This window comes from Homarus americanus, unplaced genomic scaffold (genome assembly GCF_018991925.1).
Source record: "Homarus americanus isolate GMGI-L3 unplaced genomic scaffold, GMGI_Hamer_2.0 scaffold14532, whole genome shotgun sequence".
NCBI lineage: Eukaryota > Metazoa > Arthropoda > Malacostraca > Decapoda > Nephropidae > Homarus > Homarus americanus.
The window spans coordinates 2,132-290,489 of NW_024713954.1; the positions used below are offsets into that span (position 1 = coordinate 2,132).

General features: G+C 43.3%; 1 protein-coding gene and 1 long non-coding RNA gene across 9 annotated transcripts; both read right to left on the bottom strand.

Annotated features, from left to right (window-relative positions):
- Positions 1-9,887: 9,887 nt before the first annotated feature.
- On the bottom strand, positions 9,888-11,985 carry LOC121875190. Its single transcript, XR_006090560.1, has 2 exons — positions 11,401-11,985; positions 9,888-10,908 (listed from the first exon to the last, which is right to left on the bottom strand). It is a non-coding gene; the product is annotated as an uncharacterized LOC121875190 (long non-coding RNA).
- Positions 11,986-25,450: 13,465 nt separating this feature from the next.
- On the bottom strand, positions 25,451-137,413 carry LOC121875198 (rap guanine nucleotide exchange factor 2-like). Of its 8 annotated transcripts, none has more exons than XM_042379673.1 (25): positions 137,274-137,412; positions 128,716-129,422; positions 102,253-102,328; positions 62,925-63,371; positions 60,235-60,390; positions 57,614-57,753; positions 57,100-57,322; positions 56,449-56,585; positions 54,836-55,124; positions 54,501-54,660; positions 53,426-53,693; positions 52,401-52,406; positions 51,999-52,143; positions 51,308-51,521; positions 50,906-51,153; positions 50,362-50,461; positions 48,663-48,874; positions 47,837-47,983; positions 47,269-47,421; positions 45,016-45,301; positions 44,563-44,832; positions 40,807-40,986; positions 38,443-38,505; positions 28,734-28,886; positions 25,451-26,943 (listed from the first exon to the last, which is right to left on the bottom strand). In XM_042379673.1, exons 2-25 carry the CDS (start codon positions 129,099-129,101, stop codon positions 26,909-26,911), a joined length of 4,494 nt encoding a protein of 1,497 aa, XP_042235607.1. In that variant the 5' UTR covers positions 129,102-129,422; positions 137,274-137,412; the 3' UTR covers positions 25,451-26,908. The 8 variants fall into 8 exon arrangements, with proteins under 8 accessions (XP_042235607.1, XP_042235582.1, XP_042235591.1 ...); XM_042379648.1 differs by having other exon boundaries at positions 57,100-57,373; XM_042379657.1 differs by having other exon boundaries at positions 57,100-57,373; positions 128,716-129,419; positions 137,274-137,410.
- Positions 137,414-288,358: the final 150,945 nt, after the last annotated feature.

Consider the following 288,358-nt stretch of genomic DNA (forward strand, 5'->3'; position numbering starts at 1 on the left):
TACTTCATAAGGTGGGTAATATTTTCCCCAAAAGTTTAATCTACTTCCCGAAAAGTCGATAATCTACTTGAAGTAGAAGAAATCTATCTGCGGTAGATAACAACTCCCCGGAGAATGAATATTTCCCATTTTTATGATTCTAAATTTTCGTTTTCTATGATAATCTATTTTCAGAGGTAAAATGTTTCCCATTTTTATGATGCAAATTTTCATTTTATGATAATCATACTACAGCAAATTACAGTTTGTCTAGCTCAACTTTCTCGGAAAATGAAAATCTATCTACTTTCAGTGAATAACAACTTTCCGGAAGTAGATATTCCATTTTTATGATACAAATTTCCGTTTTTCTGTGTTGATCTACTTCGCAAAATTAGGTAATATTTCTAAGTTAATCTTAACCTCGAAAAGGTCGATAATCTACTTTCCCGAAAGAGTAAGAAAATCTATCTACTTTTCGGAGAAGTATATAATAACTTTCGGAAGAGTAGATATTTCCCCACCTTGATACAAATTTTCCGTTTTCTATGATAATCTATTTTCGGAAAGTTGGTTATCTAACAACTTTCCCGGAAAGTAGATATTTCCATTTTATGATACAGAATTTCCCGTTTTCTGCTGATAATCTATTTTCGGGAAAGTTGGTTATCTAGCTTTCCAACTTTCCGGAAAGTAGATATATTTCCCACATTTTTTATAGTACAAATTTTACGTTTACCACTGATAATCTATTTTAAGCAAATTTGGTTATCTCTTCCTTTCGGAAAGTGGAGATTTTCCCATTTTGTGATACAAATTTAGCATTTTCTGCGATAAATCTACTTCGCAAAGTGGGTAATATTTCCACAGAGTTAATCTACTTTGAGTCAAATGAAATCTACTTTTCCCGAAAATTGAAAATATATCTACTTTTTCGGAAAGTAGACTCAACAACTTTCGGAAAGTAGATGTTTCCCATTTTTATGATACAAATTTCCCGTTTTCTGTGATAATCTATTTTTCGGGAAGTAGATGTTTCCCATTTTTTTATGATACAAATTTCCCGTTTTCTATATTAATCTATTTTCGGCAAATTTGGTTGTCTATTCAACTTTCCCCGGAAAGTAGAAAATCTATCTGCTTTAGAAGTAGATACTCAACTTTCGAAGATGAATATTTCCCATTTTTATGATGCAAATTTTCGTTTTCTGTGTTAATCTATTTTCGGGAGAAGTTGGTTCATCTAACAACTTTCCCGAAGTAGAAAAATCTATCTACTTTCGGGGAAGTAGATAACCAACTGTCCCGGAAGTAGATGTTCCCATTTTTTATGATGCAAAATTTCCCGTTTTCTATGATAATCTGCGCCCATAAAGTGGGTAATATTTCCCCAAATTCCTAAAATCTACTTCTCCGAAAGTCGATGATCTACTTTTCGAAAAGTGAAAATCTATCTACTTTACCAAAATTATCTCTTCAACTTTCGGAAAGTAGATATTTCCATTTTTATGATACAATTTAGTTTTATGATAATCTATTTTCGGTAAATTTGGTTGTCTGTCTTTCTGGAAGTGAAAATCTATCTGCTTCTCGGGAAGTGAATAATATTTCGGAAGTTGATATTTCCCATTTTTATGATAAAATTTCCCGTTTCTATGATGTCTGCTTCGAAAATTAGGTAATATATCTGAATTTAAAATCTACCAGAAAATAGATAATCTGCTCGAAGTAGAAAATCTATCTACTTTTTAGGAAAGCTGTCTCTTTCGAAGTAGATATTTTCCCATTTTATGATACAAATTTCCGTTTTCTTATGATAATCTATTTTCGGGAAAGTTGGATATCTATTTTAACTTTCGGAAGTGAACTATTCCATTTTTATGATACAAATTTCCAGTTTTCTGGTAATGTTTTCAGGAAGGTTGGTATCAACTTCAACTTTCCGGAAAGTGAATATTTCCCGTTTTTTATGATACAAATTTCGTTTTTCTGTGATAATCTACTTATAAAAATTAAGTTTGTATTTACAAAGATTCGAAATTCTACTTCTCGGAGAGTCGTTAATCTCTTTCGAAAGTTGAAAATCTATCTACTTTTTTGGGGTGTATAATAACTTTGGAGGTAGATATTTCCCATTTTTTGTGATAAAATTTCAGTTTTTCTATGATAATCTATTTTCGGTTAGTTTGGTTATCTATTTAACTTTTGGAAAGTAGATATTCCCATTTTGTGATACAAATTTCGTTTTCTGTGATAATCTACTTCGCAAAATTAGGTAATATTTCCCCCAAATTGAAAAATCTACTTCCCCGAAGTCGATAATCTACTTTCGAAGTAGAAAATCTATCTACTTTTTGGAAAGTAGATAACTCTTTCCCGGAGGAGTAGTGTTTCCCATTTTTGTGATTTTAAATTTCCCGTTTTCTTGATAATCTATTTTGGGAAGTTGGTTTATCTAACAAATTTCCCGGAAAGTAGATATTTCCCATTTTTATGTACTGGAATTTTCGTTTCTATGATAAATCTGTTTTCGGCAAATTTGGTTATAGCTACTTTGGAGAAAGTGAAAATCTATCTATTTTCGGGAAGTGGATAACTTTCACAGAAAGTAGATATTTCCATTTTTATGATGCAAATTTTCCGTTTTCTGTATTAATCTATTTTCCGGCAAATTTGGTTTATCTAACTTAACTTTCGGAAAATGGATGTTTTATTTTTATGATGCAAATTTTCCGTTTTCTATGATAATCTATTTTTCAACAATTTGGTTATCTATTAACTTTCAGAGTAGATGTTTTATTTTTATGATACAAGTTTCAGTTTTCTATGTAATCTACTTGCAAATTGGGTAATATTTTAAAATTAAAATCTACTTTGAAAGTCGATTAATCTGCTTTCCGAAAAGTAGAAAATCGATCACTTTTCAGGAAATGAATATCAACTTTCGGAAAGTAGATATTTTATTTTTGTGATACAAATTTCCCGTTCCGCGATAATCTATTTTTGGGAAAGTAGATATTTCCATTTTTTTGATGCAATTTTCGTTTCTGTTAATCTGTTCGGCAATTTGGTTATCTTTAACTTTCGGTAGATATTTTATTTTTTGTGATTCAATTTTAGTTCTATGTATAATCTATTTTCGTGGGTTTGGTTATAAAACCAGCTTTCCCGGGAAGTAATCTATCTACTTTTTCGGGAGTGATAATATTCTTTCGGAAAGTGGATATTTCATTTTATGATACAAATTTTATGTTAAATCATTTTTGGGAAAGTTGGTTGATCTAGTTTCTCGACTTTTCGGTAGTGAATATCTATCTACTTTTCAGGGGAGTGTTAATAACTGTCCCGGAAAGTGAGATATTCCGCATATGATTGAATTTTCCGTTTTCTGTGATAGTGCTTCATAAAATTGGAGTATGTTTCTGAAATTTCAATCTACTTCTCGAAAAGTCGATAATCTGCTTTTATAGTAGAAAATCTATCTACTTTTCGGGAAAGTATCTTTCTTTTCGGAAGTAGATATTTCCCAGTTTTTATGATACAAATTTTTAGTTTTTATATGATAATCTATTTTTCAGGGAAGTTTGGTTATCTAACAACTTTCTGGAGTAGATATTTCATTTTTATGATAAAATTTCAGTTTTCTGTAGTATTTTGCATGGCAAATTTGGTTATCTAGCTTTTGGAAATTAATATTTCCATTTTTATGATACAAATTTTCGTTTTTATGATAATCTGTATTTAAAATTGATGTATTTTCTAAATTAAATCTACTTCCCGAAAGTCGATAATCTACTTTCCGAAAGTGTCTATCTACTTTCAGGGAAATGGAAACTTTTCGGATGTAGTATTTCCCATTTTTTGTGATACAAATTTCCGTTTTTCTGTGATAATCTATTTTCGGCAAATTTGGTTTATCTAATAACTTTCCCAGTAGATATTTTGTTTTTTGTGAGTAAAATTTCGTTTCTATGATAATCTGTTTGCTGAATTGGTAATGTTTTTAAAGTTAGAAATCTGCTTCCGAGTCGATAATCTGTACAAAAATGAAAATCTATATACTTTTCGGAAGTAGGCTGCTCCTTTCGGAAGTAGATATTTCCCATTTTTGTGATGCAAATTGCCGTTTTCTATGATAATCTATTTTCAGGAAGTTGGTTTATCTAGCGAACTTTTCCGAAAGTAGATGTTTCCCATTTTTTATGATGCAAATTTCCGTTTCATGATAATCTATTTTCGGGAAATTTGGTTATCTATCAACTTCCGGTGTTTTTTTTGGTGTTTTTGGAAAGTGGATATTTCCCATTTTATGATACAAATTTCCGTTTTCTATGATAATCTATTTTCATAGGTTGGTTATCTTAACTTTCTGATAGATATTTCATTTTTGTGATACAATTTCGTTTTTCTATGATAATCTATTTTCGGCAAATTTGGTTATCTATTCAACTTTCGGAAGTGGATGTTTTCATTTTATGATGGAAATTTCGTTTCCTATGATAATCTACTTAGCAAGAATTGGGTAATGTTTCCCCGAAAATTCGAAAATCTCTTTGAAAAGTCGATAATCTAATTTTGCATTAGAAATCTATCTACTTTCAGGAAGTAGATATCAACTTTGTGAGAGTAGATATTTCCCATTTTTGATGCAAATTTCGTTTTCCATGTAATCATATTTTCGGGAGAGTGGATATTTCACATTTTTATGTGATACAAATTTCCCGTTTTCTGTGATAATCTGTTTTTGGAAGTTGGTTATCTAGCAACTTTCCCGGAAAGTAGATATTTCCATTTTTTATGATACAAATTTCCGTTTTCTGTATAATATTTTTCGAATGGTTGGTTATCTGTCAACTTTCGGAAGTTGATATTTCTATCTGTTTTTCATGAGTTGAATCATTTATTTCTGGAAGTAGATATTTCCATTTTTGTGATACAGGATTTTTATTTTATGATAATCTGCCCATGAGATTGGGTAATTTTTTAAGTATTAAATCTGCTTGAAAAGTCGATAGTCTGATTTTTGAGTAGAAAATCTGTCTATTTTGGAAGTAGATAATAACTTTCCGTGTGTTTTTTTTTTGTTTTTTTTTGTTTTTTTGGAAAGTGAATATTTCCATTTTTATGATACAAATTTCCGTTTTCTATGATAATCTGTTTCGGGAAATTTGGTTATCTAAACAACTTTCCGGAAAGTAGATATTATTGGGGTGTTTTTGGGTGTTTCCCATTTTTTTGATGCAAATTTCCGTTTTCTGTGTTAATCTAATTTGCTTGGTTTTTGTTTTGTTTGTGTGTTTTTGGTGTTTCTAGTTTTGGAAATGTCTATTAACTTTCCGGAAAGTAGATATTTCATTTTTTATGATTACAAATTTCCCGTTTTCTGTGATAATCTGTTTTAGGGAAAGTTGGTTATCTAATAACTTTGGAGAGTAGGTATTTCATTTTTTGGTATTTCGCGTTTTCTGTGATAATCTGTTTTTCAGGAAGTTTGGTTATCTATCCTTTCGGAAAGTGGAAATATTCCCATTTTATGATACAAATTCCGTTCTCTATGATAATCTGTTTTCAGCAAATTTGGTTATCTAGCTTTTCGGAAAATGAATTTTTCCCCATTTTTTGTTCAAATTGTTTCTATGATAATCTGTTTAAAAGTTAGTGTATTTCTGAAATTGAAAATCCTGCTTCCACGAAAGTCGATAATCTAATTTTCCCGAAAATTAGAAAATATATCTACTTTCGAGGAAGTGATAACTAACTTCAGAAAGTGAATATTTCCCATTTTTATGATGCAAATTTCCAGTTTCTATGATAATCTATTTTGGGAAAGTAGATATTTCCATTTTTTATGATACAAATTTCCCGTTTTCTTGATAATCTATTTTCGTAAATTTGGTTTATCTAACCAACTTTCGGGTGTTTTGTTTTGGGTGTGTTTTCGGAAAGTAGATATTTCGTTTTTTATGATACAAATTCGTTTTTCTATGATAATCTTATTTTTTAAAAGTTGGTAATATTTCGCAAAGTTGAATCTTAAATTCGATAGTTTACTTTCTGGTATATGATCTATTTTCGAGGTTTCTTAAACTTTCACGGAAGGTAGATATTTCCATTTTTATGATACAAATTTGGGTTTTATGATGTAATCTGTTTTCGGGAAAGTTGTGTTTCTCCATATTTCTGATGGATATTTCCCATTTTATGATACAAATTTGCGTTTTCTATGATAATCTATTTTTTGGGAAGAGACCAGTTTATCGCTTTCTTTCATGGAAATGGAATATATTTCTCATTCTTTAATTTTCCATTTTCGCTTTTCTGTGATAATCTGTTTTCCGGCCAAATTTTGGTTTATCTATTAACTTTCCCGGAAAGGAGATATTTTCCCATTTTTTGTCTGGAGTGTCGTTTTCTGCCAGTAATCTATTTTCGGTGAAATTTGGTTATCTAACCAACCGGAAAATGGAAATGCTATTTTGTTACAAATTTTCCCGTTTTCTATAGTAATCTACTTTAAAATTTGGTAATATTTCCCCGAAAAAAATACGAAAAACTACTTCCCCCAAAAGTCGATAATCCTAATTTCCCGAAAATTAGAAAAATCTACTTTTCGAGGAAACCAGATAACCAACTTTTTGCGTGAAAGTAGATATTTCCCCATTTTTATGATACTAAATTTCCCGTTTTTCTGCGTAATCTATTTTTCAGAAAGTTGGTTATCTAACCAACTTTCGGAAAGAAGTAGACTCATTCCCCACCATTTTTTATGATACAAATTTCCGTTTTCTACTTGATAATCTGTTTTCCGGGAAAGTTGGTTATCTCTGTAACTTTCGCGGAAAGTAGTGCTTTCCATTCTTTGTGATACAAATTTCCCGTTTTCTGTGATAATCTATTTTCGGCATTGGGACATCTAACCAACTTTCCCGGAAAGTAGATATTTCATTTTTGTGATACCAAATTTTCCGTTTCCTGTGATAATCTGCTTCCCAAAAATTGGGTATGTTTCACGAAAATGCGAAAATCTGCTTCCCAAGAGTCGATAATCTAATTTTCCCGAAATTAGAAAATCTATCTACTTTTCCGAAACCAGATAACCAACTTTCCGTAGTAGATATTTCCCATTTTTATGATGTTAAATTTCCGTTTTCTATGATAATCTATTTTCCGGGAAAGTTGGTTATCTAACCAACTTTCGGAAATGAATATTTCCCATTTTTATGATTACAAATTTCCCAAATTTTCCCGTTTTCTGCTGATAATCTATTTTTCGGAAAGTTGGTTGTCTATTTCAACTTTCGGAAAATGGGCATATTCCCATTTTTATATTCTAAAATTTCCCGTTTTTCTGCTGATAATCTATTTTCCGGAAAGTTGGTTTATCTAGCCAACTTTCGCGGAAAGTAGATATTCCCATTAACATAATACAAATTTCCCGCTTTCTGCGCCGTCGGCTCTATTTTCGTAAATTTAGTTTATCTAATAACTTTCCCGGAAAATGAATATTTTCCCATTTTTTATAATTCAAATTTTCGTTTTCTGTGATAATCTGTTACCGTAAATTGGTTATCTAACCAACTTTCGGAAAATTTCCATTTTTGTGATGCAAATTTTCCACGTTTTTCTATGATAATCTGCTTTAAGGAGAATTAGGTAATATTTTCCCCGAAAATGCAATCTGCTTCCCCAAAAGTCGATAATCTAATTTTCCGAAAATTAGAAAAAATCTGTCTACTTTAAAACCGAATAACCAACTTTCCGTGGATAGTATATTTCCCATTTTTTATGATGCAAATTTCCTGTTTTCTTGATATCTATTTCTGGAAGTTGGTTATTTAACCAACTTTCGGTGGGTATTTCCATTTTTATGATAAAATTTCCGTTTTATATGGTAATTGTTTTCGGAAGTTGGTTTGTCTGGTAACTGCGGAGATATTTTCACATTCTTTTGATACTTTCCGTTTTATGATATCTGTTTCGGCAAATTTGGTTTATCTATGCTTTCCCGGAAAGTAGATATTTCCCATTTTTATGATACAAATTTCCTGTTTTCTATGATAATCTATTTTCGGCAAATTTAGTTATCTAACCAACTTTCGGAAAGTAGATATTTCCCGTTTTTTGTGATACAAATTCTCCCGTTTTCTATGATAATCTACTTCCCAAAATTAGGTAATATTTCCTCGAAAATACGAAAATCTACTTCAAAGTCGATAATCTAATTTCCCGAAAATTAGAAAATCTATCTACTTTTCGAAACCAGATAACCAACTTTCCCGGAAGAGTAGATATTTCCTATTTTTTGTGATACAAATTTCCCGTTTTCTGTGATAATCTACTTACCATTAGGTAATATTTTGAAAATGTAATCTACTTCCCAAAAGTCGATAATCTAATTTCCCGAGAATTAGAAAATTCTATCTACTTTTCGGGAAAACCAGATAACCAACTTTCCGTGAAAGTAGATATTTCATTTTTTGTGATACAATTCCCGTTTTCTATGATAATTTATTTTCGGAAGTTGGTTATCTAACCAACTTTCCGGAAAGTAGATATTTCCCATTTTTATGATACAAATTTCCTGTTTCTATGATAATCTATTTTCGGGAAAGTTGGTTATCTAACCAACTTTCGCGGAAGTAGATATTTCCCATTTTTTATGATACAAATTTCCGTAAATTTGTAATATTTCCCCAAAATTCAATCTACTTCCCCGAAAAGTCGATAATCTACTTTCCCGAAGTAGAAAATCTATCTACTTTTTCGGGAAATGAATAATAACTTTCGGAAAGTAGATATTTCCATTTTCTATGATACAAATTTCCCGTTTTCTATGATAATCACTTCGCAAAATTGGGTAATTTTCGCCCAAAAGTCGATAATCTACTTCCCAAAGTCGATAATCTACTTTCCCGAAAAGTAGATAATCTCTACTTTCGGAAAGTAGATAACCAGCGGAAAGTAGATATTTCCCATTTTCTATGATACAAATTTCCGTTTTCTGTGATAAGTAGATAACCAACTTTCCCAGAAGTAGATATTTCCCATTTCTGTAATACAAACTTCCGTTTTCTATAATTATGGGGTAAGGAAAGAAGGGAACAACCAATTGCAATTTATTTATTAAAGTTCCAGGAATTTAATAAATCATATATGATCCATTTTTTTACAAAGTAGAACTTGTATACTGTATATAAAGTTGTCAATATATGAGAAAATCTTTTCAGGCACATATCTCCATTAATATAGTAAATGTCTAAGGCACATATCTCCATTAATATAGTAAATGTCTAAGGCACATAACTCCATTAATATAGTAAATGTCTAAGGCACATAACTCCATTAATATAGTAAATGTCTAAGGCACATAACTCCATTAATATAGTAAATGTCTAAGGCACATATCTCCATTAATATAGTAAATGTCTAAGGCACATATCTCCATTAATATAGTAAATGTCTAAGGCACATATCTCCATTAATATAGTAAATGTCTAAGGCACATATCTCCATTAATATAGTAAATGTCTATGGCACATAACTCCATTAATATAGTAAATGTCTAAGGCACATAACTCCATTAATATAGTAAATGTCTAAGGTACATATCTCCATTAATATAGTAAATGTCAAAGGCACATATCTCCATTAATATAGTAAATGTCTATGGCACATAACTCCATTAATATAGTAAATGTCTAAGGCACATAACTCCATTAATATAGTAAATGTCTAAGGCACATATCTCCATTAATATAGTAAATGTCTAAGGCACATATCTCCATTAATATATTAAATGTCTAAGGTACATATCTCCATTAATATAGTAAATGTCTAAGGCACATAACTCCATTAATATAGTAAATGTCTAAGGCACATAACTCCATTAATATAGTAAATGTCTAAGGCACATATCTCCATTAATATAGTAAATGTCTAAGGCACATATCTCCATTAATATAGTAAATGTCTAAGGCACATATCTCCATTAATATAGTAAATGTCTAAGGCACATATCTCCATTAATATAGTAAATGTCTAAGGCACATATCTCCATTAATATAGTAAATGTCTATGGCACATAACTCCATTAATATAGTAAATGTCTAAGGCACATAACTCCATTAATATAGTAAATGTCTAAGGTACATATCTCCATTAATATAGTAAATGTCTAAGGCACATAACTCCATTAATATAGCAAATGTCTAAGGCACATAACTCCATTAATATAGTAAATGTCTAAGGCACATAACTCCATTAATATAGTAAATGTCTAAGGCTCATATCTCCATTAATATAGTAAATGTCTAAGGCACATATCTCCATTAATATAGTAAATGTCTAAGGCACATATCTCCATTAATACAGTAAATGTCTAAGGCACATAACTCAATTAATATAGTAAATGTCTAAGGCACATAACTCCATTAATATAGTAAATGTCTAAGGTACATATCTCCATTAATATAGTAAATGTCTAAGGCACATAACTCCATTAATATAGTAAATGTCTAAGGCACATAACTCCATTAATATAGTAAATGTCTAAGGCACAATAACTCCATTAATATAGTAAATGTCTAAGGCACATATCTCCATTAATACAGTAAATGTCTAAGGCACATAACTCCATTAATAAAGTAAATTTCTAGTTCCAAGTTTAATCAAATAAACTTTTGGCATTCTAATTATTTAAAACATTTACTTTGTTATAATAATCTAACCTAAAGCGAGGCTGAAATAACTATACATTTTATGTAAGGATAAAACGTCTTCTTGTGTCCATCCTATTCCTCATCTTCTTTACTCAATGGTGTAAGTTAAAGCACCATTAATTACTGACCAAGCTTCTCCTGAGCACGAAGCTGAGGGACAAACACATCCTCCTGTTGACCTTCAGCCATAAGTTCTTCAATCTCCTCCACACTGTACAGGGAAAAATTAAAATTAGCTGCTTCTATAGTATACCTCAACATCAATCCAATCTTTCCCATGACATGAAGGTGCAGGGTTGGAAGTGGAGGGTGTTGACATGTAGAGGGAGGGGTGTGGAGGTGGAGGGGCGTGGATGTGGAGGGCAAGGAACATAGACCAAGGTGATAAAGGTGGCAGCAAACAAAATTTGCGCTCCACTACTGATCAACCTAACAACATTCCATATATGCAAACTCTGAACAAATTCTGAGGGATGCCATCGTCCAACATATACAGAAAGTTGCCTCCATATCTCAATATGTGTTAAACAGTGAATCCTGTACACCCACATATGATATAAAATATAACTCCATTACAAATTAGGACTTAGGAGCCAATGAAGTAAACTATTCTGAAATGAGTGGTAAAGCCTCCACTTGCCAAGTCAATCATATATTTAATTATCATTGATTTTATATTGCAAATGAAACAGCTGTAACTTACGTTTGTGGAATAGTACCCTGCGCAAGGTCTTCCGTGCCATCGACAGTCACAACAATATCATCCTCAATCCTGACTCCACCAAATCCACGGAAGCGGGCTATTGCCTCGGGAACCAGAAACTGTGCCTGAGCAGGATTAGCCAATGCTTGATCCAAAAGCTGTTGATTAAAAAATAAATAAATAAAAATATTGATTAACTCTACAATGATGAGAAAAATATAAGAAAATTACACTAAATGTAACCCAGTACAGTATTTTGATTAAATGTACAGCCTGGCTACTCCATTAATCTAGCTGTTTGTAATGTTTTTCTCTCACATTTTTACTAACAATTCCTTTAAAATTTTCATGTCCTTGAGATCAAATACCAATCCTCTCTTTTGGGAATGACAGGCCGCTCACCGACAGTTTTTCTTGGTTCAAAAGTATAGCGTATGTGGTAGCAAGTATTTGGTGAAACTGATTGTAAAACAACCAAGTATAAATGTATAAAGTCGACCCTCGTTTATTCGGACCCCTTTAATCCGGATTTCGGATAAATCGGCCGAAATCTGAACTGTCCTTATCAAATTTCTGGTTCTGGGATTGTCCCAGTTGCAATTGGGGTTGTAATTTCAAATTCTGTGTCACTTCTAAGGAATAACAAAGTCTCTGGTGCACTCTAAGATTAAGAGAAAACGGACTCCTACGACGGGGCACTCAAATAAAGAGACATGGTTACATGTTTTGTGGACTACCCACTGTACAGTATTGATCGTATAATTTTCATCACTTTGTAATAAACCTAGTCATGCCTATGTGTGTTTCTGATAATTACCATAACATTATATATTTATATATTTAGCAGTTGTACAAACACAAAGCCTCACACATGCCACACAGACTGACAGATTTGACAAGTTTTACCAACCATAAAGACAGTTGAAGCTTTAAACATCACTCACAATGGATCTTGAATATTCCAACTGTAATCAGACATACCTAAGTTGCCTCAACAAAGTCACTGGTGCACTCTAAGATTAAGAAAAAACGGACGACTCAGGCGTCCTGAAGTGAGAGAAAACGGACTCCTATGATGAGGCACTCAAATAAACATACAGTACACATAGCTGTATAATGCAATATTATGCAATAATAACCCCTAAATCGGTTAATTCCGACAATCGGCTAAAACGGACACCCTTCCCCCTATTAGTCCGTTTTAACGAGGGTCGACTGAATAAATAATAATGTACCTGTATTATCTATTTCACAAAACATCTGCAACTACATACAGTACCCCATTCTTTTCAAGAAAGTTGTGGTTAAGAGTGCTAATGTTAATGACAAGGAATCATCAAGCCTGTGAGAATCCTGGAGTAAAAAATTGTCTGTCAGAATTTTTACGAAAAGAGTGGCTGGATTATTTAAGTCGTTTGGCGTGGATTCGTTTCTCCAGTCGATGTCGTTATAATTAAAGTCCTCCACGACAAGGAGGTTTAGCGCCATTACATTGTCAATTAATAAGTTTCTCTGATTTAATACGCTACAGTTTTGGGATCTGTAGATTCATCTCACAATGAGTAAGTCTCTCCCCTTCAGTTTAATTTTACACCACTTTGATTCTTTGAAAACATCCTCCCCCTGCACCCTCACCTGGCTGGCTCTTAGGTCCTGCCTAGCATAGATAACTACACCCCTCTCGCAAGTTTCTTGGGAAAGGTGCATAAATGAGTGATATCCATCTATGTTGAACTCATATTCCTCCGGTTCGATTCTCCTGCTTTTGTACAACAGTTCTACATCACCTATATTATATCGGGTTGATGTACCCTCAGTAGTGTTTCAAACTCCGCTTTCTTGTCAAGGAACATGTCAGCATTAGTGTACATGACTTTCAACCGGAAATTGTCCTCGGTAATGTCTCTGGTCTTGGTATTGACTCCGGCTCCTCTCCATTCTCTGCAGCTGCCTCGTTTACTGTAACCCTTGTGTTTTGTGGGGTCAGAGATGAGATTGTTTACATAGCGCTTGCCTCCTCCTGGATGGGAGGTAGAGCGGAATGGGGTCCCACTTTCCCCTTGCTCTGAACTGGTACACTTGCCTCCACTACCTTCCCCTTGTAAATAGCCCATCAATGTCAATCCCCATTCCACATTGACTCCTCCCTCCTCTGCTTCAAAGACTCCTGGAGATTTTTGTGCTGTTCCCTCTGCATTACCGTGCAATGGGGATTATGAATATTCCCATTTCTTACCCTCACCCACTAGTGTGATCCTGAGGGGGCGGGGCTTGTCCTCCTGTCTTTGTCCTCGCCTCCTCATGTCCTGAGTAGGGGCTGATAACTTCAGAGCCTCATCACAAATATTTCGAAATTTCAATTTGTCGTGCATTTTCCTAGTTTCAGCTTCCTCCTATGGCTCTCTAAGACTCCAAACTCTATCATGTTGTTCCTATGCTCTGAATGTTCCAGTTTCTCCTCTTATCCCATTTCAGTAGATCTACTAGTTGTCAACTCTTCAACACACTTCTGCAGAGTCCCTAGCCGCCGAAGGACCTGTTCAGATCCTGCATTACTCTCCGTCACTTTCTGTGTCCCTGCTACAACCTGAGCATGGCTCCTCATAACTACTTCATCTGTTCTGTCAGCTACTTCCCCAGTCTTAGTGAGGATCTCTTTCCCAACCAGCTCCAGCTTGTCAACCAACACGGATTTAGCTTCCTCCATTTTTGTCTCCTTCCTAGTGATCTTCAAATGCCTCGTTTACTTTGATTTTGCAGCTAAGGCAGTACCGGCAACAGCCTTCACACTTTACTGCATTCAGCACTGCCCTAAACGTTTTAGGGCCCAGACCTGCATTATGTGCATCAGACTTTGCCCTGCAGTAATTGCATGTCAACAAACTTCCTGGTGATGCTGGGGTTTTAGCCCCTGATTCCCTATTCCTATTCATATATGTATTGTCACAAACTTTCCTCTTCCTTTTACGTACTTTACACCTGTTAGGCTAGAGCCCAGTTTACAATGTGATGTAATTCTAGTCATCTCGGTGACAACAGAGTTGCTCACAACCAGACTTACCTGGTACATGTCTGACAGTTCATCTATGGGCACCATAGGGGGAGGTCACACCCGCTCGTCGTCCTCTGACCTGACTTGGCTTCAACGCTGTGTGAAGCTTGGTACAGGAGTGAGAAGTTACCTTGTGTGCCTTAGTTATCTCAGTACCTCGACCCTATAAATGTGGACTGTATAATTATTTACCATAACCAAACTGTATAGAGGAAAATACAGTGTGACGTGATACAGGGAGAGTTAGATTTTTTTTTTTAGATTGCCCCGGAGGGAGTTAGTTTATTGGGCACCCCCTTACATCCTGTGCAAGGTGAAGCGCAGAAGTGTTCACAGTGCCCATCTGGGAAGCCTGCTAAGATCATGCTTGCCTTCATGACTCATGCATTAAGGGCGTAAAAGCCTGAAGGGTCATAGGTTTTGTCAGCAAGTTACATAAAATGACAGAATAATGAGTGTGTGGGGGGAAAGTTCCCGGTACATTTCATCTGTCTATGGCAAAGCATGGTAGGTCCCTAATAATGTCAAGGGAAGAGGTGTTGGTAACGGCTGGGGACCTGTAGGAGGAGGTCAAAGGACAAGTAAGGATGTAGTTAGGGAGGGTGTGAGAGTCGGGTTGGCCACAAAGTTTACAAACAGTGCGGCCAGGCTCAGGGTTGCCAATGTAGTACTCCCATAGGTACCTATACCCTTGGCGCAGTCTCATGTACATAATCTGTTGAGATCAAGTCAGGGATTGATACTCTATGTAGTGGCGGTTGTCGTTACCGGTTACAGCGTCATAGTGGCGTAATGTGACGCTACCCCGTTGTTTCAGGTGTGTCCAATTTTCGTTGAATGCTTCTCGTTGTGCGGCGTGTATGAGATATTTGAGATGAAGCAGGGAGAGGGCGAGGGTGGCTTCAATATCTTCTTCTTGTGTCGCTTCTTTGGCAGTTATTCCTGTGTGTGACGGGATCCAAATAAACTTGACACGGATGTCATCAGTTTGTTCTAGCCCAGCGACGGCGGATAGGGTGTGTTGGGCGGCAGGGGAGGGGGGTAGGGTAATTTGAGCCTCGCTAGCACAGAAGTGCTGTCACTGATTATAAGGAGGTTCCGGCATTCAGTGCGAGCATAGGTCACCCCCTCATGAATGCCCGCGAGGATGGCTATGCTTTCAGAAGAGGATAAGAGGGTGGGAGGTCGTAAGAGAAAAGGTGACATCATTAATCTGCTTAAGGCAGTTAAGTTTGAGCATATACTGCAGTTGGGTGGATTTACGACCTGGGAAGGTGTGGACGACATCAACACTCGGGGAAGTCCACGGCGGTAGAGGCGGATGAGTGTACTCGGGAGGGAGAGAGGTCGAGGGGGTGTAGAGGTGATAACACAGGATGTCAGTAGCAGTGTGGACAGGCCAGTGTTGAGAGGGGGAGGGAAAGATAATGGGGACAGGCCGGCGCAGGACGGTGTTAAGATGTGAGTTCAGTGAGCGCGACAGGGGAGTCGGTTGCTTACTGCGAAGAAGTTTAACACCAAGGATGGCATTGAGAGCAGTAATTCGATCGCAGATGGGAAGCAGGATCAGTTCACGCTGCATGACTTCTATTCTGGTGGTCATTGGGCAGCCGAGGATGAGTCTCATAGCTGTTTTTTATTTTCTCTATGCTTTGTTTCTCGTGCTGGGAGGCAACTACAAGGACAGGAGAGGCATAATCTATGACAGCTCTGACGATAGCAATGTACATGAGGCGTAGGATCCTGACAGAGGCTCCTTTGAGGCCGTGGGTGAGGGACTGGAGGGGCCTCGTTCGTTGGCAGCACTGGAAGATGACGTGGGCGGCGACAGCGGAGGTGGTGGTGCTGGTAGTGGCTCACACCGGTAGACCAAGGTGCGTACTTGATCAATGTCTTGTCCTTGCAGAGTCAGCGATGTCTGACGCCGGAAGTGTGAGATGAACTTGGTTTTAGTGTGTGAGATGATTAGTCCGAGTGTTTGACAGGTCCAGCTGAACGTGGAGAGTATAGATTATTCATGTTGCACTGTAGTAATTTGGAGGAGAATATCATCAGCGTAGCTTATGATGTGACCATCTAGGGCGCACTCAGCAAAGATGTTGTTGAGGCGGCAGATGGAGTTCATGAGAACATTAAAGAGTGTAGGGCTGAGTACACCTCCCTGAGGCGTGCCAAGATCAAGGTCACTGATCATAGAGTAGTGGCCCTGAAAACGGACATGGGCCTGTCGATGGAAGAGGAAGTCAGCAATCCACGTGAGGAGTTTGCCCCTCACATCAATGTGCGTGAGGCCCTCAAGGATCACTTCACTGTTGGCTTTATCAAAAGCACCCTTGAAGTCGACAAAGAGGGAGGTTTTGGCTGAGGTGTTCGCCATGTAGTGAGTGATGCAGTGAGCAGTAACCTTTCCGGGGCGGAAACCAGAGGTCAGGGTGCAGGTGGACTTCAATTTTCCAGAGGAGGCGGTGGTGTATCATGCGCTCCATCATCTTTGACAAGCAGAAGATGAGGGAGATTGGACAATATTCATCTTAGTCTGCCTGGTTTAGGGACTGGGATGGTGGTGGCAATCTTCCATAAGTGAGACAGCTGTCCAGTATCAAAAGAGAGGTTAAATAGACAGAGGAGGGGGTTACCAGGGGTGGCAATAAGGGCATTTAGCACATCATATGTGACACTGTCATCGCCAGGGGCGGTGGACCGACCGCGCTTAACAGCATTTAGTAGTTCACACTATGTGAAAGGCACGGCAGTGTCTGCAGATAGGTCTTGGTACTCGGAAATGTGCTGTCGGCGTTGTGGTTGCAGTGCGAGGGTGAGGTCTCGTACAGCGGGTGGTAGCGCATCGATGGAGGCGGCCTCCTGCCACGTCTGGGAGAGCTCCTCAGCTCGGGCAGCTGGTCTGGGGTGGAGCGCGGGTCTGGCGTTGGTGCCCCGGGCACGGTTAATGGTGCGCCATATATCACCTATAAATGTAGACTGGTCAATAGAAGAAGCAAAATCAAACCACTGCTTCTCTCGTGCGAGAGTGATGGCAGATTGGAGCTCTTTGTTTGTGCGCATCAGGAAGCGTAGAGCGTCAGGGGAGCTTGGGAGATTTCTTCCACTGGTCGACTGCTAGTCGGTGCCATACTCGGATAGATTAACATGAGGGTCGCAGTTAACATTCCACTGACTCCTGGGCTTGCGGTTAGGACGGCGGTGTTTTGGGTCAGGGCGGAGGAAGTCAGTACATTGTTTGGACAGATCAAGGTAGAGTTGGTCTGCGGTGGTGACAGTGTAACCCTGAAACCATTCAGCAATGGAAGTGATGAAGGCAGGTATGTTGGCAGGGGGTAGCCTGAGCCTAGGGCCCTTGGGTGGAACGGGTATTCTCACATACTGGAGGGTAGTGTGGATAGGGAAATGGTCACTGTGGGGGGAGTGGAGGATGCGGGTGGAGTGTGGGCGGTGAGGGTCAGAGTAGAGAGCTATGTAGTCAAGTTTCCCTCCCCCGATGTGGGTGGGTGATGGAGGGCAGAGAAGACGTACAGGGTCATCAGTGGTTTGTAGGAAGGAGAGCCAGGAGTTACCCCGGGAGTTTGAGTGGGGCCCCTGGGAGCCGAGACTGGGGTGACGGGCATTGAGGTCCCCCACAAGGAGGGTGGGGGTGGAGGTGATATGGTGTGGTAGGACAGGTACAGTAGGGGTGGAGGGAGGCACATAGACATTGACAATATTGAGGGACATACCTTTTAGTGTGATTGTGATGGTGTGTTCGTCGGTGGAGTCGTCATCAAGGGGGACGTCGAGAGGTTGGTAGGCGATATCCTTCTTGACGTAGATCCGTAGTCCACGTGCATGGCCTCGTGGTAGTCCATCGATGCGAAGAACAAGGGTGAATGGGCTCTCAACACATTTGTAGCCACTGAGCACAGCAAACAGTCAATTTTCCCTATGTTTGGTGTAATGAGCTGCGAGCAGACGTGTTACCAAAGCCATCAGGTAACAATGCTATGCTGTGTATGGGTGACTTCAACTCTCATCACACTGTCCTCGGTGATGTCCAGAGTAACTCTTATGAGGCATGTAAGAAAGAAAATGTTGACCGTGACCTTGGTCTGTCCAATGCTGTACTTAAAAACATTCAAGTCAGAATCATGAACTCTGATCTAGAAGAATTGAGAAATGCAGAGACCTGGCCAGCATTAGAACAGAACTAGACAATGTGATATAGTTGAGGCCAGTATTAGGCTAGGATACAGACACATCTGGCAAGTTAATAACGCTGTACCCATACCGGAACACTCAGCATGTAAACTTTCTGATAAACCTTTAAAACATACACTTGAAAACTATTTTATTGAATGTAACACTGTCAAAGACTTCAGGCCAAGTATGTCCCAGAAAGTAGATGGGCAAGGGCAGTCTCATTGTGGCAGGGCATCTAAGGATATTCCCATGGACTGACTCTTCATTGAAATCTGCTGACCTGGCTGCAGGGAAGAAATCTCTGTGAGGGAAGGAGCACAAAGAATCATGACAGGAGGCAGCAGACTTGGCCGCCTATCAGTCTTCTTATTACCTCACACAGAGACATGGGCAGAAACCCAATAAAAGTCTATAGAAATTCCCTTACTGTGATCATGACTGCAGTGTAAATGTTGTGTAAATTCCTTGAATAAATAATGTTGAAAGTACAGTACTACATTACTTATGTATTATATGCGGTTGCAGGGGTGGATCCAGGAATATCAAAAGGGAAGGAGTCCAAGAAGTTGTGGGTGGGAAAACATGGTGAGCGAAGTGAGCCCACCCAACTAGGGGGTTATGAGGGGGTGTTGTAAGTCAGTCCAGAATTTTTTATTTAGATCTGACCAATATCATGGGAATTTTAAGGCCATTTACACTTGATATTGGGAGATATTCTGAAGTCGATAGTAATTAATTTTTACTATACAAAAATGCCTGAATGCAAGACAGCATTGAAGAAAACATATTTGAATTATATGATGAAAAGGGGTGGGGGGGGGGAGGGTCTGGATTCCCACCCCCACCTCCCATGGATTCACCCCCGAGTTGGAGCTGGAACAGTTGGCAATGAATTATTGTACAGGTACCCACGAATACAGTAATCACCTGATTCCATCACTCAAAAAGATAAGTTTTTCCTAGGTTCTTACCCTCATACACATAATATATGTTAAACTCTGGCGGAAAATATGTAAAAGGCAAAGTATGCCCAATACAGCTTATTATAAAAAAAAAATCATAATATGATGCGTTAGAAAGTTGCCATTCAATTTTTCTTCTAGGTTTCCATGACTTTTCCATGATTGGTCAGTTTTTCAAACTTTTCCATGACATTTATATGGCACCATATATTTCTAAGACTTTTCCAGGTTTTTCAAAGACTGTGGAACCCTGTTTTATCAGTAGCAACTCACACAAGCCGAGAAAAATGTCTTTAAAACACTGATGATGATGAATGCCCTTCAAAAATTTCTTCACTGAAACTACCTCTAGCACAACAAACAAAACTCTCTATTAACACCATAAACAGCATCACTGCTACCAGTACCCTCTTCAACAATACTAACATCATCACATTCTTCACCAAAACTAGTAACTCCACTAACATCACTCACTACCCCTTAACATAGACTGAATGGCCGACTTGCTTTTTACAGCTGTAAGATGAATGGGATCATTATCATCTGGTTGTCCATAAAGTCCTGGATTGAGCGCCGACATTTCATAACGGAGCATTTCTTCCTGTTGCAAGCTAGTAACTAATGGGTGTTTGGATCTTTCTTATTACTGTACCTTACAAATGCTGTAGTTGCTAGAAAATCTATAGTGGTCACTAACCCACTGAGCCAGCAGATCTGAACCACTAGATCTGTGGTTCTCAAACTCGGGGTAATTACCCCAACTGGGGTAAAAACTACATTTTGGCTGGGGTAATATGCTTCTGTTGGCACGGTGAGGTAACCTCGTATTTAACACTTATAACACTTACGTTTGCCGCGTTTGGCACACCCTGACAACGCTGCCTTTCGTGACGACAAGTTCATTGCACGCCCAGCTTATCTGTCAGACATATTTAGAGACACGAATGTGCTGAATTGCTCTCTACAAGGAAAAAATGCTTTCATCATTGATGTCCAGGATAAGATGAATGCCTTCTGTCAACAAATGGAACTACAGCATAGTCTGGATTTACGCGGTCAATTGAACCCGTGGAGGCCCGCGTAAAATGAGAAACACGTAAATGAAATAACAGAACTTATGGGATTTATTGAAATAGAGACTGGGCCGACCCCCAAACTCCACTTTTTGCCAACACAATACGTACGTTGTAGTAAAAATAGTATCTTAACTTTATGATGGTATGCACACACACATAATATAGAAGATAAATATCAATAGGAGAATAATACACTGTACCAGGTAAAAGAAAAATCAAGGTTTAACACTTACGTTAGTAGAAGAGATGGGTCGGCATACGTGGATGGGGGCTGGTTCCGAGGCAGAGGGCAGATTACTGGCCCTCAAGTGAATCACCATCACTATCCACCATAGTTGTCAGGGCCTCCCTGACAAATCCCTCAAAGTCAACATCAATGTCACTATCACTGACTTGGGCTGGCTGTGGTGGGTTGCAGGCGAAGAAGTCCGTGATGTTACGCTGACGGCTAGTGTTGATGTGTTCGTGATACATCGTGATGTACGGCTCCATAGTTTGCAACAGATGGTTACTGAAGACTTCTTGGCGATGATCGTCAGGGTCGTTGGAAAGGACGAGCTCGAGTTTCTCGGCAAACTCGAGCTCGTCCTTTACATTACCGTGTGTTAACTTATGTTCTTATCGGGCTGCGGCACCACCTGTATCTTCACTGACGTCATCGTCTTCCAATATCTCGTCGGCAGTCACCTCAGGATCCCTGATTACCTCCATAATGTCTTCGTTGGTGGTCTCGGAGAAGCCTGCAGCTGTAACACTCTGTGCAAGGTCCACTGCCACTGCAACAGACTGAACCTCACCAGTCACAGGTTGCCTCTGCCTCCCACCTGGGATACCTTGCAACACATGCCGCCACGTGTGACGAATCGTTGCCACAGACAGCTGCCCCCATGCCTCCACCAAGAAATCAACAGCTTTCTTGACGTTGAATTTCTTCCAAAACTGTTTGACGCGAACTTCTTACTCCGCCAACTCCTCTTCCTCGTCGTCGTCGCTCTCGCTATCGGTGTCACCCAGGTTCCGCAACTCATCTTTGGTGTTGGTCAAGTCATTAAGGAGCCGAAACTTCTTTGCAGAGAAAGCAGCCTTCACATTACAAATTAATTCTTGATCCATGGGCTGGATTAATGACGTAGTGTTGTGAGGAAGGAAGACCACTTTTACGTTGGGGTGACGATCCAACAGTAGGGACGAGTGTCCTGGTGCGTTGTCAAGGAGCAACAAAATGTTGAATGGAACATTCTGTTGCTTGCAGAATTTCTTGACGTCGGAAATGAAAACAGTCGTCAAACCAGGAGAGGTACAGACCAGTGAACATCCATGCCTTAAGTGCGGTTAGCCAGTGGACATTTAGCTTGGTCATGTCCATGTTCTTGTAGGCGTGCGGCTTGTGGGCTGTGTGGATCACCGATGACTTGAGCTTACAGGAACTGGAAGCATTGGTGGTAAACAGGACGGTGATGCGCTCCTTCTGCAACTTCCGGCCCCGACACTTGCTGGCAGACTTGACAACGAAGGTCTTGGTAGATAGCTTTTTCCAAAACAGACCGGATTCATCCATGTTGAACACCTGGTCGTCGGTGTACTGTCCTTCCTCCATAACTTCTCGTAAGAATGGAGGAAAATCACTCGCCGCAACACGGTCAGCACTACCCCCTTCACCAACAATGCTAATGTTGGTAATCTTGTTCCTCTTCTTAAACCCAGAGGAAGCAGTGAAGGGTTTGGGCTCTGCAATTTCCATCTTACGTGCCACTGCTACGTACAGTTCACGTGCATACTCCTGAACTGACAGAGTGTCCACTGCCATGTTCCGTCTTGCCTGACTAATCAAGTAGCTCACCAGCAAATTCTCAGTCTTGAGCAGCACCTTCTTCTGACAGTACTTCACCATTGAAGCACTTGCAGACTTTGTGATGCTCATGTGTTCTTTTATCTTGGCGGCATCCTTCTTGATCATCCGGATCGTAGATTCGTTCACGCTATGCTGGCGCGCCAAATCAACTTGTCTCATTCCTTTTTCTAAATCTTGTACGATCATGTACTTAACTTCCTAACTTCAAGCACGTCGTATCTTCTTTGGCTTGGGGCGGCTGGGTCCAGGTAATGCAAGGTTTTTCTGTGGTGGTGGGGGTCCAGCGGATGCCATTGTTGCGAGATTAGCAGGCACAATAGAGCACAGTATACACGCGGTGACTGGGAACAATGCGACTGACGCGGGTAGGTCAGCGGCTTCTTCTCTCTGGTGGCAGAGCACGTCATATTACATTGAACCAATCACAGCTAGCAGGAGAGGGAGGTAAGGATGCGTGGACCAATCACAGTCTGATACGTCGTATGATGTCACCGATAACGCAACAGCGACATACTGCGCAACCTTACTCGCGCCGCTTCCCCCCGCTTATGGTCAAGCATGGGCCGCTTGAATACAAAATGGCACGGCGAGTCTGGACCTCCAGCCGCTCTCCGCGTAAATGACCAAATTTACCGCGTAATTAAAGCATTTCAATTCTGGCAAGGCACTGCGTAAATAACCAAACGCGTTAACCAAAACCGCGTAAATCCAGATTATACTGTATGGCACAGGCGAGTCAACGTCAACAACATAGCTATGTTTACCAGGCTAGACCAATTTTTTCAAAGTAGCGAGGTTCAGTGACCGGTGACCGAAATTGGTGAGCATGTGCTCACACTCAAGATGTCAATGACAAATATTTTCCTGAAAGCAAGGCTCTGAAGCAACCATTTCTTGTCGCCGAGGATGTAATTTCTGACAACGACCTTGCAAAAGACGAATTCCTGAAGTTGAGAAATGATTCCGTGACCCGTAGCACATTTGACACTGTTGAGGATATTGCAGTGGGATACCCAACTCTAATGACTCGGGCAATCGACGTACTTCTTCCATTTCCCACGACCTATATGTGTGAACTTAGGTTCCCAGCAATGTACTACATCAAGTCCAAGACAAGAAACCGGCTCGTTCCAAGCTCAGATTTGAGGCTGGCTCTGTCAAAGACTAAACCACGCATCCAAAATCTGGTGTCGGCAACACAAGTTCATCATCTCAGTAAGACTAAGTCTATAACAGCACTGTAACTGTAGCACTATTATTGATTTTTGTATAAGACGGACTAGAATTGTACACTTGTGTTTTGTATAATAAACTTTATTGAATAAGAAGTAGGGAGTAAAATTTTACGTTGGGGTAATTTGAACCTGTCAAACTTAAAATAGGGGTAAAACTGGAAAAAAGTTTGAGAACCACTGCACTAGATTAACACAGGTAAACGAACCCACCACCACCTGAGGGAGGAGTGGATTAACCATAAACCAGGGTAGTATCCGTAGTTTAAGGCCTCGGCGGCAAACCTATCGCACCTGCTCTGAGTGACCCAACAATTAGGCTGCATTTACACCAAACGAGTCGAATCGATTCATTAGAGTCATTTGACTGGAGTCAAAACGAGTCAGGTGTGTCACTAAATTGTCAGTACCCAGCCTGATTTTGAGCAGTATGGACACACATTCTCTCACTGAACTACAGCGTATGCTCTATTGTGGGTTCGGCGCCATGGAAGGAGGAGAACCCGATTGTGGAAACATGAAATCAACATCAAAAGACCAGATTTTGGTGCCTTTAGTCATTTATTCCCAGACTTGGTGAACCATCCAGACAAATTCTACAATTTCTTTAGGATGACAACAGAAAACTTCAAGAAGTTGGTGGACATGACAGGACCATCTGTCAAGAAATTGGACATAAACTAAATTTATCAAATCATCCGCCTGCATGATGCTGCTCAAACCACAATGGACATGCGGTGACTGACGAAAAAAATGGGTCCAGCCGTATACAGTACCACGACTCGACTCGACTTGGCGTGCCTGACTTGACTCGACTCTCCCGGTGTGAACGGTTTCTGGAGAAATACATATAAATTAATGTGAACTGCAATGGCGAGCCGAGACGAGTCTTGACTTAACTCGACTCGACTTGTTTGGTGTAAATGCAGCCTTAAAGACAAGCAGCATGTGTACCCAGAGTGACCAGCAGAGTGTATGGGGAAACTGAAGTAGCACCTGTGATCACAAAGAGTCACAGATCCAGGTGATCCAGTCCAACGAACACACTGAACCCGATGTGATTTAGTTTAACGTGATGTTTTCTCATCATTCATGGGGTTGATTAGTAAGTGGTATACGAGTCCTTGCACAATTAGTCAGTGACCATTACAGACTTTCTAGCAACTTCATTGAATCATCAGTTGTAAGAACATAAGAATGGAGGAAACTGCAGCGGGACCTATTGGCCCATACAAGGCAGCCCCATTTACTTCCAACTCATATCGCTCATATGTCAGTCCAACCTATATATGAAGCTTCCCAGCATGTTCGACTTAATGATTATGTTCGCTAACTTATTCCACTCATCCACTACTCTATTTTCAAACATCTATCTCACGCCTAAATCTAAAGATCCAAAACCCTGCTGTTAGGTTTAAATATTGCATGAGTAAAAAGTTAACCACCAATCTGACATCATTCAAACCCTGTGTTGGACTCTGCTGTCTCACGTGAAAAGGCAGGTTTGACCGGTCCTCCCCAAACCCCCTAGATCTACCACAGCACCTACCTAGGTGAAAAATTTAAGTGCCATATTCCAAGAAAAGCCTAACAACAATAAATGTACCCTTTCATGTGTGTTGAGGCTATAATAACCGAACAAATTGTAAACCTTCCAGTCATAATAAAGGTCAAAAACATTTACATTACAAAGTGAAGTGTATTTATTTGTACATTTCTCATCCAGGCCTCCAGAAAGGGCCGCAGGTTTGGAAGTTATAGCAAGAGTATCTACTGATCTGCATGTCAAGAAAATAACATGTGAAATATCCAGCACTGAACAATGAGATTTCAGACATATATTTTACACAAAAAAACACATAGCTTATGATCAGTCAGAAAAAAAATACAACAAAATTACATTACACTGAATGTTCTCTTGATTTTTAATGACATCAAAGTTATATAACTGGGATATTTTAGTAAACATTAAACATTCATGAAATGCAAAAAAGAAAATTTAATCAAAGTATTGGAGAAATTCACAAAAATATGAATAATTCCCTATCATTAAGGAATTACAAATATCAATTAGGGATATTAATATCTCATATCATGTGACATAGCAAATTTACCATAAAAGATTCTTATCATTTACATCACCGAGCTCTGAAAATATCTCATTTATACTCAAATCACCATCAGGGAAACCCATAACAGCAACATACTAATCTCTTATCTCCAAAGCTGCTGCTTAGCCATTTCAAAATAAATAGCAGAGATAAGTTAGTAAATGATAATGAATATATCCACCATGGCAGGGGATGGTTGCCTTCTATTAAGCATCATTAGCGGTCCCTGGGTTGGGTTGGATTTGGACGACAACATGGCTGGCTGGCTTTATCTTATTGAGGGACAGACATTAGGATGTGGATAACCTAATCCACTAATGGTCATTAAGGAGTCAACATCTCAAGTCTTACATTTACCTTCCATATGGCATATTTTTTATTTACAGTGTTAAAAATTTCTCATACAGAAGAAATGATTAAGTCTCAAAATTGCTGACCTCATTACATATACCTAGGCATTATGCTTAAGAGCTAATCATATGGACATGGATATATCTATCTATATAAATATATACAAGAACATCCACATATAATCATGATCTACATGTATTTATATCAATAAAAAAAAAATTACTGAAGCTGTGCCCCAAAAGTATCCCACGGCCAGAGAGCTGACATAATGGATCAAAATCTTGTTTCATCCCAAGTTTGATGCAACTCTTATCTCACAACTGAGTATCAAGAACAATCATCAAATATATTTTGTCTACAGTATAATACGAGCGGTCTTTGTGCCACACACACACACACATGTATTCCCTTTACAAAGTCATGTCACAGCATCCAAAAGTCAACTCTCTCAGCCAATGGGAACCATCTATCTTTGGCTTCTGAACTTTCAATCCCACAAGATAAGCAAATCTGAGTTCCTTAGTTGACTTTTATGCCTTAGACTAAGGCAAAAGATAACTACAAGAAACTCTACAAGGCTAGTCTTGTAAAGTTTATGGAAAATACTTCATGTCTTCCAATTATGGAGGCCAAGCCTGTGCAGGACTAGGTTCATCACCCCAGTGCTAAGAGGTTTAGCTCTCACACAGCAGAAACTTGAGCATCCTCTTCTTCATCTGTAAATTGCAATTGCAAGATAACATATACAGTATGTTTTCATAAACATATAAAAGATTAATTTTGGTTTTATATCCACTCCTAATTCCTATCTATGGAAGATATTCATATGTCAAAAAAAAAAAACTATTTCAATGAGTTGTCTGCATTCTGAGCCAACTACAGCACATACAGAGGATATTTTAGTCCCTCTACTGTATATAATACTCAATGTGTCTAATATTCCTGGGTGAATTTAACTACAGTGGTCCCTCGGTTAACGAGCACAATTCGTTCTAGAAGGTTGCTCGTTAACCGAAAAATTTGTTAACCGAAACCATTGTTTCAATGGGTTTTTGGGTAATTGGTTCCAGCTCACCGAAAATTGCCCAAAGTCAACAAAAAAGTTAGTAAAGTACACTTACTTTGAGGTGTGTATGTAGAAGGCTCCTGGATGATGATGATGATGATGATGATGGGAATTAGAATGGGGGTGGAGGAGAAGGGAGAAGAGAAGGCATTGGGGTGGAAGAGAAGTAACCCCATGGCACCATTTCACCCATAAAATTTTAGTTCTCTTTGTGTAATTCAAGATAATTTTCTTTAAATCAACACTGCACTGCATTATATACTGTCAATATGTAAAATAAATTTTATAATGACCAATAATTTGCTTGGAAACACAGAAAAAAAGCATTTATGTTGAAGAGAGTCTGAAGCAAGATGTTACCTCCACTGAAAAGACACAGAGACTGACGCCTGTATGGTGTGTTGACAGGCTGTTTGGCGCGCAAAAAACTAGCTTCCTATACTTCAATTATGTTCAATAATTGTTAAAATGACTAAAAAATTTAATATAAAACTTTTAAAATTATTGAATAGTACAGTGTAACCCTGCTTTACGCGGTCAATTGAACCCACGGAGGCCCGCGTAAAGCGGGACACGCGTAAACTGAACAACAGAACATATGGGATTAATTGAAATAGAGACTGGGCCGACCCCCAAACTCCACTTTTTCAGACACAATACGTACGTTGCAGTAAAAATAACATCTTAATTTTATGATGGTATGCACACACAATTAATAATTAAAAGAAATATCAATAATATTAGGTTTTTTAATACTTACATTAGTAGAAAAGATGGCTGGGCACACAGGGCTGGAGGATTGGTTCCGAGGCAGAGGGCAGATTATTGGCCCTCACCTGTATCACTTGTATCAATGTATCACTATCCACCACAGAGGCTTGTAGGGCCTCTTTGTCAAACCGCTCAAAGTCCATACAAGTCCATATCCTCACTATCACTGACTTGGGCCGGCTGTGGTGGGTGGCGGGTGAAGAACTCGGTAATGTTTTGATGACTGGGCGACCTTGTGCGCACCCTGCCCGAGCCGCTTCCCGCGTATATGAGTAGATGCACCGCGTAAAGTGGGAATTCCGGTTCTGGCGGGGTACCGCATAAATGTAGAAACGCGTAAAACTGAAACGCGTAAAGCGGGGTATTACTGTACAAACTTCTTGATATTTACTAAAATAGTAAGGAATTTAAGCCCTAGAACCGATTACTGTATTGGCAGACTAATACTACAGCTGATGGGCCGCCAAATGCAAGCGAAAACATGTTGAGGGGCGCTCGTAAGAAATTCGTTAATCGAGGGATTGCTCGTTAACCGAAGTCAAGAATCTTATGGAAGGTAATTCGTTCACCGAAATCTCGTTAACCGAGGCGTTCGTTAACCGAGGGATCACTGTATAATAATGCTTATATTCAAGAGATTCATCATCAGATGTTAAAATAAGATCTTACCATCATGGTGTGTCTGAGAATAATATTGAACACCGTCATGAGAAAGAGCACGTCCCATCTTCTTCATTCTGAGCTGGGTTGCTACATAGTCTGGAGGAACACCTGGGGCTCCACGACGAATACGTGCACTACCCATACACATACCTGTTGAGACTATTGAAATCATTATTATTATTTCCCATTTTATTGTAAATCTACTACAATATTAGTTGCTTGAGCAATATCTACCAACTATATCTAGACATGTCTTCTATGTTTGTGCAAGAGATACCTATTTGGAATTCTCTGCTGAGACCTAACATTGTAACAGTTTATATCTCCACATTCAAAAAATTTCTACCAATTATGGGTGTCCAGTACTGATCCCTTGATCTTTCACCCTCTTATAAAAGTACCTCAAAAAGTTCTTGAATGCTCTAAGGGTCAAACAACATGACAAAACGATCGAGAAATCTGGACATGCTCTCTGAGGAAGTTTTACTGTAAATTAAATTACTTTTCCCTGTGAATACTATAAAGATGAGCAACATATACCAACCATTCTGAGATGACATAAGCCATAATTCTCATTCTGAAATCTGTTGTGCCCAGCCGTTTGAGAACTTTTTGTGGCAATAGCACACTGGCTATTTACTGGATATACAGTACAGTATTGTATTTTCATCAGTATAGTTTCATAGGTAAAAATCAATTGAATGGGATTACAAAAAAATAATTTTCACCAAGGTCTCTGATCCCCTTGAAAGAATCTTTAAAATATGTTTGCTGCTCCTACACATCTAAAATTTTATTTCCTCTATTCAAAGTTAAATTTGCTTCTCCCTGTCTGCTTATCTATGAATGACTGTACACATTTTAAGTCTCATTTAACCTATCTATTCTGAATCAATGCAAAAATTTGAATACAATGATATTTGCTTAATAAATGTCAAAAGTTGAAACATGTCCCAAGAAAACTGTGATCTTTCCTTATTCCTGTTATTCATCTGCTGGGATGCAAACCATCTCTGTGTTGTATGTTTAACATAACCTCGTACAATGTCACTCCAGCATTGTAAGTTGCATTATAAAGTAGAACCTGTATATGCAGACTATCTCAGCATTGTGAGCTATTATCTTAACTCAGATGCCACATCATTTATAATAAAATGCATTACAATAACCCAAACAGATTATAAACATGCTACAAGTGCAGTAAAAGCTTTATTATCCACATTCAACTAAATGGAAAGCTATTGCATATGGAATTTTCTGTATCTTTCTATACAAATGTGACACTGGCATGTGATTATCTACCACTCTTTACTTATTGCTTTATACATTCTTTTTTTACACTTAATGTGCCTTTAAACCAAAATTTTCCCAGAATTGCCAAAGGAGTTATTTTAACAAGCAAATTCTAATACAGTAGCTGGCAATTCCTAGGGTCAGCAGATACCAGATAATAAAACTTTTTTTTTTTTATTTCCCATCTTATAATAAAAGTATCACAATGCATGCAGAATGGAGACAACTAGAAGGAACACATAAGAAAAAGGTATCTAATGCACACTATGTAAATGTAGTAGTAATTTGGGTAAGTACATAAATTAAATGGTCAAAAATTTTTGTGGAAATACTCTACAGTTATGTGTGTGTGTGTGTGTGTGTAAAAAGTAAAGCGTGAAAAATAGGTAATGTGTGAGACAGAGAGGAATGAGAAAAGAACAAAAGACATTCAGCTGGTGATGCAAGATATGAGAGTTTGTGAAGACAGGATATAGGAGGAATTAACAAGACACCTCATAATAGGAGAGGCAATGAAGTAAGAATAATTTGGTAGACAGTTCAATACAGGAATAGTTTATTGAGAAGCTACAGAAACACTTTACAATATCAGGTCATAACAAAGGAAAGACCAACTGCCTGAATGGATAATAAGCTGATATTTGGGTAAAAAAAAAAAGATAATACAGTACAATATATGAATTGCTGGCTGAGAGCTATTGGAACAAATTTCCCAGGATCCTGTTAAATGTATTTCCTTTAGACGTGTAAAAATTCTAATGATAAAACTGCACAGGAGGTCCCAGAGTTACGAACAACTGCACTATTTAATGTGATCCCATTATATTCATAATAAAAATCCAGTTCAACCTTTGAACATTCCCCGGTACAGTACTTACGAGCTGCACACTATTTTGTTCACCTGATCCCCTCCACCTTTCAGCCACGTCCAACCCAAGTAACTTCCCAGCAAGAACTACATCCAACTCACAAAACTTCCCCAACAAGAGAGCCACATCCAGCCAAAGCAACTTCAGCAAGAGAGCAACATCCAACCCCAAGAACATCCCCAACCTCTTTTAGTAACTGATTTATGCACCAGTCCTATGAGTAAGGCATTTTCAGGGCTCAAGGTAATTAAAACACTTTATATGTGCATTATTTACAAACATCATTTACATTATTTGTTGTCAGGTATTTGTTATTTTAGATTATACAGGTTGACCACCGATTTCCGGCAATCACTGGTCCGGAACCTCTGATGGTCCAGTCAGTTTTACGGTGGTGGAATTTCAAATTTACTGAGCAAATAGCTTAATGAGCCACCTCTGATGTTTTGGTGGCGCTACTCAAAGCTTGTTTACATGCGGTAGCTTTGTATCTTCTCCGTTTTCACTGTTCTGTGGTACAGTAGAACGTCGATTTATGACGAGATAAGTTCCAAGAGAGGTCGCTTTCAACCGAATTTGTACTAAATCGAAGTGTTGATTCAATGGAATAATATAGTTTGGTACTTGAGAGAAACACAAAATACTAAAAAGACTGAGAGTCTACCCAGATGCACCTCAGCCCATCTCCTAGAATAAACAAAACATTGTTTTTTGTAGTATTATGTTAAAACAAACACTCATAAATAAACACAGCTAAAATTATGGGACGTGAAATGGTCTGTTTACTAGCGATCAACTGAGGGGAAGATGGGGGGGGGGGATCAAATGCAGCTGGAACACACAAGTGTAAGTTAATGGTCATTGGAAAAAGTCTGCATCCTAAGAGCTTTGAAGGGTGAATTACCAATGCCCTTAATTTGGAGTGGTTTGAAAAAATTTCGTGCCAGAAGCCAGAGCCCATTTTACATCTGTTGGACTAGACAAAAATTGCAAAATAATCTTATTAATGATAAATTTAAAGCACATCCCAAGAGAGAACTCCCTGAGAAGAATATTGTCTACGGTGTATACCTACCTCCTAATTGTACATCACTTATTCAGCTACAGGATCAAGGTATTTTATGCTCTCTTCAATCAAAATATCGTTTACAATTCGTGAAAACAGCTATTGAGTGTAGTGAATTCAGGAAACCAGTGCAGTCATTTATTAAAGAATTTAACATCAGAGATGTGCTTTGGTACGTAGGTGCTGCCTGGGACATGGTAGATGCGGCAACATGAAAACATGGATGACATAAATTACGCCCTGCCTTGATGTTTGAGAATAGCCCTGGTGAAGATGACGAAAATGAATTCACTGGCTTCAGGATATCAAGAGTAAAACAAGTTGTGCATGACCTACTAGACTATGTGAAAAATTTAAGTGCACCTGCTGCTGTGAAAGTTACACTAAGTTGAATAAAGAAAACATTAGCGAGTGGATGGATGTGGACGCACAGTTGATGTACCTACTTATGCTATGTCATACAGTATTGATTTTCTTGCAGCCCAGTGTGTATAACTATTGTATTGGGTCGGAGGTCATGGGAGTGGTAGCTCCCCAAGGGCCGTGACCACCCATGGTTCGGCAAAATCGGTGGTCCAGCATGGATCTGGCCCTGATGGTGCCAGAAAATCGGTAGTTGACTAATTGTTATGATTTTACAGGTATGGGTAGGTTTTATTCATATTTTATAGTGAAATTAACAAGGATTTGAGTTATGAACAGGATCCTAAAACACAACCCATTAGTAACTTGGGAACCTCTTGTACTGTACTAGAGGAAGTATAAAGATGTGAATTCAACACAAATTGTATGTTTAAAGAAAAAAATGTGATCTTTTGACTTTTGCTCCAGAAACTTGCATCCACGATCAATAAGCATTTCAATTATTACTGCTCCCAGATAACAAAATACAGTAGATACTTAATATTGGTGGGGGGTTAGGTTTTTGAAAACCTCCTGAATGCAGAAACTGCAAATTTAGAAACCTTAGTTCAATGTGAAAAAGGGAGAGGTCAGTTTTCTGGTACAAGTGAACATAAGGGGAAGTAATAAATGTTTAAGAACAATGATTACTATAATTACTGTATAGTACCTGTATATAATGATCATAATAATAATAATCAATCAAGAGAAATGTTTATTTTTTTACTTATCTTTAGTGATGATAATGATGATTAGAGGTATTCTGTGAGACAATGATGAGCGTGTGAAATTTACATTTTATTAGGTGTGCATCAAAGTTTCAAACACATAATAACCATCCATTAGGATAAACAAAACAGTATTACTGCATTTTCATCTTTTTTCCACACTTCCACATATTTCTGTCTCTTAAAAAATTACAAGATTAACCCAACACATTAGGCTGCAAATTATTATAAAAACTATGAATGCAAAAACCATCAATTTAAAGGAAATATTGCAGCAGCATCAAAATTTTAATATATGCAACACAGACAGAGCGGGAAAGTGGCCAAATCCAGAAGTAAACTCAATGTTCTCACTCCAATCCAAGTAACACTTAATTTAAAAAAAAATTTCTTCATTCTTATATAATATTCCACACAGACTGGTACAGTGCTGATCCCTTTTCTTGAATGGTGTATTTTAAGCCACTTTCATTAATAGTGAAAGAGGGGCAAAACACAAAATCTTTAAAATTTTAAAATTACATTACAGCATAGTTTTAATATTCTTTATGTACAGTATTTATCAAAATAAGCCATATACTTGTTATTAATTTTATTATTTATATCTAAGGCATTATTTACCGTTTTCATATCTGTACAGTACAGGTAACCCTTGAGATACGAGCATTCACTTATACAAATTTTCTAAATTGACTCCAATATTTCGTGTGCCCCCAGGAGTCAGCTGGGGCAGCCAGATCCCCATAGCGCTCTCCCTACTAGGCTGAGGTAGGAGTTATGGTTAATACTGAACTCATAATTTTGGGTAAATATGTAAACATAACTATCTTCATATATTTTTTTTTGCTCTGTTACATGCACACACAATCCTACATACAGAATGTGCAAAAAATAAAAATAAATAAAATAATCATCATAAAGTTAAAGAAAAGGTAATCAATATTTCTTCGTACACCAGCAAGAGTTAGCAGGATGAGCTGGGGGAGTTATGATTATTTTTCAACTCATAGTTTCGGATAGATAAACTTAACTTTCTTCATTTTTTATAAACAAAGTTACATGCACATAATCCTACAAACATACTGTAATGTGCCAAGAAAGAAAAAGAAATAATAACCATAAGGTCAAAAACATAAAGGGAATAAACATTTCTGTGCGTGAGAGCAAGGGGATGAGCGTTGCAAGTTGGCAGAGGCGGACGGGGTTATTGTTATGGCGAAGTTTGAGGGCGGCCACATGTACAACAGCCAGCGTCACTGGTGTCACTGGCGGCTATGTTAAATTTTGATTTAGCTTTTCCTCAATTGATTTTGCTGCATATTTTCATTTAGATAGCATTTTATTAATATTTTTAATGTGTTAGGTAGGAAATTACAGTAACTGTGTGCAATCTATCATTAGTTAGGAAGGGTTTTTTCTTGTTTGTGAACCGTTTTCATGTTTTGGGGGTATTTTTGTCATTGGGGAACTGAACCTGTTTTTCCTATTTGATATACTAAAATTCACCTGATGAATGTTTTGTTTTTAACCTAACCCATTTGTATCTTAAAGGACACCTATACTTAATTGTATGCATCTTTCCTTTACTGAGATTGACTCCTGAATGTTGATATGTAAGGTTAGGTTGTGCTATGATAAGATTAGTAGTGTTCATAAAGAAATGTGTATAAGGGGATAAGTCATCATAATGTCACAATGTAGAAATCATAGTTCACAGGTAAGTTCATTTAAATAAAGTTTGGACAAATCTAGTTGCTAATCAAATTGGAAACAATCAAAACGAATGAAAATATCTAGAACAGACACATTGCTTCCAAAAATACCACTAATGAACACTTCCTAAAATTTTTTAGTACAGCACATTAGTATTCCTAATCCAAGTTTATAGCAAATGAAATAAGGCACTCTTTAAATGATAGGAAAGTAGCTCAAAGGTTACCAAGTCACCTGCAACCAATATACAGCACACTGATGCCATAAGACAAAAGTTGCAACTCAGAATATTACTGGTAGAGGCATCAACATACTTTCCTAATACTGTATGCAGAATAAAAGAAACTTCAGGATTACAGTACAAGTAATACAAGTTTGGAAGTAGAACATGTTGGCCTGCATAAAGCAATAGGTAAACAAAATTTGGAACCTTGAGGTGGAAGGTGAATACCAAATGGCATCAGATGAAGGAAAAGTATATGACTCATTTTGGACACTAAGTATACTGTATATTCAAATGCTTTCACTTCCTAACTGTAGAAATAGGTATTCATTTACAGCTGAGTCTAAAGGGGATGTCCCAGGATCAAATAAGAGACCCTTAAGATGGGAGGTGAACATTGTATCCACTCAGTTGCCATACCTAATGTTAGTATACAGTACTACACAGTACTGTACAGCATTTAATGCATATACAGTGCAACAGTATATATGTAAGAGTTCCGCTCCTACAGATGTTATTAAGTAAAAAATTTAAGGAAGTCAAAACACATACCTAATGTGCATACCGTACTTACAGAACAATTTTTAAAATACCACTACTGTATATCATAGCCCAAGCCCGTGTATACATTTAAAATCACTTAATTTAAGAGAAGAAATAGAATGACAAAATACAGTACTGTAAATGAAAGTAAAAAATATGAGTCATCAGGCAAAGGTATCAGGCAGCTATCAAACAGGGAGGTACTACCACCTGGGAAGATATTGGAAGCATAATGAGCCTGGGTGGCCTAATCCCCATATTAAAAAAAAATTAAAGTTTAATTTAGTTGGACGTATGTAATCAGGGGATTTCAGATTATTTTTAGTAAAAGAGTGTGTTTATAAATTAATTAGAACTGGCTTTATAGACTCCAGACCAGCATGTCCTTAAAATTTGCGGGGGCTTGGGTCTCAAAATGGCCGAGAATTGCCAAAACCACAAATACAGTATCATTTTACGGAAAATTCCGGCTTTGGGAACGATTTTCCGAGAAAATTTCAATTCCAGCTATCGGAGAGTTCCGGGTTTGAGGGATTCCGGCTATCGGAGAGTTCCAGGTTTGAGGGATTCCAGCTAACAGAGATATTACTGATTTTTTCCAGGGATGAGAAATTTGTCTCCATACCTGGAAATATCTCATTCCTGAAACTGCTCTGCACAAATTATTCCGACTAACGAGGACATCTCTTGTACATTGGTTGCTTGAATTAATTTTTTGAATTGAAACTTGGGTGACCTTTTTTCCTGGTGTGCTCAACAATTTTATATATTACTAAGTAAAGGCTACATTTTTCTAGATATATCACTGCTGGAGCATTCATGCATATTGTTGCATTCTTGTTACAAAACCCTTAATGGTGGGTTGGCTGTTAGAATATGGGAAGTTCTTCTAAACATAAATGTAAACACAATGAGAAATGAAGGAGCACTGTCACTTCAGTAGTTGAGGAAAAAGAGGAAAAAATTATATATGAACACGAGACATTTGATAAAAAGACTATATGGTGAGATAATTGGATGGAGTTATACAAGAAGCTTCAAGTTAAGTACCAGGAACAGCATGAGGAAGTATCTAAGTTTATTTGAGGAGGAATCTTAACAAATGTGTGAAGTGTGGAAGAAGTCATGCCAGGGACAACTTCTCTCAATACAAGAGGAATATAACAAGACATAGACAGACCAATAATAAAGGCCACTCTGTATGGTTATACTGTACTACTCAGAATGTATAAATGTGTGTGTGCTTCTCTTCTTACTTAACTAACAAACACCTTATGAAGAATGAGTTATGATAAAATCACTTTTTTCTAATGAAATTTTAAGTATTTTTTTATTTTCATCACACAAGTTATTCAATAAGTGTAAAGCTTCGGGTCACGTAACATGATGTTTTGATCTTTCGCAGGACTATTTGAATAAAAAGGGCAGGCCTGGCTAGATTATGTTGCCAAGTAGGTACTGTATTTATCTTTCACTCGCTCACACATGAGAGCCTTCCAGACTCTTCTCAGTACCTTCTAAGATTTTGTTATGTAAGCATCTCACCCTTGGACTTGACTCACTTCACCATGTATTTCTACCCCCCAACCCTAAAGCACATGTCTAGTATTGTGATCAATTACTGGAGCAGTAATAATGATTGTTAGTAGTGTAATAGTAATAACATATTGAAACAAGTGTCCTGTACTTCATACTACGTACAAATTACAATAGTGTTGTTTACCTCATTACTACTGTGTCACACACACGCCACTTCATGAACATTCTCAACTCTTCCTAGGAAATTTATTTATTTCCTGTTTATATCATGCATGGCCAGTTTGTAGGACTAGATTTGCTTTTTATTTGTGTTTTAAATGTTTCCAAATATACCCACAGAAGTGTTGCCTACCATAGCCCGAAGCCCAGGGGTGAATGAAAAAATTATTTGTTTTAGTTTGTTTTGTTTTAGGTCTTGTACTTGGGTCTCCCGTCATTTTTAGTGTTGGTAAATTGTAATGTTATGTTGCTTTGAAGAGTTTTGTAGAAGTTAAAGTATAGAATAACGTTTAGTTTTTTCTTGTATATTAGCTGTATTGTTTTAGTTTTTTACTTTTTGTTTGTTTTCTAGGCTCTGATGATAAAAAATGAATTTCCAAAACATTACAAATAAAGAAACCCAACATAGTCGAGATGTTTGTGTTTTCCCTGGTTCTCCTCTTCAGACATGGATACTACTGATCAGGTACAGTATATTGGAGGATATTAACCCCTTCACTACGGGGATGCCACTTTAAGATTTCATTTGGTTAACACCAGATAATTTTATTCAGCTCAGAGGGGAGCCCGTACAGAAGGGGTTATTAGATTACCTCCACTAACCTCTTCACTACGGGGACGCCACTTATAATATTTTACGTTAACGCCAGATAATTTTATTCAGCTCAGAGAGGACACCGTATACAAGGGGTTAAGCATATAATTTCCTTGTTTTGAACATTTAGATTCAATATATTCAAGAGAATACTTAAGAGAGCTATGTGCCTGACTTTATTATTAACAATTATATTTTCCAGGCATATAGGAGTGGAAAGTAAAAATTTGTATTGGAAACCTCAGATGTGTCAGTCTGCAAGTCACTATACATTATTGATAGAATTGACAGTACCAATGCATTAAGTAAATTTCTCAATATGCATCAGACTGACTGGCAGTACATGAAAAAAAAATAAATAAAAAATGTGCCACAATCAATTTCCTTGATGTTTACACCTTAAAAAAAATGCACGTGACCTTAAATTAACAAAAAAGCGTAATTTTGTTAGTTTGCTTCACGAAAAATCTTAAAAGTAATCATAGCATTGTAAGTTTTACTGTTTTGATAAAAGGAACCACTCACCTGCTGCTGGGACAGGTGGCAGTACGGCCACTGCATGCGGGAAAGGGGGCCGCGACCGAGATTCTGTTGTGCATATAGCAAGAAGGCAAGTCAAGATAAGCCATTGTGCAGCCATAGTGGCAAAGGCAAGCCAAGAAAAGGAATCGCTTTATGATAAAAAAACACTGAATTACTAAGTTTTGTGAAGAGATTTTTTGCAATTCTTTAACCTCAGAGCTACTTAAGATTTTTTAACATAACATAAATCAAAATTCTTTATTCTCTTCTTTTTCTTATGAATTTCAATAAAAAATCATTAAAGCATTAAACCACGAAGGAAATGTAATCAAATTATCTTAAGAGTAATGGCAGGCTCAATGATACCTAGGAGGGCCACCTCCTGGAAGTTAAGTTTAATGCGTCGGAGGACAGCAGTGGTCCATCTATGAACCACTCAGTGGGCAGTAATATATGCACGCATGAATATTTGTGCACTTTAGGTATACAGTGCTAGTGAAAATATACAACTTTATGTTTGACAAGTGATTCCTCCTTACAGTGTCCCATTTCAACCAAATGTCTGAGGTGCCAATAACTAAACAGCAGAGCACTGTATATATGCAGTTTTTACATTGAATATGAGAGCAGTACCAATCTGGGGTGCCAATTCTAATGTTTTTGAGCCAAATCAAGGTTCTCAATGACTATTGTTGTAGTGGATGGTGAGGACATGAGTAAAGGAGACCAGGAAACCTTCATGTTTGAATCCAGGAGAAAATGCAAGGTCACGGATATTTTTTAAAAACAGCAGAGAAGAGTAGTTTGAGTATTAGCAAAAAATTAAGATTTATATAAATAATGGTGGGGAAATAAGGTAGAGCAAAATAATCAATTACAGTAAATAGAATAGTAAAGAGCAAATGAAGCGTTCATATGAAGGCAGGTGAGACCATAATTCTATTTTAAGGAATGTAAAGAAATGTTTTTCATACTGTAGATAGGAATGAACCTGTCAGCAGAGAAACTGGTCAATGCAAATTTAGTCCTAAAAAAATGACAAGATTTGAAAATAGCTTATCAAACATTTCTAAAATCCTAGAACTTAAGCTTACACAAGGTCGATTATTTATCATTACGCCTTCACGTAATTCTGCTTAAGTCTTAATGTTTCTTTACATCATCCTCTTTCCCAAACTCTATTTTTGCCCATAATTATAGTCTATTAGTCAAATCTCTTCCTCTAACTATTATGTTCCCTCTAGTGTATATGTATTCAACAAATATGAGTTAAAGTAATGTAAAAAATACAAATAAAATAAAATAAAATAAATAAATAAATAAATAAATTCTGCAAATCCTATAAGCACTGCTAATATTTTCAGGGCTATGGGACTGTGAAGTAACTTTTTAGTTCAATAACATTCCACATATGTATGGGAGTCTTTAGAAATACTGGAGGTTTTGAAGGTTCATTATACATGTACAGTATATTACTGTATATAACTGTGGATTGCCTCACCGAGAAAACATATTTTCGTAAACTCAGTGGAAAAGAATGTGACCATACAATACACAGTAAATCCATATTACCCTTCATAGGAGATATAACACAGCATGAGAGGTACACTGATGATTAATGAGAACAAAGTTAAATAATTTCTGGAAAGGTTTGAAGGAAGAAATGAATTGTTAGAATATTTCAGTGATATTATTTTTGGTGCAGTATCAGAGGTAAGTGGTATGGATTAGTGACGAGAATGAAAGTATAAAAATTAAGTGTTTATCTGATGAGGTGGGTATGAATGTACCAACAGTGGGGAGGAGAGAGGTCAGGTAAAGACAGTATGCCAGTTGTGTGAGTAAGGAGGATTATGTATAGATGAACAAATATGAAAGACACAGAAATTAACATAAATTTCCCATCTTTATCACACACATACAAAATGGTGACTCGAATACCAAAAAAAAAAAAGCACAAGCATATGTTTTTATGCAATATCAGAGGATGACAATTTGCCATTGCAGTGAACAGAGGATTGGTATGCTGTCAGCAGCTCTTGTTTAAGCTTGTTCTTCAGGGGAAGTTTATAATGCTGTACAGTTATGCGAGGAGTAAGGATTCTTATTAATTTTCATGTGAGGGAAGGGGAGGATAGTAAAACATGAATGGGACTGTGGAAATTCAGCCAAAATGTAAAAGTATGGTATGATAAAAATCTGGATAACTGCACAAGAGGGGACAGACTTGCAGATAAACATTAATAAAGGCAACTATTTTCTGCTGTCTGAAAGCTTTTACAAATATATAGTCCACCTAAAAATAATTTTACTCTTAATTTCATGGACACTTATCTGAGCTTTCAATTCTGTTTAAATGTGACAGACCTGGTTGGTGTGAGTATCGTCGATGGTGGGCTGGAGGAGAAGAGTGATGATGATAGAGACACTCGTAGCCTACAACTCCCCCAACTTCCAGCGAGGAGGAGGAGTGACCGTCAAAATGGGTAGAAATGCCAGAATCAGATTCACCCAGGCCAACATGACATTCAGTTGATGTCATTGAACCTGTATAATAATAACAAATTTAGTATTCTCATAAACTATACTCATCAAAAACCTCATTGCTTACTCATTTAAAGTTTGTGTCTTACAAACTCAGTTGTCTTAGTTTGTAGTATATTAATGTGGGATACACTTCTACTTAAAATGAATGCATTAAAATTAATCAGGAATATTTGAAGAATCTATTTGGGATATTTTATAAAGAATGGGAATTTATATCAAAAGTGATAAAAACACAGTTACATAAAATATGTTAAATATTTGAGAAGGTTATTAAATGCAAGAAAATTATTCTCAAGCATTACATCTCCAAAAAATTATTCAATTAGTATATTAAAGCATGCAGCAATTCCTCACTTCAAACATTAAGTTCAGTATGTGATTGTACACACACTGTATTGACATTTAATAAGTTCATAGAAATACTGTACTGTATCACTCTATAAAAATTACTTGGAGATCATTAACAGAAATATATCATCCTTCTCAGATGTATATAGCTTTAAAAAATATGCACTTCTGAAATGCACATGAACATTTACCCATTAAATTAAATATAGTACTGTGGGCAGTCATGCAGCCACTGAAGTTCTCCACAGAGATTCCATGCAGTGGTACAGGAGACACAGAGATGTAGATGCAGAAGAGGAAAGGGTGGATGGCAAAGGTGATTATATCTACTATTGTGTGCATTATTTTATGAGCAAACAAATTATTAGGATATTTATCGTAAACTTGTAAAAGGAAATACTATATCAGTACAGTAATTTTTACATTAATCTCAGTACTGTTTCCATTGATAAGAGATGTGGAAACATACACAGACTGTATTTTAGACATATTCAATTTCATTTTCATTGCCATAGTGGTCACAAAATGTTGTGGGAGCTGGATGAACAAGACTACGTGGTTGTGGCTCGGTATCTTCAACTGGCAGGTGTGAGAAAGAAGGCTCTTGGTTATTGAAGGTTTTATACACAGAAAATGGCACTTGAGTGACATTGATAGGTGGCTGATGAAAGTAATGTGATGAAAATGTTTGGAGATCTTCTTGTGTACAATTACTTTCATCATCCAGACTTTTGCTTTTCATGGTTGATAACAAATGCACATTTTCCTTTGAGAGAGAAGCCAGTGGGGCACTGTTTCTACGTAGAACACCAGAAACAGCAGAAGATACAGCTAGATGTTTCAATATTTTGGGACTACTGTTATGTGATGAAGGAGAAGTTTTAACTTCTTCAATTGGGGACAACATTGGAGCACTGTTTCTTCTTCGTTTGTCTTGCCTGTCAAGTGGAAGGGTCGTTGGTCTAGTAAGATGTATATTTGTTGGTTTAAGAAACTGATCTGAATTTGAGTGGCAAGATTTCCTCACTGGCTGATACAGTCTGTTAGGTTTTGAAACTGGGTATGGGCTAGATGGAGTCACCATATACATCTCCTCTTCTAACTCGCGTATCACTGCATTAAGTTTTTCTGCAATTCGCTTGTGAACTTCAGGCTGATCTTTGAATTTCATCAAATTATTGACAGATTCAGACAAAGAAGTACTATTTGGCTGTACCTGAAGCGGATTACTTGATTTTAAGAAAATTTCAGGAGATAAATTACAGGAAGCACCACTAAGTACTGAAGAACCATAAGAATCATTTAGCTGGTCTGAACTATCCAAGCTTTCATCTGCCTGGCAAGATATTTTTGATCTAGTTTTTTTAAACTTTTCAAACCATGGTGGCTTTTTTGAGAATGTTTGAAAACCATTCTGCCCTTCATCAAAACTGTTGAGATTACCTGAATTCCCCGTTTCATTGCATTTCTTTTTTATCTGAACATTTTCACTATTAATCAATAATGATGGATCTGGTATACTATTTGTCAAAAAAAAATTATGTAAAGAAGTACTATTTAATTCTGTACTGACTGAGTCATCAGTAGTAAGAGTTTTGGGTTGGTTAACTTGATACACTCTCTGGGCTTCACCTTTTTTTTGTGGCTTTGTTGGTTTTAAAACAGCTGGAAAATGTGTTTCTTTACCATCTGGGAATCTCTGAAGAGTATGATACCGTTTTTCAGACATTTCTTCTTGGAAATCCTGACATGAAAGTTTTTTTTCCAAATAGAAACGTGATGGTAAAGAAGTATCCTCATCGTAAGTAAAATTATGACTTTTACTCATTTTCATTTTCTTTCTGAAAATCGTACTCAAAGAATTAGAATCTGAAGCAAACAGAGCTTGAAAAGATTTTATCTTAGGAGGTTTTACTTTAGGAGATAATTCTTTGATGCTTGACGACGGAAAATCCTTCAGAGAATATTTCTTAGGGTCTTCCCTATCAACTGCCTTATCTAAGAAATCTTCACTATGACTTTTCCCAAACAATGACCTGGTTAGAACTGGGGATAATATTACTTCCACCACACTGTTTGCTTTGCTACTGCTCTTACTTCTATCATTACTCAGAAGATCCTCACTCTTACTTCTAAAGATTCTTTGAAATATCCCAGAGTTGTTGCCATTTGTAATTTTTTGCTTTGTTTTAGCCAAGTGCTGTATTTCCTTTTGCAAAGAAATTGAAGTATTGTTTTGGAAAGGTAATGATTTATCCTTCTGACAATTATTTGAGGTATCTTTCCAATTTTCATTAGTAGATTCTTTTAGACTGGTAAAAGAGTTGTCCTTTTCTTTTGCACATAAAACATCTTTTTGGCTCGTAAATGAAGTCTCTTTTAAGCTTGAAAATGAGTTAACTTCTAGATTATTAAATGAAATGTCTTGCTCTGTAAGGGAAATATCTTTTTGATACAAGTTGTTCTGAAACATAATTAAGTTATCTCTTGGACTGGAAGATGACATAACTTTTTGGTTGTGATGTGAAATACTATTTTGGATTGTAAAAGAGTTTTCTTTCTTATTAATATATGATGCACATCTGCTGTTGGTACTAGCCGAGTTTTTACGCTGAAGATTAACATCCTTTTTATTACAAAGCATTTCTTGACTTGGTGATGAGTGACATACTTCATATTCATGTGCTTGGTGACAATCTCTGTCATTTGTTATTCCAAACACAGGTACAATTTCTGTTGTAGGAGTAGAATTTAGAAATTCATCATCATCAGGAACACTTAAATCAGGAGTTGGAAGACTACGAGAGAATTCACCAACTTTACATACCAAATTTAATCTTGTTTTTGCTCTTGATGGACGAACTGACAGTGGACTGGTAGCTCTCTCTGGATCTAAGTCACCAGAATTACTACTGTAACTGCTATCAAAACTGCAGCTGAACTGATTTGATTTGAGCATAACTTTGTTTTGTTCTTGTTGAGGTTTCACTCTATAACTTTTTACAGGTACTAGAGGAGTCGAGTTATTCGAAATTGATATGGACTTCCTTGCCCGAGCATTATTACTAGTAGTGGAGAGTTTCTTGACAGAGGCTATAAAGGCAGAGCAAGCTGCAGCATGCACAAAGAGGGGGGATGCTACTGTGGGTGGTGAGGTTATTGTGTGTAAAGGTAAAGTGCCAATATGTGAAGATCCAATAGGTTGAGGTGCAGGTTCTAGCAGCATACCTGAGGTGTGGGATTTGTGGAGTTTGGATAGGGAGGTGACAGAGGAAGACTCTGCACTAAGGTCCACAGGAACTGCATGGGTGTCAGAATGGGAACGCTCATGAGTAGAGCGAGAATTATTGTTGGTCAGGGCTCCCCTGCGGGGAGGGCCAGGGGAAGGGGTGGGAGAGAGTGAATGGTGGGTTGTGGTGGGTCGTGGGCCGTGATGAGGCTTCGTCTTGGGCTCTGCCAGGGCCTTCATCTTGCTTATGGACTGGGGAGATGTAGCTCCTGCAATGTGAGGAGAGTGCTCAGAGAAAGTAAGCTAATCATTGCACTTTAATAGCTAGAAAGTGTTAAGCAATGTTTAAGTAAACTCAAACAGTTATCACTGAAGCCATAAGCTAAGCAAGATGTAATTAAACACCTTGGTATCATTACTGCATTAACTTGCAACTGAAAATATCTCTTTACCAAATTTTGCTGTCTGTTTCTTTCCATCAGATGTCTGGGATGTTGATGATGTTGAAGAAGTAGTAGATGGTGTGGGTGAATTAGGACGCCTTCTAGGTGGAGGATTAGTTGGTGGAGCACTGTTAGACCCACTGTTGTTGTTATTGCTGTGACCAACCGTTCCACCAGTTGGTTTGTGGCCTTCTGAGCCAGCCTCACACTCATATGACATGTTGCGGAGCCGTTCTTCATCCGTAATTATATTCATGCGAGATAAGTAAGCCTTCACTCGTCGAACCATTTGAGCCTGTTGATGATATGAAATTAATGAAAACTAACACTGGCATGTTACATATCTCACTCATAACTATGGGAACAACACCCAGAAATATATTTTGTAATCTGACATATGAAGACTGTTACTAAAAGCACACAGTTTGGTGCAAAAGTTCCTCTATCAATTAAACCATCTATCTTCATCAGTCATTCTTTCCATCATCATCTATTTACACCACAGAATTATTTCACCCTTAACTTTTCTTACTCATTCCTTCTTCCTCTCATATCTAACAACATTTCAATCATTTATCAATTTAAAAAATCTGAAGTCTGCAGCCATTATTTTATATAATATTCATGCTCTTTAAGCAAAGCATTCAGTTGAAGAAACTACACATATTCCTTCAACCCTTACCACATCGATGGACTTGCTATTTTTCCCTTGACTGCCATCTACAGTAGCATCTCGATAAATCGGACTAATTGGGGCAGACCCCAGTTCGAAAAATGAGTAAGTACGAAAAAAGTGAATATAAGGGGAGGGGGAGGTAACACTGCATATCCAAACTGTTTAAAGAAAATCAATTGTTGTTATGGTATTACTGCACTTCAACAACTAAGGTCTTTAAGTGTATAACAAGGTTATTAAAATAACATTACATCAACAATAAAAAAATATGCATAGAACTCTCTGGGTTGAAAATGACACTTAAGTCTAGATGTCAACGATTGTCTTCATAGAGATGATTTTTATTTACTGTAAAGTGTTACATATAAGCAACCACAGAATTTGTCTTTTGAATAAAGAGAAAACTGTATACTGTACGGTACTATAAAGATAAAAATAAGAACAAATAAGTGCAGGAGTATATTGTATGTGGAAGACAAGTGTTTATCTAGGAGCAGCTGGCAGAGGAGACGGGAGGGGGGTAACACAGGTGGGTGGCTTCCAACCCCCAAAATTCCTTTAACACTTCTTCATGCATTTTCACCACAATTCTCATATAATCTAGATTCATTTGGTACCAGGTTGATGAAATTATCCTAAAACAATCAGCTTTCCTGAAAAAAGAATCTCACCATGAGACATTTGTTTACAAAGGGCAAACAGCTGATTGGCTTACCACGTCTGTGTTCAACACTTAGTAAATTAGTACAGTACAGTTGTGTATACATCATCACTTAATAAATACTATTGTAGTGTAATTATCATCACTTAATAAGTAATACTGTAGTGTACAATATTGTGTATTTGCATATATCCTGGTTTATCCATTAATCATTTGTCTAAGTGTACAAATAGCCAAATTGAGCCATCATATAACACTCAAATGTAGTAAATAATGTTGTTAGGAGGGTACCTTCATATCAAATATTATATAGTGTGATATTGTGACCCCTGTTGTAAGCTGGTCTGCTGAAACCTCTCACACGAGCGCATCTTGAGTAAATAGCCTTCTGATATAGTTTATCCTTTTATTTTCAAGTCACATTACAAATTACATACAGTATTGAATTTTGTCTCTATTACTGAAGATGTTATATTAATCATGATGAACCATAAACCATAAGAGGCCAATCATATGAGAATATAATACTGAATCAATAAATAAATAAACCTGACAAATGCTGCAACACCTGACAGCCCCAGCCTGCTTACATACTCAAGTGTCTTAGTTCTCATTAGGCCTATAGCAAATATGATCAGACTACTGCACAGTACAGTATTCAGCAAGTGTGGTTCTTTTCATAAGATTTTTTTTATTGATCTTCCCCATTTCTGAAAATGTGTTTTTTTTATAGTATTTCTGGTGACCGCAGCACCTCAGAGTCCAAAAAAAGCAAGTTCCAATATATTGAAGTCCGATTTATCGAGGTTTTACTGTATATAATATAAATCATCCACTTCCTGAACATGAATTTCAAATAATACATGATGCAGCACCCTGCACATTCCTGGGTCATACAGAAGAAATAACAACATAATATACAAACCTCTTCATACATCTTCTTCTTATCAGGAGCAGCAGTAGACTTCTTACGTCTCTTGACTGTAGCAATCTGGTGTCCCCCACCAGCCATCTGGTTAAGTGAGATTAATGCCGAACTTGGAGGCTGTCCTCCAGCATCCTGGATAGTAAACAAGTCCTGAGGAAAGGATGAAATTATTAATTCACTACCAATTATGTATTTTGTACTACCAATAACTTGTTTTGTATTCTACCCTCACATACAGTATTATTCCCACAAACTTTCTTGCCACAGGATAAGATGAAAAGTGAAAGTGGGTCCAACAGGCATGATTACCCGTTAGGTAGAGTGTGGATACAGCTCACTGCATACAAAGCCTTTGATACACAAGGTGGCAGTATTGCTGGTACTGTACTCAACAGCATTCACTTCCCCAAGTTGTAAACTTAGGTACCCAATTTACATCAGAGTGAACTGGGAGCTCGGTGATTGAACCACTTACCCCTGAAACAGGAGGCAAGTGCTGTAGTCACCTGACCACTACACTCCTTACAGGATAAGACAACAGGCAGTAATAGTATTATCAACTTACATAAGGAGCAGAACACATGTTCTGAAGATCTCGAATGTATCTAGAGATCATTCTGAGTTTTTCAAAATTGATGAGGCCCTCAATCTTATCATCATTACCCTCGTGAGTGAAGGTTAAGTCCCTTGCAACTACTGGGTAGAATGGAATCTGTGGGAAAAAAAAAAATCAATCAATCAATAAACAAATCACACCATAAAAATGCTTTCTATCAGACTGAGAAATTGGAAATTGAGAGTATAATAATTTCTATTCAACTACAAGTACTTTATTTTCATTTTAAACTTTAAAGGTCACTCCAACAAATATTGTATAGATAAAAATTTCACATCTGCTTCCTCATTCAACATGACTTTCTTTAAATTCAAACTGAAACTTTTTCAAATTCAAACCATCCTGGTAACCATCATCCTTCAGTTAATATCATTAAATTCCTTAAAATTACTCCTTTACTTCCATTTTATAAGATGATACTGAAAGATATTAAACATTACAGACTATTTTTGACTTCTCAAAATTTAAAAAAAAAAAAGCTTATCTGTCTGTTCACTTCTTTACTACAGTACATATTCTGAAATATTCTTATGGATTCCTGTAATCTAGCCCTTGCACAGTTCACCAAACACTCTGGGATGTATTTCCAAACCTATGCATGAACTCTCATAGTGCTTCTATATCCCCACTTATTCTTTATACTGTAGGTGCTTTCCACATTTTTGAAAACACAACTGTCATCAACTCTGGTTACTTTATATGAATGTATCCTACTCAAACTTCATAGAAGATCAGCAAATAAGATTACACAGATAAATATCACATAAGCACTTACAATTGGCGACTGTATATTTTCATTCTGAACTAAGTTACGATATTTGCTCATGTTCCTTGAGGGATCCATTAGCTCTTGCATTTCTTGGTACATTCGCTGATATTTTGATGGCAGTCGTTCCCAAGTCTGTTTCAGTCTTGAAACTGCACCGTGGCCCAAACCCGAGAGGATGGCGAACATGGAGTTGAAGTTTTTACACTCTTTGCATTGCCCTGAGAAGAAAAGTTTTATATATATAGTAACCTCTAAAAATTTTATTTGTCTTCCTGCACTAACAACATGGTATGAAAATAAAACTATATACAGTATTGTGAAGAGCATATAGGTATTTAATATTTTCAAACTTAGTTCCCATTAATAAATAGGGCTAAAGTTTTTAATTATTTACAGAATTAATATATTTTTAATATAATTTGTTTTTATGTAAGTCTTGTATATATGTAAACTGGACCCTCACTTTATGCACATTCACTACGTATTTGCAAATTCGCATTTATGTGGCGACTTTATTTCTACCCACAATTCATTTTATGCGGAAAAGATTCCATATTATGCGTTCTGTAGAAGACATGGTGCATTACATTAGATTATTTTAATGATTTTTCTACAACTTTTAGAGCATTAATGCTCCAGAAATGGTTGTGAAACATGACAGTGTGTGTGTGTCTATTGCACTGTATGTTACATCACAGGATGTGGCTGGAGTGGTGAGTCAGCCACTCCACACACTTTCACTTTCAACACAAACACCCATTCTCTCCATATGTCTTAGTTTATAGTCTTATATTCGATTTTATAGCATTACTGTTGACTTTTAGTAGATGTGGAACATAACCTAATTTTCCCCATTAGATTAGGTATTCACTATATGCGGATTCCTATTATGCTGTGTTGTCACACAATGCAACCATAACATAAAGAGAGGGTCAAGGGTACATACAAGTAGAGTCAGAAACAGTATTTTTTATATATTTTTTATTTTATTTATTTTTTATGGGGATTAGCCCACCCGGGCACAGGTCATTGACCCACATCGGGGCCTGGGGGGCAAAAATGTAATACAGTAATAATAATAATAATAATAATAATGATGCCCCCCCCCCCAGTAACCGGGGCCACATCCAGTGAAGGCCGATATTGACACAAGGCAACATTGCCAGCCATAATACTGTAGTTCCAAAACTACCCAGCAATGTTAAGACGGGATGGGGGAAGGGTTTGTCCGACTGCCAGGCCTTCACTTGACATGAAGCAGTAATTGCAGAGTTGCAATTACTGCTTTTGACTGCACAGTATCAACTAGCAATAATTAGTCAACTCTTGCAATATGATTTCAGAGCTTTTAATACTTATTGACCAGAGAACCATATTACACTGCTTTATACATCAAATTTATCTAGTTATAGTACCAGCATTTTATGAGTTTCTGTTTTTTCTCAGAAACTATTGTGCATCATTTCAAAATTATGTAGATGGGATGGAGTAAAAATTATAAACTGAGAGAAAAATAAAATACAGGATTCCAATAACAGGCATGCATAAAAAATGTAGAAATATAGTAGGCAATACAAGATAACCAAGAGATATGAGGGAAGAGAGGAAAACAAAGTCCACAGTAAAATATAGTACAGGTACAGGAATATAGGTGACATATAAGATAAAAAAGTACAACTGAGTGAATTTTCTCAAAGGAACTTACTTGCAACTTTAATAAACTGCTTAATAGTCTTGGAACGCTTGACTAGATTGTGTTCCGAGCAAACTTCCGACACCACCCAAAACATTTCTCGATTCACAAGCTGCAAGTGGGAACATAATTAAATTGTTAATTTATTAAGATAATTTCTGAAAATAAATAATACGTATAACTACTGAACTGCTGTGCATGAATATAAAACTTTGCAATTCTTATTTTCTTCAAGCATTTCCATTTTCTTATAAATAAACAAGTAACAAAGGATTAATCTAATTATTAAACTAAAAATAAAGTTCTTTAGGAAATTCTCTGAAAGAATTTTAAATACAATAGTCTTGGACAAGTTAGGTCTGATGATTGTAGATAAATACAATGTTACATAAATAACTCTGCATGTGGTACTTAGTCTTAAATATAAAAAAGGGGAAACCTACACAAAAGATAAAACGAGTGTAATTTCTCTAAAGTAAGATATAGTTGCCATATTGCATTAAAGACAGAAAAAAAGATAAAGTACAGTTGGTGATCTTCTACAGTGGATACATACCTCAGCAAACTGAGACAGAGCAGGGGTTCCATAATTAGATTTTAAATTAAAGAGGTAGTCAATATATTCTGTGGGCTCAATCTTGCGGAATACTGTGTAATCCTCGAGAGTAAGTTGAATGGCCAGCTCTACAGAGTTGAGTTGAAGGAAATACACTGTCGATTCTCTGACTAACTCATTGACAATATCATCAGGAAAAAGTGTTTGGGAGACAGTGATGTTCTTCAAATAATACCTGCTGCTCAGTCCTGAGAAAATATATAAACATATATCATTAATATTTAGTGATAACACAGTATTTTATGGACAGAGAAAGAGAGAAAACAAACACATCTAATTTATAGTCAAGAATAAAGGTTATAAATTCATACACAAAATATCATAAATGACAATTCCCCATACCTATTCTCTCTGCTAAGTTCTGTAAAGAGTCTTGCAATCGTTTTTGTTTGGTAAATCCTTCTTCTGTGACAGTGATCTCATACAAAGCATAATTGGATGAACCAGTTGGGTCATTAATGTTGAAGATTTGTAACGCCAGCATCACTACCTCACGAGCTGTTGTCTCCTTGTGGACCGGTAGGAATCTTGCCGACTGGTCTGTTGCTCGATAAACCTATTCGAATAATTAAAAATCACCATCATATAATGATATACAATTTGAAAATACAGTTGAAACCATAAAAATTAGAGCACTGTACTGTACCAACATTCAGAAAATTCACTATGAATAACATTTCTGCATCGAGTATTAATTTCTGCTGATTGTGTACTGTATCTAAGTCATTTACATAACATACAGTATAAATAATTGTACAGTATTCATTACATACATATATTCATGAAGTGATCTTATTTTCTTGGATGAATTGGAGGCATTTCTACTCTGTGTTTTAAGGAAATATTTGTGCTTCAACCTTAAAACCTTGATGGTTTAATTCCATTGTTAAAATAGAAGGAGTGGGAGTTACAAAAATATAAGGAGGAGGAATAGGAAGGAAAGGAGATGAAACTGGCAAGATGAGTTGGAGAATTGGTCTGACCAATATAAAGACTGTACTATTATATCTATAATAGCTAATATACGACATACCTTTAGCACATGCTCTGGGAACTCGGCTCTAACATCATCAAATGCACCTGTTGTGCTAAGATCAGGGTTGCTGTGACTGTGGTACAGTCCCCCACCCACACTCGAGTGTGAAGATACACTATCATCGCTGTTAGCTTGTGAGTCTCTGTAATGAAACAATTAATTCATTAAATAATATACCAGGTAACTTTACTTAAAAATAATATAATGAACATAAACAGTTGCTTTTATTATTTCCCTTATTATTCCCATTCTAGAAAAGTCGATTCCTCATAAAAGTTTATATCACACAGTGAATTAAATGAAAATGCATCCTCATTTAAATAAAATGGTATTATTGAAAATAAAAAAAAATTAAAAAATCATGAGTTTGATCAAACAACAGTGAAGAAAAGTACTTACTGATCACTGATCATGATTGTTAATAAGGAAGGCACATGTTAATACTGAGTAATATAGAATATATACAGTCAACCAATAAAGTAGTTAAAAAAACAAACATCATAAGTCATGTGTCTATGATTGGTACTGTACGTACATCAAAAGACCATAATAAAGAGTAAATTTTACAAATTCAAATGATTTTAAAACTAATTTAATCATGTACAGTATATACATGCAAAGATGAAAAGTAATATGGTATATATATATATACGTATTTAAATATTCATATTTAATACTACTGCAAAAATATTTACTTACTGTTGCGGCTCCTAGAATAGCAAACCTATCTCACCAGTGGAGCATGAACACTTGGAGGGGTTGTAGGGTCACAAAATATTTAAACATTTCTCAAATACAGTATTACCACACCAATGAACCACCTGAGTCTTTCATTAAGAATGAATCACTTGGGGGAGGGAAGAGAAATAGTGTCGGAGTCTTGAAAACACAGAATCACCAGAAATATTGTCTATTTCTTTAATAATAAAAAAGGGGTATTTCAAGTTTACTTCATGAGTGTGTGAGAGATTAAAACTGAAAACAAAATGAATCAATCATAATTTGGGGGCCTTTTATTTGTGTGAACCAGCTCTGTGAATAAATTCTAACTAACTAACAATGAATGAGAAAACTTTTTGTCCAGGCTATGCTGACCAGCAAGAAATGATGTTCTATAACCAATTTTTGGTCATCATTATTGCATGAATGCAGAGATTATGTAATGACCATATGAATGTAGAATTTTCAGGGTTAACCAAATTCAAACTTCACCATTTAATTGATGACTGGATGGCTCATAGACTATGGTTACCTGTCTCCCTGTCACCCCAGCTTTCTCTCAAGGTGCCACCACAAAGCCATGGTTAAATTCCACTTACACAACACCCCTCTCACGAGTAAATTATTATTATTTTTCATTTCAATAATTCTAATCTTGCAATGATAATTTTCTTCCTAACTAATACAGTATGCAATAAACTTACAATGCATTGTTCCTTGGCATGAGAGACTCGATGACTTTCTTCTTGAATTTGTTGGCTTTTGTGGTCATGGAGGATCCCTTATTATTGTTACCAATTTTGCCTTTATCCCTAGGAGACTGTTGATTAGGATCATAAGGTATATTCATGGTGGAAGCAAAGGTGGCATTAAGTGGCAACTGATTATTGTCACTGAGGCCGCGTGCATCTGAGGTCCTCCTTGACCTTGGTCTTGGAGAGTTGTCTGGTGTCATGAGCATTTCTTTAAATGCTGAAAAAAGAAGAAATGCTTTTACTACCTGGTAATGTGATAAAAAAATAATAATAATCATTACTGCATAATGGCCACCAACAGCTGGATTTGTTACATAAATAAAATGTATTACAGTGTATATTTTATTTTTACGTATCTTCTAAACTTGTGAAATGTTTGTCAAAAAAATCTCCAATAATTTCTGAGTCATGAGCAGTGTTAACAGACAAAAACTAAGTGTCGAGAATATTCCCTTCAGTCAAACCCAACATATGACAACGAAAAAAAATTCTTCAAACAATTATTTTTTTACCTTGTTAAAAAAAGTGAAAAAATACTCTACTTAATAAAGAAGAACTGGGAAGAATAAATATCAATTAAATAAATTAATAAGAAAACAAATAAAATACTGTATATCCATAGACCTGACTACATTTACACAAAAAAATAATTAAGTTTTAGGATTAAAGTAATAAGAACATGAGAAACAAATTTCAATACTGTAATATGCATTGACAGTAAGACTTACACAGGTGCAGGCATGGATGCACATCCTGTAATGCAGTGCAGAAGTGGTGGATAAAAAGTGGAAAACAACATATGCCTAAGGGCGGCCATTCTTCTCTCTCAATCCTTTAATGCTACAAGAATTTGCATACTTTACTCAACTGCTAAATAAAGCCACTATACTATAGTCCTGATAATACAAAGTGTAGTGCTTTGCATATTATGCAGTTCCATGTGTCATAAATACTTTTCTCTATACTCGAGTGGTCAATGGCAGTAAAAATATCTTTAAACAAAAATAAAACACAATTATATTACCTAATAAATTGCTCTTCACAGTAATAGATAAATGACAGGTTTGTCGAAGAATTTCAAGAGCCTTTGCATGATTCATGTGATCAAAGCTCTGTCCATTAACTTCCAAGATCTGGTCACCACGCTTCAAACCAACATCTTCTGCCTTGCTCCCTTTCTCAACCTGAAATTTTATCAACATTTAATTTTCCAGTCATCATGGATATCACTTATACTGAATGCTTTTTCCTTCAACTCTTGTTAAAAAAATGGGCATTGTTCATTTTCTAATTGGCATATGCTACAACATCAAGCATGAATTTATTTTGTTATCTGAAAAAAATAAATAAAATCCTTACCATGGATATAAATATACCATATCCTCTTTCATATCCTCCTAAAATGGAAAATTGAAGGATTTCGTCCCTACTAGGTCTTGTCAGAGTCACAGTTCTTGCTTGGGCCTTTGTGGCGCAAGCAAAGTCTAATAGACGAAGCTGGCCAGCCATCTTTTCTCTCTCCAAACCTTCTTCGAATTGTTCCAAGAAATTCATCATGACCGGGTCCATCTCAAAGTCAGTGAAGTGATTGTTGACCCACAGCAACACTACCCGAGTCACTCTATCTCGTAGGGATGGTTCTTCAAACCTGCAACACATTAAAATGAGAAGGTAGCCCTTTGCTAAATTGCAACAGTACAGGACAGCATATGGATATTAATAAACTCTAACTTATCTTCATAATAAATTCATTTTTATATGTTGAATTCCATGAATTTCTTGGCAAGAAATTAGACTTCTTAACATATTTTCTGATTGTAAGAATTAAGAGAATACAAACTTTTGGAGGAGTAAGGAGATTAAGTTTCAAAATTACTGCAGTCATAAAGTACTTTAAGTTGCTATCTATATTAACTAATACACATGGAGTTTATTAATTTCAGAAAATATCCTTTAACTGATTGATGCCTCAAAGAAATAAGTAGAATACTGTATCATCTGCAAAAGGTGAAAACTTCCCTGTAACTTCTGTATATCTTGCACATCAACTTTTTCATTTTTTAATCACCATAAATAATTCATACTACAGTAAACCCTTGCGATTCGTATTTCGACGATTTGCGGTACGCAGATAGTGGCTATGATGGCTAGCTTGCGAGTCTCTCCCGCAGCGCAACGAGTCGCCTTATGTGCCCACAGTATCTCCTCTCCCTCTCTTCGTGCTCAACCATTGCCTGCAATGCAGCATCTCTTGTGTTGTACTCTCAAAACTTTAGTGTTTGTGTGAAAATGGCCCCTAAATGACTGCCTAGTGTCAGTGCTAGTGGAGTGAAACGTAAAAAGTAGAAATCATTGACGACCCTGATAAAGAAAGTTGAATTATTAGACAAGTTAAAGGAAGGGATGAGTGCTGCCATAGCAGGTCGGTTCTTTGGTCCGAGAAATCAACCAGACATTGGTTCCCTACCAGGAAATGTTTAAAGAACTCAAAGACAAGAGAAAAAACTATCAATTACTATGTTTTTCAAGAAAGAACCAGCCACTCGTTCAGCTGATTTGTCACCCTACCTCACTCAGTCAGCTGCTGCTGCTGTTCCACCACCCTCCTCCCAGCCACCAGCTACCTCACCACCCACCTCCCGGCACACGCGCTTATCCACCACCCGCCTCTCCACCAACCACCACTGCATCACCCTCTTCCAACAGTGATCCTGATAATCTCCCTATGCTTCAGTAACCAGATTTCTTCCTATGTACATTATACCACTTTATCAAACTCCAAACTTCCACATACTAAGGTAAGCACAGTAAAAACGACTTAAGTTTTTCATACACAGTATGGGTAAACATTAGTGCACTTAGGCAGTATAAGTAGCTATTCGTGGTTTTGCCAATTCACACCATTCCTTGGAACCTAACCCTCGTGAATAGCAAGGGTTTACTGTATATACTGTAGTCTCCAAAACTCTTACCAATGTAACAACTTGTTGGCAACTGTGAGTGGAGTTACAATAAATGTTCTGTGGGTAAGTAGGAAGTCCTCCACATAAGTTGGGTCTACATTATTCTCCACCTCCACTAGTTGTTGCATGAGTCTCTCAGCTGTACCCTATAAATGTAAATGTTTTTAGCTAGTAACAACATACTATGAGACTGCAGAACAAAATGGAAATTAGCCATGTAAAATAAATCAAGAGTTAACACAATAAGATAAAATACGTACAGTAAAAAAATGTTCGTTACACACATACAATCTTTAAAAAGCCTTCATAAAACTACAGGCTACACAGATTTCTCTCATAGCAAATTAAAGGATAGTATTTAGGATAATGTATAGTAATAATTTTTCATATGCTCTCATTAATGAATGCAATGTACTGCAATTATATGTTATATGTCAATTAGAATTTTATATACCATTTGAGTTGTTGTCACCCAAGACTATTACTGTATATGTATTGGAGTCTTTCCATAACTGTGATTCAATTCCTCTCCTAATCTGAAACTGAGGTATATCCATGCAGCCCACTAATATTTCCCAATAATAGTTTTATTAGCTTTATCCATAAGAGTAGTAGTTCAAGATACAAATACTGTACTGAAACATACAAAGTCTAACAAACCTTGATGACAATATTTCCTTTCCTGTTGCCTGCATCTATTGGTCTCTGTTCAGTTATCAAAACCAGTACTCCATTTTCTTCAATACGACGAATGTTTTCTTCCGACTGGTGCAGTATGCGATAGTAGTCAGTCTGACGGATGCAGACAAACTGGCAATCATCCACTTTGGAGCGCATGATACCCTGGTGGTACAGTTTCTCCATCGTTGGAGTGATGCCAAAGCTGGCAGAAGAGAAGGAATTTTTGGTGATCACATTTTGTCTCTTGACAAGACTGCAAAGAAAAATTGTACCATGCAAAAACTATTTATACATGTACATGCTCTATTCTTTCTGAAATTACTCAAACAATCTTAAGCTGGATTACAGAAAGTCTTCTGGAGAATAGTAGCTGTAGTACTCTGCTGCAAGTAAATTATTAGTCTAATGAATTTCATCAGATCATTAATAGGCAGCCGAGCATTTCCAGAGACATTGTGAAATCTAGCCTGTTGATCAAATAGTTTTGTGTTACCTGTCTCCTAAATGAAGCTCATGAACAGAGCCATCAAGCTGAGTTACTTCAACATGACCATTGATGATCACACTCCATGAGTCCAACTCCTCACCATGATTCATGAGAACTGTACCAGCTTCCTCAACTACTGCAAAAACCTGTAAAATAGGATAACTATTAGAGCAAGGAATTGGTGGATATTCTCTAATAATACATTAAATTGAGACGGTCTAGGGCGGCAAGTTCAAGTCTCTACCAATCTTTGCTGGTCCATCACCCAGGGCCAGATCCAAGGGGGGAGGGGGGGTTCCTGAGGGTCCGGACACCCCCCCCTTTCATAAAAAAATTCCCAATACTTTTTCTTTAATGCAGAATTGTACTCAGGCATTTTTGTATAATAAAAAGTAATTAATATTGACCTCAGAATACCTCTTAATATCAAGTGCACATGGCTTCAAAATGACCTCAAAATGCCAATGATATCGATCAGATTTCAAAAAATAATTGGGGGGTTACACTCCACTCCCCCACACAAAAAAAACCTCCCAACTGGTTGGGTTCACTGTGCTCGCCATGTTCCTCTACCCACAACTTCTTGAACCCCTCCCCCTTTTGAAATTCATGGATCTGCCCGTCACCACTCTTATTACGCCTTATTACATCACATCAAGCTGCCACTCTTAAGCACAAGAAGAACTATCACTGGGGCATTTAGGCATGAATGTGTGGAGCACACTAAGTTGGGGGGGGTTGGGGAACGAAGTAGGAGACACATGTGAAAAAGCGCAGAGAGGCAGGAATGAGTCGGCAGTATGCAGAGCCCTCTTGTGGCAAGAATTCACACCACGCCACTGCCCACCAAATTCAAAACAGCTCGGCCGCTCCTCCCCCAATCGTCGGATCTCCAGGGAATCAACGAAACTTGCGGGGTATTTCCCCAATATGTAATCGTCCGTTATGCGAATCAGCGGTTAATGGGACGTAAATTTTCAGGGTATACCTGTACTGTACTGTATTGTATTGCAATACACTTAATTTCATACCTAATAATTATTGATTATTTGTATTTAATTGTTTATTATAATCATATGACTTTCAATAATACTTTACTGTACATGTACTATACCTGTATAGGGTAGCATTGGGGGTCCAAGCATTAAAAAAATTTAAACTAAATTCAATTTTTACCTGCAGCTCATGCAGAGTGATATCAAATGCAATAAGGCTATCACTATTGCATGAATAAAATTTATTCTTTATTTCTACACTTCGTTTATATTTTCCATTTACAGCACCATTTTTCATTAACAAATAAGAGTTATAGCCTGTACAGATTATATGAAGTTGCACAAAGATATTAGAGTACAGTACTATACAAGGGGTACTGTACTATCTTCTTTCATCCAAAGTTCTATGAAAAGAATTTTATTTTTAACATATACAGGGTACAGTACAAACCCAAATGTGGGTTGTGAGCTTTTTTTTCAGTTTAAAAAATTTATTGACAAAGCTTGTGCCAATTTTCAGTGAGTTGCAATGACCCAGCAAAGTTATACTATTTGCCTATTATTTATTTAAACTCTCTAGGTCACCGGTACACAGTGGGAGCCTCCACCCACTTTATTTACTGCTAGTTGTGCAGTACCTTGATATCAAATTGCTAAATGATATGGCAATAAATTTGATCTGATAGTTAATTTTTTTAGTATCTGCATTTGAATTAATGGGTTGAAAAGTTCCGAGATATTCAGAATTGGGTTGCACTCAAAAAAATTTGAGAACCACTGATTGTAGAGTGATCTGACAGGTGTTAATCTGAGTTATAGCATACAACATCTAGGACACTTTCATTTATATTTTTGTATAAAAGCTCTACACCATAATTTCTTCTTTTCATGTAGGCACTTCTGCTTCAGATACCCAATTTATCAATCCAATCAAAAGTGATGAACCAACTCAAGAGGCTACAAAAGTACAAACAAGTACAGTAGTTTGTAAGATGGAACTGTTCTCTCAAGTACAGCATTTAATTTACTGATCACTCATGAAACATTGAGAAATTAGTTCTTGAAATACTGTACAGTACTGTATTCAACTTCACAAAGCTCCTATGAGAAACAGCAAATTTTATGTCATGCAATTTATTTGACATAATTCTCATCAGTTTTCTAAGTTTCATAAAAGACTCAAGTGGAGACTGACTTTTGTACTACAGTCCAGTATTACATTAAGGAATGATTAATGTGTAGAATTTCAACAACAAAATTATGTCAGCTTAATGGTACTGTATATCAATCTTCCAATGTGAAAATTATCAAAACTTAACAATGCATGTACTGTACTGATTTCTAGAATATACTTTAAATGGTGGGAAAAATGGTTTCCTTTGACTCAAGTACTGTAGTATGACTGAAACAATACTGTGTGTGTATATATATATATATATATATATATATATATATATATATATATATATATATATATATATATATATATATATATATATATATATATATATATATATATATATATATATATATATACACTACTGTATATGAGTGAGTGAGTGAGTGTGTAGTACAGTACAGTACAGTACAGTACAGTACATAATAAAGGAAAATACCTCCAGGGAGACCTACCATGGCGGAACACATAGCTTTCCTCACTGCCAGAGTCATGTTGGAGAAGGCTCGTAGTCGCTGTGTAAATTCCAACAGTACTTTTATGTCGTCCTCGGTGCGTTCACTAGGATCCTTCTCCAGGCACTCCCGCACCGCATCACGCACAGCTAAACTCTGTGGGGAACAGCAATTATTATTATTTTTTACGGGAATTAGCCCACCTGGGCACAGGTCGAATGACCCACAACAGGGCCTGGGGGATATAAATCTGTCACTCTGCTACTGGTAATAATTACATATATACTGTACACAGTAATTCTCAAGTAAAAGAATAATGTGCCAAGAAAAAAATCAGTCTAACCATGAGATGATATATACAGTACAGTATATAATGCAAAATTTAATAAAGTACAGTACTGTATACTGTATTGCATGTATGTGCAGTACCTGTAGTACATAAGATAGACTTCAAACAAGGTTTAGGACTGGGAGTTAACATAATTATTATTAATATGAGTAGTAGTAGTAGTATAATCATAACACGTTACAGCTGTAATGCAGCTATTATTTTTACAAAATACAGGAGTCGACAAAAACAAGTACAGCACAGTATGTATTTGTATGTGAGATGAAATAGCTGTAGAATCACACTGGCACCACATATAATAATGCACTAGGTATATCCCACACCATGAAATGGCAGTCAGTAATCGCCTCAAGAATGGTAGCATTAAAAATATGTCTTGCTTATCCCGACTTGTTTTGGTTTAATATCATCCTCTAAAGTGTGGTTAAGCAAGTTATAATTACCTAAAAGGCTGCTTTATAACACACTCTCAACAAATACTACTTGAACATAGTTAGGGATCATGTGCAGAGTAGAAAAAGAAGTTTGTTTGTGACTTAAGGGGCTATCTGTATCTCAATCTTGTTCATCCTAACTTAATATCCTTGAAACAGGAAGTGTGGTATTTCCGGGAACCAGAAACAGACCCAGTGCATCACCTGCTAGTACACCAAAGTACTATACAGTATATATATACAATAGACAGTGTAGACCATTTCACTTTTTAGGTCACGACCTCATCACTACAGTTTTGTGAAAACAGTTACTAAATACAATTCAAAATATAATTAACTTAATTGGAATTATGTATTTGAGTTTCCATATGAATACTATACATGGTAGGCGACATTTGAAAGGTAACATGAACCAAACTACTGTACAGTATAGTACATCATTTTATTCATCTACTTAAAAAAAATTAAGATCGTTAAGTTTGGTTGCTTAGGTTAGTTTATATTATGTTCTTGTTGATATAATATTTAACTAACTCTGTCTTCTTCACACATTGCCAATATGTCGTTCAACAACTTACTCCAGGCTGCCTTTTCATGTATATTTAACACGATTCTAAGAGACCTGTTCATGTAATAAGAAACAGAGTGGAAATTTATTTAATAAATTTTGAAATAAATGTCTAGTATGGGTTAAAACCTAAAAGACTGCCTGATCCACAAAATAGGTAACACCTTTAATTTCAGTATTTATAGGAAACCTACTAATGTGTGTTCATACATTCATTATTATTCTGCCCACCATAATAGTCAAACAGTCAGTAGTTTCATCAATGTTTTTACGTGCTCTAAGAATATGCAGTCCGGAATTTATTGATGAGGAATATAAATATATCTATAATATTGGCTTGAACCTTAAGTACCCTAGGTCTTATATAGACAAATGCCTTAACATTACTAAGAAATCTTTTTATAGAACTGATCCTAAGCCTTATGACCAGAACATTGTGAATTACACGTAAGCGCTTGGGAACTTCGTGTTTTCTTCTTTCCTTGTGGTTATCAGCATATACCTAGATCACGCGCACCTACAGTGATTTACTTGCATATATATATATATATATATATATATATATATATATATATATATATATATATATATATATATATATATATATATATATATATATATATATATATATATATATATATATATATATATATATATATATATATATATATATATATATATATATATATATATATATATATATATATATATATATATATATATATATATATATATATATATATATATATATATATATTACCTCAATGTAATTATCATGAAGATGTGAATTATATTTTTCTTCTTTTGGTTATCAGCATACGATCAGTGATTTGCTTGCTATATATATATATATATATATATATATATATATATATATATATATATATATATATATATATATATATATATATATATATATATATATATATATATATATATATATATATATATATATATCTATCACATGCTTCATTTAAAATTTAAACTGAGAATCTCACATGAGAATACTAATACAGTAACTACTAGGTATTTTTTTTTACATGAACCACAGAAACCCTCAGCGCTCGACAATAGTTGCCAGTTATCTAGCATTATTTACTACACTATCAGTACAGTACTGTACTATGAATGTTGTGGAGCGCTTCATAAGTTGAAGGATTATGTGAGAGTTACAGTAGGTTTGGGCTGGATAGATGAACACCCTAAAATCAACAGGTTATCACCAAAAAATGATGTTTGCTTGAAAGGGTTTTAACGAAACAGTTTTTTCGTCTGCTTTAAAAGTATTTAACCCTATCATTTCAATGAGTTAGGATACCTGTGACTTGCAGTGTCTTACCTCAATGCTTTCAGCCAAGTCCTCTTCGTCAGAATCTACGGCACTTTCTGTCAAGCCTGACAAGTCAACGTCATCAGGCTCGAGGGAGGATTGCAGCGAGTGGCACATGGTGTCGGAGCCAGAATAGGCGCTGGAGGTGTCAGATCCGTCACGCACAGAGGAGCCCACACTTCCGCGACTCCTAGCACCTCGCAGGATAGCGCTACCTACCAGGTCGGGCAGGTAGGTATCATGGTGGGAGTGGTGGTGGTGCGGGACATGGTGGTGATGGTGATGCTCAGGGTCATACTGGTGGTGGTGGTGGCCAGGTGGAGGGGGAGGCGCTCCCCGACCCACCGGCCTGATGGTGATCTCATCCTGCTCCAGAGCCAATAGCTTCTCTAAGTTCATGGCGTTACACGACACCCGCTGCCCAGGACGCATCAACTGCACGTCTGGGTAGTCAATCTGCATAAACACAAACAAAAACATATTAAAACCAATATTCATCAACCTAAATACATAGCATCAACCCATCACATCATACTGTACACACTACACCTGTATTATAAATGGAGACGTGACATCATAGTTACTCACATTGTAAATCACCAACAATAAAACACTCTTCAGCTTAAGGAAGATGACTGGCCCACCGCTGTTTTTTCATAAAAAAACAATTTTAAAAATGTCGCAATTTCACTATATTTTATGGTGGACACTGATGTAGTTTTGGAAAATGTATTTAAAAAGTGCTTATTTCTCAATTAAACCAAACTGAGTTGAAAAGAAAAACAAGGGGCAGAAGTGTTGTTGGAAGACCTCACCAACTTAACCAAAGAAATCTACCTAACCTTACCTAACTTTCTAGCTAATAGACGTACACTGGTGTTGATCAGATTCAGAGCGTCAATATGATTGGCTGTTTACATACGGAGATGCTGCATCACCGCCACATAACAGCCGAGAAGACAAAGTATTGTGCGCCTAGGCACCTAATTATCTACCAAATGAATCATTTTCCAAAGAAATGATTATCATATCAGAACTCACTGATGAAAATGTATAGTAAGAAAATAAACATCAAAACAAATAATGCGTCGGCGGGTCAGTCATCAATATTAGCCAAGTATTATAATATATTGCACGATTAAAATATCATTACAGTAATTTAAATCATAACTTTAGATTAACACCGACATTGCAAGAATTGCATTTCTGTTCAAAGTCAATGGCAGAAGATGTCTAAATAAAGCAAACTTTGGCAACTAACTTTCCTGGGGTCATCAACATATTTATCACCCCTTACAACAATATTCACTCACCTCTGTTTCTAACTACATCACTACCTTCGTCTTTTTTTAAGTATGGTGTACTGGCCAAACCTACTTTCAATATACACTTGCTAATTTATACTACCCTTCAGAGAACACATCCACCACACCTCTGGGTCCATCCAAGTAAAATAAAACTTAATGGCCTGACACACACACACACACACACACACAGTACAAAATGGCCTTGGGGTCACAATGGATTAAGCTTCAAGTTAACCCTTACATCAAACCTTACTCCAAGTTAAGACCCTCCCCCTCCCTATTAACCTTCAGAAGCTGCCAACACTGCTCGAAAGTGATTCTTAACATTTTTACAAGTTATAAAAGGTTAAGTAAGGTTAAGGTTTTCAAAGGTTTGTGTGGAAGATATTGGAAGCATATTGTGTTGTCTGTGGTAGACCCTGCTGCCATATGACATCTCAAAGACTGTGACCAGGTCCCAGGTTGGTGCCTCATTAACACACCTGCAGGGTCTCAATTGTCTCTCTTACTATTGACAACACAACATACTGTACATAAATCGTTTCTCACTATTTATCTTTCTTTTTAATGGTCCTTCATTATTATTACTATTATTATTATTATTATTTAATATTTTTATTTAATATTTTTTTATTATTTGTTTTTATTCATTATTACAGTATTATTATTTTTCCTTCAGGACCTGATGTAGGTCATTGACCTGTGCCCTGGTGTGCGAATCCAAAAAATTTTATTTATATATATATATATATACATATATATATAATTTTTTAATTATTATTATTAGTAGTAGTAGTATTATTATTACATGTTCGCCCCCCAGGCTCCGATGTGGGTCAGTGACCTGTGCCTGGGTGGGCTAATCCCCGTAAAAAAATAAATAAATAAATGTATTTTACCCTACATTTTCCTACAACTTCAAAGCTCTGCCAACTTTGAACAACTAATATTATGAACAATTTTAGCAGTTAAAATACTTGAAAAATGTCAATTTCTGACAAAAACGTTTAAGAATAAACAAAGTTTATCTATTTTTCTCTTTCTCCCGATATAAGACTCAATATATAAGTGGGTGTTGGCAATAATTAAATACCTCCCCCCTTGAGAGCTCAACGCCAGTAATTTATTGATGGCAAGACCTTGGACACTACACAGGCACAGAAGGGTGACCACAATCCTGCTCCCCAGGTCAAAAGACACAGATCAGAAGGGCTTGTAGAGACATGTACAGAGCTCCGGGTTTCTTCATCACAGCACCCGCACCAGACTTCTCAGACTGTACCAAATCGTCGCAGAAGGTTAATAATGGAGGGTGAGAAGTGAGGGCCAAGATGTTAGATAGGGCACGAGACTAAGTCATGAGGGTTGTGTATGAATGACTAACGACAACACCACCGCCACTATACACGTCACATCCCACGACACAAATAGTGAGCCTTTCTCAGTAAGTGACCTACAGCTGGCGCTATTAAAAGCAATAATTTCGTTCAACATATATAAATAATTAAAAAAAAAGACCTGGCTAAGTAGAAAAAAGTTAACATTGCCACATCCTATACATAAAAAACAAACAAATGTATTGTCACTTTCACCTAGTCGATTATCCAAGGGAACAGTTTGCTTGTTTACCTCTACACGCGTTTTGTGATCTCAATATGAAAAAAACTAACATTTTGATTTTCACATATCGGTTTATGACAAGTCACTCGCTGGTCATTCACAGGACGCTCACAGGTCACTCGTAGCACATTCATTGGGCACTCGCAGGACATTAACCATACACTCACAGTACACCCCAGAGGACATACACCATACACTCACAGTACACTCAGAGGACATTCATCATACACTCACAGTACACTCAGAGGACATTCACCATACAATTACAGTACACTCACCATACACTCACAGTACACCCCAGAGGACATACACCATACACTCACAGTACACTCAGAGGACATTGACCATACAATTACAGTACACTCACCATACACTCACAGAACACTCAGAGGACATTCACCATACACTCACAGGACACTTGTCTTACACTCACAGTACACTTACAGGACACTCACCATACACTCACCGAACACTTGCCATACACTCACAACACACTTGCCATGCACTCACAGGACTGAACTGTTAGGTAATATTATGGAAGCCAAAACGTCCTATAAGGAAAAAATGCACACGTAACAAGAATTATTTTTACACAACTGACAGTGGGAAAACAGTGTATGTTTATGCGCATCAATGCATGTTTATATATATACATGACGTGTAGGGAACCAGTTGAGTCAATCTGAAGTCCACCTACCCATGGACAATAGCATTCAAAAGGTGTGACGGTGAGGTTGGGCCACGATCTTGTCTCCGTCGCCCAGGGCCCACGAATCCCTAACTGGTCGAGATAATAACTACCGCCTGCCTGTAGCCGCCGCGCTCTCCTCATCCTCACCCCCATCAGGTGAAGTGAATCAAGTGAGGAGGCTGATGGTCGTCTTTCCTTCCACATGAATTTCAACATGGCTGTTGCATGGCTTGCACCTTAGACGAGTATCAGTTCTCATATATAGATATTTCACCGTTATGTCCTATATTCATCACTTACTCAGACGCCCTGAATATTTTGCGCGACGTCCAGTTCACACTAACACATTGAAATTACTTTTATCAATTGGCTTAACCACTAAACACTCTGCAGCTATCCTGTATCACCAACTAGGCACAGGACAGAATATTGAACCCGTTATTTATGGAACAGTCTCACATTCATCTAATATTCAAATTCATTATTTCATGTTCATATATTATTTAAATAAAATATTTTCAGGTCCAACTTTTATTTAAGTTTAATATTGCTACACCTGTGGACCCCAGCACCACCTAAGGTGACGAGAATGTACAGTCACACCTGGCTGTGTCCTCACATTACATATTTCCAAGTGACGTGCTTGTTTCTCGTGTCACAGTTTGCCTAGTATACATCCACCAACCACTGTCGCTACACTACTGAAGTCCACGAGCTTTGCTCCGGACGCATCATTATCATGTAGCGATAAAAGTCTACGCATGAGCTTCCCCCCACCCCCCCCCTTCTGCTGGGTACTCCTGCTTATGCGTACATGTACGAGTACGCGCCAAGGCAACGCTCACTCGACACCAGAGATGCTGCACAATACCATCCGCTATGTGCACATGACTGGATTTTTTCTCCGATTCACTGGCACAGAAATTCCTGGGAATGGCCATGTGCCTTACAGTTGTTAAAATATAATCTGCTCACTTGCAGCCCTTGAAGGCAAAAACATCGGAAATACTGGAAAGAAAACCAAATTACATTATGAATTACTTCATAAACATTTAATACCCATCTTAACAAAAACTAGTCGTCCAGTCTTAAGACAGTTAAACCAAACCAACATGGTAAAATTAAAAAAAAAAAAAGATCACGTGAACCCTAGGCACTCCAGCTACCTGGGAGAGGGGGGGGGAGGGTTAAGCTTATATTGGGTTAGCTACCGTTAGCACTAGGGTGTTTTATCAACAGGTGAAACAAGCTGGAGTATAATTTTCACGTGATACATAACAAAACGCCAATGTTATCTAAAATTGTTTTCTGAAACAAACAAACAAACTGGTTCACAATAAAAAAAAGATACAAGGGGGGGTGACCAGATATATCAAACAATTCTCTTTCCTGCTTGTGATAAGTTTGCTGAGGTGAGATCACCAAGCTTTGCACACACAAACAAAGGCAATGCAGATATAATGGTAAAGGGCAATGCATCATTATAAAGGGTGCATAGCAAGGGCAAGGCATCATTAAAGGGGTGTATGGCAAGGGCAAGACATCCTTTAGGAGTGTATGGAAAAGGCAAGGCATCATTTAAAAGGCATATGGCAAGGGCATGGCATCATTTGAAGGGTATAAGACAAGAGCAAGGCATCATGTTAACAGTCCTGGCAGTCACGATATATCCGTCGTGACGGAAATTTCTTTACAGACAGGTTAATCAACACCGTGTGGCGAGCGGGTCCTTTAGTCTCTTTTGTGATGATTCCCATGAAGGACGCCGGTGCCAGGGTGTCCTCAGGCAGCTACCATAATGACCAAAAACACTCCTTCATTATTTTTTCTCCACCGAAACTATCACAAGAACAAGAAATTCAATGTACCGAGTGAGTATCTACCACCATACGCATTTAGGGAAATTTCACTTACACAGAGGCAACGTGGTTCAGCATTTTCATTGGTGGTAAACACTCACCTCACAGTAATTTACGTTGGAGGACAGCACCGAGCAGGCCCCTCCATCACTATCATTGTTTTAACTCTCATCGTAATATATACCGTACACTGAAGGTTTAGACACCTCATGTTAGGTTAGGGTAGGAATATGTTGGGTCTCGTTTTAGGGGCTCTGACTGTGAACAGAAAACGTGCTGCAGCGGAGGGGGACGGGGGGCCAGCACCGATGAGGAGACTGGACGCCCACTGGGCAGACCCAGTGAAATGTCTTCTTATATTAATTTTAATGAAATGAAAATAAATTACTGAGTTTCAGGATACTGTATGAACGCTCAGTGATGCATTGAGATGTGCATTTCTGCATTCTGGTGTCTGGGGGCAACCAAGTTGAACGTCTGGGATGAATTAAACGTCACTGTTGCCGTTAACGTCTAGTGTCTGTCCAACCACTCATTTCCCTCGAAAGTGACACCCCTCTTCTCCAGAGAACACTTGTCGTCTTGCTGGAGCACCCCTCGGCAGAGATGGTCCCTGACGGCACTGGGTCTGTCAAGGTGAGAGACCTGGGGAGTGTGGGAGGAACCTGGGAGTGTGGGGGAGCGTATCACAAACATCCTCTCCAACACACACAACCCTCAGCCGGCTGACCAACCCTCCATCCCTCTCCCCCTGCACTGCTGCCCAATTAACTTCATTTACGTGCAGTTGTCTGGCGTAACACTCGATGCTGCTGGCCGACTCTCTACAGTAGTGTACATATTCTTAAGATTTGTCCGTATGTTTGAACGTTCTTATACAGTACATGTGCAATGAATTTACAGGAGCAAACGTGCCAATCGAGATACAGGGAAGCTACCGTGATGAGTATGTGTAGGCTACATTCAATCGCAAGTTAAGGGACAATTTTGTTGTTTTTTCAGCAAATGGCAAAAGCGCGGGAGATTGAGGAAGTTTCCATTGCACGGGAGAAAGAGCCTGTCAGTGACGTGCTATATCTGCCCAGTTACTAATTACTCTTCCATTATTTCAATTTGGAAACCGTGATCTTAATATACCTCGCCGGTCTGAAGAGTGGAAATAATCAAAGTTAGATAAGAAAAGATTAAAAGCAGGAAAAGAAAACAGGAAGAACAAACAACATTGACTAATGATATAAACTGACAAATAATATTCAAACCAGTTTTTCATTTTATTCGTAACCGGAATTATTAACAGATATGAAACACTTTAATGAGCAGTGACAAAGTCCGGGAAGGACGAGAAGGGTACAAAAATGGCCCGGCTACTTCACTCCCAGTCTACTGCCGCGTAAATGTCGTAGGCAGGTGACGCAAGCGGCTCTCCTCCTCCACAGGAACTACCACACTACCACACCTTACCACTCTACTACACCTCACCACACTACCACGCTTCACCACACTACCACCCTTCACCACACTACCACGCCTCACCACACTACCACGCCTCACCACACTACCACGCCTCACCACACTACCACGCCTCACCACACTACCACGCCTCACCACACTACCACCCTTCACCACATTACACCACATTACCACGCTTCACCAAACACCAACAACCACATCACTAGTCACCTCACCACACTCCAACAACCACATCACCACTCACTTCACCACATCCCATCCTGGGGAGGGAGGGGTGGTCATGGTTAAGGTTTGTGATGCAAGTTTTCACTAACGTTCACCACACTTGATCCATTACTCCTTATTTAACCTGACCCCTTCCCGATTCCCTCCACAGTAGGAACCCTTCACTATAGGGTCCCTCCACTGCAGGGTCCCTCCACTGTAGTCCCTCCACTGTAGGAACCCTCCACTGCAGGGTCCCTCCACTGTAGGAACCCTCCACTGCAGGAACCCTCCACTGCAGGGTCCCTCCACTGCAGGGTCCCTCCACTGTAGGAACCCTCCACTGTAGGAACCCTCCACTGCAGGGTCCCTCCACTGTAGGAACCCTCCACTGTAGTCCCTCCACTGTAGGAACCCTCCACTGCAGGGTCCCTCCACTGTAGGAACCCTCCACTGCAGGGTCACTCCACTGTAGGAACCCTCCACTGCAGGGTAGGGTCCCTCCACTGCAGGGTCCCTCCACCACTGCAGGGCACTCCACTGTAGGGGTCCCTCCACTGCAGGGTCCCTCCACCACTGCAGGGGTCCCTCCACTGCAGGGTCCCTCCACCACTCCTCCACTAGGAACCCTCCACTGCAGGGTCCCTCCACCGGGTCCCTCCACTGCAGGGTCCCTCCACTGTGAACCCTTCACTGCAGGGTCCCTCACACCCTCAGGAACCCTCCACTGTAGTCCCTCCCACTGCAGGGTCCCTCCCTGTAGGAACCCCCCACTGTAGTCCCTCCACTATAGAAACCCTCCACTGCAGGGTCCCTCCACGGCAGGGTCCCTCCACTTAAGGGTCCCTCCACTGTAGGAACCCTCCACTGTGGTCCCTCCACTGTAGGAACCCTTCACTGTATTCCCTCCACTGTACGAACCCTTTACTGTAGGAACCCTCCACTGTAGTCCCTCCACTGTACGAACCCTTTACTGTAGGAACCCTCCACTGTAGTCCCTCTACTGTAGGAACCCTCCACTGTAGTCCCTCCACTGTACGAACCCTTTACTGTAGGAACCCTCCACTGTAGTCCCTCCATGGTAGGAACCCTCCGCTGTAGGGTCCCTCCACTGTAGGAACCCTCCACTGTAGGGTCTCTCCACTGTAGGAACCCTCCACTGGAGGGTCCCTCCATGGTAGGAACCCCCCACTGAAGGGCCCCTCCATTATAGGGACCTTCCATTCAAGGTTCCCTCCATCGTTAATTTGGTCTTCCTTTCATACAATTAATATACTGTACACTAGGCATCTCCTACCCAAATACAATCACTACATTCTAGCCTAAATACAACCAAAAAACCCTAACCAAAATACACCCATTACATCCTGCCCCCCCCCCCACACAAAAAAATATTCAGTGCAGTCTGCAAAATGCAGACAATATACCTTAATGAAAATATAATAAATATATTACAGTTTTTCATAACGCAACATGAGGAAGCCTCTAAGTGTGACTCAGGTACAGAAACGCTGACATGTGTACCGTGGTGTGGGGGAGGGCGTCGTGGATAATTGTGCTTAAACTATAATACTTACTGAGGGCTGGATGAACACCTTGTCAGCGTGAAGATTTAAAGATATATATATATATATATATATATATATATATATATATATATATATATATATATATATATATATATATATATATATATACTGTATATATATAACTGACGGAAGAGAGAGAGGTGGAGGTAGACAGGTACTCAGTAAATACGACACTTCTCTCGTCATCCAAGTCAAAATTTCAATTCGCTGTATTACAATTCCACATCTTAAAAAGAAGCCCAACACCTACATGGCAAAGCTGCTTATCCAACACACTGGAAATTTCCTTGTGACAACTGTCTACCAAGTCTGGACGTACGGACAGACACTCTGTGCAGTACAGCGGAGGACGTATACAACAACAAGCAAGTGGTTGTTCCCAGAGAAGAAGACCTACACCAGCATTACCACTTTCTTTTCATCCGTGGCCTTGACCTTTGACTTGTCGTTTTAAAATGCACTTATGTACAGTTTCACACAGACTACGGGACGTACACAATCAAACAGACGGATTACTAGAAGGATAAATATTCAATGCCCCGGAAAGTTTCTGGGAGGATTATAATCATGTTTTCTGAGAAAACATTGATTTTTAAAGAGGATAACACAGAGTGGAAAGCCTGACAGGTGATGCAGGTAGACTGTTACGTGTGGTCAAGGAGGAGAAGCCACTGTTCACGTCATTATCCCCTTGAGTACAATGACTTAATTCCTTGAATATAATAACGTTCTCCTTGGTCACAGCGTTCTGCTTGAGTACAACGTCTGTACTCCTAGAGTACAATTTTCCTCCCTGATTATAATGTCTTGACCTCTTGAGTCCAATGGCTTGACCCCTTGAGGACAATGTCATTATACTTAAGAGAATCGGTTATCGTACACAAGGTATTAAGTTATTATACTTATAAGAGATTAAATCACCGGCCTTAAGGGAGTAATACACTACACTCAGTGGGTTAAGAAATTCATTGTACTCATGGGGTTAAAATGTTCCGTTCATAAGCAGAAGTGACCCCTACTTTCACCAGTGACTCTGAACCAATATCCCAATGATACCGACTCGAAACCCGACCGATACTAGAGGTGAAACCCGACCGATGCCGAACCTGCCCCAAATCCAACATCCAAGGCGACAGGAGGATTCCCGGCGGGGCTGCGGAGGGGGGGGTTCTGGGTCACTCTATTCACGAGGCTCCAGTTGGGTCCCTGAGCCTTGGCAAAATATTCATACCAGTTACGCTAAGACTGCACTTACACAGTCTCACGTACCATTAGTATAGGTGAGGCTATCCTCATTCCCTACACACCCACTCACATCTACTACCCCCCCCACACACACACACTCACGTTCCCCACTCACATCCCCCCACACCACACCCGCCCTCATCTACACCACACCCGACCTTAAACTTAGACACAGGCACTGCAAACTGAAGCCTTGGGCAGTCCAACGGAACGAAGAGAGGAAGAGTCCGCGAGTGAGTGTGAAGATGAGAGGGGTCGTTTTTACTGTGGTGTGGAGACGGCAGTAGATGAGGGTACTGTGGTGTGGAGACGGCAGTAGATGAGGGTACTGTGGTGTGGAGACGGCAGTAGATGAGGGTACTGTGGTGTGGAGACGGCAGTAGATGAGGGTACTGTGGTGTGGAGATGGTAGTAGATGAGGGTACTGTGGTGTGGAGACGGCAGTAGATGAGGGTACTGTGGTGTGGAGACGGCAGATGAGGGTACTGTGTGTGGAGACGGCAGTAGATGAGGGTACTGTGGTGGAGAGGCAGTAGATGAGGGTACTGTGGTGTGGATAGATGAGGGTACTGTGATGTGGAGACGGCAGTAGATGAGGGAATTGTAGTAAGGGCGATGTGGTGAAGGGAGGGCTGTGTGTAGCAGGTGGGGGGGTGACGGTGTGGCAGGTGAAGGAAACATATATAATGTGTTTACTGATACTATACTGTTTGGATACTGGCTCACATGGCCTCTGCAATCTAGATTAGAGTCATGCCGTCATATATGTCTCGAACATGGTATATAATTATGCAGGTGGTATTTAAAAAGAAGCTAGTTACTTGGGTTTACCTACGCACTGATTACCGTCAACCGTCACCCCAAGAGGTACCGGGTAACTGACAGGACAAAAATAGGTTGTAAAAGTTACGAAAGTATAAAATTTCTGAAACACATTTATTTTAGTGTGTGTTGTGTGTGTGTGTGTGTGTGTACAAGAGGACAAGTAGATATTCTCTCCAGACGTACCTCAACCTGGGTATTGTATCATTAATATCTTCAGATAGTCATGAATTCCTCCAGAATATTATGCCACAGGTATCAATCGCTGACAAGCGGTATAACACAGCATTCTTTCTAAAGTAGTTGTTGTCTCCAGTTAATCCTCCGTGGGTCGTCCAGATGGTGAATCTGACAACCGGGGGCCGCTGTGCACCATGTCATCCTCGGCTCATTCGGCATGCGGACAAGAACCTTCCATTCCCATGACTTTTACCCGGTCGGGGTCACCAGAAGGCAACAGCATCATCTCCAAACACCGCAACACTCCACACCATTCCGGAATGTGTGTGTGTGTAATCTGAATTGTTAAGTCAATTCCCTGTTGAAATCTCGTCAAGAAACAAAACTAGACAAAACTTAATTAACTCAATAAAACCTTTACTTCCTCCGCGGCAGAGAGAGAGAGAGAGAGAGAGAGAGAGAGAGACTAGCACACGTCTCACGTTCATCCATGTCAACAGTGGTGACGACCATCAGCTGTCAGATCGTGGGGAACATTTATAAACCTGTATATAAACTAAATTGACACACCCTTACAGCAGCTAATTTTACGCGCTCTAGACTACGGAGCCATAGAGAGTAATTTTTATGGGTGAGTGACCTTCATGCTCGAACTTGACCTTGGCACCCTTAAGGGGGATATAAACATATCAGCTCTCATCGGTTTTTTCCGCCTGAAAAGCACGGAGAGAGACACAAACGGAGGAGACGACTGTTTTATTGTTCTGGGGACGAAAATTCACACCACAAAGTTGACTTATGAGCGAAGGGCCGATGAGCTTCCATCAGCGAATTAAAGAAGTAAAATTATCCTGAAAATTAATGGTATATACATCAGCAACAGGGCTATTTTTTTTACTCTACAAAAAACAACACGATTCCCATGCTGGTGGTGAGCGCCGCCTGTACCACCTAATTACACGGTGCTCCGGATCACCCCACCAACACAAAGTTAACAGGTTGTGGTGAGAGAGAGGACGGGACGCTCACCTGACTCGTCTCTCCGACAGGTGAAGCCTTAAACCCTAAGGTGCGTAATGTGTGACCAGGCTTTGTCCACACTACCTTCATATGGCTTTATCATCTAGATATGGCGGTGCACACGACCACCAACACCAAGAAATCTTTTTAACATCGTTGAGACCATGTCACAGGTCACGTTGCACCCTGACAACGTTAACACACCGACAACCACAAACTAGGGTACGTAGCACAAACTTGCTCACACCACACGCCCACTTCAAAAGATAGGTAGCGCCACCATTATGTCTCTCTCTCTCTCTCTCTCACACACACCACAAAAAACACAAGGCCACAAAGACCCCCCCCCACACCTGACAGAGCACACTGACAGTAGCTGCACACACGCACGCGCACACACACACACACACACACACGGGGCCAGGGGTGTAATAAAGGAGGTGGCCACTCAGCAATATGGCCAACGAGATGAGATGAAAAGACACATGGCCAGCCTGATGATGGACTGATCCGCTTAAACAGTTGAGGAGAAGGCGAGAAGAATAACGAGGGGAGGGGAGAGATATGAAATTAAAATGACTAAGAATTCAGCAGTAGAGTTGGCGAGGAACAGGGAAAGTTAAATACAGGTAGTATGTAGAAATGAGTTTGAGTTCTGGTGGTAAGTGATGATAATGATGTACGGGGGGATATGGAGGAACGCAGGCTGGGAGACACGTAAGGCAGGCCGCCCACTGTATCTAATCAATCATATTAGCGATTGAGGGTGAGCGAGGGAAGACCGCTGGCTTCATCCTCGGTATCGTCGTCACTCCGTCCACTTCCGGGTGCCAGATTAAGTGAGCGCCCATGCCCAACACCACAAATTAAGAGCCTTACTGTAACTAGCAGCACGGCCCAGATTTGCTTGGAGTACACGGCTGGCTACCTAAGTCCCGGCAAAAGCAGCGCGGCTTACTGTAGTTGTGTGTATTCGCAGATGAGGTTTTTTCTAGAAACGAACGGCTGGCGCTGACTATAAAGTAAGAGATATCCAGGTGTTTTACATTCATGGTGGTGCATTACATTGCTCTTATTACAAATTGGTTCGTAATTAATCATCAGTATAGCAAAATTCAGACATTTTTCCTCAGATAAGTTAGCATACAGCTCGCCCCGTCCTGGTACCTTGAACCGGAAATAGGCTTAGTGGTTTACTCAGCAAAAATAATGAAAGGTTTCAGCATTTACCTGACTTTTTGCGCCATTACAGGGAAAGGAGGCGGGGTTGAAAAATAAGCTTGTTTCGTTAATCCCGTAGAAATCTGGTGGTCCGTGGTCCAGATCACGCGGAACCACCAGATAACAGTATTAGGCTCCTTTGGTGAAGCTCCACGGGACACTTGCTTAGTCCAGCTTTATTCACGTAGCGTGTAGGAGAAACCAAGAGTACAAGGGGATATACACCACTTACGCCTCCTCTACCTAAAGATGGCCTCGTGAGGTAAACAGACCACTGAAACAGACTGTCGCTCTAGCCAAAGCCGCCACGGAGAGGGGCCTTGTCGAGTGGAGGGACGACAACTAGAGCTTCATGGCGGATTACTACACTCCCCTCAGGACAAGGCCGGTGGGTCAATAGGTGAAGTTGTGCGTGTTTCTTCTCGGCTTTCCGATTTTAGTTTAATTAGGAGAGACTTCATAAGGTTTTTGTCGTAAGCTAAATTACCTTGACACCAAATTTCCCTACTACTGTCATGCCCGACACAAACTTTCCCTACCACTCATGCCCGACACAAACTCTCCCTACCACTCATGCCCGACACAAACTCTCCCTACCACTCATGCCCGACACAAACTCTCCCTACCACTCATGCCCGACACAAACTCTCCCTACCACTGCCCTTTAGCTCTCTACCACTCCTTGCCCCAGCACAAGCTCTCCCTACTCATGCCGACACAAGCTCTCCCTACCTCCTTGCCCGGCTTTAATCTCCTCATGCCAGCACAAGCTCGCTACCCACTCATGCCCGACACAAACTCTCCCTACCACTCATGCCCGACACAAACTCTCCCTACCACTCATGCCCGACACAAACTCTCCCTACCACTTGATGAGAGAACTGGACAAGTACTCGGTAGACTCATCAGAGGATACAAATGAGCTCGAAAAATTAACCCAATTGACGCACGAAATGAAATCCACGCGAGTACAGTCTCTTGACCTGCTGCAAGCTTTCCGGGGGTAACACTTATTATACGGTGGCGGCGGTGTTCTCTGATGACGAAGAGCAAGAAAACTAATCCAACTACCCAAGGGGAACATAGCAACATCAAAGGGGAAACTTGTATTGGCTGCTAAAGAAACTGTTGAGAACAATGAGGTGGTGGCTGAGAGAAACACACACACACGTCAAAGTGCCGATATACAGCCTAGTCAACTCTCGATAATCCAGGTAAATAACAGTTAAACTTTAAAAAAAAGAAGTTGTTTACAAGTCTGGTAAATTACCGATATGAAATATATATATATATGATAAATACCCGATTAATCCAATATGAACTATTATCCAGCCTCTAAATCGGGTGCTTTCTCATACTAAACCAAACTCGGCAATCTGGCTACGTTACCAGCCTCATTAATATAATATGCAACTGACTGCAGTGCCTTCGGTGACGGTGGTAGCCCAACGAAGGGGTTCATTGACAAGGGCCATGATGACAGTAAACTTGACCTCGGTACTAGCTCAGCCAGACTGATCCTTGTGGCATCCAACCCGGCCAAAACAACTGACCAGCCACCCTCACTACTACCCCTCTTCCATTACCTATCTTACCTTACTCAGTATACTACACATCAGTTCGCTACGATATGTTCACTCCACGTCTGCTTTGATTATTCCACTTCTTTCATCGGTTCGCTAAGATCATCCCACTCTACTGCAGTTCGCTACTATCACTCCACTTCCCCAGCCTTAGTAAGCAAGATGTACGTGAGTTTGTTCGGTAACTACACAACTACCTCCTCAACTTTCATAAGGAGCAGAGCAAATTGTTACTGTCTCATCAACAGCAGTATATATATCACCCACTAGCGCCAATAGAAACTTACACTAGCACCCTCCCCTTGGCTAATAGCACATTTACACACTATTTACTTCTGCATAAAAATCGCGCGTGAAATCCCCCGTGATGGTTCCGGCCGCCCAACCAGCGCTAAAAATATTATGATGATCAGCTGCTACTCGGTTCATTAATATTCACGCAAATGAGTTAACAAACAAAACAAACCCAACCCCCTAAAGCTGGCGTCAAATACCATTTATAGGGAAAATATTTCATTATATAATCACTCATAAAAATATGCATTACAACTAATTATTTTCATACACACGAAATCATTTAACTGTAAGGTACTGTACGATGATACTCGAAATTATAACAAAACAAAAAGTATTGTTGAAAAATACACCCAAATTATTATTTAATTTGAATATAAAATGTATTCTATAAGTGAATGAATTTACAGGCAAAACATACGATTGAGTCATCTGCCATATAAGCAGTTAATACATACGACCTGTATAATCAGTGTTTTGGGTCATGACTTTAACAAGTGACTGCAACTACCAACACCACAACGACCACATCCTAACCTGAGAACTGTCACACGATGCTGGCAATAGAAAGTGGTCAGGTATGAAAAACACTACTGCCAGGCTTCGCACGGTACCCCTTAATGAAGCCCTGACCTAACACAGCTAACGACAGGTAACCTAAACTTAATAGAAGCACTTAGGTTTCATAAGTTTGTCCTTAAAGGGTTTGCAGCTCCTTGGTAATGGCTTTCATACCTGACTCCCACAAAACTTCATCCAGTAGCGGCGGAAAAAAGTCACTAAGATAGCATATGAGATGACATTCCAATCTCCCAGCAGTGGCACCATCCCTCACCAGGAGCACCCAGGGGAGATTCACAAACGAGTCTTCCCTCTACCTGTTATTTTTAAACCATTTAAATTTTACTCGATGGTCAGGAAGTCAACCCCCGTGCATGTGAAGGACGGGTCAATGTTTCCATGAACACTTAAAATAATACTTAATAAAAATTCACGAAGATAAATAGTGAGGGCGTCATGTGTTGTGCCAGTGAGAGTACAGACGGCGCCGCCAGCCCTCGTTATCACCCTTAACAAAGAGACACCACACTTAAACGGACCCGGATCATAATAACTTACACAGGGTCCTGTTTCATCCCGTGTTAAAAATATGAATTATTCCAATATGTAAAACAGAGATACAACATGATCATGGGCGACACAGCGGTTCCTGGTATAGTTCAATAAACAGGGATGGTTTCTAGATCACTACAAAGGACAACTTCTTTGCGAGAGGAAAAGACCTTGGTACAGTACACAAAGACAACCAACAATAAGCGCCGTTCTCTCAGGCTACAAGACCAGCTCAACCCGGTATACAGCGTTTAGGTTACACAGTATTCCTGCTAAATATTAATTCACTTTTGAGAGGACTAAATTTTCTTCTGAAATAATGCGGTTTGTAAACAGTCACCTACTACATATGACTGACACGATGGCACGAGAACTATGAAGACAAAATCTTTAAATTGAATTGAAACAGTTTATTTAGCCAAAAAAAACACAGATACAGAGTGGATAATAATAACAATATTAACAAGGCTGAGCTAGTTGAGAACCTAAGCTCTCTTGTAGGCACCTGATATATACTATACATTTATCTCAAGGAAGTATTATGTAACTGAGGTGTGAAAAAGGAATATCTAAGAAAGTTATATTAGTAGGGGGGTAACGTACTCACAAGTGCTACAACCAACAGAATTTTGATGACCGGTACTGTTAAGGGTGATTCCCAGATTGAGTGGGAGGTGCTCCTGTCACTCGGTTTTGAGGGTTGCTGGTTTCCACCACAGAGGGTAGACGTGTAGTACTTGAGTTGGCCGGCAGGGGGCGAACTCTCAGGTAATAGCGACAGTGGCTGGTTCCCCCTCAGTGGGGAGGGGGTTCTTGAGGGGCTTGGGGGGGTTGGTACAGCGGGTGGGTGAGTGGGCGGGTGTCTACTTGCCCAACCCCTCACAACAAGGGTTTTACGACTGAACGTTACGCGTTTCCCTTGTTTCCCGACTTCTTTAAACTGGTTCATTTGCTGTAGACGGGCTTTAGTCGTACCTGGGCATAGGTCCTCGTTGACGAAGAGAGTGGTGCCTTTCAGCTTAGTATGTTGATAAAACACTATGTCACAGTCACAGGGGGATGAGAATTTTATGATGTCGCGGGAGGGGTTGGGTTTCCCGACGCGTTGAACACGGTCAAACTTGACTTCAGGAAGTTTAAAATGTTCATTCAGCAGACGTGAAATTTTGCGCTGGGTTGACTCCCTGTTCTCGTGGGCATCTTCGGCGACTCCGGCAAACCTGAGGTTGTTTCGCCGCCCTATGTCATCCACATAATCCACCCGGTCTGGTGTTGTCGTTAGTTCCGTTTTGAGCTTGGAATTCTCCTCACTCAGCTGTTGAACTTGGGTCTTGAGTGTTCGGTTCTTTAAGCAATGAAAGCATGAACGAAGAACACTATCCCGCTTTAATATAACTTGAGTCAATAATAATTAGGGAACATTATAAAGATCCAGCAGGGAAGGATGAGAGAGAGACCGTCTAAATTATTCGTGAAGCGGGTGGGGCCACGAGAGCTCCCGGCCTCTCCTCACCTCACCTGAACTTTGACCTCTCCCGCACCAGTTACAGGTCACCACGCACTACAGCTGCAGGGCCGAGGGAATGGTGGGGGTAGGGAATAACCATCTGGATGGAAGTTATGACAAATGTAAATAACACACGTCATCTAAATAGAATATATGGTTTTAATAAAAATAAGTTCGGCAATATCATTTTTTTGAATCCTACACATGATCGTCAATTTATATTTGTCTTGCAATGAAGTAAAAAAAAAATCTTCTAGTAAACATCTACTCTGTTTGCTTCCTTTATATATCACGACACAAATAAGACGGTAACAATATTTGGTAAACACGGTGATGGCGAGAAGGGGAGAGACGTGACCCAGAATGAAAGAGGAAAATGCGTCACCTAAATACACACCATCCAAGACAACATGACGCCCAACACAGGTTCAAGAAGAAAATATTATCTATATACGAGTAGATTAAAGGGGCGAGTCCAGAGTACAAAAGTTAGCACAATACTGTTTTTGGAGCCTAAGTGAGCGTGTTATAGGAACACAAGATTGGAGGAAACTGCAGCGGCCCTATTGGCCCATACTGGGCAGTCCCATTTACACCCAACCCCTATCGGTCATATATCCGTCCAACCTATTTTTGAAGTTATCCAGCGTGTTCGAGTAAATATTGATGATTGGTAACTTGTTCTACTCATCCACTACTCTATTTCTAAACTAATGTTTACCTATCTTGCGCCTAAATCCAAATTTCATCTAATTTGAAACCATTGCTACGAGCTTTTTCCTGGTTGGATAATTTAAGTACCTTTGTTATATCTCCTTTGTTTAACCCTGATTTCCATTTTTACACACACACACACAGAGGGGTCCCAAAACAGTACTCTGCGACCTGTAACCTTCTGCCCTGACCCTTTAAGAAGGCTTAAGTTGAAGAAAATCGCTGGTGGCAGTGGATATGGACAAGGAGAGGGTGTGGTCTGTTATCTGAAGGCGGTATATGAAGTGATAACTCAGGACTTAAATAGACTGACCGAGACTCCCACTTAACATGGCGGTCGTGTACCAGTTGTTCAGATCGCAGGGCCATGAACTTACTGGAAGGATATCAGAAGCAAGAGTAACAGTAGCAGCAGTTGTTCGTGTGTGCGTGTTTACCTTGTGTTTACCTTGTCTGCCACGCCCACCACCACCACCTCAGAGGCCAGAATGACACGTCATGGATGAATACCAATGAGCTTAAGTAAACACGACGACTACCCCACCCCCCTCAAGTCACCTCCAACATGAGCGACCACGAGTTTGGAGCCACACTGAGCTAAATAATAAAATGGGTACGCCGGGGGTCCGGACAAAACTCCCCAGACAAAAGCCCCCTACGGAAAAAAGCTCAAGGACAAAAACTCCCTCGGACAAAAATACCCAGAAAAAACCCAAGGGCAAATACCGGTAATAATAAAAAAAATATTTAATAATTATTATTTTTCTTTATTACTTACATTTTATGAACACTTCTCTGACATGTAAAATACTATATTTATTATATCATAAGACTGCAATACCTAACCTAACCTATTTTGCACTTCAACTGAGGGGTTTTTCTCCAGGGGTCTTTTTTCCGAGTTTTTTTTTTGTCCGGACCCCAAGAATAACACAGAATACTTATCTCCTATCCGGCTAAAAGACCAGCCTCTAGTTCGTCAGTATCCGCTAATGTGTGTGTGTGTGTGTGTGTGTGTGTGTGTGTGTGTACGTATTTCTGAGTAGTCCCATGTGTGTGGAAAAACATAACAATTACTACCAGCCATATCCGTCACCACCACAACAACTACTACCACCAGCCACACCCACCACCACAACAACTACTACCACTAGCCACACCCACCACCAGTCACACCTACAGACACCCCATCTCACATCTGGTACTCAAACTCCATGGAATTCACTATCCTTGCCTCTAATGTTGCTGTGTATTTTATTAATACTTAGTACCTATAGAACCCCTCAACCTGGATCAAAGGCAAACATGTGGAAAAAGGCACAGGTACACCTCATGTACACCTTCTCATTAGACAGGTACACCACCTCATTAGACAGGTACACCTCCTCATTAGACAGGTACACCTCCTCATTAGACAGGTACACCTCCTCATTAGACAGGTACACCTCCTCATTAGACAGGTACACCACCTCATTAGACAGGTACACCTTCTCATTAGACAGGTACACCTCATGTACACCTTCTCATTAGACAGGTATATCTCCTCATTAGACAGGTTGACGCCGTTGTCATGGCTACCTGGTTCCTTCCCCCTCACTACCTTCTCCTGGGCTTGGCTATGGTAGTCTTCCTGGCCCCCCTCCCTCCTCCCGTACACCCTTCTCCCCCCACCCCTCCCTACATAAACAGACACACGCACGCACAGACGCACACACACACCTTTAGGCCTAATGCTCCTCCCAGTTATTAGAGTGAGAGGTTACAGGTTCTCGAGGGAGGAGGGAGGAGGAGGAGGAGGAGGGAGGAGGAGGAAGGGAAGGGAAGGGAAGGGGAGGGAGGGAAGGGAGGGAGGGAAGGGGTGGGGGAGGGAGGGAGAGGTAAAGGTGAGGGAAGAGTCGTGAGGGAGGGTTTTTCCTTTTCCACTACACTCACCTGTGTGTGCGTGTGTGTGTGTGTGTGTTTTAGCGAGGAGGTTGACACTGTTGATATGACAGTAAACCTTCGATCCACAATAGTATGTTTGTGGTTCAAGTGACAATGCGAGAACTTAAAGGTGTTTTATACAAGAATTTCGTTTACCTCAGACTTGGGAACTGTTGTCAACGTGTGAGAAACAGTGAATGGTTACATCAACACGCATACCTGTACAGTGTAGGCGTGTGAGAGAAGACGATTCAAGAACAAAGAAATAAAATGAAAAGAATCTCTCTCTCTCTCTCTCTCTCTCTCTCTCTCTGATTAGGCAACCCCACGGAACAAGCATCACACCATAATTCTGCACTACACCCTCTCGCTCTCCTCCGTACAACCCTTCCTTCCACACACACACAGACACACCTTAATCTCCCCTCTTCAACCCTCTCTTCTCCCCCTCCGTCCCGCTCACCTCTCCCCTCATTATCCCCTTACTCTTCCCTCCATGAACACAAACCTACCCCCGTCCCCCCCCCATTTCTCTCCCCCCTACTCCTACTCCTCACCTGACATCACCTCCTACCACACCCAATGATGTCCACCTGACTCATCCTCTCCTCTTCACCTAACCAACACCTCTGTGGGTTATATCTATCCTTTCATCGCCTGTTTTCACTTCCCAAGCCCACCATACCTCTGCTGGTGGCCATCATCATCCACCACGCCCACATGACCTTCACCACCCGCCACGCCCACCACCTACGTTAATCAAGCGTATCTGACCATCATTGGCGAGTTTATTAGAGTGGGGCGTGTGTCTGTTACCGGAGTGGACCACGCCCCCATCATCGCTACTCTCACTAACCACGCCCCCATCATCGCTACTCTCACTAACCACGCCCCCATCATCGCTACTCTCACTAACCACGCCCCCATCACTGCTACTTTCACCAACCACGCCCCCATCACTGCTACTTTCACCAACCACGCCCCCATCATCGCTACTCTCACCAACCACGCCCCCATCATACTCTCACTAACCACGCCCCCATCACCGCTACTCTCACCAACCACGCCCCCGTCACCGCAATTCTTACCAACCACACCTCCATCACCGCTACTCTCACCAACCACGCCCCCATCACCGCTTCTTTCACCAACCACGCCATTTCACTACTACATGCCACCTCGACAAACCTGAAAACTCTCTTCCACAGAATTCACAAAGAAATCTGGCTGTATTCATAAGCCTCGTGGGGAAAGCGTAAATGAGACAGACATTTGTGATAGTCGACTTTTCTTCAAATAGGAAGATGTACAAATGGCCAGCAGGGGAGGACAGTGGGTGTTCTACTATCCCCCTCCCCCTTCCTAGTGGCGTGGTGGAGGACAGTTACCCATCCCCACCACTAACAACTGCCTTATGTACGCCCAAACACAGTCAGCCCAGCTTCTACACCTAATAATCTCACTGCCAAATGAAACGAGCAAAAGTTGTGTCCACCACCACCACATGCACCGTGCGGGGAGGAAAGAACGCAGGATTGCCGTCAATTTCCCCCCCGAGCGAGTTGTCCGCGCCAAAGCTTGGGATCGATCCAGATGGAGATGGTAGGGCCACACCCTCACCCCCCGCTGCCTACCCCTCGCTGGAGGCTGGTGGAGGAGGGGCACCGACCCGCGTCAGAGGACAACCTCTCCCAAACCCAGATGTCAACAAAAGTAGCAGCTGATACTTGGAGGACACGGACACGGCACCACACCAGAGGACTAGGGTATAGTATGACAGCTGGGCGTGAATGTACGAGTCGTTTGTGATGTGGCAGCGCGAGCTGAAGAGTCAGAATGGGAGGGGGACGTTGTGCAAACAGTAGCTGAACGTTAAACAACATTAATACTGAAGGGGGAAAACAAGGTGAAGAGGTTATGGTATTTGGAGGGTAGCTGATGGAACACAGTAACATGACTGTGACAGGAGACAGAAGTTAATTAAGGTCACGGTGGAGAGCTGTCCAACACCACACGGGCTGGTGACGTGTGTATGTGTGATGGCTCCTCCTCCAACACTGTCATCGGTGACCCTCAACACTTAATACTTCGCAGTAGCTCTTACAGCTCCCAACCACTAAAACAACAACAAAAATGTAGAGTAAGAGGCAGTTATCAAACATTGAGGTACTACCGCCTGGGAAGATATTGGAAGCATAATGTGTTGTTTAATGGTAGACCCTGCTGCCATATGGCAACACAAAAATTGTGACCAAGTCCCAGGTTGCTGATCTGACTTTCTGTCTCATTTACACACAATTGCAGGGTCTCAATTGTTTCGCTTACTTTGACAACACAACATACTGTACATAAATCGTTTCTCACTATCGATATTTTTTTATGGTAATCGTTATTATTATTATTCTTTTATTTTTTATTAATTTTTATTATTACTATTATTATTATTATTATTATTATTATTATTATTATTATTATTATAATTATATTTTCGCCCCCCAGGCCCCGATGTGGGTCAGTGACCTGTGCTCGGGTGGGCTAATCCCCCCAAAAAAGACTATTTGGTGAATCTAGCAATCCCGTAAATTAAGCATTTTTTAGATAAATAAAAATGTGATTTAAAAGAAAATGTCTAAATTCCCATAAGCTAACAGTTCCTTGTTCAAGATACTGAAATTATCTGTACCCCGAAGTTGTGGTTCAGAGTGAGGGATGATCTGACGGACAACAAACACACTTGGCCAACACCTCATCAGCGCCACTATACACTTATCTGTTCAGGGAAAAGACGATCAAACTTTCCTCTTAAAAACAGCTTTCTTGCGTAATATTTTTCAGGCGAGTATTGGCAATACCATGAACCTGGGAGATTCACGACCTGGAGGTGTCGGAGACGGAACAAGGAGGAGTGAAATACTGATAGTGTAGAGACCCGATGATATTGGAGAAGGGAAACGCTTGATAAAACAAAAGGACAGAACAGTAAAAACCATACGTCTGAAAATATAGTGAGAATCGTTGAGTTAGCCCTTGCCTTCTAAGTCAACCTTCCCACAAGTTATGAGCTGTTGACAAGTTATAATGAAAAGGGTGATGAATACAGGCGAGGGAAGATGCACAGTACTGCCGCATAAATATACAGCTTAAACGTCTGACTGAAAATAGATACCTGTGTGAGCCAGGCTTTAAGGGGGAGCGGCGGGGCGTGAGGTCAAAGGTGAGTCCAGCGAGGAGAGCGCTCAAGGCCACAGCCGGCGCAGGTAGGCATGGAGACCACCTGTAATAATTGATGTCTCGCTCTCCCCTCCCTCCCCCCCTTCCCTTCGTCTTCCAGCGCCCTACTGACAGTGTCAGCACTCCTCTATCCCTCCTGCTGACAATGCCACGACATCCTCCATCCTTCCTGATGGCAATCACACGACCTCCACCATCCCTTCTGCTGACATTGCCAGGACCTCATCCATCCTCCTGAAGGTGCCAGGACCCCCTCCATCCTTCATGTTGACGGTGCCAGGACCTCCTCCATTCTTCATGTTGACAGTGCCAGGACTTCCTCCTGAAGGTGGCAGGACCCCCTCCACCCTTCCTCCTGAAGGTGTCGGGACCCCCTCCATTCTTCATGTTGACAGTGCCAGGACTTCCTCCTGAAGGTGCCAGGACCCCCTCCATCCTTCATGTTGACGGTGCCAGGACCTCCTCCATCTTTCCTGCTGACATTGCCAGACCCTCCTCCCTCCATCCCTCCTGGTAACGGTGCCACGGCATCCCCCATCCTTCCTGCTGACGGTGCCAAGACCCCCTCCATCCCTCCTACTGATGGGACCTGAATCTGCTCCATACTACTGAGTCACGATCACCACAGCCCCTCCACAGCCACCCTATAAGCGAACATAAGGCTCTCCTCTAATGGTGCTACACAAGGACCTCTTCCCGCTGCCTCGACACACAACACCAGCAGCTACTCCACACACTCATCTTTTGTTTGGATGGGGGAGGATATTCAGAGCCAATGAAGAGCGGCAAACTTTAAATCAACACTTAAGAGGGGTTGACAGGGGTAATACACTTATCTAACACAACGAAATTTAAAGATTTAAACGAAATACAACGATCCAAGCGTTAATCGATAGTACTCGCTATGATCAGCTTGTTCAGTCTATTCAAGGAAGAGGTGGTTAATGTGCTGGTTAAGGCATGGGACATCATACAGAGAGATACCCAAAGTTACCCCCATGTAAGTTCAGGGTAAAAACCGCAAATCGGAGATGGAGGTCAAATTCAACTCTTTAACAATGATATTTTAGCACGGAGACTGAACCATGCACTCCAGCTGCTCACCACAAAACCCTCGAGAGCAGCAACACAAAGAATACTGCAGTAAACTAAAAGTAAACAAAACACTGGACTATAGCACCACACATGTCAACAAACAGAACAGGGTAAACTATGAGCAAATAAAACATTAATGACAATGAAAACAAGGATCAGAACAGAGCCATGAGGAACACTGTAGTACGGCATATAACTCTGGAGTACAGGAGTGATAAAACTTGTCATACAGAGCAGCACAACACATACACAACACCATCCTACTGTATCAACACATACAGTACACCAACACCCTACTGTATCAACACATACAACACTACAGTATACCTTCAACACAAAATAAATAAATATCGCCAAATTTATTGTTAAATTTTCGGGTTTTCTAGAGAATGTATCGCGAGAGAACCTGTTGACCTGGGCCTATTTATGACCAACGAAGTCACCCAGGTGATGACGACCCGCCACGACCTGTCGCTCATGTCTTGGTCGTCGAGGCCAGGGTACTGCCTCCAAATTTAGTCACAATCGATTCATTTCCAATTAGCATTAAAGACGCAGGTCCCGCGTCTTACACCTGTCCACAGTCATTTTCACCTGCGGCAGTCTCTCTCTTTTGGGAAATTGTGAAGCGGCAAATTGTTTTAATTTTAATAATAATAATATTAATAATAATAATAAGTATTATTATTAGTAATAGCAGAAGTAGTAGTATACTTAGTTAAATCATCGATATTATTATTATTATTATTATTATTATTATTATTATTATTATTATTATTATTACTGTTGAAATTATTACTAATATAATTACCATCACTCATAATTATTACCATTTTCATTTATTTTTTTATTTATATGTATTAGTTAATAAATATGCCTAGGAAGGTAGTAAGTGAAGGCAGCGACACACACACACACACACACACACACACACACACACACACACACACACACACACGAAGGGCCATCCCCATCCCTGTACTTTTGCGTTAAAATTTTGAGTACGATTAGAGCATCCTGAGGACAATATTTTTGTACTTAAGGCAATTGTATTCAAAGGGTAAAGTTATGGTACTCATAGGATTGAGTTCGTGTACTCAAAATGTTACGTCATCACATTCGAAGGAGTCTATGGTCTAGTTTAATAGACTCAGGGGTTTAAAACTAAGAGAAACTTTCATGATTCTATATATTCCTCCTTCACATACATCCAGAGATGAACTAGCCTGGGTGAGCCCCCGGCCCAGCTCCTCGACGCCCCAGGTGATCCCTCAGGTGTGTATGGCATCCGAGGCCATCAATACAGCGGTGCCAGCGACCGTCTACACGCACCCCACCACCGCACCTCCTCCTCCACTTGGTCTGTCTCCCCTCGTTCACATGCAAGGCCACTCACCCTCCACCCTCATGTCTTATAGCCACCTACTCAAAACTGAAGCGGCTCCATCTGGCTCTAGTAAGGCAGGGACATCCCCTCTCCAGAATGGCACTCAACCTTGGCACCTCTGGGTCAATATGAGAGCCGTCCTCGACCGCTCACCTCGTCACACGCGCGCGCGCGCGAGTACAGAGAGCAAACGTACACAAATACACACGCATGTGCGCGTGCATGAAAACGCATAAATATATAAACACGCGCATGCGCGTTCAAGAACTACACTTACTCCACACGTTGAGCTCTATAAGTCTATCCCTTTAAAAATGTAGACACGTTCACATTTAACAAAACTGACGTTTACTTACAACTTAAACAGGTAACAGGTTGATGACGTCCACTAATATTATAATATTCCCGCTAACTACACTGTGAGGGAGGACGGCACAAGACCCTCACTCAGACGAGCCAGAATAAGGAACTGTCAAGACACACAGTGACTCCTCGCTCACCACACGCCACAATTCACACACTTTTCCTTTCCCCATGACAGAAAAAAAAAACATTCTTAAGCCATCACATTACCTAACAAGAACCTAGCAAATCATGATCACCTGTACATGTCTCAACCGAGATGAACACTTGTCCTTACACCTGGTCCTTTCAACACAACACCTGATGTTAATTATAATTTACCTGTAACTTAACAATCAAAGCAAATAATTTTTTGTTAACTTCGGCATTAGTTTGGAGAAGACAAAGAGTACCAGCATTTGAAAACAACTTTAAAAAATATAGTACAGTGAAAACACGAACCAGCCCGAGATGTAACTAATTAGGGTAGACTGAAGATGTGGGTTCTGGCAGCGTAACATGTTAATCTCAGGCAGGAACGTACCAGATCCTACGTTGAGGCTGACAGTGATCATCCAGGTAAGAGGCGGCATGGTGCGCCAGGGCGTGTCACCAGGTCCTAGCCACGCTGCTCCTCATCTCTCTGTTGCCTCCTAGTAAAGGTGGCTGATGGTCGATAAGCTCTCAATGGGTGTAGCGTTCAGGTGGTGGGGGCGCACATCACACCAGGCCGCTCACTCGCTACTACCACCATTAACACTTGCACTAACGTTAACACCTCACTCAGTATCACCATGAGTGGGTCGGGCATTGCACTCATTACTAATCATTACATCATACATCCTTCCCGTCATGAGAATTAACAACAAATATCTGCGTAGGAGTAGTAGTAGTTTGTGATGGTAATGATTACTGTACAAACACTGGCAGTACCACGTGTTGGCACTAGTTCCGAAAAGACAGACCCGCCACTATTGTTTCTCTTAGACACACCTGCACACGGCAACACAAACTGTTCACACCAGCTTTAACATAAGTTTAATAAATCCACCGCTCTCGACACTACTTGTTACTACGGGCGTTTGTTCATCTTCATTTCAAGACAACTCTCTTAGGCATAATGTTCCCGCCACGAAGAGGATTGTACAGCTTCCCCAAATCACTTAATAATGGTAGTGTTGACATGAGCGAAGTGGGTGGATGGGTTTGTGTGTGTGTGTCGGGCGACATGTGATGGCGACAACCTGGCTGACGGCGAGTGAGCGAGAGCCCGTGTGCACCAGCCCTCCAGTCAACAAGTCACCACTACTCCGCGTACATCAATGGATCAAAATATCGTCCGATATCCAGTTTAATTATTGAGAGTTTTCAAGTAAGTATTCTCTAAATGTTGAACAAAACCAGTACGCTCTTGGCTGGTAAAAGTACACATCCACAAGGGTCTGTAGTAGTAGTAGTAGTAGGTGTGTAAGGGGAGAGTGAGGGCGCTCCACCCTCGCCCCTCCGTGCTAACTTGCTCCAGGCTGCGTACTGCACTCTGCTTGCCTCGTCCCCTAGCTGGCTGCCGCGTGTGTGTATGTGCCAGTAGCTTCGAGGGGAGACTGAAGCAGTGAACTATGAGTAGTCGGGGTGATACCGCTCACTTTTACTTCTCCACCAGCCTAGCGAGGGGAAGGCTAATGTTGTACTCGCTCTCACCATTCACTTTTCTCTTTTCAATTACAGTTGATAACAAACAACTGTGTAAATAAGAAACCGTTCAACAGTGTTAATATTCGCATTAATACTCTCTCTAATCAAGGCAATTTATTCCTCAAGTAATTACAACGGGAGTTGTCGTTTAAGTAGCCTAAGTTCTTCGTGGTCAGCGACATACGAAGCTCGGCCGTCTTGGCGGTAAACTGATCCCTTACACTAGCGACGGGGCTACTACGGTGGTTGCCACGGCCCTACTGCCACATAGGTCGTCCCAACTCCCTCACCCCCTCGCAAGTCTCCCCTCGCCCATCCCCTTCCCGCCTCGCACCCCTACACTCCCCCATGAATTGTTGACTTGTTGACTCGACCCCTCCCTCCAGCTCTCCCTGTCCCCTACAAATAGTGTTGATGTGTGTTGTTCATCCTTCAAACCGCCTCATTATACCCCCAATCCTCCCCTATCAGCTGTAACAGACCGCCTGGCCATGTGGCAAGTTTACGCAAGACACAAAGTGCTAATCTACCTGTAACTCAGTATATTTCCTTTAATAATTTAGCAACTCCCTGGTATGTACGAGCATGTTGCGTTTCTGTCCAGAATTTACATAAATTCAATCTGTGAAGGTTGCAAAGCTGCCTGGAGGCGCACTGCAGCAATATTCTCCCTCTTGTCTCCATTCTCTTTCAAGGCGTACTCTCTACAATTCTCATCTATAACACGGACTCGTTCAATGTACAATCCTCTAGCTGCCATACATTTCCTGTTTCTATATAGGGAAGTACAAATCATTTTATAAACATGATAATCGATACTGTCTCGAGTCACATGCTCTTCTACTTAATTTTTTTCAAGAAGCTCGTTTATTGTGTGTAACGTCTGTTGTGTGGCCGTGACGCCCCGCTGCTGCTGTGAGGAAATACCTTGTTAGTGATGACAGTCAACAAGTCTGAATTTCTGCAGCCATCACCATGATTTGGGTCACTGAAAAAATTTGACAAGATCCTCCTCCAGTTTATACAAGAGTCTGTCCAAGATATTCCTTATATCTGTTGAGAATTTCTGGCGAAGACACCGCAGCCTACCTCTATTTCACCGTATTTCTATCCCTCTTTCATTTTATTAATTTTTCTTTCACTGCCATCGTGTCATGCCTGGTTGCCACACGCTGGTGGAACAAACCCCTACTGTACCAGGAGTCCTTGTCATACCCCCACCTTGCACTGCACGGGGAGAGGGGGCTCCAGGAGGTGTAACACTGACTCGCTCTGATGATGACGACCCCTGTTGCTGGACTGGCGTGTTGTAACGTTGGGTAAACACTGGCCAGTTCTACGCTTACAGTGAAATTTCCTTGAGTGTGTAACAGAAGGATGTCTGCCAGGCTGCTCTATAACAGTCAAACAGACAGACGGATAAACCGGCGACGAAAACAACTTGGTCGAGGATACGGGGCTAGGCTGGATAGGAGGGGGCAGGAGGAGAGGAGGGGCAGGAGGATGGGAGGGAGGCTGGAGGGAGGGAGGAGGGGGAAGGAGGGGATGGGGGAAGGAGGAAGGGAGAGGAGGGGATGAGGGAGATGAAGTATGGAGATGGGGGGAGGAAAGGGGTAGAATTAGGGTAATTAACCGTCAAGTGAAATGAGGAGGGGGTTAATCTTCATGTGATCCCATTTTTGGAAGCGGTGGTGATGGAAGAAAAATTTACGAGTAGTCACAATATCAGAGCACAAAAATACATAGTTCCATTATATTAAACCACAATACAAATAGTAAGACACAACAACCAACGTATCTTATAAGTCTTCAGGTGTCTAAAATTCATATATAAACAGACCTGACCAACACACGGAGCTTCCTCCCACGAGAGCAGGAATAATAACTCGCCGAGTGACAGATAAGACCATCCGTATTTCTCCAATATTATCCATTTCTGTCATCTTATACGGCGGCTCTGAGCATAAATATATAATAAAATATTCAGCTTGTTATATATAGCGACTATACAGGTGCTATATATAACGGTAATAAAGAAATATTCAATATACACATCCTATAATACATTGCCAATCGACGGCAGAGGTACAGCCTCCAGCTACCAATTCCGGCACTTTCTATGTTTTATGCATTTTTCCATAAAACTCCCCAGAGTATGGAAAAATATAGCTTTTTTTATACAACGTTTTAACTTACAATTGTACTGTATGTGATTCAGTAACAGTTTATATAGCTGATAAATTATAGTGTTAAATATACAAGTGTTATAACACCAACGTGTGTGACGCAGATATTCGCCGTAAGCTTTGTAAGAGAGCGAGTCAGGAATGGCATTCATAGCGCTAGATTATGCAGCTAAGACGCACGCACACACGGGGGGGGGGGGCACCATTAATTAATCAGCGGGGGACAGCAGTTCCCAGGGTCGTTCCCTTTACCATAAGGGGCTCCCTTACTGTCCTACCTCCTGCTCCCTGCACCCGATACCTCCCCCATCCGCCCTCCTTCCCTCCCACACCACCGAGAGCACACATCAAACAAACACCCCACGCCGCCTCCACTATGCAATCACACATAACACAAGCGGATACAGTGGAAGGTCTACAGTAAATCAGAAAGTCAAAATTTGTAATATAATTTGCATATGTGGTAATATTCGTGGCCTAAAGCACCCTTCCGCACCAACGGTCGGCCAAGATTAATTAAAGGGTAATATTGCCAACGTGTAATTCCCCCTGGAGCCATTCCCCGCCGACCTCTGTAAAACTGGAGACTGTTGGCTCTACTGGGCCAGACACCCGCCTCCCTCCTCGCACCGCACATGCGACACAAACTTCATCTTTTGTTTTATTTATTTAACAGTTCTTACGTCATACCTGAATTATAATCCACCTGTACTGAATTAGCAAGATTTAAATTTCTCGTCAACCCAAGCAGTCTGATTTAATTACAGTATATAATAAAGGTTTATTCCATCTTTTTCAATATAAATAGTTTTACTCGCTTCTGATTCAACACTCTGAGGACGATGGTTTGACCCTTGTAGGAAGATGGTTTAACCCACCAAGGACACTAATTTTACCCTTTTGTTCCCTAAGTGTGAGCAACTTTGACTTATCCGCGAGGTTACTGAGTTATACAGGTCAAGACGTGTGGTGTACACCTTTCCTCCACTAGCCATCTAAACTTCCCTTTTCTCCAACCTTTACTGTGTAAGTTACCGACTCCTCTCACTCCGCAGCTCCAACACATCAGTAGTCCAGCAATGGCCTCATCTCACCGCCTCAGTAAACGATGACCACCAACCCTCTACCACAACAAAATAGCGCCTCTAACTGTTACAGCAGCACCCATACATTAACTAAGGGAGCCTTTACCAACCCCGCTGATGACCCATTAGGGAATGCTATCAGGTAATACTAAGGAGGACGGGCAGTGCTGAGCGGCCAACAAAGAGTCGTGGTGTGGGAGAAGGTTGTGGTTGTTAGCGGAGGGGCGGTGATCATGCCCTAAGTGTAGAGCTCCTCAGTTTAAAGGGGATCCTCCACGCCAACACGCTCACGCCGGGGACAACCACAGGCCTATTACACCCTCCTCGACTCACCTCATAACACACTTACACAAATGGAGTTCTCACTTGTCCGGTACTCTGGCCGTGAACAATAACGAGGCCCGGAGTGGTGGTGATGATGGGGGAAAGTGACCCCTGCAGCTACTGTAGGAAGAGTAATGGTGCAGCGGCAGGACTGATGTCAGGATCTACCATTTCACCGGGAAGTTATTACTTGGGGCACAACAAGGAGGGAGGAGGGGATCATACCACATTACTTCTCGCATACTTTCCCTAATACTATGTGCCCAGAAGTAGAAGTGTACATCTTCCACTTGTTGCACCAAAAAACACTATAACCAGGAACACTATAACCAGGAACACTATAACATACACAAGGAATATATTAGAGACTGTATGCTAACTGTAATTTCATACTCAAGAATACTACAAAAGGAACTGTAATTTATACAACGTATTAAAACCAACGAGACATAGAATATCGAGTGTAATTGTAATACTGGATGTTAGATCTTTATTTAATTACCAGTTTACAAGACACTCAGATGAATACACCATCCCTGTGGTCAGGAACAATACAGCAGGCAGTGAGTACAGCCAGCCATGTTTGCTTCATCAACAGTTGTGTAAATTAGATGCAGAAAAGAATTACCCCTAAAATTCTGTATACAACCACGGTAAGAAGGGCAGTGTAGGAAGGGAGGAAGAGAAGGGTGGCAGGAGGAGGAGGAGGGGGCGGACGGCCGGGTGGGTGGGTTGAGGGAAGAAGGGCGCAATACAGCCAACACTCGCCCACAACACAACCCAGGCCAGTCCTTCACACGCGCCCAAATACACTACTCTGACTAATGAAAACCTCCACCAGACGGGGCGCGCCCTTCATGTACACCCAAGGTAGAATTATTTATAAAAGAAAAAATAAGTCTCACACACCCTCTACTGACCTCGATTTTCTTCCTCTGTTCATCACCCGTTCTCCCTTCTCCCCATTCTCTTTTCTTCCATGTCTTCATTTCTTAATACTTTCTCTCTCTCTCTCATTCCTTACCCGTTTCCCCATTTCTCGTGTGCAGCAACATAATTTGCCTCAGTGACCAAGGCCTCCCTCTCCAACCTAGTATTATTTGCTGAATATAATCAAATTTCCTCTGGCCACCCACCCTCTTTAACACACACACACACACACCACGCCAAGCCCCTCATAACACCATCTGTGAGGGAGTTACTACACTACGTGTCTGCTGTTCAACACCTCAGCGCACAAGATCTACGTGACCTCCACTGTAAACATTAATCTGTATGTTCCTTTACCTTTCTCTAATGAAGGCTTTTGTTAAACCACCAATGTATGTAACAAGTCATTTATGTCCAATATATATTTTCAGCCTTCGGGCCGCAGAACTTTTTCAATAAACCGTTAGTTATTATTATTACACACTGCACCTTCCTCATCGACAACAGCATACCGCCCAAACATTAAACCTTTTACACCTTTGAGTCTAAAAACACAAAACAGGGATAGATAAATGTTGAATTTGAGGTAGTGTGGCCCCCTGAATTAATTTTATTCTATATAGGGCCAAAATATTACAAGGCCCGTGGGATATAATACTCCATCAGGCCTCATCGTCTCCCCTCTCCACATATTAAATTTCCACACCCGTGTCCGCATCAATTCATCCTATTACTACCGCCACCCCCCTTCGCTCTAGTATTTTTCCTGTGGCCCCGTCGACGCCCCCTCTACCATGTTCCTCACATTTACACCCTCACACGACAACCACGCCTCCATTCTCCATAACAACCCCACACAGTGCTCTTACACCTCCACTATGCACACCCACACCCTACACACCCACACCTCCACCCTCACACCTTACATACCCACACCTCCACCCTCACATACCCACACCTCCATCCTACACACCCACACCTCCACCCTACACACTCACATCTCCACCTTACATACCCAGATCTCCACCCTACATACCTACACCTCCACCCTACACACCTACACCCACACCCTACACACTCACATCTCCACCTTACATACCCACACCTCCACCCTCCACCCTACACTTCCACCCTACACACCCACACCTCCACCCTACACACTCACATCTCCACCCTACACCCACACCTCCACACCTCCATCCTTCAAGTATCACCCTATCCTCACGCCTCCACAACCTCATCCTGGGGTGATCTCTGTCCTCTACCATCCCGAGCCAGATCCATCCCAGAACGAAACACTTCTACCAACCTCCACTGACCTGTCTCCCCTCCACTAACACTTCCCCATCATGGCTCAGCGCAGTCTCATCACCTTCCCATTTGTACTTGATGCAAATGAAGGTGACGTACAAGTGAGAATAATCGGTGAGACTAAAGCGAAATTTACACGAGGCAGCCGAGGGAGCGTGTGAGCGAGTTAAGTTTCAAGGCTTCAGTAAACAACCAACACGGCAGCTCACAACACCTGGAAAACTTCACAACGAGAACAACAACTTGGCCTGGCAGATAAGCCGTCAGTCAGCTGGCGGGATGTACCAGAGTTGAAGATATTAATATTATACAACACTGCTGCCTCACAACTCCAGCTAATTCATATTAACTCAAAAGTTCCGGCTTAAAGTGCTGAATAAAAATCATTTATTATAATTATATATATCGCATATCCAAAAATATAAAAAGTAAGTTAATTCAACTACTTTTTACTTTATTTAAAATATTGTTGATGTTATACGTTATGTAATTAATAATAATACAGATGAGCTTTGCCAGTTCATTAGAGAAATGACAACAAACTCGCCTTAAATTATGACTATGACAAGTTTGACATGTAAATAAATTGGTGACGCCCTTCAGTAATTATACCATGTAATCAATGCGGTTCAAATTAGATCTTTAAAATAACACACACACACACACACACACACACACACACACACACACACACACACACACACACACAATTGAAGAACATAGATAACAAAGATTCAACTAACAGTGTACTAAGAGTGACCATGAACGTTGGATAGGAATTAGCGTCGTCACCCCTTCACCTCCCTCACACTCTACGGTCATCGCCCTCCAGGTTTAATTAACTATACCCTTCCTGCTGTGTATAGTCGTGGTTACGTGTCTGTTGTACTTTATCTGTTTTACTTACACACACACACACACACCTCTCTCATTCAGTATCACTTCATCAATCCTCATCTACTCCCTCTTTCCTTCCCCTCTCTCTCTCTCTCTCTCTCTCTCTCTCTCCTTCCCCTCTTTTCACTCAACCACCCCTCCCTCTTCCTTCCCATCTCCGCCATCTTTCCTGCTGGGATAAGAGAGCGAGAGGTGGGAGGAGAGTAGTGATATGGTATGTGGAGTGTGAGGAAGAGAGCTAATGGTGAGGATGTGTGGGGTGGAGTGGTGGGGATGTGTGGGGTGGAGTGGTGGGGATGTGTGGGGTGGAGTGGTGGGGATGTGTGGGGTGGAGTGGTGGGGATGTGTGGGGTGGAGTGGTGGGGATGTGTGGGGTGGAGTGGTGGGGATGTGTGGGGTCGTACAACACACTACCGGCACAGTTGAAGATGACGTCATCACTACGTCGACCAATGACAACTGAGGCGAAACACTTCAACGATTTACAACTTCTCTTTACATTTATAACGTGTGTGTGTGTGTGTTGAGAGTAAGAAGGGATAAGGCACTAGACCCAGGTACCGCCATTACCCACTCCTCCACTACGCCGTTAGCATCAATAAATAACAAGCGAATATTTTATTAGTGAGGGTTTAAAGTACCTCCTCGTGTCTTAGATTGGCACTCTGTCATCAACCACCCAGTTCACGATATTCAACGCTGTCGACTTCTACAGGAGGGATACCCACGACTTTACGACCCAACAACGTCCAATGTATTGCTGTATATATATATCCAGGTTGTGTTAGCCTTGCCTCAATAAACAACGCTCCTCCCTCTTCCCACTCTCATTTACCACACTCAGCCCGACCCCCTACCTCTTTCTACCCCAATTTCCATAATCTGACCTCTTCACCTCAATCTCCTCTTACCTTTTGCATTCTCCTTCACCTAAACCTCTCATTTTCTACCTCATTCTTCATTCACCTATCCTACCAGCACTACACTCCCTCACCTACTCGCACCAGCTTCTCCCCTCTCACTTACTCCACTCTCCACTCTTTACATCTAACCTTTCACATCTCTACCGTCTCCCACTCCTCTCCCTTGTTCGTTCTTTCGTTCTCCCCCACTCTCTCTCTAGCACACATTCTCCCTAGCCCACCCTTACTCATCACTCTCTTTCCTTTCCCCTTTCTCCAATTGCCCGCTACACTAATTGAGTGCGTTCATCTCCTGCAGTGTTCTATCCTAGTTTAATGCAAGTGTACATCCTCTCTCTCTCTCTCTCTCTCTCTCTCTCTCTCTCCATCATGGTCAGTTAGTAAGATCAACAACAAGAATACAAACAATTTTACCCGCCTCTGTACATCTGCCAGGAGGATGTTTGATCTTCAGCCTGGGGAAGAAACCTGGAATTCATCTCCAGACGACTCCAGGGGTTCCTTCTGCCTCGGTAACTCTGTCTGCTTTCAAGATTCCCTGGAGGCACTACCGCCTGTGATGCCACTCACTTGCTGCATACAGTAAACATCAGCTTGCCTTATCAACAACACACTGAGGCAGCCACTCCAGCTCCCCAGTGGCTACACCTGCAGTCTGGAACCTCGCTAACTTTCCTCTGCCACTTTGTAGTGTTTAATCCTATCCCTGAGTCATGGTTCCTGACTCCAGCCCGACTAACAACATTACAGGATCACCCAGACAGTCCTGCTGACGCATCCAAGCCGGACACTGCCGCCTCATTCTCTCTCTCTCTCCACCTACACTACAACCATCGCACGCACGCACGCACGCCCGCCCGCACGCACACACGCACGCACACACACACACACACACACTCTCTCTCTCTTCAACATTTACAACATCAGACATTAAAGTCTACCACAACCTCAACCCATCTACCACAATCATCTTCGACATCACCACCCACCCCCCTTCCCATTAACTCGCCACCATGTTCTTGCCCCTATCAATCAGTATTATATAAATATGGGCTAAGGACATATATTCATTATATACATTCTATCACCCAGACTATTGAGCATAAAGCTACATAAGCATTTGTTCTGTCACACCTCCTAGGGTGGACAGCACACATAAACAGTTGTAGTTTCACACAGATTCAGGTTACAACCCATAAATATATGTCCCCAGGCCTCCGTGAGAGTAGGCCTGTGGAGTGTAGCCTCTTATCTCTGTGTTGACGTATAGATTACATACCCCCTTACAAGCAGACAGAGAGGTTCGCCTAGTTCACAGCCAGACACCGTACCAAAGAGACGTGTGTGGGCATAGTTCCCAAGGCTGCATCTCTCTCTAATTTTATCAGCTAATTACAAGCTAATAGTTAATGCTCAGTAGTCTGTCAACAAACAATTCTGTAACTACCAGAGTATCCAATATAACTAGAAAACCACCACGTGTGTTTACATTAAACCAAGGAACCACAAATGAAGATAACAGAACCTGTGTACACTTGGACGACTCAACGACTCAAAACTACGACTGTATCAAAGGTGACACGCCGTGAGACTACCTGTTATCTCACCAAGGCTTCATCAAAGGTACCAGCGACTACTCTACACTCATTCAGGCAAGTGTTAACAAGTGAGATCGTTTGATATCAAACCCCGGCCCAAACAACCATCTTAATTACGCCCATCATCACTACAATCCCACCCGACCACCATCCACACCATCATCACTAGCCATATCTCCACCATCCACATCCCCCTTCACCCCCAATTTTCACACCATCCTCCTCCTCACCACTAGCATCCACACCCTCCTCACCATTACCATCCTGACCACCACTATCATCCACTCACACTCACTACACCCATTATTCACGTCATCCACTCACCCTCACTACACCCATTATTCACGTCATCCACTCACCCTCACTACACCCATTATTGACGTCATCCACTCACACTCACTACACCCATTATTCACGTCATCCACTCACCCTCACTACACCCATTATTCACGTCATCCACTCACCTTCACTAAAATCCATCCATCATTATCATCACAATCTACCGCCTCTCTTCCAAGTTATTTTCCTCGTTTTCTTTGACTAAACATTTCGTCTGTGTATCTACGTATCTCGTACCCAAGTTTTTCAAAGCAATTTCTTTTTCTTTTCTTTTTTTTGAAGCGAGTCTATCTGCTGTCTTAAGTTTTTTAAAGCCAATTACTCCGTTTTCTGTGTTGTTATTCTTCGTCTGAGTTTAATTAGGCCATTTTTGTTTTGTTTTACACATGTCTACAGTATATTGTGTTCTGAATACTACCAAGTCATCCCCCACCCCATTTTCTTATTGTCTAACTCTCGTCTGTTTACTTGAATGTAATTTTTCTCTGTCCGTGTTGTCTCAAGTCTTTTTCTCCCGTTTTCTGTGCGTCTCCCTCTCGGCTGAGATAGTGGAAGGGGACACTACACTATTACCAGACACAGGCAACAACCTCGCCTACGTCTCATATTAAAAAGCGTCATTAACCTCATTAATTATCAAGCCGCTCTTGTTACCAGATCCTTACTCCGCCGGCGCGACCTCCAACCACCCGAAGGTATCGCCACGAAATCTCTACCACAGGTGCCGCCCCCAAATCATATCTCCCCCTTCAGGTACCGCTCCAGATCTCTCCCTCTCAGGTGCCGCCCCTCAGCTCCTCCCGAGAGGCCCACACTTTGACTCCCCTACAGCCGCCAAAAGCCTCCTCACCAGGATGGGTGAGAAAAGGAGAAAGGATAGATTAGGACAAAAGAAGAGTAAACGAGTAAACGGAGGAAAGGATAACACAAGAATGAATAGAGAGAGAGAGAGAGAGAGAGAGAGAGAGAGAGAGAGAGAGACATATGGTGATGAATACAGGAAAAAAATGAGAGGAGAAACGGAGGAAAGAAAGCGTCAATGACTAAATGAACAAAAAAAGAAAGGGGGGATAAAGTTTTAGTGAATGGAGAAAGAAACAAAGGAAGAAGAAAAAAGCTTTCACGAATGAATGGACGAAGAAAGGAAGACGAAGTGAACTTTACTGAATGGGTGGATAAAGATGATGGAATACAACCTTAACGGAAGAATGTTAGATATGATTGATTCAAGGGAGGAGGGAAGGGAAGGGAACAAGGAAGAAGAGTGTGGGGGGGGGTGATGGTGAGGAGAGAGGGAGGAAGGAAGGTAAGAAGGGAGCGAAAGGAAACGGTGAGGAAGGAAGGAAGGAACAAGAGTAGTAGGGACGGATAGATACAACAATAATAAAAGATTTTCAGACTGATAACAGAGAAAGTAGTGAGGTAATCAGACCAAACACAGCAACAGACACGTGACCACCCTCCCGCTTCACTGGTTAACTAACTTCTGTAAAGAGGAAGACAAGATCTATAGACGTGAAGACTTATAGCGAGGTAAACACAAGGTCGGAGACTCACCATGGTCGTCTCTGGAGGCTCAGTGATGACTCACCTGAGCACCTACAGGTAAATAAAAACAAGTAGAGAAAGACTCACCACAATCATCTCGGAGGGCTCAAGGATGAGACACTCATTAGTTCGTCGGCCTCCGCCACCCGACCGCTTCCCAAAGCTGTTCAGGGAGAGAGAGAGAGAGGAACACGTTAGTAAAACAAATCTTAGTATGTCTGTGATTACTTAGGTAGTGCATGGTAATTACTTCAAGTTTTATTAACACACACACACACACACACATACATACATACATATATATACAGGTATATATATAATCAACAACCTCACCAGCCAGGACTCGAACCTCGACCTAATGCATGGGACCAGGGAACGTTACCGACCATACCACAAGAGCACTTGTGGTATGGTCGGTAACGTTGCCTAGTCCCATGCATTAGGTCGAGGTTCGAGTCCTGGCTGGTGAGGTTGTTGATTATATGTTCAAAGTCCACGTGTTATATGGACTAAAAATGAAGTATATATATATAATATATATATATATATATTTTTTTTTTATAAAATCACACGGGAAAATGGGAACAACGGAGCACCTTAGCTTTCGTCTATATATATATATATATATATATATATATATATATATATATATATATATATATATATATATATATATATATATTACACACTTATACTTGTTTTGTAACGAAACAAAATCACTTTCCACTGCGGTCTTCCCTGCTGACTCCTCCAGGGCGCCGGCAGGTCAGCTCACCTACCTCAACTAACATTCAGCTCTGATAATTCAACAATCCTACCTTGAGGCAAACTCCCGGTCACAGAATTGTTTAGTTAATTAAAACCATTTACAGCGTTAACCCAAGACCACGTTTTGTCCCAGCTGCCATAGGGATGATAAACCGCGGGTAACAGGAGGGGGTCATCACCCTTAATGGTAGTATCAACACACTGTGGCCGGGAGTAATGTGGGTAAGGAGCCACTTGACGAGGACCAACAATGCTAAAGGATCATGTACTGTACATGTTAGCTGCCACAATAACCTTCACTATTATGTTCTTACACACACACAACTACAACTGTTTCTTTTTGGGGCGTCACGACAACACTGTGACGGGTTATAGTGCAGCAAACACTAGTCTTGCTAAATCAACCTTTTTCTTTTCCCAGCAACTTTGTGGAGACAGAGTGTGCGGCCGTGCAGGGTCGCTCATCTGCCGGGTTGTGCCAGTGTTGAGCTTTTCACTTGTTGTATAAACCCCCCCCCCCCCATACCGTCTTCAGGTGCCCCGAGGTATTCAGTGGTTACTCCTTTTGTCACGGGTCTTGGTTGGTTGGTTGGTTGGTTGTCCGGGTGGCATCTCAGTAGTGACCAGGTCATCAGGCAGAAACGGATTTTTTGTTCTCCTATTTTGTCCCTAGCAAGATATCAGGGCGGTATACAATAAACTCAGAGCTAACTGTTTAATATTAACCACAATTTTCTTAATCAATTTTCCAATGCTTTGTCAATATTCTTTAAGATCATAAAGAAAGCTAAACAGCAATTGTTTTCACGGACAATCTATCGGAAACAGTAACATAAAATTTTACCAACTCATAACAAAGCTACAGAGTTGAGGAAATTCGCCTAAAGACATACACCATTATAACATTATAGCTGGACACACTAGCCAGGGGGGACCCGTCTCAACCCACGACACACCAACACCTCGAACACTTTACAACAACATCATTCCACACTTTAATAATTGTGAGATCGAAAATCTAATACATCATCAACTATTAAAGTAAGAAAAAGGGGGAAAATCCGTAAAAAAAACCAAATATCATTAAATCGACAAGTTTTCGTAATACTGGGGCAACAAGTCTGGCTTGGTGGTGAGGTATGAAGAGGCAGGTAGTAATTGGCAGGTTAACGCGGAGCTGCACGGAGGTCGAGACACGCCCCTATTAACTGTGATGGAGAGAAATGTGGAGCTGGCGGGCCGCTACTCCTGAGATGACTACCAAACTTATTTTCCCGAGGTGGGGTAGGGCGGGGCCTCCGGGGGCAGGGTGGGGAGGGCCAACAAAACATAACAACAGTGGTGGGGTGGGGCGGGGCGGGGCGGGGACGAGGGGAGATAAGCTCAAACTCACACTTGTAGCGAGGTTAAGAGTTGGAACGATACGGTTTCTGGAACGTACGCATGTACAAGTGTGTGTGTGTGTGACCAAACCAAACCATCAAGTGTCCCCCGCCACCTCTGAACCTCAGAACTTAACAGGTGTACAATTAAACAGTCGTGTCTTGAAGATATACCAATGTCACAAACACACCAGAATCTGCGTTACACAACAGACAGACACACGTCTTGTGTACACACACAAAGGTTCCATACACCAAGATACCGCCGCATGAACCCCTAAAGTGATCCATTACAGGCTGACGTCTTACACGATAAACCTCGTACAAATTAATGCATTCGTTTTGCATTTAACTCACTCCATTATAGGTTAGGTTAGGTTAGCTTAGGTTAGGTTATTGTACCATAAGTTCGGTCAATATACGTTTCCAAATCCAAAGAGGAAATAAAACCAGACCACTCTGGTAATTAAGCGGCCAACTCGTGCAAGAAAACCCGCGCCCCGGAGTTCACTTGTACACAGATCATGTTTAAGGATATTTAGTACGTCCTTAAGTGGGCTCAGCGGCGCTCATGAATCTGTCTTGGCCCAACATTACGAGACTTTTAACAGAGCATAAGAGTAGATTGTGTGAAGTAAGTGAAGGAGGGGTGAAGGGGAGGTGGAGGAGGAGGAGGAAGAGGAGGGAGGAGGAGGAGGAGGAGGAGGAGGAGGAGGAGGAGGAGGAGGGAGGAGGAGGAGGAGGAGGAGGAGGAGGAGGAGGAGGAGGTGGGGGTGGAGGAGGAGGACGGGGGTGGGGGTTTGGAGAGGGTGGGAGGGTGAGTGGATGAACAGATTGATGGGAGTGAACGAAAGAGTGGGTGAAAGAATGAGGCGGTGGGTGGGTGGAGAAGGGGTGGGGTGGAGGAATAAGGATAAGGGTGGCAAGGAATGGGCAAACGTATAAACGGAAGGGTGGATACGAGAGAGAGAGAGAGAGAGAGAGAGAGATCCACCAATGGTTGATCAGAAACCTTTACCAATAACCCTCATTGCTGTAGATTTTGCCTGACAATGACCGTACCCGGGGCGAGGGTCACATTTACACTGACGTCCGGGTACCAGGGGACGGTCGGTACGTACAGGACGGTATTATAGGTCAGGGAGGGAACGAACGAGTTCTTTTTATAGTTGTACCAAGCCAATACGTGGACTGAGATTTGGGTCTCCTTTGAAGTTCACCATTTCTATGTCACCTATTGCAACACCGACTCTTGATAGTGACATTCTTAATATAATTTTTATTTTTACTTCTGCTGATGTTATTATTTTTCATCGTACTCAAGGAGGTTGCCACTGTACTCGTTTAGTTGTTTTCGTACTCAAGGGAGTTGTCATCATACCCAAGGGAGTTCCATTGTACTCAAGAGGGTTCCATCGTACTCAAGAGAATTCAGTCGTACTCAAGGGGGTTGTCATCATACTCAAGGGGGTTGTCATCATACTCAAGGGGGTTGCCATCATACTCAAGGGGGTTCTATCATACTCAAGAGGGCTCCATCGTCTCAAGGGGGTTCCATCGTACCTAAGGAGGTTGAGGTTCAGGGCCCAGCGCTCGGGTGATGAATGTCTCCTCTCGTAACGGTAGATGTGAAGAACGACACACACTGGCTGACCGTACTTACAACAAATGGCTGATATAACTTAAAACACAAAAATATAACATAACTAATTGCTCAAAAACTTAAACCGAAATTCTACCTTATCTTACCTTAATTATCTCCAGTTAGGAAACAAGATTAACTTATAAACCCAATAAAATCCCATTCCAGGCCTCACGATTATTTTATCAATAAAGTTAGGAAACAAAATTAAACTCAAAAACTTTCATAATGCCTCCACACAAAACCTTTTGAAACACTGTATAAACACCTCAATATGTAAACAAACGGGGGAGCCCAAACCATGTGAAAATTTCCCCTGTGACAGTCTGCAGCACAATAATACAGGAAAGCGATCTGGTTCTGTATTTTGTAGGTCAACAACGTGGTATTATTCTGTGTGGTTGTATGAGCCTGACAGTTATGAACAGTGGTAAGGTTTGGAGAAGTGTTATTTTTGTAAAAGGATAATTTCATTCGCCGAGAGAGAGAGAGAGAGAGAGAGAGCACAGGAGGTCCGGCAACCAAGGTATGTTCCTCACCACCACCACTCCACCATCTAACCTCGGGCCCCACATTCCACCATCACACCACACCTCTCACCCCTCCACTATACCACACCACACCACACCACACCACACTACACCACACTGCACTACACCACACCACACTGCACTACACTGCTTAAGCCTCATCTCTCCCCCATCCCCCTTCCCCCTTTTCTCGATATCTTGTAAAATCTTGACGCCCCACTCCCCGTCACAACTCAACTCCCACTCACCACATCACTCATCACCTTCAACGCCCCCCCTCCCCATCACCTCCCACGCCCACTCCTCATCACCTTCAACGCCCCCTCCCACCTCCCACACCTTTCCCACCCAACGCCCCCTCCCCACCACCTCCCACGCCCACTCCTCATCACCTTCAACGCCCCCCTCCCCACCACCTCCCACGCCCACCTCATCACCCAACGCCCCCCCTCCCACCTCCCACGCCCTTTCTCCACCCAACGCCCCCTCCCACCACCTCCACGCCCTCCTCATCACCTTCAACGCCCCCTCCCCCACCACCTCCCACGCCCACTCCTCATCACCTTCAACGCCCCCCTCCCCACCACCTCCCACGCCCTTTCTCCACCCAACGCCCCCTCTCCATCACTTCCCACGCACCCCTCCTCATCACCTCCCACGCCCCATCCCCATCACTACCCAACGCCCCGTGACTGTGCAGGTTCATGGTTCAATAACAGGATCAAAGTGCACATCACACAATTTTACGCCACTAAAAGACTTCCCCCATTTTACTTTAAAAAATAAACGCACGCTCATGAAAAACCGATGCGGCGTCGTCCCACTTTTTTCTTTGCTTCTTTTCTTTCTTCGGGGCGGTAAAAATGAATAGCGTACAAGGAACGACTTGACTTAGCCGTGGGCGTGTGTGGTAGTTTGGGGAAAATTTTCGACACGACCCTCTTCCCTCTTACTCCTAGACAAAGTTGTGTTTTCATGGTCCGGGACTCTACCATAGCCTACACGGTTCATTCGTTTCAGAAATAGGATGTATTTCTCCCAAGAGGTCACTGTAGGCCTCAGTGGCACTGGCCCCGCATCTCTTACACAGTATGGATTCGTTGGCCGTGGGCTGCTCAAGAGACGGGGAGCACGGAGATCAACGCCACGCCCACACCCTGGTACACACATAAAGGTCACCAACTTCAACCTCGGCCATGGTGCGCCAGAACCGTACCTGTAAACACACACTGATGATGGATGTTAAGAGCCTATCAATAAACTGGTTATCATTTCGCCGCAACAACAGGTTTGCGTCAGGTTGGTTAATCTTAAGGCTAAAAAGCTGGGTTGGTTAATCTTCAGGTGGTCAATAGGTAAACCAGATCATGACACTCAACCAATACTAAAGACGCCAATCTGTAAACAATACACCTGGCGTCTCTTTAAATCAGGTCGGGCGTCACAGCCTTAACGAGAACATTAATATCACAATGAGGACACGTGATCACCACCACCCCTAGCAGCTCACAGTAGTTGGGAAAGAGTTATTTCACTAGGTAAGCACAGTACCAAGTTCCTTCAGTCCAGGACGATAGGGAGAGTACCACTTGTAGAGCACTGGCTGTCTGGCCCACACGATGACGACAGGAAGACTCATACTCTGGATCTGATGACAAGTTAATCTTAGTCATCACTTCACCACATAAAACCCATTTGTTAGCATTAAGTTATCCAATACAGTGTGTGTGTGTGTGTGTGTAAAATGAGTTTCCATAAACGTTTAATTTCTAAAAGATGTTAAATACCCTCCTCCCCACCAACCTCCCTCAGTCTACTTCTCTCTCCTCCTCGCCAAACTTTCTAAACTTAAAAGGTGTGCAAGATGGAGCAAGTCTCTCGATGGGAGATAAAACACGACTTTCTTCCCTTTCGTTATTTTATTTCTCTTATTATTAACTGCAGTTCCTTCTTTCCTGTCTTGTGCCTATTTATATCCTCAACCCACTCCTCCTCCTTTACTTCCGCCTATCCACCACGTCCTCCTCCTTCACGTCGGCCTAAAGTCTAATGATATTTGCTAAGCCAGGAGTGGACGGGCAAAGAGGCTGGAGAAGACACTCAAGGGATAGTTCTCACACTGGGCAGGACAGACCGGCTCCTCTGCGTCCATCATGCACCACTACGTTAAGCCCGCCAGCACCTGCTCCTAACTTTGGTGTAAGTGAGCAATCTATACTCAGTCAGCAAGCCGTGTGATGTCTTTCTCAGAGTTGTGACCTTGAATTTTGACCCCTCTAAACCATAGCAGGTCCAGGGGTTTGAGAGTTCGAAACATACAGACTGTCCTACTCACGCGTCCGAGTGAAGGTGAGCTATAATGACCACATCCGTGAGGAGTAAATAAACAGTTGAGTGCTACTCCAAAACCTGCACCTGCCATTAATAAACAAAGCCACTCTGCTGAGCACAAAATCCTTCCTTGCATAAAACTCGACATAGGAAATACTTTTTCCAAAATAAATTTCGTGATTGCTAGTCCCGCAGCCAACCGCCTGCCAAGATTCATCAGCGTCGGTTCCTGTTTTCTTGATTTATTTCTCTTCCAGTATTGTGTGATGTGATCCTGACTCACTCAACCGTCTCCAGGAAATTCGGGATTTCTTTTCAGCTCAACATCTAAATTCCCTCTAACGTTTCAACAAAATCGGCAGACCTTAGTTTTGATCGTGTGTGTGTGTGTGTGTGTGTGTGTGTGTGTGTGTGTGTGTGTGCACGTGCGTGGGGTCTTCTTACGGCCTTTAACCTATTATTTCAAATAAATTCGTCGTTAAATAAATAACCAAACCTGTCCTTCCAAGTTTCATCATAATCGGTCATAGTTCTTTGCAAATTATGCAAAGAAAACGAAACAACAGCCCCAGCGTCCGTGGTGAACTAACACACTTTATCGAGAACATTTTTATCTTTCTATTTTACTATTGTGATTGACTGAACAAATGACAAAGTGACTTATAATCTAATGATATGAGGTGGTTGTCCTACCTCTGAAAACTTGTAGGTTGACGGACATGAGAGATGTGAGCGGGTAGGGAGTGAGAGAGAGGTGAACAGAACAGGTGACAGTGTTCGTGGAAGGTCAGAGCGCGCAGTACCACCTCTCCCCCACCAGAAGTACCGACTGAACCTCCCACATAACCTCATACACACACATGGTTGCCCCTCCTGTACCGAGGGTGGCTGGCCCTAGGGCCACCTAGGCGTGGATTTGTTTTAAGATGCAGAAGCTGTCGCCAACACAACAATCACACCCTGAGGTAACGAACTGAGTGACCCAGTGTCAAGGAATAGTCCGAGAAGACCGGACAGCTCGCCAATTGCACTGGCTAACTATTATCCCGGAACACGATCCATAAATCGATTAACATCCAGGTCCCCAATTACTGCTGGGTAGACAGAGGCAAATGGCGTAAATAAACTTGCCCATAGTTTCACCTTGGCCGGGGATCGAACCCGGGTTCGGTCACTTGGTAATTACGTGATCACTCATAACTACACCATCACTATGAACCCAAATACACGATACAATGCAATACACAACCAACCAATGGTACAGTCTCAAAAATATACGACAGCAACAATAGTTAACAGTGTCAACAAGAAGTAAAACTGGATTTTAACAGCAACTGTGATTATGGACAAGACTGAGAGGGCAGTGCTAGTGTGCTCATCCAGGCCAGTTGTACGTACAGTACTATCGTGCACAAAAGTCCCTTCCGGTTACTAGCCACAGTGCGAGTCCGAATCACGTGAGGTTAAATCATCAAGGAACTTCCTTCAGCTGCTTCACTGGTTCAACCTCAGGTGATTCGGACTCACACTGTGACTGGGTGGTTGAAGACACTTTTGTGCACAATAGTAGTCTAGCTCCACCCTCTTCTCTCTCCCTTTCCCTCCCTCCTTCCTCCCAATCCACTCCAAACAGCTCTCTCGCCCCCCCCCCCCTCCCCACGCCCTCAAGATGAGAGAAACCTTGATTGAAATTTAAATATCTGACACGGAAACACGGGTTAAAGGTGGGCGGCCAGTCAAAGCCAATCGACGTGACCGCCCACACACAGCACGACAAGAACAAATAGTTATGGGCGGGCTGTGGGAGGAGGATCAGCCGAACGAGGGAAAGCCAGGTTTGCTCCAGATGCCACTATATATTGATCCAAGTACGGACAAAAAACGTCGTGTACACGAGGTTAACAAGCCGCTGGAGGACCGACGGAAATACATCACGGGGGTTAAACCGCAGACTGACGCGGGTGGCACTCCGTAGACGGGTGGCACTGTAGACGGGTGGCACTGACGCGGTGGCACCAGGACGCGTAGCAACGCGGTGGCACTGTAGACAGCACTGACGTGAGTGACATCAGACGGGTAGCACTGACGCGTGGCACTAGACGGGTAGCACTGACGCGGCACGCCCAGACGGGTAGCACTGACGCGGGTGGCACTGTAGACGGGTAGCACTGACGCGGGTGGCACCAGACGGGTAGCACCAGACGGTAGTACCGACGTGAGTGACACTGTAGACGGGTAGCACTGACGCGGGTGGCACTGTAGACGGGTAGTACTGTAGACGGGTAGCACTGACGTTGGGTGGCACCAGACGGGTAGAAAGCAATTCGACGCGTGGCATCAGACGGGTAGCACTGACGTTGGGTGGCACTGTAGACGGGTGGCACTGTAGACGGGTAGCACTGTAGACGGGTAGCACTGACGTTGGGTGGCACTGTAGACGGGTGGCACTGACGCGTGTGGCACTAGACGCGTAGCACTGACGCGGGTGGCACTGTAGACGGGTAGCACTGACGTGAGTGACACTGTAGACGGGTGGCAATGGCGATAGCGAGAGAAAGGCAACGGCAGGACACACGCCGAGACACGACTAAAGGGTGAAGAAATGAGAAGCTGAACCTGAATCTTATTCAGCAAACTTAAGTAGACGTCATCACGAGCACTCCCTCCTCCTTACATACTGTACACAATATATACTGTACAGTACATGTCCACTCTGAGTGTAAGGTATTGATAATAACAAGAAACAGAAGAAACAAGATGATGAAGACTAAATATGTAGTTAACAAAGATGTGTATGTACTGTTTACTTATATAAGTTGAAGTGAAGTAAACAAACACGATACTTCAACTACTACCCGTGGCACTTGTTTCCCATGATGAAACCTCCAAGTAAAAAATCGAAACTTAATCTCACCCCCAAAATAAAAATAAAACACAAATGATATACAAATTTAAAACTATTTATGTATCTAACATCTTCCTATACACAGTGTATATATAAGTAAAATTAAAATTTCAAACCGACTGTGTCCAATAAACTTTATATATCAATGAAAAAAATAATAAATAAAACCATTAGACTTGTCAACATTATAGGGCGGTTTTTTTTTGCATGTGATCGACTATGAACGAGTTATAGTACTTGGTCTAATATTACTGGAGAACGAAATTGAATATACAGACTTGAAGACGGAAGGAGGCCGAGGGGAATAGGGCAAGGGGAGGAGGGTGAGAGGAAGAGGGCGAGGGGAGGAGGGCGAGAAGGGAGGAAGGCGAGAGGAGAAGGGCGAGGGGAGAAGGTCGAGAGGAGGGGGGCGAGGGATTCTACGCCTTTATGTCTCTTATAAGTTCGTTTTATCGTCATGTCCTTCCTAAATTACGTCGTTTTTTCCTCCTAAGTCATCGTCTTCATTCCTACGTCTTCCACTCCATTCCTCCCTCTTCATCTTCATTCCTCCGTCCCCAACTTCATTCATACGTCTTCCTCTTCACTCCCACGTCTTCCTCTTCACTCCGATGTTGTCCTCTTCACTTCCACGTCCTCCTCTTCACCCCACCTACAAGTCAGTCCACCGTTCCCTCCATTAAGTCCCTCACCCTCATGCCTTCACACTCCCGCACCATCTTCTTTCATCCTTTTTCTTCAATTCTACCACTGTCTTTCTCACCTCCCGTCCCCTTGCTTCCTCTCCCTCTTCTTCTATTTCTCACTCCCATCTTCTCTATTTTCCTCCCATTACCTCTCCCTTCGCCTCTTCTCACCATCCCATCTCCTCTCCCCTCTGCCACAATACCTCCTCTCCTTTCACCCCACTAATGGTCAAGGGATAAATCCGGGTGTCTAAGGAAGAATGGCAGGGCCAGAGTAACCCCAGAGGACCAAGCTAAACCGCCTACCTTTCTATGTCACTAATATTTTGGCCGTCCCCAGAGAGTTGTCGACCCTTACACCCTTGCACACACACACACACGCAATCCCAAGCATATAACCCCCCCCCCCCCACACACACACCCACACTCGAGACTTTCAAAACATAGAGGTCAGCAATGTCAATTTGGGACCGTGCCACCCACATCCAATTTCAATATTCTCACCCGTGGCAGGTCTCCAATAACGATGTCACAACACAACACAGCCATCACCCGCCTCCAACACCCGCCTCCATCACCCGCCACACTTAAGCTTGGCCTCCCCCCCTCCCCACACCTTACCTCCCATGGCTTTAAACTGTTCTAAGACCATCTTTCCTCACTGTCCTAGGCATCTTCACCACTCATTTGTCCTCACTATACCCTTGTCACTCACTATAAAGGTCATTATCGGCGACACTGTACTGTCAATCTACCATACAGTGATTGCTAGTTTCATCTTCTTCAACATAAGTCAACTGACACAATAATCACTGCCGTCAAAATTCTCCCTAACAAGCAAAACATGTTTGTCATTAACTGTTTCTTACTGTCGTTATCACTAATTCCGCTTTTGTAAGTAGTTTTGATTGATACATCACTGTCACCATCACCCACTATTACTTCAACACTACATACATCACTGTCACCATCATTCACTATTACTTCAACACTACATACATCACTGTCACCATCACTCACTATTACTTCAACACTACATACATCACTGTCACCATCACTCACTATTACTTCAACACTACATACATCACTGTCACCAGCACTCACTATTACTTCACCAACACTAAATATATCACTGTCACCATCACCCACTATTACTTCAACACTACATACATCACTGTCATCATCACTCACTATTACTTCAACACTACATACATCACTGTCACCATCACTCACTATTACTTCAACACTACATACATCACTGTCACCATCACTCACCATTACTTCAACACTACATACATCACTGTCACCATCACTCACTATTACTTCAACACTACATATTTCACTGTCACCATCACTCACTATTACTTTAACACTACATACATCACTGTCACCATCACTCACTATTACTTCACCAACACTACATATTTCACTGTCACCATCACTCACTATTACTTCACAGGAACTCCAAACATCACTAACACCATCACTCACTATTACTTCAACACTACACACATCAATGTCACCATCACTCACCATTATTTAAAAAAACAATAAACGTTACCTTCCACACTCACTGTCGCCACCATCACTCGTAGTCACCATTTCTATTACAGCAGCACCACCACCAGCAAAAAGGAAATACAACAACAGTAACAGCAACACCGCCGCCAACAACAACAGTAACACCAACACCGCCGCCAACAACAGTAACAGCAACACCGCCAACAACAACCAAAACAACAACAGTAACAGCAACACCGCCGCCAACAACAGTAACACCAACACCGTCGCCAACAACAACAGTAACACCAACACCGCCGCCAACAACAACAGTAACACCAACACCGCCTCCAACAACAACAGTAACACCAACATATACTCAACTCATAACAATAATGGGCGCCGCCCACACTCACATTTTCCTGTCAATGATTTGAGTGCGCGAGGACTTATTTCTGTCCACTATTTGCCGTCAGGAAACTTTCACATAAAACTTGGTGTGCGATGATATTTTTCATTCCCGGCTACAGAATACTGGAGGAGGAGGAGGAGAAATGTTGCAGCACACCATTCGACTGCCTGTACAAATAGTCGTCTGCGTTCAATAATGTTAAGAAAGGTTTGGCATATTATTACGAAATTTGGTTTGTAAATTCATGGAACGAATGCCTACTGTAGTTTGAATTCGGCAATCAGCGTCACCTAACCTTGTGTACTAAAGGTGTGGCCCCTTGTTCCATCTGTGTCGTTTTGGCTGGAGAAACGCGGTACAAACTAAGTGCTGTATTTGAGTTAAGTTAAGTCTGGGAACATTACTACTGAAACGGAAGCACTGTCTGTCACCTAATCTAACCAAGACCATTAACACTGTTGCCCATTAGAACTGGAGTCCATTACGAGTAAGTACCTATTAGGCCTGAGTCCAAATCCAAATGGTTCAATTAGCACGGGACCTATTGAGACAGGGGCCCATTCGACCAGTCCCCCCACACCGCCCACTGGACAGGACCCGTCACAACTGACACCATGTCCACGTCGATTTTATTTGCTGGTGCGGCGATTATGTTGAGGGGGCCTCGTGTAACCTGACCAATGGCGGGCGATAACAAGGAGTGGCGGTGTAGGGAGGGGGAAGGGTTGTTGAAAGGTTGCAATGGTGGGAGGGGGAAAGGTTGATGGCAGGCAGAAGTGGAAGGAGGTGGAAAGAGTTGGTGGAGGACAGTAGTGGAGGGAGACGATGGTGGAGGATTGTGGGAGGGAAGGACATCCACGATACCAGAACTTTGATTGCATGATGTTATTTCCCTGACAAGGACACTGAGCGTCACCTCCCTTCCCTGACTCGAGGAGACTCCTATACACCAGCGTCAAAACAGCCACCACACACTCACCCATCCACCATCATTATTATTTGCCTAACGACGAAAAAATAATATTCTTGCCTCACTTTGATGAAAAATAGTGATGGATATTTCCCATTTGTAAAAGTCAGGCATGGCGATTCCGGCATTTTTCAGCGTCATCAATGGCAATGATGGCAAGGGCCGGGGAGCGCCGTGCCTCGCAGTTCATTTTCAGCATGGCAGAGCATTTTGTCTCGCCCTCCCGTGTCTCTATTGTACTGCTTACCTTTATGTTGTCGATGACAAGTGAAAACTATATATATATATATATATATATATATATATATATATATATATATATATATATATATATATATATATATATATATATATATATATATATATATATATATGTATGTGTGTGTGTGTGTGTGTGTGTGGAGGGATTGGGGTGCAGTTGTGGCCGGCGGAACCCCACACCACACACAAAGACTCTCACCAGCTCAGAACATTACCAATCCAAGAAAAGTGTTTTAGCAATAATGAAGGAATTCTCACAACCATTACTTCTGTAGGCTGTCCATGCCCCCCCCCCCCGGGTCATACTGCTCAACACCCTTGGACGGTCTGGGATGCGGAGTGTGTACGGGAGAAGCCCAGCAGGAGACACAGTAGCGACTAAAATCATTATGTATTAATAATTCACCTTCTTTTCATTGATCTTACCCTGTGACCGTGCTGTACCCATCTGCTTACATGTATAGTAACTCCTGTGTGGTGTGTGATTAACAACTCTCTAACTTGTACAATAATTCAGTGATATTTTTGTACAAATGGAGGAGAAAGCTCTTCATCAGCGCCTTCTTAAAGCCTCCTCGTCACCCGTACAGCCTTTTTATAACCATAAAAACCTTATTAAGAGCAATGCCATAATCCGACCCCCCCCCTACCCAGGGCCAGAAGTTGAGTCAACGGTGCGGGCGTCACGTGAAGGCCCCTTCCCTCCTTACCCCTGATTCACGCCAGATACTCACTTAAACAGTCAAGATTTTTAAAATTGTTGATGGACTAGTGTAACGCCATTATAGGCCTTAATAGTTTAACCGCAGTAATAATAATATAATATCAACGGCTCACCCTTATCCACTTTCTAACCTACCCTAGGCCGCCCTGCCGGACACTAGAGCCACAGTAGTTCCTTTACCACCCCCTCCCCCCTACTCGGTGTGACCCTCCCTTTCTGAACATCTTGATGATCCGCCTCTTTATTCCCACCACTCACCATTTCATTAAGGTTTTCACTCAGGTTCCGTTCCCCTGGGTGACGGCTGAGGTCACGACAACATTTTGGTTACTATCATGCAAAACGAACCATTACACAAGATTGTCAAACTTCCAGAAATTTACACCACATCTTTGGTGGTACTCCCACCGATTACATACTAGCTAGAGTGATGGGTCGCCCATTAACATGATCCGAGGGACATCCCGTTCGATAGCTAACACTTTACCATCTTGGATTGCGAGTTCAAAATCGATGAGGACCATCCACGGAGGCCAACTCATCCCCACGACAAATTCTCAGCAAATCCGTTACGACGTTTCAATTCATCACCTGGACAAAGATTTCCCAATTTCGACCAAGGCGACCATCTTCGATTACAGCTTGAGCCCAAAATCAACAAGAAGCGTCTACAGTATATGTATCAACCATTGTACAGTACCTGCAACACCTCAACGATATCGGTTCCAGATTTACAAAGTTATTGTCCTGAAAGGTAACAGAGAAGAAAACCCGGCATCTGACATTTATATTCCGGGTATGCATATATCAAATTAACGTCAACAATAAGACCTCTCACTGGCAACCCGAGTCTACGCCTGGTATGAGAACACGAGAAGGTTACAAGTTGTTCACCGTATAAGATGCAACAAAATTCTCAAGTCTTCCACTTAACTGATAAGAACAAAAACAATGTGTGTATATCATCTGTCAAGAACCCTCCCCCTCCCCCCCCTGCTACCTGCTCCTCCCCTGCAACCTGCTCCCCCACTACTACCTGCCTCCCCCACTACTACCTGCCCATCCCCTGCTACCTGCCCACCCACTCTGCTACTTACCCCCACCACCCTTACTATATCCTCCAGTGTTACCCACCACTCACACTGCCCATCCTCCAGTGCCGCCCACTACCCTCACTACTCATTCTCCACTACCCACCAAGTTACTCCATCACCCCACCACCACTCCTTCATCCCTTCACCCCATCGACACTCCCTCAACTCACCACCACAACCCAAACCCCACCATCACTCAACCACTACTCCCTCAATCTACCACCACCCAATCAACCCGCCACCCTCCCTCACCCCACCGGCCACCACCCGGTGCCGTGAGTGAAGTGTCAAGAAAAGTTACGCGAAGAGTTCCACCAATCCCAAGCAAGCCATCAAAGGTGCCACCACCCATATCTGTCTCCATTACCCCCAACAACCAGTGACCCCCAACAAAAAGTGTCAACGACCCCCAACAATCTGTGCCCACGACCCCCAACAACCAGTGTCCATGACTCCTAACAACCCGTGTCCACGACCCCCTAGCAATTCGTGCCAATGACCCCAACCACAAGTGTTCACGACCCCCAACAACCCGTGCTCACGACCCCTAACAACCAGTGCCCACGAGACCCCCAAATCCAAGCGTCACGACTCCTAACAACCAGTGCTCACGACCCCGAACCACAAGTGCTCACACTCAACAACCAGTGCCCACGACTCCTAACAACAACCAGGCAGCCCAAGACCACCAACAACCAGTGTCCACGACCTCAACTCGGCTACATGACTCTCCGGCGACCTGCCACTTTGACATCGACCCTCCTCCCCTTGCTCCCCACTTGAAGGGAACAACGATTTGTAAAAATATGCATGCTCACACATCACCATAGCTCCATGATGAAGCCTGATCGAATCGTCTCGTTATAAACCAAAACCCAACGCAGCTGTTTCAGCACACGGACACTGTTTACTGGCACTGCTTATGATACCCCCCCTACACACACACGTCCATCCAGGAAAACTTAAACACGAGGTTCCTGGGTCTTGACACGGCCTTCCCCTGCACGCCCCCGCCCATCAAAATCCTTGCTGCACACTCATTTGGCGGAGCCAGAGCAAACATTTTTTGTGGGTGCCAGGGACTGCGCTTGGCTACCGCCATAACGCACCAGAGAAGGATAGCATAAAAGCCACAACTCCTCAATAACCTCCACTATGGAAACGATAACAAGGACCTACCACCAGACAGGTCTAACCCTCTAGCGTCCTGACGAACAAAAACCATCTCTGGGACCCACTTGTGAAAGGTCTAAACTTCCCCTGAAGCGGAGGCTGGTTGCATGGCGGTCTGACATGGAGGGCCCGCCGTCACCCTCCGTATTTTATCCAATAGACGAACGGCTGGGAATCAGAATGAAAGTTCAGCGTGTACTAAGTGGAGCCTTTCGAAGAACATGGGGAAGTGGTAGTGTGTGGCGCGTGTGTGGAGGTGAGTGTGTGGAGGGCGTGTGGAGACAAGTACGTGGGGCGTGTGGAGGCGAGTGTGTGGGGCGTGTGGAGGCGAGTGTGTGGGGTGAGTCAATACGAGTAATCTTTACCCACAGGAGCAACTCCACGACCGTCATACACCCAGGGTCGTGTGTACCTGGCCATGATTCGTCAGGTACCTCACGTGACAGGTCCTCCCCGCAGCTAACCTCTACCACTCAGGTCTTGACTCTATCAACACAGTAAGTAAGAACACAAATACACCCGACATTGAAATCTGTCTTCTGTTGCCGTAAAAAATTTGCTATTCACCAAGAAAAAAATATATTAAAATAAAGTTGGAAGACTAACGGCATATGAAAAAAATACGCTATTTCATCTCCGTGGCAATTTCCTGATTAAACAATCTGTACGGGAAGGGCGGGCGAGCAAACAGATCCTGGAATGAGGTTGAGCCAACTTCCAGCGGCCAATATCAACGCTGATCCTCTGGGGCTCAAAACCTCACCTCCACTCATACAGTTTTTCCCCGACCAATTCTGCCTGCATGAAATTCTTAATCTAAAGTCACAAGTCGCAGAAAAAAGGGGGATGAATTCGGCCGCAAATTGTGAAATATTGGGAGGGAAAAATACGTTTTTGTTTGTGGAGGTACTTACAGTAAACCCGGGAAGCTCAGTAAGAGACGCTTAGCAACATGGTGCAAAAACGGACGAACACACACACATAATGGCTGCCCCTCGTGTAACGAGGATGGCCGGCTCAAGGGCCACCTAGGCGTGAATTTGTTTAAGGTGTAGAAGCTGTCGCCAACACAACAACCACACCCTGAGTTAACAAGTTGCATGACCCAGTGTCAAGGAATAGTCCGAGAAGACCGGACAACTCGCCAACTGCACTGGCTAACCATTACCCCGGAATACGATCCGCAAATCGATTAACATCCTGGTTTCCAATTACTACTGGGTAGACAGAGGCAAATGGCGTAAAGAAACTTGCCCATGGTTTCACCCTGCCCGGGGATCGAACCCGAGTCCACTCGTTTGCGAGGCGAACATGCTGACCACACACACACACACAACTCGTTACTAACACACATAAGATCCAACGTTTAGGTAAAAAATTATTAGCGATTATATTCATTCACATCTTTGTAACAGTTGCTGATGTAAATAGAGGAACAAATTAACTGAATATCCTCACAAAATGAAAATATGTAAGAGTTAAAAGTAAAATGAAAAAAAATATAAATAATAGGTTGATAAAACAAGAGCAAGCATAACACTAGACATGTTCTCCCTGGTCGTGTTCCATCAGATAACTCGCAACATGGCGTCACACACGTGTCCGTCACGCCAGTGTGCACGTTCCGTTGTCCTGACGACAGATATACATATATGAATAACAATACACAAGAAGACCTCAGCAGGTGAAGGACGGTCACATAATAAAAGCCATCTGTGTGTACCGCAACACACGGTGCACGAGGCCCCCAGCTGTTCAACTACTTCTGAAATGAGAAAATTACCTAACCAGTTAAGAGCAAACCCAACTGAGGGTTAACTTACAACTTACTCTCTCTGTGACCTTGACCCTTGACCTTTTAGCCTTACTCACAGGTATATAAACTCCAAGTAAGATTATTATACCTCTTGCCGTTTCCGAGTTATGTTGTGGATATTCTTATGTATACAGTGAAGATTACAATATAAAGCCGGCACTGACCGCCCTACCCCGTCGGCGGCAGAGGTAAGTAACCCAAATATAAAACTTCTCATTAAAACATACATAAGATGGAAACATAAAATACACTAGCGTCTGTAAAATCTTCATTCTCAAGTTTTACAAGAAATCTCGGAAGAGCCAGACGAATTCTCATGGAAGAATCTCTATGTAATCCCCAACACATGCTTTACCCCCCACTTGACTGCCTGCTGCCTCCGACTCTAAATGTTCCCGATATAAACCACGGAGAGCAAGAAGTGGACACGCTCCCCCATCCGCAGAGATGATAACCCCGTATCAGGCAGCGGAACTTGGACCTTAACGTGGTTATGGGATCCTCTCCGTGTAGTGGTCAGTGTGAGGCGTATGATCTTTTAGTGGCGACTCAGCGTTCAGAGGCATAACGGCCAGTGTGGCTCACCTGTGACTCTTACACGAGAACTGACGATGAGCGAGGAGGAGGATGGCAGTGAGGGGTAATGCACACACTGATATAGCCAGATGGAGGTAATGGGTAGAGGGGCAGCCAGGGAAGCACCCACCTACCAGAAGGCTGCCTGGGGGGATAAGACAGCAACGACGCTGGCACGAAGCTTTGCCAGCTGAATGTGAAGATATGTAGGAGAAGAACAGCTTTTTGTGGATATTCTCAAGAGTCTGGAAAGTGGTAATATTTCGCAGGGAGATCATTTTGAAGATAACTGGCATGAGATATTGTAAGGAGGAAACATTATAAAATCTTACAAGGGGAATCCCGGCCTTAGATACACGAGAATAACACACTGCCGGGAGTTTTGAAGTACCCCTTGAGTACAATGATTTAACCCCGTTAGTACAATGATTTAAGCCCTTCGATGTCTTCGCCCTCTGAACACGATAGATTATTCCCTTGAGTACGATTATACTGAACTTATGGGGTAAATCATCTTAATCACGCGATAACAACCTCTTACCACTGACAGACATATATTGGCACAGTCCCTCTACCCTTCCTACCTTACTGTCATATGTTAAGATTCTTGCATGTCTTTTATAGAAATGTTTTCTTTAACATCTATGAATAAATAAACAAATAAAATACAAACCTGTACATGCTTTACAGGAATAGTGACAGAAGGTCAGTGTGGCAGAGCTCACACAAGCTACAACGTCTGCGTCCCGGAGTCAAGTTCCATTTCTTGGTTATTATGCCAGGTGAGTCAACACCACAATGGGAATGTTTGATGTTTCAATAACCACTGCAGGCTCCCGTGCCCCATGTTTACCGTGTTCTCCAGGTCCGGCCGTCGACTGTGGTGGTGGTGGTTGGGGGAGGGGGAGACACTGTCGTTGCTGAGAGCATTGCCGTAATACTTGGTTTAGTACTATACACTGGAGATCCTTCACTGAGTCCGGGTGGGATAATCGGTTTCGTGCACGAAAAGTCAGTTTTGTACAGCACGTTCCTAGAAGAATATGAGATACAAACGCCAAAGAAATAAATCATTAAGTTTTTGGTATTACCACAGCTGCAAACGAGTGCTATCTATTGACGTCACGACTCTCACACAACTTTGAAGGAAGCTTAACGAAGTATGATGACAATACTACAGCGGCGTGGAGCCAAGAACACTAACGTTCCTACGGTGTAGTATTTTACCTCTTGTTTTACAACTCTCCTTGAAACTAAAGTCCCGACGGAGTAGATTGTTTACAAAATTATCCAACTCCTAAATCGCCCTGTCATCCTCCTTTGTCCTGGGTCGTGGCAGGAAGGAGGTAGAGTTACACGGCTCTGCGTCTTGCGGTGTGTACCCAACATCTCTCTGGATCTGTAAACTTACTCCTCTTTCTAACCTTTAAACTTGGTGGCCGGTAATACTATTTTGCTGGGGTGTTCTGGCAACAAGACGAGGCGTCGGGGAGTACCTGGGTTAAATGATCACTTGGGAGTTTTACTTTTCACCGTTGTTGTAGTCCAGTTCTAGGTTGGTAAGAGTCATGCTTTAACACACATGATTATATCCCAATTTTCAGAATGTTTAAGTTTGTTAACATGTCTGCACTTAGTTCAAGAGTTAACATTTATAAACTCTGTCAAAATACGCTTATTGAGATCAGTGAAGGTAAAAAAAGATGTGGGTGATCTTGAGTCGCATAGTACGGTAATATATAACACAAACAGATCAGCGAGAGAGTTGGATTCTTCTTCAGTTTCCATTTAACGGTGAAGCAGATATAAGAGCTTGGCATCAACACAATGATTCCTATACAAAGAAAACAACCACACACTTTTTTCTGGCCTCCCTAAATTGCGGCAATCTGTACTTTAAGAGGCAGGCATCTGGACATCGTAATGTTCACCCATTTTCATTCCGCCAACAGTGACCCATCTCACTCTGTAGGTCCGCTTTACTGGCATCTTACAAATAAAACCTTTACAACACAACTACTTTATCTGAAACCAAACTATGCTTAGTCCCCTCCAACACGATTGCTAATACAACGCCACAAAAATTGAAAAATAACTTAGGTTTTATGGCCGAGAAGGACATTAGATGCCAAAGAGAATTTATTTTCCTTTCCTACATTGATTTCAGTCGCTGTCGAGTTTACAAATCCCCACACCAATGGCCCTGACACAATCCTGGCCCCATCCTGGAATGTTTCATGGTCGTCTCAGCTGGAGTTTATAGCTTAGCGAGTGACTGATAACTCGTAAGTCGCCGCCATCACCCCAGGACGCCCTTCTCTACTTTACTCTCAACATCTTAACCTCCCGACACACAGTGGTACACGAGGCTCCTGACAGATCCACGCTGGTTGATGATTTAAAAAATATATCTATCTTTTCTAGCCGCACTTTACCTATTTTCACTTGGCCTTATTTACCCGTGACAACTGCGGCATTAATAAGAATACCAATAACACCCTAATATATACCAGAGAGTCCCTTATACTAGAGATACCCTCATACCAGAGAGTCCCTTATACAAGAGATACCCTCATACCAGCGAGTCCCTTATACTAGAGATACCCTCATACCAGTGAGTTCCTTATACTAGAGATACCCTCATACTCAAAGGGAGGAGTACTAGACACTTACATACCAGAGAGAGTCCCTTATACAAGAGTACCCTCATACCAGAGAGTCCCCTTATACTAGAGATACCCCTCTATACCAGCGAGTCCCTTATACTAGAGATACCCTCATACCAGCGAGTCCCTTATACTAGAGATACCCTCATACCAGAGAGTCCCTTATACTAGAGATACCCTCATACCAGCGAGTCCCTTATACTAGAGATACCCTCATAACAGTGAGTTCCTTATACTAGAGATACCCTCATACCAGAGAGTCCCTTATACAAGAGATACCCTCATACCAGCGAGTCCCTTATACTAGAGATACCCTCATACCAGAGAGTCCCTTATACTAGAGATACCCTCATAACAGCGAGTCCCTTATACTAGAGATACCCTCATACCAGAGAGTCCCTTATACTAGAGATACCCTCATACCAGCGAGTCCCTTATACTAGAGATACCCTCATACCAGCGAGTCCCTTATACTAGAGATACCCACATACCAGTGAGTTCCTTATACTAGAGATACCCTCATACCAGAGAGTCCCTTGTACTAGAGATACCCTCATACCAGTGATACCCTCATACCCAAAGGCCCGACCATCGTTATCACTCGTCAATGGCACCGTAACTTTGATCCTTTTATCTTGTGCCTCTTGTGAGAATTTTCCTCGTCCTTTTTATCGCTGTTAATCTTGGTCATAATTCTTGGAGGGACTTGACGGTGGCAACGTTGCTTCCTCCCCTCTGACCCACACACACACACACACACACACGTTATCATCAACAACTCTCTAATGGTGTTCAGTTTCCTCATCTACTTTACTCCCTCTTGCATGACCACCGCTGACTCTTTAATGCTTCAGCTGACTCTTCACTCCTTCCTACTACTGCTGCTGCTGACTCTTTATTGATTCCTACCACGGCTGCTGACTCTTTACTGCTTCCTACCACTGCTATCTCCCCCTGCCTCCCCCACACGGCTCTACTCACGGCTCTCCACATGGACGAGGTGCGACGCTTACCTGTAAAGAGAGACAGAAGGTATGAGTAACATCACAAGACTAATGGAGGCGTAGCGATTACAGTATATACCTGGCGTGGCCCACACCTTAATGGCCCAGACCCCGAGTGACACACACACACACACACACACACACACACACACACACACACACACACACACACACACACACACACACACACACACATGACTAGAAATCAAATCACATAAGATATCACTTCAAAAAAATATCATCACCACAGAAAATGTATACCTGTGTTAAATATAAGACCCTGCTGCTTCAACATACACGGACACATCACGTCTACCTGGCCGTGACAATAGTGTGCTTGATACATGGATTTTGGTTCTATATACGAGAGATTTAGGAGAGTACTGCACCATCTCCCTGTTGTAAATACCTCTAATAAATTTGATCAGTAAAATATTTAGATAATTGTTTTTATTATAATGAGAGAGAGAGAGAGAGAGAGAGAGAGAGAGAGAGAGAGAGAGAGAGAGAGAGAGAGAGAGAGAGAGAGAGAGAGAGAGAGAGAGAGACTATACACAACACACTGTAATCATCAAGTTTGAGTGTTTCAATTAATAACAGAGGCGTGAAGAATAACAACGAGTATGTCACCAGCTGGCTGCTTACTTCAACAGGTCGGAGGATGGGTATTAATATCCAATAAATGCCAAGGGCCACTATAACACTGTACCCACTCTCAGATGTGTCAAGCATATAGTAGCACAATGATTAATTATCCTGTTCAGTTGCGTCGTTATTGGTGAGATAGTCTGTATGTGTGTGGAGGGGGGGGGGGTGTTGCCAAGTTGGGAAGGTGTTTTTAAGTTTTCTCCGTGATACTGCTTGAGGTGAGAGAGACACTGAGATATATAAACAAGTCTCAGTCTCTCTCTCTCACACTCACGTCCCCACAACTCACTCTCATCTCAACGAGTCACAACAACGACTCAGAGCTCCGGGAGAGTTGCAATAACATCACCCGTGGATAAACATACAATCAGTCAACCAAATTAACACACCCCGTAGAGAAGACAACAATGACGTCACCACACACACATACCCAGCCACAACCACAACCACACAAGGCACCTCTCTCTCCCCCCCCTCCCCCCTCTTGGCTACGTCTTACGAAAACTAAGGTGTAAACTATCACACCTTGAACGAACACCATCCCTCCCCACATTCCCTTTTTCAATGTCAACAACAGAATACAAGACTTGGTTTGAGTTAATGGCCCGGGAGGGGGGGAAGGAGGAGGGGGTCGTGGTCAAGGGTTGGGTGTAGATTACTGTAGGTGTAGCTGCCTTATGTGTGTGTGTGTGTGTGTGTGTGTGTAAAAGAACTATAGCTCTGACAACTTTTTAGTGTAATACGTCGGAAGAGTAAGAATAAAAATGCCAGCAAATAATGTTGATTTGTATGTGGAAAGAGAGAGAGAGAGAGAGAGAGAGAGAGAGAGAGGCGTAAGCAGTAATCACCATCAGCGGCCACGAGTAATTCCCACTAATTGACACAGTAATCACCAAGATTCGCCATGATTGATAACGGACTCGGTGTAATGATAGGGATCACTGAAATACGAAATACAAAAGACACTGTAAATTGAAGTGAGTGAGTGAGTGAGTGAGTGAGTGAGTGAGTGAGTGTGTGTGAGTGAGTGTGTGAGTGTGTGTATGTGTGTGAGTGTGTGTGAGTGAGTGTGTGTGAAATAAAGGGGGTAGATGATCTCATACAACTGAGTTAATATATACAGCAGGACGTTAACTTAACAACGTGCTAAAGGCTAAACAATATTATGGTCGATAAAGAAGTAAACATTGATAGGTTAAAAATGAGGAGAGCGTTGAGTCGACACAGGTAACCAAGGTAAGTCATGGTGGGGGGGGGAGGTGCACACACATACATGTCCTTCGTCTCATGCGTAGTCGGCGATTAAACCACATGAAATCACCCTTCAGATTTCGGCTCTGAGGTGAGTGTACTGTTGCAGCAATTTATCAACAAGGGATGGCACGTTGCATCAACTGCCCACCGCGAGCAAGAGTTAAACCTGACACCTCCAACAATGCTCGCGGTGAAAGCAACCTCATCCACCACTACCATCACCATTTCTGTCTTCTATTTTCCTCTCTGTTATCTCTTGGTCTCTTAATCTTTCTTTCATCATCCCCATTCCTCTATTCCTCCTCGATTTCCCAACTCATACTCCCCCCACTCAGTATATACTGTGGGAGGCGTGGAGAGTAGAGCTCAGTTCTCCCCGGTCACCACTATCACCGCAGTATCAATGGCTTGGCTCCAGCCCACCACACAATAATAAACTGCACAATACTCCCACTAAATGATACCATGAATATAAACACGGCCTGGAGGGGAGAAGTGGGAGCAGCCTCGATATTATCCACTGCTCTTGGCGCACACTGTGACCACTCACTACATTCGCTGTAGGCAAGGAGTGTACCTTGACCTGGACTCTCGCTCAAGGAATCACTGTCTAGCATCACCTCCCCGACTCGGTTCATGTATTACTTTGACAAGAATTAATTGATGACATTTATAAGGAGAAAAATGTGTCCGTTTGTATTTTAACGTGAAAATTTTGTACTTATTCGCTTTCATAATTAATTGGTCAATAATGTTTAAGGAGTCAGCTCCTAAGTACACAAGACCGTACAGTAGGACGTTTGGTTTGGGCCAGGGTGGTTAGGTCCAAGGTCTATACAGTAGACCTTGATTAACACTTAACCTAATTTCACCTCTAACCAATCCTAACCTAACCTAACCGTGGGCCAAACCTCCGCTCACTGCAATCTCCACACTCGTTACGTGCCACGAAGACAAAATATTAATAAAATTGTTTTTCCGTAAAGAATTATTTGCGTCTGTTACCATACCAAGTGTGGAAGATGTAACAGGTGTGTGACACAAGATGGTGACTAAGAGGGTGAGAGTACGTAGATGGGGTGGGACTGGGGTACATGGTGGGGTCGGGAAGGTCCTACACTAAGTGGGAGCTGCTGGACTGTAAAAAGCTGCCTAGTTTACATCAGGAGGACTGTTGAGCGTTCGGGCCCACTCGCATAGAGACCTGAGGTAGTGCTCTGGGGGAGGTTCGGCGTCACGGGGGTGCTCACCACACTCAGTTCTGACAGTCTGCTGTCGAGTGCAGTGGATTATCTACATCACTCGTATCTTTTCCTAATCTGAGTAATCAATCATATTAATACACCTCAACGTTCCACCAGTTGATGCACATGGTGTGGCTGGCAAGGTAAGGCGGGAGCAGCTGTTGGGTCCTCACGAGGTTTCCTGTAAATAATCCGATCAAAGTGTTCACTCCGGCGACAGTGTCAGGACAAGGCGGAGTAACAAAATCCTCACAGGCTACAACATCTCTTGCATATTTATTGAGTTCTGTCAGCGACAACCTTAAGTTTCATAAACTCAAGACTGATTGTATTACATGTTTTTGCTGGAGGAGCTTGTGGAGTGTCAGTCTGTGGGGCCAGCTTCAGTATTACAACTGACATTTAACAAGTACAGTACAGTACATCACACGTAGCCAAGGAATAATATTTTAGGCAATGTTGCTGCACAACATCATTTTGTCGTTGATGGTGTCGGCTGTGACAAGTGTTCAGATTACACACTTGCCATCGTGGATATACTAGAAAACAATGTATATGTGTGTGTGTGTGTGTGTGTAGGTGTGTGTGTGTGTAGGTGTGTGTGTGTAGGTGTGTGTGTAGGTGTGTGTGTGTGTGTAGGTGTGTGTGTGTGTGTGTAGTGTGTGTGTGTGTGTGTGTGTGTGTGTGTAGGTGTGTGTGTGTGTGTGTAGGGGTGTGTGTGTGTAGGGGTGTGTGTGTGTGTGTGTTTAAGGTGGTCTGAGAAATATAAAATAATGAAAGTCGACAGTTTATGGTTACAGTACTAATCAAGAAGCAGTCATAAAGAGGTACAGTACCACTTTAAGTAAATTAATATGAAACAAGCGAGAAACAGCTTATGACTACACGGGTTACAAGACACAAAGACAAACGATTAGTGAAAGACACAGAGAGGGGCACATGCAGGAGAGGGCGGGTGGCCTACCATGACGAGAACTTCCTGGAGGAGGGGGGAGTGTCGAGGGTGGAGTCGTGGGTGGTGCGGGAGTCACTGAGGCGACGCTCACGGTGGGAGTTCCAGCGCTTGAGGATGGTGCTCACCCTGAGGGAGGGGTCAGACCCCAGAGGGGGCGTGGCAGGAGCGGCAGTCGGCGTCCCTCCTGCTGCTGGTACTGGCGCCCCTGCCCGGTCTCCCTCAGCTCCTGCCTGCGGAGACTCCGTGTGTGAGTGTTCCCTAACACTGAGGCGGCGGACCCTGGGCTGGCGGTAGGTGGCGGCCATGAGGTCGCCCTCCCCCCGCGGCGGCCGCGTCCTGAGAGCCGTACATGAATTGCGGCGCCGCAGGCGGTGACCGCCGCTGTACTTCATCATCTTGAAGACTGACCAAGGTTTTGACGACTACTCTGGCCATCTAAAACGCTTCACAGTCAGACGAATCACCAGCAGTGCCACGCCCGCAGGCTTAACTGGACGTTCTATAAGTGACACTGTGATCGTGGCCAGTCATGGTGAGGCGGCCGGCACTGCACTAACGACACAAACACGGGTGGCACTAACTGGCTACCACTGTCCTGTACACCACACATGGTCCGGCCTGCATCACAACTCTGCCCTTCTCAACCCATCATCTCACTCCATCACCAACAACCTCAACATCAATTTATTTTCTTGGAGTGCTCAGTTCATTACCTGCTAGAATAAAGTCCCAGAGATATAATAATGAATGCCAAGTAAGACTATAACCACAAGTATTTCACCATCAACATTATGTCCCTCGGTACTTCATCGGGGAAGAAAAAAGTTGACCAGGAATTCCAGGAAATAATAAGACAACAATTCTTGAACCTCTGACTCTAGGTGAGGCGCGCGCGTGAGGGAAGGTGAGGAGCGAATTCCCCCAGGGTGACACAAGGTGACTGTGAATGGTGGGTCCAGGCACGGCCGGGCCATACACCCGCTACCACCGTAAATTCACAGACACGGTCCTCCCATACCTAATGATATCAAACTAATTCTGGCACTCATCAAATAGGCAAACAACTTTTACCAATGAAGAAATAACCATATTTTAGACCAGATTAATACTGTTACAACAACTATCAAGCCATCGGCTGTTTCCGGTGGAACAACAACCTGGAGTCACGCTAGAAGGAAGGAGAGCTAGTGACCCTCTAGTCTCCCCAATGTTTATTTTGTTTACGTCACTGAGCGTCCACAAGCTTGTGCCTCCACAGCACGAGTATTGATCACGCCACCAATAACACTCATGCACACTGATGAAAAATATCACCATCAATTTCAAACTCAAACCATAACAGCATTCCAATCCCTCCTGCCCTCCACATTAATATTCTCGGACCGTCTACAACCCACCATCTCCCAGGAAGTAACATAACTCCTAAACTTGGCCAAAACGTTAAATCTGATTCGTGTTGCCTTAAACTGTTCTTCCCAGTGGCTCACCCTGGCCACGCACGTCCTCATGTGGACTACTACCACCATGTGTGAGAGGTGAGAGACGGGTATCCAGTCCTCTTTATTGCCTCTAATTGAGAACGCACAATCATAAGTCTAACACCTTGTAAACGACCAGGTCCACCGCCCCCTGGCAGGTCTCTTTTTGTTCAGTGACATTATCCATCCATTTTCTCAGGTCCTAGTGTCTCCCACCCTCAGGTTCCAGCGCCCTCCTCAGGTTCCAGTGTCTCCCTCCTCAGGTCCCAGTGTCTCCTCCTCAGGCTCACAGTGTCTCCCTCCCACTCACATTTCAGGTCCCGGTGTCTCCTCCTCAGGGCTCAGCAAGGTCTCCCTCCCTCAGGTCCCAGCGTCTCCCTCCCTCAGATCCCAGCACCCCCTCCCTTCACATTAAAAAGTCCTCGTCATCCCCCCTCTACATTCGATAGCTGTTATTACGTTTCATGTTTGAGAGCAACCTAACCTAACCTAACCTAACCTAACCTAACCTAACCTAACCTAACATCCCACTCCTGTAAGAAACACGAGACCTCTACCTGCTGCTTCAAGGGTGTCCAAGTTCTTCAATACACCTCTCACCAACACGTCAAGTTTTACGCCTTTCCCTGCACTTTCTGTTTATATTTACCGTACTGCTATGTATGTTGAGGATATACACGACAACGTTTCATATATCGAAGGGCTTATTACCAATAGGATACATGTAAGAGAGAGAGAGAGAGAGAGAGAGAGAGAGAGAGAGAGAGAGAGAGAGAGAGAGAGAGAGAGAGAGAATATCAACATCACACGGCCAAACAGTTTACGAGGAGAGGTAGATGGATCAACACATCACACGGGTCATAGTATCATTCGTCCCAAGTTGAAAATTATTGTATTAAAAACAAACTGTAAATCCCCTGGAGGGTTTTTACACCACCGCGGAAGTATGGATTATGGAAAACCGATACTGCTCAGGAGTCGACGGCTGGAAAATATGAGGGCAATCTCCATCTCCAGCATGACACCGTTTAACTCTGAATCACAATGTCGAGGAGAATGCAGCCTAAACCAGGGAGCTGCTGGACCTGGCCTCTAACAAACTGCAGTTAAACTCTCAAGTCCATGTGGTAATCTTAGTCAATCGCCCAATCAACTCAAGTTCAATCACTGGAACTTGAGTTATGATTTGGGTATTCTACTAAAGCTCGACCAAAAAGTTTCACAAGGGGAGAAAAAAGGTAAAGATACACTCGTAAATACCATAATATTATTCACCCAAGCATATTTCAACTGGTAAAATACCCTAACGCTACCTGCGCGGGGGGTTAGGTTAGGTTAGGTTAGCGTCAGGGTGTTTAATCATCATGTGGAATAAGCTGGGGTGCCTAATCTTCAAGTGATCCATACCTCGGGCTGTTTACACGGGCAGCGTCTTGAAAAACACACCCACTGGCTAAGAGGTTCCCGCGACTCTCACAACTGGCATCATAAGTAATACACAAGTCGAGGTCAATATTAGTTTGGCCAGACTTATGGCTGGAGGCTGAGGGACCAGACCACCACCACCACCGAGGACACAAAATATACAACTCCCTCCCCTTCCCTCTCAAGAAAAAACCTTCGGTACACAAGAAAACGGTGTAACCTGCGCTAAATTATACTGACTACCCAATGTGCAGCTGGGTCGACTGAGGTCACTCCAGTCAGGGGCCGCCCGCGGGACTAGAACCAGCGTTAGTTGCGTCAAGAAGACGATTACTGTACTATATTCACTCACCCACCGCGACGCACAATACCATTACCTTGCCACACATATATCATCATCCTGTTTATACCTACAATGAGTTCTGTTCCTTTACACAATACAAAGTTATGAAACCCATAACAAATGTCTCTAGTGTGACAGTTGAGCTTGCTCGTCCACCATCACCTAAGATTATGGAAGCTCTTGCCAACACGTGCACCTTCCCATATTGTGGCGCAGAAGCGTTGAGGGTAAGAGGGGTGATGGCGGGGGACAGTGAAGCGCCGTCATGGTGCCACGATACAGCCGCCACGCCCCCGCAAGTTACCCAATAAACCTAAGTTACAACAGTTAATGAAAACCACAGCCTGGGGAGGGTCCGCCCTCGAGGACTGTGGCGTAACACACACACACACACCACAAGGTTCGAAATGCAACTTGAGCGATAAGGGAGCAGTAACCATACCGCCACCCTGTACACCCCATGGGTAATTGTATTCATTTTTATCGTATCAAGGGCTCCACTGGCCAACTACCCCTCCCCCCCTCAGCTGTGCTCACCAGGCAACCAACGGGGCGAAAAATTCAGCAAGCAAACATCGTCAGGTATCAGCTTACGATCAAACTAACTCTTGCTAATGAGTCCGCCTCTAACTAACACTCTACTCGTAACTGTGATGAGAGCGTAAATGTTTGCTTTTAATCACAAGTAACTGGTTCAGCGAATTACTGATTGCTTAGTCCAAACAGGTACTCTCCCTCCAGCACACACACACACACACACACACACACACACACACACACACACACACACACACACCGCCCTCTACCAATGACACCTTGAGTACTATAACAACTAACTTGAGTACAGTCATCTAAATCAAGGGAATGAATCATTGTAGTCTAAGGGGTAAATCACTTAATTCAAGGGGTAGAGCCATCATACTCAAGAGTTATGATGTTTTATTGGGATAATTCACTGTACTCAAGGGATTAAAATAGTACTCAAGAAATTAGCTAATCTTCTCATGTACCCACGTGTTTAAACTTCAATTCCTTCCCTCCCCCATTCATCAAAGTCGTATCCCGGTTAAAAAAATATTCAGACACATCTGCTCATCCTTTCCTCTCTGGCTAATTCCTCAAGTGTATACACAAGTCTTAATTCCTTCATCAATCTCACTCGCTTCGCAGTTCCAATATATTTCACCATTACTCCAGTCATTTCCAAGAGTCACATTTACAGTGTTGTCATTCTTATATATTCAGTGTTAATTCCTATACTGTATAATACCCAACAAAGGTCAGGTGGGTCTCGTCTCCTCCTCTGCCGTCTTCACTAATGTTAAGTTCCTCCGCTTGTCTTCTACTGCTCGTGTTCACTCAAGTCTTGGTATCTCCTGCCTCAGTCATCCCCAGTACGCTTGGGTGGGGGTCACGAGGGGGTGCGCGTCATAGAGGAAGTACCAGCGTGAGTATAGTGTGTTAACATAGTGCAGCACCATTTAAAGTACTCCACTAACTGACCCATTATGCCACTTAACGTTTACACACACACACCCACCCACCCACCCACCCACCCACCCACACACGTGTATTCCTCGGTTCCTGTACTAAAAATAACAGATGACGTATAATACCCCCTTAGTATTAACTGAAGAATGAACACTACTACTGAAACTGTACGAGTGGTCAGACTACGAGTACACACAAACATGTAAACACTCACGCCTGTTGCTTACAGAACAAAAAAAAACCCCTGATCGATACTCTCAAAAAGTGTCCATAACGTAACCCGAGTGCACAAGGATCTCTAATGATAAATAAAGTACAATTCTCTATACATTAATCCAAACTTAATCAAATCCCTCAAATATAACCAAACCCGACTTACAATTAATCCCATGTGCTCAACATTTATATCAACAAAAATAATTCAATGGTGTCTTCTCTTCTCCACCTCAGTACAATCCGCATAAAGTATCGTACTAGAACCGTTTATGTTCTAGTACGATACTTAACAAAGGTCAATGTAGACTGGTTGACGATGACAGTACAGTACAGCGGCTGGCAACCTCTTCCTCCCAGCGGCGTGTCAAGTTAAGTTTGTTTGGTGGAGAATTGTGACAAGTAGACTGTGACGAGGGATTGTGGTGGGAGAAGGGAGTGTGGTGGGAGGAGGGAGTGTGGTGGGAGAAGGGGCAGTGGTGGGAGGAGGGACAGTGGTGGAGGAGGGAGTGTGGAAGGAAGAGGAACTGTGGTGATAATACAAGGAAGAGGGAGGGAGGGAGGGGCATGGTGGAGAAGGTAGCGTGGGAGGGGGGTAGGAGTGTGAGAGTTGGCACTGAAGGCCACAAATCTGGGGAGCCACAATAGGGTGGGGGCGACCACACGAGCCGCACGGAAGAGGATCAGAGAAGCTTGGGAAGAGGGCGTCACCAGGCTGCCACACGACCCTCTCACCGAGCTACTCACCCCCTCTCTCTCTCTCTCTCTCTCTTAACTCACCCCAACTCTCACTAATGAAACCTTAACCACTCGTAATAAAAGTTAACTCAACGCCATGCTAATACATTACCCTCTGTTTATTTGTTCATCATGTCACCAATTTCCGACACACACCGACCCTCCCCACTCATCATTGAACAAACTTTCCTACATTACCATCCTTGCAACCAACACTCTACAATGACTTACACACACACACACACACACACACACACACACACACACACACACACACACACACACACACACACACACACACACACACACACACACACACACACACACACACACACACACACACACACACACACACACACACACACACACACACACACACACACACACACACACACACACACACACACACACACACACACACACACACACACACACACACACACACACACACACACACACACACACACACACACACACACACACACACACACACACACACACACACACACACACACACACACACACACACACACACACACACACACACACACACACACACACACACACACACACACACACACACACACACACACACACACACACACACACACACACACACACACCTCCTTCCACTTGGTTTGGATAGTGTTCAACATCACCTTCACTAGATACGGCGGTTCAACATCATCTTCACTAGATACAGCGGTTCAACATCTACTAGATATAGCGGTTCAACATCACTCACTAAGGGCAGCGGTTCAACACACTCTCACTAGGATACAGCGGTTCAACATCACCAATGCAGATACAGCGGTTCAACATCATCACCGATATAGCGGTTCAACATCACCTTCACTATGGCAAGGTTCACATCACCTTCTTCCAGATACAGTGGTTCAACATCACCTTCACTAGATACAGCGGTTCAACATCACCTTCACTAGATACAGCGGTTCAACATCACCTTCACTAGATACAGCGGTTCAACATCACCTTCACTAGATACAGCGGTTCAACATCACCTTCACTAGATACAGCGGTTCAACATCACCTTCACTAGATACAGCGGTTCAACATCACCTTCACTAGATACAGCGGTTCAACATCACCTTCACTAGATACAGCGGTTCAACATCACCTTCACTAGATACAAGGGTTCAACATCACCTTCACTAAGCCTATAGGATTTCTGGTCCACATCTTCACTCGCCCAAAACAAAGTAATCGTACCAACAAATAGGCCTAAGCTTAAGTTGTGATCCTCGACACCATTAATAAGCCTACAAAATGTTCACCAAAATTTTATCCTAGGCCTAAATGTTTAACTATTTAATTTTCATCTTAGCTACATAAAAGTTAATTTACACCTTTGGTAATTATTTAGTGATGAAAAATCTCTTCAGTAGGTATACCGAATGTTCAATTATATCTTCATCAATAAGCCTACGTAATGTTCAACACTTTCACCAAGATTACAGAAATGTTCATCCACAAGTTGTCTACATACTGTTCAACTGCACCATCACGACTGCTACACAATGTTCACTCGAACTCGAGGGTCTTTAGTATGTTCAACTCCACCATAATTAGTCCTACAAAATGTTAATCTATACAGTAATTAGAACTACACACTCTTCATATACAAGTCAAATTAGGCCTAAGAATCACTAAACACATTTAAGGGTCATTTCTAGTGTTCAATTAACACTTTTAGGAGGCCTACTGTTTTCGAGGCTACCAGAAGCACACCGACATCAAATTCATCTTCATCTTGAGAAGGCCTACACAGTGTTCAAATGCATCAATGTTCACTTAAACAAGTCCATTTACACTTCCATTAGGCTTACAAAGTCCTTCACCCATAACTGTAAATTAAGCCTCAACAATCGTCTTGTTCTCAACATTCATAAGCACTGTTAATGATACACCGTTGTATTAACTCTTAACACTGCAATAATTAGTTAATATCACAATCGATGCAACTCACTCTTAACAGTAAAGCAGCGCACACCTACAATGGACGCATCAGGGTGTACACTGGTTGGTCGCTCATCAAAACCAACTGAGTAAAGTGGAGACGCCAGAGTCAGCGAGCTGGATGTTTCCAATACATTAAATAAAACAGAGGTCACATGTGAGAGGCTCGACACAACCCGCACCAACACACTCACCCGGCGATCATCCAGACCTGATCCAAAACCAATCTGAATGTGGAGCAGGGAAGGATAGAGGAGACAAGAGGCAGCCACAGCGCCCAACACTCGCGTGAAGCAGGAAAACTTCAGCAACAGTAACAGCGAGTAACAACATCAACGTCACCAAGTTGCACTAGAGGGTGACAGCGGCAATAACAACTCTGCTCAGGCAACAGCAGCTATAATAACAGTACAATAAAGCAGCATGAGGAGCGCTGTGCCCCACCTGCCATCTTAAAGTTGCCCATCCTACCTGCTATTCATGGTGGGCAACACAACTTCAACAGAGCCCACACCTCCCTCCCCCACAACACACCCACACCTCCCTCACAACAACAACACACAGGTGACTCAGCTGGTCCTTAGGTATGGAGCCACACACACACCTGTTTACACTGACAGGAGACGTCACCACCAAGTCAGCTTGCAAGACGGCCAGTTTGCACACACCTGTTGCAGGGCACTGTTCATCTCTGTACGTGACAGCATTTTCAGTTACACAGTTTCAATAAATATCACCATCTTTTTTTACTCACTAATGCCTGCCACAATAAATTTCTAAATTAATGAGGGTTCTACTGTCTTTATGGGCCCCGACATATGGAGGTGGTAGCCAGGTGAAATGTTTACCAATTACGCTCTCAACATTGATAATTTCCGGAACTATGGAACTATAGTCCACACCTCGTAAGAATTTCCGATTCAAAGACAGGAGTGAATACTGGGGCCTCCAGGGACACGTGCTGGAGGCGAGGGAGGCGGTAATGTGGCAGCGGTGGCGCTAAGACACGACGATCGAGGCGGCACTGTTTGGCACCCAGCGAAGACTGAGGCGCACGCGAAGAGTGCCACCCCCAACAACCAGCCAGCCCCACAACCCGCACCCGCGCACACCACCACCAGCTTACTACACACACACGCCTCTCCCTTCCCCGTATACACGCCCCCTACCTATTCATATGCCTCCCCACGCCACCAAAACACTAACGTCGCACACGCCCCCATACACAACTACCATTTCCCACGCCTAGCAACCAAACGCTTCCCTACATCTGCCCACCACTTGCACACGCTCACCCGTGTCCACACACCCCTATCCTCGATCTGATACATGACACATCCCCACCACACACTAACATACCTGGATGTTACTAGTCTACTGTAGTACCCGAGACTTCAAGAGCAAATAACAGTTCTTCAAGACCGGACCCATGAACAAATAAAACCCATGAAATTAAAAAAATCCCAGAACTACCTTGTAATGTGACTAATTCAGCCTTTAATTTTTAATATTTGGATTACTCCTTGTCAAAATCCCTCGCCCTCGTCAGCCTCCATACACAGATAACATACAACCCCTGACAATACATTAAGGTATAATATAAGAGAACAAAACACTGACACACATACATACAGTACATACGCACGTCCCACCTACCCCCGCAATACAACTTCCCACACGTACTCCAAAATATAATTCCATGTACACATAACACCCCCCCCCCCTCCATTAACATGTCTCCCCACACGCACGCACGCACAAACGCACGCGCGTATCCCCTCTCCCCACACCCACAAGTAGCCCACAGCTCGGAGGCGCAGATGTAAACATAGCCAGGAGAGCCACGAGCCTCGACCCTACTTATGATGACGTAACTCTTAAGTGGTTCTCTCTAACTCCCTCATCAAGTGAAGATCCTGTCTCTTCCCTCCTCACCTCACCTCTTCCTTCCACCTAGACCCGCACCATCGCCTCTACCACCCTCACCACCCACCATTATTAGTGTCATTATATGGTTTTTGCTTCTCTCTCGTTTCCTTCCTCCTATATCCACGTAATGTCGTCTTCCTCCTGTTGATATGTCACGTCTCTCTTTTCCTCTAACAAGACAGATGAGATACACTCCTACACTTCCTGTTCCTCCTCCAGGATATCCTTCCCATCTTGTCATTTCCTTCCTTTACTCCTAATCTTACTACATCATGGCGGATCCCTCCCAATTTGTCTCCTAGCCTCTGCCCTCCACACACCCGGTACCCACAACACCTCCTCAGTCAGAGTGTTGCCCCCAAACCCCTGACCTCCCTATAGAGGCAGGAGACCCGTCTCGAGTAATCCCTCGCCAACATATCATGGAAGAAACTTGAATGTGGGGAAGCCCGGCTCAGCCTTAGTTACTGCCCAACTTGTGGAAGGTCGGGAACAACGCCGCCAGGGGAACAGGAAAACAAAATATACGCTGATAAAATTCATTCGTCGGAAGTTATAAGAGGGTTGCGACTCCCTAAAACAACTGACTTGGAAAAAAGGAGGATCACCTTAAAATCAACACCCAAGCTTATTTCACCTATATATTAATCAACCTAACCTAACCTACCCTAATTTACCCTGACCGTAATCCTCCCTTAGGCAGCCTTAGTGTGATTTACTTTCCAATGATATTAGGTGGTGGTGGTGGTGGGGGGGACTCCATAAAGGTTTGTAATGGAGATAGAGTATATCTCCTGAGAGCTATTCTTCCCCGCTACCTTCTGTGATAAAAAGTCAATAATTAAAACGGGAAATAATGCATTCGTGACCAAATATAACATTTGACCCCACCAGTGACCTTGACCGTTGATAAAGATTTCATATTTATGTTTTGCGCTGCGTTCATTGATGATGCATGGCCCGGCGAAGTTCCACCATCAAAATATTTGTATCCATGCAAGAGTCGGTCCAGAGGCGTTAAACTTTGCGGACACTCACACTGACACCCATACATAATACGCCAGGTTCTTTTTTCTTTCCCAGACAGATATATAAAGAGGAGGCAGTGAACATGGCAATAATCACCTCATCACCTTACTGACACCTATTGCGCCCCCCCCCCCTACACACACCTCACAGACACCCTGCCATTTGATAAAAACACACACACACACACACACACACACACACATATCAACAACTGTTACTGAAACAAACCACCAGTTAACGTTATACGGATTATCACTATAACACAATTGCACGGTCCATCTCCTTTAGTATATTTGAATAGATGTATCCCTTATATGAGTCGGAATATCCCTTTATATGGAGAGGAATATCCCTTTATATGAGTCGGAATATCCTTATATGAGTCGGAATATCCCTATATGAGCTCTGGAATATCCCTTTATATGAGTCGGAATATCCCTTTACATGAGTCGGAATATCCTTTATATGAGTCGGAATATCCCTTTATATGAGTCGGAATATCCCTTATATGAGTCGGAATATCCCTTATATGAGTCGGAATATCCTTTATATGAGTCGAATATCCCTTATATGAGTCGAATATCTTTATATGAGTCGGAATATCCCTTATATGAGTAGGAATATCCCCTAAGTATACACATACAGTGAATATACACCACAATATCCCACAGCCTGAACAACAACGTCAACGGCCACTTTTATCTCGGGGTTACGGAACAAAGGCAGAGTTGGGGCTTTAGGATAGTAGTAGTGATAGTAGTAGTAGTAGTAGTAGTAGTAGTAGTAGTAGTAGTAGTAGTAGTAGTAGTAGTAGTAGTAGAATCCTTGTTGAAATGTCGACTGTCCTTCTCTCTGCTTAGGTCAGCATTGCTTTGCCTCAGGGGAACAAGATCTTCGGCCCCAAAGCCAACAACAGTCGCAGATATCGACTTTGAGGCAACAGTCACTGAATGCCGCATAGATCTTTGGCTCAACTAACTCAACACAGCCAGGGTAACTACTTATGGAATAGGATATTTAGTTTTAACGTAATAAAAGTAGTAGAAGCAGTAGTAGCGGCAGCAGTGAGGGGAGATGGAAGGTGTAGGAGGAACACGAGTGTGGGGCGTCGGGTTATGAAGAATTATGGTGGCCATCAAGACAGGGAGGGGGGCGGGCCTGCAGGAGCGAGGTGCTGCTTGTTTCAGTTGTCTCTGCCTCCTTGGAACTGTCTCCACAACATTATCTCTCACGCTGTCTTGTCTCTATTCATCAAAGCTCATCTAGCAAGTTAAAGGTTAACTAGGAGTAAAGCAGACCGCTCGGGGACCATATTCAAAGGATCTTCTGAGTCGTTCTTTCAAAAACAAATCAAAAGAATGAAACAAAAACTTGCGGGGGTCCCTCAGTCCCGTCTGGAAAACTCTTACAAGAATCATCCAGACGCGCCAGATTTTCTCTTCTCGTAAACCTTGACTGGCGTGTGGCTACTGCTGGTGGAGAGGGATCATATATATATATATATATATATATATATATATATATATATATATATATATATATATATATATATATATATATATATATATATATATATATATATATATATATATATATATATATATATATATATTTCTGGTAAACTAATGTACCAAAACAGGTAACTCTCTCTCTCTCTCTCTCTCTCTACATCATGTTACCTCCAGCGTCGTGGTAACGGGGATCATCCTCCACCCTCCAACAGGACTCACACTTCACAGTCCGGACAAAAACCAGGAACGTTCCCTGTCAACACTCGTCATGCTTCAGTCACACTCGCTCTATATATAATGACAGCTGACGTCACCAAATACACTCTGATGACAAGATAATGAGGTAGAAGTCAAATCATCATGTGCCACCATGTAGGTAAAGCTGGAAGTTGTCCTAGAGTTGGAAAAGTGACAACAATGTAAAGTTGGGTGACCCACGAGTGACCCGACCACAGACTAGCGCGTCACCAGCTTCACTTCACAGATCTGGAGCTGCGATTACGTCAGTGATATTCCTGCAACACACATGTAATCTGACAAATGGATACCGAGTATCTAGCTATATACAGATGTACTGAAATTTAAAAAGGATAGCATACATCTCGAGTAATTAGCCGAGGCACCCTTGGGTATTAACACTCGCTGATTGGTCCTCTCGGCCATTACGTCACGAGCATACGTCACATTATGGGCGTGGATTAGTCAATACGGAGAATTCAGGCTTTCCAGTAATTAAAATTGTGTAAACGTTCGTTACACTGAATTCCAAAATTACAACATAGACAGCGATGAGCGAGCGTTTCCTCGACTATATACTATCCAACAGACAAATATAACATATGAGAGATTGAAAATATAACAATTATTACGCTTCGTCACACTCAGCTAAGCTCTATAACGCACGTTCCCTTAACTCCTCAAGGGGTTAGGTTATCATATTCACTTTGTCAATTCACTATACTCAAGGGGTTACAGTATCATATTCACAGGGCTTATTCACCGCACTAAAGGGGTTAACTCATCATACTCAACAGGTTAAAGTATCATACTGAAGTAATTAACTGTACTCAAGAGGGTTAATAATACTAAAATTAAAAATGTTCTTTCTAAATCCCTCGTACCGCTGGGACCGACAAGAGATGAGTAGCTTCGTTTCCTTCACTTGTATTTTTAGGACATTACTCAGCCACAAGAGGTGTGTACATTACTGACGACATGTACACTAAGTCGAACACACATGAGAGAGAGAGAGAGAGAGAGAGAGAGAGACCCTTCCTACCATATCAGGGTGACCTTTGCCACGCTCACCTCATATCACACTATTTCGAGGTGTATCCTGCTTTAAAGGTGACCCGGTGGCAGGTACACGGTTAGAAATTGATCTAGATATCCCGGGTGTGTCAAGCCTCGGCACACCAGCGACAGTGGCACTCTGGCTTCTGGACCGTACCTCATTAACGCACCTTGATCCACCTGTATGAGTTACGGGAATCGTGTTGAGAAAAATCAGGTATATTTTCATAGATCACCTGAAGATTCACCCCCCAGAATAGTTTACCTGAAGATTAACCATCCTAACCTAATCTAACCTAATCCAAACTATCCTAATCAAACCTAATCTGATATAACCTAACTTAACCTAACCTAACCTAACCCCCAGCTAGCGTTAAGGTGATTAATCTTCAGATACAATAAGACAAAGGGGGGAGCAAATCTCCAGGTCACCCATTTTCTCTACATTGTAATAAACTGTCAAATATTAGACTAATTCGTGTAAATAAAGAAGTAATAATAATAATAATAATAATAATAATAATAATAATAATAATAATAATAATAATAATAATAATAATAATAATAAAATAAAAAATCAGATTACATGAAGAATAGGCACCCCAGCTTATTTCGCTTGATTATATGAACACACTAACACTCCCTGGGTATTTAGTTCAGTTTAGGTTAGATTAGGTTGAGTTCGATTAGATTACGATAGATTAGACTGAGTTAGGTTACGATAGATTAGACTGAGTTAGGTTACGATAGATTAGACTGAGTTAGGTTACGATAGATTAGACTGAGTTAGGTTACGATAGATTAGACTGAGTTAGGTTATGATAGATTAGACTGAGTTAGGTTATGATAGATTAGACTGATTTAGGTTAGGTTTAATCTTACGGTGAAATAACTAAGAGGGAGTTAATGTTCATGTGATCTAATTTATCTTACAAGATCTTTTAATAAGGTAATAAAAGATAGAGAAGAAAAATAACCCACATAACAATTATTAAGAGTTTTTAAAAAGATAATTTGTGGTTGTCACTTATAGGTCAGAGAGACGCCATCTTACTTCCGGTTCGTAATAGTTGTTGTTTTTTACACCGACGTCAGACAAGAGTAAGGGAGTGAAGGGTGAAATATACAACAGAAGTGTGTGAAAGAGAGAGAGAGAGAGAGAGAGAGAGAGAGAGAGAGAGAATAAGAGGTTGTGAGGGGAAGAGGCGCACGAAGAAGGGAAATACGGCAGAAACAGGCGAGAAAATAGAGAGGGCATAAGAGGAAACTGTGGGGGGGAAGACATTAGGAAGATTGTTGTGCAGGGAGGAGGGGATGAGGGGAGGGGAAAGGGAGGGGGGAGGTAGGAGAGGGGAGAGAAGCCGAGAAGGGAGAGACGACAGGGAAACGAGAGGGAGGGGGAGGGAGAATAGGGAGGAGAAGGGGGGGGAGAGAAGGGGAAAGACAAGAGGCGGAGGGGAGGAGAGGGAAGACACGGCTACCACATTACTGGCGATGGACGCATGGGAGGGGAGGGAGGAGGGAGGAGGGGAGGGGAGGGGAGGAGGGAATGGGAGGGGAGGGAGGGAGGGGAAGGGAGGGGAGGGAGGGGAAGGAATGGGAGGAGGGTGGGAGGGAGGGAGGAGGGCCATTAATAGAGAGCGGTGTATCGGGTGAGAGAGGGTGAGAGTTACGGAAGGAGGCGGAGGAACAACTAACAAAGAAAAGAAAATAAGTGATGGTGATATCAAACAAGTTAGTGATGATGATTCTGGGAGAGAGAGAGAGAGAGAGAGAGAGAGAGAGAGAGAGAGAGAGAGAGAGAGAGAGAGAGAGAGAGAGAGAGAGAGAGAGAGAGAGAGAGAGAGACTCACATTGTATCCACACACCTTAAGACTTTCCTTTATACCTCTAGAGGATAAAAACCCCTCCCCCCCCCCCCCCCCACACACATGCGGGTCTCGATACAAAAAGTTAAATTTCCCAATAATCGCCCCTGATGTGTTCTTCCATCAGTCCCATAACAGGAAGCCAAGATGACCAACACCTATGAAAGAGGAGGAGGAGCGGTACAGAGAATAAGACGAAGAGGCAGTGAACTTAGACGAAAAAGGTTGGAAGAGACGGAGGCAGTGGACATCAAACCCACACGAGGTATAATAGACCATCATTGTAAAGAAGACGACGAGAGGAAAGAAATGAATATGGATAAAAAAAAAAGGAGGAGGGGGAGGAAGAAATAATAGATGTTATTGTTTGAGGAAGAAGGACCTGGATCTTGTACTATCACCACCACCACGCCACTACCAGCACCCCATCAACACCACTACTACGCCACTACCACCACTACCAACGCCACTACCACTACGCCATCCTATCACACCACCACCATCACAAGGGGCGTCGTAGGGAGGAGGCGAAAAAATATGATGGTGAGGGATGAGGCAGCAGGAGGTGGACGAGGAATGTAAATGAAGACACAAGGCAAGAAGGATGGCCAGGAAGGGCAGCAGAGGGGGAAGAGGAAGACGGACCGGGAGAGGAGGAAGAAGACACAACAGGAGAAGAAGAGGAAGAAGACAAAGTAGAGGAAGAGGCAGTAAGAGAAGAAGAATAGAGATAAAGCAGATGAGGAAGACACAGAAGAAGAAGACGAGGAGGAAGACACAGCAGGAAAAGAAATGGAAGACAAGAGGAGAGAAAGACAACAGGAGAGGAGGAACAAAAACAAGAGGGGGTAAGTCCAACTCGCCAGCAATACGTACTTTAAGATACTGGTTTATGAAAAGAATCAACGAATAAAAAGGGAGTTTACATGAACTGGCTAATTAAAGGCTGTTCGTGTGAGGAGAAGGAGAGGAAGGAGGAAACGGAGAAGGAAAGGAAGGAGGAAACGGGGGAGAGAAGGAAAGGAAGGAAGGAACATAGGGGGGGAAAACGAAAAAAGGAGACAGAAAACTAAGAAGGAAAACGAAGAAAGATGAGACGCAGGGTAAAAGGAAATTAAAAAAAAAGCAGAAAGAGGGAAAGGAACGGGGGATATGATAAGACAAAAGAAGAGGAAGAAAAATGGGAAATTACGTTGTATTGACTTAAGAACTGAGCAGTTTAGAGGAACACAGATAACACTTCCATACAAGACAAAATGTAAACATATTCAAAATACAGTACACGAGGTGAGGGTCCCAATGTTACGTGGGAGGTGAGGGTCCCAATGTTACGTGGAAGGTGGGGGTGCCAGTGTAACGTGGAAGGTGAGGGTGCCAGTGTTACGTGGAAGGTGAGGTCCCAATGTTACGTGGAAGGTGAGGGTCCCAATGTTACGTGTGGAAGGTGAGGGTCCCAATGTTACGTGGAAGGTGAGGGTGCTACACTGGGAAGAAAACAGAGGGAGCAGGAGGATATATACAAGAGTTTCGTAAACATATAAAACTAAAAAAAAAAAGGAAAAACATTATCGATATTTGGTGATAAAGACAACTAAGGAAAGTAAACAAGAGAGAGAGAGAGAGAGAGAGAGAGAGAGAGAGAGAGAGAGAGAGAGAGAGAGAGAGAGAGAGAGAGAGTGCGCGCGTGTAATTCGTGGTACATTATATAGAGAGGAAGAAGGGGAGGAGCAATACAAGTTAAGGAAATGACTGGAGGAATTGGGGATGAGGGAGAGCTGAGAGGCCGGGAGCCGAGGTAAACCCTACTCCCCACCAATCAATAGTCACACACACACACACACACACACACACACACACACACACACACACACACACACACACACACACACACACACACAGTATAAAACATAATTAACTTGACATATTAAACCGTCTCAGGCCGGAGAAGCTGATGTCGACACCATAATGAAGATGGGAAGATTGTTAAAGTGTTTGAAGAGATTATTATTAACGTAAACGTCACCCTGACAGATATACAACGGGAAGAAGAAGAACAATCGGTGTGGTCAGGGTAAAGATTCGGTAGAGACAAACCACAGATATTGCTAACAAAATTGGTCTTCCTGGTGTTCTTTGCTGTGTTACATACTAATCTGACCTTGATTACTTTCGGAAATTAGTCGTTATGGAGATATGACCCAACTACCAACAATTTTGATCACACAAAGTGGACAGGTCTTTGAAGTAGAGGGAAATTGTGGGGGTAAAAACCGAATCTAACTTTACCTAACCTTCATGATGGTGACAGTCTGAACCACACCTTGGGTACTTTACGGGAGAGCAAAACACTAGGAGGCTTAAAAATGTGAACAACTCCGGTTTCATTTTCAAACTCACGTGTAATGGTTTGTCAATCTGCCAAGGAGCAGCCTTCACACAGAAAAGACATCTTGCAACTACACAATTTAAATTCCAAAGCAACCAAATCCTGGGCATACGTACGAGTATCCCTGTGACCTTGTACTACTTTACGTGAAATGGAAAAGCTAAATTAACTCGAAAAATATAAATTCCCGACGGAAATTCTATAGTTTAAGTATTACCTTTTATTTTTTGCTCCTCTCCCAACATAATACAGAGATCGGTGTTTGCCCTCTACCGAATTTTAACCTTGTTCAGTCTTCTACAACAAAACAGTATGGTTACATCTTGATATATATATATATTTTTCTCATACTCCACATACGTTTATGAGAGAGAGAGTCCCTTTCCATGCTTCAACGTCATGTGTTGGAGTGAAGGCAGTTTTCCTTCTCAGTTAGCATAGGGGCGATATGATAGAGGTGTATAAATGGCAGTCAGGGCTGAACAAAGGGGACATTACAAAGGTACTCAAACTATCCAACCAGGAACTAACTCGTAACATTGGTTTTAAATTAGACAAATTTAGATTTAGGCGCGAAATAGGTAAACATTGGTTTGGAAATAGAGTAGTGGACGAGTGGAACAAGTTGCCAAATATCATCATTAACTCGAATACGCTGGATAGCTTCAAACATAGGTTGGATGCTTATATGAGCAATAGGGGATGGGTGTAAATGGGACTGCCCAGTATGGGTCAATAGGCCCGCTGCAGTTTCCTCCAGTCTTATGTTCTTATGTAAGAGCTTGAGGACGGGGCGTGAAGCGTAGCAAGTTGTGAGGCAGAGGGCAAGAAGCAGCGTGAAGCAATTTGTGAGGCGAGGCGTGAGGCGGGGCGTGAAGTGTGGCGTGAAGGGGGCAGCAAGGATAGGGGGCGGTGCTCACCTCCAGGTGGTGATAATGAGCAGGCTGTCCCCGAGCTCAGTGCCTCAAGTACAGCACAAGTGTCTTCTTCATGTGCCCGCCACGAGTGCCCTGAGTGTGCCTCCTTACCTGCCTTGCCCCAACTCTGAAAACCCTTACGGGAAACAAGACGATAACACTGCATACACAAGCTTCCTGCACAAGACGAAGATGACGAGTCCAGACACAAGAACCTCAATTTTTGTCAGCAAAGGTGTGGATAATGTATGAGTGTAGTGGGGCGTTCCCCTACCATAGCCCCTAGGGAGTCTTGCAGGCCCCTGATCAACAGCCTCCGCCAGTTTGCATCACCAATAAACTACTTTACACGTGTATAAACCTCCCCAACCACCAAAATGGGCCAATCCACCAGTATACGACCTTGAGATTGTCTACTCGCGCCTATTGAGCGCTCAGCCCCTCAGGCGGCGGTGGTAGGCCTGAGTCAACACCACGTCCACCCTATATAAGCATTCTGCTTTATTTCAGATTTCACAGACACAATATATATATATATATATATATATATATATATATATATATATATATATATATATATATATATATATATATATATATATATATATATATATATCAGTTCAGCCACGGTGATCAATCATTAGGGTAGTGTGGTCTACCTAGCAGGAGGCTGGTATGGTGTGGCCCACCTAGGAGGCTGGTATGGTGTGGCCCACCTAGGAGGCTGGTATGGTGTGGCCCACCTAGTAGAAAGCTGTTATGGTGTGGCCCACCTAGTAGGAAGCTGTTATGGTGTGGCCCATCTAATAGGAGGCTAGTATGGTGTGGCCCACTTTGGAGACTGGTATGGTGTGACCCACCTAGTAGGAGACTGATATGGTGTGGTCCATCTAAAAGGAGGCTGGTATGGTGTGGCCCACCTAGTAGGAGGCAAATATAGTGTGGCCCACCTAGTATGAGGTTAATATAGTGTGGCCCACCTAGTAGGATGCTGGTATGGTGTGGCAAACCTAGTAGGACGCTAGTATGGTGTGGCCCACCTAGTAGGAGGGTGGTGTGGTGTAGCCCACCTACTAGGATAGTCCCCCCGCCTGGTCGTGCTCCCACACCGCCTAACAGTGAAGGCTGGCGGGCCTCCCCCGCAGACTAGGCCTGTCTCCTGTTCTCATGACTCACCCCCAGCTCGGGTTACTCCTGGGGAACGAGTTCGCTTCGAGGTCGTTGTGTAACAAATATCAGGTGGGCTTTATATAACTACATTTAACAAGGCGAACATAACACTATGACAAAACAGTTACTAACAGCTCTAAGCCGGCTGAGCATTTATATGGGTAGGTTTAATTCACTGTTCCTTGTAAGAGTATCTGTGTTTGGTTACGGTGAGTGACGCCAATACAGTACCAAGACTCCTCACCCCGGCAGCAAGAAAATAAAATGGTGTACATGTTATGAAGAATCCAACCACTTGTAACTCATGTAAGAAGGACCATTAGTGCTCCAGCTCTTCCTTCACACGTGAAAAACTGGTTCTGGATCACAGACATACATACGTGACCTTAAGATGGAGAAAAAATATATAAGAACTTGTCCAGTGCAGTAATAACGAGGACCACCAGTGTATCAGTCTACCCACACACCTTCACTAATTCTTATATAAAGAAAAAAACAATTAATTAAAGCCCTTCAGCATCTGTGTAATGAATCCTGGTGCCTGATGGTGGTGAGGATACTGTGGACTCACCACCAATGCGCCGCCATCTTCATCAGTGTACATTGGGCAGGTTCACGTCCCATCAATCACCTGTACTGTACAGGTGTTTACAAAGTCCGTGAGCCTTGTGTTTACAGAGTCCCTTGAGGATTTTGTACGTCAAATAATTAGGTTCGTTCACAAGTATTTTCTATATCTAACTGTATTCTTCGCCGCGCCTGCTATAAAATTTTTTCAAGAGACTTACTTGTAAAGTTGAAAAGAATGCATTACGGAGGACCAAGGTGTCTTCATTAATACTCCACCTGTAAGTCTAAGTCACAGTGAACACTGCGATGAATACACGAGTAGAAAAAAGAGAAATATATACATATCGATGTTGTGGATGTGATCTTCAAGGGACTCTGTCAACACAAACATCACCGGTTTTGTGTGAAACAATATGACAACCGACGAGGGATTTTGGCAACCCTACAGAGAATGTTCATTTAGAAATTCGTCGAACCCCTCCATAAAGATGCCTTTTGGAGTGACTGTACACTCACAACGTCTGTTGTCTCAGTAGGGTTCTCAAAATCCTTCGTCCGTTGTGTAATATTGTCTAGCAAAAAATTTAGCAGGTTACTTTCTGTAGAGTGTACCAACTCACTCCACCACACAACTCACGTATATCATGATCATGCACGTACCCATTCAGTTCATATGACCGTGAACACGACGGCCACGATAATGATCTGTACAGTGCTTAACACACACACAACGCAATACAAGAATCATTTTCCAATATTGGTTATTCGTCCTTGAAATATAAAAAAACTCATAGACTGTAATAACAATTGAGTGAAGAGCCAGTGAGCCACACTAGACGTCTTTCCGCTCACATCCTCAACAATTTATATAATTTTAGAAGAAAAACTAAATGGCAAAAATATATCTTAAACTTTATATAATTTCTTCTTGATAACTTCCGGCGACGTAAGAATTATGACGTAAAAATCAAAATGAAACTTAAAACAAAAACGCAGAAGATTATCCAAAGCTTCCGAGATGTCCTGAGGAGGTCGGTAGTCCCAGAAAAACAAATAAAAACTCGTACACCTGGCAGCGTAGCGTGACCAGGTGTGTGTTCACTGGACGTGCTACCAACATTCCAGTTAAAAGTCTTGTACGAGCCTTCAGTTCATTGTTAACAACGGCTAACGACTTGCCCTTCGCGTGTACAGTACCTGACGGACATATGAACAAAGTGAAACAATGAGACAGAAGTAACCACAAAATGTCAATATATACTGTAATAAAAGAACTATGATAGTTTTACAACATTCTCTGTGCATTTCTGGCTTCCTGATTTGTAAAGGAAGAGGGAACTGTGTTTCTCATTCTCTATCGGTTGGAGGCTACGAAGAACGAGGCTTCGAATTTCCTGGCTGTACATCAACAATTCACGGGGTTTTCGGTTGCAGATCTGCGTAGCTTTTACTTAGAGATGGGATCGTATTGCACGTTCTATTATTGTAATACAGATCTGACCTTTTAATACTTCCCATCTGTGAGTTAGAGGCTGAAAAGTACATGGTATCCCGATTTTACGAACCATTTCTCTCGGCTATATTAAGAACTTCTCTACTAATCACAGGGTTTTGTGCACACATCGACGTGGCGTTTATGTAAGAGCGAAACCATTTTCAATTATTTGTGAGGTGAAGGATCAGACTTTCCCAAAATTTTCCCTGTGAATACCATCTACTGTACATCCTAGTCTCGTTCCCGCGTTCAATGAGCAGGAATTGGGGCTGCAGGTTCAGCGGCGAACAGCATCGTGGGTTTTTGACTCGTGTTAAATACGGGCGAGAAATGCTCAACGTTTGTATGTTTTCGCTGGGCTATTGGATACTACACCGGCCTCGCCACACAACACAGCCTAATTTACCGGCAAAAAAGATCATGAAACGGGGAGCGAGAAGAACGAACACCACACATGGAGGTGGAGAGAACTAAATGACTGAAGAGTGACCGACTGAAATATAGCGCTAACCCTTTCAGTGTAATGACAACCCAGAGGACAATGGAATAATTACGGTGATTATAATATAGATTAACCCCACGAGACTTAATCTCTTGCCCACAATGACAACCCCTTGAGTACGATGCCTTAACCTTTTGAATATAATGACTTAACCCTCAAAGTACGATGACAACCTTTCAGAGTACGACGACTTCACCTCCCGGGAGTACGATGATATTGTACTTTGAGGATAACAAAGGATTAAGTTCACGAGCTCTGTGATATTTCAGAAATGTCAGTGAGATGACGAACAAGGGAAAACTTACAAAAGGGAAAAGAAGAATAATGAAGAAGATTAAAGGGAGAAAAATTAAGACATATTGATGAACTAAAACAAAAGCAAGAAGAAAGCATCGCGCACTCAGCCACACAAGTTCAATCTATGTCTAGGAAGAGACTGAGGCGTGGCTCATTAACCACCACACCACCTGCACCGAGATGTGGTGTCGGGACGCTAAATGATAACAAACACCTGTAGGGTCAGGACCTTTGACAACCAACACCAGAGCCTCTACCACCAGCTATGACCACCAGCTACTAGTACCAGCATCACCACCACTACTCACCACCAGCACATTCACCCAACAGCACCACCATCATCACCGATACCTCCACCCACTGGTACGTAGCAACAGGTCACTAAACCCACCGGAGGAACCAATGTGTACACAACCCACAGCCCTCATTACCCACAAGTAAACATAAATATCCCCTGCAAAGTTACACTACCCCCCAACAAGTATCTTCTTTGAGGAAAAATATTATTTCCCTCCCTGGCCTGCGGGGCTGAGAGTGGGGCGGGGGGGTAGAGGGAGGGGGGTAATGGGGGGGGGTGAGTGAGGGCTCCGGCCATGTCCCCGTCAGTACCGCCGTCGGAAGTGTGTCGTCGACAGGTAGTAAAGAATTAGAAAGTCCTCGCCGTGTCGTAGGTGGGCGGCCAGCCTCCGGGAAGTCACTGTCTGTCTGTCTGTCTGCTCACAGTCAACTTTAGTCTTTGTATTAGTTGGTTTACAAACGTTATATCTTAGCTACCTATGTTAGTACAAATAACACTGTGCAATTAACATCATCATTACTTTAATTATCATTATTAAACCACGAGGTTCACGGTGTACAGTACTCTAGGCTGGCTGGTCACTCAGGAAAAAAACGTCTGGTCGTGTTATTCACCGAGTCCAGTTGGTGTATCAAATAATGACGTGTGTGTGTGGTGTGTGTGTGGCGTGTATGTGTGTGTGTGTGTGTGTGTGTGTGTGGGTGTGTGGTGTGTGTGTGGGGGTGTGTGTGGGGTGTGTGGGTGTGTGTGGGGGTGTGTGTGTGTGGGGGTGTGTGATCCATGACCCCACACCAAAACAATGTGGTTCTCGTTTCCCCAGTTTACTAAGCACCGTCTCCCACCACCACCAACCCACTCAGGCCCGCCCAAACTCCACACCCACACCACAATCCTCACCCACCCACTCATTCCTTCCTCCCCCGCCCACTCATTCCCTTCTTCCACAACCCACCACCCTAACCCACCCACTCATACCTTCCTAACCGGCCCACTCACCACCCTTCTTCCACAACCCACCACCCTCATCTACCCACTCACCCCCTTCCACGACCCACCAACCCACCACCCCACCTGCGACTTACGTACAAACACCACCACCACCAAACACCGCCGCTCTCCGATACCCTCCATGAACATTAACATTTAAGGAGACGCTACCGTGTTCATGTACCGGAAGAGTCGACAAGGTCCCCCCTACCCCCTTCACTGTCTTTCTCAGTCGTAATTTACGTGAAAGTCTACAATGAATCTTTCTCTCCGTGCAACACAAATACTATATAATTAACGGTAGTGATTAATATTACAGGTGGATGAAAGACGAGGTAACTATGGTCGTTCTCATGCATGGAGAGGAGTGCTGGGGGATGGTGTGAAATTTTTTTTTTTTGTAAATAATCAGGGCAAAATTAATTTCTGATATCGAACGAAAAACTATACATTTACCATGGGTCAGGTTGAGTTTACGTTGGGTTATGTTAGAAGTAGGTTAGGGACATGGGTTTTGGGTAAGTTAGATCGAGTGAGGTTAGGTTAGGAGTAGGTTAAATGTAATAAATGTAATGTAAGTTAGGTTAGGTTAAATTTGGAGTTGGCTTCAGGAAAAATGATTAACCACTTCCTAATTATTCGCACAAGCCCGGATACAGCTCATCTTAAGAGGGACCCAAACCAAACACCTGTATTGTACCTGTAAAAGCTGACAATAATTAACCTGTGGCGATGTCTTCCAGGTGTTCGAGGAAGCGTCCACACAGCGCAGGCCAGTGTTAACAATCCTGGCAGGACCACAGGCTTACCCTCCCACGCTTTGATCCATACAAACCTCGAGGAAAACACGCGGGACTTCACAGTGTCTGCGTCGTTGCCAAGCTTTACACAATGACCGAGGTGTTAGAACAGAAATAGATTGATTGATTGGTTGATTAGGAGAACCCACATTTTTGTTACGGTACTCGATGAAACAGGAAGTCAAAATTCACCCCCCTCCCTCCTCTGGCCACCTGCAGGAGCTCCATGACATTCCCTCACGTGAGTGTTGAACCCTGCCTACCTGGCTGCCCTCTGCTACATGCTGACTCACAGTTACGCCATAACTACACTACCACGTCACAACCATCAGCACACACACAGTCGACACCTCCTTGTATTTATTGAACAAGTTTTTACGAAGGGACGTGAAAAAATGGTAGCAGTCTCCTTCCCTGCGCCAAGTTTGCCAGAGCTGCGGGGAAGGTCAAGAAGGAGAGTTCCTTTCGGGTGAATTTGCCGCCAGAAGTGAACGAAATAAAAAATCTTCAGCGTATAAAGTTTTCTCAGTACACAAAATCTATTCATGACTCGTATGTACAGTTACTCAGTACACCACTAGCTGGCCTGATCGGAATACATACAGAAAGACTGCCCAATAAACACTAGGGAACAACGCATTTACATACTACACGGGCTTCTCTCTCTTAAACACGACGGTGAAATACTTGACGACAAAAGGAGTCAATGACAATTACAAAAAAAAACAGCAACGACCATCGCAGTTACAACACCAACGACCACAAGAACACAGACGCAACAGGAAGAATACCCGTCCAGCGCCCTGGAAGACCCGCAAAGACACTCGCACGACAAATCACTCTTGAAATTACCTGCACAAAGGAGTAGGTCAAAGTGGTCGAGAAAGAAAATAAGGCGAGAGTCTTACAATGTGACCAATAATCTATAAACAAAAATTATTATGAAGATTTTCTGTTCCCGTACATGTTAAAGTTAAGAGTTTCTGTACGAACATCCAGACAACATTTTCGACTAATAGAAATTAGTCATCTGAAAAGCCTTAAGTATTTTTTTTACAATTCTCGTTTTCTTAGAATATTTTTAACTATAGACAAAACAATAAACAAATGATGTTCAACAGATATATGTTATGGTTCACGTTTCCTTTTATTCCTCGACTTAAAATCCGGCGTCGCCAACAACCAGACAACTAAAGCCGAAGTGTCCTGATAAATCGCAAAGAACAAAACAAAAACAAAGATGAAGCAACCACTGAGTACTCCTCTTTAGCACGAGCTTCGCAAGGCACCTGGAGACGGAGTGGGGGAGGGGGGAGCGACAGCGAATGAAATGTTGACGAAATGAATTTTGGATAATTGTTATTTTGTTACCACTATGGGAACGTGAGGTGACTGTAGGCTGACTTCTGAAGCCACAGCTGCTACCGCCACAGCCAGTCACCACAGCCGCCGCCACCACCCGGTAATACACATTCCACAGAGTTCAAATGCCGACTCCCTTACACAAAGCCGAGCGCAACAATCGCGGCTGGGAAGGTGAACCTTAGCGGTGCGCCACAAGCAAATGATGGCTGTCTGGAACTACCACAAGTACCACCGAGAAAGGAAATCCTTCGCGCATGCATTACAAGTAGCTCCAGCGGCCTGCCATCTCTTTCTCAGAAATGAATTATGAAATAATAGTAGAGTTATGAGTACAGTGTATAAATGTACGGCTATTCGTACAAGGGATGGCCGGTCACTGTACGAAGAATTTAAACCCAAACATTCGAACAGGTGTGTGTGTGTGTGTGTATGTGTACACCTGGAGCGATACTGACGTTATCTTTCAAAGGTGTGCACGAACCCATACGCCACCACCCACAACACCCGAAGTCGCCACCACACCAGGCTCGCCGCCACCACCCCAGGCCGCCACCACCCCAGGCCGCCACCACCCCAGGCCGCCACCACACCAGGCCGCCACCACACCAGGCCGCCACCACAACACACCTGTACAGAAAATCCTTACCTACAGTATATGATCAAACCGTTTGAAGTCCACGTATCCGGGTCAGACAAATACACACACCAAGGCGGAAAAAACACGACTACCAGTATGCTGTATTAAACGTTACGAACAAACAGTAAGACGCGACACTACATAAATTATATACTTACTTACATTACGAGAGCTTTCACTGTGTCCGCAAATTATACGTAACGAGACATGATGCAGAACGTCTATTGTTAACGTGATGAAGACGACACTATATATTCCCCTCTTCTACTCGTAGTAAATATAGTATAGGAGTTAGTTTACCACACAGGCTACACCAAGGTAAACAAACCACTCAGCTATGTAATATATTCAGTTTACAGAACGTACGTGACTTGTTGACACCGGGACACTATGACAAAGAACTTCAATATTCTCTTAGTCACTCGCTTCGACTTGAGGGTTCGCGTCATTTTTGTAAACACGCTAATGCTAGTGAGCATTTCCACAAGACCTATACAGTACGACGGGTTCCTTTCAACAAAATGCTGCGAATGAAAAATAAGCGTCATGTCTTTTTTTAATGTATATGTCACGGCCAACTATCAGAAGATTCCACATGTTATACCCTAGCAGTTGAAACAGATCGTGTGTGTATGTTACCAGTGTACCGCGTACCGCCCAGGTGAACAGTGTAACTTACATGTGAACTGCGTACAATACATGTCAACCGCGTACCAGGCATGTTAGCAGTATATCATACTTGTAAATCCGCGTACCACGCATGTGAACCGCGTACATTACATGTAAACCGCGTACCGGATATGTTAGCTGTGTACCATGAATGTGAACCGCGTACCGGGCATGTTAGTAGTGTACCATGAATGTGAGGTGCCCGAAGTTTACCTCCTGAACGTAGCTGACGGTGGTATAGCCGCTTCTCTTTAATGTTTCCCCCTCAAAGACTTTACCCGGGTGTTGTGACATGGTTGACGCGTCAGTTGTGTTTGTCTCTTCCTTTGCCTCTATTCCCTCACACATCTTGTAACTTGTCGTCCATCACTTTAAAGGCTTCATTGAACAGGTCTCTTATATAAGTGTGTGTGTGTGTGTGTGTGTGTGTAATAAACGATAAAATAAACTTCAACGTTTGTACCCGTTATATCAACACATTGTCAAGGATATAGATAAGGATTTTCTACGCTAAATATTGTGTTGACGTCTTGAGTGATCATTCGTGGTGTAGCAGTTAAGAGGATCTGAGGTCAACAACTGTCCACCCTCCACAACCCTCTCCCCTCTCCTGCCTCCTCTCACACCATCCTCACAACAAATCTTTACGTATCAATGAAGCCAGGACACAATGCTTCAACTCGGACCCTATATCACTGAGAAAGTATTATTATTATTATTACTATTACTACTACTACTACTGTTGCTGTTATCATTACTATCGTTATTAGGATGAGATGAGAAACATAGACCCTACTTCCCTCCTTCAGAAATATTAAACTTTTAACTTCAGTCTTTATACTTCCTGAACTTATTAGCGAAAAGTGCTGGCTCTCTTGACGGTGTGGCAAGATCAACAGGTGGCGAGAAGAGATTGGGGGCAAGGAAGCCAGGGAATAAGGCAGTGATGGAATAATGGACGAAGGAAGAGGAGGACGACGAGGGGGTGAAGGAAGAGGAGGGGAAATACGTATAGAGGAAGGATGAGAGGAAGGAGGAGGAAGGTCGAGGTTAAGAAAGAAGGGCGTGGGGAGGGAGGAAAGACACGAGGGAGGTAGAATGACATTGGAGAGGAAAGGAGAAGAAGGTTCAGGTGTGGCGGTGCTCAACAGGTGTTTCAAAGCCTGATGTAGGTAAACAGTGAGCCATGGCACATAACCAATTCCCCACCACTAGTTACTCCACCTCCAACACTAGCTACTCCACCTACACCAACACCCTACCTCCTTCAAAACTCAAGCACTCCATCACAACTCCAACACTCCTTCACAACTCCAACACTCCTTCACAACTCCAACACTCCTTCATCACAACTCCAGCACTCCATCACAACTCCAACACTCCTTCATCACAACTCCAACACTCCTTCATCACAACTCCAGCACTCCATCACAACTCCAACACTCCTTCATCTCCAGCACCATCACAACTCCAACACTCCATCAAAACTCAAGCACTCCATCACAACTCCAACACTCCTTCACAACTCCAACACTCCTTCACAACTCCAACACTCCTTCATCACAACTCCAGCACTCCATCACAACTCCAACACTCCTTCATCACAACTCCAACACTCCTTCATCACAACTCCAGCACTCCATCACAACTCCAACACTCCATCTTTCTTGTCTTCGGATATCTTCTAATCTCCCCCTTAGCAGCCAAGAATCTAACTACCCAACCAAGGTTTTAACTACCTGGAAAAAGGCTCTAATTACCCAAACAAAGTTCTAACTATCTGGCCTAGGTTCTAACTACCAACACTCAAACTATAAACGCAAAACAAAACTCAAATACCGTTCACTTTCTCCCATACGTTACCTTTCACTACACTTCAGAACCCCCTTACCAATATCCACGCCCGTCGAGGTCAATAATTATCCACCTCAAGAAGCTTCGTAAATTACTATAAAAAAAAATTCCCTAGTCACTTCTAAATTCCCAAGTCACTTCTCAATTCCCTAGTCACTTCTCAATTCCCTAGTCACTTCTCTGTACAGTTTCCTATATCGATAATATTTTTCCCCTTCACCGCAGTCGAAAACTTCCCATCAATATACATCACTTGCGGTCCCTCACGTTCTCACCTCTTGTTTAAATCTCGTTATGCAAATCCCGGCCAGGTTAATGAGGGAAGAAGGTACAACACAGGTGAGAAAGAGGGGAGGGGAGGGGAGGGGAGGGGGAAATTTCTGGAGACTGGATGTGGTGGGTCGTTTGTGCGTGTCGTGTTGGAGGGAGGGGAGGGGAGGAGGGAGGGAGGGAGGGAGGGAGGGAGGAGGGAGAGGGAGGGAGGAGGGAGGGAGGGAGGGAGGGAGGAGAGACACGTGGGAGGGGCATTTCTGTGCGTCATATTGGGGTATCAGACACGTGTATGAATTGTAGTGGGGGGGCTGTTTGGTGTAGTGGAAAGGAGAGGAGGGGGGGGGCGTTACTGTGTGTGGTGAGAGGGATGACTTAGTGTGGTGGGGAAGGGTAGCGTTACTGTGTGTGGTGGGAGAGGGGGTTCCTATGTATGGTGGGAGAGGGGTAGCGTAACTGTGTGTGTGTGTGGCGAGGCATCTCCACCACCACTACAGCCGCCCCCTCCTCCACGATCAATCACACCCTCCCTCGCGGCACACTATACCTACACTCCAGGGAACACCACGAGAGGCGCCCTCACCCCACACGTACACGGCAGTGAGGGTGGAGAAGGATGGTGAGGAGACTGGAGGTGAAGGTAGGAAGGGAAATGAAAAGCAGCAAGACGGGAGATGAGGGGAAGATGTGATTAGAGGGGAAGACGGGAGGTGAGGGGAAGACTGGTGATGAGAACAAGACGGGAGGTGATAGGAAGAGGTGAGGTGAGGGGAAGAGGGAGGTGAGGGGAAATGAGGGGAGGGGAAGAGGGGATGTGAGGGGATCTTAGACCGACTTAACAGATTACCGGAAATAACGGAGCAGCGGAATTAAAATTTCACAAGTGGGAGGAGGGAAGAGATGGGAAGGAGGACAGAAAAGAAGGAAATAATAAAGAGAAAGATAAAAGAAAGGAAAGGAGGAGGAAAAGTGAAACACAAGGAAGACTATAAAGCGAAGAAAAGGAAGACACGGACAAATAAGAGGACGGGAGAAAGAGAGGTAAAGAATGCAGGAAGATAAGAGAATAAGGAAGAGGGGGAGGAAGAGAAAAAATATAAAAAAGAGAGAGGGAGGAAGGGGAAGCGAGGAGCTGAGAAGGAAATGATTCAATACTGGAGGGACAGTAACTTGTTAGTTTTGAGCCTTGCCAGGTAGAGGTGGGTGAGGGAAGTGCCAGGTGGGTGAGGGAGGTATGTCAGGTGGGTGAGGGAGGTATGTCAGGTGGGTGAGGGTAGTGTGCCAGGTGGGTGAGGGTAGTGTGCCAGGTGGGTGAGGGTAGTGCCAGGTGGGTGAAGGTAGTGCCAGGTGGGTGAGGGTAGTGCCAGGTGGGTGAGGGTAGTGTGCCAGATGGGTGAGGGTAGTGCCAGGTGGGTAGTGGTAGTGCCAGGTGGGTGGAGGCAGGGGTGCCAGGTGGGTGAGGGTAGTGCCAGGTGGGTGGGAGGGTAGTGCCAGGTGTGGGTGAGGGTAGTGCCAGGTGGGTGAGGGTAGCCAGGTGGGTGAGGGTAGTGCCAGGTGGGTGAGGGAGGTAGTGTCAGGTGGGTGAGGGTAGTGTGCCAGGTGGGTGAGGGTAGTGTGCTAGGTGGGTGAGGGTAGTGCCAGGTGGGTGAAGGTAGTGCCAGGTGGGTGAGGGTAGTGCCAGGTGGGTGAGGACTGGGGTCATGGTGGGAGACCTACTGGGCTACACTAAAGCATTCGAGCTGAAAAATCGTTATTTTTGTACGAAGGCCAATACGCATAGGGTTAAAAGTGAGATGCTTCAGATATACCATAGTGTATCACAAACAAAGAAATCTATAAACTGTAGTACAAGATCTAAACAGCACTAAAGACATATCAAAACCTAGAGCAATGCATTAAGACAGATCCCTTCATGTCTCAAAGAACAGTCATCCTCTTTCGATATAAGACTCCTAGTGTCAGGCCAGCAGGCAAGGGAAGCCCAGCAGTAGAAGTGGAGAGACACAAGTTAATATCAAGTATGGAATTTACGTCAGCGGCGGAGGTGCAACGTGAAAAGCCAACCAAGGGTGAAGCAGGTGAGAATGGCGCCTGTGAACCATATAACAGAAGTGTCTTTATTGACGAAACACGCGTGAGGAGCTCATCCAGTGGTGGACCAAGTGAGAGGGGTCTCTAAAGTGAGGGACGTTCAAGTTCATCCAGCGTCGAGGAAGGTAACGGGTGGCTGGACCTTGGGACAGCCTCCCTTTGGGTCGGGTGTACTCAACTAAGATTTAATTCTCTCCTCCGCCGCAATTCCGTATACATTAATTCCCCGGTGCATTTGCATGTCTCCCTCCAACTTGTATTTCCTCACATAATATCTTGACGTTTCTCCCTATGAGGCAACGACTCGCTCAATTTCCCCCTGGAGCCCACGACTTCCCGCCCCAAGCCCAACTGATCCAGGTCTCCCCCCACACCTTAAGGGCCCACCACGATCCCCTCCAACCTTACGGCCCCATGATCCACCTTAAAATCCCATTGATCAACAATTTCCTAAGCCTCAGACACAGACCACTACCTCCTCCAAACCACACTGATCCGTGATGCTCCCAGAACCCAAGGGACTCTGATCCTCAGAAACATTACGTACCCACGGCTCCTCCACCCCCAGCAAGGTGTCTCCTCGGGCGTTACATACACCCAAGATAACGAGGTACTCCGTCAGGAGGTTTCCGCGTCTCCCCGTGTCTCTTCCCACAGGTTTATCACCCACTCATCTCCTCCTCAAGTCTTTCTGGCTCAGTTCTTCTCTTCTACCACTCCCTTTTGCTCTCATCAACGCACCTAGCTCTCACCACTCTCCCCACCTCTCACCTTTCACGACTGGGCTTTCACCGGTGTTCCCTGAGGACAGAATTAATAGCACAGGTATTCAGGTAAACTAAAGACATTTCGTCAACGTGAATAACCTACTGGTCTGATGTGTCTGAGAGAGAGAGAGAGAGAGAGAGAGAGAGAGAGAGAGAGAGAGAGAGAGAGAGAGAGAGAGAGAGTGTGTGTGTGTGTTTCCTGATCGCAAAATACCATTCTTAAGGCGACAATCCGGTGGAACACAAATTCCTCCTCCAGCCCTCATTTAAGTCACCCAAACCGCCCACTGAGGAGGAGCTGACCCGCCCACACGACGCCTAACTTCATCCCCTTCCTCCCTCCCCTCCTCTACACCCCCCCCCCTTTCTCTCCCATGGCCACGTGTTGTCGCTCCTTTGTATGCAAATTGGGCGTGGGAAACCTGCAGAAGTGGCCCCCACCATCACCCACAGCAAAAACCATAATGGAAGCAAGGCACGGCGACTGGTTAAATGGGTCCCAGTATCTAATAGACCCCTAAACTAACCATTAGGATTGGAGCTCAGTCCTAAAGAGTCTCAGTGATACTAGGTACCAATCTATGGGCCCCAATGTTAACGGGTACTAACTTATGGGCCCCAGGGTAGGGTAAGGTATAGGGTTGGGTAGGGTATAGGGTTAGGTAGGGTAGGGACCTAATGGGATTCGAGCCCATTTGACGAACAACTGTATTACACAACCATAAACTAACAGTAGAGGACAATACGAAGAGCTCTTACAACATTACTAAGTGACAACAACCATCGCCACCATCGACTAATCCACACGTCAAAAACCCTTACACGCTCGAGCACACAAAACTCATTAAAATTCACAAAATCAATTCACTGCAAAAACCGTAGTGCGCTGAGGGATACCATCGTAGGAAGCAGCGTGGACACAGTTTCCTGGTTATTCAATCTACCGCCAGAGGAGCTATAAGGAGCGATATTTACGAGTCCAAACTTGCAAAAGGGAAATTGAAAAACGTCCAAGTTTGATGAATCGAGAAGTGGAGGTGAATATGTGATTCTTTTTTTTTCATAGACGCGGACAAACTGATGCATCAAGTGTGGTAGCTGGAATTCCGGGCTTAAAAAAAATGTTTAGTGGTATCGAGGAAATTTGGAATTAATGAAAATTAAACTGGGAGCAACATCTAAACCTCAACAGCAGTAACAGCCAGACCACCACCACTATACCAACAACAATAGCAGGGACACCAGACACAATACCCTGTACCACCGTCCCTAACAATAGCAACCGCGGAAAATAAAAACAGCATCTGCTGTAGCCGCGGTCATGGTCAGTAGCAGCACCACCATCGGCAACAGCAGCAATAACCGCAGTAGCAGACGGAGGGGCAGTGCAGGAGCCTCCCTAGTGCCCAATTCTCAAGGTTCCAATTGACAATTTCCCCAGCGGCTGACTCAGGAGACGCCCCCTTTTGAAACACGCATTATCAGTTTCTAAAAGAGGAGGGACGAAGAGGAGGAGTGGCCAGAGACGAAGGTGAAAGGAGGAGTGGCCAGATGGCCAGAGACGAAGGTGGAGGGAGATAGAGTGGCCAGGGATGAAGGTGAAGGGAGGAGGAGAAGCTGAAGAAATAGCGAACGGAGGAAGACAGGCAGATGGAAAGATGCAAATATATGGATCAGCACAAAATGTAAAGGGAAAATGGAAATGTTAACGAGAGAAGGAGAAAGAATATATATAAGGGAAAACTAACGGCACTAATAATGATGACAAAGACATTGATAAAGGAAGAGACAATGGATGAGAGAGCTTAATAGAATGAAGAAAAGCAGGGAAGAGAAGTCAATAGGGTAAGAAGAAATTTGACAAAAGTGTAGAAAGAGAAAACACACATACATGAAGCTCAGCGGTCAAGCAGGTTACCGCTGCTGGGTTCAGGTCTCACGTCAACTTGTCCACACACACATAAGCGTGTGTGTGTGTGTGTGTGAGATTAAGCACGCATTGAAAGGGCCAGACAACACTACACTAGAACAAACCCAACAGAACTTCACAATAAATGGAGAACAATAACATTCACGACACTGACTGAGCCCAACAGGCAGAGCTATAACAGACTCCTGCCAAACACAAGTTAATCAAGAACATTCACCAAGGACATCCAGTATGGACGTCTTGCCACAACACCCAGCAATGACAACAAAATGAGCGCCCAGCCCAGACACCCAACGAGGCCAGCCAGCCAGCCAGCAGGCAGGTAGGAGGGGCCGTCATCTCCCTGGCAGGGGTGGCGGCCGTTACACCTGGGAAGGATGTGGGTCCCGTGGGGCCAGCCTCTGCACACCTGCCTGCCCCCTCCCTCCTCTCTCTCACGCTCCCTCCCCCACACTACACTACACACACCTACCTAACACAGCAAATGCGACTATGATTTTACGACCCAAAGCTTATATTACCTATAAGGGTCCAACCTGGGTGTGCTGTTAACTAGGGTCCCTACACTTCCGTCCCCCCGGCCCTCCTCCTCCCTCCCCCCTACACACCATCTCTCCCTTTCATCTACACACTTTTTTATTCCTCTCCTTACCCATTCATCGTCATACCTTACCTTTACCTTCTCTCCACTTTTCCAGTTCTCTCCCTGCCAACCACCCACTATTATTGCCTTCCACCTTCCTTCCTTCCTTCCTTCCTTCCTTCCTTCCCACACAGCCACATCTTGCCTCATCAACCCCAACCCCATGTTCACCTCGCCCTAGTCCTTGTCGTTTCTCCTAAACCAAACTTAGGAAGAAAACATAATAAAAAGGGGGGGATCCGAAGGACAGGAGAGTGAAAGAAAGAGGAGTATGGGAGAGGAAGTGGGACAGAAAAACATACTGTAAGCTGAGCGTTAAAAAAAAAGAGGCCTAGCAAGGGAAAGAATGGGCCAAGACAAAAGAGAGAGAGAGAGAGGATCCCACTTTACCTGACGTGGGTACTCGGGAGAGGGGGCAGGTGGGAGTATCCCTTACCACCGCTCACACAGAACCTCAGGATAGAGTCACTAGAGATAGTAGCCGACTGACACAGGCAGCCCCAGGCAGGCATCACTGTAACCGCGACCATTATTAACACCTCAAGTCTTCCCTTGGGCGTGGACAAACTAGTTCCTCCACTCGACGATTCTCAAATTCGTCGAGATTAAATAAGTAAGTGAGATTCAGGTCTGAGTAAGTTGCTATTCATTTTCCGAGCACCAGTTATGTTGATAAATTATATATTCATTCCAAAGCTGTACTTATTACACACCACCATGATTCCTTGTTCTCCCTACTGCACTTTGTCTAATTCTAAACTCAAAAACTTAACCAATGAATAAAAACAAGATCAGACTTTCCAGTACCTTTTAAGTTTATACTATGACATACTGTGAACGTCTCCAGTCAGTAGTAGTAGTGTGTCGTATCTTTACCGCTGCTCTAGGTAACTGTTCATGTTTGAGTCATAAACGTTCAGAATCTTATGTACATTTTCCAGGTCCGCTGTTTGCCTGCGTTATAAGGCACTGTACAAATGTTATGAACTGTGTCGTTATCATCATCGATTCCTCTCTCTCGTTAGGTTAGGTTTAGTAAGGTTAGGATAGGTTAAATAAGGCTACGCTAGGTTAAGTTACGATAGGTTACATAAAGCAAGGTTAGGTTAGGATGGGCTAAGTAAGGTTTGATTAACGCTAGGCTAGGTTAGGTTAGGAGAGGTTAAATAAAGGTGAGTTAGGTTAGGATAGATTAAATAAGGCTAAATTAGGTTAAGTTGGGTTAAAAAAGTTAGGTAATTCTTCGTTAGGTTAGGTTAAATAAGGTTATGTTAGAATAGGTCAGGTTAAATACAGTTAGTTAGGTTAGGTCAGGTTAGTTTAGGTTGATTAGGTTAGGTTAGGTTAGGTTAGGTTTAAAGGTTGTCAATATCCAGTCGACCATCAACCTCCCTAACACCAAAATTACTCGTGGCCGTCGACGGGAGGACCAGCCAACATACCCCACCAAGGTCTACACAAGAGACCCTGGGCCCCAAAATCCCTCCCACTTGTCTCTCACGCTTTCCCTCTGTTCCATTTTCTTCTTTTCGGCTGTTTATTTTCTTCCCCCTGCCGTAGGAAAGAAGTTGGCGCTTTTCTCCATTGAATAAATCTGATTGAAACTTGGATATAATATTTTGGTGTCTTTGACCACTGATTCCGGCGTAGTTCAAATATACACAAGAAAGCTTTAATTTCTGTTGTCTCAGACGTAAAATATGGGATCAATAAACAATAGAGGAGCAAGTACTGTACCTTGGGGGGCTGAAGACGATGTGTGTCGTAGTGTAACTTTTAAGGCACACACTTATCACTAAATAACCAGGATTTGCTTTTTTTTTAATATATTCCTTTAATACGTAAAATATGCCTTAAATACGTACACTTCCCTTCATACGTACACTAGTCCGTGGTCCGTTGATACGTAAACTGCGCCATGACTCCTCACCAACAGTTACCAAAAGTTGTTATCCCGAGTTTATAATAACGAGGTGATAATCATATCAACGGTCTATCTATAACACGCAAGGGTTTACAAAAATTACCTAATGATCAAGCACTTACGGCGGCCGAGATACAACTGCGAGTGTGTGTGTGTGTGTGTGTGTGTGTGTGTGTGTGTGTGTGTGGACCTCACTCATCCGGTCCTCACTCTCCTTTCCTATGCCCCCCCCCCTCCTTCCTTCCTGTCCCACTCCCTCTTTCTTTTTCTTGTATTCCGCAATTTCACCTTCCATTCCTGCCCGCCCCCTCCTTTTCCTTAGCATCCACTTCCTCCCCCTTCCTTCTAATGTTCCTCTCTCTCTTTTTCCGTCATGTCCTCCCTTCTCGCGCTCCTGCCACCTCTCTCTCCTAGAGCGCTTCCGTCCCCTCCCCACTTCCCTCAACACAGCAGCTTCCTAATGGGAGTCACTTCCTCTCGCGCGCGGCTCCTTTACCGACGGCGGCGGCTGTGTTGAATGTGTCCGACACAGTCAAGGGGCGGGGTATCCTACCATGCCAGGGTCGAACGCTCCCTACACCTTCCCTACTCTGTGACTGGTCAAAAGGGTCCTAGACTTCTAGTCCTAACAGGGGGGGCCCCGCCCGTCCTAATCTATCACAATGTAACCAAGAGCTTCGGGGCACAGTCTTAATGCATCTTAATCTTCACGAGTAGATTAGGTTGGGATGGGATCTATTAGGACTGAAATCCATTTGATTCGGGCATGCGCTCTTTAACTCTTGATAATATTTCAGTCAGTTCAAACTGTATACCTTTTGGGGGAATCAAAGCTATGTCTGATATTACCAAACGTGACGAGTCACAGAGTAAGGAGCACTCGACCGTGGCGTGTGTGTATATATATATATGTATATATATATATATATATATATATATATATATATATATATATATATATATATATATATATATATATATATATATATATATATATATATATATATATATATATATAAAAGAGAGAGAGAGACTCACAGGTAAAGGGAAACACGGGAGCACCTTAGCTTTCGTCTTTATTCAGGACATCTTCAGAGGCAACTGAAGACCAAAGCTAAGGTGCTTCACTGTTTCCCTTTTCCTGTGAGTTTTTATCTATCTATCTATCTATCTATCTATCTATCTATATGTGTGTGTGTATGTGTGTGCGCGCGCGTGCGTAGTATTTACATACACAGGCTGAAGAATCCATCTAACACTTTCACATAATCAAGTTTTAATAAGAGAATATAACAATGTGAAGGAAGATGGCTGGGGCGGAAGAAGCCTTACCACCTGTGCTCAGGTGTCAACATCCACCTCCTCCCTAATTACACCCAAACTACAGCGGCCGCCTCCCTGCCAACACTACTGTGTTAGACCTGCTGGGTTAACGAGATGTGATATCCACCTTCTCCCTGTCTTGACAATCACAGGTGAGTGGCACTGTCTAGTTCACCTTTGTGGATCACCTGACTTTGTTTACTCCACTCACAAGGATTTTATTTGAGTTAGATGTCTTAACCTTGAGTAGAATGACAACCCCTCGAGTGCGGCTTCTCAACTCAACGCAACCCTTTGAATACGATGACCTTATTCCCTTGAGTAAAATGACACTGTACAATAGTCACGAGTTAAGTCATCGTCCCCAAGGAATAAAGAATGTATTCATATCAAATTTAATCTTTCTTCCTATTAAGGAAATCTATTACAATTTCTCAGTTTAATCAACGTCTTGTACCACCAGAGCTCGAAAAACGCCCCCCCCCCCCCAAAAAAAATCACAAACTGGATTCTTGGTGTGGGCGAGCGCGCGCGCGTCAATATCCAAGGCAGCGGACATCCTGGAGGTTCATCTACATAATTACACCTTAAAATTATTGCCATCAAAAGGTAATTAATTAACCTGGGCTTCTTATGATTAAAAGTTGTTACTACACACAAGCCTATATCATAATAATAATAATAATAATAATAAAAATAATAATAATAAAAATAAAAATAAAAATAAAAATAATAATAATAATAATAATAATAATAATAATAATAATAATAATAATAATAATAATAATGCCATTGGTATTCCCCGCTTCAGCAATAACACCGACACACCTCACTGACACTTGACACGGATTCTGAGATTTGCTCCGGAGACGAAACTCACAAGAAAGTACAGACTGACGAAATTATAAAACGTATTGCTACATCCACTCTATACCTATCCATATATATATCCATCCGCTACCTTGAACCTATCCATACCTATTCCCTACCACTACTCTGAACCTATCCATTCCCTTTCGCTAACTCGCTCTGCCCAACAGCTAACACATACAGAAGAAGATTAAACGAACCATTTAATCCTGGTTATAGCTGTAGTCTGGAGTCACTATATTGAGAGAGAGAGAGAGAGGATACAAGTACTAAGGGTGTAACCGTTTGTACGTAAGTCTATTCACAGAGGCTATAAAGATATTACGTGAGTCGTATAATCGTCCAGACGCTCATGCCGACAGCTACGACTCCAGGACATGCGAGGGCCCCTGCTCCCTCCGCCACCGTCAGGACCAAAGCGGCTCTTAAATAACAACCTACCCCATCACCAGACTCATTCAACCTACCTAACAGCCTCGAATCATCGCACAGACGGACATTTAACAAACTCATCCTCCCCCTGCCATCCCCTCCCCCTTCGTTAAAACCGAACCAATAGCCACAAATATCAGTAACTGCTTCAAATCAACAATTATGAGGGGGTTGAAATCGTTCACTGGAGTTGCGTCATGTTCTCAGGTTACAGTCCACCGAGACCTGGATGACGATGAATAAGTTAGTGGCTGTGTTTTAGTTACAGGTGTATTGATATTTGGATTAAGATGCAACTATTATGTATGGGAATATTTATTGTTAACATCTACCCCAAGTCACCAGCCTGATGTTAAGAAAAAAGATTTATATTCACGTCTTTCTACAGGCACTACCAATACCACAACTAATACACAAACGGGCTGATCATCTTTATCAAAACAACATATCGTGATGCAGCTACCGTGTGGAGATCACTGTAACTCGTGGTCTTATAACTGAATAAATGATCAAGCTTGAATCTGTAGCTGACTCATACAGTAAACTATAGTGTGTTTTTGTAGCTGACTCATACCGGAAGCTATAGTGTGTTTGTAGCTGACTCATACCGTAAACTATAGTGAGTTTGTAGCTGACTCATACCGTAAACTATAGTGAGTTTGTAGCTGACTCATACCGTAAACTATAGTGTGTTTGTAGCTGACTCATACCATAAACTATAGTGTGTTTGTAGCTGACTCATACCATAAACTATAGTGTGTTTGTAGCTGACTCATACCATAAACTATAGTGAGTTTGTAGCTGACTCATACCGTAAACTATAGTGTGTTTATTTCCAGCTTCGGTCTCTTCCTGGTATTACCTCTTATTCCACCTATAAGATGTGTCGGGGCCGCCACTACCACCCGAGGGTCACAACTCACGCACGTCATTTCCTTTCCTACAGTGTCACTGCAAGCTTACCTTTCACATACAAGCTTACCACTTTCCCCGCCAAGTCCCTCACCCCCTCCCTCTCCTCCCCCTGCCACTTGTTGGGGAAACCATGTACTCAATCTCTATCCTTTCATTTCCTCCTCGTCTCGATCCTCACCTTCCCAAACTCACTTCCTCTCCCCCTTTCTTCTCGTTACACACACACACAGGGATCCAATTTAGCTCAATGAATGAACAAAACATGTCTTGGTGCTTCTCATATGCATACAACACACTAAATATTCGAACTCGATTCACAGGGATGCCAAACACGAACGAATAAACACGAGAAGGTAAATTATAATAAGTTTTCTTAATAACAAGTACATGAAGACACTGAACTGAACATCTGGCGAATCTAATAAAAGTTTAATAAGAATGCTTTAATATTTCCTAAAAGTTAGATAAGACTGTTCTCAGAAACTCGTCATCCTGGACTACGGGTGACAGCAGAGAGTGAGAGAAGGGAACGGAAATCATAAATAATTTCACTAAAAAAAAGAAACAAAGAAAGAAGGAAATAAACAAATAGGGAGAATTAACATAAACTCATTAACAAGAATAAAAAAAAATGTCAACGTGTTCCCACTTTCATCATAACATAAATTAGGAAATGGTTATAATGAAGGTGTCTGCTTATATTTGGTAACTTTCTACGTGACGTCACTTCCGCTGCCGCCGCCCGGAAAAGTGTGCCCTGATAAGATCCTCGAACCTCCCAACTGCTACTTATAACTGGTCGTGTACCCTATGAAGGCCACCTCAAGCTCTGGTGATACTCCCCAATAATTCTTTTCGTTCCCCTAATTCACCCCCAGAAAATCTTAAGATCACCTGATAATTAAATACTAACGTTGACCAAACTTCGCTTATCCTCACCTAATCTAAGTTACCCTAACCTAACTAAATTTGCAATGTTAGTAAATAATTAACCTACAAATTGGTTCACAGTTAGACAGGGAGTAAGATAAGGCTGTGTTCTATCTCCATCATTGTGTTATATATATTCAGAATTCTTAATGAGAGAAGTTATAAGTGATAATGAAGGATTAAAGTTAGTGGTAAAGTAATATCAAATGACCGTTGTGCAGATGACACCGCTCTTATCACGGACAGCGAAGAGGCATTACAAAAACTGGTTAACAGATTAGTGGAAAAAGGTGAAGAATATGGGTTAAGAGTTAATGATGTAAAAACGACTGTAATGGTTGTTTCTAATTTGGAAATGAATACTAGCGTAAAACAGGGAGTTTAGACGAGGAATTTTGTTGGTATTTGGGAAGTAACATTAGCTGTGATGGCAGATGTACGGAAGAAATACAAACAAAAATAAGGCAAGGAAAGCAGCATTTAATAATCTAAAAGGCCTAATTAAAGGAGACTAACTTAAAATTGAGAAAATACCTGCTGAAAGGCTTTATATAGCAAGGCCATGTATGGATCAGAAGACACCCAGAAAGAGGTTGGAGGCCTTTGAAATGTGGCGTAATAGGCGAATGTTACGAATATGTTATGTGGGAGTTAATATAACTTGTTGACCAAGAGACGTTGACTGTTATGTTGTTGTTGTGATGGAGGTGCAACTGTAAGTGGTTTCAGCTTCAGCAAAGTGCAGCGTACAGATTTCCATCACTGGCACTGATAAGTCCAGTCCTTGCAGCTATTCTGGCCAGGTGGCCCATGGCTATGGCCAACCCTGGCCAGCTGTAGGCCAGGTGAGATGATCAGCCGAGCTGCTGGTGACTGTAACTACATGTAACTGCTTCCGGTTACTCACTGATAGAGGTGAGCTTCACAGTAACATTCATAAATGTTCATGGGTTAAGTTTACAAACCCAAATGGTCGTTTCTCCCTGTATTTATAAACATAGATGTATCATGTATGCACAATTAACTAGGATATCACCATAATTAACCCCATGAGCTGTGAGCGTTAATAATGGATGGAGCTTATCGATAATAGCTTTACGTCCATCAGGTATGAGAGGTGAGCGGAGACTCCCAGTATACTGGCCAGGAGCCGGTTATTTAATCACTGAGTCTAGTGTCTAGAGACGCAACTTCCCGTAGAGCCAACCTATCACATGATCAATGCATGACAGCTCACTGCTCATGGAAAATTACGGTGGGTGATGTAATTATATAAACCACATTTATAAGTACTACTGTCTGTTAGGGGATAATACATACAGACTCAGCAACACACCCAGGAGGGGGGAGCAGTGCCCTAAGAGATGTAACCTTATGTTTCGTGAGAGTGTGCGGTCAGACTTCATACAGAGAGGTCGTGCCACACTGACCCTGAGATCTTCAATATCAGTTGTGAGACTTGTGGACTCTGACGAATTAACCCTTAGAAGTTTCTAAGTGGATTGACCAAGGAGACAAGCCTAAGTGTATTAATAGAGAAGCCTTTCACAATAACTAGCCATCTCCTTTGATATAAATGTAGTTTATTTTGTAAATAAATTTAATAAATGTAATTTGATATTTACATAATCCTGTGATAACTTTACACTACTTGAGAAAATAATACCAAGTGACTTTATACAAAGTGAATATAAAAACTAATTATTTCTCCATACTCACCAGCATAGTTGGTGAAGGGTGGTGGCAGCGTATCAATCAATGATTGATAATTAAGAGGATATAACATCCCGATTGGATTGTTGTGAGATTAACTAGAGGTAAACAAAGAAATAATATAAACCCAACAGTTACACGGAGAGAAAAACAAAGGAATAAGTACTAAGATTAGCAGGAGCTTCAAAAAAATACTTGACATGTACAGAAAAAGAAAAAATGAAATACTGTAGTCTGGTCATATAATTAGGGATGGGGGAGATAATAACAGAAATATTAATGGGTAAAGTTGAGCGTAGGAGGGCCACAGGAAGGCAGTGACTGGGATGGGTGAATGAAATTAAAAACTGGGTCTCCAGAGATACAAAACCTTGGAGGTAATGGTAAAAACAGCCCGAGAACGTTTAATGTAGAGGACTGTGGACACCAACCTAATCGAAATACACCTGCCCCCACTCCAGGTAAAGGCATTACGGTGTCTTAGTCATCAGGTAGAGGAAACATTGCACCTCTATAATTTGAATTCACTTTAGAACAGAAGGTTAACAAGAAAAGCTCACTATCACCTACGTTAGCCGACAGTAGGAGGCAAGATGTTCCTCCTTCACTTAAGAGACAAATGAACACTACAATTTGGTCCCTTAATAGACGTCTGGTGAATAATAACGCGTTCACAAGAACCCGGCAGAGGCGGTATGTTGCTGCTCCCTCCATGGTCGGGTCCAAGAACGATAAGAAGGGGAGGGGAGAGGGTAAGGAGGACTGAAGGAGGAGGAAGGGGAAAGGAGGACGGGAGAAGAATATAAAGAGGAGTAAAGGTGTCAGGAGAGCAAAGAGTAAGAGAAGGGGGGGGGGCAGAGAGGAGGGGTGGAGGAGAATGGGGGAGGGAAAAAAGATAAATGAAGAGAAGAGGAAGAAAAAAGGGAAAAGGTGGAAAAAGAAGAGAAATTAGAAAAAAACGGGAGAGAAGAAAAGAGGAGAGAAAGAACAAGAAGATGAGATTTCAACAGAGAGATGAACACCACCACCTCACTCTTAAGACCCCATTCATAACACAACTTAAATACAAGGTCTCGGGAGATGACGTACACCATCAAACAAAAGCAGTAATGAGGACACGACACTTTCTTCTTTTTTGTACACAACCTTCAAACACTTTTCCTCTCCTTTGAACAGTGTAATACTCACGTCATGTCGCTCCAGTGTCTGCCAGCATCATTCACTCACTCACCTGGGGGAGGAAGAGAGATTTATGTCAACAAAGAGTCCATACATAATAGTTCATGATATATATATATGCAAGGTTAAATTCACAATTAACAAAGATAATCATGAGTTTATTTACACTGGTGGCTAAATACCCTAACGCCACCTACGGAAGGTTTGGGTTTGGTTAGGTTAGGTTAACGTTTGGGTGTTTAATTGTCCGGTATAATAAGCTGAGGTGACTAATATTCATGGAGATGCGTTGAAATACAGACGAATTATAAAAGCAAGAATGTTACCCTCTTACCTGGTAAAGACAAGAGCCTCCATATTCAGCTTAATAGTTCACGTGTGGAGGTAAGATAACATCACTGCACACACAACACAACGCGAAGGCAAACACCAAGCATAGAAAACGGACAACACCCAAGATGAGTGACGCGAGTTTGGACCACCGCTGACTGATGAAAGGGTAAAAGCAGTATGGTAACGTAAAAATGCCCTAGAAATTAGAACGACCCTGTAACAAAAACAGTGTAAAATAGTATCACAATTTCATCAGGTCGGATTAGACAACGGGGAAAAGGTCAGGATTTACACCACCTTCTCATAACAGTTACAACTTGTCCAGAACCACACAGACCCGCCCTCGAACCCCTTCCAGAACTGCGTCTATAATACATAATAATAATATAAATAATGGAAGCCCCTCGAAATCGAGGATCGCCGGCCCAAGGGCCTCCTAGGCGTGAATTTGTTAAGGTGTAGAAGCTGTCGCCAACACAACAACCACACCCCAAGTTAACGAGCTGCACGACCCAGTGTCAAGAAATAGTCCGAGAAGACCGGACAGCTCGCCAACTGCACTGGCTAACCATTACCCCGGAATACGATCCGCAAATGGATTAACATCCAGGTTCCCAATTACTGCTGGGTAGACAGAGGCAAATGGCGTAAAGAAACTTGCCCATAGTTTCACCCTGCCCGAGGGTCGAACTCGGGTACGCTCGCTTGCGAGGCGAGGATGCTGACCATTACACCACGTCTATACACTCGCCGCCCCCGCCCCACACACACCCACCCACCCATGCACCTCCTCAACCCGCCCGTGTACTACCATCCTTCAACAATGACCCACATCTCCCTCTTTTATTCGATTTCCTCTCACTGCGGAATGTGACATTAAGACTGGAGGAGAATGTAAGTAAGAGACTTTTACTCCCCTCAAGGGAGAGAACACACACCTGAACACAGCAAGAGAGGGAAGGAAGGCAGCGACGAGACAAATGGTAAGCGAGGCGAGGGACAATGGCAGGCACGGCGGCGACACGATAAAGGCAGCCACCTGCGTGTCAGCGAAGCTGGCAGGGACACAATTTCTGGGCGTCCTCCCCCCTCCTGACACTACCTCTCTAATGCCCCTTAATTTTATCACAATGATTAATCGCATTTTCGAAAACTCCTGTCTTGAATGACAGTAGATTTTATTGTATTGGCACTGACTCCTAATGTGTGGCACTATATGTTGTCGAAACTAGCGGCCCTATATAGTGAGATGGTTGTAACACTGCAAGAGTGCCTCTGTCTAGGAAGGAGTATTATAATAACAGAAGCGTCAGATATTGCACATAACCCAAACGAACAATACCTCTGAGTGTGAGACAATACAGTCAATATGGGGGAGAGGAACTAAAGACTTCTAAGGAGATACTGCTGAAGGTATCATTGTCTGGCCCCCAGGGCCTCAGCACCTGACGCAAAACAATAACACCAGAGTTATATGAGCACACCCACAATCCCTGTAGCAATTCACTAATTCTCAGCCTATGATCACACCTCCGCCTCCTCCCTCGCAACACATACACTGTCTCACCGAAGACCATCCTTATTCACTAACCGCATACAGTGTTGTCTAGGAGTTATAAACACTGAACCCCGCCAAATTCCTTGCGGTTTCCCCTGGTTGAGTTTCCCACTAAACTTACCACTAAAACAAATCCCCCCCTCCACCCGGCCACAACTGTTGCCATCCCTCACCCTTCAACGTCTACATCCACGGTGTTCTACAACTGGCAGGGAAGCCCTATCTATCAACTCTCTAACACACACCGTCCTCTCCCTCTACACCCCCCCAACTCCTCGAAGAAAGAGCCTCGGTGGGCAGCCCCCGGGTGACGGATGGTAACGACAGGACGGCTGGGAGGGGGCCGCAGGGAGTCCACCAGACAGACGAGCACGCCGCTCTCGTTTGTCGGGTTTCCAGGCGGCGGAGGGACGACAAGAGCAGGCCTGGATCACTGGCTCCTCCACACAGATACATCGATAAATGAAAGACAAAAATCTCTCAATTCTGACTTAAGAATGACAGGCATCAGATTTCACCAGAAGCTGAACCAGACACCAACTACAATTCAGCCACATCTCCACTCAACCCAGTACAGCCGCCTCGCCACACAGTTCACCAGCACACACAAAACCGCAGCCAATTGTGAGGTCTTTTTGTCTCACACGGCCCATCCCACAAAGCCTTCGTCGCCATTATGATACAGACCAGAGAGAGAGAGAGAGAGAGAGAGAGAGAGAGAGAGAGAGAGAGACCCGGTATCCTTTCATCACCATCTTGTCCTCTATCCCTCACTTACCCTCATTACTGTCACTATCACTGCCATCACTACCATCACTACCATCACTACCCTCAGGTAATACTGACCTCCTGCCCTGCGTGGACTACTGTTGACCAGCTCGTAATGTAAATGTTAGCAACGTAATGAAACGATGGTATGTTCATTTATTACACTTTAATATTTTTGAGGAATAATTAAATAGTACGATATGTATACAGTATCCTTGGTCCATGTGAAATATTGTAAACAAAATATTATGTATGGATAAAAAGTCATTAATAATATAAATATCTTAAAAAAAAATAACAGGTCTTGTTATATAAAAATGCAGCACTTTTACAGTATTTCAGGAAGGGATTCAAGGATTCGTTGGCGAGTTCAGGACTTCGTTGGCGGGTTCGGGACTTCATTGGCGGGTTCGGGACTTCGTTGGCGGGTTCGGAGTTTCGCTGGCAGGATCTCGACCTGACTATGGTCACTTAAGCCTCCAGCATCGGGCACGCATGATACCATCTACATTCTACAGGGCTGTCGTTTTTTTATGCCCGGCAGAGCACCCAACCCAACGAGATAAGAGGTTAGGTACAGCTTGGAGCACACACCTCACTTTCTACACAACTTTCTTACTCTTTCTTCCACTGGTCAGTACTTCCAAACGAATCACGGGAAGATTAGACAACCTAGATTATTTCACCAAAAGATTAACCACCGTAACGCTAATCTAACCGAACTAAACCTCACCAAAACCATCCCAGGTAGGTAGCGTTAGGGTATTTAATCACAGAGTGAAATCAACTGGGGGGGAACCTTCACGTGATCTTACAAGACGTAATTTAAGATTAGTTTTAAAGTGCTTTTTCTGCCCCAAGGTGACACAAGAGCTGGTAAATTTTATATCAAACTCGTACGGTCATGTCCTAAGTCCGTGTCTCGTACTTAACTAGCTATGATAATATACTTATTTTGTTTTCAACGTGACTCCTGTTTTAAAGTGTACTGAAGCCCAAGGAACAGCAGGATGGGGGGGCGTGCCAGGGAGGTACCCTTCACTCACCGTATTTTAGTGTTGTCCCCACCTAGACCAACCACAAATGCCGAAGACCAATCTCACATGAAGAAAACAAAGATGACTGGTGCAGACCCTTCAAGCCATACGGGAGAAGGTGGGGGGGAGGTAGCAGCAGCGAGGGACTGGCATTAATGGTGCCATGATCACCAACGTTAATGGATTTTGGTCCAGCCATGAGTTCTTACCATCCTTGAGATAAATGTACAGTATATATCAGGTACCAACAGGAGAGCTCAGGTTCTCAACTGGCTCAGCCATGTTAATATTGTTATTATTATCCACTCTGTATCTGTGTTTTTCTGGCTATATAAACTGCTTCAATTCAATTCAATCACCATACGACGAGAGAGAGAGAGAGAGAGAGATATATATATATATATATATATATATATATATATATATATATATATATATATATATATATATATATATATATATATATATATATATATATATATATATATATATTCACAGTATCGTGTAGTCGGGTGTTCCTAAAAAGTGCAAGTTTTTGTATGCTTGGGAGGTGTGTGTGTCAAGTACTGTGTGTGTGTGTGTGTAAGTAGCCAGGAGGAAATTTTCAAGTAAGGTGGTGTGTAAGTGAAAGGTGTTTTATGTAGTGTGGTGTGTAAGTGAAAGGTGTTTTATGTAGTGTGGTGTATAGTGGTGCCCTCCCATGACCTGGATAATGATGGGGCCAACACAACGCCACAATAATCCAAGCATATAAACTGCACTATTAACATGTGACGCCCAAAACTACCATTACGCCCGTGACGCTAACAGAGCAACGGCGAAACGGCCACATCGTCACCACCACAATACAACCTTAAAATTATACACATATGAACATGAGTGAAAGTTATACACCATTCTACACGTCATACACCACACCATCAACCTCTCCCCCCCCCCACGTCATACACCACCACACCACCACCACCACCATATCCAACTGTGTGGAATTTCAAACACGCCATTCACTTACCGCACTCAATTAACAAAGCCATATATCAAAAATATTATAAATGCATTACAAAACAATAATGTGTAATTACGCTGAGGCAACAAATCAAACGGTTCCCATAACTCATTTCCGCGTCCAAACTTGATACGAGTAATTTGATTCGGCGAGGGAGAGGCGAGCCGCTCCATGCTAACTTTATTGTATTGGGAAAATGGTGATTATACCGGCGCTAATTACCCCCCTCCCCACCCCCACACCAGAGTTTGTTACGCCCACCCCGCCACCTACCCTCACCATCCCCGCCACCTACCCTCACCACCTTCGCCACCCACTACCTACACCCACCCCTGCAACTACAGTACACCTACCACCAGCACCTACACCCGCCACCTACACCCACCTTCGCCAGACTAATAAACTAAACTACCATTATTTTCCACTCGGCTAATACACCTTTCTAATTTATACTTCCATTATACTCCTCTATGCAAGGCGTCATTAATTCTCGTTTCAGTACACCATCATTACACCTTATTAGAATCACACACACACACACACACACACACACACACACACACACACACACACACACACACACACACACACACACACACACATTTACTCATCTATGTTTATGTAAGGTATTCAAAGGTGTCCAGTTTTCAAATAGAGTTGGAAGACACAAGAGGTATGCAAGAGGGGCTGATGGCCGGGGCGGGGTAGAGGAAAGAACTACGCCAACGATGTTTGAAAAGTTAGGGAGAGGGAGGAGAGTTGTCGGCGACATAAGGACTGACAGGCGTCGAAATCGTCTGTCACCAGCCTACAATTTATCAAAACTGCCAAAACAACGCATCACAACACATGATGCCGAAACTTGTATTTTAAATTTGAAGCAAATGAATTGTGTACTGTATTGTCAAAATATTGTTAACAAACGCCAATTTGAGTTAATATACTGCAATGTGCCGTATGACCAAACACCACTAAAACGTTGCCATGATATCGTTCTGAAGTGAAAACCCGGTAAAAAAAACTACACAATTATATACCAAAACAACGTCACAAGCGAACTATCATCGCCCATGAAAATTTGGGTAAAAGTTCTTGAGACAACATTGACGACATGTAGTAAAGTGCGTACACCAGCGGGTATCCCAACGACATTGGAGTACCTCGTGAACTCACTCACAATGGGAGGCTGTACGGGGCGATGACGCTCTAGTACACGATATTTCTTACTAAACGTCTTAATAACTCTCTTAAGAGGGAGGGTGTAGCCGCCTGGTCACGACCTCCCAACGTGATGGTCAGAATTAACAGGTTACAGCTTCCCGCTCCCTGACCCAACTATTACGTAACGGCAATTGGCTTTCCATCTCTTGTCTGTGACTCTTATTTTATCACCCAAATACTTTCTCTCGTGTCCTGAAAATCAAACAAACAAATAAACATAAATTTCGTGTTAAGAGACAGTTCAGGGAGGACCTACAGTCTGATAAAGGGCGGGCGGCAGCAGGGTGGGCGGGTGACAGGTACTGATGGCGGCCACATTATCCCCGACCCGGCCAGTAATTACCACTCGGGCCACCTATCTCGCCACCCCGTAACTCTACAAATAACCCGGTGAACATTTCATTACTTCCAGACTCGTCTAGAGATGCTGGGCGGCACACTACATACTCCGACGCAGTCACTTTTAACAACGACCACCACCAAATACGACCTACTGTAGTTGACGAGTAACCCACAACCACTACCATAGACGACCTGGTTAATAATAACCCACGACCTGAAGTCCTTACAGCTAACGGATAATTTCACTTGGTTCACTGCTGATAATTACCCTCACACACCTACCATCCTACCAGGCCTAGTACAGCCATCGAATCACCTGAAGCTCAGACAGCCAAGCTTATTTCACTTGAAGATTAATCACCCTAAAGTTACCTGGGGGGTAGGTTAGGTTCGGTTAGCGATAAGGTGGTTAATCTGAAGATGAAAACAGCTAGGGTGTCTAAAATTCATGTGATCCTAACCAAGGTGTTTCCTCATCACTGCTAGTCTAGTTCTGCTACTACAACTAGCCTAACGTTTGTGCTATTCTTAACACTCCTATTCCAGTATTTGTTTTTGCCACACAAATTATATAAAAAAAGTTGCCTGCGTGAGAACCGATTTGTTGGCTCACAGGTCAAGAGAGATGAAAAGGGTGGTGAGGTCCATGGTCCTGTTGAACGTTATATTATTGATAAGTTTGAGGTGAAATGCCCGCTGGGGATCACCCCTCCCTGTGGCCTCGTGTCTTAATGTGACACTTAACAGCCATTTAATATAAGCTGACTGTGTTATCCCAAAATGTTTTTCCTTAAATATTTGAACTACCATTACAGTTTAAAAATGTTTCAACGTTTAGTCAACTCTTCTCTTTTCATCAGCGATAGACAAAAGTTCTCTGATATAAATTATGGAAACTTTTATGCAAAGGAAGAGAAGTGAAGCGGTGAATAAGTCGAAGCTTCATCATACTTGCAACGCTGGAGTCTCGGCAAGGTAAAGTACACATTATGCAACTCAGACGAGGTACTCGAGAGAAAGGACCTAGTATTTCGCGCAACTCTTCACCTTCAAGGCTTTCGAGAAAAAAAAAGTGTAAATATTGACCCGCTGACCGTGTCGTTCCAATGTTGGGTAACCCAGGTCAGGTTCCACCCCGCCCTCAGCCTCTCAGTGACCGCCCCGGGCTGGCAGAGGAGACGAGGTGGTACGAGGAGAGAACTATTATAAGTTGTGGAACTCGGGTCATGAGTGGCTTGTTGCACGACCGTGAGACTCGCCTGTTGCAACACCCCTAGGAGGACTGTAAACAAACACAAACTATCTTCATTAAAGTGTGTTAATGTCACATCTTGCTACTTCAAAAAACGTGAAAGTAATCTTATAAGAAGGTCCACACACACTGATCACAGCACATGACAGCCACGCCACATCAAATAGATATACTGAAGGAGGCGCTAAGTCTCCCATTCATGAACTCCTGCGATTAATGTCATAAAAGCTGGGTTCATCACTCCCAGAATCCACTCAGCCTTTCAAGTGATTCCAAGTAACGAAGAAAATACTACAGCACGTTCATCATGATTGAAGGAGCCCCTCTCAGAGCCCCCCTCCCCCGCAGCTGGTGCCATACCACACCGGCAATTACTGCGTTATGGGAGAGGCGTATGGCCATACCCACGAAACTTGACTTTCACCCGTGGATCTCCAGAGGCCACTTGTAAGTCTCGTGAACACATTACAGGAACGCACACACATGTAGAAAGAACCTCTCCCCCTCCTTGTTATTATATATCATATTTCTACCACATATGTAGGTTACTTGTATATTGTTTGTGAACCAAGAGACTCATTCCCCAATTATGCAACTTTCATCATATCTGTTGACTGTATATTTTCAGCCAACTGCCCATTATGTTCTTTCTATAAAACGTTAATTATTATTATTTTTATTATTATTAGGCACGTACATTCAAATATCTGAATTTGTTAATTATATTTGCAGCTTCACGTGGCCATACAAAGATAGAACAAAGAATGCGTTCTGTAGGGATAACTGAGATAAAGTCAACGTCTGAGAGAGTGGACACATGCACCACGCCACGCAACCCCCAACGTCCTCACCTTCCCAGGTCTAAAATATTCACACCTTAACAAGTTAGAGCGTTTACACGAGCATAACCTAACCCAACCCAAGCTAACATAGTCAAACTCTAGCGTAACTCTTGTTGTAACCAAGACTACTCCTTAGTCATAATGGAGCCTAACCTTGCCTATCCTATCAGTTCAGCTCACTCAACCTAACCAAACCCGTTGCTTTAGCATGAAATTTCTGGTGTGGTTCCGGATATTACTGTGGCCCGATTTTCAACAGCAACAACAAACTCCTTTTGGAGGGGGAGGGGTAGGGGGGGGAAGGGAGGGGGGGGAGGTCAAACTCACTCACTTCAAACATCCAAGCGTAAACTCTTAAAACTCTCAAAATTAATTAACCGCGAGCCTCCCATACTAACCCCCCCCCTCCCTCTCTCTTTCCTCCCATCTTCCCTTCACCTCACTCAACTTCCCTCCTCCTTCTTCCTCTCCTCCCTTCCCTTCCTCATCTCTTTTCCACTCCTCCTTCCCCGTCAGGCGGAAGGGTCAGACTTCTTCCTGGGTCAGATCAAAAGGGCAGGAAGGTAGAATTAAGAGGAGGAGAAGACAAATGGTGACAGGCGATGAGGAGGAGGAGGTAGGTGGTGACAGGAGGAGACAGATGAGACAGGTGGTAACAGGAGGCAAGAGGAGGAGACAGGAGGAAGAGGAGGAGACAGGAGGAGGAGGAGGAGGAGACACGTTGTGAGCAGGAACTTTTGAGTGAGTAATGACGCCAGCGAGTGTACGACAGGAGTGAGAGGCGAGACAAAAAGATAATAACGGAAGAGTGAGTGTGTGTGTGTGTGTGTGTGTGTGTGTGTGTGTGTGTGTGACAGGTAAGACAAGAAGATATAAGACATCGTCTGTGTGAGTCGTGACAACGTGTGTGCGTGACAGTCGCGACAGAAAGATATCACAGAAGATAGCTTTTAGTATTAGCACTGACGCGGCAGACAAGTCGGGTGCGAGGGACTGTGGAAAGTGAAAGGGTCGGAGGGCGTTTCCGAGATGAGTCGAATATGCAATACACTTGAATGGCAGATGACTTAACACAGGGTGAGAGAGAGTAAGAGTGGGTGAGAATGAGAGAGAGGGGTGAAGGTGAGAGGGAAAAGGAGATGCAGAGCAGAAGAAGGAAAGTGAGAATGGGAGAGGTTGAATGGTAAAGTGAGAGAAGAGGGAAGATGAGTGGGAGTGAGGCAGAGTGAGAGTGGGAATGAGAGACAGTGAGAGGGAAGATAGCGTGCAGGCCCCGGGTGGTAATTGGGTAGTCGAGGGCTAGGACGAGTAACTCTTCCACTACGTCACGACACTCACTCCTCTTGCTGCTTCTGGCGTGTTACTGGCTTGTTTTACTGCTACTTAACTGTTGCTGTTTTGTTACTGTTACTGGCTCGTTGCTGTTACTGGACTGTTGTTCTCTTGTTCCTGTTACTGTTACTAGCCTGTTCCTGCCTTGCTACTATTATCATTTCCTGCCCCTTGTCTTGCTGCTGTGACTGGTCTGTTGCAGTCTTGTTGTATTAACGTCCATGTATCGTCTCAACTTTTCCCTTCCTGACTTACTGTACCATAATACTGTACTACAAGGCCGTAAATAAACACCCGAGCGCCTCTTACCTACAGGAAAACAGGTGCACACTAAAGCCCTGCCCACAGAGTTCGGAATCCTTTTGACAACGTCCCTAGGAATCCTCTTTAAAAGTACAGGTCAAAATTACACTGGTGGACAGGAGTGCCATAAGAACCAGTGACTCATACAGGTGCTTGGGAAACCTCGCTCTCCCCCTGAAGGTGTCCACGACGAAGGCCATCCAGGAAGTTCCACCATTGTCTATCTGTCCATGCCTGGCATTTTAACCCTTTACATAATACTGATCTTCACAATCACCAAGAATACATTAAGATCAATGATGAATTCAAATCATAAAACTCTTCTATTATTATTATTATTATTTTTAATAGCTGAAGAAAACAAATGTTAAAATATGTTGCTACGACATCAAGACAAATTTGCCCCTGAACAATCGGTAGTTTTAGGCGGTTATTTAATTCTGAGAGAACCTATTTAACATCGAGAACATACAAGACAGAAGTGGTGTGTGTGTGTCCCCAGAGATAGCGGAAGCAGTGTCACCTTTACCCTGTTATAAGGCGCTGCGGTTCACCCTAATAGGGAGTTACGGGACCCCCCCCCCCCTCGCTACCTCGTCTTCATTATTTACCCGGACGCCACCAGGAGTCAGCCACCTGCACTGCCCCGGGCCACAGTAGGTGAGGACCTGACAGGACCACCACCAAGCCCACAACTCGGTGTACAATTGTGGCCAAAATATACCAATGACACTAAATAATATCTAGCCCCGTTGAGAACCTGTGAGGCCAACTATTTACCAGTGCAATAAACCGCGAATGTTATATCAAATATCACTCTATACTGTAGTTTCGTATCTGTGACAAGTAGCTTTTCCAGGAATTATACTGCCAGAGTTTCCACATAAGGTTCTGAAGGCCGACGAAGGAGAGCAATAACATCGAACCACACTAAATATCCAAACAGTGGTACCTCGGGTAATACGGTCCTCTAAATACATTGACTTTCGTAGTATAATACAATTTCTAAGAAGGTCACCAATGAGAAAAAATGCAAGAAGGAAAAGAGAGTTACAGAGAAAATATGTAATCAGGTCATCCATTACGGGAATACAACAGAATCAGCCCGTCCCTCCCTCCCCCACTGAAACAAAGTATTACAGTTCATCCATTGTTTAAAATTCCTGACGGCGTCCCTAAGTGGTATATCTAATCAGCCTTCAATGTGGAGACATATCAACCTACACACTAATGAACAGATAGAACATAATTAGTGCTTCTATTATGCGTAGTTAAGAGTGGATACCTACACGCACACACGCACGCACGCACACACACACACACACACACACACACACACACACACACACACACACACACACACACACACACACACACACACACACACACACCTTCCTCTATCCATTAATTCACCGCCGCAGACTGATGAATTACATTAACATGAATGAGTGAATATTCACATACGATTAATTTCTAAATGTTCATCAATATTCAACAAGGTGAGTGCGAGTGAGATACACACACACACACACACACACACACACTCCCACAATGGCGCCCACGTACACATACTCGACTTTTTATAAACATGGTGACAGACACGAGAACGATAAAGGTGAGAAAGATACCCATACTAGACCTTACCTGGCTGTGGCACTCTCGACACACACACACACACCAGGTGGAACAGCTGGCTCACTGACAACAATCACCCATGACCACTGTAAGTAGAATCCAGAGCTGTGGTGGCCGTGGAACTTCCCCGCCTAGCGACACCAATCTGGCCAGGACAGGTGGCGGTGTTGTTGTTGGGAGTGAAGGTGGTGGTGACTGTGGAGGTTGGTGGTGGAGATTGACGGTGACTGTGGAGGTTGGTGGTGGAGATTGACGGTGACTGTGGAGGTTGGTGGTGGAGATTGACGGTGAAGGTGGAGGATGGTGGTGGTTATGAAGGTGAAGGTGGTGAGGGCCGAAGGAACGCCCACACAATGCTCCATCACACAGAGTAAGGAACCACTATACTTCCTAATGAATGTGATCCACGCTCATTGATACAGCAGCAGGGAACAGAATCAAGATCTTCCACTTGATAACATAATGAGAGATACCATCAGCCTGGAGTATAATGTGGCCCACTGCTCCATGACACTCACACAAACAAGTAAATTATTCAGTATGTGACTGTTTTAAAGTAAGACATTTATTACTGCCTTATGATTCTGCCAAGTGGTGGTATTTTAATTTGGCTGAAGTGAAAATCAGACAAAGAATTAACACACTCAACATGGACCCACGCCAAGAAGCTGAAGGTATGACTATATTTCGTGTTAGTGGTACAAGATACTGACATGGAGAAGTGGCGGGAGATAGAGGGAGATCAGATAACAGGAGTAATAACTGCAGTGGATAATAAACGACATAGAGAGATAATGGTTAGACATGACAAGAAATAGACGAGGAGAGGATGAAGGACGCTGTGAGAACAATGAAGATGAAATAAATGACTAAATACCAATAACTCTAATTTTTTAATCATCTCTGACAAATAATACAATGGGTGACGCCAAAACCGAAAGAACTGACCACCTTGAGACCTGACTGTTACTTGGGTCTACGTAACAATAATATTTAAAATACCGGTAACAATTTTGACGGCCCATAAACACCACCACCTTGATGGCCTAAGAGTCGGACACATGATGGCGCCCAGACACGGAGTTAAAACAAGTCCTGCACACTTTGGAGGCGAATAGTGGTAATACTGAAATATGAATTGAGAGGGAAGGCTTTGTGGTTCACTCTCGAAAAACACATGCACTCACACCAGGCCAAGGCTCCTGGGAGGTGGGTGGGTGGTGCCCGGCCAGCTTTAACCGCCCACTCCGTGTAGTTCTGGACCAAGGCCGTCAACACACTGCCACACCTTGCCAGCCACCCTGCTGTAATTTAGCACTTACTTACCTCACACCACAAACTCGTACTTGTGTGACCTTATCTGCAATCAAAGTTGATTGTGTACAATGTGAATAAACATTTGTTTTCTTGAAATTACCATGAGGTCTGTCCCCTTCTTTGGGAATTAGATAATAACTCTAAACAGTCAGGAGAGACTAATGTTAACACTGAAGGTACTTTGGGCAGTCTAATTCTTCAATGAATTTTTCACTTTGTTGTTTTTTCCACAGTATGAAATTGTTTCGCATGAAGGCGCAACACATCTTAAAAAGTATTTTATAAATTCATATACAAACTACTATAAGTAGTATGCTATAATCGAGTCTTCAGACGCTGCCGGCATGTGATCAACGTGTTAGCCAAGACTCATCAATAAGCCAGTCATAAAAGTAAATATAAATGTTTTACATACAATTGTCTTCAGTTTACCTGAGAGGGTTCTCACGCACTAACTGGCTTGTGGTCACCCGAGGTAGCTACCATCATCCGATACGCTAACTCAAGTAACTTATCTCTTTATACTTCGCTTCCTCGTCACTTCTCTGCCATCAATATTTTATTATTATTACAGTATTCCCTTTTAAACGAACGAATTGGGTCTTCTCTCCGTTCAACTTCACAATACATTAAGTTGGCCAATTAAAAAATCAGTTAGTTTCCGCAGATCTTTAGTACTTCCGTCACACGCGGCCTCATGTAGGAAAACCGTTCATGATTTATTCCCGGAACTCCGCCAGTGTAGTGTTCCTCCCATCTCCACTCCACTGGTGGTGGATACAAACGCTAATTATATTCGATTTTTTTTTTTCTATAAAGTTTCAACTGTTTAATTACTTTCCTTTATTTGAATAATTTACATACAATTAACGTAACTAGTTACTCATATTATCAAGCAGTAATCGTATACAATGGGTGGCAAGGCCATCCATGAGCCAGTTACTGAATGTATCTTAACGTCTGTTGACAAGTGGCTGAATTATTTCCATGGCATACCAACTCAAGCTTATGATACTGATGATGTATACACTCAGGAAGGCCCTGACGATGACGTGTAAACCCGGGGTACAGTTACCACTACCTGTCAGGCAGCGACCCAACCCAACTGACTCGTGCACTCAGCCCAGAACTAGCCGGGTGTCCCGCCACTACCAACTCCTACCCCGACAAACCTGTCTCCCTACCCCACGCCAATCACACCAGTACATGACATCCTCCTCGATAAAGTTAACTTACAACCATAACATGGGACACGTCACTACACAGCTGATAAATACAACCTAGAACAACTGTGTGCGAGTATCTGAGATATACCTCCAGCACCTGACAAGAGAGAGATGCTGTAGGAAGTATTATTAATTACTCATAACCGCAGACAAAACATTAAAAAAGATAAATTTCTTCATTCAAGAAAAAACTTTACACACACGTCAACATATTCAACATATTTCTCTGCCGACAAGCACAGTTTTTTGTACGATAAATACATAATTCATTTTCGCAGTCTTCACCGGTCAGGAGGACCACACACAGGGACACGGTGGTGGGTCGTCATATACAAAGATGAACGCAGCTTCTTCTGCCTCGAAAAATCGTTTACCATAAATCATAGCCAGGCTCACGATAAAAAGGCTTTCTCCGTAGCGGGGGGATGGGCGTGGGCGTGAGTGTAGGCACTAGGTGGGTGGAAGAATGATGAGGGCGAAAGGTGCGGGCCTACCTTTTATCAGCGGTCACTCACCCCTCAACACCCCCCCCTCACCCATAACGTTACCAAGAAGAAAAAATATCAATACTTGCATCAGTTATCACCACCAAATAACAGTCAGTATTATATCCGCACACGGTCCTCATTACAAACAACTAAACAATGCGGGAGGCATCCAAGCCATCTTAATTTCTTCTTTCGACATTAAACTCTTTTAAACTAAAAATCACACCCGTCTATGGTATATTGGCCAAGAAAGGAATTGTGTCCTGGTTGACATCACTCATTACCGTGTTATCCCGCAAAGAAACAGATCAATATGTTCTACCTAACAGGAGGAACAAGCCGCCACTGACACCTAAATATCCTTCCATACCAAACACTCTACATGACCACGTCCACACCCCCTACTACTACCCTCATGTAATGGGATGCATCAAGTAAAACATATGGAACAAGTATCAAGATCAATAGTTAAAAGACGTCGTAACCGCTAGCATGGGGTTGTGTTATAAGTATCTCTGGCATATGGTCACACACTCGAACACTGCGTCCTAGGCTGTGAGAAAATGGAACTTTTTAGGGACAGGTCCAAGCACACCGTGTGAGACGTGGTACAGCACTGTAACTGACGGTAAGATGGCTGTATCCACTTTTTGCACTCCGTAGCTAAGTTAGTACAAGAGTTCTTCTCATGCAGAAAAACATTACATGCAAAATGTGCGGCCAATCATACGGCCTCACACTAGCAGTATGGCCCTCGGGCGGGTGTGAATAAGTCAACTCATATGTACAGAACTAAACAATATACAAGAAATATTCTAGAATTCAATACCATAACTGAGCACTGGGGGCAGTTATACACCCTCTTTGTGGCCTCTAGTTTGTAATCCTTTTTGCACTTCCGCTCAAAAGATGAGTATGATGTGCACAGTAAACTAGCCGCTGCCTGTGGCAAAAAAAAACCCACAAAGGTTCACTCCAAAAACGAGGCTCCTCTCGTCTTAGTAACGTAGATACGATAATCTGACGCAGTTCTCTTCCCTCTGACAGTCCACATACAGCCCACTGTGGCAGTCGACACATTTTCCCACAATCTTAGACCAGGAGTTAAATAGACCAGAGCCCTGAGAGACCACCAAGGCCGGTGCAGCCTCCCTCCCACGCTCACCGCTTTCACACACACACACACACACACACACACACACACACACACACACACACACTTATGTCTACAAGGTGTTAGAATGTCTACCTGTAGTGCGTCTGGAAAACTTATAATTCCATTCTATCTAATTAATTTAAGCATGTAACTTACGGAACCTCGATAGTGTTCACTGGTTCAGGTAAAAGCAAATACTATGACCCACACAAACTGGTACTGAAGGACTTCGTTGTTACCTTTACTAGTAACAAAATAAACGAAACTCATCCATTCACATCCGTAAAACCTTTCCAAGTAAGCACAGCGCAGTGAGGCAATAGAGAGCAAGACAGCAGAGGAGGTGACAGAGACCAAGAGGTTAAGGACAAGAGGAGAGTGTTGAGCCAGGACTACACCACACTGCCCTACATCTGCCATCAACCGGCCCACAGACGTCCACTGCCTTGAACTCTTTACTCGGGGTCCACACCACCTTCTTCCTCATTTCGTATCCTTCCTCCTCACACCCGTCCTCCCTCTCACTAGTCCCCCCACCTCTCACGACTGGCTAAGTGACAACAATTAGTCACAGAAAATCCTTGACTTACTTCAAATATAAATCCAAGTTACGTAACTGTGTACTAAAGTTTGTACTGTTTGTTTACCTTTATCTACAGTATGTACTCCATAAATGTACATTAATCTGAACAACGCTAAATTATCGTTAATATACCCGGTCATTGTTATTATCACTGTTGATTACATAATAAAATAATGATTATAGTACCCCATTATTAAGATTATTATGACCATTTTTTTTTACAATACTACCATAAGTATTAGTATTGTTATCACTAATAAACTTCATTATTCCACACTAACAACGCAGTCTCCCCGTGACGTAACACAAGCGGGGAACTGAGGAGGGATTGAGGACAAGTTACACCACATTATTAAGAGGTAGGGGAGAGGAGGGAGAAGAGAGGGGGTGGGTATAAGCTGCCGACAATACCAGCACCACACAAAACACTGTTATCAGTTCTTTATGAGACAATGGAAGGCGAGTATCAAGACACTTAACCTGCTGCCAATAGTGCATGATCATGACTCACTCCGCTGCCACCCACTAAATCCCCGAGGCCATTGTTCGCCGCCCCGCCAGCCTACAGGTTACACATTGTTTCGAGATATTATCGTTACTTAACAAGACTTTTCAGGGGTGTATAATTACGTTTTTTTTTCCCCACCGTCGATAAGAGACTCTTTGAAAAATACCCGTAACCTATAATTAATCTAAGGACGGGAATAGATGCAAATAGTTATTATACCTTAAAAACAAACACAAAATTGGATAAAATATTTTAGAAGAGAAAAAATGCCAAAGACATATTTAATTTGTCCCTTAAATATAAAAACTATACTTAAGAACAATCCAAAAATTTAAGAACTATAATATATCAATGATTATATAGAAAAATACAGACGAGAAAAATAAACTTTAGGCAGAATAAAAAAAAAAATAAATAAAATGAAACGACTAACAATAATAACTACAGGAGGCGGAGGAGACATCAACAACAATGGTATTCTGTACAGGCAAGGTCTTAAGTATGATTGAACCAACCAAAAACATTTCAACACATAGGTGACGACAAACCACACACCACCATCACTACCACCACCACCACCACCACCACACCATCATCACCACCATCACTACCACCACCACCACCACCACCACACCATCATCACCACCATCACTACCACCACCACCACCATCATCACCACCACCACCACACACCACCATCACTACCACCACCACCACCACACCATCATCACCACCATCACCACACCATCATCACCACCATCACTTATTCTCATGTTTTTATGTTTTTATTGTTTTTTTTTACCCGTGTTTGTGCGACATAACATCTGACTTGTTATCGTTATCATTATTGTTATCATTGTTGTTGTTATTTTCAGTGTTGTTATTATTAGTGTTGTTATCACTGTTGCTGTTATTTCTAATGTTATTATCATTATTATCGCTGTTATCATTACTTTTGTCCCTGTCGGTAATATCATTATTATAAAATTAAATGAATGACGATATTGTCCTTTGTGTTCTTGTTTTAAATACAAAAATCACTAATGATATAATAGGCATTATTTCACCATCCTCATTATTATTATCATCATCATCACTATCATTATTTATTATTTATTATTATCATTACCATCGCATTACATCCACAATGCATCATCACCATCCACCATCACCATCCACCACCACAAACCATCAGCACCACCATCACCATTCACCACCACACACCATGATCGCCATCCACCACCACCACACACCACCACCACCACCACACACCACCATCACCATCCACCACCACACACCATCATCACTCTCTCCATCAGCACCATTATAAAATCGTTCCTCCTTAACCCGGTCAGCTGCAAGGTGTAAGTACCCACAGGTAAGCCAGGTACTACTAAACCACGGTAGCCTACCTAGAGGTATTCCCCAGTGTAGGCCTGGCCGGAGGACCATTAGGAAGAGGAGGAGGTAGGGGAGGAGAGGGGCAGGTAGGGGAGAGGGAGGTAGGGGAGGGAGAGGGGCAGGTAGGGGAGGGAGAGGGGGCAGGTAGGGGGGAGGGAAACTGTGGTGGAACATTAGAGTCTATCAAACATGCATGACCAACATTTACGTCAAGAATCTCAGTGGAGCCCCCTACACTCTCTCTCTCTCTCTCTCTCTCTCTCTCTCTCTCTCAAGCATTATAACTCTGTAGGTACTGGGTGTAAAAGTAAATACTGGAGCTGACTTAGGGTACAAGTAAAGCTTGGAACACACGTAAAGGTTCAAGTCCAAGGACACATTTAGGGTACAAGGTTCAGACACAAATACAAGTTGACGTATAAATGTCAATAGTGTATACTTCAATAGCCTCTCCTTACGTCATCAATAATTATTTACCCATTTTGTCAACCGTACATGAAGAGAGAGAGAGAGAGAGAGAGAGAGATATACAAGCCGACATACACAAAAAAAATGTATACAGTACGTGCTATCTTCCCTAAAATTGTCAATACACTATGTCCAGTCTATGAATCGACCAACTGGTAATGCTTTAAGACCATATAGTCGTTGATGCTGAGTAAGACACACATCAATACAGTTCCAACACGATAACAAGATGTGGTGTAAAAAAAAAAATCACATTATTACGTTACACTGTTTTATACACCCTGAGGGAGGAGGAGAACATGTGTGGAATAGAATAAGTGGAGAAGAAAGGATATATGTGGAGAAGGATATGTAAAGGAAGGTATGTTAGGACTATAAAAAGAGAATATGACAGAGGAGGTTGGTATATAAACTTCACAAGCTAATAATATAGACTGCAGGACGCCCCTCTGCCTTCCTCCTGCATACTACAGGAGTGTGGTCAACATCCGGCCTTCCCACACACTTTTTTATTCAACATTCTATTTTCTACTTTTATACCAATGTTACTCGACAACAACAACCCCCAATTTTCTATTTGCATCGCTAATGGAATTTCGGCTCAAAATAAACCATGTGGAATGTATGGGTTTAAAATTCCAATGCTGGGTGTGGGGTGGGTGAGGGTGTGTGGAGAGTTAATGCCGTGGGCCAGGCCTGGAGGCACCACACAGCCTCGGGGGACGGCTCCGAGTTATCGCTGATTCGTCTAAATAACATAATTGGCCTCGTAAATATCGGAGGAAGAGTCGGTCCATCGCCTCACGTCCAACAAGCCTAATCTGGCATACCATAACCCCCCTCCAACACACATACATAGAGCTGAGAAAACTATACCGCTTTAAAGCGCTTCCTGAGAAAAAAAAACTCCGCCTGGTGACATCATTTATCATACCGATATTAATTTACCCAGCAATACCTCTTCATACTATGAGCACCACTCAAATATTAAAATTACAGGTGGTCCAAAATGAAGCCCTAAGATTCGTCACAGGTGAAAGATACCCCTTCACCAGAACCACAGCCGAGATACATAGAGACCTGAGAATAAAACCCATCAACCAGCAGCTGCACACCCTGGCCAGCAGAATCTAGCAAAAGAAAGAACGATCAGAGCAAGAACTCCTTCAAAGACTCCCCCCAGATAACGACAATCACCATACATGGTTCCCCAAAAGTTACCAAATCTCAAAAGGTCCATTACCACCCCTGATCTATACGGCCAGGCAATAGACAACCTCCCTAGACCAGCATCCGCCAGTAGGGTCGGCGGAATATGAAATAAGGCCCTTAAAACACCCATATATGGGACAGGGTAGGATGTCTAGTGCCTGTACCGACAGACAATAACTAACCCATGACACCCCTAACACACTACAGGTATTAGCTTAGCTAGGCGGTCAGCCTGCCCTCTCTTACCTCCTCTGAAATTTCTTCAATTTCCGAACTATAACTTCCTTCCCCCACCTCTAATCTTCTTTCACCCCTCCTTTCTCTACAAAAAAAAAACCACAACGGGCACCTCAGTTTAATCATTACCTGATCGACAACCACCAGTCGAAAGTTATGCAACACAATCTTGGTTAACCTCTACAGTTATGCAAGTATTAGTGGCTAGCTGGACCTGAGGAACTATAACGTTGTATTAAACTGTTTGCCATGCAAGTATTAAACTGTTTCTCACATTGTTACTGCACAAGAGACAATTCCTTGCCATCAATATTACGGTACACGAACAATCATTAACCCCAACTCAATGCAGAGCTGTTAATTTTATTTAACATACTAGTGTGTGTGTAACTTAATGTTTCACTCTAAGGTTGGTTCGCAATACTCATTATACCTCCCCCGTGTTTGGGTCTTGTTCACAAGGGCAAAGGTCCAAGGTGGTGTAAGTTGTTTTGCCAATGTGGGACAACATGTGCTAAAAAAAGGTAAGCACGTGACTCTTAACACTATTATGTGTACCATGGTGGTGGCCCCTGAGTTGTGTCCACGGTGGTGGCCCCTGAGTTGTGTCCACGGTGGTGGCCCCTGAGCTGTGTCTAAGGTGGTGGCCCCTGAGCTGTGTCCACGGTGGTGGCCCCTGAGCTGTGTCCACGGTGGTGGCCCCTGAGCTGTGTCTAAGGTGGTGGCCCCTGAGCTGTGTCCACGGTGGCCCCTGAGCTGTGTCTAAGGTGGTGGCCCCTGAGCTGTGTCCACGGTGGTGGCCCCTGAGCTGTGTCTAAGGTGGTGGCCCCTGAGCTGTGTCTAAGGTGGTGGCCCCTGAGCTGTGTCCACGGTGGTGGCCCCTGAGCTGTGTCCACAGTGGTGGGGCACTTAGTGTAAGGTAGGGGAGCTTCTCTGTGGCCCTCAGTATACCTCCAACATCACCACGGGAAAGTAATGCCCGCCGGCTCTCCTGTGACCGCTGGACGCACCTGCCGCTAATCACTTTACTCCAACTCAAGAACTCAGACCCAATTTTCTAGTTTCACCACTTATGTGATTTGGGCTTAAAATGATCGCTGTGAATTGTAACATTTTATTCTTCAATACACATGAAGGCAAGAGCCGGTCTTAAAGGTCACTAGTATCTACCTATCTCTTTGGATCGGCCTTTGAAATATTTCTATAAAAAACTGAGCGGTTGATGACGCAGTTGTGTGCGAGGCGTGCCTGGGCGTGGAGAGGTGTGGTTGCCTTTACGCACGCCCACGGCACACACACACGCACACACGCACGCACGCACGCACGCACGCACGCACGCACGCACGCGCACACACACACACACACACACACAGTAAAAATTACTATGTTTTTGTGAACATTTCATCTCCTCAAATGATTTTAAAACAATTACCCAAACCACTCTGACCTAAATTAGGGTTTAACTAATACACGGCCTCATTTCTCAAGAACAGAAGCTACTTCTGAGACATTCAAATTTACTCTAGAAACTTGCAAATGTATTCTGCATTTTCCTAATTCTCTTAGCCTTCCCCCCACTGTGCCCGGGGCGACGACCAGCGCTGTCACCTGCACACTTTCTCCACTGTCGGTACCAGCCTCTGCTCCAGCTCATCCCTACACTTACAAGTCGTCACCCAAGACCACGCCTGAGACCCCTTTTTTCCTAACATTCTCGTCCACGCCGCATTGTCAAAAGCCCCACACACTCGGTCAGTATCCTCCCACTACTCCACCGACAGGGTGTGTGTGTGTGGGCCGTGTGTGTGGGGGCTGTGTGTGGGGGCTGTGGGGGCTGTGTGGGGGGCTGTGGGGGTGTGGGGGCTGTGTGTGGGGCTAGTGGGGGTTGTGTGTGGGGGCTGTGTGGGGGCCGTGTGTGTGGCTGCGCGCCGCGCTGTGTGTGTGTGTGTGTGTGTGTGGTAAACGCATCCATGATAAGCATACGACACCCAACACTACCCCGTCACCCAGCACCCAACACTACCCCGTCACTCAACACTACCCCGTCACCCAACACTACCCCGTCACCCAGCACTACCCCGTCACCAACACTATCCCGTTAACTTCTCATTCGTCTCGTCATTTATTCAAACTATCGTTCAGTCATTAGCTCGAGCGAAAACGGTTTCACATAAGGCTGACAGACTGGATGATCGATAGATGATGCGAGACCCGAGCGGATGACACACACAACACCCCCTCCCCCTATCCACCCTCCCCCCTTGCTAATACATTGTACTACTAATTTCCTCAAGCAATATCGTATCGCCAGGAGCCACAGCAGGGGTACAAGGACCTCCGGGTGTGGTGCACTACTGACGAAGGTAATGCCCGATTAGAAGTAATGTCATGTGCTGCGTTGGTATGTGGCCCCGGCCGACACCAGTCCAACCAGTGGCGAGGACTGCAGCCAAGTCCTTTCAGTCACTGCCGAGTCGGTGAGTCACTGCTGGGGTCGTTAGTTACAGCAGGAGCCGTTAATCACGCTGGTATCCACAGTAACAGCAGGAGTCGTTAATCACTGCTGGTATCCTTAGCAACAGCAGGAGTCGTTAATCACTGCTGGTATCCTTAGCAACAGCAGGAGTCGTTAATCACTGCTGGTATCTTTAACAACAGCAGGAGTCGTTAATCACCGCTGGTATCCTTAACAACAGCAGGGGTCGTTAATCACTGCTGGTATCCTTAGCAACAGCAGGGGTCGTTCAACACACAACACAACGAGCATCAACCAAGAGGCGAAGGAAACAGACAAGTGAGAGAACAAAGCCAACAAGCCCATAAAGTGTGTTTCACCGCAGGCTGTCATAAGCGTTACTTTCAACAACAACAAAAATTACTACTTCTGGGAAAACTACGAAAATAAAAAGTAAACTTAATTACCAATTGAATTTTATTACATAAATTCAATTACAATAAGTCATGTCAATATTATTATTGTTCATTCTGCATCTTTATTTTTCCGGCTAAATAAACTGGAGAGCACGCCGGTCTCCAGCGCTCTGGTTCTACACAACCTACGTTACATTACCCATCAAAGTTAAGGCAATTTTAACACACACACGTGACCCAGATCGTGATGAATAAAGTCAGATTTCTCACGCCACGGAATAGTGCAGTGCGTGTCATTGTACTTTCATGTGGACGACTGACTGCCAGCGGCCACAGGTGGTTACACAGCGACCTGAAAAGAGCAGTGTGTGTAGGAAGCGGTGACTCCTGCCAACAGCAATACCAGATGTACTTACATCTGGACAAGGTACCTGGAACCATTAACCATTTGTGTCATGGAGTTACTGTCCAAGTTGTGTGTTCCGCCACAAGTGATGTAGAGGTGCATGGAGTGTAACAGGCCGCGCCCTACACGGCTGGGTTTATATATATACATAATAATACTGGTTGTATGTCACCACCCAGGGACTAGTAGGCGGACTACACTTCCAATATGGAAAAACGACGCCCACACAATATTATCCATCCCCAATAATGAGGTGATGTAAACCCAGCCTGCACCACCCATTATCCCCGACACACTACAGCTACAGTAGGTCCTGGGTGAGTGACGAATACAGTTCAAATTCCCAATTGAGGTTAACGTTACACTGGTCCTTGTTGGTACAGATATACTCTATGATGCCAAGGTTCAGTTCTTCAGGTGTTTTCAAGCTGACAGTCGTTTAGTTCCCCTTCACAGTACAAAGGGGGAAAATCCACCATTTGTCTTACATGACTTGGCTTTATACAGTACACCCAACATCAGAGTCGTATGAGAACAGTGGCTGTGGGTGGCACCAAGGGAAGCGGGGATAATGAGCTGGACGGGGAACTATAACCCAACTGATGTGCCTGAATTATCATGTGAGTTAAAAACACCCGCCTCCCTCCACCGCCCTCACACGACAGATAACCAGAGGCTCACCTGTAACTCTGGTATTTACCATAACGTGGTCAAAAACGTGTCAACCAACCCACGGCGATAACGGCGACATCCTACACTATCAGCTTGGGATGATCACCTCTGTGTGCCTGAAGGACACATGATCCTGCCAGGAGGACATGTGGTGGGGTCCTCCAAGGTCAGCCACTTAAATGCTGAGAGTTGCAGCACCAGGTAGGAGGACTGTTCACCACAACCCACCACCACCCGCCCTCGTCAAGGTTGTGTGGCTTCAGAAACAAAGTGATGTATTCCTGAGCTTCTCATAGTTTATGGAGACCCCTTGTCCAGGTCATTTACTAATGTGACAATATTTACAGTATAAAGTACAGAGTAAAACTATCACTGAATAGTACATCACATTACTACTACTAATAAGATAACATTATCAACTTTATAACAACGTAAGTACTATGCCAGTGGTGTCTGCACTTGGTCAGGAGTAAACGATACTTGCAACAAAAAAGTACAGTAAACAGTGAAGACGTGTGTGAAGTACCGGCAGACTGCCTCAAGTGCTCACATCTGACACCTCTCACCACCTGTTGGTCGCCTCTTTGCCATCACCTCGGGAGAACCTGAGGCATTGGCATTAAACAACCTAACGGTGAAACTACGACAGGCAAATCACCACAGTAGGTGTGGTGTTTGTGTACGAGGCGTGGCAGAGGGTCACGTGCGAGAGCGGCACATTAAGGGCGGTGGTAAAGGCGGCGTGACTGGTCTGGTTCCCACAGTACCATGGCGGGGAAGGGACTGCGGTGGACGACACGCATCATGATATGCTTCCACACTGCCCTCACCACCTGTTACCGATGGTCACACACACACACACACACACACACACACACACACACACAACATTTACAGGCATCTTGTACACACATGTATGACATAGGGTGTAGTCCCGAAGGCTGATTTCTGATCCCAATCAATGAACCATCGGGTAAGTTATGACTCAAGAAAGGTATTAATGCTCCGGTTAACCAGAAATTTACCAAGAATAATTTCCAATGTGTTTCGTTATTACACCCACGGCGAATCCGAGTGATGTTCATGTCATCGTTACGAGGTATACTGAAGCCTCTCATCAGACGTAAACAACAATAGCCGAGGCCTCTCCTGGGGCTCAGGATCTGGACGGCCTCTATATTCAGGTTCCTGGCTGAGCCACCCTCATTCTCCACACATTACTACACGGACGGTCACCAGAGCGGGACAACTGCCGTGCCAGACCTAACACAGACAGGTGGCTGGGGATATATACCAATAAGACTCACAGCTAAAGGGAATTAACATGCCGCGGTGTCCCACATCACTATAGAGGGTAATCCAGCACACGTAATAAAACATGCAGGAATGTCCGCACTGATGGGCCGAGTTTCTGAAAGATTTAATGCCAACACAAGTTTCGTAAAACACAGCTCTTATGGGAGACTATTCTGTGTTAGCGTCTTACAGAACAAGAGGGAGTGAATCAACTGTTGTGTCATTATGCTGTAAGTCACACTATTAACAGATCTGAAATAATTCGCAAAAGAGTCCGCCGGAGAAACTAATCGTCTAAAACTTACGGCATGAATCATGTATATCATTTAAGTATAAAACAGAAATGTCGACGATTCCTCATACGAACACTTACCTACTGGCGCCCGACTACGGCCACACCCACAACAGTAGAGAAGAACGTCAAAACAACGACGTCCACCAACAGAGCGCGCGCGCACGCACACGCACACACACACACACACACACACACACACACACACACCTATCTCTGATCAGCATGAATAATTCTCCTGCCCGCCTGCCCCTGCCTCATGCAAACTTAACTGAAGCGCCATGCACAGTTGAGTCATCAGCCAACGGAGCGTGATAAGCAGGTCCGCCCACACCAACACTGTCTCGACTAACATGTGCCTAAAGCTTCACTACATCAACCATACGACTCAGGTGGACGGCGAGGTGAACTAGAATAAGTTACACCAACACGAAGAACAGTTCCTTCACTAACAATGTATACGGATCAGTTTAGGGAAGAGTCTACTAACCCCTCGTGTACGGGGTCCTGTCTCTGCTGAATAAAGTCGTCTGCCGTTAGCCAAATAAAATAATAAAAGTGGCGTCCCCAGTAGTGAAGGGGTTGTAACGAGGCAATTCCACGCAAATACCAACAACAAATTAACATGGTGAATCTTAAAGGCCACTAATTTCTGGAATATTTACACAGGTACACACTGTAGTGGCAGCAGAGAAAAACGGGTCATGGTCACCGGGTCACCAGTTCCAGCAAGGGTACAGACAAGCAGTCCACGTCGTCAGCATCACTTTCCTCTCATCTTGATGGAGGAGGATGCTTAGTTTGTCGACGGGTAGGATCCTCTGAACCTTATGTTGTGCGCCACGTATAACACTCACTGGTTACGCCTCCATGATTTGTTGCCCGTCTCTCAAGTAATAAGGCCATTACACGTAACTATTAAGAAGGTTTACCACATCATAACGAAGAATTAAGACGAGGAAGCTTGTGGGTATAACGTGGAGGTCACAGGACACGTTTCTACACCTATGATATAGAGGAACATAATGACCCGTAATTACCAACTTCTCAGTTATCTCAGGTAAACACAAGCCTGTTCCCCCCGCCTTGCGCCCCTCACCTGTATGGAAGTTAGCTACATCTTCTTGTACTCTACTATAACTATCTCTTGTTATTCGCATTGTCTTAATTTTTCCATAAAATCTATCTCGATTAAAGAATGTTTACTATACTAAAGTCATTAGCTACTAAAACCCATCTGCATCATTACATACTGCAGCTCCGTAACCATAAAGAATCCCTTGTTATACACATACAGTACACATAATTCACACAGAATCAAACAAACACACACATACACTCCAATGTTTTTGTCATGGTTGTCTAGCAACAATAACAACCATCTCACCAACAAGCGAGCAGGAAGGTGGACCACCCCAGACTAACATCACCAACTGGACCAAGTATGGCCGAGTGTGAGCCACCGCCTGCCGTGGTGTGTGGACCGCACGAGGCAGCCCGCCATACAAAGACAGTCTCTGGCATTTGAAGAGAACAAAGAGTTGTTGGACAGACCGTAAATTCTATGGTGGGGAGGGTAAGGAACCATACTATGCTGTACTCGAGGTGGTGGTGTGAGAGCGAGGAGTGTGGTGGGGAGAGGTCCTGGCGGCATCAAGCTCGCTAACATCCCCACATAACCTAAACTCCACAACTTCCCCTACAGCGTAGCTTCATGTGGTAATACCCGTTAGTCGTGAAGTGTTTCTTAAGTGCCACCACTATTCACGAGGAAGTTTCTTAAGGATGGTGTGGTCTTCTGTTGACTGGTGCATTATAAATCGTGTAGGCCCCCATACGCCCCCTTTGGTCGCCCCTCCACTCTAGGTCGACCATCACTCACCCTGGCCAATAAACTCATTACGGGAGACAAGGGATGTCGATGGTGGTGGGCGTGGCTCAACCCATCATGATGAAAGAGTCCAACCTCCATTTCCCAGGTCACCCCCCTCCCCACATTCCAGATAATGTTCATTATTTTATCATTATGGAAGCTTTAATTCTCCATGGTTAACTTCTTCATGTGGAAAATTATAATCGAAACTGCCAAGTCTTTGATTACGATGACTTACAGTATGTCCCCGAGTACAATGTTGTCGTACGCAAGAAAACAGGTCATTGTTTTCAAAGGATCAAGATATCGTACTTTAAAGAATAATTCATTGTATTTAAGGGGTTGTCATTATAGTAAAGATTGACACACATTATTCACTGCACTCAGATGGTTAGCATCGTACTCAAGGGGATAATAATAACAGTTCATAAGCCTGCACAAGTGATACTCCCGCATCCGATCATTTTAAAGTCGACTGAGCAACACAGCTCACCTGTCAGGCAGCATCGGGATTACGCGAGTGTCAATATTTACACTAATCGAGGAGTCGACCAGTGCAGCAGCCTAACGTCCCAATATAAGCTGAAGTTTAACTACAACCAACACTTCCCTTCATTTCTATCCGATCTATTTTACTGTCCTTCGGAGTAATTACACGATCGTCACAGTCAAGTTAGAAGGAACATGTCAGGGGAAAACTTCTCCAGGTCCTTCTTAAACATCATAGCTGGATGATTAGGAAGTCTCGCGGGAAGCTCGTCCACAGGCAGCGTGGAGAGAATTACAGTGGGCGAGGGAGGTGAAGGAGGGAACCCTTAGAATCAACGTTAGGGTAAACGATTTTATTTTGGATGGCACAAGAGAAGGAGAAGGAAAGTGGTGAAGTTAGGTTAGATAAGTGGCGGAGTTGAAGTTAGTATAGATACGAGGTAATTGCAGTTATTCCAGAGAAGATTGGTTAGATGCCAGCAGAAGATTCCTAAAACGCGGGTCTGTGCCTGCTTGAGACCTAATATAAAAATGAAGGACGCTGCAGCGGGCCTATTGGCCCATACTAATAAACCCCGTTTACACCCAACCCCTATCGCTTATATATCTGCCCAACCTACTGTACAGTATGTTTGAGAATGGAACAGAGAAGATAACACAAAACGAGAAGGAAAATAATATAAAAAGGACGATACAAATGCATAAAAAAATAAAACAAGGAGATAAGGTTTGAACAAAAAGTTAAGTATAATATATTAACAGTACTGTCGTCCACATGTGAGAAGTGTGTGTGTGTGTGTGTGTGTGTGTGTGTCGTTGCGAGTTCTAACGTGGACCTAGCATCACTCCTGCCAGTGGTGTGTTTGGATGTTACATTAATATAATAAGGTTAATGCGCGTTAAATGCAGAATCACTACAATGGCCAGCCCACGAGGAGAACCATATGGCAATGATCGTGGCGAGGACCATGTCAGTCTTTCAGGACAATATGACGAAAGATCTCGAAGAGGACTACAATACGACAGCTAAGACGAGGAATATGACATGACGATATGAAAAGGATCGTGAAGAGAGGTGTGTCATTACGACGATCGATATGATATGGATTGTAAGGGGGACTCTGGCATGACTACGGGAGCCACAACTACACCTGGACACTAAGAGAGGTGTAGGGGCCATCAGACAACCTGGGGGAGAGGAGAGGATGAGGGACGACAGAGCCTGACCTATGACAATTTCCCTGGTGATTGGTACAAGTTACAAGCTTTATACTTCCCCGGTCATGAAGGCTGGCACTGGGGCGTGGGAGGGGGGGGGGGCTGAGACAAGCGATTCGTTTTGAAGCTTCTGTCGCGGCTCTTGAGGCACGTGCGAGATATTCTCTGATATTTACATAGACTTTAACCTTTATACCTTGGGAAGGGTATAAAAACGACTTACTTTCGACCACGTCCATTGCAAAAGACCCTGAGCATCGTGTGCACGTAATACCGAACTTATGACCAATCAGAAACCAATCTCAGGGACAGGAAGTGCCAACAGGCAGTCTGCCCTAAAATTTGGTGGTGCTGTGCGAGACAATTGGAGCATAACAGTAGTACGTGAGCTGCAGCCTCATCCCGGCCAGGCGAGGGGCAGTGAGCCAGGGATCAAGCAGCAGGGGCGAAGGGTGGGGGTGGGTTGGATGGCAGGAGTGGGGGAGAAAGAGCCGAGGAAGAGGGGGGAGGAGGGGGAGAAATGGATAAGAGAGGACAATGGAGGAGGCGAGAGTGTGTACAACCCATCTGTTCCACTAAAACCGGGAAACGAGACACTGGACCACCGACAAATTAAAGTTTCCCAGTTAAAAGTTTAACAGTATACAACCGACCTTCATCTTCAACTAACTGTCCATATTTTTCCCCCGGGAAGACGCAGGTAAGCTGAACATACATGGCATAAGCATTCAGCATCGCCTTACTTACAGATATTAACACAACAAAAGGTCATCACAGCCTGACAGATTCCACCAACCACAGAGACACAGTAGGCTGGGGCTGCCCTCTCGGCGGCGGTCGTCAGCAGTGTGGCGGGTGTTGGTAGTGGGGGCAGAAGGCTGAGCAAAAAGAGGGTCACCTTTGAGGATTTACGTCACCTTCTGATCTCTGACCCCCGCCTACATGGTCCACGACTGTTCGCCTACACCATCATTAAAGTACCGTTATATAACACCAAATCTATACACTACTAGCGATAAGCAGCGCAAGTTCTTCCCTGGATTACAAATTAGTATACGCTTAAAAATTTCATTGCTTGTCATCACACTGCGCCGAATGAGTTACTATAATATTACTCAGTGTAATTTGTAAGGGTGTTTACGTTTATCATATTAACGACAGTGTTTCCAACAGGTGAATATATCAAGCATAAAGGTGAAGACATCCTCCAGAGCAGCGACAATATGGATTTAGAATACCTGTTGATGACATTTACGACACAGAACCACAAGAATGATGGGGGCGGCAGCAACAACCCTGACATATCAGCGTCTTGAGGTAACTCCTACGTGATCCCAGACACGGTAAACTCGGCAAATCTCTGAGGAGCCAGTTTACATGAAGTAGGTAGCGGGGAGATAATGTGAGAGGGAAGGCACAGCAAGACACTCTAGAGAGCCAGCGGGCAGCAGTAAGGTCAACCAGGCACATGGACACCACCAAGTCAAGCAACCTGAGCTGCTCGACCTACAAGCCATGAAGGTGAGGGGTGTACAGGTCTGACCCACATCTGCCCAGGAAAACACACACACACACACACACACACACACACACACACACACACACACACACACACACACACACATACACACACACACACACACACACACACACACACACACACACACACACACACACACACACACACACACACACACACACACACACACACACACACACACACACACACACACACACACACACACACACACACACACACACACAAAGATATACATACACAAAGCCAAACACACTCATTCTGTCTCCCCGTAAGACTCAATTATTTCTAAACACAAACACAACACACACGCCACCCCTACCCCCTCCCTCATCCACACAATACACAGCTGGAGGACCAATTTCCTCAATTACTCAGCCTGCCACTGTTGCTCTTCAAGGTCACGTTAGTTTTAAAAGCGTCTGTCTTGTCCACACGAGCAAACACAACAACATCTGTGTGTGTGTGTGTGTGTGTGTGTGTGTCACGACGAATATGAAACTCTAGCCAATAAAAAAAAGCTTAATTAATGTTGTCATGAATGACCCAGATGTGGCAGCGGGTTGTCACAGCCCACACTCACCCACCGATCACAGTCACAGCCCACACTCACCCACCTATGAGACCTCACAGTCACCCACCTATCACACCTCTATCCCCCTATCACCTCACAGTCACCCACCTATCACCTCACAGTCACCCACCTATCACCTCCAGTCACCCACCGATCACACCTCACAGTCACCCACCGATCCCACCCACGGTCTCCCACCTGTCACACCTCCACAGTCACCCACCGATCACACCTCACAGTCACCCACCATCACCTCACAGTCACCCACCTATCACACCTCACAGTCACCCACCTATCACACCTCACAGTCACCCACCTATCACACCTCACAGTCACCCACCTATCACACCTCAGTCACCCACCTATCACACCTCACAGTCACCCACCTATCACACCTCACAGTCACCCACCTATCTCAATTACTTTCTACAGCTTCGAAGAAAACGTCGAAGAGTTAATTGCCTATTGGCCCATTACTGGCGGCGACTAATTACACACGAGGCCATGGAAGTTGTGTGTGTGTGTGTGTGTGTGTGTGTGTCGAGGAAGGGAAGCGTCCGTCGACCTACACCCGCCGGGAGGGAGCCACAAGTGGTCGCTGGCTGCCGTAAAATCTCCATAAAGGACTATTTTAATCTTGCAACAAATCCCCGAGCCAACACTTGGTAGCTTGGGTGTATTGAGGACTTAACCGCCCACTTCTGTACAGATTGAAGGGAGTTTAACATGAATACCCGGAAAGGTGTGTGAGACGGGGGGAGGGGGTCAATGAGAGGCGGATGAGGGGCGGTGGTAATGGCGGTGGCGGCAGTGAACTTGGTTGTAGCTGGCGGGGCTGTCTGTCTAGCCGGCCTCCACCGCCACCAGCCCGCCAATACACACAGACACCCTCACATTTCCTACTCCACGCCCCCCCCCCCCACATACACACGCTAGTTTCACCTAATTTCCAGTAATCACTTCCACCGGTCAATTAACCTGAAATTCGCATTTTTAACAAACTTTTTTTATACACTGTGGGTAGAAAAATGTGGTTAACGGAGGACGCAATAATGGTCAGTGGTCAAGACAGTATTAAAGTTAAGATATGACACAAAACTCCCCCGAAATTTGGACAGGAAATAGTGTTTATCGAACACTTTCGAACATATCTTAAGTTGCATCTAAATACTATGCCATGTCTCATCCTTATCCATTTCCATTTGTTCGAAGTATTGCAATCATGATGTACCCGGCCGGACACCCCCCCCCCTCCGCCGGAAGTGACGAGAAACTGAAGCCCGGAGTTTCAATCACCCTCTTCCGTTGACAGGGGTCGTCGTGTTTATAACCAGAGTTTTAAAAAAATTTGAGTCACGAAGGATACCGCACTGCAGAGCTTGACAGGGAGGTGGCGGTAAAATAAATTGATTCCAATATTATAAGTTAATTTTACCGCCACACCTCCCTGTCTTGCGCTACAGTGCTGTCTTTCGCGACTCCTTTTTTTTGTCTGCTTGTAAACACGACGGAAGAGGGTGATTAAAACTCTGGGCGTCAAACTTTTTCCTCGGAGATTTTCCAATATCAATATTAAAGTGTGTTCCATCAGGGAAAAATCATGTTGCCAACCTCCACACGACTACCTCTCTCTATCCCTGTGGGGTCGATAGTGTAACAGGATGATGATTTAACACCTTAAAAATGATCATCTAATTATTGACGATGACCTAACTCTCTGATGATGATGATTTAACACCTGTATAATATCTTAATGGATGGTGACGTCGAACCGTTTGAGGATGATGGTTGACCCCAACAGGATGATAGCTTAAACTATTGACCACAGCGAGTTAACAACTGTAATCATTTATCTACGACAGGTACACACGGAATACATTATAACTAATTAGCAGACTTAACAGAGTGGAAGTGGTGCAGCAGCCACTTACGACAGCCAAGTGTTCCCATAGGTGGTGTGTGACCCGTCCAGGTTCACATCATCAACAGGTGCCGACACTCACCACCCTGGATACCTGCCACACACACCTACACCTTCAGCCTGCAACACTTCTCCGGGTACCTGACGGCCGCTAACACTAGGCGTCACAGAGGACCTTGTGTAGATTGTGTTTTATTACAATAAGACATGTAATTATCCCCTTTACTTCATGAACTATTAAGGTCCACAACAAAAACAATAGTGGTTTAAGGTAAAAACCAAGTGAAAATCTTATTGCACCTGTCGGGCACTCTCAGTGGAGGATACGTAAACACCCACTGTTTGTCTAGTGTCACCCTGAGAACGTGACTTGATATCCAACGTGATAAGAACACACTAAGTTATCAATGGCATTTTTTTTTCATATCAGTGTCCGTGGTGTGTGAGGAATCCACATCTGGTCAACAAGGCACCCAGAGACAGCAAAACAATAAGAAAAGTCTTGTGGACTTACCGGAGGCAGCAGCCTTCACAGAGCGCGGGTACAGGGTATACACACACGCCTGCCTAACTCCCACACACATCTTACCTGCAAGAAAGAAAAACAAATACCTTTAAATTGTATTCATATATGACATAAGAAGGTTGGATGAGGCACTAGACCAACTTTGCTAACAGTAACACAATGACGCAACGGCATAATGGGCAACAGCAGCGTTACTCTGTCCCTGGGTAATGACGAGGCATTGTGAGCGTGAAGTCAAGAATTCAAATACGTCAAAGGAGCGAGAACAAAGACCAGGAAAGGGGGAGAAAATAAGTAAATGAAGAAAAAAAAATAAGAGTGAAATTGAAAGACATCCCAAGAGCGTTGGGGGAGACAAAACATGTTGGAGAATGAGGAGATGAAGAAGGAGGTATGTGGAGGAAGAGAGGATGATGATGACGAGGAAGAAGGGAAAGGGCGATGGAGAGGTGTGGAGGAAGGAAGGAGAAAGAGGAGGTGAGACGATGATGAGGTTGCGATGCAGAGAAGGAGGTTGATAGAGAAGAAAGGGGGGAGGAATGGGCAATGAAGAGGAGCAGGGTTAAAACAGAGGAAGAACAAGAACGATGAAGTGGTAATGGGGCAGACATGAGAAAAAAATTATGGTAAAAAAATTTATTGCCTATTCTGAGTAATTCAGTCAGGTCTTGACACTGAGGGTGGTATCACTTCTCACTACCATGCAGGACAGAGGTTCATACACAAAGAAATAGATCATATTCATTAATAGTATACATAAGTCATATCAATGTGGGTGATATCATTGTTCACTGCCACGCAGGACAGTGGTTCATATACAGTAGAAGTCATATTCTATTTGAGGACTAATCAGTGCGGGCTAGCAAATTTTGGATAAACAGCAAGAATGTCTTCAAGCATCCCCGATTCAATGAAGTAATTACATAGTTCATGATACAATAAGCCAGGTGGCCTGAAGTCTTTGACAGTGTCACATTCAATAATATAGTGTTCAAGTGTATGCTTTAAAGGTTTATCACAAAGTTTACATGCCGTGAGTTCCGGTATGAGGACAACGTCACTGACTTGCCAGATGTGTCTGTATCCTAGCTTAATTCTGGCCACGACTACATCACATTGGAAGCCTCGGGACTAGGAAGAGGTATACACAAGGTCCCTCAAACATATGAAACATCACGAGCACCGGGCACTTGAACTACAAGAAAACACCCTAACTGAAACATCCTATTAACTGTAACAGATTGGGCCACGTAATTTCCACCTTAAACACCTTAACGCTATCTGGGGGGTTAGGTTACGTTACCGGTAGATTAGGTTAGCGTTACGGTGTTTAATCACCAGGTGAAATATACTGGGGTGTTTTATCTTCAGGTGATCCTAGTCCAGTGGGTGATAAAAGGTAGCGGTGGCCTCATTACACCTCTTTATATGAGAGGTAAATATCTGATAGAGACTTGATTCTCACTTACATATCCTGTTGTTACTCCTTGGTGTCACCGTCCAAATACACGTCAAATTGTTGTGAGAGCGTCCAGTGACGGCCTCGACCCGCCTCCAGATGTGATAAGGATAAATTACGCATCATAAAACACCACCACAACAGTTTTCAATACTGAGAGGTAAATAAAATGAGGGAAAGCATTTTATCGGATTTAGTAATTAAGCCAGTTGCCATGGTGATGCTGACGACGCGCCACCTACACGGCTCACCTGTGGACTGACTGGCTCAGGTACCAATTAGGGACCTGGTCTGGAGGCAAGATACAATTGTGGTCTCAGGCTATAACTTAAAGCTTGACTTGTAGTGCTTTTGTTGTAAACTTAAGCTTGACTTGTAGTGCTTTTGTTGTAAACTTAAGCTTGACTTGTAGTGCTTGTGTTGTAAACTTAAGCTTGACTTGTAGCTAATTACCTACATCATATATTAAATATGTTAAGATTTGGAATGTCAAGACTTGGAATCAACAACTAACACTATCTCATACATGTCACAAGCGGACGTAGCCGTAACAGCTCAGACTGATGTAGAGGACGACATTTGGGGGTAGGTCAGACACCAGTGACAGGAGACAAGAGTCGCTGTACTCGCTAACATCCCTGGCAGTATGGCCTCCTCAGCCACCCTCACAATATTCAAATTATTATCAGTTTTTTTGTCATTGTGTTCCATTAAAGAAATGCATTAAGTTAACAAGGAACATTGTTGATATTAACCTTGTCTTGAGTGTGATGGCAGAAGGTAAACACTATCTCTGGTCCCTGGTGTTTACAATGTTGTCTCGTAACTGCTCATTCCAGTACTGAATGACTTCTGAGTTGGCGACCAAGTCTGTGTATATTTCTGGTGTGTACAGTCTTAGGAATAGAAAAACGTATTTCCATGCGTTAAGAAGTCCGAATTAGTCAACACAGGCAATATGTGACTTTCGCATTTCCTAGTTATTTCCCTAGTTTTATAATCACCAAAAATAGCTAATCTAATCGACGTGAAAACAGTTTTCTGAGGAGTTTCTTGGAGTAACTCTTTGTTCCTCAGATCTACCTCAACAACAAACGTGATGACTGCTTTGTTGTGGTCATCGGAGGTGAGATCATCTGGCATAATTACGCCAAGGTCCCTCACGACTTCCTGTCATGATAAGTTGAATACCGACTCCGTCTCCTGTATGAAGCTCCCTGTATTAGGTGCGAGTGAATAATTTTCCCCATGGCAAAGTACGTCAAGATTTTCTTTAGCTATTTCTGTATTAGTGAGATTTGTCCATTGAAAATATTTTACTTTTATTATATCACAGTTATTCAATGTTCTGAGCTAATAAGAATATTATTCCTATTACGGTATCGTAGGTGAGGGACAACCCTTTAAACTGTATCTTGAGGTGAAGTTGTTTATGTACGAGAACAGTTTCATCCCTATATAAAAGGGACACAAGTAAAGTGTGTGACGGTGCCGAACTTCTTACTGTTAATTCACGGGACTTTACTTTGTTGACTGACATCCGTTGAGAAGTTTTGACATTGAAGGTCCAGTATCTGAATGTTTCCTATTATACTCTCTACCTCGAGTCTGTTCCATGACACAAGTATAACTGGTGCACCCGCCAGGCAGGTATGTGAACCAGCGTCCTGAGGCGCCACAAACCACGAACATAACTCAAAACTCCTCCAGTCAGCGGGTAATTGTACCCGGGAGGACACTGAAGACTCGACTAGCTTTAGGCCGGCGCTTCGAGGGACGGAAGTCGCCCCACGCAACGTCTTGGTCTCATTCAGTTCAAGCATTTGTACCTGGGTCGTCTTCCCCTTACTTAGTCCGAGGTGGAGGTGAGGAGATTGGCGAGTACAATGCCTCACTGATGAAACAAAATAACTTACTATTTGTTCATTCCAAAAAGAGAACTTTTTTTCATGAGCCAAAATTTTCTATTCGTCTCTGATAACAAATGAGTTCTCCATCTACACCAGTCAAGTCCTTTATGTCATCCAATACGTTTACAGTACATATACATATCATTACAGGATAACCCCAATGACGTTTCCTAAAACTCTTAAAAGTGACCGTCTACAGAGTGGCACAGTAGAAGCTTAACACCTAAGTTTGTACAGTTGTTGAAAGACCCTGGTCATGACAGTGCTGCGTCACGTGACCCTGGAAAGACCCAACCATTAAGATCCGGTGCACCGTGCACCCATCCTGCACTGGTGACTAACACACACACACACCTAGCAGGCCACCACGACCATTACTGAGAACACCACATATCTTTGGTCGTCAACACTTCGCGAGAAATGTCCATCATCAACACACGCCATCCTCCTGCAGTGAATAAGAAATAAATTCTGACAACTCTTCCCAACGAACTGTATCATCCTGTACCAACTGAACACCTAATTAAATCAAGGAAAACATTGCTAGGTATAAATAGAAACAGAGCAATATAGTGGATAACGAGCCGTGAGAGGGAGGTTATGGTAGCCCAAGATGGCGCCTCCCCTCCACACCGAACCAATAAATTCCACGTCATTACTGTATCTCCTTGTTAGCCCACAGTCCAATATTCCGTGGTAATTAGTGACATGGAGAAGCTACTTTCACCTCGTGACACCTACACCAAGTCTGAGGCAGTGCGTCGACGATTCCTGTAGCAACCAGGTGCCTGGTGGCATAATGTACAGTGTAGACAAGGTGAAGTGCTGTACTCTGAAGAAAATATCTAACATATTTGTAAGATACTTCATTTTTAGAGTTCAACAAATGTTTGTCATTTACAGATATTCTCCAGTCTAATTAAGAGATTAGTAACCTACGAGGCTGTAGACACCTGATAGACGAGCACACGAAGAGACCTGCCAAGATGAAGCACAACTCTGGATACTAATACCAAGAGGAAAGTATCACAAAGACATCCAGGTGAGGCGAGAGAGGAAATCCTACTTTACTGTATATGGATAATATAAATTTAAAATCGAATTTATCTTACCCGTTTTACCTCTGATAGAAGTCACATCAGAACATTACGAACATGTGATCAAAAAACAATTATGAAAATGGAAAACGTATACTAGGAAAAGTCGGCTGTGTTCAGTAAGATTCACAAGCATTATATTCCTATTTAACTTCTGCACCACTACTCTTACCATCTTTACCATTGAAAATACAATGCTAATTAAACCACACATAACATAACCCAATCAATTACAACGAATAGAAAATACCTACTGGGTAAAACTCAACATTCTTAATTTTTTTTCTCTAAAGGAACGAATCATTTCTTTAATCTACGTCTCCACCGCAAAGCTCTCTTAGAACTTCGCTCATTTCGCATCATTTCGGAATTATTCCCACCCCTTCTATGTTCCCTCCTTCTATTGAATCTATTTCATATATAGTCAAGAACGCTGATAGCAGTCGTGTGACAGAGAGGCGTGGGACGGGGTGGTAGCAGGCCCGGGGTCACACGGTTCTAGCAGCTGTGGGGTCAAAAGGTGGCGCGACTGACCTCCTGGCGTGGGAATAACCCCCCCCCCCACCTCCCGCACAATACCGCGCCATACACCCACCCACTAGTCACTTCCAGTCCTCTACCATCTGTCATTCACAATCAGAGGACCGTCTTTTGTCATCCATATATTGATCAAGAACCTTCCATAAATTACCCAGGGACCATCCACAGGCCATCAGAATCATACACAACCTTGATCACCTGCTACTGCCTTGATAAGAGACCAGACCACCTGGCCATAGTACACGCCCTTTTACAAGACGCTAAGATCAATTGCTACAGTATAGGTTAGGTTATGGTGGTCAATCTTCAGGTCAAATAAGTTGGGGTGTTTAATCTTCAGGTGATCCAAATATTTATAAACACTCCTGATGTTAACCTGAACTGATGTGAGCGGCAAATCTATATAATGTGTACAAATTGTGACTTGAACATCTCGTTGGCTTTTAAAAGATAATCCAAATACACTAAAAATTTTCCAGTACAGTGTCATCATCCCGTCTCTTAGCCTTCAACATCTATAAACCAAGTTCCTCAACAGAAAGAAGCTCATATCAACCAACGCTAAATATAATTCTATTACCAAGTCCTCGCTGGAGAACAGACATATTAAGGGAGGAGGAGGATAGCGAAGGTAGAGGAGGTGGAGAAGGAAGGAAGGAGGAGAAAGAGGATAGCAGAGGACGAAGAGGAGGATACTGGAGGTGGAAGAGGATGAAGAGGAGAGAGGGGGAAGATAGTAAATGAGAAATAAGATAGCAAAGAAAAGGGTAGAGAAATTTGTAAGACATATTGATCCCCAAAGAGCGACCTAGATGGAGGAGGAATTACCGTGTATCTGGCACCAAACAGCAGTGTGTATGACCACCACCCAGACAACGAAACAAAAAGACACAACACGGATGGTAAGATGGTGAACCTGTGGTGTTTCTCCCTGTCATGAGAAAGCAAGGAATCGACCACAACTTCCCTGGGGAGCCGAGACCTTCAACAGCACTGACTCTTGTGACTTTGCGCCTCCGATCTGTTCCCAAGTTGAAGGTCTATATTTCATTGCACGTATTTTTTTCCCCCCAAGCGGTTTCGTGTGTAACGTGACTCTATGGACTTATGTGAAAGAGGGGGGTCTCTCTCTCTCTCTCTCTCTCTCTCTCGACAACTTACACCTTCATGGTCGTCACCGGTTCATTAAACATTACTTTATTACCATATCCTTTCTCAACAACTCGCTCAGCTCTTTCTTCCAGCCCGTGTAAAATAAACCTCTAACAGTATTACCTTATGTACAGTATACTTTTGATAATTCGTACATCACCATGAATATTGCAAGCGATGATGATTATATATTACTGACACTATGAAACCTTGTTGCCGTGTGTGTCTCTATACAGCCAGCCCAGCATACCTTAAATCCGTCACGACACACACACACACACACACACACACACACACACACTACTTAACACAAATGATTCCCCATTCACGAAAGAGATAATCTGTGTGTGTGTGTGTGTGTGTGTGTGTGTGTGTGTGTGTGTGTGTGTGTGTGTGTGTGTTGTGTGTATATATTTAAGAATGATGAAAGAACCGTGGAAAAATCTCGTCTACTTTCACCTCCATTTACTATCCTGTGGTTTGGGGAGCCGAGCGTGTAAACCTCACGTGCTGTTGTCGTGCCCCCTCCCCCCACACCTATCACACACCTAAAACTTTACTGCACACTTTCCACACCTGTAGTCACCAACATTGAATTTTAAATACTCCACCACTGACTTTCCACACCTACATAACCCCCCGTTAACTACACACTTCCCACACCTACATAACCCCCTGTTAACTACCACACTTCCCACACCGATACAACCCCCCGTTAACTACTTCCCACCTACATAACCCCCCTTAACTACCTACACACTTCCCACACCTATATAACCCCCCGTTAACTACACACTTCCCACACCTACACAACCCCCCGTTAACTACACACTTCCCACACCTACTAGATCACAGGGCACAACTTGACGGTTCCCACGGCCAGGAAACACCTCGACCGATGAGCTATACTGAGTGTTGAGACATAATGGGTCTAATATGGCGGTGGGTGGGTGGGTGGTGGGCTGGTGTGGTGGGTGCGTCTGTGGTGGTGGAAATTTATCGTCGTCGGTCTCCCACACCGGACAAGTAAACACGATATGAAGGGAAACAATCAACAACAAGGGAGGGGAGTTAGCCACCTTCCCTCCCTTCCCAGCCACGTTCCCTCTATCTTCAGCCACTCTCCCTCCTCGGTCACTTTCCTCCTCAACCATCCTTTCTCCTTGGCCACTGTCCCTTCCTCCTCGGCCACTCTCCCTTCCTCCTCGGCCACTCTCCCTTCCTCCTCGACCACCCCTGCCTGACTCAAGCCCAAACATTCGTCATCAGCATTTTGATAAGCCCGGCCGGGAGCCCACCCTGCACACGCCAGGTTAAGGCTTGCGGCCCCGGGGTTTACGGCCGGATCTTGGACAAAAACCCGAGAATTGTCTAATTTAAACAGATCCAAGAACCAGGCTCGGGGGAGGATCTCGCTACGAGCTTTTAAATCCGCTGGCCATTAATCTGGAGTGTCGGGGTGGGAGGTCGAAGGAGGGACGGGAGGGAGGAGAAGGGGAGATGAGGATAGAGAAGGTGAGAGTAAGGGAGGGGAGGGAAGGGATTATGGAGGGAGCAGCGGCAACAAAACTAACACGATGGACGTCTCCCTAACATTATTATTCGCTCGTTACGCTGCGCTACACAGTGATGAGCACGACCAGGGCCTCGCCTCCACCACACCACCAGCGTAAACAATGCTGGAGCCGCGGATACACAGTATATTGTTGAGAGAGAGACTCTCCTCCCCCCAACAAGCCAAGACCCCAACCAAGGTCAGCCAGGAAGACCTATCTAACCCGCACTAGTGGCCACTTCGTCTTGGTTTACACGTCTTGCACCGCTGAGGAAGACCCAATTGTTCTCGCTGCACAGTAAAGCTCCTCCTCAAGGCTTTACCCACTACAGCGCACAATGCTCCTTGACTTGGGCTCTGGAGGAGGAGAGATTCATGCCTGAGACGTGTAGCAGGAACCAGACATCTCCGTTCTAACGCTGCGGCGCCGGACACGGATCCCTCTTGTTCCCCGCGATGGACCAAAACCCGGGGCACTTGAACCCGTCAACAGCACCCGAGCCCCGAACCTTAGAACCGGACCTGACAACCGAACCAAAGTAACGGACGTGACAACCGGAGCAAGGGTTAATAAGGGTCTCCGAGAGGGCAGTGCTAGTAGGGGGAGGCTGCATTACCTCAACGGTGTATCAAGTTCTATATTAACCTGCGGCTGATGCTAATTTGTCCCCCTCCGACATTCCGACATACTCAGGCGAAGAGAGAGAGAGAGAGAGAGAGAGAGAGAGAGAGAGAGAGAGAGAGAGGTGAGGGGGGGTTAGCACACCGTATCTTATAAACAATCCCATCTTCCGTGTCCATCAGTGTGTCACGAGGAGGCACAACACAGTGCTCACTATCGATCATTTCAAGTAATTGCCCGGGCGAGGACACAGAGCAACTCCTCGGTGAAGCAATGTGAAAGGTGTATGACCGAGAGAACTGAGTCACCGCCACTGCTGCTGCTGCCCACACCGGCCACATCACCTAACACCTAGGCCAACCACATTACTCTGTCGCAACATCTAGGGATAGCCACACCCACTCATCCCCACAACATGAGTCAGTTACATAATTTATTCCCATACCATCTCAGTGGCACATAATGTACCATTCACTCCAAGATTATCTAGGCAGCACACCCACAGTCCCACACCATCTACAGTAGGTCAAACACTCACACACATATATTACTCCATCTAGGCGACGCACACCGCTCATCCCCACACCACCTCTCACTGAATTAATCGGTCAGGATCTTACAAGTGATAAAAGCAGAAAATGTGGGGACAGTGTGGCAGGTGACAACACAACTATCTGCTCTTACAATACCTAGCCACACTCTTGTTACCTATGATAGCTTCAATTAGGGTTAAGCTAAGTAAGTTTTGTACGAGTTTTATCTGATCTAAAATCTCTTGACAACATACTGTAAACCACATTCGTCAGACTGGGTAGGATCCGTTCACAAGTCTTGGTGAGGTCGTGTTTAAAATAATCAACAACGTTGGTCAGGCTATATCCAGGGTACGTGCGACGGAAGCTTAATGTTGCTCAGTTTCATACTGGATGGTTGTTCGCACGCTCAAGGCGCCCCACCACATCCCTCTACTACACTCATCATCACTAAAGCAACCTTCATTAACCTCACCACCTCCTGAACCTCCACAGTTAACATACGATAAAAACAAACACCCACGGATAATATGTAGCCTTATCAACTCGTCCTCCAGATTCCCTTATAAAACCTTCGTCATAAGAACATAAGAATGGAGGAAACTGCAGCCCCGTTTACACCTAACCCCTATCGCGCATATATCCGTCCATGAACCTATATTTGAAACTGCCCAGCGTGCGCCTAAATCTAAATTTGTCTAATTTAAAACCACTGGTACGAGTTAGTCCCTTTGTTATATCACCTTTGTTTAACCCTGACTCCCATTTATACACCACGATCATATCGCCCCTCACTCTACGTCTCTCCTCGGTGTTACTAAGGTTGATAACAACGCTACACCTAATGACCATTCTCCCGCCATTCCTCCACCCCCTTCCCTCCCTCCAGTGACATCACCCACATGACTCTGACCTATATACAGTACAATATACTGTTAATGATCATGATGTATTTCTTTGTGATGGCAGTGAACAGCGACATCAACCCACATGAATCTGACCTACAGTATATATACTGTTAATGAATATGATCTATTCCTTTGTGTATGAACCTCTGTCCTGCGTGGCAGTGAGAAGTGATACCACCCTCAGTGTCAAGACCTGACTGAATTACTCAGAATACGCAAACTGTACTCCAAGCTTTGTCAATAAATTTGTTAAACTAAAAATTAAAACCTTCGTCCGGCCGCCTTGGTGATCTAAGAGGTGCGCAAAAACCAACTTGAACCCCTGACAGATCAGTGGGTAAAAGAATTCCGCCCGCTATGCAACTCCCACTGTCTCTCGTGACCCCGCTGGTTATGTAGTTGCACACTACTGTTCTCTGGACCGCTGGTGGGAGGGTCTGGGCCGCTGACCAGCCACTGCTTCAGATAGAAAGTTGTTTAGAAAGTGGTGTCCAGAGGTGGTGGAGGAGCTGGTGCAGGCGAGCGAGCGTGAGAACCGTCCACTGCTGTTGACAATGCAAGGACGTGCTGCACCACCTGACGTCACGTCCGCTCCTTCCACCAACTCTACCAGGAACCCATGACTGACCTCCTCCCTACCATCCACACACCCATAAACACAAGGAGGATTCTCTGTGCATAATGTCAGGTAAAGTCGAAAGTATATTGAACAAAACCTGAACCAACTGTTACCTTCCACACAATGACTGTCCACGTTATGTACACACATATACTGGTGTATACAAATGTGTTCACGTACACAGAGAGGATGAGACGGCAACACTATGTTGAGCTGAGGTGAGGTGGGTACGAGGAACAGGAGATCATCTCAATTCACATTATTATTATACAATACTTCGTCGGGGCAGGACGGGTAGGTCACCTGTACGACTACTGTTAACCTACACAGGTGTCCCCGTTAGGTAACATGTAACCCCGCCAGGTAACACGTGTCTTCGCCAGGTAACACGTATCCCCGCCAGGTAACACGTATCCCCGCCAGGTAACACGTATAAGAACATAAGAAAATAAGGAGTCTGCAATAGGCCGGTTGGCCTGTGCATGGCAGCTTTTATCGAGAGTTACTACCACTCTCTATCATCCATGAATCTATCTAGCCTCCTTTTAAAACTTTCCAGCGTTCCAGCACTTACTACAAAGTTGCTAAGCTTGTTCCACTCGTCTACCACTCTATTTGTGAACCAGTTCCTTCCTATCTCCCTCCTAAACCTAAACTTATCCAACTTAAATCCGTTTTTCCGAGTCCTATCCTTCTCGGATAAGAACTTTATCTATATCCCCTTTATTGATTCCTTTCACCCACTTAAATACTTCTATCATATCTTCCCGCACTCTTCGTCTTTCTAGGGAATGCAAGTTTAGTTTTTTTAACCTATCCTGATATGGAAGGTTTCTAAGTCCCGGAATCATTTTCGCCATTCTTCGCTGCACCGACTCTAGTGAATTGGTATCCATTCTATATTAAAGGCACCAGAACTGAAGCGCATAATCGAGGTGCGGCCTGACTAGCGCAAGATATAGTTGCAATATGACCTCTGCACTCTTATTACTTACACTTCTAGATATATCCCCGCCAGGTTTCTTATTCTCACTTGTATACAGTTTACTAAAGCAACTCAGCCTTCAACAAGTCTCTAGGTTTACGGCTCACTGTACTTTAATAATCACCAGCAGAACAGCAGCTCGATTCTTCCGCGTGGCGAAGGCTGTGGAGGTGGTGCTGGAGAGAGTGACAAGCAGTGCCTCACCACACTCACCGGCCCCGATCATGTGACCAGTGCGGTGTCATTTGCGGTCACCTGATCAAGTATCATTGTTGACGTCACCTGCGGTCACCTGACCCACTTTCCTTAACGACATTACTTGCGGTGAGCTTCGGGGATATTGGCTATGATCGTTACTTTACCGCTCTGATCAAATGATGAGGATGACAGCACTTACCGTCCACTGATGTTCTGTTTACAGTGGCGTCCCCTGCAATCAGCGGATGGATCATATGGCGACAGAGGAAACTGGGAGACCCATCAGCTGTTTGAGAGTTGTGTGTTGTCTTAACGGGGATAAAACTTTTCTCCGTCAATTTCTTAACAGAACATCACTTCTGTTCTTTCTAACACTGTTCATACTTATATTACTGAAGAATCAAATATAGTACTTGGGATGCCTCTCGGGAGTGACCCCAGACCAGCGTCACAGTAACACTCAGGGATGCCAAGAAGCGCATGACGTAAGGAGGACACAAGGCGGCTACAGTGATCTCCAACAAAGAGTCTTTTTTCCTGGTAACGTAACCAACAATGGGAGTCAGTTAGCGTGAGTCGGGAGGGCGGTGGGTGACTCGTCCCTACAGCAACACACAACGCCTTCCTGCCTCACGCACCCACCTTTCACCTAACAATCTCTTGAGAACAAAAGTGACTGACAACCGTCGCAAAACTCTGACCAACATCACGCGGATACACAGTGATGATCTTTGTTCCCAGAAATCACCAAGCCTACAATAAACATGAGAGGGTGTTATATAGATACAAAATGACATCGTACGTTACAAGGCAACAGGAACGCGACCATCGGAGCGTGAACATTACTTAATAATATTGCAAGAGTACAAAGAACACCGTGAACCAGCCCTTAGACGCACTGAAGCGAAAACAAGATAAGTGGAGATGAGGGGAAGAGGCCAGGAGGTGCTGGCCAGGACGAGTGCTGGGGTCCCTGCTTGGTGCACTACACTCAATTACATTCTGGGTCAGCTATAGGTTTTCCTCCAGTGACAAACACCATAGAGCACAAAGAGGAGCATCGGATATCGTAAAAATTACTACAGGTGTCGAGTACTGAACGCCACGTGACAACAGCACCGATTACCGGAAGGCTCACAAAAGGGTGTCAAAATCCCCCATTAACGAACACCTTGTCGCTTTACTCTCCTGTGGTTGTATACACCGACACACGCACAGCTAAACCTGAGGTACAAGACAGTGTGATCCTGGATAGGGTACATTATGATCCTAGGGTACAGTATGATCTTGGAGAGGGTACGGTGTGATCTTACAGACACTACAAGTAGCTATAATGTGACCCAAGAGAGAGCACCAGTACATTGTGATCTTAAAGGGGAAAGGGCCGGTTAAGTGTATTCCTGGCGACGGTACAATACAATCACAAAACACATCACGTATGTAATGGCTTAAACTTCCTCTTCCACCTCACTTTCCCTCGGCTGTGCCTCGCGTGTACATGCTAACAGACTGACGCAACGCTGTACAAATGACACGATGGTCACCGCCACCAGTGATGACAGCCTCCGTTCCCCTGTTGGCAATGACGAAAGGCACTCAAGCGTGTTATCCAACCAGACTCACCTTTCCACGTTTATATTTAGCTCACATTTCAACGCAACAGATCACTCAAACGGGTATTACGTCTACCTACCTACAGTAAGCTCGAGTTGATTAAAGGGGAAAGGGGAGGAGGAGTATATGTATGTCAAGTGGCAGACCACATTCTCCTGACGCACTTAAACCAATAGGAGCGTGCTCTCTCTCTCTCTCTCTATGGTTCTCGTCCATCTCTCCTCTTTACCGCCGTAAAAACCTTCACCCACGTCCGTCCCCCACATCGCCTCCGTCAGCACCATCAACATCACCAACACGTACCCTCGTGAGTGATGGTGACGCGCATATGTTACAGTGACAGATGAGAACGAAGAATAACGATAGTGAAAGGGAGGAGCGTAGAGGGAGGAGCGTTGGCAGAAGAAGATAGTAATGGTAAATATGGAAACTGGAAAAGCTTCAGGTGATGGTGAGCCCGTGCACTGGAATGTCAGAGTGAGGAGAGTGACAGGATTTTTGAAGTGACGTCATGGGGGAGTGCCAGGTTGACGCGTGGCATTATGAACTTTAGCCAAAAGGTGCCAGACCCAAGGTGCCTGTGACCCCACCAGAGGGAAAAACCTATATCTAAGTTATATTGTAACAATCACATAAGCAACAACAACAACAATAATAATAATAAATAAACAAAACCCTACAGATCACCACATAGGATAATCTTCACCTATATTCACCTCTAATTTAATCCTCTTTCTCCTTTCTCATCGTCCCTCTCCTCCTCCCCACCGTCCGCCACACTCCCTCACCAGTAGTGTCAGCGATACATCAAGTAATGAAATGAGCCAACAGCAGCAGCCTACGGTCACAACCCCCACACCACCATAAGGCCAGGCTGACGAAAAAAGGGAAATGATTGGTCGAAACATGAGATACGAGTTGCTGTGATTAGATAATGATTGGTCTACAAATACTTGAGATATGGGACGGCAGTGTGTGTGTGTGTTACTGGTTCACGAGATAGGTACTGTCAAGACGGGGAGAAGTGACTGGCGGACATATATTGGATGCCTGGATGAGCTTCAGTTTGTCATCACGGGAGAAATGAACAAGCGCCGACTGATCGACACGTGAGATAATAACTGTCAGGGCGGCGGCCAACAGGTAGACACGCGATACGACAGCCAGAGCGGAGTACTGCTGGAGGTGGTTATGTAAGCTGTCAAGGGTGTAGCGAGGTCAACCGCGCTCAAAACAAACACTGAACAGATAAAAAGAGAAGTCAAACTGCTAGAACAAAATAAACAAATTATCAATAGCATTTTAACCACTATAATTAGTAAGTCATGTTTCGTAATGTTTACACGGTAACTGGCCTCTTCCCCAACTATTGCAGTCATCGTCATGAGTTGCACACCACTGCCAGAAGACCTCATTTACACTAGCAAGGAATACACTCTTTTCCTGGTAATCTAAACTGCAATATTTCCATAACCAAATATTTATTTTCCATTCAATTTTCCAGCAAAAAGAAATAAACATAAGCAATGCTATTATCAATAACTTCAATCATTCCTAATTGCGAGTTCATATTATATCCACATCGGTTAACTTGACATAAACACAGTATTAATACAACAATAGAACAGGTGCTACACTCTCAACGTTAAGTATAATCTTCAGGGGAAAATTGACTTAAAATAGAAACTTCAGTCAATAACTAAACGCTCTTCATGAAAACATGTAAACAAACACCATTCAAACTAAGATGTCAAAAGAAAACCAAACTCAGACCACAACAACGACTACCATTACCATCAAGACCACGATGACGACCACCACCACCACCACCATCAATGTTACGACAGTGAAGAAGGTGGGGCGTGTTTATGCGTGATGACACTCTGAGGTGACACACAGTCCTTGCCACACTCTCAGTCCCACACAAGTTTGAAGCAACTCCTACCACCTGCTGACATCTGATTAGCGCACTTCCTGTTACCTGCTCATACCTGACTAATGCACGTTTGGACAAATTACGCCTGGTTATAATTATTACACTTCCTGACACCTGCCTATACCTGGTTAATGTACTTATTGCTACCTGTTTATACCTGGGTACTACACAGCCTGCTATCTGCTTACACCTGTTTAATACACGTATTGTCACCTACTTAGTACACCTCCTGCTATCTGCTCAAGGACGATGACACAGGCATTACCCCCCCTGAAGCGCCCCTCTTATCCTTGACGCCGCACAAACAAGGAAACACTATAGATGGTTAGCCATACCAACAAGCCTCGTCTTCTTCCCCCTCACAAAAAAATGACTTATTCGCTCGTTAAAGTTGGTTCACTCTCAGTTGCATTAAGTCATTTGCATACAAACTGGCGGGAGAAGCTACAGCCGGGCGTTCACGTGCGGTATTGAGTGATAATCCCGCCCAAGACACCAGTACCAGCTATGATGATATATGTCTAGCTTACATAACAAAGAAAACAATATCCACGTTCGCTAGAGTTCACCCTATGAGCGATTAAGCACAAATTTCTAATGGACAATAGGTTTAATAGTTCCCTGTAGTTGTGTCATTTTTGTCCGAAGAATTTTGCAAAACTCTTTCATGTTGCCATACAAAACTCTCCAAAGAGGCTCTCCTAGGTAACACGCTATCAGCTTAAGCCAGTACCTTTGTAGTCAGCTGAAATTCAATTGTTTTCATCAAGGGAGATGTGTTGTGGCAAACTAGGATAACACAATTGTAGGGTCGACCCCAGCACAGTCTCTCATTCCTTCCTTTCTGTCCTACCTCCCTCTCACACCAACTTCCTTCAACCTTCCTACTTTCTAACTCCTTTACTTCATTCGTCCATCACTAGGGTGCTTCCCCCTCCCCCCATCGTCTTGTCCTTCACTCGCCTCCCTCCTCCCCTTCTTCATACCTGTTCACACTGCACGAGGTACACACACAGACGTCTCTCATTCCTCCATACACATGGTCGCTCCAGTTTTTCTCCTGAACTTTAACAAGATCAGTGCGTACGTACACACACACACACACTGATATTATTAATAATATTAATAACATGTGCGGTTCGGTATTCAGGAATCCGGGGTGCCTTGGCCCTGGTGCATGACTTAAAGCTGAGGTTTAAGGAATTTAAATTTAAATCTTGCGCATTTAGCGAGATGCATGGGAATTCCCTGACTCAGTTATTAATGTAATTTCAGCACAGAAGTGTCACACTCACAGCCGACCTGTTTCATCAAACATCAAAGAGGCCACTTGCCGGGTTCATAGGATGGACCACCGAAATTGCTGACACTTTTAGCCATGTGTGATGCAGGTCATGTGAGATCAACACAGGAAGGCTCTCAGTTACAGCTGTTATGGAGGCCGTCTTGGGAACATCTCCATAAAAAATAATAATAGTAAATACAAATAAAATCTTTTCACCGGCAGTTAAATTAATTTGGTTGAGAAACAATACAGTTGTTTTGACGAGTTTAATGACTCTTTCTTGACGTCAATGGTAAATACGGGTACAGTATATCAGACTCATTACCCAATTATCCCTTTATAATAACACACAACATCTACATACAATACCAGAAATTAGCTCCTGTGGTCATAAGGATCATGGGATGTGTCTTGCTCAGCCTCACCGTCAGCCGGGAGTCAGGGAGGTACTAGAGTAACAAGTGTGGGTGAGCTTCAGGAGCTGTTGGGAGGAGGCGTCCGTGTGGCGGCTCCGGCAAGGTTACGACCAGGTGCTCCCTCATCCACTCCTCCTCATCGCCTCCAGTAATACACAGTGAGTCCCTCCCACCCTCCTGTCATCTTACACATTACCGCCTCTCAAACTGCTGCCCTAAACAATACTGCCTGTCAAACTGCCGTCACTCCTGTTGTCAACCTGCATATTGCCGCCTGTTTTCCACATCACTGCCTGCCAATCCTGCTGTCGCCCGCACTTAACTTCGCCCCTGTCACACTGCCACCCCTGAAACATGTGGTACCACTTTGCCATCTTTAACAGTGGTTGGAATCACTGGTGTCCTGTACTAAACATACGGTGCCAGGAAAACCGAAAATTACCAACCCAATACCCCTGGCGGTTAAACTCAGCTGGTTAATCGTCTCTGGGTCATTACATCGTGAACCTCAGGTCATCACCACCGGAAACTGGCGAGGGAGTGCCGGAAGACAAGCTTCTGTTACACGCGCACTGAGGCAGGCAGGCACGCAAGCACATCGGGGGGCGCGCGCACACACACACACCATCCAGTCCGTCTGCTCTCACAGCTGATAGAAAAACAGGGAACGTTTATGGTTGCCACGGAGACTAAAGAGCATAGTGTATAATATACTGAAGACCTCACTACAAGAGCCGCGTATATGTGGAACCCCCCATTCTATTATTACCCCCTCAATCCGATATTACCCACACATGATCATATCCACCTATCACTACGTATATAACTGGCTCTCTCTCTCAGCGGCCATCAGAAAATCCTACACACACACTAACCGGTTCACGCTGGTCCGTCCAAACAAGAGATCGCTACACCCAAAAACAACTTCACAGCGACCAGCAAATGACACCTGGAAGCCCTTAAAACTGACAGCTGGATTGGATGATATACAGGCGGCACCTCAGGTCAGCCGAGGTCACCGCTCAGGTCACAGGTCGACACACCTAGGTTCTACAGTGTGACCCCAGATGTTCTCTTCCCTCGCGTCATGCCTTATTTGCATATAAGAACAAGCATACAAGAACGAGCATTACTCAACAGCTACATTATACTGCAACTTTCGGGATGCACGAGTGAGTGACAATGCAGTACACCAACGGGATCACCTGAAGATCATAGACCCCAACTTATATCACCTGAAGATTAACCACCTTAAAGCTACCTGGGGGTTAAGTAGAGGCTAGTGTGTCAGTGGTTAATCTTCAGTTGAAATAAGCTGTGGTGTCTAATTTTCAGGTGATCCCAGACATAAAAGTAAAATAAAAAATAAGTATACTTAAGGGGCTGCTAATAATAGTGTCAACTTGATGTGAAAGATGAAAGCAACAAACATTATTACGATTCCTATTATTATTTTAGAATCCACCAGAGCTCAGCCTTACCACACAAAGCCAAACGGATCAAACTATTTATACTCTCGCCCACACACCTACAGGTTCCTGGAAGGCAAGGCTCAGCGGGTTCACGTCTAATTCAAGAGAAACTTTGGTGTGGGTGTATCTCGAGGAGCTTGGATTTGGAACACCGCTCTCCATTGTTGCTCATAACCACCTCTTTTATCATAGGTTGGCTGTGTCTTGTTTATCAGTCTCTCTGCCACTCCCATCCCTGTATCCTTCTCCTCTTCCCATCTAAAATTCTTTTGCAATATCACAATTTCCTCCCCTCCCCCCTTCCCTCTTTATAAGGAACGTTTGAGGGAGGATGTGAGAAGTGGGGAGTAAGAAGATAAAGAATAGACGAGGTTAAGGAATAAAGAAGGAGGGAATAAGGAGCATACGAGGAGGGAGATACAACCCAAAGAAGATAGAAGAACATAAGAAGAACATAAGAAAATAAGGAGTCTGCAATAGGCCGGTTGGTCTGTGCATGGCAGCTCCTGTCGAGAGTTACTACCACTCTCTATCATCCTTGAATCTATCTAGCCTCCCTTTGAAACTTTCCAGCGTTCCCGCACTTACTACAAAGTTGCTAAGCTTGTTCCACTCGTCCACCACCATATTTGTGAAACAGTTTCTTCCTATCTCCCTCCTAAACCTAAACTTATCCAACTTGAATCCGTTGCTTCGAGTCCTATCCTGCTCGGATATTATAAGAACTTTATCTATATCTCTTTTATTGATTCCTTTCACCCACATGAATACTTCCATCATATCTCCCCGCACTCTTCGTCTTTCTAGGGAATGCAAGTTTAGTTTCTTTAATCTATCTTGATATGGAAGGTTTCTAAGTCCCGGAATCATTTTCGTCATTCTTCGCTGCACCGACTCCAGTGAATTGATATCCATTCGATAATAAAGACACCAGAACTGAACCGCATAATCGAGGTGCAGCCTGACTAGCGCAAGATACAGTTGCAATAAGAACATAAGAACATAAGAACATAAGAAAGTGGGATACTGCAGGAGGCCGACTGGCCCATACAGGGCAGATCCCTTTCACACCCATCCCAGCACTTCCATGTGCCTATCCAACTTCGTCTTGAAGCTCCCTAGCGTCCCCGATCCTACTATAGCACTCGGTAGCCTTAAGACCTCTGCACTCTTATTACTTACACTTCTAGATATAAAACCTAATACTCTGTTTGCCTTATTTCGAACATTATCGCACTGTTATCTAGGCCGTAGGTCTGGGCTCCCCCTTTTCCTGATCCATTGGTACAAAGACTCGGGAGAGGGACAGTTGGAATGGACTGCAAGTAACCCAGCTTGTTGGGTTTCGCCTTAGTGGCCTGTCTATCCTGCATTGGCTTCATGCACACACAGAGGAAAGTAGCAAAAAGAAGTAATGAAAATGAGGAGAGCAAGCATGAGAAGTCGGCCAATGACTTCTAATAGGTAGTTAGGTACGGTAGTTAGGCTAGCGACCAGAAGGCTGCGAAAAATGGTCATTGCGATCAATGTTATTATTCTTGTTATGAGAGAGCAGGTAATAACGAGTGATAAAAGCTGATCCTATTGTTATTATTATTGTTAGTGTTATTATTATGAATATTATTAATACAAAAATACATTACTAAAAAGGTGATCACAACTCATTGGCGTGTAATTTAGAGAGTTGTGTTTTGAAAAGTTGGACACAAGCGTCGACTTCGCTTTTTCTACCCCTTAATCTAATACCTTTCTTAATATCGGATGCTTCAACCCCGTGGTCTGTGAGCATGTCGAGCTTGGTAAGTCCAGGAATTTTAAAGAGGATTCCGCTGTGAGTAGCGGATGACCTGAAGCGACGGACGACAATTTCATCATCCTCACCCCCATTAGTGCCATGGGATGTGTCCTCCGTAGACACCCCATCTGTGCCACCATCTCTATGGGATGTGTCCTCGGTGGACAGCTCTCCATCTGTGCTACCTTCGCTATGGGATGTGTCCTCGGTAGACAGCTCTTCATCTGTGCTACCATCGCTATGGGATGTGTCCTCGGTGGACAGCTCTCCATCTGTGCTACCATCGCTATGGGATGTGTCCTCGGTGGACAGCTCTCCATCTGTGCCACCATCGCTATGGGATGTGTCCTCGGTGGACAGCTCTCCATCTGTGCCACCTTCGCTATGGGATGTGTCCTCGGTGGACAGCTCTCCATCTGTGCCACCATCGCTATGGGATGTGTCCTCGGTGGACAGCTCTCCATCTGTGCCACCTTCGCTATGGGATGTGTCCTCGGTAGACAGCTCTCCATCTGTGCCACCACACTGCCAGCAGGCCCCCCTGACCACCATCAAGGCCCCACTGATCAGCAGCAACAAGAAGAGGGTCACAGTCAGGACCTCCGCCAACAAGGCCCGACCGTCCCCCTTCTCCTGTTGGTAAAATCGCTTGAGCTTCTCCGTAAGGAAGGCCTGTCTCTTCCTTTCCTCCACAAGTGTCACTAGGTCACCTACGAGGCCTAACCCTTGGTAAGCGTGTTTCTTTACCCAAACATCGGGTAGCGGTGGTGGGGCTATTTGTCGAGAGAACAGGGGAAGGCGAGTCAACAAAGCTCTTACGCTGTACAGCCGCGAGAGGCGCTTCTCTGAGTCGGCGTTGGCCTCTTCCACGTTAGTGACGTTCACCCTAACCTGGTGGCCCAACCAACACCAGGCGACCACCAGGCAGATCATAGTAAATAAAAATTTTGATCCCATTTTCGTTTATTATATTGTTATTTCAGTTTTAAAAGATACTTTTTCTAGAAGACTTAAAAGTGATTTTGTTAAGAATGGCACAACCGAGATGTTGGCTTAAGAAAATAATGTTGTACTAAACTGGAGTACTTGGGTGTTTTACTATTCTACTATATATATATATATATATATATATATATATATATATATATATATATATATATATATATATATATATATATATATATATATATATATATATATATATATATATATATATATATGAGAGAGAGAGACTACCTTCTTCTTGTCCACAACTGTACCATCGTTGGTTAATATTGTTTTAATCAGTCAAAACAACAATCGACTTCAGACGCTTATAAATGCTGAGTATGTTTCTCGATTCGGGTGAGATATACAGTTGAGGTGATTGGAACGTCAATGTGGCATTTAAAAACTCATGCACTGTTAAACAAATGTTAATCAAGAACTCCCCCAACAACACAATTGGTTGCATTTATAAAGTTCCTTGCAAGGAATGTAATATGTTTTACTTAGGCCAGACAGGTAAAGATCTTGCAACTAGAATTAAACAACACAAATACAGTGTTAGGACAGGCCAGGAATCCAATCAACAAGCATTGCATTGACTGGGACAATGCCTCCTCAATATTACCATGTAATTCAATTGATAGTAGGAACATCATAGAATCTAGTCTTATTAAACATACCGAAGCATTCAACATGAATTTGAGTAACGGCATGTACAAGCTGGACAATTTTGTAATTAAGAAGATTTGTGATCAGGTGAGAAGGCCGGGTCACTTGACCATCTGACCTGACCACGAACCGTTGTGTGCTATTTAAAGATTAGTAGGGTCATTACCTAATACCTGACCATTGTGGACCTAGTCTCACCCTCCTCTGTATATATACACCTTGATTTGTATTACTCTCTCTAGTCTGTACTCACCCCTGAAGATGTGAATTACACGAAAGCGCTTGGGAACTTCGTGTTTTCTTGTGGTTATCATATATATATATATATATATATATATATATATATATATATATATATATATATATATATATATATATATATATATATATATATATATATATATATATATATATGTGTGTGTGTGTGCGAAGAGCTGATTAGAAAAGCTGCAATTTCTTAGGAGAGGAATTTGACCACCAGCGTCTTGTTTGGGGGAGTCTTTGGAAGTCACAGGAAGCCGATGGGTCATTGTGGGTCACGATAGGTCATTATGGGTCACGGTGGGTCATTATGGGTCACGATAGGTCACATAGAACATAAGAAAGTGGGATACTGCAGGAGGCCGACTGGCCCATACAGGGCAGATCCCTTTCACACCCATCCCAGCACTTCCATGTGCCTATCCAACTTCGTCTTGAAGCTCCCTAGCGTCCCCGATCCTACTATAGCACTCGGTAGCCTATTCCACATATCCACAACTCTATTACCAAACCAGTGCTTGCCTATATCCTTTCTGAATCGGAATTTATCTAATTTAAAGCCATTTGTTCTAGGAAGAGGAATAAGTGAGGGGGGGATAGGTGAGGGAGGAGAGGGGTAAGGGAGTGAGGAGACCAAGAAGCCGAGCAGCTGTGGGGCAGGACGACGACGTCGGTAGCTCCCAGACAATAACATCTTGGGGGAAACAAGGAGAGGAAATGTGTCCAATTGAATGTAAGGCGGAAATTACCGAGAGTTGTGAGTTCCGCGTTGGTCACGTGCGAGTGTGGCGGGGGAAGGGTGAGTGAGTGGGGTACCTCAGTGGCGCCTTACAAGTGGGTTCTTGCGAGAGACTTGTGAATCACTATCAGTTATGGTAGAGCAGCCCTCATCACACCCTGGCTGTTCGCCTGGTCAGACTAGCGTGAGGACCTTGTCTTGAGAACACCACCAGAGTGGGTCAAGTCCTGGGGGCATAAGAGAGACCCAGTGATCGTTGAACATGTGTGTAACTAATACATGTACGGACGATGCCTAGATGGCACACACATTGACAAGGCTGAGAACGCCAAGTGCAGCAACTAATCATCTTCTCATTCAAGGACGTGGTCGCTTGACAGGGGGTCATAGGTGACGGGTGTGTCAGCTGTTAAAATCGAGCTGAATCACAGCAGGACAAAGACTGGGGCGCAAGAAAGGGCGGCGGATAATGGCGGTGAACGTTGTGTTGCGGGGTAAACTTTGTCTCTGGAGACAGACAAAGACTTCCGTAGACGCACCATGCACTTTTGTCCTGCCAAGGCCGTCGACAGTGTGGGATTTTGTAGCATACGCAACTTTTTGTTAGGTTGGCGACGTCCACAGTGACGGAACAATACATACTCCGAACAACCCTGTGGGAGAAGTCCTTTAAACTAGAAGGTAAATAAGACGCTAATCCTGTTCACTGAGGATGTCCCGCAAATCTCACTGGAGAAATAATCAAATTAGTAGAACTGCTAGTGTGAATGTTAAAGAGACTAAACTGTACTGCATATGGACATGGCTTAACGTCTTTGGTAAAACAAAAAAAAAGCTGAGAGGGATTACTGAGGAGCTAAAAAGACCTTCAGAGATAAGATAACACCGGTTACCACCTCACACACCAGCCACATTACTGGTAAACTTGAAAATTATGGATTATTCTTACTACCATAACGCTAACTTTAACATTCTCTCCTATTCGGTAACGGACGAAACACCACTTATAATATCTGCTCCAAAGTTTACCAATAACAAACCCAACACAAGCAAACGACTGACCTTCATACAGCATTCACGTACAAGAAGCACATCACTGCGCCGTACATGTTAGAGTAGAGTGTCACAGCCCTGACCTCCTGCTCCTGAGAGGTTGCTGCCTCCAGGGCTTACTGTCACTCTCTACACTCCAGCTACGTCTCCTGCTGTCACCATTCCCTTCAATACTAACCACTTTAACATACCCCTGTAATGAATTAATTTTCGTATATATGCAGGATTAAAGTTCAACACTACAAAACCTGATTTATGGGGCTCTATCTACCGCCGATTCAACAAAATATTGATATATATTTCTAAAGGTATAGAAAGAATAGGTTACTGGGGTGACGGTGACAACAGTTGTGTGGGGTGATGGCTTCCCTCTTGTTCCCCAGGGGGTGGTGACGGCCCGGGTATGGCCAGTACCACCAAGGAGGAAGGGCGTGTCCACTCAATCACAACACAAACACCGCTAAGACGAGAGCTACACTACCTCTAGAATACTTGCAACAACGACTACGTCCGGCTGGCCCCAGCTGCACGTGTCGCTGCCTCAATCACAGCTCTAGTACGTGCTTCTATGACCACCAGCAGCTCCGATGACACCACACGTCCCGGAGAAGCAGGGACACTCATGCATTGCAAGCTGACTGCATCATGGCCATGTACACGTATATAACAAAAGCATGCACGATGCCAAGCTGATATTCGTCCTGTTTAACGTCCCCCACATCCTTGCAGCACCCAAAATGACCGCGGCCGCAGAGGAAGTGGTAGACCACCAGTCTTCAGGGGACCCACACCAGCTGACGATAGGCACACCAGGCACGTGAGAGAAGGATTGATGATATGGACAGCTCGTGGCACACATCACAACTCGTAATTGGGGAGATCAATCAACCCACGAGAGTTGCGATCACTGGCAACATTTATTATTATTATTATTATTTTCTATTAGTGTTATTATTATTATTATTATTATGATCATCATCATCATCATTATTATTATTATTGTTGTCGTTGTCACAGTACAATCAGTGTTACTATTATTAATTCCATCAAATGAACTAGCGTCCTAACCAGGCGGCTGGTTCAGGGGGCTACACCACCACCAACGACACGACAGCAAAGTGAAAGCTCATCTGCCTACACCCTGCCCTGTCTGCCCTGGCCTGCCTCTCGTGCAGTGACCACCAGTTAGACACACACTGTAAGTAGTAATCAGGTTATATTAAACCAGTAGGTCACCATCACCACTGCGCAGTTCTATGACAAACTGTGTGACTAATATTTAAACACAGTGTCTTCTATCTATTGGCATTTAGTCTCTTCCTCACCTCCCACTTTCCTCTTCTTGATCGCCTTGTTTTTCACCCTCCAGTATATTCTTTCCCATTTACCACTTCCCTTTTCTTGTCAAACTCCTCTCTCGTTCCCGTCTTTTCTTCTGTCCCACTTACCTGTCTACCTATCTATTTCTCTCCTCTTCATATTATCCAATCTCTCTCTCTCTCTCTCTCTCTCTCTCTCTCTCTCTCTCTCTCTCTTATTTACTTTCCTTCTGGACCACTATCACTACGCAGTAAGACAGGGAGGGTATTTCCCCAGGAGCTTCACTAGGAAAACATTCACATCCTGGGTCAGGAAGTGTAAAGGGAACAAACATTTCCTACCTGCCACACAACCTCTCTACTCCCACGATAAAACACACGCCACGTTTGTGAAGCCGAATAACATGTTGGGAGGTTTGGGCTGAGAGAGAGAGAGAGAGAGAGAGAGAGTAGACACACCGAGCTATGAAGAGAAAAATACAAATGTTGAGTTTTATGAAGTGGTTTCTGTTAAGTGTTATGGGTCAAAAAAAAATATATATATATATACAGTGTACTCAAGACGTCACTAAGATAAAAGATTCTTTATCACCGTCTGTGGCTCTCGTCCCAAACTTTGGAATAAGTTACTTAAATTTCTACCTCTTTTTGCTCTATCACAAGTTATTCACTGCATGTCCTCCTACCTCGTGTCCCAGGCCATCGTCAACCACAACGTCGTCCACTCCTGTGTGCAGAGTTGATGTCTAGGCCAGGGCATCAACACACACGGTGACCGGTTCTGTCTGCCAAGGCCGCCCAGCAGGTACCCGGAGTATGCCACGGATAAATGTTTATTTTGAACTATCCATTTCTGGCCCGGGTGAGGGGTGAAGAGTGAGAAGGGGAAGGAGTGAGTGATGGTAGGGAATGAAGGGGAGAGATGGGGAAGGGGGGGGGTGTAGGACAAAAGCCTCCAAGGACAATTAATAATAATAATTTTTATTCTTTATTATTTACAGCTTACAGTTTATGAACCGGACCTAACCCAACCCATTTTGCAATTTGTTCTACTTTGCACTTTAACTGTTGGGGGGTGTGCCAGGGGGCTTTTGTCCGGGGAACTTTTGACCGGACCCCGGGGAAGAAATGGGTGAAAGGAGGGGAGGAGGAAAGGAGGCGAGGTAAGGGAGTGATCGTAGGTGAGGAAAGAGGAAAACAATGATTAAGGGAGATAAGGTGAGAATGTGAATATGGGAGAGGAGAAGGGTGAAGAGGAGAGAAGAGTAAGTGTTGGTTATGGAAAAAAAGTGACCGAGCGCTAATGAAGGAGTGTGTGGGGGGGCAGGGAGGGGGGGATAGTACGTTGGGGGCTACAGGGGCCATTGGAGGACCATGGGAGTAACAGGGGGGGGGGAGGGGGCACTGGAAGACCTCGGGATGTAAACACGACTAAACCCGGGTATTATAATGGCCTGGACGCATTAGCGGTAATTGATCGCCCAATTACTTCGTTCCCACACATTTACATTTATAATATTTGTCCAATTACAGGGATAAACTATTTACGAAAAAGAAATTGTGAAATTATTTATTTTTTTATTAAGTTAACGCTAAAATATATTTCACAGTGGTTGTCAGGAGCAAGTAACGTAATGGAGTAACCTGTGTCACTCACCTGTCACTCCAATGAGCTCCCTGTAACAACTATCACACCACTATCCTCTGCAACGAGCAACACAGTCACCTGTTTCACCCTGCCTCTCCCTCACCACCCCCTGCAACACACCATATCACCCTACCTCTCCTCACCACCCCCTGTAACACACCATATCACCCTACCTCTCCCTCACCACCCCCTGTAACACACCATATCACCCTAACTCCTCCTCACCACCCCTTGTAACACACCATATCACCCTACCTCCCACTCACCACCCCCTGTAACACACCATATCACCCTACCTCCCACTCACCACCCCCTGTAACACACCATATCACCCTAACTCCTCCTCACCACCCCTTGTAACACACCATATCACCCTACCTCTCCTCACCACCCCCTGTTACTGCTGCCAGCCACCCTCTGTAACAATATCCCCGGGTAGCTGTAGCCCACCACCCTACTACACGGACTGGTTGGTTAGTTATCACAGGGTAAGGTTCCTCTGGTGAAGGCATGGGCAGGATATATACGTAGTGTACTGGCGTTGGGATTAACACAAGCATAAAAAGTAGACAGGTCAGTGAAGCTTGAACAGAGAGTCGCTGGCCCACACCTCCACCAAACGAATCTCGACTCACTCGTTTTACGACTCTCTCTCTCTAACTTTTCCTTCCCTTCTTCAGTCAATTATTCTCCTGCTCGTGACTCCTCCTCTCCTTCTACTGTATACAACATCCTTCCTTATACCACTGCCTAAGAATGTTAATTTTATCCCGTTTAATCTCACCAATTTCTCCCCTCCCTTTATTCATCATAATGCTACTGAGAAACTTTTCCTCTGAGGATGTGATCTTTGTGTGTATAGTGAGTACCTGATAATTCTGATGTGGTGGTGTCTGTGAAAAAAATAATAATAATTTCAAATTTGTCTTCTTTTTCCCTTCATCGTCTCCCTGTCTGCCCCCTCACAGCTACAGACCCTCTCGCCCTGTCCTCATACCCGACCATACGACTCTCTCTCCGCCGTAATGTATGGAGTGTTGACAAGAGGTTTACAGTGTGTTCAACAAGGGATCGTCGACGCCAGGGTTGTGTTAGTGTTGTTACAGCATGACACACTGAAGCTCTCCAAACACTTTTAGGTGTCGCCTGCCGTGTAGATGGTAATACCATGAGTAAAAACGTTCACACACACACACACACACACACGCACTTCCCTCAGCCTTCATAGGGTAAGGACGTGTGTAGTCGGCGCTGCCCGCTAACGCGGCCGTGGTCTCATTCTTGACCATGGAGACAGCTGCCAGCCCGGTCTGTCGGGCCCTCCCATGCCCCATCTCCTCCTGCCCATCTGAATTTATCAACATCCTCACACCAACAGTACAGTGCAAAGATTGCCGATCAACCCACAAGTGATATACAAAAGTGGCAATTTTAACTCGAAGGAAAAACACAGCAATACCGAGTGTGGCTGGATCTGACCTGACCTCACGGCTTCACCTAACCTAACCTGAAGGATGGAGCACACCTGCATTGCCCCAAGCTACTGTCCTGGCCACGTGGCCACACACCTGCCCAGCCGCATCCAGCCCACACGAGCACGAACTGATTGCTACAAGAACAGCCCAGTCCCAACCATTGTAAAAATTACCAACACCTAATTATTATATATCATATTTGTATCACTTGTTACCTGTATATTATTTGTCAATCAAGAGACCCTTTTCCCAATTAAGTAATTGTATATTTTCAGCCTTCCGGCTGCCATGCTCTTTCAATAAACCGTTAATTATTGTTATTACACACCTGACACTCGAGCCATCACCCAAACAAACCTCTATCATCACATGAGAAAACCTCACGATACTGCCACATACTTCTTACCCTAATTACCATCAGCCACGATGGTCTGGGTGATAAACTGTGCCAAACTCCAGTCATTTTCGAGAAGGAGAAAGTGAAAGTTCGACACCAGACATATATTAAGGGATCCAAGACCTCAAAAGTCGCCCCAAGAATGCTAGCATATCACGGCAAATATGGCGGGCATACCAAATTCATCCCACCTCGCATATGCATCAAAATAAAAGTAAATTCCTTAATAGCAGCCTTTCAGACACTCTCCCCATACCTGCTCCTCCATAGGTCCCGGTACAAGACATAACCCTCCCACCCGCACAACCTTATTGCAGTGTGGTAGTGGGGTCAATGAGGTGTGTGGAGGCGGGAGGGCCACTCCACAGCGTCAAAGGGTCGGGAAGGTCTGGGGAGAGGTGCGTTCCTGCTGGGAAACTTGACCTTTTTTACAGCCTCCACGCCACCCTCCCCCTCACCGCTGTTTTTGTTGACATTCGTTACGCTTTCTTTAGCGTGGAGACTCCCTGGTCCAGGTCGTCCACATCCCACCTTGCCTGACTGTCTTCCTGAGGCCAAATATAATACTAACAGAGAAATAATAGTAAAAGTACAAAATAAATGAAAGAAAATATCGAAATATGAATTTAAAGGTAAAATCCCCCAAAAGCTTCATTATACCAAAATCAATATATCGGTGTTTAAAGCTGCGTGACCAGAGACAGCACTAGATGTGTTTAGCACTTTGGAATTACCAGACACACTAAACACCCTCCTGCCGCTGTATTTCAGTACCTCAGATCAACAAGAGCGAGAAATGGGAGACGTGTCAACAATTATTCACAGATTCCTACTAAATAATCATCAATAACTCTTATAAAAAGCCGAGAACAAGTACTAAGAAAACATCTGCGTTACTTCAAGAGCCAACAGTGCCACCAGGGGGGAGGCAGTATCAGGTGTTGGCGTACAGTGCCGTGAGGTGGTGGGCACAGGAGACCCCACACGTCCTCTCTACAACCCAACACACGCCATAAACCCATTACCCCCCCCCCCATAACCCCCTCCCTCACTGGCCCCTCCTAACTAACCTTGCACTAAGACCGCAGCGACAAACTTACCTCCAAAAAACTATAAAAAAAACTTCTCCCAAACTGCTTTAGCACATAACGAAGTGGCAGCTCGATGGTGTACATTACCATAGGTCTACCAGTGGACGAACATGACACACGCTAGGCCTATATACCTACCCGTGTAAACGACACTTGGATGGTTGGGTTCCAGGTTTATGAGGGTGTCCAAACTACCCATGAAAACCCAGTTGAGTTTGCCGATAACCTTATACACAGCACACACACACAACACGGATCACCTGACCTATCTCCACCCTAGCATATTTCACCTTAGGATTAACCCTACTTAACGCTAAACTTATCTCACCTAACCTCACCCCCGTAAATACTATTAGGGTGGTTAATCTTTAGGTGAAATAAACTAGGGTTGGAGATTATTCACGTGATCCCAAACAACTACCATTACATAACTCACCAACTATGAGGATTTTAACGACAAGAATTATTTTATAAAAGATCGCGTTATATTTACTCCAGGTGATAATAGTTTGGGGAAAAATAAAAATGTATACCTCAAAAAATCCTGATAAATATTTCTCTATCAACAATGGCCGGAGTCACACGGCAGCGACCACAATGACACAGGATTAATTATGAGACACAAACGGTGATTGGTTGGTTAAATTGACCAAACCTAAATTAACCATTAAGAGAGGGGGAGGGAGGGAGGGCTTGTCCTAATTGGCTGAAATCATTATTGTCTAAAATCTCAAATGGCCGCTAATGGTTAAATGGGTCCCTGTATTAATAGTTACGATTGGTTAGTTGAGCGGTGGCCTAATAAGACTAGGGCCTATTTGAACTGGGGATCCCTGTGTGGCAAGAGAGGTAGTGACAAAATGTAAGAAGCCGGGTGTAAGAGAGAGAGAGAGAGAGAGAGAGAGAGAGAGAGAGAGAGAGAGAGAGAGAGAACAAAGGAGTATTTACAAACCAACAAGGGAGGGAAAAGGAAAACAAATGATGAAGAAAAACTCGGTAAACAAGAGAAAGAACTTTTAACACAAGAGAAGAAACTTGCAAACCAGAAAACATTACACAACAGACTTAGCGAAAAATCACACACACACACAGGAAGAATAAAATAAAGTATGGATTTGTATAATAAAGAACTAACATAACGAGGCAAACTTTACACAGCCGAGACAGAAATTTTAGAGAGAGAGAGAGACTTTTGAGAGACGAGACAAACTTTTGAGAGAGAGAGAGAGAGAGAGAGAGAGAGAGAGAGAGAGAGAGAGAGAGAGAGAGAGACTTTTGAGAGACGAGACAGAAACTTGAGAGAGACTTTTGACAGACGAGACAAATTTTAGGCAGACAAGATATTACTTAATAATATATAAAGGAAAGGTCTAGACAACGACAGAAGAGTTAATGGAAGAATGGAATATCTTACTAGAAATTAACATTGTAAAGGTAGAACTTACAAAACAAAGGAACACAAAATAACAATTGATGACCTTAACAAAAATAACTGATAGAATTAAAGAGACAGGGGAAGGGGGACTCGGATAACAAGCAAAGATTGTAGAACATAAAACTAAAAACGAATAAAGGAAGAAGAGGAGGAACGAACTAACAACACTAACGATTTTCAAACTAAAAGGGAGTTGACCAAAACGAACCACTCATGATCCACACACAGGGGGATTTAAACAAAGCTGGGACTCTCTCAACCCTCTACATACATACATACATACATACATACATACATGCATACGTACACCTACAGCCACACACATACACCAAGACATAAAAATTTCAATCAATGTTAGACTTGAACACCATAAAGGGCTACACTATTTAAGTCCCCCCCCCCCTCACCTCACCTCGGAACAACTGCAGAATGCTTGCCTTTACCCCTAACCTGGACACGACATGATACATCAGAACACTCCGACACACCAGTAGTGATTACTCGTGTTGATTATGTATGCAGGATATTACTTGCTGTCAAACACCAATTGCTGCCCCCAGTAACCCCCCCCCACACACACAAGTAGAGGCAACAAACAAGAAGCCAGCTTCACCTTGGGCTACTGCAGGGTGGCTGGCTGGCTGGCTGGACTAAGCTGCCCACCCCTGGCAGCCACCACCATCGTCTACAAAAAAATGGTGGTAACAGGTGTGTGGAGGGCAGCAGGACTTGTCTAGAGTTACCTCTCTCGCCCGCTGCACCACCGCAACACACAACTCTGGCATTTCCGACAAGTACCAAGGCGAGATGACAGTCGATCAAAACAACAGCATCACAGTAAAAGGTTTGCGGGAACTGTTGCCATTCTCCTGCAGGTCTCCGCTGTTTTTGTGGCCTCTCACGTTTCTGCGTCTGTCATGCCGTACCCGGAACACCCTGACATCATAAACGTACATACGTACACGTGTGTGTGTGTAATTTCTGATGCAAATGTTACAGGGGCAATTTCTATATCCACATTCTTAACAAAGTACTTTTAAGCATCCAGCTCCTGTCACCGGAGGCAAAACAGTGTGATTACGGTAAACTGAGTGAAAACATTATACAGCAACTTTCCAAATACCAAGAGGGACCGAGGGTTAATCGACTGCATCATTCTTGCCAAGGCTCAGCTGTCTTGGATCGTAAAGTGACGGAGACCTGGTTTTAAATGTCTTGATCTTTAAGCGCAGATGAGATAAACGGCAGACTTACTAAGCATAATAAAAACAATCAAACGAATGGAACTTGTGCCTAGGGTAAGGTAAGGAGTGGCCCAAGTGATGCCTTTTGTTGACGTTGTTAAGGTGCGAGTTTCCGTGAAAGCCCGATTAAGACTTTACAGGGTCGTGGCAGCATTTTTTTCTGCACCTTGGACGGAGGGTGGCGGGGGGGGGGCGGCGCAGTGGTCTGGCCTCCCGTGACATTCCTGGTATGCGGATCATCTTGAGGAGGGTGATGGTGTGGGTGACGGTGGAGGAGGCACTAGCTATAAGCCTAACAAGATCACCCGTGAGAACGAAGACTCTTGCGTCACTCTCTGGCTATAAATCATTCTAAAAATCAGTCAGCCTTGATGCAGACAAATAATAGCCCTATAATTATATCAAGCAACACGTGAAACACCCACTTTCCCACGCTAGGAACCGGCAAAACACGCCAACTGTCCGTTTTTTTGGCATTTACCCCTGTACTTTTAACTATTACACACACCTCTCTATACCAGAATGGCGGTAGCATCGTTTATTTAGGCTTTGTTCCCAGAATTAGCCTCTCAACTTCACCTCAACTCATTGTCTTCACTGACCCTGGTGAGAGGCACCACCGTCTTCCTCTACCTTCCAAAGCGCAAGCAAGTCGTCGAGGTCACAAGAATCCGCCTTAATTATAACGTGACGTGTGACCAGTTTTTGGCCAGACTCTCATCTTGCGTGTGGAGGAACTCGGACCAACTTTTTCCCTGCATTGCTATAGCGCGCCAGACCTCGAGGGCTTTCTTGTGGGGAGGGACTGGATATTCACCCTTAGCGGACGGGCGATCGTGGCCTCTCACAAGTAATCACAGGTTTCCCATATAAAATTTCGGGAGTTCATGGCCCCAGGATGAATAATGGCGTCCCACAATCAACTGAGCGTCCGTACCCACAACCCATGTGAATGGATTTTCAGGGGAGTTCAAGCCGGTGCAATACCCAGGTGAATGTTAATCGTAAGAACGATGAGTGTTATATGGGTAAATGTTACTCAAGTAAAGCATGTATGTATCAGTGAGCAGCCGTCACCAAAGCTTGGTCGTAGATTAAAATGTGGTGTTAAGTGGAACCCTCCAATGTTCCCCAGGTATCCAGACTCAGGTGTTGTGGTCATCCAGGACCTTGAGACTCGCCAGGGGAGAAGAGGGTGAACATGAGAAGGGGAGGAAAATAAGAATGGGCTGCAAGTGAGAAGAGGGCACGGGAGGTGAGGATGGGAGGGAGAAGCGGACAGGAGGGAAGAGAAAGAAACTAACAACTTTGGGGGCAAAATTAAGGCAAATCTAAGTCGTTCATCACACCGGTTGGCTTTATTGATTCACGTAAATTTCTTCCTTTAAAAATTTAAAACTACAAGACAACGAACCGTAGATGTCAAATGAATAAAAATTTACGCCATTACAGTCTGTTGGGTAAATCTGCACAGTGTGTTGCTTAGCACGTTCTACAGTGCTTTGGTTTTATGTAACGATAAATAACCCACAGACACACACACTATGCAGATAAGGAGGAGTGAGCATAACTGTTACAAGTGAACAATACAATGTTGGGTACAGAGCTTTGGCGTGGACCTTGTATAACACTGACCCACCAGGGAGATAATATTACACACGCGGCTATACTGTTTATTCCTTGGTGATGGATCGTAAGCACAAGGACTGTCAGCTGATGTACAGTACTCGAGCCCCAAGAAGCGGTATAGGACGTCTATATTTTTGTAGAGGCAGAATTTACTGTGGTGTTAATGTGGGCTGCCCGATACAAACTGGGTGTACAGGGATCACTGCTTAAAACTTACCACATATTGTCACTAAATACTGAAGACAAAAGTAACTTGCATTTCCCTGATAAACGTTCCTTCTACATTATCAGTAACATAAGGAAATGGATTCGTGTTGAAATTATTGTTGCCATGAAGGGTTGAGTTGTAATATAAGCGACACCCACCGCCTACAGTCCCACGCCCATAAGAACCAGTCGCTTAGGGGTGCGGTAAGGTGAGGTTCGAGCGACAACAGCAGTTACAGGCCGGTCAGCTTGGTTAGTGTAATTTCGCTTTAATTATGCGGGTATCGAGTGAAGATTCACCTCAGTATATTTAGTTAGCAATAAGAATAACACAGTTAACCTCATATCACGTTCCCTAACAAATATACTAACAATAAGACGTTCCCCCAGCAATAGATGGATGAGTACAAGCAAGTAAATAAGAATAATGAAACGGAATAAGCTAAAATAAAATGAACAAGCGTAATGAATTATAGTAATGAAAATAAAGAATTAATTACAGAAATAAAAGAAAGAACCAAACTCCCCTAAATTAATACAATATCCACACTATAAGAATTCATTACAGAGTCGCCAGCACTAGACAAGATTACCAAACAAGAGAAAAACGTCACTGACAACAGATCACCGAGAAACAGGACTTACTAATTGAAAATCTGGTCGAAATGTCTGTTACCCAAGAAGGAGCTGAAGGTCACATGAAGAGGATGTACTGAGGCACCAACAGTGACAGATTCATCCAAGTCTTAATGAGAAAGTTAACATATATGAAACAGGTTAAATAGTGGTAAACTTAATGAAATATATTCTTTTTTTTATTATACAAGATTCATAAACATCGTATCTATGTTAATAATAATAAATGGAATAAGAATCTATTTGTACACCTCAAAATAATTCTTGAAAGACACAGCTTCATCAATTCGACCGTCCATACATCACAAGACAAAACACGAGACTGAAAAAAAAGGAGAGACCGACCTACCAACAACCTCGCCTCCCGACACCACATTACCATAATATAAAACAATTTCTGCAACACCTGCCCTGAGACAACAGCTGCCACCCAGGAGACAAATACTGTCCTAGATCGATCACGGGGCCACACACACGAGAAACCATACACAAGCCCGTGGGATGTGGATTCAAATGAGAATCCCTCCCGAACATATTACGGTTAACAGTCTTCAACATCATTCAACCTAAACTGCCTTCTTGCTGGGGTTCCAAGAGATGATTCTGGTAACTTGTAGTTGTTGAAAACCGAACACGTTATTGGTGCTACAGCAGGTGGGCCCCACAACGTTACTCTTGTGTAGAGGTGGGTGGGTGGGAGGGTGGGAGGGAGGGAGGGAGGGGTGGGCCGTCGCCGTGAGAACAAGGGCGCCCCTCCCTGATGCTAACAACGACGCCCGACACAGGCAGATTGTTTACCTCTACGTTCCTTCCCACACGCCGGCCCAAGGCTACGGCCCCTCCCCTCCCCTCACACCTCCCCTTCCTACGTCTTAGAAAACCTCCTCCTCCTCCTTCCTTCCTCTCCTTTCCTCTGTTCAAACCTGCCACCCCTCTCCCTTTCCTTGACTCACAATCCAGGAGATCTTAACTCTTTCATCCCTGGGGCCTACACTCTCCCACCCTGGAGCCTACACTTTCCCACCCTGGAGCCTACACTTTCCCACCCTGGAGCCTACACTCTCCCACCCTGGGGTCTACTTCCACCCTGGGGCCTACACTCCCACCCTGGAGCCTACACTTTCCCACCCTGGAGCCTACACTTTCCCACCCTGGAGCCTACACTCTCCCACCCTGGGGTCTACTTCCACCCTGGGGCCTACACTCTCTCACCCACACGTGACGTAGGTTGTGTGTGTGTGTGTGTGTGTGTGTGTGTGTGTGTGTGTACGGATACCCAGACCCACATAACGGAAGTCTGGCGGCGGTTCTATAAGAGGCTTCAAGGTTCCCGCTGACGCACCACTGAATAAATTTACCCACTGACTAAGATATCTTATTCCCTCGAGCACGAAGACTTTAGCCGTCTTGAATAAAATGACTTAACCCCTTTGAGTACGATATCTTAACCCTTTTAACAGAGCGACCTATTCCCTTGATTATGTTGACACTGTACTCAGGGCCTCAAGTCCACGTACTCAAAGGATAAAGTTTCCTCGAGGTATTAGTATCTACTGTAAAATTTAATCTCTGAATCAGAAACGCAAAATAAAACCATTCAATATTACACAAGGTTTACGGTTTAAAGTATAGGATCAGGTAAAAAATAAGATAATCTAGTTTATTATAACTCATGGTTAAACATCCTAACACCACTAGGGGGGTTAGGTTAGCGATAAGGTGATTAAACTTAAGGATGACCACCGAACTCACACTCCCAACGAGTTAGACGAAATAGATTACCAGTTTCCTATCCCTCCTAAATAGCCTCCAACACCATAGTCTGACCCTTAAATATCCGCACATCATGAGAAGTAGGAACTATCGCCACTGAAATATATGCTCTCTCTCTCTCTCTCTCTCTCTCTCTCTCTCTCTCTCCTAGCGCCATCAAGGTTGCAGCCTCTCCACTAAACCACAGCTCCATGTTTACAAGAACTCTCACCCGAGCGTAATAAACATCAGTGTGAATAGTTGGACCACAGCCACCCCCCCCTCTCCCCTCACCCCACCTAGGTGCACCTGATCATACCTTCACACACACACACCAAGGGGAAACTCATCCCACATAATCTCTGCTGTTAATCCCTACCAAGAATAAAAAAAAAAAAAATCCACAGGCAGACTCACCCAGCCACCCTTAATGAGACGAGACTGAACCTGACTTTGGTGCCAACTCCTACAGGTTAGTGGAATTTTTTATGAAGCTGTGACTTTGACCTCTGAGCTTCTGAACCTACAAACATGGAAGCTCAAATTAAGGGGGGGGGTTAGCTTTTTCAGTTAGGTTAGGTATACTGTATAGTTTTAAGTGTTAGATAGACTACTCGCCCTACTCACTTGTCTTTCTGGTCCCGGGGAGAATGTTCTATCTCCAGCGAGGTGTTAGGGGGAATACACCAACCTCGCTATTGTAAGATTCTATAAGTCAATACCGAAGAAAAAGCTATAATCAAACCTTATCAATACGACGTTTCTTCTTTCTACTTGGTTTCGGATAATATGAGAATGACAAATGGATAATTATTGAGGGCAGCACAATACCCGGAGTAATTTTCCCACCAGCAGACGTCGTCAATCAAACACTGAAATTACCTAATTACCTCCATAGGGAAACCCCCCTGCGCTCTACACCGCCCCCCAAATGAAATACGTACATCAAGATCCCGTTTAAATCATATTAATTTTAAGTAGATGTTTCGTAAAGACAAAATCCCTGCTTACGGGGTAATAAGATGTAGACTACGGTAATAGGATGTACACTAAGGTAATAGGGTATACTAACTTTTCATAAACTACTGTACGGTAGTTATATTTTTTCCCATTGAGTAAAATATACTCGTATTTGATTTATACACTGTGTTTGTGTGTGTGTGTGTGTGTGTGTGTGTGTGTGTGTGTGGGACTAACGTGCATGAGTGAGTTAGTTTGGTGTACAAGTGCCCCCAGTATGAATAACAAAGACAACAGCAAAACTATTTCCCCTTGTGGAAGTGTTGAGTCAGCGGGTCAACAACAACACAAAAACTCACAGGTGTGGACTTCCTTCCGGAGGCGGGTCTTTCACCTGGCCTAGCCGTCACAACATACCTGGGGAGGAAAATACAAAAATTAGTCTGATGTAAGAAGGTGAACTTTAAGTCTTACAAACTACTAAGTCACGCTGACAGGCACACTCCTCAACCCCTCCTACACGACCATTTCATTACAAGTGTTTGGTCACTGGGAAATGTCCAGTCACATAGGTCGCTAGCACTCAAGTCATTCATTCCCATCGTTCTTGTCCATGGTGTGCCAAGGCCGACCAGACCTACAGTACCTCGAAAATAGTTCACTTGTGTTAGTTGTAGAGACCAGTGACACCTCACCCTGTCCCTCATAATGTTAATAAAATAATTACGAATGGGTAAGGATGTTATTGATGCCAAGTGATGTAATACAGACAGACAGACAGACAGACAGACACCCACACACACACACCCCTCACGCGCGCGCACATACACACAAAGTGACCAACACGTTCACATGAACTATTTCCAAAAATCGAAATAAAAAGTTAACAAAACAACTTCACATATGGTTTTCAAGGAGCCTACATGGGAATTACTACACCACGTGATGCCCCTCATAACACCATCTGAGAGGGAATTACTACACCACGTGAGGTCCCTCATAACACCATCTGTGAGGGAATTACTACACCACGTGAGGCCCCTCATAACACCATCTGTGAGGGAGTTACTACACTACGTGTCTGCTGTTCAACACCTCAGCTCACATGATCTACGTGACCTCCACTGTAAACATTAATCTGTATGTTCACTGTATGTTCCTTTACCTTTCTCCAATGAAGGTTTTTGTTAAACCACCAATGTATGTAATAAGTCATTTATGTCCAATGTATATTTTCAGCCTTCGGGCTGCAGAACTTTTTCAATAAACCGTTAATTATTATTATTATTATTATTATTAAGAATTGGTAATAAGCTGCACAATCACATTGAAAGAGCCAAAACATTCTGCTCGAGAAAAACATTACCAGTAATGTCAGAAAAGGTCTGACTAAACACTACCAAAACGACAGACAAACATTAAGAGCATATCAGGTGATTATAGATAAGTTTAATGGTGTGTCATCTTTGGCCTACATGACTGGTGACCTGCACTGCACTACACACAGGGCAAGAGTTGAGGGTGGCTGGGATGACGGAGGGGGTGGTAACTATGGCGACATAGCTGGCCGCCTGTCGCTAGGATCCTAATCGGTTATTCTGAGCCAAATGTCGCCAGTAATCCTTATCATCCATCTGGCCAAGCGAGTGGCCACATCGATCCGACCTTCACCACAACTAATACGGCCTGATTGCCAATATCCTCCGGTGAACATATCGTCACTCTCCACCACTCTTCCCGCAGCGATGTCTTTTCTCTTGTGCCACTTGAAGGTAACGAGGTCAACTATCATAAAGGTCATCTTCAACAAGGAGACAATTGCTGGCAGTGGAGGACAAACAGGCGGCCAAGGAGCAAGGACACGTGGGCAGATGGGTTTACCAATACTAATTACTTGGGTGAACTGACCGTGTGCAGAGAAGCACTCAACACCACCGCCGAGGCAATAACAGCAACACAACAACTCTTGATTACACAGGGAGTTAGCCAACATGCCCCGCCTTTACTCAATCCGTCACTGTGCCGCAATTACAGTAAAACAGGTTCAAGTTCCTTATTAGAGGCACAAAGGATGGAGGTGCCAGGAAGAGCTACCAGCACCACTCATCACTGTCCTTCATGAGCGGATGGGGAGTCATGAGGAAGAGCAGGTTGGCCGATGTTACCGCCAGCTGAGCTTCAGGTTAGTAGAGGTGAAGACTTCGCGGAAAACCGGCTGGAGACGATGGGCATTTCCAGTGTGTGGTTCCCGCCACCAGCCAACTGTCTCACATCCTGCAAGTCCCAAGTACATCCTGCAGGACGTGGGAAGAACACATATGTACCGCGGACACCACTGCACCCACCGGAAGGCCCTGTCCCCGCGGCCACCACCATGTTGAACACCATAATCCAGAATCAATAACATTTATATTTAATGAATCAGAAACATTAACGCATGTGGCGGGGCGATACATGATACTGAATCATCATGAGCCACACACACACACACACACACACACACACACACACACACACACACACACACACACGTCTGAGACTGCAGATGACACCCGACGTGGTTCAAGGTTCTCTCTGGAATACGTAATTATATGCAAATTTCATTAGCAATCCAGTTTGTGATGTCTCAGGTCATGACAACCTCCACACCTGCTTAACGCTAAGAGGGACGGACACTCGTCGACCTCACCAACGCCGGCACTGCAGGAAATACCACTCGTCATAAACAAAGCTGGCCCAACAATTTGCCATTCTCGGAGGGCAATAACTCCCGTCTAGTACAGCTTAAAATTCGCAAACATATTATATCACAATGTCACAAAACTTACTTTATAGTTCTGTTCGAAACTTTACCGATCCTAAGTGAGATATTACAACACCATCTATGAGCAGACAAACAGTTGGGAGACTCATTCCAGCAGCTCGGAGTACGAGATATACAAAGGCACTCTTGTACGTAACTGTACTATGTTCAGATTATATTTAATTACACCTAGTTAACCCCGTAGCCTAAAAATGTAATGTTACGAACCGACTAACGGACGGAGCCCTCCTCTATATCCTTCCGTTCTACGGGTGTCGGGGTTAATAACATGTTAGACGAAAGCACAAACCCGAACTGAAGCAGCAGATCCCGTCTCCACGTATATAAACTCAAACGACGTCAACATTCCTAATGAGCAGTGTTCATCCCTCCTCACTGGTGATTACTGTACATCCTCTTCCACGATCATTATCTCTCCTTAAACTTCCTTATCTCCGTTGTCCTCACCTACTGCCACACAACACGTTTAACTTCAAAACGGACGCAAAACTAAACCCTCCTAAAACATACACAAGTTACCACATCCTGGACTCTGGGTTACTAAGCAAAGACACTCTGCCTCTCGTCTCGCTTCATCATCCACAGATTTTAAATCAGGCGTTAGTAACAAAAACTGTCAGCCCATCCACAGGTGTCAACTCATTAGTAAACATCATCCTACTCACATTCTATCCTCAAGTGTCAAGCTATCCACAGGTATCACCTACCTCCCCTGGTGTCAGCTACCTCCACAGGTGTCAGCTACCTCCACAGGTGTCAGCTCATCTGTATGAGCTATGAGTTTATCAATCATGAGAGCCAGCCGCCATGAATAATCTATCACCTTCCAGTTGGCCTTCATGTGTGGTAATGACACACCTGTGGGAACCACCTGGGGCAGCACCTCGTCACTACCACCAGTAGATACATCAACCTCACACTGCCACCAGCCACCTACACCACATAATTACCTTCACAATGATTTTTTTACGCCACACGACCCATCAAGGTGAAGGGGGAAGGGGAGCGAGGGGTGAGGATGAGAGGCTGGGGTGAAGATGCCAAATGACAGGTGAGCGGGAAATAAGTAAGAAAGTAGAGATGTAATTGACAGGTGACTAAGTAACTAGGGGAACGTGACTAGGTGATTAGGGGATGGTTAGGAAGTCACTAACAGGTATGAAGATTCTCACTATAAAAGTATAAAATCACCACTTTCCATAAAGACTCCCACCACTGACGGTCACGCTTGGTAAGATAGAAGCGAGTGAGTGAAGTCAAGAAAGAGGTCAGAAAAACACGAGACAAATTTCAAGGAACTGGATATAAGAGATTACAAGCAAAACAAGACAATCAATTTAACATCAGAATAAACAAAGTAATGTACCTGACAACAAGTAAACACACACAATACAAACACCTAAGGCCATAATGAGCCATAAATAAAACAAACACGGTCAAACAGAACACCTGTGCCATACAAACACCAATGTAAACAAAACATAAACAAATACTTTTAAAAGACTTCTTCAAACGCTATAAAAAAAAACCTTACACCGGCGTCACTAACCAGCCAAACATCCCAATTCTTCCCCTCACCCCCCCCTTCGTCATCCTCCCTCACCCCCTCACCCCCCACTTACGCCCCCCTGGTGACCCTGTGATCCTGACCTCTCGGCACTACAACTGTCATTAATGTAATCTTGAGAAATTCAATGTGATTACGGCCTAACAATTGTACTACCTTTACTGTTATTTATGGTAGTGTGGAAATGATGACTGTCTGGTGGTGAGATGAAGAGAGAGAGAGAGAGAGAGAGAGAGAGAGAGAGAGAGAGAGGTGGAAGTAGAGATTTCCGTACCTGATCTCTCTCTCTCTCTCTCTCTCTCCAATGTCTCACTCATTCCCTCTCCTCACCTTTTAATGTGTCCCCAATCTCTCTTCTTTAACTAGTCTCAATCTTTCCTCTCACTCTGGTCTCACTCTTGTGTTATTCTCTCCTCTCTCACTGCCCCCTTCATAATAATTCCCTCCTCCACCATACAGTCTTCTCCTCTTCCCCAAAGTCGTCCATCGATGGTGAGAGAAAACCTGACCCCTAAGTTTCTGGTGACGCCGCCTACTGCTCACTCCCGGCACCATTGTAAAGTTATCATACACACACACAGACCACCCCTTCATGACCAGCCCCATTGAAAACTACCAGATTCTAGTTAACCTGTATGATCGCCACTTGTTTCCTCCTCTTTTTGTAATGAAAGCTTTTGTTTAGTGAATCAATCCCTAGAATCGCTACCATATGCACTACATCATATCTGTTCACCGTTAATTATTATTGTTATTATCACACACACTGACCACCAGCCACGTCCGCTTCCCGCCCGCCACTTCCGCCAAACTTGTCATCATAAAAGCATTAAATAACAGGAAGTGAGGCCACAGATCCCGGAAACTGACATAATTTTAGTTAATCTAAGACGTTTATTATGTTGTAGCGACGAAATGGCCTCAATGGCAATACTGTACTTAGTCACTGGTGGCATTCCTAGGTCCGAATTTACGTAGAAACAACATCAAGCAAATAACTACTAGGGACTTCCAACGCATCTGTCAATTGGCATATTCTCAGGTACACTTCCTGGATAATTATTTTAAATGCAATACCTTGAATACCTGTTCATTACTGTACACTGGAATTTCCACAAAAGGTATCTACTAATTGGAGTACTTGATCTATCACAACATAAGGGGACTCAGGTATACTTCTTGGGGGAGGGTTATTACATCAACACTTCCAAGAGTCACACACACACACACACACACACACAATACAGTCACAAGAATTCTTAACACAAACGACACTACAAAACACAATACAGCACTACACAAAAACTATTACACTACACAACACAAAAAACTACTACATTACACAATACTACACAATACAGCACTAGATTACACTACATTACACTACAACCCAATATGGACACCCACAAGGTTCAGGTGTCCTTCATACTACACATAATCGAAGCCGCTGCGTAAGAGTGGGACACGACACAACCTCACAGCACAGTTTAAGAAGGAGTCACACTGCGTTATACTTAATACATCCCCAACGGTAACGCTAGGAAGGCGCCACACTGCGTTATGCCCCCCGCTGGTGACATACCAACGCAAGGAAGGCGTCACGCTGGGTTACGACGCCAATGGTGACGCTCCGACGCTTAATATAGGAAATACTTAACACAAAGAACTTGATGTTTATAATCTATGTGAGTCACGCCGAGAGCCGGAAATCCAACCCAGCCAGTGAGCCCGACCCTTCGCCCCCGCGTCCCACTCCTCTACCCCTAAGCCTCGCCCTTCGACCCTGCCCAGCCCTAACGTACCAAGCTGCGCCCCTGCCCCAGCCCATTCCCTTCTTACCCTGCCCCTTCCCCTCCTGATCCGCCCCTTGCTCTCCTGTCCCATCCCTTCCCCGCCTCCCCCACCCCTCCCATTCCCCTCTCGCCCCACCCTTCCTCCTGCCCCACCCCTTCCCTTCTTGCTCCGCCCCTCCCTTCCTACTCCACCCCTCCCCGACCCCGCCTACAAATGCCTGCTAATTTTATCCCCGTTTTTTTCAGATTCGAGGAAAAATAAATTAAACAAATCTTTAATAATTTTTCCTCGTCAATATTGCAGAACATGAACTCGGGTTATTAATTCATATCCAAATGTTTTTGTTAGTTAAATATTCAGCTCATGTTGCGAGGAGTTAAATGGATTTATATTAAAACCTCATTATGAGTCCTGAGTGATGTGATCCATTCTTAATATGAGAGAGAGAGAGAGAGAGAGAGAGAGAGAGAGAGAGAGAGAGAGAGAGAGAGAGAGAGAGAGAGAGAGAGAATTTACGGGCATTTAAACTAAAAACAAAAATTAATGCACTTATAAAATAGAAGAAAAAAAAACGAGACGTGTATAAAACTATCAAACACAACACCACAGGGAATTGTTCTTTGTCTCTGATGACGCTGAAAAACACGATTGTAAACACTAACGAATGCTCTAAACACCCCACCCCGCCTAGTGATTCTCCACCTCTTATTCTTAAAGCCGAAGTTGGTCAGTTTTTAGACTATCGATAAGACTGGAATACAATATTGTCATCAAGAGTATATTAGTTACCGACACCCGATTGTCTGTTTATGTATATTTTTTGGTCCAAGATCCCAGGATCGGTAAAGTGGGATGATGGGGCCTACTAGGATCGGTTAAGTGGAATGACACCATAACCAAGGTCAGGCAGCACAAGTCTTTTGAGTATTCAAGAGTGTGGCGAGGTAGCGGTGTTTGTCTGAACCATCCCAGTTATGCGCAATGATGTTTTGATGGAACGTGTTACTTAATATTCAGCACATTACGTGAGAGGCAATACGAAGACAATGAAAATAGAACTAGCCAAAAAAATCAGGAGAGCAAAGATAATGACGAGAAAAGCTGGAAAATGAGCCACATTATATCTGACATGAAGAGTTCAAGAGGAATACACTTTATATATGAATATTTGTATTTGTATCACCTGAAGATTAGCCCCCAGCTTATTTCACCTGATGATCACACACGCTAATGCTACCTATAGGGTTAATACAAGTAAGCATTCGAGTGGTTAATCTTAAGGTGATATAAAGTGGGGTTAATCATCAGGTAATCCGAATAATTGACCACCTGTGCGGGTGTGACAACAAGAGGTTATGATGATAATGGTCAGTCAACACCGTCGTCAATATAAACTTCAAGAGGAAGCCGGAGTTCAGTAAGGAAGACCAAGTTTAGTATTCCGGGTTGAAAGACACCAGCCTGAAATACCCAGGAATCGAATATCTAGCCTGAAAGAGAGAGACCACAATGAGAGCTTCAGCCTTTTCGGTGGCATATATGATCAATAGAGCCTGGCATGGGTAAGAGACTCGGCATAATAGACGGGAGGATATTCCACCTTAAGGCACATTCACGTATAAAAGACTCAAACTCAGAAGCATGGATAATAAATTCAACACGCGCGACAAAAATGGATTCCAGGCCGAGGGTTTTAACATTCTCAGAGTGAAGGAGATAGAAGCTGGGAGACACAGGGTACGAAAAATCCGCGAAAAAGACGAGGCATTACGACAAGGGACCCGCCCAACCTGAGAGACTCGAGGGTGAGGAGTCAGCTACATTCTGGATGAGAGACTGGCAGCCAGAGACACAGTCCAGTAGTTCTGGAGGATGGAGGACAGGGGTGTGTGTGTTTGGCGAGGTGAGGCGAGGCGAGGCTGGGCGAGGCTAGGCGAGGCTGGGCTGGGGTGGGGTGGTGTCTGGGGTCGCTAGGCTGTGACCCCCTCACTCACCACTTCCGCTCACCCACAACCCTTCACGTCTGTACTTTTATAAACCTTATTAAATCACAAATGAATGTATCAAATAACACTGTGTTCAAATCTATGCCGTGCTGTAGTAATCTCCATTATAATTATTAGTACCAACGATTTTTCCTCTATACATAAGTCGATGACCTTGTAAGAGAGTTAATACAGAATACCAATGAATGTAAGGAACTATTACAGGAAATTAAACACATAAACCAATATACAGGAAAATAACTTCATCTCACATATGCAATAAAAACACGAATTCAATATCTTTTCATCACAGTAATTTAAGTTAACACAACAGACGCAGAAGAACACAATATCCCTTCGTCACTTGAGAGGTGAGCTGTTCCTGTTACAAAATCAATTGTGACGGGTGACACAACACACACCGTCTCCATCATCATCTCCCATCACGACCTTCATCACCGTGGACGTCCAAGACACCAGACACACACGACGGGTTAATGGCTGATCCCAGTCAGGAGTTCTACGACCTTACGTTCCCCCGCACGAAACACCTCTCAGCTAGGGATACAGTGGCGGTGGTGGTTAAAGGTTAAAAGGGTCCCCCTTCAGGAATTGGGCACATAAGGAGTAGTTTCCAATGGGACTTACCTCCATTACGACTTAGTTCCCTTACGACTAGGGTCCATTAGGAGTAATTTCCAATAGGACTTAGTTAGCTTAGGACTAAGACCCATTAAGAATACGTTCCCTTAGGACTAGGGCCCATTAAGAATACGTTCCCTTAGGACTAGGGCCCATCTGAGAAGTGAGTGGCTGTGGCAGGGTGGTGGGAGGATTGGCACACGGAGCGTTCTCACAGTATCAATGACACGCGGCTCATGAGTGTGTGGGGGTGAGGGGAGTCTGGCGGGTAGGAACACACACAAAACACACTCATAACCTACAATCCCCACACCCAGGAGTGAGAGAATGGGGGGAGGGAATGAAAGTAGAAGGAGGGAGGGAGGGAGGGAATCCACAGGTGGTGTGTGGAGTCTCGTAAATTTGGTAGTTGACTCGTCTTCATGACCCCTGACAGCTGGTACATGTTTACAGGTGTGTTTGCATGAGTGGCGTATGACTGTATACATCTATCATTTAACATTTAGTGAGTGATGGATGAATGTGAGTATATAAGTTTAGATGACTGGTGGATGACTGGGCTTCGTGACACTGACTGGTGGTACATAAGTCAAAAATTTGGGTGAGCGGTAGTTGGGTGCATGTAATAAGAGCTAGGGGGGCGAGGAACACGGGATGGGGGCGAGGCGATGGGGGGCGAACACAGGATGGGGCGAGGATGGGGCGAGGGGGGCAGGACATCAGAGTGGGGCGAGGCATCAGGTGGGGGCGAGGAACACACGGGGAAGGGGAGAACGGGTTGATTTATGATTACGCGGCGGCTTTCTGCAATCACTCAGGGGAGGAGGGTGGGTGGGGGTTTACCCTTAGTCGGGGTGGAGGAGAGGAATGTGCATATTAAACTTTCCGGGAGTAGAGGGAAGGGGAGGGGAGGGGAGGGACATGTATGGAAGGGGCGGAAGGAGACGTGTATAAGAGGGAAGGCGGGATACATGGCAACATACATTGACTCTCAAGTAGTGTACCAGATAGACAGGCACTAAATCAAAGAAAAAAATATTACTTTCAATTTACGTCTCCAAATTATACGTACCGGAAATAACCTATACTAGAAAAGTGTAAACATAACTAGACAATTGTTTTACGTGAGGCAACTATATATATGATGCGGTGTTGCTTATAAATTACGTACGATTCACACTCGGTAAAGAAAAACATTAATCCACAGTTGTTAATTATCACTTTATATCATTGTGTGTAAATAGACTGGTTTTCCAAGTGTGGATTAAGACAAAATTATCACCTGAATTTTAAGAAAGTACATGTTATTTCACCTGATGATTAACCTTTTATTCTGGCTACCGTCAAAACGATTCTATTTAGCTTTGGGAAATCTCAAGGAGTCAAAGGGTTAAACAATCTGACCTAACCCCACCACCCCCTTCCTTCCCCCCAGGTAGCGCTTGGGTGAAATAATCTAGGGTGTCTAATCTTCAGGTGATCCGGAAAATCGGTTATGTGAAAATTCCGACAGGGAGTTTACTAGGGTAAGTTAGGCACTCAACGGCGAACACGTGTATTGGGGTGACGTAGTCGTTCACGTTATAGACCTTTCCTGAGTGCGTACTATGCGTCATGGAGGGGTGACTCTGTGTGCGTATGAATGACTGAAGTGACATATGAAAACATACTACAAGTGAGTCACGTCTTGGAAGTGAGAGCTAGACTTGGAATTGAGTCACGTCTGAGTACTAGTCCAACCTGATAGTGAGAGCTAAGAGTACGTCGAGTCCCAGAATCAGGCAGTAGGAGTTCATGACTTGAACTTTAAATTGGAACAAAATAAAAGGGAACTTACCCACGCCCTCTCTCAACCAGCTTACCCACGCCCGCTCTCAACCTGCTCACCCACGCCACGTTCAACTCTGATCTTCTGACCACAAAACACAACATGGTTTATTCATGTTAAGGTTAATCCTGTATTTCAAGACTGAGAAAGCCAAAGGACTGAACAGAAATCCGGGGTCGAGAGAGAGAGAGAGAGAGAAAGGCATGACATACGAGACGAGATGTCATTCATGGCTGAAAACTCGTTCAGAAATGATTAAAAAAAAAAGAAAGTTGTATAAAATGTGAAGCATAATGCAAAGCACGGCTGACACCCTGCATAGAAATCCGGGGTCAACAGACGGAAAAGGAAACAAGTGAGTTGCGGGGAGATATGTAATTCATGGATGATACACTGGAGAGAAATAAGAGGCTAAAGGACAGGGAAAGAAAAGGTAGAAGATAAACAAAGAATAATGTAACAAAAGGCTGATACACCGTTCAGATATGTGGTGTAAAAGGGCAAAATGAAACCTAATTGAGTCACTACACGACAAACTGTTATTGAAGACTGTGATCCTGTAACGTAATATGAGGTTTACGGAGAACCTTAAGTAATTGAAACATACAGGTAGTGAAATTTATGGCCGACATACTCTACCGCACACCCAGAACACTTACAATGAAGAACAAAAAGACAGATTTAAGACTATAGTAATATATACAAAAGGTGTGGAGGCCAAGTGGATGCAACACTCGTCTCCCGTCCTAAAGGTAGCTAGTTCGCACCCAGAGCATCCCTAATTCCCGAAGCTGTGGATGGGCGCCTAACATGACAGTTCGGGAAATGATGACAGGTGAGTACCAAGCCCGGCCCTTAAACTTATTATTCAGATTACTGTATCCGCACTGCCTGTAACGGGCCGTGCTTCACCCTGTATATATAAAGGAATATTAGAGAGGGTGTAAAGCGAGTAGCACAGATAAAACACGAGGTCGACGAAACATGAATTATCTCATGAATAAGAAAATCAGAGGCAAGTGATGATAATACAGGGAGAAAGGAAATAACGAAAACTATGGGAAATGATGATGATGATGGAACTGAGTATGCCAAATGGGAGGGGTAATGACTATGAGAGGAAAAGAACGAGAAATAAAGAAGAGAGCATAAGATAGTGCAGTACTTAGACTCTCTTAAAGAGTGAAAGGTGAAGAGTAACTTCGTCTACGTAAAGTAGGAAGACAAGATTTTTTTTTACGGAGATTAGACCAACCGGGCACAGGGGGGGCACGTAGTAAATGTAGTAGTAGTAGTAATAATAATAATAATAATAATAAAGAACCACGGATACGAAAGAATAAAGGAATACAAAAATGAAAGACCAATAATGAGAAACACTATATGTATGATGTGTTGTTAAAGTAAGTGAAACAACTGAGACCCTGCAATTGTGTGTAAATGAGGCAGCAACCTGGGATTTGGTTACAATTTTCGTGAAGCCATGTGGCAGCAGGGTCTACCATTAGACAACACATTATGCTTCCAATATCTTCCCAGGCGGAGGAAGAGAAGATAAGAGGAGGAAGAGAAGATAAGAGGAGTAGCAAATGAGTAGCAGGTCAAAGAGTAAGAAAGAAGAGTAAGGGTGGGGAGTGGTGAGGTGGGGTTGGTGTTGAGGTGCGGTGGGCGGTGAGGTTGGGGTGGGATGGTGAAGTGGGGTGGATGGTGAGTCAGGTGGGTAGCAGGCAGCTTGCACAAGGGACCACTGTGGCATTACACACACACACACACACACACACACACACACACACACACACACCTCACTCCTTCATTCTGCCACGTGCTGCCCCGCCTTGTCAACTCCCCACCCATACCCTAACAAATCGAGTTTTAAAAATAACAAAACATTATAACGGATCCCAAAATATGATGAAATTAAACAAAAAAAAGAAACCCGGGAATAATTTAAAGTGTAGGACGTACACAAGGTAAGGGATGATGGGTAAAAAGTGATTCCGTTGAGGTGTGTGTGAGCAGATGGTGAGGGGAGGAGAAAGCACAGGCAAGGTCAAGCAAAGGGTGACTAAATAACACAAGAGAACGAAGACCCAAGACATAGAAAGAGGGAATGAAAGCGGTGTGTGTTGACCGAGAGTAAGTAAACTTATTGAGATAATTAAGTGACTTACTGTAATAGGTGCATGAGGGTTACAGACACAAGGTAGAAAGAGTGGTGGTAGAGGCATGGGAGAGTGACGGGCAGGTGGATACAGCGTATAGAAGAGGAAGAGAGAGAGAGAGAGATGGCGGCGGGTGGAGAGGGAGGAGGGGGAATGACGGAGGGGGGGAGAGAGGGAGGGAGAAGGCCAGACGCAGAGGCGCCTCCGGGCATAACACACACACAGTTGCCACATCTCACAACACACCCCGCCATCGTCAACACATCTCCGTGCTAGCCAACCAATAATCTCAACATATACTTCGGAGACGCCGGGAAGATCATACATCCCATCAACAAGTTAGACTCCCCTCCCCCCAACACACATGAACAACCACCACCGACAGAACAAAACACCTCCCTCCCTCCCTCCGTCCTTTCTATAAAGTGAAAGAAAATGTACGGCGAGTCCTACTTACATGTGCCCAACTAGACAATTTATATGATCAATTTATACATCCTAAAAAAACGACTACATAAAAGGGTAATCAATACAGTTTCTTATAGATAATCAAATATACTTACCTCATCCTATACGAGGCGGTATCGCGTCGTAAGGAGAGGCAAGACCCCGAGGAGGAAATGTACAGCTTGGAAATACTGGCAATGAGAGCGTCAAGGGCTGTGTACAATGGAAGGAATTTGATAATGACGCCGCAATCCACAAAATTATACGGACGCATGTACACATTAAAACACACTTACACAATAATACACAAACAAAGTTGTAGTTACACACACACACACACACACACACACACACACACACACACACACACACGTACTTATGTGTGGGGTATTGCTGGCTTGAGAACACTTACCTAATATTTCTCTTCGACACAACCCGATATGGAGACTTGAGCCGCTAATACAACACAAGTTACCAGCTCAGAAAGCACATTATAATACTGACCCTTCCAGAAATAAGATTCATATTGCTAATAATACCTAATTAAAGTTATTATATATTGGTAAACATTACTGTGTTTAATTAAAAAAACTCGGCCTTTTAAGCCGAGGAATTTTACAATCAGTCATGTACAATAAAACAATACATTACTGATACAACACTATCATTTATCTATCTTAAGAAGGACTATGATAGAGAAATGTAAATCTAACAATGATGCCCAAGTCTTATATATTATACTCCAAACAAACCCAAAATACCAATTAAATTCTAGTTTTTTGCACCGAGAATTTTGTAAAAAAAAATTGTCAGACACGACCTTCCTTTTAAGGCTCTCAGTTTTGTATACATCAAGAGTCTAACGACGAAGAGTGTCTCAACAAATTCCGACCCGACACTAAATATTGTATTAATTCAATTCCAGTTTACTGCTCCGAAATTTTTTTCAAACCAATTAATTGTTTGAGCCTCGAATCAATTTTTTACATGAATATTAGCATGACCTTTACTCTTCGTGGCTTTGACCTGTGTTACTATGGTGGTTAATGAAGCCAGACGAGCACCCTGGACTAATTAACGCTGGCCGAGGTGTTGTGCTTCTGTGTCCACGAGGCTAAACGTGGTCTACGCCTTGTCCAACACGCGCAAGAGAGAGAGAGAGAGAGAGAGAGAGAGAGAGAGAGAGAGAGAGAGAGAGAGAGAGAGTTCACAATACAACTTGACTACGGAACAACGCACGTCTGTCATACTTGTGCCTGGCGAAAATGTTTGAGAGCCCTCAGACGGCAAGACTGTTTGTGCCCCGAGGTGTCTTACAGTGAAACTTGTTGTTTCTTTCTGTTGTTTGGTGCTTAGAGTAAGAGGGGGGAGGCACAGTGTAGTATTATGAATGGTGGCTGGATAGTCTACTGCAAAACTGTTTGGTCTTATTTATGGCACCGAATCTTACGACTGATGTCCCGGCTCTTGAAACGAGTTTCTGGCAACACTGAGCCAATTCTGACACTCAAGGGAGCTCCTGAGGGCGTACGGCAGGTGCGCCACAGAGTGGTTAAAAGTGTAGCAATTACGCTAACAAACGCAGAAAGCTGGCCGTCAGTGGTGCGTGTACTGAACTCCGACTCTCAAAGGACACTCCCCGGGTGCCCTAAAGGAACATGTCAAAATTGGTGAGATTGATCAAAACTATCCATGTACTGTATACAAAGACCGGGTGTCTGTAGTGCGCCGACCCTTTCTGCAGGTACAGTCTCACCCAAAGGTTCGTCAACTCTCCCAGCCAACTATTGCTGCACTGCCTGCTTCAGATGTATGAACTTGAGTCTGTTACTTCGAACCTTTAGATTCATTCGTATCGGTTTCATGTTCTGGTTAGTGCTGAGACAGTTTCAAACATCTGAAGCAGGCAGTGCAGCAATAGTTGGCTGGGAGAGTTGACGAACTTTTGGGTGAGACTGTACTTACATGCCACGACCCGGTGAGATGAACCGAAAACTAACGTGTCCACATTATGGCACACTGATACAAGCTTTTTCTTGAGACAAAAACACGAGGTACTTGGTCCCTGATACATGTCCAAGGAGATACAGTTTACTTCAGGATACTACAGTAATTATTAATTGGATAGTTTTAGTCTATGAAAACTAAACATTCCTACAAACACGTCACAAGTGAGTAATCAACCAGAACAATGACCAGTTATACCATGCTGAAAGGTTCTATGACCCAAGACAATATGCAATCTCCCTTGCTCTTTGATGACAACAAAAATAATGTCTTCCTTAGAGAAATCTTATTCGTTCTAAAAGAAAACATTACCAGACAGACACATGTCACCAGGGCTGGGAGGGGAATGATAATTTGGACGTTTTGACATTCGCAGAACAAGTAAAGATGACAGGATGGACAAAGAGCTTTTATGATAAGAGCTGATAAGCCCTTGATGACGCTGTCCAAAGCATCTGTTGTTTTCTAACTCTCGCTGACTCCACCAAACATCTAAAGTCTTTAGTCTAAGCGCCTGAACTGTGCTAGCTAGAACACCAATGGGAAAAGAACAATAGAAAAATCTACGCCCTAAACCCCAATCAGTACAAGTAAATAATAAACTTCCTGGAGGAAGTTACAAGACAACTCAATCAAAACGAGTTTATATTTCACAATTGCAATAAGAAAAATATACTAACCTTTCCCCCTAATACGACTTTTTAACGAACTACTAGTATGGAAGTCGTACGGAGGAATGATTGTATGATATTTCCAAAAGAGAATCAGACATGTTTTTCAGTGCCCCAATCACACTACTGCTGGGCCAGGCGGATACAAAGACCTGGTTGATCAGGTGGTTGCCAGGACACATGAGGTTGAGGTAGTTAGTGAAGAGCCTCCACAATCAACTCTGGGTAGACTCCCTAGAGAGAACATAACCATTAAGACCACACGCTCACTATAACACTATAGAGGTGGACGAGGTGAGGAACACACCACAGAGGCCCGGCTGAACTTGCAAACATTTTGAACAACGTAAAACGATGTAGAGACGCCCTCGTAAAAATTGAATTTTCAGTTAACAATGCTGTTGTGATTTTACCCCCTTTTTGGCGAGGATATTTATAGCTGTAATAACTAACCCATGTATTTGTGTTTGTTTGAGGACCTCGCATACTGTAGAACAACCTGTTGTATACATGTCAAATATTAAAATACCTAACCCCACCTAACCTAAGCCCCTCACAGGTGAAGTAAATCTAATCTTTACGTGCTCCTAAGTGAGGAAATACAGTAAAGTAGGATAAAACGATTATTTCCTTCATCTGTTGTGTTCATATTATCTGCTTCTATCACCCCTCTTATATAACTACAGTTTAGAGAGAGAGAGAGAGAGAGCGCTATACACACACTGTATACAAGACCATTAACGGCTCCCAGGAGTCATATAGCTAGTAAAAAATGGACTAGCCAGTGAATAAAGTGCACAAAAAACATAAAAAATGCACAAAACAAATGAAACACTTAAGTGATCACACACACACACACACACACACACACACACACACACACACACACACACACACACAACCGTTGAGCGTACATATACCTCACACCTACACGTTCAACATCATTGTTTACGCTCGGTAGGGCACACAGTACAGTACACGGACGCCGCCATCTGTCGCTCCAGCCAGCCCTCCTACGATGTGCGGCGTCCGAGATTTTGAGGTTCTTGGCCAAAGCTTTCTCCTCGACGAAAAAAATATAAGACAAGCCATCATCTCTAAAGGAGCGACTGGTGGAGGGGACCTGCCTCACTGAACGATCATTCAAGATAATATTCTGCCTTTTGAGTGAAGACATGTTTAATGCAGAGGCAGTTGACAACGTGTAAGGCAGTTGTTATCCTCCGCACACAGAGCAACCTGCCACAGCCATGTCACTTTCATTACCGTCTCCCTCCTCCTCCAGACCTCCCCACCACCACTATCCAACACAAAATGAGAACCGACTTTCTGGGTCAGTGATGGCCTCGGATGATGCCACTGGACTATCACCCAGCAGTAGTGATGAGACTGATGACTTGTGGTGAACAGCGACCAAAGGCACCCTCACTCTTCATAATCACAGGCACCCCATTACCCACACTCACCAGCTCAGCCTCGTACTCGACAATAAATCTTCTAAACAAACTCTCGAGACCATGGCGACAAACATACAAGGCACGATAATAAATAGTGAAGACGTGCGGTGATTGCGACAAGTGAGTGAAGCAACAACTGCCATAGCTGGTTCACAGTAAGTCGGGAGTCAACGTAAAACACACACACACACACACACACACACACACACACACACACACACACACACACGTATATATATGAAGTACAACCATAAAGTGAGAGGCTCCCGGATGTTTCCCAGGCACAAAATAAACGGCACATATACACTGGTGGTTTTGACGGGCCGGACTGAAGTTTAAGAGGGAATATGTTACAAAATATTCTCGTCTTCACTCCCCCAGCCACGCGTACAAGGATCCGGCAGCCTTTCTTACTGTGATATGTGATCCACCAAACTTTCGCTGCTCGCATCCTAAGTACCAGGCTGGTCGGTGCCGTTCATAACATCAAAAATAAGAAAGAAAAAAGAAGGTAACCCCATAAACTTTTTGACACAAATTATATGCTTCATAATTCTCTCCCTTCACAGTTGCTTGTATACTAGTCCTTCCTGTCACACTGTACCTAACTTAACTTAGCCTTGACCCATAGCCAACCAACACACGTCATCTTAGACCCTGAAGAGACTACATGGCTGATATTATCAAGAGGTCCTCCTCATCCAACCGAACCATCATTAGAACACCTACATAATCTTAAGGTATATAGGTGGTATATCACGTGGTCCCCATCCAGCTGAGAGAGAGAGAGAGAGAGAGAGAGAGAGAGAGAGAGAGAGAGAGAGTGTGTGTGTGACCTTGGTGTGTGTGGGAGGACAACATGACATTAAAGCGCCACACAATAAAAGTGTCCGGGCATAAATGAAAAGATGGATCAATGAGAGTGTGGGAGAGTAAAGAGATGTGAGAGGAGGAGAAGAGAAGAGGCGTAAGAAAAATGGTGAGAAAGAAGGAAGAATAGGAAAGGGGGAGAAAGAGATGAGGGAGGGGAAGTTGTTAGTGAGAAAGCGTGGGAGAGAAAAAGAAAGATGTGAAGGAGACAAGAGAGTAAAGAGAGGAGGAGGGGGGAGGGAAGCAAAGGAGGTGACTTAGTGAGAGACGAACAGTGAGAGAGGTGGAAGTGAAGGAGATGAGTGAATGAGAAAAAGAAGAGCAGAAGAGGAGAGAAGGAGTGTGAGAAGGGAGGGAGAGGTGAGGTGAGTGTGGGAAAGGAAGGAAGGGGGATGTGAGTGTGAGGAGGGGAGAGATAAGTGATGAAATGAAAGAGGAAGAATGAGAAACGACGGAAGAGGGAGGAGGGAGGGAAAGGAGGGAGGAGGGAGGTACCATGATAAAAAGACTGAATTAGGTTAAGAGGCGCAGTAAAGTTCCCAAGACCCGCCCGGATGTTCCTTATTAATGGTGTCCCCAGCCCCTCCCTCACCCCACCCACTCCCACCCCCTTATAAGCACACAGGGATGAAGGGAGGAAGGGAGGGTAGAGATGATGATGATGATGATGATGACGAGGAGGAAGAAATAAGAAATATGATGAGGATGAAGAAAACAGATGGTGAGGATGATGAAGAGGATGTTGAAGAAGGTAAAATACAAATAGGAAGAAGGGAAGAGGAGAAGAAGGAACACATAAATGAAGATAAATGAAAAACAGAAGCGTAGACGAGGAGGAATAACAGGAAGAAAAATATGTTGGGGGAAAAAAAAGACGACGATTAAGAAAAATGATGCAAGGAAGAAATGAAACACAAAGAAAGAGATTACGAAGATGAAAAAGAAGTTTGTGGAGAGGAGGAGAAGGGGGATGACAAATGAGAGAGAGAGAGAGAGAGAGAGAGAGAGAGAGAGAGAGAGAGAGCATTACCAATAAACCAACACTCAAGAGCTACCAACACCCGGGTAGAGACACTCATTACCATTACTGTACACCTATAGACACAGACGTCAGATGCCAGAACATAAGAGTTAGTCTGTAGATGGACACCTATCTGACGGGGCTGTTTCTGCTACAACCTCCCTTAGAAGACACCGAGAGGGGAGGCGTCACAGGACCCTTAGAAGACAAGACACCGAGAGGGTTGGCGTCACAGGGCCCTTAGAAGACACCGAGAGGGGACGTGTCACAGGGCCCTCAGAAGACACCGGGACGCGTCACAGGTCCCTCAGAAGACACCGAGAGGGGACGTGTCACAGGGCCCTCAGAAGACACCGAGAGGGGAGGCGTCACAGGAACCAGGTGTCATGATGAAGTGGTCCAGTGAATAAAGAAATGAGAATGATTTGGAGAAAGGGTCACAGTGATAAAAATAAATAATAAGGAAAAGTGTGGATTGAATTGAGCGTCAAATAAAAAAAAAAGTAAATAGATTTCTTGTTCATAAGAGCAGTAGTGGTTGGGCTGGAGACCGGTACAAATAGTTAAGAGAAATAGACTAGATTGCACTTAATATTAAAAGGTAATGTGAGACTTGACATGTTTGCGGCAACTACACGTTCTGAAGAAAATGTATAGGAAAATTAACGTATATTTCTTATCTACAAAATATAAGCCGAACAACTTTTAAAATGTATGAAAATTTCGAAAATATATTCAAACAATGGCACAGCCTATGCGAATCAAAACTATTATTAAACTAACTGGGTTTGATTTGAGCGATAGTAGTCAGTAGGATACACGCTTCAGCTGGGATAACAATGTTCAGTGGCTCTATGCAAAAAAAATCAAATGTACGGTACTTTGTTTTAATTCACCTGAGACGCATAGGCAATAACGTAAGGGGATTCTTTTTTGTCAATCTTACATAAATACTACCAGTCTTAACCCCAAACTTAAAGGTAAAAAAAAACCCACCTTTTGTTCAGTACACTTTCTTCAATAATTGTGTAGTTTAGCCTCGGAAGCTTTCTCGAGTATCACCCGCTTAAGTGATAAAAATAAATGTCAGAAGAAACTAGACTGGATGAAATGTCACGAGTCATAAGAACAATTACAAGGTTTTGTTGATGAAGACGCGACTGGAGCAGATTAAATGTTAAAGGAATAACAATGAAGAGTTCTTATAGATGAGAGTAGCAACACACACACACATAATTTACTATTATTATTATTATTATTATTATTATTATTATTATTATCATCATCTTTACTATACGAATTTTACTATTATTATCACAGACACCAATAAAATTATTGTATTATTTCTGTTAATAATAATAATATTATTATTTCATTACTATTATTACTATAGTTATTAATGTTATTATAATACCATACACCAAAGAAGGGAAGGCAGGGGTGGGAGGGGTGAAGGTCAGTGGAGCGTGGTGAGGCTGGGCAGGGGGACGACCCAGCCTCCACCTAGTAACTGGAGAGAACCGTCGGTACGATTTGTGGGGCAGCGGGAGGATAAAAGCTCTGGGAATTAGATTAGCCGAGGAAGTAGGTGGCTCCTGGTAAGGTGTGATGGTGAGGGGAAAGGGAGTGGGGAGTGAGGAAAGGGAGTGGGGGGAGGAGAGGAAGGGAGGAGAAAGGAAGGGAGAGGGGGGAAAGAGAAGAACAAGAAAAAAGAAAAAGAGGGAAGAAAAAAGTGGAAAAAGAGAGAGACGTCCCCAGTAAGTTACAGTATCACACATTTGCCACATTGTGTAACATCCTGGGGTACAGACGGCCTCTACCGCCTCCATATCCAGCTATAGTCCTCACCAACAGCCTTCCGTTACCCCTCTCCCCTCTCTCTCTCTCTCTCTCTCTCTCACTACCGGTATAGTATAGGTCATCGGAATATTAGACACCCTCGCTTATTTTACCTTTAGATTTCCCCTCCAAACGCTATCCGGGAGGAGGGTTAGGTTAGGTTAGCGCCCGAGTGGTTAATATTTAGGTGAAATAAACTGAGAGGTCTATCTTTTAGGTGATGCCAGGGGTGTGGTGGTCGAGTGGATACAGGGGTCGCTGGTTCGTTCCTGGATATATTGGGTACCTAACATCACAGTAGGGGAAGTAAAGGTTGTCGAGTGCCGTGCCAGCCTCACTGTCTCCTTGAGTACCGGTGGTTTACTGTTCAGGACATAGGCAGGACCCAATGTTAGCGTCGTACGTAAGAGACTATAAGTTAAAAGAGGAAAGAGGTTCAATATTCACTTCTTTTTTTTGGTACAAAGATTCAACAGTTTTGAGTTTTTTCCGAAATTTGTAAAAGATGAGTAGTTGTCGCCTTCTAGGGAGGTGCAGAGTGCCGGGGTAAAGTTTCAATTTAATCCGTAGAGCAGCCACCCAGAAGATTCTCTCACGGCCCGACGGACGAACACACAGACGGCGCCTCCTCCTTCGGGTCCCAAGAGGGCGGGGGATAAGCAAGACTATACCTCCACTCGGGGGAAGGGAGAGGGAGGGGGAGATACAATAGAACCCGAGGCAGTAAAACACATAAACGCCAACCCAATCTCTTTACCTCGTTAAAAAATCACACCCACTATTTCTCGAGGAAGAAAAGGAAAATCAGATTAGGAAAAAAAATATAGAATTCCAACCTCCCCCCCCCAACGAAAAATAGGGACAATAAAATACTATATATTAAAGAATTACATTTAATAAAAATTTAATTATTGGGAAAAAACATCAAAAGCGTCATATCAACTGGAAGATCTTGTCAGGGGAATTATTTTCTGATAGCGTTGGCTCTTCGTAAAAAATAAATAAAAAATAAAATAAACTCATAAGAAATGTATAAATAAAACCCAAACATATAAAAATAAAAGTTAAATAACAACACGGAGAATGGGTGAAGGTGACGCAAAATGTACCGTCGCAAGATAATAGACTTAGGCAATCTCACTATCTGTAGACCTTGGATTTACGGACACCGGAATCATAATCGTTACACACACACACACACACACTAACCCAACCACGTACAGTAGCTACAGTACTTGGGTTAGGTGGCTACGACACCATCTAATATTTAACTAATGAAATAATATTATTACCCGTGGATCGACACCGAATAATTCTTTTGATGGGTAGAAATATTAACATGAGTGTAACAGAATAAACGGGAAAGAAACTAGAATAGAGAAGAGACAATGAAGGAATGGGGTGGGAGAGAACAGACGAAGAAGAGAAGGGAAGAGAGGAAGGGAAAGAGGCAGATCTAAATAATAAATTAAGGTTATTGATTATTTTGTTACCCAAGTCACGGATGAGTTGGCCAGTCTACAACAAAGACCTGGAGGCGGGTCACACCACGACCAGGCAGGAGGCGGGCTACACCACGGCCAGGCAGGAGGCGGGCCACACCACGGCCAGGCAGGCGGCGGGCCACACCACGGCCAGGCAGGCGGCGGGGACCAGGCAGGAGGCGGGCCACACCACGACCAGGCAGGAGGCGGGCCACACCACAGCCAGGCAGGAGGTGGGCCACATTAGAACCAATATGGGTGTCGGGAGGAAGGCCGAAGTGACCAACAATATAGCCCGGGGCAGGATTGTGTCTCTCGGCCACAAACACCCAGTAGGCAGAGAATCGCTTTATCGGGTCATTTGCATGCCACAATGGGCAGAGTCGCCGCGTCCCTCTTTATGGGTCCGGGATAATTCAACACCACCACCACGGGGGCCACCACTACCCCTATGTACGTGCAGGTTATACTGACTGAAGAGACCGACCACACTCAGTCTCGTGGCCTTCACCTCACCAATCTAATACAATATATAGGCAGCCAATAGGGTCATCATACCGAGGGCCTAGTGACTATAACACGACCTAGAAGAAATGGTAAGTACCTGCTACAGTTGGTATAAAATATGAATCATGGGTCAAGTTCCATCACATTCTTTCGAAACCTCAGTGGGAACATTTGCAACTGACAAGACCGTTCTCGGTGGCGGCACGGGAAGTGGACGGAGCACCAAATTACATATAATAACTAAAGTACACCAAGACATAACTAGACAGTAATTTCCCTTTGGTCGACCTTTTACACATTTTCTGGGACAGCGTGGCCTTAGTCCTCCTCTGGCTGAGATATACGAGGTGAAGGGACGGCCATAATGTGTTGTCCACCACACCAGGTACTCCAGCCCGAAAACTAACACGAACTACAGGTAAGTATAAACTAAAAACCTTTCGAGGCAGAAAAAGTTTATAAACAGCAATAGGAATTTAATGGGCTGTAGATAGAAAAAAAAACAATCCCAAATTTATGATTTAAGAACATAAGCATGAAGGAAACTGCAGCGGGCCTGTTGGTTCATACAGGGCAGCCTTGTTTACAACCTAACCTTATCACTAAGTCTGTTGATACTCTGTTTTAACTTAACGTGAGTCATAGTAGCTACTGATGACATGGGTTCCGCTGAAAATAAGAACTATACTCTCTACCCCCATATAAATTACATCACCGTCCAGATACAAATTTCAATTTTGACCACAGGTTAGTAGGTAGTAGGCAGCTATCGAACAGGGAGGTACTACCGCATGGGAAGATATTGGAAGCATAATGTGTTGTCTAATGGTAGACCCTGCTGCCATATGGCATCACGAATATTGTGACCAAGTCCCAGGTTGCTGATCTGTCTTTCTGCCTCATTTACACACAATTGCAGGGTCTCAATTGTTTCTCTTCCTATTGACAAGACAACATACCGTACATATAGCATTTCTAACTATTGATTATTATTATTTTTTCTCTATTATCATTATAACAGTGTTGTTATTTATTATTATTGTTATTATTATTTTATTTTACTTTTTATTATAAATTTTATTTATTATGAATTACTATTATTATTATTAAATTTTCGCCCCCCAGGCCCCGATGTGGGTCAGTGACCTGTGCCCAGGTGGGCTAATCCCTTAAAAAACATATTATAGATTAACAACGCAATACAAATGTAATAATACAAAAGCTGAAACAGTACATGTAACAAGCACACAAACTAATAGTCCGACAAAAACAGAAGAAACAAAAGACACATGCACCACTGTTCTGAAAATCAATGGTTGACACATTTAGACTCAGATTTTCAGGAACAAACCCAAAGTTACGACACCTGTGACCTGACTAGTTCTTGCCTGACAACACTCCCGATTGCTTTATGAATCTAGAGGAGAAACCAGGGGTCATGTAAGATCATGTTCCACAACTGGAGGAAGACCTGGGCATACAGGCCTGGCGTCTTAGACCAGAACAGGCCTAAAATATCCTGCCAAAGTTAATTACTCGTGTGTTAGTTGAGGCCCATCAGGACTGACGTCATATTAACTAGCCACCCACATCACTGACTCCGTAAATCCTACAGTGTTACTTTGTGTTTCTTGTACAAATAGTCACCTCGCATTAAAATACTTTTTTCTTAATTACGTGCTAAAAAAAGTCCCCCCCCCCCGCACTGAAATTATTTTTTACTGAATAATCTTGAAAACAGTGATTACAAAATTTATTACCTTTCCATGAATAATTTTGCTACTTTTAACTTGTACACACTAAATACTTATTAACAACTGGGTATATATACAACTTTGCATAGTACATCAAAGGACTGTGTATATCTTGAATGATTATGAATAAATTTAACAAGAGATGATAGTGAATAACACGTCAAACGAAAGTACCATGAAAAATACCCCAGACGAGTGTGGATAATGTTCAACGAGTGTTACCCTTTTTCCTTACCTAAGACAAGACTTACAGTAAACAATGTATGACCTCGCGACACCAACCACCTCAACAAGAAGGGCATTACTACACAGTGATTGTCACGGGGTGTTGCATCATATGTGTGCGTGTGTGTGTGTGCGTGTGTGTGTGTGGTAAAGAAGAGGGAAGTGTGGAGTGAGGCGGTTAAGTTAGTTAGTTAGGTGAGGTGATGTGGCGCACCAACCATCTGTCTCCTGTGTTGACTGGTGGCGCGTAAAAGCCACATCCCGCCCTCTTATGTTGACATGGATGACCACACTTATTGTTACGACAATCAGGAGGAGGTAGAGACTGGAGAGAACGATGCAAGTGGGACAAAGAAAAGAGAAAGACACAAACAAGGAAGATATTAAGAAAATGAAGAGGATAAAAAAATAAAGAAAGTGGCAATAAAGGTTCAAATTGCCTTACTTCAAATTATCAAATGAGAATCACCAACACCTCTGAGTAAACATTATAATTTACATCATCTCATTAATGGTAGCTATTGACCCCTTTACACCTACACTAACATCACACAAACAACTGGTACGGATACAATATGTTACTGTTAACTAAAAGACCAATATACTATAAGCCCGGCACATTGAACAGCAGAGATATTATTGGGGAGCACTGGGGGGTAGGAGAGCCGGGGGAAGGAGGCCAGGGGTAGGAGAGCTGGGGTAGGAGATGGGGGGAGAGGAGCTGGGGGTAGGGGAGAGCTGGGGGAAGGAGAGCTAGGGAAGGAGAGCCAGGTAGCTGAGCTGGGGGTAGGAGAGCTGGGGGGTAGGAGAGCTGGGGAAGGAGGAGCGGGGGTAGGAGACAGTAGGGGAGAGCCAGTGGGAGAGAGCCAGGGGGAGAGCTGCAGGGAGAGCCGGGGAAGAGAAGAGACTCGGAGGAATGAGTGGAATTAAAAGTTGAATCCCTGGGGAGAGACAAAATCTGGGAGAACTGGTAAAAGCTAAAAACAGCCCTAAGACCTCTGGAGTGGGGGGCTGTGGCTGCCAACCCTCACACCTAACTTAAATATGAATGTCTAAAACAGCCATAACAAAAGAGCATTGATTTGTTTTACGATTGAAGGAAAAAAACTTAAAGGTTAACAACTTTGAAATAAATAAGAACTGAACTTAAAAACGTTCAAGGATAACAATTAACTCAAACAACTCTGGCGATAACAAAGAGAGTTTGGTGTAAGTTTTTCTGCACTTGGTGAAGGGGGAGCCAAAACGCTGTAACAACGCACGTCTTATCTCATGAAGTTTTAAAAGTGCAAAGTTGGCCACCCTTATCTTTAAAACCTCAGCATAAAATATGTTGTCTTATCATCTTTAATTTGGCCATTTACGGCAGCTAGTTTATTGTGCACCCCATACTCATCTGTTGGTCCGGAGTGGAGACTTACAAACCCTAGTGTATACACGACCTGGCAACCTTCCTACCCCACCGCATTCTCACTAAGCTTAAACCCCGTCCTTGCTCCACCATAAAAACCATTTAGTTACATATACTGATCTTACTTTTCAGCCTAATATAAAAAGGAATTTCCTAACGTATGTACTGTAGCTACTCACCAGTAACGCAGGACAATGACACTAAAATGAGAAACATACCTTAGCGTACGACCAGGCAACACAAGGTGACCTCACTACACACACTACCGTCATCTGCCCACTACCTCACTACTCTCCCAAAACTCCCTTCATACAGTATCTATTTATCTTAAGAAATCAGCTGTGTTATCGTCCGTGTAGCCCCAGGTTATGATATCGTTCGTGTAGCCCCAGGTTATGATATCGTCCGTGTAGCCCCAGGTTATGATATCGTCCATGTAGCCCCAGGTTATGATAGCGTCCGTGTAGCCCCAGGTTATGATATCGTCCGTGTAGCCCCAGGTTATGATATCGTCCGTGTAGCCCCAGGTTATGATATCGTCCGTATAGCCCCAGGATATCGTCCGTGTCGCGCCAAAATTTACTACGCAGTTCTCTCTAAACACAAACATCTCAAATATAACAAAAGTCGATCAAAACATTATCAACCACGACTCTAGTTTATATACACATAAGCTTCACCACATGATGGCATTTGTTCGTATGTAAAGTTGGTCAGGGAAAGTCGAGGTGGGACGCTCACCATCCCCATCCCCCCCATGAGGCTGGACACTCAGGTAAACAAAGGGAGCGGCAAGGTGGTAGCTTATTCATAATATATTTAGCGCGAATATCAGGGTTGGCAGGGTGGAGGGGGGAGCAGTGGCCAAGCCTGAGTGACCGAGTAGTGACCATATGTAGTAGCTCATGAGGAGGTGAGACTGATCTGTGATATGACTCGTGAGAGATCTAGCAGGTTTACAGTTCTGCCCTTAATATTGATAACCAACGACATCACAAACTTATCACAATCAGGGTCTGATGATATCGTCATTTCAATCTCAAGTCCCACTGCCCCCCACTTCCCCATCCCCATCAGACACGCACCGGTGAGCCATCTATTAGTTCTAAAAGACACCCCATTCTTGTGCTTTGGTTGTTCGAACCTCTACACTGTGGTTAATGAATGTACGGGAAAAAATCACAGAAAAAAGTCATTGAGTTAGGTTTTCATTTTTGAACGTCGAAAAATCGATATTTTAATGATAGATCAGTTGATTTATTTAACGGCTGATAAATAAAATGTTACTTTTTCCAAGCCAATATGTTTCTTTTTTCCTTTCACCGTAGCTGACAGCGGGACACGAATTTTGTCCATGACTGTACAAGTCACTGGTCTCACCTACAGAAATGGGGGGAAGAAAATTATGAAAAAAGGAAAAACAGAAAAAGAAACGAGTGCTTTAAGAGGAGAGAATATTATATCTCTGACATCACCAGGTGTACCAATGTGTGTCATCACCAGGTGTCGTTCCCTGCACTCTCGATTACGGTTGCACTTTCATCACCACATATACAGGTAAATAAAAAGTCCAAAATATACCTGTACACCATCAAGTGCTAGAGAAAAATAAACCACGAAATGAGACGAATCAACCAATATTACTCATTGTTCTTATTTCTAATCACTGATCAAACAGCACGAATGCCAATCACCCGGCCGTGAGGAACGAGGAGGCCAGGAGCTACACCTATCACTGTGAAGCCCCGTCAGACACCCCCGCGACACGTAACAAGCGCTGTCACACAAGGGAACGAGAGGATAACGAGCTCAGACACCTAACATGGGGCATTCAATCACAGACAACATAACACAGCGGCCACTATCCCTGTTGTCGCCAGAGTCAAGATACGTCTATGGGGAAACACCTTAACCATTACAAATAATTTTATCGTCGAGATAAGTCACTTGGGCAGCTCGTCTTGATATACAAGAGTTAATATAATTATGATATAGTTGTGTAAGACAGTTTAAACAGATATTAATTATAAAATGATGCATTAAAATATTCACGTCCGCTTCCCGGACAAAAATCAACCATCTCAGCTTCAGCATTTTAAGTTAGCTAGTCGAATAAGCTTGGCATAAAGAATTCCTGGAGACTGAAAACACGTCATTTTCTGCGTGGATAAGTTCACCCGCCACACTACTTTCAGCATTATCCACAACAAAACAGATTTTCCCGCTACTGAGTGAAAGTCGGTGTGGCTTTTGATCGTAATTGTGAGAAAACCCCCAGAGTCACCGAGACGTTGACGACACAAACACACACCTGCCACAAACACACACAAACACACACGTAGTCTTACCAACTACACACCTGCTGCTGACACGCACACAGTCTTACCCATCTAATAAGTGCACACACACACACACACACACACAGTCACACGGTTGAACCCCTGGAATGAATCCTTAAGCCGATACCTGCATTTGAATTACCTAACTCTTGTGTCCTCTAAAGAGTTTATGCGTTCACGGCAGCGGACACTAAGACTGACAATACAACATAAGAACATAAGAAAATAAGGAGTCTGCAATAGGCCGGTTGGCCTGTGCATGGCAGCTCCTGTCGAGAGTTACTACCACTCTCTATCATCCATGAATCTATCTAGCCTCCTTTTGAAACTTTCCAGAGTTCCCGCACTTACTACAAAGTTGCTAAGCTTGTTCCACTCGTCCACCACCCTATTTGTGAACCAGTTTCTTCCTATCTCCCTCCTAAACCTAAACTTATCCAACTTGAATCCGTTGCTCCGAGTCCTAGCGCCTCTCCGTTTCATTTACTGGGATATAACTGGAGGCCAACTCGTGCCATTATTACACACACGTACATGACGACAGACTGTGTGTGTGAGGTGAACACTTAATGTCTGAATTGTGTAGTGGCAGCTTCAGGTGTCAGAGGCGACAGTGTCAAGTTTCAGAGGTGTGGCAGCACGCCGTCACGTCCACCTCCACACGACCCAACACCTTGGTTTGGTAAATAAAAGATGTGCTTTGTAACCATTTGTCTTTCAATGGTCGGAGAAGAGGAGGTTCAACACCTCGCCTTCACTTTAACTGCGTTTTGGGTTTACAATACATCATCCTCTGGTAAAATATATGGTTAATATAAACGACCTAGTGCAACGGTTCCCAACCTGTTGCTGGTCAGCGCCAGGTTGGGAACCCGAGGCCTGGTGTCTAGAGCTGGACTAACAAGAAAAAAGTTATGTCCTACAAAAATAAGAATCAATTATGAAACTTTACCTTCTCTTGCTTCCTCGCGCAGATACAAAATCCACATTCTGGTGTTGATCTTACCTGGAAAGAAGAGAAAAGAAAATTTAGAATAGATTTATACAGCGAAATAAAAGAAGGCCCATACCCACGTCAGTCAGCCATCAGCCGGACACAGGAGGGCACCACCCCCGACACAAGAGGGAGTGACTCGTCAAAACTTACACCAAACCTTTACACCGACTCTTCACTGGCTACCACACCTTGCCTGGGGGAGGACGATTCTAGGGGCGTCTCTTACTTCTCCAATACTGCCTGCCACCAAATATGCTCTATAGGCTTGCCCTTTCTACCCCTATCATTACTCCTTCGGTGCCATACCTCAATCATCACCCCCCCCCTCCTCCCCCAAAAGGCTTTCCTCTTCACCTTGAGCCTCCCTCCCCTATATTGTACCATGATCTTTCCCTGGCCCGGCCATTCCTGCCAGCCTTGACGTGACTGGGGTGGCAGGGGTCCCCAGTGTGTGTGCCCCAGGCCAGTGACAATACCGCCCACCAGCGGCAACAATGACCCCCACCTCGCTCATGTTTACAGTCAGCTTTCTCAACTTTGCTCACTACTCTCTATAAACACTGCCTGAATAACGTGGCTCCCAGGAACAGTAGTCGTGGCCACCAAAAAACATGATAAAAATTCCTTTCCCATGCGAGCTTCTGGAATGACGAGCAACTATCGGGAACAATTGGGAGCTATTGTCAACATTGAAGTCGAAAGATTAGGTAGGCCTAATGATTTTAAGACCTCTGTCTTCAACACTAAGGCTGCGCTGCCAGGTTTTGTAGTTTACACCAAGACATTTCACAAATATTCAGTAATTCACAAAACACTACACACCAATATTGCATTACCTACCAAATTTGTTTTAGGTGTTTACCATACAAAGCCTCTTAAGGGACGGTGCTGAGGGACAGGTAATCATGGTGTCAGCCCCGCCAGGTGAGTGACATGTGGAGGGAAGTGAGGGGGAAGGCCTAGACCATGACTAGCAGTGAGCATGGGGCCATATGAGGAACAAACGAACGCCCACATCCATCCTGTCGTAATCCAATGTCAAGTGATCCCGGTTTAAGGATTATTCTCCGCGTGTTAATCCCAGGGCAACACCCACAATGTGTCGTACCAACAACACTACATAACACTCAGGGTTTATTGCTCCCGCTGCATCTGTCACGGGTTTCGCCTCCGAGGATACAATACCTGGCGTTATGTTACACCGTTTGAGATATTGCCAAGGCCATGAAATGAGGCTCCTAAACCAACCCAACCTAATCATACTTAACACAACCCGACCCAACTTAACTTAACCTAACCAAGGCTAGGTATGTTAGGTTAAACAAAGTTGGGTCGAGTTTGGTTAGTTTAGGAGTACAATATTTCACAAACTGGGCAATATAAATTTCACAAACGGGGTGTAACATGTACAATAGCTAAAGTCCGTCTACACTCCTGAACTAAACCCAAGTGAGATAACACGGCGCTCTTTATGGGTAGATAAGCATTTCGTAGATTTATTCCAAGCAATTCAGTCTCAGACCAGCGGACGGACTAAGGTTCGCGTTTAGACACCAATTTTCTTTATATAAAGGTTCCCTCTACATTACTCAGTGAAAGTCAACACATCTTGAATGAACAGTGGCAAGGTCCCAACAAGACACGCACCGCTGCTTTTAAAGATTACTGGAGGTAACTTAAGCAACAAAAATATGTATCTCTAACGTTACTACTGTCTTACTAACCCAAGGTCTGTAGAAGAAGACCTTGGTTAATCTTAAAGTTCACAAAATGTATTAAACCTTAGTTAACGGCAAGATAAACTGTAGCACTTACACAGGAACATCACAGATCAACACAACGATCCTGACATAACTAGTTGAGGGTAAGAGATACTCGTCATTCCGTCCACAAGAGTTACAACACACAGATCAACACATCACAGCATGACGAGAGAGACTTATTAACCCTCATAATCTGAACTTGTACTGACGAAAGAGGATTAACAGCCTTCAGACTTTAATTTAATAAATCACACATTACCAACAGATCTCAAACACACATGTCAGCCTCCCGTCCAAAAAATAAATAAATAAATACACACAATGAAAGCCCCCTAAAAAAAAACCAGATCAACACCTTCAACACTATTCCCACATAACCTGGCAGACTGTGTTACACCCTCCCTCCCCCTCACGACTCCCGACAGTATTATGGAGGACGCCACAAACCACACCATTAACACGCTCATGAAGGATGTTTTAGCAGTAAGCAAGATAAAGGTGATGGTCCAAGGCAGGAGGTATTAAGGGGGGGGGGGTGGCATGATGTACTGGACGAGGGATGATTCACGGTGCTGGGCTGGGTGGCGGCCGTGGGCGGGAGGGCGTCAGGACCCGCATACTACACGCTCCCATTCACATATAAACGCACACCTTCATTCAACAGTAAAACACACCCATTCAACGCGTTAAACTTGCCATGGTGAAAGTCCTTGAGGACCAAATATTTAAGTCTCCAGTCTCCACACTTTGACTACGCCGCGCTATAAGAACAGCCCAGTCCCAACCATTGTAAAAATTATCAATAACTTGTAATAGACCAGTGTATTCACTCCCAGTAAACACTACTCCTTGCACTGTCACTATGTTGAAATGCACTGTAGTTTGAGCTTTTCCCCATCTAGTTATTATATATCTTATTTATATCACTTATGTTACTTGTATATTATTTGTAATTCGAAACCCATTCCCCAAATATGTAACTGTATATTTTCAGCCTTCTGGCTGCCAAGTTCTTTCAATAAACCGTTAATTATTATTATTATTATTATTACAGTAACATGACTCAAACACGGTGATAAATCGCTAAAAATCATGAATTATAAGAAATTATCCCCCAATCTGATTTACATTATGATTTTAATCCCAATGAGCAATACACATTTCATCAGCTGAAGACTCGAGAAACCTTCAAAGTACAGAAGGCGGTGTAGGGGGGGGGGGGGTTCCTACACTGTTATTACTAACACAACGAAAATCCTCAGATTCTCTGTAAATCGAAGACTATCCTAGCTCTCCTGGGTAGCCTTTTCGATGTCCGAGTTGAAGAGGTAGAGCAAGTCCATAGAACGGTGTCCAGGTAAGACGGCAGGTAGCGTGAAGGACGAGTAAGGACACAGGGGCGCCATGTGGAGGCGTTAAGGTCCAAGTAAAGAATTTGAGGGTCAGGTCCGGGTTTGAAGTCCAAACAAAAGTTTGGGCCAATCTGGGCGTGAGAGCGCCATATCGAGACTTTCCGTGAAGTGCCCAAGTTGAGGTATGGAAGGCGCCCAGTCGATGGTGGGCGTAAGAGGAGGGTAAAGAAGTGCTGGGGTAGGAGGAACTGTATCTAGGTATGAGGAGTCTGTGGGGATTCAAGAAAGAGGAACACCTGGAGGGTAAGTTACACCGTCACGCTGGTAAAATGGGGGATGAACTGAGGAGGAAGGGGTGCCGTTGAGATACAGAGAACTACTACAGGGGGTGGAGGACCATGTCAGGGCGTGGGGGATCAAGTCGGGGCATGAGGGCCAAGTAGGGGCATGGGCGAAACACCGAAACAGGGTTTGGGAGACTCATGGTGAAGCAGCGGCGGCAACGAGACAAAGATGAGAACGTATCGTAAAGCTAATAACGGGAGAGAAGATGGAAGGGCGGCAGATGAAATACATGACCTGAGTTGCTGAGGCTTCAATCAAATTGGGAGGGGATGAGCCACAAATAATATGTGAGGGACGGCGGGGTGCAGAAGGGACGAAGACGCACAAGAACCCTAGAGAACTTAGGTACGGTACTGCCGTGCAGCATAAGTTCTGATCCTGAGAAGAGTAATGAGAGACTATACAAGGGTAGAGCAAGACTTATTAACAGTGCAGGAGGGAGGAGGTAGAGAGCGAGGCAGTGAGGATGTGGTGTGGCGTCGTGAGGGCGGGGGCAAACAAGGGCATGGGAGCTCCACTAGTCATTGGTCGGAGGACGCCTTTAACTCGCTCAACACAGGATATCGACAGCGTTAAGGCAAGGCGTCATAATGGAGGCTCGGGTAATACAGCCCATGTTGAACATACGCTCGCTGCACACTCTATCAACAACAGGGAAGTAGAATTGCAAATCAACTTTGTTGATCAACATAGAACCAGCCACCGTGAATATATCTTGTTGGTGAGTATATAACACAAATACCCAAGCAATATGGAAATTCCCAAGCCAGCGCTACGACTGTGAATGTCTGATCACTTAGAGACATGAAGTGGTGAGCGGTAAGTCTCCAGGGGAGGAGGTAGGGTCAGCCCAGGGTGGTGATGGCGGCAGCTTGACTCCTCCCCTGCCTAGCGCTGCCAAGTGTTGCACTCAAATCATTCATCAACAGTGCCACAGTACTTACACCTGGCACCTTCATACAATTACCCAGACTCGCATTGCTCCCTACAGGTGACATTCATGGAAGCTAAGAGGGGCGGCAGCCATATAGACATCATACCTCGTATTATTTACCTGACCCATCAGTTGACAGAGTCCCGCGGCGCCCCCAATCCACCCAGCTGCAGAAGGCTTAAAGTCTTCAGGAACAATGTTAGATATACGGTACATAACTATCACACGACAAGCGAGATATAATCAGAGTGAAAACTACAATTATCATAACAAATAAGGCCAAAAATATCCATCTCTGGACCTAATCACTAAATGGTCATGTAAGTTTATCCAGTTTAACCAGGAAAGACACATATCAAAGTGCACAGCCACTCTGAACATAAAGAAGCTATTACACTAACGGGACTAAACAGGTGACCCAACTACACCTAGATGGTTGATGAGCGGTGTTCTACCCCACACACCCGAGACCCACACAGAGCATATCAAAAGAAAATAATCTATTACAGGGACCAAGGTCGTAACTTTCCTTCTTGGCGTCAGTTTGATCCATAACTAAGGAGGCAGTAGTTCCGGAGTGTCGTCCAGCCTCACTACACTAACAAGACAGAAACGTCGGGGGTACCTTCGACGGCCTTCTGCTACTTGGTACCGTTAGTGTTTCTTTTTTTTTATATATAGCAGAGGTCACATACTGCCACCACGACTCACATCACACGACCGTCACGACCATCACCTACATGAGGCACTTTACAAGATTTAGGTCTGACGCCAATATAATGTTCCAAAGAGATACAATCAAATCTGGGGGTAAAATTTTAGCCCCAGTGAAGTGGTGCGACCCAGCACTCAGGGGGACTCCTTATTTAGTGTGACTCGCGTAAGCCTTCGTGCGAGTCTTTTTCCGGTAAGGATTCTGCTGCAGTAATTATATCACACCAACTCATTTACCTAACATGTCTCATCTGTCGCTTTGTGACTGATTCTACCTCCTCCAACACCTTCACCACCACCACTTTCAACATCATCACCCCTACCTTCTCCAGCACTATCACCATCATCAGACAACAGCAGCCAATCACGAGCGAAGAATAAATAATGCAAACTCTTGACTAGTATCAACGTCTGGCGTGAGTCTAAGAAAGACGTTGACTTTGTCTTTAATCTTCCAAATAAACCACAAACTCCTCACTGAAGACGCTATGCTCTTGTCTTGTACCATTCTAGGACCTACAGTACCTTTACATAGCATATCATAGCCAATAATTCTCGTAAACTAAAAAAAAATTAAAATACACTTTCTAAATACCTGTACAGTTTAATGAGGCAAGATCCCACAGTTACGGAGTTAGTAATGAATCAGACACAGATAAGATACAAAACATGAACCAAGTTGATGCCTGCAGGAGGAAGCTTTTACGTAAATCATAATTGTTCTGGTTTATCGCTCAAGCTCACTGGAGACGAGCCCCTGAAATTATGGCCAGGTAAACGTACAAGGGGTAATTTCCGAGCCACTACCCAGGTGAGGCGCACGTTTGGATCTGTTCTCATGTCACGAATGCTTGAGATACTGTATTACCATTACGACATTATGTAGGTATGTACATGATGAAAACGAGCCTGGACACTCACATTCTATTTACGCAATCAAAATCTCTGCCTCTCTCCATCTATCTACACAATCTCTCTCATTACTTTCCGAGAGTTGCGAAACAGGTATGCGTACGTGGGTAGGAGTGGCGGGGTGAGAGGGGAGGGAAGAGGCGATTGTGGGTGGGGGGTGGGGGGTGGCGATGGGGGGTGGGTGGGGTGGCGGTGGGAGTGTGTTGGTGGGAGTGGCGGCCGGAGTTGAGTGGGCGGGTGCGGGGGGGGAATAGCACGTGAGGAAGCACACACCTCCCGGATGAGACAAGAAAACAAGGCATGTGTGGAGCAAGGGTCACCAAGACACAGACACACACACACAAGGTCACCGGTAGTGGGGCTCCTCGTCCCGGTAATATACACTAAGATACAATGAAATAATGGCCCCTCGAAATCGAAGATGGCCGGTCCTAGGGCCACCTAGGCTTAAATTTAAGGTGTAGAAGCTGTCGCCAACACAACAATCACACCCTAAGTTAGCGAGTTGCATAACCCAGTGTTACTGAACTGTCCGAGAAGACCGGACAACTCGCCAACTGCACTGGCTAACCATTACCCCGGAACACGATCCGCAAATCGATTGACATCCAGGTCCCCATTTGCTGCTGGGTCGACAGAGGCAAATGGCGTAAAGAAACTTGCCCATAGTGTCACCCTTCCCGGGGATGGAGCCCGGGTTCGCTCGCTTGCCAGGATAGCATACTGACCATTACACTGCAGGTCGCTAATGATACTCTCTCCATGTGAAATTTTCTTGGATAGCCCCCCCCCCCACCCCACCCCGAAAATTTCAGAAAAACTAGATCACCTGAAGATTAGTCTTCAGCTTAATCTACCTGAATATTAACCATCCTAACGCTAACCAGGTGTTTAACCATAGGTAAAATAAGCTAAAGAGAAGGACAATGCTACCCTAACCTAATCCAACTGGTACCTGCAGATGTATATGAAATAACAGTTCTTCCCTGTTTAGTTTCAAGGAGACAAGAGGAGTAAAACGTCCAGAGGGCCAATGTCCGTCGCTCCCCGCCTCCAGCTCACCACTAAACATTTAATATTCGCCACGTCACTAGCCCCCGCTGCCACTCTTGTGTTTCATCGTTACGATAGAAAATCATCCTCACGTCAGATATTTTTCACTAATTCGTAAAACTTGACGTTTACCTGAACATAAATTATTTCGTATTGCTTAATAACAAAGCGGGCGACACCCAAGTAAGCCTGTCCAAGCAGGGTGAGGGTAGTGTACGCACGCACGCACGCGCACACACACACACGCACGCACACAGTCACGACACCCTGTAAAAGAATCTCAACTGTGAGAGAAGAGTGAGGGAGCACAACACAGGTGATCACAGATGGGGGATACTGCACAGGCGTCCCGGGGGGTGTGGGAGGGAGTGGACTGGTGGCTGTGTGCTGGGACAAACACATCGACAGCTGCTGAGTCTTGAGGTCCCTGGGCTGGACTTTTCCTGCCACCACCACATCGTTTATCACCCACCAACATCATTCATATAACAGATAAACATAAGTTTTCTTATATCAAAACCCCTGAAGTAAAACTGGTCATCTTGCCACTGAGATTTGGATGGTATGTTCCCCAAAGACTGTCTGAGTACCCCTCCCAAGAGTTGTGACGGGGCAGGAGTCTTGCCCCGACAAGACCCGGCATTGCGGAAGCTGCGGGTGGCAGCCAACAAGGGCGTGAGAACTATCTGCACTCGTTTAATGAACCGCTCATGAACTTTTTCCGCCCCATTACCCACTTGTTGCCAGCCTCACACCCAGCCACACTGACGCTCTTTACTAAGTTTGTCTCACTGAAGAGTACACAACTTTATCTTAATACAATCAGTACCGCTTAAACACATGTCATCAACAGAAGGGTGACATAACTTTCCTTTTACTGAGTACGGCTAAAATTGTAGGTATCAAGAACTTTAACTGCTGAAATATAAAGCAAATATTACACGGTACTAACTTTGTAGGACATCTGAAAAATTCACTGACTGCACCAGCTGTATTTAAACGTTAAAGGTGCCCCACCTCACTTACCTGGCGAGTTTGAGGAATAACTCTACGTTAATAATGGAACTCCACCATACACCTGTAGGAACCTTCCTGTGTGTGTACTGACGAACCTCCCTTACCTTCATTGTCTAGCGTAAACACTAGAGCTACGAAAGGTACAGGGATTCCCGCTTCTGCCTACAGTACCGCAGCTGCCCGGGACCCCTGACGAGTGTGTGGGCCACTTACCCCGTCATTAGTCCGGCCTGGGTGTGGCCACGACCCGGACACCTGTGGTAGACGACCCAAGCCATGCAGGCCGAGTCCTCCGCAACCTTCACTCACACCACAAGCAGGTAACAAGCACCTAGTGTGCCTGTGTTATCTCGTCACTAATTGCACTTAATAATAAAATGTCCGTGTTACCTGGTTGGCCCCGCACTCATGTCTCCCCAATAAGTACTTTCTTTCTGTTAGATCTTAACTGAAGAGAGTCAGCCTGGTAGCTGTATTAAACAAACTTTTACGGGAAATAAGACAATAATAAATCAGACGGCAAATCTAATGGATACTAATAATCATCTAAAAAAATTACAACAAACAAAACCGCTGTTGTTTGTTAAAATGAAAACAAGTCAGCATTGGGCTCAATTACCAGCAGCGAGACCAAGTGCTGTCGTCGTGGGGTTATACATCACAGTTGTCTCTTAAATCTTATTCAGCCACTCAATAATTCTCTCCTCGTGGAAGACGGACTAGCGAAGTGCCTGACAATATTTTTTCGCCAAACACAGCGGCAGACTGAGCAAGTGTAAGTAAGTAAACACCGTCACAGTGATAAGTTGACCCAGGTCCTCGTGCACTGCTTCTAGGACAAATAATTATTAGATTTGTTTGTTTTTTAATCACTGTTTAATTAAATTTATTATATCATCAGTCTTATGCTATAATAAATGTAATAAAATAATAATTTGTGAAGACTGCAATACTTAACCTAACCTATTTTGCACTTTAACCGGTAGTCTTTTATCCTACTTCGCATTTTAACTGACATGGTTTTGTCCCGACCCCGCCCAAAACACCGGTGGTCCAGTGTCCAAAACGTCACCAACGTATATCATCATCCCCCCAAAAAAGCTGTGGACACAATACGGCTCCTATAGGATCTCTCTCTCTCTCATGACTTAAAGATCCGCTGGTCTGATTCTGTGAGGAGGTTCAATACCCCGGACCAGACAAACCACAATATCTTGCCTCTGATCATCTTGTCCTTACTTGTGACCTTAACTAGTACAACCACCCTGAACAGCTTCTTGGTTAACCACCAGCAACTCCGCGGTCGTCAACAGTCTGGGCCTGAACTCACTTGTAATGATAGGGAGCTAAAAATGGCCATGATTATACCAATTTGTTGTAGCTAAATTATTTTCGATCCACAAAAAAAAAAATATTAATCATCACAATTACCGAACTTTCCTTTGTGTCAGAAAGAAATTACTCTCTCTCTCTCTCTCATAAAAAAATATTTGGAGTTCTTATCTAACGGACGTATAACAAACTACATTGTCCTCCAATTAAGAATATGATTATATGATTAAATAATTATAATTAGAATAAAACTACCACACAATATATCCTCTTACGGCGAGACAGTTCAGGTGCCGGGTCTCTCATTTCATTCATCCCTTTCCATTCATTTAGCCGTAGTTGTTTTCCACAGTACTGGTATCCAATTAGGCTCTAAAAAAAAAAGGTGTGTTTCCTGTATCAGTTAGCTATATAAAAAGGGTAGATATGTCGGCTTTTTTTTGTCTCCGCAGTTTGCTATTGTTTGCTTGGCCTAACCTGTGTTGCAGTGTAAATGGGTGTAAAAGATGACTGCATTTACGATTTACTTTCTCGTTTCATTTACAGGATGTGTTTGAGATATTTTTACCTTTTTATTTACATTCCCCTAAAAAGAGTTCAGGAAAAGATATTTAGTTTTTCTTGTTTCTCTTCTTTGGTTATTTTTTTTACTACAGTATCCATATTTTTCTATTAAACTAGAATAGCTCAGTTGTTTTATTTCTCCTGATCAAAACCTTTTTAAGTTTCGTTCATCCGACAACGAAAATAATGAAGAATTAATCCCTGGTTGTGTTGACTGACCAAAAATCGTCCCTCTGTGGCGAAAAACATTATCAACAAAGTCACAAAAATCGGATGAGGATTACCCGAAGAGTAACCCCCTAAAGTTATTCCACCTGATGATTAAACACCCAAATTCTACCTGGGTTATTAGATCAGATTTGGTGAGGTAGTAAGATGGTTAATGTTAGGTTAGGTTAAGTTTGGTTATATTAAAAGAGATCACCTGCAGATTTTCCACCCCAGCTTATTCCATCTAAATATTAACCACCCTAACGTTAACCTATTCAACCTATCCTAACCCCATCCCACAAAATTCGGGTGGTTAATCTTCAGGTGAAATAAAATGGGGTGGAAATTCATCAGGTGATCCGGTAATTACCAGGTGATCCTCAGGTGTATTAAGGAGGTCTTAAAAGGAGCCAAAAATAACACTAGCGTCTCAGGTTTGTCGACAAAACACACCTGGAGCGTTTCTCTGCCTCCATCATAACTCAAATGCCTAACTTTTTATCCATCCTAATTAAACTTTGACCCCCGGAGCTGGGAAGAGGCACACCTGGCCAACTTCCTCAGTCCTTAATTAAGTGTCGTTAACGCTGAACTGTAACTCATAGTGACCGAGGCTCAGTTTATCTCGCTGAAATTCGATTCATGATAAGTGACTATTTCGTTTCTTCCCCCCGATATTATTGTTCTTTCCCCAATAGCTATTAATATATACTGGTACTTTGCCTCAAACTTGTGTACTGAAGGCAAAAAAACATCGCCCGGAGTCCCTCAAGTGTGGTGGACGCTCGAGTGTGACTCGCTCGCTCTCTCTCTCTCTCCTGTATACATCACCCACTGAACACTGTTGCAAATCACACAACTTCTACCACGGGGAAGTATCGCCACCACACAGTAACTTGTATCCTCACAATACCACAACTGAGGTATTTTACAAGACTTATCCACATCGCCAGTCATATCGCCACAATTGCGTTACCTAAAATAGTTACATTGTCAGTATAACACAATAAACACGTTACCTATAATAACTGCTAGGCCAATATAGCACTACGAACACGTTATACTACCTATAATGTTCAGTAATAACACTATAATCCAGCCATCTATAATATTTGCACCGGCAGTAAAACTATCTCCACAATTTCGCTACTCACTGTATACCGTGTAGTACTGTACAGTGGTCGTTATGGTGACACTAAGAACAGTAATAACATCATAATGTCAACGGACGACAAAGAACACTCGCGGTCGAAAGCTATTGCCGGGTGAGTGAGCACAACTGCAGTACAATCCAGCACCTTGTACGAGTCACCACCTCAACACGTGACGCTAATCAATTCTGGTCATTTTTCCTCCACTCAACCTACCGGAAGGACGTCAGGTCTCACTCCGCACTTTCTAATTTTCTACTCACCGTAACAAAGTATTAATAACAGCCGTCGTTGATGGAACCCCCGAGAAAGTTACTACAGAAAGTCCTAATTCCTCCCGGCAACAACAATGGTCATTTCGTCTCATGAGAGCGTGATAGCTTGTGACTAGTGATGGCCAGCAAGTATCTACTGTAAGTCTGCTACGGCCCGGCATGCGACGCTGACCGGCCTCACCGCCGTGTCCACCCCTCCCCATTACCCTACCTCAGCAACTAGTTCCTCGAATATCTATCGTAACTTATCCCATTTACATTCCATCAAAAGGCTTTAATGTACTTCCTCATCCTGGTTAAAAGTACCTGAGGGGAGGGAAGGAAGTTTTTAGAAGGACGAGAGAGGGAAAGCCGCTACGCCCCAGTACCCTCCCCCATGCAGCCAGGGGGAGAGAAACCAACCAATTATCAAGTCTCCAAGATTATCCCTCTTCTACGGACTTTTCTTTGGATCTCCGGCGAAAGTTGGATAATGGCGCGTGACGATGTAATGATAAAAGACCCATATATTCTATAGTGATATACGAGACACATTCACTGGCAGGCTGGTAAGAGGTGAGATGAAAAGAGTTCGTTCAGAATGGTGTGTCGTATTTTTCCCTAACAGCGCTCTGATGCCATAAATATCCTCGTGTTTCATCTTTACACTTGTCAACACCCATTCGAGCGACACTACACTAATTCCTGGCAACAAAAACCGGTAATCCTGAGTATCCTATGGCATGCCGACCCTCACCCACACCCGCCCATCACCCCTCTGCTGCCCACCGTCCTTCCCCTTACCCCTCTGCTGCCCACCGTCCTTCCCCTTACCCCTCTGCTGCCCACCGCCCTTCCCCTTACCCCTCTGCTGCCCACCGTCCTTCCCCTTACCCCTCTGCTGCCCAGGTATACATTGTCCATAATGAGTGTATGTAGCCGCATTTAAGTTCCATAACTACAGGACGTTAACTAGTGTCTTTACTGATACCAAACACTGGAGAACAGAGGACATAACATAGTAAGATTCTAACTGCTGAAAATGATAAGTTAAAATTTAATTAAAATTAAAGCTGTTACTACTCGCCACATGTAGGCCAGGTTATCTCCTGAACATCAACGGGTATAGCAACACTCTCTGCATCACTCAACTGCGGCCCCACACAACCACTGACTGTGAGGGAAGCGAGTGGCTGTGTCTGGCAGGCATCTCGGGTGACCTGGGGAGATGGACGCCAGGGGTCACCTTACTTCTTCCTGCCGCCCCAGCTGTCCTGCCCACTCTGGCACCACCGCCATTACCACCATCACCACTACTACTACTACTACTACTCCCACCACCACTCCCACAACTAGTACTACTCTACTACCACTACTACTTCTACTGTACTACCATCACCACTACTACTACCCCCACCACTTCTACTACTACAACACGCACACCAAAAAATTCGTACGGAGAACGACTAACCAGTGCATAAAACGTACAGTCTCTCTCTCTCGCACGCACGTACGTACGCACGCACGCGCACACACACACACACACACGCGAGAGCAGAATGGAAAATAAAAAAAATTCGACCACTGCCGCTGGGGTTCCTAAAAGCCAATAAAACTAATAGAGAGCCGTCAAACACACACACACACCGACAGACAGACAGACGCAGCTGAAGCTCTTTTTAACATTCCCAGGGAAACAGCACACACAGTAGGCCTACACACTGTCGCCCCGAGCAACACATTACCAAGACCAAACCAAACCTCTATATCCCCCTACTATAAACATGCCTGACCCTCCCCCTCCTCCACACACACCTACCTCCATTCTTCCTTGCTCATCTTTCCTTTTCACGTACTATGTCTCCATACTTCTTACACCTCCCTCTCCCTGCACATTGGTCCCACCATTTCCCAAAGATACAATTACCCTCCCTCCTTTATCCTCTTCCCTATGTTCTTCCTTCCTCCCCAGTTCACACCCTAGTCTCCCCTCCCCCTATACACCTCCTCCCTCGGGTATCTCTGTCTTTGGCGGTCGACTAAAGAGGAGGGTAATGACGGCTGGTGAACAGGTGGCCTGTGTTGGTGGTGGTCGACAGCAGCGTTTATGGTGGGCGGCACAGTGACAACACAGGAGATATATATATATATATATATATATATATATATATATATATATATATATATATATATATATATATATATATATATATATATATTAATGTTAAGATACATTCTCGGCATTGGTAGTTATGATTAGGCCTCACCTCAAGTCACCTGGAAGATCCTACGGTAGCTATGGTATATATTCCAGCTGGGTACTGTGACCATGTCTTGTAAAGTCCCTCGCTCACGCCTCAGTTTGTCCCTGTCTTTGTTTATACTTTATATACCGATAATACCGAACTAATAATTCTAACCCATTTCACTTCAATTTCAACAACGAGAGATCCTGCTGGATTTACAACAATTATATCAACATAAAGTTTATTTC

Excerpts from the sequence above, each read along its gene's own strand:
- LOC121875198 (XM_042379648.1), bottom strand. The coding sequence starts at position 129,101 with ATGATGAAGTACAGCGGCGGTCACCGCCTGCGGCGCCGCAATTCATGT. Across the intron at positions 48,875-50,361 it reads GCAGTTTATTAAAGTTGCAA|GGCAATGCAAAGAGTGTAAA; the intron begins GTAAGTTCCTTT and ends TTTTCTTCTCAG. Across the intron at positions 40,987-44,562 it reads CCACAAATCCCACACCTCAG|GTTCAATGACATCAACTGAA; the intron begins GTATGCTGCTAG and ends ATTATTATACAG.